The 240,149-nt window shown below is 40.2% G+C and overlaps 4 protein-coding genes across 12 annotated transcripts; 2 read left to right on the top strand and 2 right to left on the bottom strand.

Annotated features, from left to right (window-relative positions):
- Positions 1–9,488: 9,488 nt before the first annotated feature.
- UTP20 (UTP20 small subunit processome component) lies at positions 9,489–75,548 on the top strand (the record flags this gene model as incomplete). The annotated part of the gene is made up of 62 exons (XM_080363563.1): positions 9,489–9,533; positions 10,150–10,230; positions 11,999–12,065; positions 12,257–12,389; positions 12,858–13,046; positions 15,034–15,115; positions 16,168–16,305; positions 16,708–16,863; positions 18,462–18,608; positions 19,099–19,233; positions 20,659–20,736; positions 21,487–21,665; positions 23,632–23,787; positions 24,268–24,360; positions 26,418–26,519; positions 27,760–27,910; positions 28,337–28,396; positions 28,720–28,878; positions 29,909–29,985; positions 30,862–30,941; positions 31,627–31,870; positions 32,830–33,033; positions 34,830–34,920; positions 36,266–36,351; positions 36,901–37,026; positions 37,583–37,749; positions 38,257–38,465; positions 41,470–41,613; positions 44,216–44,295; positions 45,161–45,387; positions 46,370–46,514; positions 46,960–47,047; positions 48,411–48,554; positions 49,191–49,241; positions 49,334–49,486; positions 50,014–50,169; positions 50,557–50,697; positions 51,616–51,753; positions 53,023–53,162; positions 53,622–53,701; positions 54,672–54,961; positions 55,451–55,590; positions 56,040–56,196; positions 56,975–57,073; positions 57,660–57,827; positions 59,228–59,394; positions 60,308–60,449; positions 60,738–60,854; positions 61,667–61,837; positions 62,621–62,749; positions 63,307–63,417; positions 64,216–64,295; positions 65,034–65,103; positions 66,159–66,341; positions 67,279–67,410; positions 68,870–69,002; positions 70,146–70,345; positions 70,682–70,753; positions 71,523–71,795; positions 72,458–72,584; positions 74,450–74,595; positions 75,393–75,548. The coding sequence occupies 62 exons, from the start codon at positions 9,489–9,491 to the stop codon at positions 75,546–75,548; spliced, it is 8,385 nt and encodes a 2,794-aa protein (XP_080219689.1).
- A 712-nt stretch (positions 75,549–76,260) lies between these two features.
- On the bottom strand, positions 76,261–82,716 carry ARL1 (ARF like GTPase 1). Its single transcript, XM_080363951.1, has 6 exons — positions 82,571–82,716; positions 80,205–80,342; positions 78,785–78,866; positions 77,693–77,804; positions 76,807–76,985; positions 76,261–76,641 (listed from the first exon to the last, which is right to left on the bottom strand). The coding sequence occupies exons 1-6, from the start codon at positions 82,572–82,574 to the stop codon at positions 76,611–76,613; spliced, it is 546 nt and encodes a 181-aa protein (XP_080220077.1). The 5' UTR covers positions 82,575–82,716; the 3' UTR covers positions 76,261–76,610.
- Positions 82,717–84,916: 2,200 nt separating this feature from the next.
- Positions 84,917–134,830, bottom strand: NUP205 (nucleoporin 205). The gene is made up of 43 exons (XM_080354084.1): positions 134,713–134,830; positions 129,474–129,616; positions 128,745–128,916; positions 127,654–127,798; positions 126,586–126,745; positions 124,474–124,702; positions 124,142–124,306; positions 123,187–123,362; positions 120,273–120,389; positions 118,566–118,703; positions 117,355–117,505; positions 116,360–116,565; positions 115,090–115,272; positions 113,864–113,914; positions 113,069–113,278; positions 112,128–112,227; positions 110,372–110,509; positions 109,930–110,119; positions 108,728–108,848; positions 108,135–108,216; positions 107,558–107,722; positions 105,801–105,925; positions 104,739–104,853; positions 103,574–103,723; positions 102,509–102,583; positions 101,619–101,776; positions 100,037–100,117; positions 98,986–99,177; positions 97,734–98,004; positions 97,190–97,288; positions 95,716–95,864; positions 94,696–94,887; positions 94,386–94,507; positions 93,131–93,269; positions 92,789–92,915; positions 91,756–91,832; positions 90,074–90,202; positions 89,422–89,548; positions 88,541–88,707; positions 88,016–88,139; positions 87,165–87,293; positions 86,402–86,475; positions 84,917–85,197 (listed from the first exon to the last, which is right to left on the bottom strand). Exons 1-43 carry the CDS (start codon positions 134,738–134,740, stop codon positions 85,045–85,047), a joined length of 6,045 nt encoding a protein of 2,014 aa, XP_080210210.1. The 5' UTR covers positions 134,741–134,830; the 3' UTR covers positions 84,917–85,044.
- Positions 134,831–152,784: 17,954 nt separating this feature from the next.
- CNOT4 (CCR4-NOT transcription complex subunit 4) lies at positions 152,785–234,441 on the top strand. 9 transcript variants are annotated; one of them, XM_080343759.1, is made up of 14 exons: positions 152,785–153,144; positions 162,526–162,592; positions 189,005–189,248; positions 196,678–196,875; positions 198,851–198,937; positions 199,475–199,576; positions 200,375–200,500; positions 205,118–205,242; positions 208,708–208,863; positions 211,544–211,601; positions 211,879–212,128; positions 214,010–214,507; positions 232,521–232,733; positions 233,516–234,441. In XM_080343759.1, the coding sequence occupies exons 3-14, from the start codon at positions 189,075–189,077 to the stop codon at positions 233,815–233,817; spliced, it is 2,289 nt and encodes a 762-aa protein (XP_080199885.1). In that variant the 5' UTR covers positions 152,785–153,144; positions 162,526–162,592; positions 189,005–189,074; the 3' UTR covers positions 233,818–234,441. The 9 variants fall into 9 exon arrangements, with proteins under 9 accessions (XP_080199885.1, XP_080199884.1, XP_080199887.1 ...); XM_080343758.1 differs by lacking the exon at positions 162,526–162,592; XM_080343766.1 differs by lacking the exons at positions 152,785–153,144; positions 162,526–162,592 and having other exon boundaries at positions 188,955–189,248.
- The last annotated feature ends 5,708 nt before the right edge of the window (positions 234,442–240,149 follow it).

Genomic DNA, 240,149 nt, shown 5'->3' with positions numbered 1-240,149 from the left:
GCTCAAGAGAACAATTCGCATGGCAATAAAATTGTGGTGCAGATTTTACTTCTTTAACTCAAAAGGATAAATAAGTTACATGCTTGAACTTTATTCTCACAGCTTTGGGATCTTTTGTTTATTTAAAGTGTTCAATTTTGCATCAACAGAATTACAATTCAACTAGTTTGCTTACTCTCAGTTAATGTATGAGAAAGAGCTGTCAAATTGTCACCAGAATGATAAATGAAAAATTGATTTTTTTTTTTCCGAGTAGATATTTTCTGAATTTCCTTATTTTATCTCTGTTGTTTTCCACTTTTTTCATTGCCTGCTATCCAAACTGTCTCTGTTCACATGCTCTAGTTGGTGTTATTTTGAGATGTGTTTGCTTCAGGTGCACAGAGAAAGTACTTTGGTTACGCAGGTTGGTTCCCTGTGATTCCTCTCTAACTGAAGGAGAGAGACAGGCTCTTCAGAAAGAAACTTTGCTGCTTTGATATGCTCCCTGGAGGAGCCTGTCTCTTTCCATTATCTACAGAGGAAGACTCTGGAAATGAGCCTGCTAACTTTGGCACTTCAAAAATACTCTGAAAAATGTTCCCTGCCACTGACCCAGTGCCCTAAGTAGCTCTTCTTTTTGATTATTGTAGTTTATTCTTCCATTCATGCTCCGGAGTGTCTGTCACCAGTTCTGACATCTCCCTCATTATCTGCCTCCCATCCTTCTTCGTAATTCCTACTGCTAAATCTCTTCTGCTCCCTCACTCCTTTCATCCCCAGCCCCTTCTATTAAATTTTCTCTTTCTCCTCCCACCCATATTTTTTTAGCCTAAATCCCTTATTTTTTGGACCTCCAGTACCAAGAGTCATTTCCCCAAGATTGCCATTTACAAATCAGTTTGTTCTTTTATTTTTTTGAGTGTCTCTCTGAGCTGACTGCCTTGCCTCTCACTTAAATGCCTTTGTGATCCTCTCCAGTCCCTCTTCTGTGCTCTGTCGAGGCTGTCCACACTGGAGATCACACAGACGCATACATTGCTTGGAAATGTTTGAAGGCAGTTATGCATACTTGCACCAGCTTTATATGTTTGACTGGTTTGCTTGTCAGACATCCTCAAAGCTCCCTTCATGACCAGAGAGAGATAAGAAAGGAGATTTTTTCCCTCAGGTCCAACTGTCTGCAGCTGCTGGCTTTGGTTTGGTTTGTTTCTTCTGTTTTCTTCTATAACATGAGTCTCATTGCATCTATCAGTGTTATCTGGACATTTCAAATAGCAAATTCCTGGGGTTTTTTGGAGAAGCTAAAAACTTCCAGCATCCTGGTAAGCTGCTGGGACATACCATAATTTTTGTGGGCTCTTGGACTACAGTTTTATGGCTGTTGCAGGATGCTGGGGAGTGGTGGGTGATCTGTGTTGGATGATCTGTGGTGCACAGAGGACAGTGAGCATGTGTTGTGTGGATTTTCATGACCAAACTCCATGAGAGGGGGACGTTACCAATCCAGACACACCAGGGCAATGAATGTCTATATTATTGTAGTGTATTGGTATCTGGTGTTGGCATGCATTCAAATAGGCTATTGAGGGGTTTCTGATGAAAAGTGGATTGTGGGCTAAGGCAAAATGTGAAGAAAAAATAACTTTAACATGCATTTCTGAAGATGCAAAAAAAATGGTGCAGATCCAGCATCATAAAGCTCCTCTACCTTCCGCACAATCAGGTTAATACCTATAATGGCAATGCCAGGTAATAGTGCTCATCATTTGCAAACTCAGTGAATGTCATGATGCACAAGGAAGCACAGAGGTAGAAATGGCAGTCAAGCTGACGCACTTTGGCTGCAGCTGTTTTTAAGGGAATCCATCTCTGGGCATAGCATATGCTCTGTATCTGTATGTTAGCATTACCTGATGACCATTTTAAGGGGGCTCATTTCATTTCACTTCAGAGCAGGCACTGGTGGAGCACCTGTTAACTCATCTATGTGGTACCCTGTAAGTACTCATCTTCTTCCACTGACTATGAACACCAAGTCAAATATAGACATCTGTGCAGCATGTGGCTGCCCAGTACAAGCAATGAGGACTTTACCGGCTTCAGAGTCTTCTTTTTCCTCACTTAGAAGCTGATGATCATTTTGATTTCCTCTGTTTCTGAAGTGTCAGTCTCCACCCCGATATCTTTGCACATGGATCTACTATTTCAGTATGTTTGTTGTACCAGTTGTTTTAATGGCTTCTATTTGATCTGATAATAATTTAGACCCACAAGTCAGTGTTAGAAGAGGCAGGGTCCAGAAACTTATTTAATTTTGTGGAAAGGAGGGATAGCCCTATTTCTTTCCTTAGCATTATCAATATTTCTGCAGTAGAGCACTGATAACATTTTGCATCTCTTCCTCCAGAGAGAATTGTTCTCCAAGCAAAGTGCAGTTGTATCTCATTCTAAGGTTTTTTCACAGACAGGGACTCATTGACTAGCAGAAACCTGCAGTGCTAGGAGTTAAGAACATGTACCTGAGGTGTCCCTAGAAGTCCTGCTGCAGTATGACCAGGGATATTGTCTGAAAGTGGAACTGATTCAGGGGGCAAATCCTTCTTCTTCAGAGAAGAAGACACAGAGTCTTGGAAACCAACCAAAGAACCTAGTCATGTTTTGTATTTTTTTCTGGTTTCTATAGACCAACGCTTGAACGTTCTCACAAACCTCTATGATTTAACAGCCAGTACCAGAAGCTGATGACACAGTGGAAGTGGCAAGAAGAGCTGCTTTGTCTCTCGATGTTGTTTAAGTTCTTCCCTTTTTCTAAGCTACCCACAAATATTATTTCATCAAAGAGTACACACCAAAATTAGACTGCTTCATGCCAGTCTAAGCTTAAGAGTATGTATCAGTTTAAATGTTATTTTTGCCTAAAGGGCTCTGCAGTGCTGAGATTATTAGACCTTTTCTTTAGAGTTTCAGGTTTTGTACTCTATGCCACTTGGATCTATGAGGCCAGGAATGGTTAACAGAGGTACTGTCTATTGAATGTGAGAACAGTTAGAGCTGCATGAATATTAGGACAGATCAAGCTTCAAGTAAGGAAAAAAATTAAAAAAAGAAAATTAATTAGCTAAACCCTCAAATCTAGGTACCTAAATTTTGGATCTGTCTTGTATGAATGAGATGGATGCAGACATGAAGAATAGTATCATTTTGTATGTCACCTTCTGTTCAACAGCAGGAACATCACGTTCCTTTCAGTAACAAAATGCTGAGCTTGGCCTCATCTGCCCCTGAATCTCATGCATAACTGACTTTGCAAGTTTGAAAGCAGAAACTGTTTGAGAAAGGAAATATCCTTGACCCCATCTTTCTATAATTTCATGTTTTCTACTCACAATTAGCTTCTCAAGATCATTGTAAAACATTGCTGTCTTGGATTATTGATTTCGTATTTCCTCAGCGGCTTTTTACAGATAAGGGGACCACTAAAGAGCAAGCAAAAGAGGACAAAAAGAGGGAAAAAAAGGTATACAGGAGAGGGCAATGGTTTTGAGGGAAGCATTCCCTTGTGTGCACCTGTTTCTAAGAGATTTTCACCATTTTCAGTCTTCCCTTTTTTTGAAGGTTTAATTTTACCTTTAAACTTACAATTGCGATCCTTGAGCCCCAATTCTGTCATCTTACACTGTCATTTCAAGCTTCCAAACAAAGAGGGATTTGGGGGGGAGTGGAAGGAAATACTTGGGAGCATAGTTTCAGATTCACTGCGAAAGGCTTTATATGTTCTTCCTGGACATGCCAAACAGCCAAGTTTCAGGACAGTTGTCAGAAGTCTGAGTTATACTGTAATCAGAGGTTTAGTAGTGCTAGACAGATGACAGACAGCCCAAAATCCAGATGGTCTCTGGCAAATCCAGATGCCCCCTGTTCTAGTCGTGCAGGGTGAAATGCAGGAGAGAATTCATGTCCCTTTTGGGGCACAAGCCTCCATCTTTTCCATGTGTCCTGCTTACTCTGTGTGTCCTGCTGACTCTGTTGCCAATGCTTTCAACCAGGCTGAAGCCAGTTCTGCTGCTGCCACTGTGGCAGAGAAATGGGATGAAGAACAGCAGCCACCCCTGTAATCCCTTCCTGCCCCAGGGCCATCTGTTTAAATCCTGTCTGTGCAGAAATCAGACTCTTTCTCTCTTTCTTTCCAACACAAATTAAACTCTAAAACTTTCTTCCCCATCTCAAAAAAAAAAAAAAAAGTGAAAGGTGTGGCTTCCTACTGGGCAGAAACCTTGGAATAGTACTAGTTGGCATGAACCAAAATTGTGTCAGGGATTGTGTTGATGATTAACTGGTGTGGACGATCCCTGTGCTCTAGCACTACTCAGTTTACTTCTAGAGATGGAGCTAATACAGCCCACCTGCTCCAGCTCTGACGCAGGACCCTGACTTGCAACAGAGAAGCCACTGGCCTAGATGTCTCAATAGCGTTAATCAGGTTGTCAGAGCCCCTTTCTATGAGGGAAGTCCTCAAATTCAGGATGTTTCAGGCATGAATGCTTCCCTCCCCCAGCCCCCCAATAGCAGCAGAAATCTGGGTTGTATATTCCAGCTCCTTGTCCAAAGTCCTCTCTGATCTGCAAACCTAAGGGCAGGTGTTATTCTCCACAGGACACAGCTACATTGACCTGGAGCTGCATTATTTGCAGAATCTCTGTGCTTCAGGCGTATTAGAAAAAATGTGGCCAAACAGTTCCACCAGTTTGCAGAACAGGATTCCGGTATCTTGTCTGCTTTGCTTTTGAAAATGCAAGTGCTCTCAACAACATCCTACATAATCTTGTGGGTTTTTCTACTGCAAAGCAAGGCAAAATGCCAGCTAGAAGCTGAGGAGGAAACTGGCAGTGAAAATATGCCATTGTGTTTCAAAGGGCTCTTCTTACTTTATAGACAAAAAAAAAAAGAAAAAGAAAATCTGCTTGCTTCAGTTGAAAGAGCACAACAAAGACATCAGGCACTTGCATAACATGCCTCCAAACTCATGCCAGCTTCCCCCTCGATGAAGATTTCAGAGAGCTCCTGTGATGCAGCAGGGTTCCAGCCACATGTGCCCAGCCCATGCACCCCAAGTTGTTCTGTGGGGTGTCTCGAGACAGGCAAAGAGAAGGGCTTCTGGGTTCACAAGCAAGGCAGGTAACATTCACCACTTCAGGAGTCCAGTTACTTATTTAGTGTCTTTAATATTAATTGAGGAACCTACCTTTGGGCATCTGACCTTGCAAGCTGTTTGGCTAAACTCAATTTCTGTTAATCTATTTGCCTGTTATATTTCATTTTGAAAAGCAAGATCACCTCACAGTGAAATTGCCTATGTGAACTCTTTTCCTGACACATCTCCACCATGCCCATATGAATAGAGTAGAAAAAATGAAAATTTGACCTTACACCTGTGTACTTATGCAATCTACAATATCCTGGGGTTAAAAATAGGCTGTCCTGGATGCCCATTGGCTTGTACAAGACAGCACATCCTTTAGGTTAGAAACTCAGTGGCATCCAGGCTTCAGAAGTATGTGTTGTGCTTGTGATTAATACACATAAAACTATGATGGAAATAGGGCAACTCCACAATAATTTGAATACGATGTATTCATGTAATTATTGAGCTGTGTCATGGGGAGCATTCACGGGGTCAGCTGCAGATATACACATATAATGGGCTGATCAAGACTCTCTATGACTACCAGTTTTTAGGCATGATTCATTTTATTCTAACACTGATGTTTCAAGTACAAGAATGTGCCTAGATCTGCAGTGAATATAAAAGAACCCTAAAGTGATTGTTCAGAGGCAGATGTGCATGGTAAACATTGCAGATTATGAGAAGAATTCTGCCCTGTGAGGCCATCGTGGTTTGAATATTGAGGTATTTCACTCAATTTACTATTCTTAGGCTAAATTGACAGTACCCATTAAAACAAAAAAAACCACCACCAACAAAGAACACACTCAAAAAAAAAAAAAGGCAAACCCAAATATAAGCACACACACAAAAGAACAACCACCAAAACAAAATAAAAAAAGCAAACCAACTGGAAAGTGTAACACTGACTCAAGGTAAGAAGGTAAGACACCTTTCCAGAGGACAAGCCTCTTTTGCTTTTGCGTAGAGTGGCTGAGTGGCTCTGACTGTTGCAAAGTCCAGCAAATATATTTTGCACAGCAGGACTATAAGGCCCAGAAATTAAGACATAGGAATCTTAGACCTGCCGCAGAAGTGCTGATGGATTACTGTCAGGGACGGGCAGTTGTAGGCCACAGCAAGTGTTTGAAGTAATCAGATCTGCATAGGCGAATACTTTGATAGACATGCATGTGCTTGTTTAACAATGGTTTCCTCTACATGACTCCACAGGTATTACTACCAACAAGCCACCACTCTTCAGAAAACCATCTGCTTGCCATTAGCATGGATTTCTGGAGGAGACTTGCTGACAGCTGGGTCCACCAGATAATCACAGGGTGTTGGAGCTGGGGCCTGCCCAGAGATGGGAGAGATGCATCTCTTCCTGGAAAAGTAAAAGAATAAGGCCTGAGGCTTAAGCATTACAGTCAGAGAGGACTTTATGTACAAAGGACATTGTTAGCATAGCTGTAGCTCATACAGAGGTGTGGCAGGCACTTTCTGGGTCACTGAACCTTCCCAGCTGAAGCACCAGACCTACTGTCATGGCAATACTAGTATTGAAACCTGAGTTACTACCCTGAGGCTCGCTCAGATGTATCTTGAAGTGCTGTATTCAGTGCCGACTGAAAATGCAGTAGTTCTTTTGGGCAGAGGTTCTCAAAAACATCAGTAGCTGCAGGTCTCGCCTGTCTCACTCTTCTGAGAAGTTGCCAGTTTACAAACACAAAGCAGCATTTGTAACCTATTAAAAACTTCCTCTAACGTTTTTTATTTTTGCTGGTGACTCCTCTTTTGCAACAGGCAGAGCACACCTAAGCTATTCTCCTCATTGCTTTCCATGAATGTTAGAATGTCACTCATTCCCTTGGCTGATGCGTGTGCATCCCAGGAAATCCCACATCTCTACAAGATGCTATTCATAACAGAAAAAAGATCTTGTGGACTTTTTCACAAGTTCACAATATGTAGGAGGCATATTAGGTGAATTTACTAACCACATCTGGAGCGGTATTTGTGCTTTTAAACAGTTGCATATTGGTGCCTAAGCTCTTTCGTGGATCTAGACCTCTTCACACACTTTTAGCTGCACTTTCTCATGGAGATATTTGGGCTTGAAAACACTTAAGCCAACCTTTTTGAACTCGAGTGCTTGAATTAGACATTTTATTCCCACTTAATGCAAATGCCAGAAGTCTTTTCTATTCTAGCTGCAGAAGAGCAAGCTAACGGCTGTCTCCATAGTTCTGACTTCACAGGTGCTGGAGCGATCACGCTCCCCTGCCTGTCCAGATGGCTATCGTGTTAATGGCTTATTGCCTGCCCCTGGGCAGCTTTTCTGGGTGCACCTGGCAGTGTTTAACCTGTTGGGTCTGTTAAAACTTGTGAGTCCCTACGTGCTCCTAGTAGTGAACTTCAGCCTTGCTCAAATCCAGCCTTGTGTCTTGCTGCCTGAATAACCTGCAAGCCTGGTTCCTGAGAGTGGCCTAGAGCTGTCTGTAACAGGCAGGCTAGGGAGGGACAAACTCCCATGCCTTTTCAGCTGCAACCCAAAACGTTCACAGAATCATAGAATGTCCTAAATTGGAAGGGATCCACAAGGATTGAGTCCAACCCCTGCCCCTGCACAGGACAACCTCAGAATTCATACCATGTGTCTGAGGGCATTGTCCAGTCTCTTCTTGAACACTGTCAGGCTTGGGGCAGTGACTGCCTCCCTGGGGAGCCTGTTCCAGTGCTTCACCACCCTCTGGGTGAAGAACCTTTCCCTAATGTCCAACATAAACCTCGCCTGGCACATCTTCCTGACATTCCCTTTGGTCCTATCTTTGCTCGCCAAAGAGATCAGCAGCTGTCCTTTCTCCTCCCTTTGTGAGGAAGCTGTAGCTGCCATGAGGTCTCCTCTCAGTCTCCACGCCAAACAAACCAAGTGACTTCAGCTGCTCCTCATACAGCTTCCTCTCCAAACCCTTCACCAACTTCGCAGCCCTCCTCTGGACACTGTGCAGCAGCTTTATATCCTTTCCATGCTGCGGCACCCAGACCTGCCCACAGTGCTCCAGGTGAGGCCGCACCAGTGCAGAGTGTGGATCTGGGCTGTCCAGTGCTGCACCTGCCCAAACCAAACCAAACCTTCATCCAGCTTCTGGTCACCTCCCATCCCCCAGCACACACTCTCCACCTCCCACAACTGCAGCCACTGGCAGAAGCTCCTGCAGGCCCTGGTGCTGCTGACAACACAGCAGTGAACGACAATCAGTCTATAATCATTTGCTCTTGTGTGGGTGAAAAAGGTTATTAGGAAGGCGCTGGAGAGAGACTCGAACTCTCGTGGGTTACTCTGAGCAGTATTTATTGTAGAAGATTCGCAGGAACAGCAGGGTTGGATCACCTCCTCAGAGAGTGACAATCATACAGCAATACAGCTAGTCATTATATAGGGTTCTAACAGGCATTATGCAACTAAGCAAAATTTATCACTGTCAATGTCTTCAGGTTCCTTCCGTCGCAGTGGTCTGCAGGTTTCACTTCTTTCTTCATGTTCCACTTGGCAAGTACCGAACGAAAAGTCCTTCGGTTGCAGGGCTAGCTTTGAAGTTCTACCTGTCTCATTTGTTATCATCATAGTTCATCAGTCTAGTACAGAAATCAGCAAACCTAAGAATAGCATTTATCAATGTCTAAGGGTACAAAGCAAGCATAAGGTAACCAGGCTCGTGGTTCTGGGCAAGGGCTATACAGGGGACAAGCTGAGGCTTGCAGCTTTAGCAGCACAGCTTATAACACTGATACAGGCCAAAAATCAAAATTTCCTATTTTCCTACAACAGTGGGGGTCTAGCTTGCGTGTACTTTGTCAGGGATCGGCTTTTTTTTCTTTCTTTCTTTCTTTCTTTCTTGAGGTCTGGACAAAATTCTGCACTAACATCAGTTGTAGGAGCTAGGCCATGGCCATTCCAGGCCGAAACAGCAATGCTGCGCTCTCCCCCATCAGGTTTTCTCCTTAGTTCTCATTTCTCCTCCTCAGGCACCGCTGGGGCCTCTCTCCGCCACAGAGGTGTCCCAGCCACCGGGGCGCAGAGACGGAGGTGGGCTGCTCTGCCGCTCACCGACAAGGTACGACGAAAACCGACACCACACCACCCAACCTCAGACCCCGACTAACTCCAGGTCCCGGACAGCACAGCCCCCAGCGCCGCCCGCCCCTTCCGCCGGTGAGCCCGCCTCCTCTTCCCGGCATCCCGCGGCCGGCATGGCGGCGCCCGGCGCCTAGTGCCGCACGTGTGGCTGCAGGTGTGGGGCTGCGCCGCTCTGCGGGGCCCGGGCCGCCCCCCGCCGCCATGAAGAGCAAGTCCTCAGCCCACAAGTCGGGGAACACGCACCGGGTGAGCGCCTGCCCGGGTGGCCGCGTCTTTCGGTTTTTGTCGCTGATATTAGTTCAGTGGCAGCCCCCGGCTGCCGGAGAGGTGCTGCGGTGTGAGGGTGGCAGGACGGGGAGCCGGGCCGAGCCGAGCTCGGCGCCGCGGTGAGGGGGTCGTGGCCGAGCCCCCCGCCCCGAAGCGCGGTCTCTCCCCGGCGCTCTGTGTCACCCCCGTGAACCGAGGCACCGGCTGTGTCACCAGCAGGGACACCACAGCCTTAGTGTAGGAAACTGACACAATGTAATGAAAAAATTACATGCGATTTGGGTATTAACCTGGGCGGTGTTCCAGGAAAGGCAGCTCGTTGAGATCCAGTCAGGTTTATTTCATCTCTCACCGTGTTGTGGAGACCTGTGGGGTGCAGAGTGTGTGGGGGGTGATCCTGCTGCTGGGCATTTTAAGCATTTTTTTTTCTTTAAAATTCTGGTAGGACTGCTTACAGATCACCAGGTACTGTCTGGTAGCCCATCTTTAGAGAGGGGGTTTCTGTTTGCAGTGCAGGTACAATTAAGAGTGTCTTATTATAGAAGGGCCATTCTCAGAATTAAAGGAGAAACATGTTTGTCCTTTTATTTTGCAGTTTCTTACCTTTTCGGAGCGCTTAAGCAATGTTAATATCGATATTATTCATCGGATTGACAGAACTGGAAGCTATGCTGAGGTGAGAACAGCAGTTGTGGTCATTTCCTGAAATCGCATAGAATCACAGAATAGTTTGGTTGGAAGGGACTTTCAAAGCTCATCTAGTCCAACCCCCTGCAATGAGCAGGGACATCTTCAACTAGATCAGGTTGCTCAGAGCCCCATCCAGCCTGGCCTGGAATGTTTCAGGGATGCGGCATCTACCACCTCTCTGGGCAACCTGTGTTTCACCACCCTCATTGCAAAAAATTTCTTCCTCATGTCCAGCCTGAATCTCCCCTCTTTTAGTTAAGAAACATTACACTTTGTCTTGTCATAACAAGCCCTTCTAAAAAGTCTGTCCCCATCTTTCTTATAGGCCCCTTTTAAGTACTAAAAGGCTGAAATAAGGTCTTGCTGGAGCCTTCCCTTCTTCAGGCTGAACAATCCCAGCTCTCTCAGCCTATCTTCATAGGAGAGGTGTTCCAGCCCTCTGATCATCTTGGTGGCCTCTTCTGGACCTTCTCTAACAGGTCCATGTCTTTCCTGTGCTGAGGCCTCCAGAGCTCGATACAGCATCACAACTAGATACACCCCCTGAAAGGTTCACTTAAGAAATTTATTCAGGAGGAAATTGGAAAGAAGCTCCTGCAAGAGTTGCGTTTCCTGAAGCCTCATTTCGTGCTTTTTTGCCCTTTACATTTTGACCTGCTTTGCAGTATTGCCATAGAGGCTCTTTGACAGTGTCATCCTGCAGCTGGTGGCCCTGTGGGTGTTTCTGAGCGTGGAAGACGCTGCTATGGTGATCAGCAATCCAAAGTCCAGACCTGCAAAGACTTTTGGATGCTGAGTAGTTGCAATACTCAGCATGTGTGTAAAGCATGAGCATGTGTCTTTATAGATCATAAAGAAGGGTCATTTAAATGTGTTATATAGATCATAATTGTGATTATAGTGCTTTGCAGGTTATTACTTTCTGGCCTGCTGGATTGTTCTTCTGAACTTCACACTCAATAGCTGTGAGGATGCCAAAAGAAATCTCAGAGCTTTTGTGCTGGGTGGGCTGTGGCTCAGCATCTTAGATTATCCAGGCCAGTCAATGAAATGGAGAAATAAACTTAACAGCAGAGTCAATTTTACTATTAAGTGACATTCTTTTATTTTATCAGGACTGGGGATCATCCTTCATAAGTGCTCCAAAGACTGGGTGCTCTTGTGTTGCTTATATTCACATAATTACTACATATGCATTATAATTTTGAAAATTTTGACATACAATACATCTATACTATAAAATAATTGATGATGTTGGTTATAATTGTTTAGTTTCTTACTTACAATACATCTATTAATTATTAGTTAAATATAAACTAAGCACTCTGCTTCTAAACAATGTATCACTTAATCTTCTGTCTCCCTCCTGTCATGCAGAAGGATCTAAAACTTGAAAAATATCACCTTGTTTTGCAGGTGGTCAGAAAGCATTTATCATGTCAATTGGTTAATGATGGGTACATCTTCTGTAACTTAATCATAGATGAATTTGGCAGCTTCTCTTCATCAACAGAGGTCTAAAAAGCAATCACGTAAACAAATCCTGTACCAGAAAATGTTTTCAAATGTATTTTGAATATAGAAAGGTCTTATTTTCCATAACATTCCATACACCTTTTGAAATGAAGTCACCAAGATTTCTCAAAATATTAAAATATTTAAGGCACTTGATTGTTCTCTTCATTTGAACCTCTCATCTTTGCTGGCTAAATTAATTAAAGTTGGTAGCTGTTATTTTATCTTTGTTTTGACAGGAGGTTGAAACCTACTTTTTTGAAGGACTGCGGAAATGGAGGGAACTGAACCTCACTCAGCATTTTGGTACGTCATTTTTCTTAAATGTTTTCTGCTTTCCTCAAACTGTTAAAATATGCCTTCTGCATCCAGAGCCCAACGGGACATTTTCTTTTGACTGTTTTTTGGATTGGGCTCTGGGGAGCTATTATTAATATCCCACACGTTTACCAGGAACTTGAGTAGTTTTCAGAGTTTCTCTTTTGTGCTTCAAACAGTGCAGTTCTTCAATGAAGTGGCCAACAAATGCCAATCCTTCAACCAGCTGGTTTACTATCAGAGTGCCATTGTGCAGAGCTTGAAGACACATTTGCAAGTTAAAGGCAGTCTTGCTTATCAGCCTCTATTAGAGTAAGTGTATGGTGACAAAGCATAGAGTCTTGATTGTATTATAAGTAAGCATGAATCTTGTACTGAGTGGTCTTTTTCTTTATTGTACCTGATGAAAACAGAGCAATGAGATGCCAAAAGTGTTTGTATTTCTGTGATAGAGCTTTATGGTTCTAAGTCTTTAAAAAAAACAAACTATGACAAAGCAAGCAAATTAGCCTGAGTGCTTACTGAGTGTCAGACAGAGTATTAATGTGCTTTGCTTGTTGTTAATCATTTATGTCTCCTTGTTTACAGTTATCTGCTTGATTAAAAAAAAAAAATCTTAAGATTCTTGCCATGCACAGCTGCCAAATAGGTGATATTTAAATAAAAGTGAGAAGTCTTTCTTTCCAAAGATAGGAAAGACTGGATTATGCACTGTTTGACTGGGTTTTTATTGGTTTGTTTTTGAAATGCACTAACACAGGTGTATTTTCTGAAACACAGTCTAGTGGTGCAGTTGGCTCGAGATCTTCAGGCTGATTTCTATCCTCACTTTCATGACTTTTTCCTGGCCATCACCAAGTTACTGGATACACAGGACACAGAGCTGCTGGAATGGGCTTTTACCTCTCTTTCCTATCTCTACAAGTACTTGTGGAGGTTGATGGTGAAGGACATACACAACATATACAGGTAAAAGCTGTGTTTAATATCTGTATTGATTAGCAGTTATTAGATGCTATAGAGTCGGCTGAGGGAACTGGGGTTATAATATTTAACCTGGAGAAGAGGAGGCTGAGGGGAGACCTTATTACTCTCTACAACTACCTGAAAGGAGGTTGTAGCAAGGTGGGTGTCAGTCTCTTTTGTCAGGTAACAAGTGATAGGACAAGAGGAAATGGCCTAAAGTTGCACCAGGGGAGGTTTAGATTGAATATTGGAAAAATTTCTTCACAGAAAGGGTTATCAGGCACTGGAACAGGCTGCCCAGGGAAGTCTCCTTCCCTGGAGGTGTTTAGAAGACACGTAGATGAGGTTCTTAGAGACATGGTTTGGAGATGGACTTGACAGTGCAAGGTTAATAGTTGAACATGACCATCTTAAAGATCTTTTCCAACCACAATGATTGTATGAAATGTAAATGCCATACAAGTACATATCAAAATCCTTCAGTGTACTTGTCAGCATGCTTTCCCTGCTGAAAGACTCTGAGCCTTGTTGTCATAGGCAGCTCATTTGACATCCTGCTGACTTTCATGAGCCACTGAGAAGGGATGTGGGTTGAGCTGTAGATTTGGGCATTCAGTCCCCTTTTCTCCTGTGGGGATAGGAGAGGAAGCATCCACCTCAGCTGGGTAACCAAAGCTCAGAAAGACACTGGATTGTCAGTCTTCTTGGAAACCCGTGTCCAAGTCTAAATTCAACACAGGTCTCTTAATTATCTGTCAAATACTCCAGTTATGATTGTATCATTTCTGTCTTTCCCAGTTGCAGCCACCTAGACTCATGACATTGAATGGATTCCTTTGAGTCTTTAATTGCTCCTTTCCGAGTGTTTTCTCCTTTTTTTTTTTTTTTTCTCCTTCTTCTTGTCTGTTATGTGAGAGAGCAGGTGAGGTGTGCACACGTTTGTATGCTTTGAAACTCCTTGCCACGGGATGCTGTGGATGTGGAAGGCTGGCACAGGTTCGAAAGGAAACTGGCCAAGTTGGAGTGAGTTACCAAATGCATAGGAGCCACCACTTTCTTGGGGAGTCTCTGAGCTGCAGGCGGTTGAATGCTGATTTTTGCAAGCCCTCGCCCTCTTTTTAAACCTTTACCAGGTGTCTCCTTCTGGCGGCTGCTGTAGATTGAATACTGGGCTGGGTGGACCCGTGGCCTGACCCAGTATGACTTGTTCAGTCTTGAAGTGCTGTGGTAACACAGCTCTTCTTTTTGTAGGTTTCTGATAAAAACGCGATCTTCAATTTAATGCTCCGTGACTTGGGGGAGCACCCTGGGAAGGTGGAAGGTGTAGGACAGCTACTTTTTGAAATGTGCAAGGGTGGGTCCAGTTGTTTCCTCCTATTTTCAGATTGGAACAGATGGAACTAACAAGGGGTTACAGATTTCCTCCCCAACCCAGCAAAAGCTGTCAAGCATATTGGAAAAAACATCTGCTTGACTGTGAATCTGAGTCACAAACTTGCTCTGCACTGAACATGTGCTGAGCCACCTGCAACTGTTACTGATACTTAACAGAGAATTGCAGATATTTATCATCCCTGTAAATTGTATCTTTAGAAACTTTTAAGTGCACAGGAGATCCTGTTGGCTCAAGGAGAAAAACAAGTCTGGCTTATCAAATCAACTTTGGTTTCACTTTCTGCTGCCAAGTACATGTATTGAAAAATCTTGGTGCTGCAGTTGAATCTGTGCGGATCCAGATATTTTAGAGGTGCTCCTGAATGCGACTTAATTTTTTTGGCATTGTCGTTCCACCTTCTTTGCAAAGCTTTCTTCTTTATCCAAGGAGAGTGGGAAGGAATCAAGTTGAGGAAGGTATTTGCTCTCTCTAGGAGGACAGATTCTTAGTGTTTGTAGAAAGAAGTCATGTAAACTGAAAACATAAGAATTGTCACCAATCCGTTTTAAAACTTGCGTTGCCATTAAGACAGTGGATTATTTTGTGTCTTTGTAGCCTGTACAGCACCCTGCTGGCTCACCACAAGCTTCACATCAGAAACTTTGCTGCTGAAAGTTTTGTCTTTCTACTGAGAAAGGTAAGTGAGGTGTTTGTACTTTGACAATGTCTCCATTCTGTGGTGGCTCTTGGCTTCAATGTATAATATTGTTTTTTTTCCAAAGAAGGGTTAACAAGGCCTGAACTGGCATTCAGCATGTCCTGAGCTGTCATTTTTAGTGAGTGTTTTACTAAGAATGTCATGAACATCATATCAGCAGTGGCAAACAGAGGCCTTAGCTCTCTCTGTTTTTTAAACCAAATGTTTGTCGTTGGTATGGTAATCTTGCAAAAGGGAGGCTATAATTTGAAGTGCACATTTGCTCACTGGCTTTTTCACTAGTGCTTTAAGGCCTTTGTAGAACTGAAATTCTTGTGACAACTTTTTTGTACTCCTGAAGGTCAGAGTATATAATGTTCCCCAGCAGATCAATCAAGATCAGGGAGCAGCCTTTCATGGGAGTGGGAAAGGGAGTGGAAGTTGTTGCGTTTTATTTAGTCAAAATATACAAAAGCCAGGATTCCTGAGACTGGCTAGCAAGTTTGAGTATCCTAATTTTTGTCCTAAGTTGAGAGACCTTAGTAAAGCACACGTGTTTGATTAGTTGTTTTCAAAACTTGCTGAACCTTCAAATCCTGAGAAATTGAGGGTTTTAAATGATTTGGCCAGAAGTCCTTGCAGTATTCCCAAGTGTGGTTGTAGTTTTGGATGACTGGATTCTGTGTTCAGATGATGCACATCTCTTTTGCACCAGTGCAGTGGCCTTTGTGTTTCAGTTGGGACCAATTTAATGGTGCATTTTTGCACATGTTTAGCTCTAAAGTTATGAGAATAATCAAACCCATGTATTTCAGCTGCAGTGGCCTCAGTAGGCCTATGTACGTCTTGGGGTGGGGGGCTGCAGTGACTGAATAGCTGATAATTTTCTCCTTTCCATTTCCTCGTGTGGTTGCAGAAATAATAAGTTTGAACTGTTGTGGGAAGGCAGGACTAGGAGAGTAATGTGGTGATGTGGATCTGTTTAACTGCTTCTGTCCATCTGGTGGCTCTGAATAGAAGATAACTTTTCTTTTTCTCCTTACGTTTTGTAGGTTTCTGATAAAAACGCGATCTTCAATTTAATGCTCCGTGACTTGGGGGAGCACCCTGGGAAGGTGGAAGGTGTAGGACAGCTACTTTTTGAAATGTGCAAGGGTGTTCGAAACATGTTCCACTCTTGTGCAGAGACGGTAAAGACAAGAAAAGATTGCTGGTTTAGATGTTGCTCTAACAGAGCCTTAGGCAGCGCTCAGTGAAACCACTGAGTGTTGTCTTGTTCAACTCAGTGGACCCTTGGTGATAAGCATGCTGTTCATTGCTTAACAGAATCTGAAAAAATGCCTTCTAAGAATACTCTTTGAGATAGGAAGGTTGTTTTTAGCAATTCCTGTGCAGTATTCCGATATGTTAAAATAATACTACTTGCTGATATTTCAGATTTTAAGTGATAGCCTTTTTTTTTCTCCCTGCAGTCGTTCTAGAAAGAATTGAGATCACTGGAATATTTTAGCAGTGTATTGCACTAACTAATTTTAGGATTGCTAGATTTGTTTTCTAAGTATAAGGATATGATGTGCTCTCTTCCTGTGCAGGCTCTGAAGTTAATTCTGTTGAAGCTGGGGCCTGTTACTGAAGAAGAAATTGAACTACCATGGGTAGCTGTAGGAGAAGCCTTTGAGCGGATGATCAGATCGGCTGTACTGCATATCCATAGGGAGCATTTTGATGTTGTCTTCAAGTGCCTAGAGGTACGCTGTTTTTTTTTTTTTCCTTTTTCTTCATGAGAGACCAAAAAATCCACTGTGCATTTATAAAGAAAAGTATTTGTGTTTTATTGGAACAGAACTGTTTTTTTTTTTTTCTGCTTTGGAAACATTAACCAGAGTGTTATGTGCAGAGGAAAAATCCCACTCTTCTGCTTTAAGTTCAGAGTGACCCTGGTGGCTGTGCTGTGAGTGAGAAGGGAACTGCTGTGTGTGAGACTTGGAGCTCAGTCCCATGGCTGGGCAAAGGGGCTTTGTAGGATCTGCCTTTGCAGACATCACTGACCCCTTGCTGGGGTGGGAATGCTTGGGCTTGGTTTATATTGCTGAACTAGGTATACTGGTGGTTCCAAAACTGCTTTGTCACACTAAAGGGGAAGCTTTTTGCCCTGCAGCGCTCTTTACAGCAAAGACCTGGGCTGATCTGGAAAGCCAAGTTTAAGCCTCAGAGACAAGTACTCAAAATCATAGAGTGTTATCAGTCAGGATGTTCCTATGTTGCTGCTCAAGGGTTACACTGAGGTTTGAGGGAGCACTGCTGAGTGCCCATGGGCTGTGCTCTGTCGGGTCACAGTGATGTGGAATGATGAGCAAGGGTCTGGCAAGTGTTTTTTACTTACCTGATCAACATTTAGATGTTTTTACCAGCAACTGGGATTTGCTAAGGGGGATCAAAACCTCTTGCAATGGACAATGGTGTCAGTTGTGCTCCTCAGATGGGTGAAATGGCAACATTAAGAAAACCTGAACTTTAGGGTAATCCTTCCAGCATGGGTAAATAGTTGTATTTGTTCCTTCTTGAAACTCCCTCCCTGTGGGTATCCATAGTTTCCCACAAAATCTCATCTTGTTCATCCTACCTCACCCAATATGACAGCAGTTATTGCCTGACTACCATTAGCTACAGAATTGTTTGTATCCTTGGGATCTGAGTCACTTAGCATCTGCAGTTGTGATGAAGTCTTGAAATTGGTGACATAATTGCCTTTATTTTTAATGAGACTTGTTTTTTTACCCTGGGTACCAGTGGATGTGCGTGGGATATCTTTCTCAGGGGGAAATATTCTTGTAGTCTATGATAGCTCTTTAAATTGGGTTCAATCTGTAGGATCAAGGATGGGCGTTTATATCCTCTGGACAGAAAGGGACACTAACAGGAGTGATCCGGAGCAGCTCCATTGTCTGTGTAATGTAGATAATGAGTAGCTTATCAGTATCCACATTAGCATAATGAGGCATAAAGTGTAAAAGTTCTGATAATTCCAGTGGGAGCTGGGTACTTCCATACCATTGTGGGTCTGGGGCCAAGGATTTTTTTTCTCTTCCTCTTTCCTATTTTGTGTATCTTGTGTTGGCCTTTCAGAAGACCCTCATATTAGGAGTATTTGTGTTTCTCTCCAAGGAGTCCAGCATGTGTGATTTTACATGAAGGGAATCACGTAGTGTTTCTGCAAGATTTAGTTTGTTGAACATGGACAAGAGAGTCAACAGTAGTTTGGACAGATGAGATGCTGATTCTTTAGAATACCTTTCAAATAGCAGTAAGTAGAACGGAGTCTGATTGCTTTTTTTTTTTTTAACAGGAGTCACTCTTAGACTTGCAGAGGAAAATAACTAAGGCCAACTGCTGCATGGCTTCGGAGCAGATAGAAAGGATTCTGCAAGCTTATCTGATCCTAGTGGAATATGCAAATGGATCCAAAGTCTCAGTGCCTGAAGATGTCTGTCAGGTAGGTCAGACTTTGCCTGATGTGCCAGAGAAGTATCACTTGAATATGGAAGACATGTGGACAGCTGAAGCACTCATAAATTTCTGATGCATCAGTGGGCTTGCCATTTGAGTTGAGTGAAAAAATACATTTGGAGTATTGCTACCTCTGTAATCCCATGAAAATTTTCCTCTACTGTAATGCTCTTTTAAATGAGCAAGGGGAAAATTAGGCTGCTTCTGCTGGAGACTGTGCTGAGCTGCAGCAACTGCCACTGTGGAGACCTCGAACACCATATAAACGGTAGAGGAATTCTGCCACATTCACATATGTTTGACACCCTTGGGTTCACCTGTAAGTTGAGCGCTTTCAAACTTTAGCAGAACTATTAGGATCCTTTTCTGTGGGCTGAAGCTTAGAACACCATGCACTCCTGCTCCAGACACTGTCCAGGTCATTCAGACCAGACAGTCACTACCTTCATAGATAGACATCGTCTCTTTCATTTCAGATTTTGATAAAAATGTTACAAACACCAGATCTCTCGTCATCTTGCTGCAAGACCCTGCTGAACACCATTTCTGCATTGCTGCTGGCTGAGAATGTTTTCTTGACTGATGCTTTGACCAAGGAAGCTATTGATAAGGTAACAACAACTGCTGCTTGTAGCAGAAATCCCAGAATTCAAGTTTCCTAGAGTAGGCTGATTTCAGGACATTCAACTTCAGGCTAGGAAGTAGATGATAAGGTTCCTGTTAGCCTTTTTGCACAAATAAGGGAGAAGCTGCCCAGTGCCTTAAATAATGTCTGCTATGGTCTTGGGACTCCTTGACAGCCTCACGCACACTGTCAATGTAGCAGTGTCATTGTGGCAGACATCTTTACCATGAAAACCAGGCTCTGATTCAAACACCTACAGCATCTTTAGAGAAGTGAGGGAAGAAAAGAAGAGACATGTCCTGCTTTAAATTATAAAGCAGGTCAGTAAGTTGGATTTAGTGAAAAAAATAGATTTTTCACCAAGCTGCCAGACATTTAGTCAGCATGTCGTAGCCTCATGAACAGGGTTCAGGCAAGTGTAGTTTGATTTAGGAAGTACACAGGTGGGTGTATTTCAGTACTACTGTTGCTTCTGAAGCGTTGACAGGATTAGTTGCATACAGTCCTGTCAAAAGCAGTGGTGCAAAGATTGGTAGGAGATGCTACTACGGAGTCTGCTTCTTCAGTTTTCCTGTTACTGTATATTATAGTTTTGCAGTTTACCATGTGGACCATAATCTTACAGTGTATATAAAAATATTCAAAAGAAAATATGATTTACAATGGCAAAACAAGGCTGCTGTGATTGTTTAAAAAAGATCAAATTTCACCTGGTCTTCACTGTTGGCTTGTGTTGAACTAAGATTGATTCTGCATGTGGCAAGAGTCCACTTTTGCTCAGGAGATATGGTCCTTGAAACATTTGACAATATTTGTGTGGTGCTTGTGTTAAACTGAAGGAGGCTTAAAACTATTCTTGTCTTCTGAAGGGTCTGGGAAAGGGAGATCTGGGTGTTGCACATCATGGCTTTGAGAAACACTGATCCTGGGTATCTCAAAGGACTGTTCTTGGTCTTTCAGAAGCACAGAGGTTGGCTATGCCCATAAGGTGGTAATCTTATGCAGCCCTCTACACAGGAAAAATGCTGAGTTGAAAGATCTTTTGGGCTTAAGCTTTTTCCTACTGATTGGTGTGTCTGTGCTGCAGTCCTAGAACTTTCAGGTCACATTTTCTACATCGCACTAAAGAGATACCTAAACTGTCTTTGCACAGAGCCAGCTTGGATCCAGCAGGGTTTGTTGAAAAAGCTGTGCTTTTCTGCACCCGAATTGTCACTGGAAATGGTATTGCTGTGTGTGCCTGGACTAACGAGCCCTGCTGGCTGTGAACAGAGAGCCAGGCTGGGTGTCTCAGAGCTCAAAGCACGGTTGATTCATAAACCGGAAAAAATGTCCCATGGGTAATGGAGAGTTGACTATGAAATGTCTCTTGCTAATGTGTTCCTGTCAACTTTTGATTTGCATCTTGCAGGTATTTGCAAGTGGATTTGAACGGAGCCTTCTTTTGGACTTCTCTGAAGCAATGTTCACAATGAAGCAATTTGAGAGGGTAGGTGGAAGCTTTCATGCAGTTTTGTGTTTGGGGTTTTTGTGCTGTTGGTTGGTTGGTTGTTGGTTGGTTGATTGGTGTTTTGTTTGGTTTGGTTTGTTTTTTTGTTGCCAAAGGGAAGAACTGGGAAATCCCTAGTATATTTACCTGCCTTATATGCCGAAGCATTTTTTTTGTGCATTGACATGATATTTATTTAAACTTCCAGCATGATGTGCTAAGAGTGAGAGGTTACTTATACCATTGTGTTGAAGTTTTGTAATGGTGCTCAGGGTTGGAGAAGGTCACAGGTATCTCTGCTCACAAAAAGAAGCTTGTCTGTTGGCAATTAAAAGGGTGGGCTTGTTATGAATGGGATGGAGAGAAGTCCTGGAGAAGGTCAGTAGAAATGAAGAGAAGAATAAAGGATGTCTGATAGGTCAGGCCTAGAACTGTTAGTCTGGGAGGAATCAAATTAATGAAACAGAGTGAGAGGTGAAAGTAAAGTCAGGGATCTTGAATGTCCTGATGAGACTAGATTTGGAGCAAACTTGAGTTTTTACGTCAAATCACTGTCCCTGCTGGAGTAAGAGGATGGCTGTGTGGGGGTGATTTGGGCCACCAGGACTGATAAGACTGGTGTTTTGCTGGCTCTTTTGTGAGTGTTTGGATTCCTCTGTGGCTGGTGTTATGTGTTTTGTCTGGATTTTATAATGATTAAATACTTTATCAATCCTTGATTTTTTTTTAATTTTTTTTTTCTCCCTTCAGCATTTTCTTCCGTGCTTTCTAGAATACATTGAGCATTGCTTCTCTGACACAGATACCCTCGCAAAGGATGAGGCCATGGCAATTCTGGCTAAACTCATTCTGGTGAAAGCAGAGCCTCCTACCACTGGTTCAATGGCATTTGAAAAGTATCCTCTCATTTTCACTGAAGCGTCTGTCAGGTGAGGCTTCTCAAGTTTAGTGAACACTGGATATGTCTTGGTGGCTGCAGGCCTGAGGGCAGTGCAGAGCTACCTAAAAGTTACGCCCCAGGGTTGTGTAAATGGCAACGTTTCTGGCAGATTTGCAACCAAGTGATATGGTAGGATCCTAATTTTCTTTCCAAGATAATCTGAGAAGAGATACTGCCCTGGAAAGCTTATCACTGATATAAAAAGACTAGCAAGTGCTGAGGATTTGTTACACCAAGGTGCGTGCTGCATCCTTGGGCAGTTAGTCTTTGTAGTGAGTGCTACAGTCCAGGCTCTCCTCATTACAAATCTCCGGACTGTGCCCCGTCTCTCTTCCTTGTGTGCGCATGTCTTGTGCAGGAGCTTTTTTGTCAGCCCTACAATGCTCTTACCATAGAGCAGAGCTTGGTACCAAAGGGCATGTAAATTAATCCAGATATAGCACTGTGGTGGCACAGCTTGACTGCTTCTGGTTGCAAAGCTGGCTTTGTTACTTGAAGTGGTTGCTTTCCCACTGGAGCTTCTTGAGAAAGATTTGGAGTAACCATCATCAAGCACAGAATGACCATTGCTAATCTACTGATCCTGATTGTTCTAATCACTCTAGCTCAGATAATTCAAAACTTTAACCTGCAGAGTGGTGGCTTGCATTGCCTTTTATGCAAGGTTTTATCTTGAATAAAAGCAATCCACTCTGTGACTTTTTCCTATTTTTATTTAATAGAGTGAAGGTTTAGGAAAGAGAAGTTTGAGTCAAAATAATATTTTTTTTTTTCTTCCCTTGTTTTCTTTGTCTGTTGATCTCTCTGGATTTTCAGTGGTGTGGAGTACAATAGCTGAGAGGACCTTGGTCTTACTTGGGTATTTTTTGGGCTCCTGAAATGTCAGTGGTAGAGGTTAGGGCTGGGAGACATCTCAAAGAGTTGCATACCCCATCTCCTGTGGAGGATGGAAATAGCAAGTCCTGAACCAGTCTTGAAAGACATCTGACCAAATTGTTATTAAATATTCCAATTCTGGAAGTTCCCAAGCTGCCCCTGGCAGTCTGTTCCAGTACTTTGCTGTCTTTATGGTTACACAGGTGTCTGGGGTTTGTTTGTTTATTTGTTTGTTTCCCGGTCCTCAGTTTGTGAACTAAACTTCCTTTGCTGCAGTTTAAATCCATTGCTGGTTATCTTATGTGAAGGGAAGATAAAGAGCAGATTATTTCTTACTCTTTGCATCCAGCTTTTACAAGTATCAGTCTTTGATCATCAGAAACATCTGAAATATTTTTTTTTCTTTGGACCAACAATCCTTATTACTTGAGGTTTATCTCATACATTTTGTTTCTTAAACCTTGACTATTGATGCTGTCCTTTTGTTAGCTTCTCTATTTCTTGAAGGGTGGAGCCTATGCAGTCATCTAACTGTGATCTTGCAAGCAAGCATGAGGTGGAATGAAAAGATTGCTGTCCATGGGGTGTGAAATACTCTTGTTCATATGTTCCAGCATGCTGTCAAACCTTTCTGCCTGCAGATAGGCTTGTTAATTTGGGCTCAACTTGTGATTCCTTTTAAGTCCCCAAACTTTTACCTTACTGGTTGTTTTCTGTCATCCATTAGTCTATGTCAGTGTGATCATAGTTTATTAACAATAATCACAGAGACGACTCTCAGGTGCTTCTAGAGGCCACATTCCCTAGTTGCAAGGGTGTCCAACTGAGAACTGGTGTCTTTCCCTCTAGAAATATTATTTGAACTTGAAATAAATACCTGAGATTACTTGTGGGCTGTGTTTTGTGCTCCACAGCACAACTAGATGATTTTGGGTGCTATGGAGGACATTAAATCCCTTGGGTTGTCCAAGTCCTTTTTGCTAGAAGTAGCAAACATGATTTTGAATGGCATGAGAGGAAAAGGAACAATCTCTGATATGCAGTGGTGGGCTACTAAAAAAAATTGGTTTTATTTTTAGCTCTAATACAAGGCAACAAACAAGTAAAAGACAAGGAGAAAAGGCAAAAGTACCAGTGTTGGATCATGTACTGTCTTTAATTCATCTATCAGAGAAGGAAGACTTCACTGACCTTTCACAGCCTTGGGTTGCCTTGGTTGTACTACCACATATTAGGTAAGGGATATTCTAAGGTACTGTTGTCGTGTAGTTCTGTAATACTGCCTAGATCATTATCAGTCAGAAATAATTTTACTAAGGGAAGGGAGATAAATACTAACCCCAGTTTGGGAAAACTGGGGTTAGAAGGCAAAAAAATGCTATGTGGAAACACTATGAGTCAACAGTAAAGTCGGAGTAGAATACCAGTTTCATGACGTGTTTCAGTTTCTGTGTTTTAAGCACTATCCTCTCTAGACAGAGTTTTTTTTCAATAGTTATTATGTTCTTACGTGGAAGTAATAGTTGAAAGAAGGTACAATGAATGCTACAGCTTATATTGTGAATTGGAAATAGCAAAAATGGTTTGCTGCTGGTTTCAGACTTGGGGTGAGCTATCTGTAATTTAATACAAGATAGATGTGAAAGCAAGCTTTCATAGATGTGTAGGTCTCAGTGTAACATAATGCTAAAAGTCTTCCCAATTATATTGGACAGACCAGTGGACAAAGAAAACATTTTGCACCATGTGACAAGTTTTATAGACTCTCTCTTCACAGCCATTGACAAAGGAAGCCTCTGCAAAGGTCAGTAATGCTTATTTCCTGCTTATTTGCTTTTGTTTGAAATGTAAGAAAAATATAAAGCTGTTTTTGTGATGACCCAGAGCATGAAAATGAATAGCAAGAGTATTATATCCAAATTCTTTGAACAGCTCAAGAAAAAGTAGAAAAGCAAAGCTTGGGACAGAACACTCCCTGGGAAATGATTCTGCATTTGCTATGGCTAATAATAATGAGGTGGCAGATGTTCTGCAAAGTGGGGAGCAGAGATAATTGGGAAGGAAAAGAAGAAATTGAGAAAAAACAAAGCTCAAATTACACTGTTCTGAATCTATACTGCAAAGTTTGGGACATTACCATCTCTTACCTAAGGGACATCACCAATTCTAAAATGCTGTGTCTTTCCTCCAGGCATGGCTGATCACTGATTTTCTTCCCTCTCTGGCCAGAAATGAAATCTTTTAGCTCAGCTTGCGTTGGATAGGGCAGTTGTTACTCAGAGTATTTGACCTTCTGCCAATGTATAGGCAAGTATTGGAATGCCCCAGGTTCAGTGTTCATCATTCGTTGGTTAGAAAGGTCTTGTCTAGAGTCTGGCCTTTTCCCTTTATAATCCCTTTATTAACAAACCTAAATATATCCACCAATTGCTCTGTTGCTTTTCCTTCTCTAGTCGTTGTCAAGCGTGATCCTTTTAGATTTGGCCCTTTTTTCTATCCTATTTGCAGAGTTTGCATGCTGTCATGATTATTTTAGTGATAATGGACTTACTCTAAAAAAAGAATACCCAAACTTTCTTTTCTTGGCTCTCATCTTTAGTGGCAGTAGTAGCAGCCTTGCACCAGCTCTGTGTATGCAGGGGGCATGTTGCTGTTTCTTCCTTTGCCCGTAAGAGAAAACAAATACAATCTCAGTCCTACACTCCTGCCTGCTATTGCCCAATCCTTCTTTGCTTGATTTTCCTCCCAAACAAGGGTTCCTGGACTCTTTCTTCATCCTGTGACATTCTTTCCAGCTGCACGATCTCCGCAATTGCTTCACCGCCTACTACGACTCTAGTCTCCTCACTGCCCGTGCCAGGCACATCCCAAGCCCTCTGCTCCCTCTGTGACATGCTATGACCAAATGGTATGCAGATTACATTTTGGGAACCTGTGCCCATACACCCACTGTAGATGCAGAAAGCTTCATCCTGCCATTACTTGCAGTTTATTCTCCGCTCTTTGAGGACCTCCTTACAGAGGTTAATGGTGAGCAGGATTCAGCACACACCTAGGGGCACACTTTTATTCTATATGCCTGATTTAGGAACAGTATTTCTTCTGCTTGGGAAGAGATGATGGAGAGGGCAATCTTTTTTTTTTTTTTTTTTTTTTTTTAAAAAAAAACAACCTACTTACTCACTGTAGAGTGGCATGAGAAAGGAGTTGCCCTTCCCCTTTCTTGGCTTTAAGGACATTGGCTCTCCTGTGCTTCTGGGAAACCCTCCATCCCTAAAGGAGGTTGAGAGGTTTAGGAAGGAGGCATGATTGCTGTAGCAAAATTCAGCAAACCTGCCTTCCATTCACTAACAAATTTTCAGTTTTTAAGTACATGGGATGGGTTTGAAGATCTCATACAGTAGTGCGTTGTCCCAGTGCCAAAGTTTATATGCACCTGTGTGGTAGCATCAGTATGTATTTTTGCTTCTCTTTTGCTGCAGTCATATCAATTTGGGCAGCATTTATTAATTTCTGAGTGCCATTTGTAGCATAGAGCCGTCTGAGACTCCTGCAACAGTGCTTAGTTCCACATCTCTGCTCCCTGTGTGCATGAGTGTGTCAGAAACAGATGCAAACTGGGAGCTACTCATGTCTTTTCAATGCCAGCTTGCTGGAGTAGACACTGACTTTGATGGCCAGAGGAGCATTTCTTTCATGGGTTATGATAATGGTTAGAAAATACACATGACTGTTCTGGGATCCATATGTTACCCTGTTTCTGTGACTCCAGCCATTTAAGGGTGCGCAAGCACCATACAAACACAAGTCATTGGAAGTTGAGTAAATATACAGGCTGTTCTTGTTTTCTCTCTGCTCCAGGAAGCCTATTTGTGGCCTGCCAAGCTGTAAGTACTCTTCTTAGTCTGGTGGAGTCTTCTGAAATACTCCATCTGTTACCTGTGGAGCGTGTCAAGAGCTTGGTGACGTAAGTAAACTCTGCCTGCTCTGTGATCCTTCGTGATTTTCCTTAGCACAGCAGTGTTGACTTTACCTTTATGTGGGGGCTCTTTGTGCCTCTTTGTGTGTTGCCCGTTCTGTGAGGCCATTGTGTTGCTTCACTTGTGTAGTTGTGTGAGGTAGGCACTGTTTGCTTGGGGAACCAGGTAGTTAGTGTTCAGGTAGATGTAGTGCCTGTTGAGTTACATTTTTCTCTGCAAACTGAAGCTTTCTTAGCTGCAGAGTATTGTGTCAAATGCATTGGTTCTCATTTTGCCTGGGAGCACTGTACTTAGTAACTTAATTACATTATAATTATAAAAGTGACAGGAATGGTGCCTTCTGAGTTGTGGCAAGAGCTTGAACTTCTGCAGTCTGTTGGCGGTGTTGGGATTCCACCATGTCCTTACATACACGTGTGTGCTTGTTCCACAATGGGAAGAGGTTTTCTATGCTCCATTTTATTTCTTTTGACTGTCTTCTACTTAAAATTAGCACAACTAATTTAGTGACTGGAGGGACTGAGGGAGACTGTTCATCTCTCTCCAGCAAATTCTACTGAACTTATCATCTCCCATCACTGCTGGGCTGGAGCATCTCCAAGTCTGGAGTGGCTTGAGCTTCAAAACTTCCTGTTCATTTAGGAAATCGCAGTGTCCGTGTCTGAGATACGATAGAGATGAAACAGCTTGCCCAGATCAAGCAGGAGGTCTCGTCATGGAGCTCCAGCCTAGGAATTTTCTGCCAGCTCTGGGCTGGGGGTGCGAAACTTCCTTGGTGCAAGAGATGTTAGGTAGCAGAAGGAAGTTTCCCTGTGGGCAGGCAGGATTCCTGGTGTCTCACCTCAGCCCAGATTATTTATTTTGTGTTGAAGTTGATCACTGACTGGACACCTGGGCAATAGCAGCAGCCCTTGTCTGACCTATGCAGGTTTGCTTTCTGCAGCTGTGTGTGTGTGTGGGTCCAGCCCGCTGGCCCCAGCTTGACAGGCCTGATTAGCACAAAGGAGGAACCTCGTGCCTCTTGGACTGTTGTGGGTAATTAATTGGCCTTTGAGACTGCAAGCCAGTGTGCTGGCGACGTCTAACTTCACTGGCCTGTTGGTGCCAGCACAGTCTGTAGTCATGTGGAATTTTCTCTTAATACTGATACTGTCACTACTGCCTTATTTTTGAATATCTGTATTGTTGCAGTGATATCTGTATGCTGATAAAATACTGTTGTTTTAGCACTTTTCCTTCAGATCCCTCTGCATTGCTGTTGGCTGATCTCTATTACACGAGGTTGGCATTGTGTGGCTGTCAGGAACCGCTTTCCCAAGGGAACCTAATGGACTTGTTTGAGAAGTTACATCCTAATATTTCCACTGGCCTTTCCAAGGTAACCTGCTTTTTTGAGTACATGCAAGAAAATTTGTATTTTAACAATGTAATTTAAGTAAACTGAGTTAAATAACAAAGGCTGAAAGGAGAAATATGAGACTGTGTAAAGCTATTACTCCCATAGTATCTGTTTAGGACTATATCCATTTCTAAGAGGCTGCCATGGGGCATGAGTTAACAGAGGTTAACTTTTAGCCCTGCGAGGCTTGCTTCTTCCCTAGAGGTGAGTTGGAACAGAAGCCTAATGAATTCATTTTGAATTGCCTGCGAAACTACAGGAGCTCATCTGTTTCTCAGCTGTAGGAGGAACCCAGTGAAATCAGCCTCCTGTGCAAAACATTAACTTCTGTGTGGGTGTGTATGTGTCTCCCTATGTAGCCTGCGTTCTCCTTCTTGCCTCTGAGATATGTTTCTACTTGGACAGGTACGGCTATTGACTGTTCGAATTCTAAACCATTTCGAGAATCCACCTGCACAGATTGAGGTAGGCCTAAAACTTTTCATGTAACATTTCAAAGTCTTCTGTGTTTGATTTTTGCATGAACTCTTCCACTTTTCAGAAGCAAAGCATGTGGCTGGCAGAGCCTGTCCTGTGCTTTTGTGCTTTCACATTCTAGTTTTCTCTCTTTGTCCCATTGCCTCCTGATGTTTTCAAATGTGTGAATTTTCATCCCTAAGTGGAGGAAACTAGCACAGGTCCCTTGGCTTTGTTCTGTGATCCAAAATGGCTGGGACTCTGTGTAGTTTTGTTGAAATACCTTTCAATGAGACAAGACTTAACAAAATGCATGTCACGTGTTTGTTCAGGGTGATGGCACAGGGGAGCTCCAGCCAGTATTTGCCATATTGCTTCAAGCAGAACTTATGCCAGCAACAGTGAATGATTACAGAGAGAAACTTCTCCATTTGAGGAAACTAAGATGTGACATAGTACAGTCTACAATACCAAGTGGATCTTTGCAGGAGGTAAGTAGCTATTGTCAAAAAGCAGTTGTCACATTCCTGTGTCCAGGATAACATCCTTATTCCATCACATGGATTGCAGAGATTTTAATAAGAGTTCGTAAAAAAAATTAATTATCTCCCAGATTAGGTTTTAGAAAACTTTCTTATTAGTAGGGATCACAGATCCTGTTGTCCTTGAGACTACTGTGTTCTCTTGAATATTTAGTAGAGCAACAATGATATCCAGGTAAATGATCCACAACAAGATTAATCAGGTTTCGGTGTCATGGAAAGGAAGACAAATGGTTCCAGGGAGAAATTAGTCCTGAGCAAATTTAAAATCTCGACCTAGCCATGCCCTCAGCATGGTTGAACGTTGTTAGGAATCTCCTTGGCCACCGGCCTAGCTTCTAGATCTTGCTGCAGGGTAGAAATCTGGTATGCCTGTGGCTGTTGGTTCTCCACTGCTGTGGGCTTAAAGAGGGCCTCCATTTCTAGATGATGGAAGGATCACAGTTTTTGTAGCTCAATGATCATGGATTGGGTGGGAGGGTTTTTTAAATTGTTTTTGGGGCTGTTACTGTACCTGTTTTGTTGGGGTTTTTGTTAGCTCAACTTGTAAGCTGCTGTGTAGAAGGGTTATAGGTCAGTCCTACTGCACGTAGGTCAGCTAGGAGCTAGTCCAGAGGACATACTTCTAGGCCTACTGCAGTGAAGACTCCTCCGGGCAAACTTTCCTCTTTCTGAGGTCCCTAATGCTGCTGTGGCAGCCCTGAAGTTCAAGAGGGAGAGCAGGCAATCCAGATCATCTGTGCTGAACTGGTTTTTGCTCATTCATGGTATGGTGACCAGATCACAGTGCAGCTTACAGTAAATGGGCTTATGCAGCTATAAGACAAGTAATGATGATGTGTGTGCCCTGCTTTGCTTACTTGTAGTACTTCGGAGAAGTTATTTGACCAAAGTTTCCTCTTTGAGAGGAAAAAAGGTCAGTTAGTCTTTAGCTATTGTTTTTTACATCTCAACAAGATGGTATTGTATGTCATTCTAGGTGCCTCTTCGGTATTTACTGGGAATGCTTTATATTAACTTCAGCCCTCTCTGGGATCCTGTAATTGAACTCATAAAGTGAGTATGTGCGGTTGGATGCTGCAATTTCTGGTTCTCTTGCAGAACAATTCTTTCCTTTGTTCTGTGAACAGAAGTTGAGGTAAAAATGTCTGATTTGAAGAGACTTGTACATTAGAACCTTCATGTGAAATCTTCTGAAACAGATCTGATCTCTCAAAACAAATGACAACTTGTTAGACTCTTAATTTTTAACTTAATTTCTGATTTATTCTTGCAATTAAAGGGAACTTGCAACAAATGTAGTCAAATAACACCAGAGTTTTGAGTCAAAGGTAGCAGAATTTCATTAGGGTTTTGAAAATGCTTAAAGGAGCAAGAAGTCCCTCTCAGTTTCCCTGTCTCTGACTTTTTTGTCCTTACTGGAAAACTTCTAAATCCTACTAAAGAGTAGGGAAGACTTACCATGGTGACAGCTGAGCTGAATACTCAAGTCAGTGTCTGCTTTCAGCCTGACTTTATCTCCTTGGCTTTTTTTCCTCTCTTGTATGATTTAAAAGGATAGGATTTTCTCCTTCAAGCTAGTGAATTAATAAAAAAATATTAAACCAGCTCTTCAAAAGATATGTCCATGCTAATTCTTCCTTTAGTTCTAGATGATATGATTGTACAGAAGTCAGTGGAAAGCTTGAGAACATTTTTACTCAATTTGAGTTCATTTGAAGTCAGGAGATACAAGAAGATTATTTTAATAACAATTGACATTTGGGATCTGTGAGCAAAGGCAAGGAAGAGCTACAGCTGTATCGTGCAGAAGTCCTGTCTTTGGACACCCACATTAAAGCAGTGATCAAAGCCTCTGATTGTGTTAGCTTGTCTAGTGATGCATGGCTTTTTCTTTTCCTTTTAATTTCATGCTGTCTTACGTTTTCTTAGTTCTCATGCAAAGGAAATGGAGAATAAACAGTTCTGGAAGGTCTTATATGAACATTTGGAGAGGGCTGCTACCTATGCTGGTAAGTCACAGCTCCTAACGATTGTTAGGATGGTAACCCAGCTAATTGTGCATAACATGACTGTGTTTTCATGTGCTCCAAATTTACATGTGATGGGGAAAGTCAGGACCAGGGCTCTTGACTACCAGCGTCATGTTCGGTGCAGGAATGGAGAGGCTTGGGAGAAGACTCCATTTCCTTCTGTCTGAAACACCAGGAAGTAGATAGAAGAGACCCCGGTGTTGCAGGAGGGAGCTGCAGTTTGCAAAAATCAATCTGTGCAGCTGTTCTGTCCCTGCTCAAGGCTTCCTCTGTCCAGACTGATCAGGAGCAATGACAGAACCTGTATAATGGGGATGATCATCTTTCTTCTCCATAGATTCAGCGGAATTCCCACAAACAGATGTCTTTCTTGGGTGTGCCTGTGGGCATATGGAATCTAGGATTTCACAATAGAGCTGTGAGCACGCAGCCGTTTCTGAACTTCTCTGTTATTCAAGAGAACTGAGCTTAACTGAGATGCATCAGGGCTGTAAGACATCCTAGAATACTTTCTGAGCACTGTGGGTCTTTCAAGTCAACATTAAATACAGTTGTCTAAACAGATACTTGTCACCAAAAATATTACTTTCATAATGGGGCACTGATACCTTGCTACTGGCAATAATGAAATAACCCACAGAGATTTTCTTCTTCTGTTCTATAGAAATGGAGCTGCAAAATGAACTAGATGAACAGGAGGAAAGCATTGCTGAAATGGAAAGCGAGAAAATGCCAGAAGGAAGGGTGGGTACTGTCTTCTTGGAGCAGCTGAGCACTAGAACAGATAGCAGCGATCGGCTGGACCACACAAACTTCCGTTTTCTACTGTGGAAAGCACTGAATAAGTTTCCAGACAGAGTTGAGCCTAGATCAAGGGAACTTTCCCCACTTCTTTTGAGATTTATTAGGTAAGTAAGATTTACTTTTCAGTTGAGAGGACACATTGCTTTAAATGTGTTACTGAGCTTTAAGGCTATGACTATCCCATTATAGACTTTATTTCCTGAATGCATGGCTGAGATGTCTATTTCCAGCTAAGATAACCTTTTGATTGAAATACACATTCCATTGGAAACACCACACAAGAAGCAGGCTGAAATGAACCTGGCAGTACATTTCTTCTGCTCAGTCTCTCATTTATTGACTTGCCACTATCACAGCTTCATCGCTCCATTGGGGGGTGATTTCAGTGGAAATAAAGTTCCCTTTTGAAAATGAAAATATATTTTAATTTGGAATCACAGAATTTTTCCCAAGATGGGGAAAATACTGGTTTTGTTAGAGGATGACTCAATTTCTGCCCCTGGAGGGAGAGCAGTGGTGTGCTTGCATGTGTGCACAGATCAGATAGTATGATGCACCTGGGGTAGATGTGATCTTATGGCAGGAGACTGTTTCTGATATTCCTTTTGTATGATTAGAAAACCTATGTTTTGCTTGCCTTCCTGGAAGAACTGAACCATACTTTAGTAGTTTAGTTTCCTCACTCTCACACTTCTATACTCACTGCTCACCTTCCCACTCAAGCAAACAGAACCCCCATGCCCTCCACACAACCTCTTTACAGACCTCTAGTAATTCAGTGATTCCTGTTTCTCTTGTCCTTTCCATCAGGTACCTCCAATCTCATTCAGTGTATTTGGTCACTGCCTTATATCTCTGCAACCTGTAGGCAAAGGAACACATACGTGCTGAAATATGCTGCTTCTTTGGGAACTTTTAGCTATATAGTGTCCCAAGACACAGTGCTGTTAATAATGAGAATGGTGGATTGTGGAGTTTTTAGTTGTTCTTGCCCTGAAACCCTGAAAAATGCTATGCTTCTTAATTACTTCCTTTTTCTTTTATTTTTTTTTTGTAAACGCAGGAATGAGTACTACCCAGCAGATTCATTAGTGGCTCCATCTCAGGATCTTAGAAAGAAAACTAGTGGTACAGTAGCAGCAAAAGAAATATCTGGTGAAGAGGTAAATGATGTTGCTATGGAGGAGGAGGAGGAAGAAGAAAAGGAAGAAGGGGAACCAATTACAATAGGACTACCAAAAAAGAAAACAAGAAGAGCTGCTGCTAAGTAAGTGTTTTTAGTTTTCCCTTCCTAGTGCTTTCACAGAAAGACAGATTCAGCAGCTCATGTTGAGATGGAAGCTGTGTTTGTGTTTATATTCCTTTTTCTTCTTGCACTTCATAATTTTTCAGTGGATTATAAGCACTTTAGAGTAAGAAACTGTGCCTGCACAGTACTAAACATCTGAAGACCCTGCCCAGATTTTTTCATTATCTCATTACCTGCTAACAGTCTGTGGTTTGTGTTACTTTAAGCAAAAATTATGTGGTATTGTGAAGTATTTGGAGGCCATTGTACCTGCATTCTCCTGGCTTCTCTCTGTGTATCTATTGGTCGTTTAAAACCATGGGCATTCCCAAGCACTTTGAAAAATTAGCTTTTCATTTAGGTATTTTAATACTTGGATTCTACTGTTGCATACCTGCTATATTAATAAATCTTGGTCTTGGCAGTCTTTGGGACAAAGATTTTTATTTGGTGGTGTGTTAGACTGAAATTACATGCTGTTGAAATGACACTGTTTGCAGTGCTGAATACATCAAGAAAATGACTCTTTGTATGAATTCTCCACGATTTCTCTAACCAGAGTCTTTACCCTGATGACCTCTGTCAAATGACCATTGCATATACATCACAAAGATTTGTATTTTGCCACTTTCTCTGCAAAGGATGGCACTTGTAATGACATAAAAGTTAAAAATGTCACCTTACATGTTGGAACACGATGTGTATTTGATGTGTAACCTGAATTGTCATCTAATCCCAGGTGTTTTGTAGGTGTTCCATTTTATTCAGAGATTCTGACTTGTATCTGCAAATTAGCAGCAATTAAAATACAGTGACAGTCCAGGATTTTTTTTTCCCCCCAACCTCCATCTCAAAATGGCCACGTGGAAACATTAGTTCGTGGTAGCAATGATAAAAGCATAAAAGATTTTCTGGACACGTGTTAATGAGTTCTGAAGTGACCTTCCTTCATCTTTGCCCTGGATACGCTGTGCAGTCAGGCCCGTGCTGTGGTAGGGGAGCCCCCATGGGGCTGCTCCAGGTCTGGCTGAGTCAGCAGGAGGACCCAGACCTGCCCCAAACTCAGTGTGGGGTTGCTGGATGGCATCTTACTCATCCTTTAGCTGAGCAGAGCCATGGAGGAGAGTGGCCCAGCTAAGTGTCCGGAGAATTCAGTGTCAACTACCGTGGGGAGCAGCTGGATGAGGGCACCTTCTGGCAGCCCCACATGTGGTAGAGGAGATCTCACACCTTCCTTATCCTGGTCACCTACCTTCCCTCCCACAAAGTGGAGGTTGGGGCAGATGTGGAGTGATACAGACACCTCTAGAGGAAGTGGCTCCCATCTGTGCTTGCAGCCCAGTGTAAGTCCAGCACAGTCTGTGGCTAGAGGCAGCCCATCATATTGATAGGAGTGAAATGGGCACCAGTTAAGGACAGGTGAATAAAGAAAGAGGTAAATCGACCTGTTTGGTGTTCCAGGCTGGGCTGGCAGAGAGAAGTAAGCTGGATTCTGACTGTATTCCATTCTCACCAAAAGCTGAACTCATCTAGCACTACTGAGGAAATGTCCTTCTCTGTGCGGTGGAGTGACATTTGGAAGGAGCTGCTTAAAAGAGGGAACAAGATACCTCTTACTGTGTCTTTGAAATGGAGACCTGTAGACTTAGGAACCTCTTGTGTTGTTTTTTGTTTTTTTAATATCTTGTTAATAAAAGTTCACGATTTGTTTATGACAATGCAAGCTTGTTTCTTCTGGTCATTTTAAAATATAATTGTTTTCTTTTGTTTTACAGGCAACTAATAGCCCACTTACAAGTTTTCTCTAAATTCTCGAATCCTCGTGCATTGTATCTGGAGCAGAAGTTGTACGCATTATATACCCAGGTGATGCTATGTGCTGGCTTTTAGAATTAATGCGAGTAAAAAAGGTTCTTGTTTGAATGCAGTGTCTGAGACTGCAGAAACCTGTCATTTTGTGAATGCAGCCATGATAGCTGAAAAAGGGGCTGTCCTTGAGAGGGCTTTTCCTAGCAGGCTTCACTGGAAATGAGCCCCTTTAGCAAAGACCTGCTTGAGATGCCTGGTTTAGTTTGTCAGGAGAGGCTCATGCAAACAGATCTGGCAGCAGACAAGTCTTCCTTGGCAAAGTGGAGCTCTGAGTGGCTGTAGAGGGAGTCTGTTCCACTTGCACAGCAAGATCTGAAAGAGGATTTTGAATCCAAGCTTGAGGAAGACCTGAGGAGATTTGTCCTTGTTGTACAGTGTTGTGTCTACAAAGAGTATGGTCAGTGTTAGCAGCAAATCTTTTTGCATAAAAAAAAAAGAAAAAAACCAATTTCTTCTTGAAGAATATTCAGTTTGATAAGATGCATTTTGAGGGATTTCCCTGAAGGAATTGTCAAAAATATGACTCTGAAGAGAGATTCTAAGTCTTTATCCTACACTCCTTAAAGGGTATTTTATTAATTTGACTGGGTTTTATTGGTTCCTGATTTGTGGATTTGTTCAGATCATTGGGTTTTGCTCTAATTGTTCCCAGTTTGTGCTCTCTGAGGCTGTGGTCAGTGGGCTGTAGAACTGTTTTAAATGGTACAAACCCGTTAGTTCCCTGGGTTTCACCAGGTACCCAGTGTGAGAGCTGGAAGGTCCATTCGCTAGTCCCCGAATTTGAGAATGAACGTCCACTCTGTTGCAGTTTTGCTTAGGAGAAGAGTTGGTCTCTGTTTCCTCGCCCATATTCTTAGGAAAATATTGAACAGGTGTGTACAGGTCAAAACAGTGTGTATGAAGAGACTTTGCGCATCACGTCTTCCGTATGAGTACTTTATATTTGTCACAGGAAAGAATACAGTTGTCTTGGGATGATTTGGGTAATCTGCTTTTTAATCCTGTCTTCCCTGATACACAACTGATAACTGGCTTTGGAGGTTGGAAACACAAGCTGGCAGTGATCCAAAATACAATTATGAAAAGCCAAATATTATAACTGTCCTATGTAGATGGGGGGAAAAGTATATATGAACTACCAGCAACTGTGTCTGCTTTTTATGAATGACAGTTGTGTATTTGCATCTTGGCTTTATATTGGCAACATGTATATTCTGTTTCCATGTTGATAAGTCAGTCCAAAACCTACTTGAGCTTGGAGCCTTTGGGTTGTTTCACGATTTTCAGTAAGCACTTCTATCTTCTAGATAGGGACTAATTTACTTTCTTTTGTCATTTGCAGTTACTGTCCCATCAAGACCAGAATGTACAGAGAATAGCTCTTGACTGTCTAATGACATACAAGCATCCTCACTTACTGCCATACAGGTAAAAGCTTTTATTTTAGCATCTGTGAATGAGCCTGGTGTCATATCAGAAGCCTGCTTAGAGTCAGTTGCCTCGAAGAGAAAGCCTTTTCTTTATTTGTTGAAAACATATGTATAAATTTTAGTTTTAGCCAGCTGTATATTTCCTCTCTAAAACAGAAAACAAGGTCTAGAGGTTGGTCAGTGTTTCTTTTTTTTTTTAATAGGAAAATGGCAACACTTTCATTCTGTCCCAGAATGCTTAGTAGTTGCATCACTTTCGAAGATGACTCTTGTATTGATGATTTATAGCTACTCAGAGAAAGTGACGACATAAAGCTGTAGTTTGTGATTAAATAATCTCTTCAGAACGTGTCTAGGAGGTACTTGCCTACGTAATTAGCTTGAACTTCCAGGTTATTTTGATATTTTTGATAAAAGAGTGGAAACATAGTTCTTTAATATTTTATATACAGCATAGATTAGGTAGGTAAGTAATTATAGACGTGTGTGTGTGTCTGTTTATTTTTATAAACTCTACCTGCCCTTGAGTAATATTTATTGCTCTCAGGGAGAACTTGCAAAGGCTACTGGAGGACAAGAGTTTTAAAGAAGAGATAGTCCATTTCAGTATTTCTGAGGAGACTGCAGTAGTAAAAATGGAGCATCGACCAGATCTCATCCCTGTTCTTATGAGGTGTGTCATGGAGTGTGGATTTAAAAGTTTCACATCAAAGTACCATGAGCAGAGATGTAATGCTGCTGCATTTTAAACAGTTGAGTTAAACCTATGGTTAACAGTATAGTTTGATGACTTAGTTTGTGATGTTCTGTATGGTTTTGTTATTAACGCATTTATGAAATGTATTGTGCAAATCATGTTTTCTTTAAAAACAATATTTTGGTAAATACCGTTTCTGCTAAGGCTTACAGAGAACTGTGGGAACATTTCAGTTCACTGAGTATTGCCACTTAGTGTTATTGAGATATAGTGATACAAGTTGTCATGCAGATAAGTAGTTTTATACCTGAAGCCCCTAGCAAAGCTTCCCTTTTAGTAGCAGAAGCTCATGTTTCACTGGGATGTTTTTGGGCAACGTGTAGTAATTCTGTGGAGATCCTGAAGGATGGGACTTGCACTCAGCTTGTTCTCACTAGAGAATATCTTTAAATGGAGTTTCTCCTGCAGAATAAGAGTCTAGGAAACAGATGGCTTGCTGAAAGCTAATGCAACATCTTTTTGGCTCTTAAAGAATTCTGTATGGCAGAATGAGAAACAAAACAGGGACCAAAACGCAGGGCAAGTCTTCAGCAAGCACTCGCATGTCAATTGTTCTGCGATTTCTGGCCGGCTCCCTGCCAGAAGAGATACGGATGTTCTTGGATCTGCTCTTTGAAGCTGTGAAGCAATTCAGTAATGGTAGGTACAGCTGGTAGAACATGGGGGTGTGGTATTTCCTGACCTGTAAAGATGTGGGAGGATAAATACGCTTAGTACTGTTATGTGTGTCGTTGCCTTGGAAGGATGAAAGGATGGAAATAAACTTCTGATAAGGATGGGAATTCCCTTGAGCTTGTCCATAGAAAGCAGAATTGCTCTGTTTTATGGGTTCAAGGCCAAAAAAGTAGAATGACTTGCCAGGCTTGTGCAAGAAAGCTGTAGCAGGCCACGAAAGAGCAATCGCTGGTGTTGTAGCCTTTGTATGATGGCAATAAACAGGGGTTGTAAAGTCCTCTGATACTGTAGCAGTAGGAAATGTTGGTGTCAGAGGGAGATGGAGTCTCAGAGCTTTCCTTATTTAAAAAGCTGAATGTGAGGGTCTGTAATTTAGGACCAGATTATACTATTTTTCATTGAAAATTATTTTCAGTAGTGGTTATCTTCATGGTGCTTCTCTAGATAATTTGTTGTCTGTGCCTGTCGCAGGGCCTTGCCAGACTGCAGTGCTTCAAAGTATGTCAGAGCTGGATTTAGCTAAAGTCTTGCCTCTTGGACGTCAGCATAGCCTCTTCAATGGTCTCGAAGTTGTGTTGAAAAACATGGGACATTTGATCCGCCAGTACCTGCCTGAAATTCTACAGATTCTGCTCTGCATGACAGCTGTGGTGTCCTGCATCCTCCAGCAAAGAGAAAAGGTACAATGTACACAAGCAGTTTACAAACAAACATGGAGATTAAATTCCTTTCTCCTCTCGTCCCCTTAGCTTGCACAATTACACACATCTTCACTGGTTCAGGTAAAGCTAAGTTTAATGCTAGCATGGAGTGGAGCTTAGCGATTAGGTGTCTGTCAAAATAAGAGGCCAGTGATATTTGACTGAAAGTGCTACAGGGCTCAGGCAGTGTAGGTGGACTTAATGTATTTAGAAAGCTACTTTGGACTGCATTTTTGGTTTTGAGTTACTGAAGGGAGAGTTGAAAGTGATCTCTGTGCATTGCTACCTGCCTGCTCTGTGGAGAGACAGGCATGAAGGCAAGCTAAATGACTTGTTCTAAAGACATAAGGTCTTATGGCTGGAAGTCAAAGTTGCCCTTAAAGATTTGATTTCTTGGCTGCAAGGGTAAACTTGAGGGAAGAAGAGGATTTGAAGTTCTTTGCCTGAGGACTTTAGAGCAAAATTTGTCTTTGAGGTGTCTTGTTGCACTGCTAGACCCCAGGGGAGCTCAGCATTGGGCATGGTCACACTGATTATCTACAGTGATGGTCTCCTGTCGTGGGACACAGGGAGAACTTGGCTACCAGCCATGCTTTCAGCACACTAGAAGCATGTCCAGCTCTGCATCAGGAGTAGTCATGCTAATCCAGTGTCACAATTTGGGTCTCAGCCAGGTATCTGCAGAGCACTGCCAGTGGTTTTTTTCCCTTGCTGTGCAATGGCTCTACATGCAGAAAGGGTCAGGTGAGGAGAACATTCTGTTAAAAATTGGCTGCAGCTAAAGATGGGGTATGTTGGTTTACTGCTGCCCTGTACCCAGGAGAGCAGCACAGAAGTCCCTGAGCTGTAGCCCAAGGGTTCTTGTGCCAGCTGTTTGGAACACTGTCACACTGAGCCAGGTTTTTCTGTCTTTTTGGAACCAGTGCCTTTGTCAGACTTCGATGCAAATAGGAAAAGGAAAGTTCAGGTTTGGTCCAGTGCAGAGTCCGATCATGTATTGGTGCAAAACAAGCAAACTGCACAGTCATCATCACTGCGGTGTTGAAAGGAATGATGACAGACTGAGCAAGTGGTTTGTTGAAAGGAATTATGTGATGATAGACTGAGTAAATGATGTTAGGTAATGAATGTTTTGTCACCATGCGCCTGTGCTCTTGCCAAGACCTGTCTGCGAGCACTCGAGGTTAGAAACTGCCTTGAAAACAATCCATCAGACAAGGCAAGCGCGTGCAGTTAGGTGGCATCCAAGGTCCCATAGTTGCCTGCAGGCTTCAGAGAACCTGCTAACTGTCCCCATTTAAGAAGGGGATGAGCAAATTTTAGGACAGCAGCATCCCATAGTCTGACTTAAGCAATGGATTGCAGGTGCCTACGTGTTCCAAGCTGGGAAAGGAGTTTTAAAATCTGATTAATTCATTGCTAGGATAGTCACATTTTGCCAGGGTTACTGTGGTAATCCTGTCGTCATGTAATGTGTGGAGTGACAGTCAGTCACTGGTCTGAACTTAATTTAGCACTTCATTACCCTGTGAGATGTTAAAAGCTCAAGGAAAAGTGTGAGAAATCTGTTTATCTTGGCTAATGATTAGAAGACATTCTTGGAGTTTGGAAGTAATTTATTGCAGGCTGATACTGTCTAGAGAGTTAAACATCAACTTTGACTATTTTATCCCAAGTTATTAATTTCCCGTTTCCTACTGATTGTGTTCCTTATTGAGTTCCTTTGCCCTCTTAAAGACTTGATTTCAGAGGACTGCTCTTACAGGCAGTGGGAGACCAAAGTTATTTTGCTTGGATGTCACCATTAGCAACAGCAGCCTGGTTTGTGCTTTCTTTGGCCCTTCAAGCAGCTCATTTGCTTCCTGGAAGCTGATTGCACACCATAAGTACACGTTCAGCACAACCTGGGGGGTCCTGGGCAAAGAGCACATTTACTTCCTTTCCCACCATGTCCGCTTTGTCTTTTTAGCTGTGTTTTTGGGTGCAGAGGGGTATAGAAGTATATGGCATGGGTAGTGTCTTTGGAAGTCTCTAGGTACATCAAATTAAAAAGTCGTGATGTTTATCAGTGAGGTTTGACACCAAAGCTGCTTTGCAAAATAACAGGTACAAGTGTTTATTCTGTGTGATGGATTATGATATGTACTGGAGACCTGAAGAACCCAAAATATTGCTCCAAGTCTTGGAGAGCAGCCTTTATTTGCTCTGATATAGCTCTGTTGTTTCTGAGACAGGAGTTCAGTACCTCTGCACTGTGAAGCTATCTCATGTGTTTGTGCTGTGAGCTGCACTGCACAGTGTGGAAATAATTTAGGTTACTCAAGGCAAGACTCAGAAGGCAGCAGTGCACGAATAACTTCATGATTAGCTCTGTGGCTGATTTCCTTGCTGAAATGTTTTCCCCAAGAAAGGCTGCGGAACGTAACCACTAAATGTGTTCAGGAAGCATCCTCCTGTAACCAAATGCTGTACTCCCCTGCATGCTGTTGGAGGAGGTGATTCACATCCTTGCCTTCTCTATTCCTCCCCCATCTCCTTGTCTGCTGATTTCTTTTCTTCCCAGTAGATCTCAGTGTGCAAAGTACAAATTTGCTTTCAAGAGCTGATTTGGGTCCTCTCCTGTGTAAAACAGAATTATTTAAAGTGTCAAGGCTGGAAATGTAACTGTGGTGTAGCTTTCTGCATTTTGTACAAAAAGGGCAAATGCTATTTCAAACCTGTCAGCGTGGATTTTCATGAGTTGAAAGAGTCCTGTGTAACTGACTCAGTGCAGGTAAAGGGACCTCTTAGAAAAAATCAGGTCAGCTGTGAGAGATAGATTGCTGCTGTGAACAACTTACAGGAGAAAACAGAACGTCATTGTGATAGTTCCAGCAAAGGTTATATCTGTGGTCAGTGAACTACTGTATTTAATTTCAGAGCTGGTAGTTAGTAGTTGTTCTGCAAAGGTCTTACTGGAGGAGTTTTTGTTTCCCTTTTACAGGTCCAACCTAGACTGATTAATCCACTGAAGAATTTGAGACGTCTTGGACTCAAGCTTGTGGGGGAGTTTTTTTCTGATTATGAGACCTACAGCTTTAGTGTGGATGAGATTGATGCAGTTTTCCATGCAGTGGTGTGGCCTCAGGTAAGTATTTCTTGTTCTTCCAAGCAGCTTCTGTGTAACATGTACCGTGCAGAGAACTTCAGCTGCACTGGAGTCCATCATGTCAACTATGTCTGTCATAAGATTGGACGTGGCCTCAGACAGATTCTGGCATTCTGATGTGTCTGTGCAAGGCAAGTTTCTTGAATCATAGAATGGTTTGGGTTGGAAGGGACCTTCAAAGGTCATCTAGTCCAACACCCCTGCCATGAGCAGAGACATCTTCAACTAGACCAGGTTGCTCAGAGCCCTATCCAGCCTAGCCTGGAATGTTTGCCGGGATGGGGTATCTACCAGCTCTCTGGGCAACCTGTTCAAGTGTTTCACCACCCTCATTCTTGGCTCATGTCAGATTACTATTGGAATAATCAAGTCACAGGCTAAAGTAGAAATAAATTCATCTGAATAAAACAAATGCTGTTACTTTGTTCTTTAACCACAGAAGTAGACTTCTTCCCTGGATGCTTCAGAGAAGCAAAATAATACTAGTCACTTTTAGGTGCACTTTGCTACTTTTCTGTGTGACAGTTATTGAGCCTGTAGTAAGGGACTGCAGGAACAAATGCTGCTGCGCGAAAGAAAGGACCCAGCAGGACCTGTCAGTGGGCTGTGAGCTCTTGTGCCTGCCTGCTGGGAGTCCTGTGTGAGCACAACAAAAAAGCAGAGGGCTGTGGCCTTCATCAGAGAAATTCAGGTCATTTGAGTCGGGAAAATGCACCATTGTGAAAGGAAGAGAGAACACACAGTATTTAAAATGAGACTGTGCTGGCTGTGTCAGTTGCACTGGGCTCTGAGGTTATCAGGGAATGCATGTACCAACTGTGGGTTGTCTCTGCTCTGAAGACAGTTGCCTCCACACAAAGGGTGACTGAGCAAGTTGGGCTGAGTTCAACAGAGCTCTTCCACTGAGGCTTTTGAAGTATCCAAATGTCCAACTTCCTTGCAGCAGAAAAGCTGTCAAAGAGCACCAGGAGCAACTGCTGTCATCTGTAAAACCCCAGATTTGCTGCCCTAGACTTTGTGTTTGTTTACTCCTACTTTGTTTCTCTGCTCTACCAGTAACAATACCTGTAGTACATGTACGTGGACAAACAGTACATAAAATAGTTTCAGGCAGTGCACGTAGCTCTGTATTTCACTGGCCTGAGCAACAGGGGGTTATATGTTGCTGGTTTGTCCATGGAGTCTTTTGAAGGCCAGGGTGCCACATGTACCAGGCAGTGTGTGTTTACTGCAGTCCCAGAGCAGTTCAAGCGTGTGGTTTGGGCTTTAAGTCAGCAAAACACTTAATGCTTTCAGGAAGCATTGTGTTTGGAAACACTGAGTAAATCTGAACAAGATGTAAAAATGTTGTTAAATAGTTAGAGTTCCTGTTGTCCTTACAGATGTCAGGAAGACAGCTGGTTTTGGAGCTTGGATGCAAGTACGATCCAGAAGCTCCCTCTAGAGGGAGCCCCATGAAGATCTGGTTTTGGCAGAAGAATCGTTTGACTTTTGTGCTTTCCTTTTTCTTAAGGCTGTGGAACTGAGGTGTTTAAAACTCATGGAGAGGGAAAATCGTTTTAAGCTTGTTGTACTTGGAAATGGAGCTTGCTGCTTTTCATACCCCAGGAGTTTGCTGCAGAGGCTCAATATCATTAGATTGCACAGCAGCATTCCTGCAGGATTGGATTAACAGTTTACTCTTTATTGTACATCATTCAGAAAAGCTCTGTTTTACGCAGAGCAATAATATCAACAGCCTTTGGGGGCAGGAGAAGAATTTTCATGAGACCCAGGCTATGACTATCACACCTGCCTTCTTTTCTGTTATGCTTAGGTCTCGAGCCCAGACTGAGCTGGTCCAAACCCCACAGGCACCATCCTGGCTATTACCCCTGAATGCACTGGAGCCTCTGCTGCCTGTGTGTTCGCTAACAGTGCCCTGCTGACAATCCAGCTGTGGTCAGGGTGAAATCCCAGCTGTGTGACTTGTGTGCAGCCCATTGAGTTGTGGAGTGGCAGCGAGGAGAGAGCCAGACCTTTGCACTGTGTCTCTTTTGCCTGGATCCAGTCATGTGAAGTAGCAGCAGCTACTGCGTGGGGCTCACACTGGGCAGCTCTTAGGTGGGGTTGTTTCACACACAGAACCCTCTTAGGAGATCCGTTGCTGGGGTGTGATGCAGTCCTCAAGCCTCTCCCTGAGCAGAGAGGATGTTTTTCTAGCAGTAAGGTGGTGGAGACACAGAGCAGATGGTGCAACCAAGGCATAGGAAGTGTGGGAGGAGTGGGTCCTGGTGTTGTGCTTGAGATCTCGTAGGTATGTCCGGGAGAGGTTGCTAGGTCTCTGTGGCACATGTGAGGCTCCATAGGGAGCCAGTTTCAAGAGAGAAGCAAAAAATGGTAGCTGAAATGGTGTATAAATAGGAGTAAGATAACCTAAGTGTGATTCCACAAATTTTGAAGAAGCTGGAAAAACAACGATGAAACTACTTTCTAAAAAAAGGTAAACTATAGGTTATAGTGAGGTCTTTGTTAGAGATGAGGTTTTTAAGTGGCTTTAACTACTCATGTTGCATTGATATTTGATTTTTATCTCCTGTAGGTCTGCAGATTGGCTTCAGAGAGTCAGTATTCTCCAACTTTTCTGCTCAGACTTATTCACACCTGGAGTAAGAATCCCAGGTAAGTGTTCCTCTTGCAAAGAAGCACAGGTACTTCTCCTGAGTACACAAAATTCAAGAGGAGAAGAGCACACTAAGAGATTATGAATGAATAATTGTGTCAAACCCCATATTTTCCTTTTCCATTAGACTGTTATTTTTAGTGGGCTGCTTTTCCCATATATTAACAACTAAGTACATATGTAACCCAAAGCCAGCTGATGGGCAAGGAGCAGGCTGAGCTGTTAGAATATGTATGTGTCTTGACCAATGACTTCTTGGTCTTGGGTGATGGGAAGTCAGTTTTACAATATATAATTTCATTCATATTTTTTGTCTCCCTATTTTTTTTCTATTTTATGAAAGAATGTGGACAGTTTCAGCATAGAATCTGTGACTGAGGTTCTTGTCTTGAAAATTGTAAGAGAGCTTTTTTTGAGGCAGACACCATAAGAAATTCTAGCTTGATTGTCTTGGGTCATTTTTGCCTCTTTCACAGGCTCACTGCTTTTCCTTTCCTAAAGTATCCAGTGTCTGTTTTAAGACATGTTATTTGTAGCTATGAAGAACTTATATACAAACCTCTAAAAAAATTGTATTGGATCATTAGGTTATGAGCAGACTAGCAGGAAACTTAGACAAACATCTGTAGAGAAAGGGTTAGGTTTAGATGACGCTATCGTGAAGGAGGAAAAGGGACTTGATGACCTCTGAACCTTCATTCATTCTGTCTTTTGTGACACTATCATTCTGTGATATTTTTGCACTTTCTCCTTTTTTGAAGGAGAAGAGAGTCATTATTTTTTTGTGTGACTTTTTGTACAAAAGCATTATGAAGTTCTGAACTTAAATTTTCAGCCAACCTTTTTTTATAATCTTTCTCTCAGGTATTTCCCCTTGCTGGCCAAGCAGAAGCCAGATCACCCAGAGTGTGATATACTGACAAATGTGTTTGCTGTGCTGTCAGCCAAGAATCTGTCTGAGGCCACATCCAATCTTGTGATGGACATAGCTGATAGCCTTCTCAATAGCCCAGATTTTGAACCCACGGAGCAGGTTTCCAGTTTGAACGTGACTGGCTGTGTTGTCATGGTCACTGGAGACGTGACAGAAGGTATGTCCGCATAGGATTCATGAGAGGCCTGTTGGGTGCTTTGGATGGAGGTGTTAGATTTTGATGAGGTGGTCTTTGCACTGATTGAGAACACCAGGGAAGGAGAGCTCCCAGTGGAGATGGAAACATCAGTGTACAAATTTGTCTTGGCCTCAAGAACTGTGAAGTCCTGTTTGTCTAATGACGGGTGAGATCTACATTGGAGTGTTAGGGTGCTGAGCATGGAGAAATTCCTTATGAAGAAGGAAAATGTTTGTATTGTTGACCTGCTTTGTCTGTGAAGCTTTGACTGATACGTTAACTTCAAGAACTGTATTGCTGACTTGACTCCGAGTCCAACATCAACTTTTATATAAAAGCCTACTCCCCATATGCACATGGTCACGTATCACTTTGATGTTTAGTCTGTGCTCCCTGACAAGAAAGACCTGGCCATTGATTTCTTTGAGTGCCAGTAGAGAGGAAGGTTGGTGTGCTGTGTTTGATGCTGCAGTTTTGCTGATGTTTGTGTTTGATCTTTCACCTGTAATGCTCCAAGGCAGTGAAAAGGAAAGCACTTATCACTGTGCCCTTGTTATGGCAGCTTTGATTTGCACAAGAGGTGAGTGGTAGAATAAAGAAAACTACATCTATAAATGCTCCAGTAATTTAGAATACAGGTACTACCCCTGAGAAGTGTCCCTGGTACCTTTTGCGAAGCCTACACTTGCTGGGGCTGTTACTGAAATCTGTGAGAACTTTTGTACTCTGTGTGTGGTTTCTTTGGTCCCAGCTCAGACACATATTAGACTTGGTCTCAGCAAGTACTGGTGTGTATTCCCAGCAGCCAGATGACCTGCACATTCTTAGCTCCTGTTAGTTTTGAATTCCACTGGTGAAACCTCCATTGTCTGCGTTTCCCCTTTGTTTGCGGAGCATTACATCTCCCTTCTGTTGCTTGCAGCACAGAGTTGGATGTTGCTGACTGTTGTATCCCTTACAGAGACCCTAAGCCTTGGTTGCCGCCTGGTTCTGCCTCATGTTCCTGCCATACTTCAGTACTTCAGCAAAACAATGTTAAATGTGGAGAAGGTGAAAAAGAAGAAGTATAGAGCTCAAGTCAGCAAAGAGCTGAGTATACTTTCCAAGTAAGTGATTCTTTAGAGCTCAAAACTGTTAAAAAGTTGGAAAGAGGCAAGAAGAGAGAGGCTTTTCGTAATAGGTTCCAAATTAAAAAACTTTACATCTCAAACTAGTTAAATTTAGAACAGTTGAAAATACCTGGATCTGTCATTGACCTTGCAAGTTGCTGATGACTGAGGCGAAAAGTTTTCAGAAATTGATTCTAGCTGTTTTGGTTGCTGGTACTCAAGACCAATGCCTCTTGGGAGTCAGAAAAGGTACAGAAATGCCTGTGGTCATGTGGAACTGAATATTTGGGCTGGTACCGTGATTTTGGTGGCTACACTCTGTTAGCCTGGATGGGCTGACAAAGCGCTGTGATAATGCATCAGTGCTGACTGAGTTCTTCTTTGCTCTGTACCGGTGATTGGACTGATATAAAACAGTAAACTACCTTGTCTTGTTGTGCAGGATCAGCAAATTTATACAAGAAAAAAGTCAGAATTCAGTGCTTGTGAGCCTTCTCCTCCCTTTCCTTTATCAAAATAACATGGAGCAGGTAGGTAGAAATTACTTCCCCCTCATTAAACGTTTTTCTTTTAATAATGTATATTTGTTTAAGATGCAGATAAGTCTTATTGATTGCAGGCCATTTCTCATGGTTAGCCTGTAATCAAGTCTTCACGTGTTTGTAGTCAGCTCAGAACACTGTGCCATTGCGTGTTGATGTGTCACTGGATACTTCACAGGGTTGCCAGTGCCCAGGCTGACTCTGTTCCCCGTTTTCGTGGGGAAGGTCTGCAGAAGATTTTATGCAGTCTTTACGTCATTTGCCACTGTAGTCAATTCACCAAATTCCTTGCAGCATTTGAAACAAATGCTGCTCATCACTGTGGATTTTATGTACCTCAAATCCAAAGCCACAGCATCTGGGCAGCAATATGAATACATACGGTTGAGTATGTACTACATGCTGTGTTATGGGCAGTGCTGCGTTGGTCTGTTTTGGGATGAAAGGCAAACATTATACAGTGCTCTCAACATGCTCCCAAATCTCTCACTTCCATTCTATTCTCCTCCCACTCTCAAGGAATCCATCTGTGGTACAGAAGTATATCTCAGAACTGAAACTTCCCTAAAATCCTAAATTCTTCAGGAATGCAAATCATATGGGCTACATTTGCAAGAAGCAGACGTCTCCATGACCTAGGCTTCTGTAAACTGTTAAATAAATCAAGTACTGAGGATATTAGTAGACTACTTTGTCTGGGTTTCCCTCACTGCCAAACCTTGTTTTCAGAATCACATTCCCATCTACAGTGAATGAATCTGTTGATTACTCAGCTCGATTGCCTGAACCCTTGGATCACGACTCGGGTCTCGTTTTTCTTAAAAGACATGCAGTTGCTTAATGAGAGATTGTAGGTTTGTAGAAAGAACTGCCAGGCAATAACCTGTAGTTTCTGCTTTGCAAGTGGTCATTTAATTGTTCACAGGGGATTCTTGGGTTTTAAATCTGTGAATTGTTATGGGACCAGATACGATTTCCATTCAGGGACATCATACAAGTATATGATGCTGCTAATGGTTGTTTCAGAGGTTAAATAAATACTAAGGTTAAATAAGGCTCTATTAGTTCTCCTGACCTTTGAGTCATTTGAGTGAAGACACAAAAAAGAAGTCTTCATCATGATGGCACTCTTCTCTAACACCGTGCTTGTGTCTAACTGAAAGGTTGCAAGTGCTTCTGAGAGATTTGATGATTGCATTGTGTCCTCCTGATTCGTTGTTCTCATTCAGTATCTGTGATCTCAAATACAGCAAAGTGGTTAAGTTCACTCTGTGTTTTGAAATCATTCCCAAGGAAATGAAAAGATCTCTTGAGATTTCAGTAGGTATTGACAGTTATCTGTCTCTTTCAGGGTACAGAGATTGACATTCTGGAGACAGTGCAGAACTTGCTGAGGCATTGCTCAAACCCTACAAGCTTTCTCAAGCCACTGGCAAAGCTTTTTTCTGTCATCCGAAACAAACTGTCTCGACATAAGTTGTGCTTGGTATTTCAGGTATTGCGTTTTTGTGTGTCTTTCTGTGCTTTTTTTACGTGTTCTAAGAGCTCAAGAACAAAATGAATAGCAGTATTTAACTTCTCTGTACATGTGCTTAAAAACCTTTTTAATCTACATCATCTGTTAAGTGAAAATAACAGAATTGTATATGATAGAAAATAATGAGTCACATGAAGATTTGTGAAAGTTTTGGCTTACAGCCTGGTTGATATGAACATCACCAGGGTTCTTTTGTGTAAGAAAAGCCAAATAAAGCACAATTCATCCCTAACAAATCCTGTATCTTTATGAAATAAGAATGGATTTCAGCATCCTGAATGTGATTTTTATTTGTATTCTTCTCTCATGGATTTAGAGCAGCTAGGATGTTTTGTACTTCTTTAAAGTGACTAACTTTTTTTTTTTCAGCAGGAAAACCTAGAAGACGCTCAGTGTAGATATTTAGAGATTTAGGAACTTAAAACACACATCTTCCATTTTATGGAAGAATGGCTCTTATTAAACTCTAACAGGAGAAAGATTAATGCTGTTGCTTTCTTCATTTTTTTTTTGTTTCTAGTGGTAAAGTCTTGAGTTCTTTGACTCTTTAACAACTGTAACAGCTATGCTATTTTATTTTATGTTTCTTTTTAGACTTTATCTGAATTGGACAGTGAATTGAAATATATTACCGATGTTGTTAAGGTATGCACAGTTTCTTTGTTCACTTTTTTCCCTCAACATTGTATTGCCATGTTTCTGGCCTTTTTCATGAATGACTTGTTGCTCTCTCTTAGCTGAATGCCTTTGATCAACGACATCTCGATGATATAGACTTTGATGTACGTCTGTCAGCGTTCCAGTCAATCACAGCCCGCATCAAGGAAATGCAAGCGGTGGATATCGATTTCCTGATACCTGTTATGCACAACTGCTTCTATACCATCCAGGTTGGTTGAATGTTCCTTCTCTTGCTTTGTGCACCATGTGTCTGTGATGAATCCAATTTCGAAATTATTTCCATTGACTGTTCTTTGACACTGTAAAACATTCAGAGATCATATTTGAGTCTTCATACAAACACCTTCTTCTAAGTTTTATCCACTTGGTTCTTCATCTGTGTGTCCAGAAGGGCAAACCCAGTAAGCACAGCAAACTTTTCTGTTGGTGAGCCCTGGAACTGTTTGGTCAATTTTACTGTATAAAAGACATATTACAGTCTTGAAAGGCTGCTTTGCTTTGTGTTGCAGCATGTTCTGGTTGTGTGGGCCTGCTGATAAATCTAAAAGGACTTTTTTCTGATGGGAAGGGTGGGTGTTAATTCAGGACTAGAACTTCTACAGGGAGGCTGTCAAGAGTAACTGGGTCTCTACAGGCTTTGTTCTGTTGTGTTCAGTGGTACTGTTTGGTCCAGTCTTTTGGGGAGAAAAAGGTGTCCTATCCAGACTCACATGGTACAATTTCTTCATCCCCTCAGCTAGGGGATATGGCTCTCAGTGACAACGCAAGCCTTTGCTTGACCAGTTTGATCCACCAGCTGGCAGAAATCAACCACACAGAGAATGACTACAAGGAGCTAATCCAGCACACTCTCCTGGAGTCTGTGAGAAGGGGGCTGAAGAGTAAGACTGAGGTAAGGCAGAGCTATGTGATTGCACATCTCCAGCTGTCTTCACCAAGGTATATGAGACATTTTACGGATTGAGTTCTCTGAGTCTCTTGGTGGGCTAAGAAGTGCAGGTACCCACTGTAAACTTACCCTTCATTTGAAATCCTATAAAAATCTGAAAAATTATAGAACTTAGCTGTCCTGTGTTTCTTTGCCATTGTTCAGCTTTTCTTATTTGTATCTCATTCTTTGGAGGGGAGGCTTTAATTTATCTGCAGTCCTAAATACTGCTGTATTTGCTGTTACCAAAGAACAGGACTTGTTGACTTGTAAATGGCAGCACTGCTGTTCTGAGGAGTATGTGACAACCTCTCTGTGGAGTACATAACATTCACCTCTTGCTGTTTGCAGAGCATCCAGCAGGAGTACACATCATTGCTTTCCTGCCTCATTCAAACGTTCCCAGCAAATCCTGAATTCCGGGATTTGGTCCAGTTGACCAACCGCCATGATCCCGACATGGACTTCTTTGAGAACATGAAACACATGCAGGTAAAAGGCAACAGGCATTCCCTAGTGCCTCTCTCTCCCTCCCAAACCAAAAGCGTTTTTCTGTGCAGTAAGATTTTCCAAAGCATCTATGTGCTATCTTTCCAGGGAATTAGAGCCTGTGTCACTAGATATTGGTTAAAAAAAAAAGGAGATGCGGGCATCGTCACATGGGTGATAGTGAATCAAAGTCATATTTCTGTCTAAAAATAGATTTGGTTTATGCTTTAGGAGCACTGTTTTTTATCTCTTCCTAATTTATCTAAAATAATTACTTTCATTTTAAGTGATTGTTCCTGATCTTGATCAGGCAACTCCACATTACAACCTGTGTGTGACCCAGCCTGCAGTCAGCAACAGTGTCATGAGGAATCCTCTGACACAGGCAGGGAACAGGTCCTTCTGTTTTTTCTAGCCTGTTCCCTGCTACTCAGCCTGCAGGTTCTGCATCCCCTTTTCATTCACAGACCTTTGTAATATAAACGTTGCACAAAGCCTGGTCTCCTGTTTTTTTTCTTGCAGTATGAAAATACAGTGTTTCTCCTGCTTTTGTAGATGCAATCAAAGAGCACCTTTGCTATATCTGTAGTTTTATGTAGAGTCTACATTATTTTCCTTCTAATTTTATCAGGGCTTCTCATCTTGTGTCAGTTGCCTCCCTTGACTGACACCTGAAGATGGCATAGTCTCATGATTGTGAATTCACAGTAAAATATCCCATTGAGTTAGAATATTTATTGAGACAAAAGGTTAGTGAAAGCCTAGAAGCTGAAGGAAAGGGGCATGGCCTGTCCTTGGGAAATTACCATAATATATTTGTCATGACTTAAAACAGGCATTTTCAGAACTGCAGAATGTATGTGCTCCCTTGTGCGAGCTGTGACTCGAGCACCAACTCACTCACTGTCATGTTTGTCTCAGATCCACAGGAGGGCACGAGCTCTGAGGAAACTGGCTAAGCAGCTCACTGAAAACACGCTTGTGCTGTCTTCTAAATCCCTGCAGAACTACATCATGCCTTATGCTACCACTGCCATTTTTGATGAAAAAATGCTTAAGGTAAGCTTTTAAATGGAGTGCATCCATTTGAATATCTTAGTCTTTCTGATATACTGTTCTCTGTAAAAGACTACCACTTTAGAAGGCTAATAAGTTTGTGAAGTGAGTGTTCTCCTTTCAGGCAAGAGTGCTGTGCTGCTTTCAGTGGCAGAAGGAGGGTTTGGAAGGTATAGATGCAATCTGGGCATAATCCGATATCTGCTGAACCTGTCCTGGTTCTTGAAGGTGGATCTCTTAACTGTCCAGGGTTTGGGGGTTTTTTGTTTGTTTCTTTTACTTGGTGTTATATTGGTTTGTATTTTTTGTAATCAGGTGGTTATTTTTTTCCCTCTGCCTCTGAATTTCTCTCTTCCTGTTGAGTTGTGAGATTAGTCACTACTTGACAGCAGAATGTCTGTAGTGAGAAACACAGTCTGCGCCTAGTAATTCAGGTGGGAATAAATACTGTTTTCTCTGGAGTTGTGAGGGAACTACAAGAATTGTCTAAAAAACCTCTGAAATCGTTAGCAGCTTTGTAATAAAAGTTTGAAGGTGATATTTTGTTAGTCACTTCCTATACATTTTATTGAAAATATATGCAGTGAAATTACTTGTAATGTCAATGTGGCTAGACTATCTACCTTTGACTTGAAAAAGCAAAGTTTCACACTTTTGTAGTTCCTTGCACACCATCAGGAGGACAGCAGAGCTCCTTATGTTGGATGAAGCAAATGCCTAATTCACATACAGTCAGAAATACTCTTCTGAAGGTGAAACAATTAGAGCTTAGGCACAAGACCCAGCACCTGCAGCCACACAGACTGTAGAGTGTCTGCAGTTGCTTTTTAATCAATGAGAGGTAAAATGCATTGATTGAAACCTTGATGAAGAAACAAATGCATTTTATTTCACATCAGAAATGGGTTAATGACATGTATTTCTAGTAGATCAGCCTAGCCCTGGAGTGTTTCATGTGACTGTGGTTAGATATCTTGACTGTTTTTCAGTTCTTCACACAAATGAGCCCATAGATTTAGTTATATGAGAAAAGTTAAATGTCTGCAGAAGTATTTGAGGAAGTGGGTCTGGAGGTCTGCTTGGTGAGCTATGATTTATTTTACTTTATTTTTTTACCTGTTGACCAGGAGAAGATCTGAAAGAGATGAATACCAAGTGTCCCCACTAGACAGACATTATTTATTCTGGTTCTTGTTGCTTTGAGTAAAATATGCTTTAGACACATGTTCATTATGAATGCTAACAGCAACTGTATTTCTGTCTTTTGGGCAGCATGAAAATATGGTTACAGCCTCAGCTGAACTTATTGGAGCTGTCTGCCGACATCTCTCGTGGTCGGCGTACTTGTACCACTTAAAGCATTTCATCCATGTCCTACAAACAGGACAGATCAGTCCAAAGCTGGGAGTCAGGTGGGTACTGTGAGCAATGCCACTCAAGGTTTCTCCAAAGACTGCTAAAGCAAAATTCAGTGCTCCTAAGGAGCGTCACATGCATTTCAGCCTCTTCCCTGGGATGAGAGATTGCCAACTTTGAGGTGGGCTTATGCAAGTGAAAGTGCACAGGCACTGCAGTTGTGAAGGAATAACAGGTCATTACTTTCTCGTGCTGTGTCACACTGAGTGCATGCCAGGATTAGCAGCTTCTGCTTCTGTCAGACTGTCCTTGCTCCTGGGACACCTACATTGCTCCAGCATCACTGCATGGGAGGTTTCACAGTGAGCCAGGTCACAATGCATCTAGCTGAAAAGCAACCAGTTTTTATTTCAGGGTAAACCTCCTTATGCTGTACTGTCACTGAGTCTGAAGTTTTCCAAAAAGCATTTTAAGATTTTCTGTTTCTGATCTCTTTTCGTGTTTCCCTTACACAGCTTGTTAGAGACAGTGCTGGAAGCCTTTCACTTTGACCATGAAACGCTTGAAAAGCAGCTTCTGACCATTGACAGCCAAGGTGAGCTTTCTGCTCCTAATGGTAGAAATGCTACTTCTAAGTACTCAAAGTGCAGCTAATCGGAATATTGTGCTTCGCTCTTGAGGTCAGCTACTCCCAGCTTTTTAAAATGTGCGTACTGGAAGCTAGTTTTGACTTGCCCCCTCAGGAGCAATGCAGACTGTCCTCCTGTGTGTTCACAAAGTGAGGTGAGGGGAACCATCTCCACGTGACCTCTCCATCCCAGGCTTCCATAAGCCCAAACAGCCCAGGCTGGGTTTATGCAATTCTGGGGGTGTTCTCCAAGATCTGCACCCACTCATGTGGCTGCTGATACATCTGAGTTTTTTGTCCTTGATGTTGGCTGCTCTCATGATTAGCTGCAGCCTGAGAGGAGTGCTGTGTGTCCTCACCTTGCTTCCCCTGCCATTTCATGGGAATCATAGAATAGTTTGGGTTGGAAGGGACCTTCAAAGCTCATCTAGTCCACTCCCTCTGCAATGAGCAGGGACATCTTCAACTAGATCACGTTTCTCAGAGCTCCATCCAGCCTGGCCTTGGAAGAAGTGATATCTTTGGCTTCTTCACCATTGTGGTTACCTATATTGTGGCCTTTGGGATATTCTGAGGAAGGAGGAGGAGATCTCACAGCTGTGCTTGTCACTACCTCTTGCCTTGTGAAGTTCTCAAATGTAAGTGAATGGCAGTTCTTGAAAGTTCATGCACATTCATCTTTGCTAAGCCAAAATTCAGCTGAGAAGTAACCTAGTCCTTGCTTTAAGCCTAGTCCTGGGGCGTAACTATCAGAAACCAGCATGTCAGAGCTTACCTGTGCAATAAACCAACACTGATCCTTACTGATTTTTTTGCTGTCACTGGTGATAGGTAGGAGCTTTGTCCAGAAGAAAGCCATCACAAGAGTCTCTTTTAAGGGCTCAGTTTTTGTGACCTTCTATATTTACCTGTGCTTTTGACAACTGCTTGACAGAAGCTGCTGCCGCCATGGACCTTGAGCCGGTGGTGGAGGGTGAAGAAGCCATGGAGCTGGAGCAGAGTGAAGGGGAAGAGGAGGTTGTTGAGGAAAAGAAAGAGAAGAATCCGCCTGAGGAGCCAGCAGAACCTGAGCAAGCAGCTGAGACACCTGAAGATGCTGAGCAAGTGACCAAACCTGTTACTTTCTTACCCCGAAATAAAGAAGAGCTGGAGTGTCTGATCAAACACATTCAAGATACAGTTACAGTCAACATCTTGCCTAAATTGCACAGGTGTATTGTTGCAAAGGTGAGGAGTTGGCATGGGAAAGGTGTTTTGCAGGCCTGTGCTGCTACTATGAAGCTTGAGGTGCTACTTCAGAGCCCAATGGAAAAGCAGCACACAAAAAACATATAGACACAACTGGAGAGAGGCCACCTGAAAGTACAAAAGAGGCTTTATCCCCTTTGTTTTGTCACAGAGATTACTGACAGCTCCTCTTCTCAGTGTGGGTGTGATGTCTTTACTTCCCTGCTGAGAACCGGTTTGAACTATGCAAGTGAAATGGTTCACTTTGTGCAGCCTGTTTGAAAGTTCCCAGCCCCTTGTGAGCACCCAGTGTAGCTTCTGACTGAAGCCACTGGGGTTCATCTTACCTGTCCTTTAGCTGTCTGGGTTTTTCCTGTAATCAGCAGACGGTAGCATCTTGCCTTGTTGGCCTCTTCTAGGGTTTGTTGAGAAAAAGCAAAATTTGTTTATCTAAGTTAAAAGCGCATTGTGTCTTTCTCTTTTAAAAAGGTAAAAAGAGATGAGGAACACAAGCTTGTGAAATCCAACGTTGTGAATGATGATGAGGTAGTTCGCATTCCATTAGCTTTTGCAATGGTCAGGATGATGCAGTGTCTTCCCCAAGAGGTGATGGAAGCCAACCTGCCAAGGTAAATCCCGTTGGAGCTCTGTAAATGCTGTTCATTGTGCTGGAAATGAGTGTAGGCACCTTCCTCAGGCTGTTGTTAGGACAAGGCTAAATCCAAGAGGGGCATCTTAAAAGTCCTTAAATACTTTTTTTTGGAAACTCATTTTCCTAGTGACATTCCCTTCTGTCAGCATTTGACTTCTGTACACTAAGTTTGAAAGGAACTTGGTAAATCCTGAAATAAGAGCAGAGATGTGGAGCGAGGTGCAGGGTCAGCCATGTCAGAGCTGGCGAAAGAATAATGTACAGAAAGAAAGGACAGTCGGTAAAAAAATCTTGAAGGACAGTAGGTGTGTGTATGACATAAAGCCTTTCTGCAAGGTTGGCTTTGAGTACAGCTCTGGATGTGAAAAGCAGTGTTATTAGTTCTGCTGTGTTTGGGCGTGAACTAAACTGTCTGTTTATTTCCAGCATTCTGCTGAAAGTCTGCACATTTCTGAGGAATAAATTTCAGGAAATTAGGGACATTGCCCGTAACACTCTCACTAAAATCATGGAAGTGTTGGGAGTGCAGTACCTTCTGTACATCTTAAAAGAAATGAAGTCCACTCTTGTCCATGGGTACCAGGTAATGCTAAAATTATTCTTCTGCTGCTCTCTGTAGGGTTTTTTTAATGTATTAGGAGGAGAATCCAAAGGAAGTTGCTACTGAAATTGTTTTGCACTGGTAGAATAGCTTGGTATAACTAAATACCACTGCTAGTGCCTACATCAGTCTTTGTTCTGCAAAGTGTTCAATGAGGGTCTGTACCCAAAGAACTTGAAGAGTCTAATCAGGGAAGAAGAGAGGATCTCCATTTTCCCACTGAAGAGTTGGGGCATGGAGCTGAAGGATGAATTTCTGGTTCTAATAAGATTGGTAGAAATCTTTCCAGTAAGGTCATTAGGATCAAGCATCATCTGAAATGAGTTGGCACAGAGGCTGCACAGACAGTGTATGTGGTGAAGCTCGTTGAAGTCTTGCTGCCTAGATCCAGAGCCATCTTTCCTCTTTCCACAGTGGCTGAGGTTAAGAAAAGTTTTCTATGTGAATTACCACAGTGGAATAGCATGAGCTTCTAGCTGCTGTGACAGTGAAAGTGCCAACTCATACAGCCTAAAAATACCGATAAGAGCACTGGGAAAAGAGGAGATTCCAGCCCTCCTGGCAGTATGTAGAGGGACAGGGGTCCTCTTCCTGCTGCCAGTACATGGATTCTCATTCTCCCAGTGATTTTTTTCCTATAATGAGAGCTCATGTGCAGTGTGTGAGTTGTGGTATCTCTACTGTGGGAATCTCCCCATGCAGTATTGTTGAAGAGGTCTATGAGGGGTTGGGAAACATGATCTGTTCTCTTTTTCTCTAGCTCCATGTGCTGACTTTCACCGTGAACCTGTTACTGAAGGGCCTTACTACCAGGCTCAGTGCTGGTGATTTGGACCCCTGCTTAGATATCCTGATTGAGGTAAAAGCTATTCAAGATTGAAGAAAAGAGCATCATTAAGTGTCTGGGGCAAGTTCTGGGAAGGTTTTGTATAGATTGTCTTGGACTTGGTGGTATACAGGGCTACTTGTGTGTGTATTGCAAAGAAGGGAGACTGGTTTCTACTGAGGCATCAGCAGAGCCTTTGTAGAGTGGCAGAGTATCTCTGGGGCTATATCCTAAGCCCTGCATCCTGAGAGGGAATGGGTTAAGGATTGAGATACCTTACTATATTTCCATGTACTCTAAATGGCTGAGCAAGTCAACAAACATCTAGTCAGTGCAGTCCATGGAGCCCAGGAGCTCACCTGGCCACGGGGTATATTTGTATGCCATGGTCTGCCTGCAGTCCCATTCCCACAACAGTATCACAACAGAGGGGTGTGAGAACAGCGTCGTCATCTGATGTGCTTAGACTGAGGTGTTTTATGTTGACAAAGGAAAGGTAGACATGATTTGTGGGAAAACTGGAGAATCTTTTTTTTTTCTGTGACGGAACAGTGTTCTTCTGCTGCTGGAGGAACCTTTTCTGCTCCTCTCATTCACTTCTCTTGCCTCATTTCCAAAGATTTTCAACCAAGAGTTGTTTGGGAATATAGCTGAAGAGAAGGAAGTAAAGGGAATTGTCTCCAAGGTCATGGAAGCACGCAAGAGCAAGAGTTACGATTCCTATGAAATTCTTGGGAAGTTCATAGGAAAGGGCCAGGTGACAAAACTCATTCTGCCACTGAAAGAGGTAAGAAAAGTCAGCCACAGTCTTTCTCAGTTCTAAGCACTCTCAGTTCTGTATGGTCTAAAATAAACTCTAGTGCCTCCAGGTGGCTACTGTGAAATTACCTGTATAATACTACTTCAGCTTCCCATTTTTCTTTTGGAAAGTAGTATGCATCCAGTTCATAAAATGAGATTTTACTGTTGATGTCCAGGGCAGGTAAAGGCGTTCTGGGCCGCTTTCAACCCCTGCTAGAGAGGAAACATCCCACTGTGAGTTCTCCACGCCCTCTCCCTCTGCCATTTCTTGTTTTCTCTGGAGCTCCAAAGTCCTACAAGGCCACTCTGTGGTTTGATCTCTTGTCATGGTTTAACCCGAGCTAGGAATACAGCCTCAACAGCCCCTCACTCACACCTTCCCCCTTCCCTAATAGGGGAGAGAATGAAAAGGGAAAAACTTGGATTGAGATAAACACAGTTTAATAAAATAACAAAATACTAACACACTACCAGTGAATATATATATATGCATATATATATGTAAGATAGAAATAGAATATAAAATAAAAGATACTCAATGCAATTCCCCCACTAAGCAGCTAGTCCCAGGAAGCAATACCCCAGTCCTGAACAGCTGATCTGAAAGAGATTAAAAAAAGGCAGAAAAGCCCAGAGACCTCTGCAAAATAGCAAAAGGCCGGATTAAATGTCCCAACCAAAACTCCCCCAGCTGCACCCCAGAGAGAGAGAGAGACAGTGACCCGGAAGGTCCTAACTTTTCTTAAGTCTGAAGCATGATGCTAGTGGGAAGGAATACTCTCATGGATCAGTCTGGATGTCAGTCAAACTCTGCCCCATCCATGCCCCGATTCCTCAATGTCTCACACCTGTGGGCAGAGCACTCAGTGTCCTTAGCTCTCAGACTAGAGCAGTTAAAAACATTTACTCTGTGCTAGGGTGTTATCTCTTGTTTTCAAACTAAGTCCAAATAATGAGCATGCTAGCTATGAAAAAGAAAGGTTTCTAATTGCATGAAGAAAATTAACCCGTTTTCAGTCAAACCAGCACACTTGTGCATGGAGGAAATGTCACCAAAATGTATTCTAGGTCTGTCCATGTGCAATAGTTGCTTTTTCAGAGATGCAGTTTTTTTAGTAGGATGCAAGCTGATGCAGAAATGGAGCCCTGGTTTGCTCATGGGCTCCGGAGTGTCCTGGTGGCGATAGGTGAACTGGCTGGAGAGAAAGGGAGGGACACTGGGGCAGAGCTGAAGCGAAGTGATGCTGTTCATGTAGGGAGCTGGGGACTTGCAGCACCATTTGATGAAGGAGGAATTGCTCTGGCTTTTCCCATGATTTCTGAATACAGATAGCAGATTGTTGCCCTCATGTTGCCCTCCTGTCTCTCATGGTTGTGCTTTTGCAGGTTCTGGAGAGCACCACAAGCCTGAAGATAGTCCGGAAGGTGCATGAGGCGCTGCGTCACATCATGGCAGGACTGATCTTCAATTCTGACATGAATGCAGAATCTCTCCTCCTCCTCAGTCATGGTCTCATCAGTGAAAACTTGCCTCTGCTCACTGAGAGGGCCAAGTGAGTTCCAGGGTGTTATCCAGACAGTCTGTAATCGGTTGGGAGGTTTGTTTCCAGAAATGGTAGCTCTCAAAACCAACCAATCAAATGTATGAGAGGTTCCTTTGCTTTTATTTGTCTTTTGCTTTCAATGTAAGTGAATTATTTGGGCAATCAGAGGGCAAAAAGAAAGTTTGGAAATGGGAGTGAGCACTTACAGAATTCATGTGAATCTACTCTTGCAAGTGCTCAGGGCCTTCAGCAAGTGTGCAGTTTAGTGTTTGGGTGAATGGACAAGGGGCAGTGTTCAGAAGCAAGCTACTAACTGCCATATAAAACATGTTTGGGTCCTGGATGCTTTCATGAGGTCAGGAACAGGAGAGACTGTGGGCTGTCACTTTATCATTTTGGTGCAGAAGCCAGGGAGAAACATCAGATTTCCTCTCCATCTAGTGGTGTCACTGCTCAGAGTTGGGCCTGGATGTCTTACATCTCCTGTGTTAGGTAGGCTGACTTGTTCTAGGATCTGACAGCTGTCTGCAGACTTCTTGGAGTAGTTTTATAAGCCGTCAGAAATTCAAGTAAGTATCTGTAAATGAGGTGCAGTGGGCAGTGGCAGGAGGTAATTTGCTTGAAGGAGCTACCAAGGTTGATCTGTCCATTGAGAAGAAAAAAAAAAAAAAAGGGGATGTTATACAGATCAGTGTGCATTTGTTATCTTTGTAATAGTGATATTGTTCTCAAGTCTGAGAGTGCCATCTGTCATGCTGTTCTCAAGTTGTTTTTATTTCATTGCGCTCTCGCTGTGACTTGCTTTTCCTTGCTGTGTGGGGAGCAGCTAAGCTCAGTCCAGGTCTCTTCACTCCCAACAGCAAGCTTGTTGTGGAGAGGGTTGAAATCTGAGTATTCTCCTTTGCCATACCCTGCTTTTCAGAAAAACAGTTGCACCTCCTCCAGATCCTCGGCTGCAACCAGAGAGCTGCCTGCTGCTCCAGCCCACTCCCACGAGAGGAGGCCAGAAGGCACGTGTCAGCAGCAGGACTAACACGTACATCTTGGTTGATTCAGGACTTCGGGTAAGGATCTCCTCACATACCAAGCTTCGCAATCAAAATTTTTATTAAGAGTGTGGTATTTTGGATATATTGTGCTTACAACAGAGTCCCTAGCCTTAATTTTGTTTTGCAAATGGTAACTCCAAGGGCGCCTCTTAAGAGAACTGTATAAAGTGCTCAGCCTGTTGCAGATATTTGAATAGGGTGTGGCATAAATTTTACTATAGCCGGAACCAATGTGGGACCTTCCTTGACTTATTTGAGTCCTTGCCTGACTTTGAGATGAATGTCCTGTGTTTTCTACACCAGCTGCTGCACATGAGCCTGAAGAGGTCCAAAGTAAATTCTTCTGAGGAACATGCTTTAGAAATGTTGGATCCTTTTGTTCAGCTGCTTATAGACTGCCTGAAATCTATGGATGTCAAGGTACAGCTCTGAGCTGAAGTCTGTCTGTTCTGTCTGTTCTACTAAAAAGGAACAAATATCATCTGACAGGTGATCTGCAAAAGAGAAAGTCATCCAGTGCTCCAATCTGATTTCATAGGTGTGCAATTAGGTTGTTTGAGGACATGATGTCCCAAGCGGGAAGAAGGATTGTGGCTGTTGGAGGGCTTCATGCTCTGCCCCATGTGCTGCAGGTTCAAGTATGGACAAGTTCTCTTGGAGCATGTTGATACAGGGACATTTTAGCCTATCTATGAGGAGGTTCATGAGGTCCTATGGCTGCTGGGAGCAGTGTCATCACAACTGTGGTTTCTTTTGATGCAACTCTAATGTCTTTATTACCAGCAGCCTCCTTTTTGGGCAGCATTGCATTTGAGTGAGCCTAGGAGGGAAGCTGTTAAACCTCGAGTTTCCCAGGAATGGAAGGCATGCCTCATACGCTATCAGATATCTGGAGCAGGGCTTTCGGGTGACCTGGGTTTTTGGCAGAGCTACTTCTGTGCCTTGAAGGCATCTCGGCTTCAGAAAGAGTTCCTGTCATCTCACTGAATTGGCACTGTGTTTATGTTTTTACCTAGTAAAATCAAAGTTAGAGAGTTGGGAAGTGGCAGATAGTGCTTTTAGAGCTGAGAAACCCTTTGCATTGTCATTATGTGAATGGTTTGAAAGAGGTTGATTTTGTTAGCTAATTGGCTTTTACCACAGTTGCAGATGGCCATGTCTGTAACAGAGTGAGGAAAGAGTTCTCTCAGTGTCGTTGTACCCACATGCTGTCCTTTGGCTCTTTCTTACAGGTGATAACTGGTGCTCTGCAGTCCTTGGTGTGGATTTTAAAGTTCCCTTTGCCTTCTGTCAGTACAAATCTAGAGCCACTGATTAAGCAGCTTTTCCTCTTGCTGAAAGAATTTGCCAAGACAGGAATAGCCAAAGGCCAGAATTTCCACCTGGTTGTGAGCTGTTTCAAAGTAAGTCAGACTCAGCTCTGCTCTTTCCTGCTTTAGGATTAACTTTGCAGAATGAGACCCTTCACATCTCTCCTGCAATCTCCTGGAGAGGCAGTCTTGGAGATCACAAGGTAGCGAGGGAAATGTGGCCTTGTTGATTCTTTCCAAGATGCAAACTTAAAGAAAGTTACCCTCAATTAATGCACAGCTTGGATCTGAAGAAGTGTTTTTATAGAAGCAGATTTGCTTTCTTTCCTCCTTATGATAGTATCATGTTACCACCCTGTGTTTTGAGAGGTGTCAGTTTTGTACTTGAATAGCTTGCTTTTATAATAACATATTTCATTGGAGTAAACCCTGGCAGCTGAAGTGAGACAAGGGAAGGGGGCAATTAATAATAGTAATAGCTAACTACGCTTACAGTGTGCAGTGTCTTTCTGTAGCTGTCTTTAAACACATTGCTGGATTAATTAAGCTTCATGATCATAAGGGAAAGTTACCGTAACTCATGTGGAATGCCAGTACCAGAAGCACTCTTACCTCTTCCTGGCTGCATTTCTGCATCATGAGTCATGTCTGGGAGCATCCCCACTTATTTTAAGGACCAGTCTGAATTCGGGTATTTGTTTGTGTTCAAAATTGCCAACTGAAAGCAGAATGTGGTGAGAGCAGTGTTAGCTGCATGTTTCAGAGTCGCAGTTTGTCTTTTTAGACCTAAGTGGTATAAACAGAGTCAGGCTTTTGTGTGGGCTTGTATTTTACAGAACTCCGTGTGTACTGACAATGTGCAATTTTATTTTGTAGTGTGTGACAATACTTGTCAAGAATGCAAAGAGCCAGATAACAAGCAAACAGCTCCAAGTGTTGCTTGGCTTTGCTGAAGAGGACATCTATGATTCATCGCGCCAAGCCACTGCCTTTGGCCTTCTCAAGGTATTCCTGTGACACAGGCATATGGATTCTGTGGGCCACTGAAATGGCAGTGATTCTGCCTCCTGGTGCAAGGCCGTACAATCTCACGTCAGGAACAGGCCACAGGATGCTGTTAAGGCTCAGTGTTATAGGTGGGGGAAAAGCAGCAAAGCTCTCCTATTTGACTTGTAGTCACTCTTTAAAATTGTTCAGGAGGTTGTTTTATACACATGCATATGAGGATGTATTTGAATCTGAGGAGGTTTTTGCTGAAGAATCAACATCCCTAATCATTAGACCAGGTATTCTGTCATTCAAAAGAAATAGAAATGGATTCGTAAGCCACTCCTTTTTTTTTTTTTTTGAGTTTGTGGGTTTTGTTGTTTGTTTGTCTGTTTTATTGTTGTTTTGTTTTGTTGTTTTGGGGGTTTTTTGAGTTGCTCTGGCTACGTTTGAACATGTGAAAAAGTCATTGTTAATGTACCACCTGAGACCAGTGTAGTCCCAGGTTATAGTGCTGCATCTCACATGGTGAAAGCAAAATGACATAACTCCAGCTGTGCTTTCTGCATTTTTAGGCTATTTTATCCAGGAAGCTGATTGTCCCTGAAATTGATGATGTGCTGCAGAAGGTTGCCCAGCTCGCCATCACAGGTCAGAGTGAGCCGGTGCGAGTGCAGTGCAGGCAGGTGAGTGGAATGAAAAGTCTCTCATCTTACTTCACCTAAAGCTGTCTGACAACCTAGAGGGCTCGGTGTGGCCATCTCAGCTTTCATGGACTTGTGCCTTAGCCCTGCTGAACCCCTAACTTCATTTCCCCTTCTTAATAATCCTTGTTCCCCCCGTTATCTGGCTGGGATTAGTTCTTGTGCCTGGTGCACAGCAATCGCAGACTGCCTGCCATGCCGTACTTCCAGAGAGCTGCTCAGTAGCAGTGAGCTACTGAGCTCACTGCTGAGTAGTAGTGAGTAGTAGTTTACTGAGTAGTAAAATCCTTTGGAGGATTTTAGGCCCATGTAACTTAAGAGCTGTGCTCTTTTCTGAATCCCAGCAGAAGTTTCCACAAATCCAGGATTCCTTCCCACTACTTCCTCATTCTTTCCAAGCTAAAAGCAACCAAATGGCTGAATTGTTTGCTTTGTTTCAAGCACTGGGATACAGATGCAGCAGGAGCTGTGCTTAACAAAATAGTGCATGTCCACAGTTACAGGATGAATTTTGCAGGATGCAGGATCTCTCTTATCAAGAACTTGCACAAATCACAGTAATACTCTGAAGGCCGATCTGGCAGTTGTCCGCCACCTGCAGGTCTTGTTCCAGGCACAGAGCTTGGGAACAGTTGTTGACCCCTCGTGTAATAGTATTGGGATGAGAGGGCTGGTTCTTATAAACTTGCTCCGTCACTAAATTTTCTTCATAACCTTTTTACAAGCTTTCCTGAGTGTTTCATGTAACTCCTCTCTGCGTTGTTTTTTTTTTCTTTCCAGATTTACCTAAAATATATTCTGGACTACCCCCTTGGTGACAAGCTGAAACCCAATTTGGATTTCATACTCGCACAACTGGAGTAAGTTTATATTCCTGACATCAGTCAGAACAGAACCTTGTTGCTTAAATATGACCTTAGTGGCCACCTTATGTGTCAACGGGCTGTTTATGAGTAGCAGAGGGTGTGGCTGAAGTCTTGATTTTTCCTACCTCTAAAACACTTCCTTTTTTCAGAGACAAGCTGTTTGATAAAGCAATTCTTTTTTCTCTTCCCTGTTTTACAACTGGTTTTGTTCGTCTTTATCTCTTTGTAAGCAAAGGTTCTGTTGTGTACTTAGTGGTTAACCAGCTACACTGGTTGTGAACCAGGCTAACTGGAAAATACGAAAGAATACAGGAAGGTGCATTTATATGACTGCTGTCCCATGGCAATGGTCTCACCTGCAGCTGCAGGCACAGTTGAGATCAACTGCAGCATTTCAGCAGGAGCAGCATGCCTGAAACTTCCTTCTGAGCATGTCCCCTCCCTTGCTCAAGGTGACACTAGTTTACCACATTCCCCAGCACTGTAGCACAGTGTGGCTGTACTGAATCAAGTTGACTGGGGCTGTTTTTTGCCTGTCTCCCTGTGCCTGTTCTCTGAGAGGTGGAGGTGATGGGTCAGCTGCTTCTCTTCTCCCAAGTACCAGACCAGGGCTGGTAGCTGTTGTAGGAAGATCCTTGTCAGTGTGTGTTTCTGGCATTGACTGTTCTTGTAAACTGTTAGCAACTTTCTAGTGTATTAACCCAGCCTTAACCATTAATCATTTCCTCACAGGTACGAGTATGAAACTGGAAGGGAATCTGCGCTGGAGATGATTGCGTACCTCCTTGACATGTTCCCACAGGTAACAAGCACCCCTTGGTGTTCCGAGTTTCAAGCAGTTACTGCAGATTGCAGAAGCAGCATTTTCAGAACAGCAAGTGAAGTCTGGAGTTTTCTCATTGTGGGGGTTTTTCAACATTCATGAGAAATATTGTTGGCTGAACTGGTGTGTGATGTACCATATCTGTTTTGTTGGCCTGACTGGAGAAGGGTGGATCAAAATGAAAGCGGAAAAAATAACTGTGCATCTGTGCAGGATAACATACACAAAATGCTAAGGTGCCTTGAAGCTCTGCAGCTGGAGCTTGACTGAGCATTCAGGAGACTAAGAGAAGTGCAGCCAGGCAAGACTTTGGGAGGAAGGAAGAGAAATTCTGCACAGTAAGCTGTGGTTCACCACTGCCTGATTAGATTTAGTATCTCAGCTTGGTTCCTGGCAAGTCTGTAAATCAGCAAAGAGCTGCTGTCTATGAGAGACGGACCTTTGGGCTGACTGCTGCAGTGCTGCGGAATTTAAGGCTGTTTCAGTGGGAACTGGGCATGAAAATGCCCTCTAAGGTTTGATGCTCCCGAACTCTTGTCTTTAGTGAACAATGACAGAACCCAAGGGAATGGCAGGAAGATGTGCCGGGGAGGTTTAGTTTGGACATTAGGAAAAGGTTCTTCACCCAGAGGGTGGTGCAGCACTGGAACAGGCTCCCCAGGGAGGTGTCACGGCCCCAAGCCTGACAGTGTTCAAGAAGAGATTGGACAAGCCCTCAGACACACAGTGTGAACTGTGGGGTTGTCCTGTGCAGGGACAGGAGTTGGACTCGGTGATCTTTGTGGGTCCCTTCCAACTCATGACATTCTATGGTTCTATAACTCAAAGGCAGAGCAGGGCTGGGGCTGCTGAACACTCTCCGTGTGCTCCAACAACAACTGGGTCACCCCCTCCTTTCAGTTCACCTGCCTTGATGTGGACCTCTCTCAGGGCTGATGTTCCTCTGTGTGGTGCAACAAATCCCCCTCTTTTCCCCTTTAAATGCCAGAAGCTCCTTGGGGATGTACAGTTGACTAATGGTTGTTTCTTTCTAGGATCTCCTCCACAAATACTGCGGGCTGTTTTTTCTCTCCCTTTGTATGATGATGATAAATGATGACTCTGCCAAATGCAAGAAGATGGCGGCTTTGACTTGTAAATCTCTCCTCAGTAAGATAAGCAGTGAAAAGCAAGATCTGATGTTTTCTCTGGTCACAGAGTGGTTTCACAGCAAGAAGGTATTCTGTGGTCTTTTCATTAACCAGGTCTGGACTTTTTTGGGGGCTAAGTAAGGCTAAGGCAACTGAGAGATTACTAATACCAAGTCAAGTTGATTGGTTGATTCAATTATGCCTGAATTAGTAGTTTTAGGAAAAGAGTATGAGCAAGATTCAGCTTAGAATAAAAGATCTTTAAAGCTGTACTCAGCACCATAGCTGTTGCTAGTAAGAAGAGGAATAAATGATACAGCTTCATATAGCTGCACAAATGTATGGAACTGCTGCTGATGTAGGTCAATCTACAGACTTCCCAGCTGCGTGGTGCTGCTTTCTAACAGTTCCTCTTCTGGGTCAGGTATTTCACCAAGTGTAGTCTTTGCTCAGGTTAAAGGTTTGAGCAAATTCCTTTAAAGCTCTTCTGGTCCCAGTAATTGGCTTGTTGTGCTGTCTTTAGCTCATACTTGTTTCATTCTGTCACCAGCAGCTGCAAGGTGGCAAACTTAGTCTTATAGGTCTCCTATTTTGATCTGGGTGCCTGGGTGTTTAGTTGTTCTACAGCTGCACTCGACTTCTGTCTCTCTACACTAGAGGAGCAGATGTTCTTCATCACTTCATCCTTTTCATCTCTAGTGTGTTGAGTTCCTGTTTATAGCTATGAGATGTCTGTTGCGCTGTGAAGAATCAAAGAGTGCAGAGTAGCTCCCGGAGCATCGCAGCTGTTAACTGGGCTGGAAAAGACCTTTTGGAATTCAGTTTTAGGGTGTGTTTCTGGGGATAACTTGTGCTGCCAGATGCTTTTGTCCCTAGCTGGTAGCAACTCCTTTTCTGAAAACCAGCCTGTCTTAAGATGCTGTGGCTATAGGCAGAAGTGAGGGTTGCTGCAAGCTCCTGCAGATGGGAGCTGCAGATTTGATTATCGAGAAGTAACAAGGGGTGTTATTCTTTCTGTTGGCAGAGTTCACATAGGAGGTTGGCTGCCCAGGCATGTGGTTTGTTTGTTGAAGTGGAGGGAGTAATGTTTGAACGGCGGCTTGAAGCTGTCCTCACCTTGATTGAAAAAGAAATCAACCCAGTGAAATTTGAACACGTAAGTAATTTTTCCCATGTGTGAGGCTTGGGGAAAGAGAATTAAGAGAATTAACAAAACTGAAGAAGGGAGGAAGTGTAGGAGTTATTTAACAGCTGGACCTACTGTCTGGGACCAAGGAAATGCATGAAATACACGTTTGTTCTGAAGGGAACCTCACTGATCCAGAACCATATTTTTTGTCTGTAAGCCCAAATTTGAGGCCATGAGGGGGCGGAGGAACCTGGCCTGAACCTGCAGCCATACTATGTAACCAGCAGATATATTGCTCCTTGCCCCAGCCTCCATCAAGATCTCTGTGGGTGGAAGGGGTTCTTGATACAGCCCTTGAGTCTCAGGCATTTGGTTTTTACCTGTATGACTTGGTGAGTCGACAGCATGTGGCAGGATGTATGTTAAGGTAGTTTTTCCTGCTTCTGGTCTTTCCTGCAGTGGCAGGAGAGGAGGGACTTCTGTTTTTTGTTCAAAGTGGAGCTATAAAAACCACCATCAGAAAGAATGACAGGGTGCACAGGTAGCACTGGGATGGGCTAGAATCTCTTTAGTTGGAAAACAGCCTGATGATCACACCGACAACGTCTGTTTAACTGGGAAACATGTCTGCCAGCTGCAGAGATTTGTGCAAGCGTAGAAGCTCCGGAGCACGTTGCTCGTGATTGTCTGCTTTCTTCAGTGTTATATGCAGCTTTCACTTTCAAAGGTGTTCCCTTCCTCTACTTCAGAACGCAGTTTTGTTTTATGGAAAATCTTTTCAGTGCACATGATTGTGCACAGGCTGCCTCAGGTTCTGTTTGCCATGTGGTAATCCCAAAGGGATCCCAGTCACTGCACCTGGGGAGTGACAATGTATGTTTCTAATGTGCAAGGGCAACATGCTGAACAAGAGAGAACAACCTCAGAGTATGTAAATTGTCAAGAGATTAAAATAAAATACCTGCAGTGAGGAGAAATTCAGTGTAATCACCCCCTGTGCTGTGACATGTAGGTAAAGCACTGACTAGTTGTACCAAACCACCTGGTGATTACAAGCAGGGTGAAGACCTGAAGGCGATTTAGTAAGACAGTGCACACAGTGTTATAACAACTTGGGGCTTCCCAGGTGACACAGGCAAATCTGCACTCATCTTGGCTCTAAGAATGAAAACCAAATCTGCACAAATCCATGTCTAGACATAAATTATATATATTGTGTGTAATTTCTTGCATCTAGAAACCTAATAGTTTGTTATAGTAACATCTGTATAAAAAACAAGAAGAATGATTCTAATAGCAATCTCCTGCGGAGGTTGAGTCTCCAGAGGAAATGCATTAGTGGGGTTGCTTCTTGTCTCTCTGGTTTGGGAACTGGGTACTAGTCAATCTTCTGTTTCTTTGCAGGGTTGATCTCAAATTTATCTAGTAGTGTAAACAAGCTCTGTTTTCAGGTTCTCATGAGCATCTTTCTTGCTGCTTTTATTAGATAACTGAAGAAGAGGAAGAGAAGGCTGCAGACAGGCTGCTATTCAGCTTTCTTGTGCTGGTAAAAAAGCTAATCACAGAGTGCAACTTCATTCAGTTGACCAAGAACAGTTCTGTTGTGAGCAATATCTGGGGTAGGTATCAAGAATTATTACGACTGTGTTGCAAGGAAGATTCTTTGTGTGCTACGTGCTTTTTCACACCCTACTATATACAACTGAACTTCGTTGTACAAGGTTTGCATGCTGCAAAATGCTAATACATGGCAGGTACTGGGCAGTGAAAGAGAAGATGTTAATGGAAAGAGTTATGTGGTCGATGAAAACAAGACACCCTCTGTCTCAATTGCTGGGAAGTATTTTCTATTATCCCAAGAGCAAATAGTTGCAAACTATTGCGTGTTCTACCATAATTACATCCTCTTGGATGAAATTGTTTGGTTCTCTTGGGAAGATGAGATTTTCTTGATGAGATCATACACACCAGCCAGCAAGTGATGACACATGGTAATAGCTCTGTAAATACTCTGCAACTGCCAGAATGTTCAGGCCCGGGGATTATTTGATTCAAGCAGTTTCCCATACAATGTTGGGCTGGCTTATTGGCATTTTCTTGCCTTGTTTTTAATTACCTCATTTGCTGCTGTCAGAAGGCCTGGTTCTGGCTGGTTACTGTCTCCAAAGAGTTCTACCTGCCAGGTGCCTTCAGTGAGACAGGAGATAACCCTTGTAAAGCCTAGGTTGCTTGGTCATGTGCAGTTTGGACAGAGGTGGGGCAAGAGGTTATTCAACCCAGGGTTTGAATCTGACCATCTGCAGCAGGACCAGCTCACCTGGGTCTCACAGCAGCCAGTTCCCAGATACCACGGGCAGATGAGCTGTGGCACTGAGTCTCTGAGGGGACCACAGTTACTGCAGAAACATGGCATGTCAGCCAGGATCAGAGCAAGTGACTTTTTTTTACTGTGCCTACTTTTCTTGCCTAGTCACCATCACTTTCCAGCAATGACTTTGGATGTTTGGAAGTGCTGTGGGTGCATTCAAGGATTCCTTGTCACAATGGGGATATTTGGCTACGTGTAGCTTTATGCAGCTCTCTGCTTTGGCTGGATAAGAGTTGCTAGGAAGTCTTTGGTTATGTTCTGAGCGGATGAGCACGGTTTCTTTCCTTCACGTTTTTATTGTAGCATGTGCTGTGATAATTCTTCGAGGTACCTGGTTCTTTTTCTGCTCTCACTGGACCAGCTCCTGTACTGAAAGAGGTTTTCTTTCCCCCAGGTCATGTCCAGTCTCACCTGTGGTATCCTCACAGCTGGGTATGGCTGACAGCTGCTGAGATCTTTGGCCTGTTGTTTGCATCTAACAAGCCAGAAGATCTTGTCGACAAGTGGAGGAAAAGAAAGGCCGGGAAGAGGAAAAAGTCATCAGCAGAGCTCTCTGCATCCACAGTCTTCTTGACTGCTGAACTGGACAAAAAGGTAATGATGTCTGTGCTACTCCTTCCCTGGCTGGGACATAAAAGTAGTATTATAGTTTGGCATGCACATTTCTCTTTTAGTTGCTTGTCTGCTGCCTAATCCTGATCATTTAAGCGTTTGAGGCAGTGTCTCTGCTACTGGGAGGGGGTTTCTCTGGGGTCTTATTCTCAGCAGCACAAAGATTTCCCTCTAGTTTGCAAGATGCAGGGAGAAGTTTTGCTGAGCCAATACTTTGGCCTTCCCGGGAAGCTTGGGTGTCTGCAAAACACTGCTTTGAGTTTCTGTTATTGACTTATTTTCATGGAGTATTTTCCTTCTCTTGTTTCCTCTCACCAGATGAAGGAACTTGCGTTTGCTTTCTGCCATCAGCTGCAGTCCAAGTTCCTGGACGTGTCTCTGGGAGAGCAGGTAAGAGCAGGAGCAGGTCTGGGGCTACGGGAGGGCCCAGAGCAGGCGCTGGCCCATAGCAGGATGTTACGTCCCTGTCAGGACAGTGACGCTGCTGGTGGCTCAGGGCAAACACACAGTGCAGCGCCAGCTGCCCTGTGCTGAGAGCATCTCAGCAGGGTGCTCAGAGGGGCCCAGAAGAGCCCCTCCTGTGGTGTCAGCCTGCTGGAAGGGCTGAGGGGTGGCAGGGACAGAAATGGGAGGCACTGTGCAAGCCAGGACTGGGGTCCCATCTGTCAGGGAGGGTCTGGCTGTGCAGCCCGGACTGGAGCAGATGGGGCAACCCCGTCCTGGAGCAGGGATTCAGATCTCTGGTGCTGGTTAACTGCAGCTGCATTGGAGCCTTGCGTGTTTGCTGAGGACCTTTAGTCCAGCTTTGTGCTGTTGCTTGAAGGTCTGACTCCACAGTGAACCTGGTCAGAAATTCCCTTGTAGAGAGCCAGGGGGTGCCAGAGATGGAGAAGACAAAAGGAGCAGCCCTGCCTCAGGAACTGCTGGGCCCGAAAGGCACAGCAACTCATGGGGAAAGATGCTCCCAAACTGCAGGAAGATATTGAGGTGGGCCTTTGTGTTAGGAGCAACATGCTTTGTCTCATGGATCACATGGCATTGGGTAAAGCCACTACAGACTCCTAGGTTAGCATGTTCCTCTTTCAGATCTAGTCTTGGCTCTTACATGCCCTGGTGCTGACAACCCTCAGTGACTGACTACCCTATTTTCACACTTCAGGTTATAAAGAATTTGCTTTTTGTGGCCAAAGTTGTTTACTTGTTAGCCCCTGCCTCAGAAGAAAGTAAAGAGGCTGAAGGAAAACTCAGCTGTGAAGGGGAAGAGCAGGAGACCTCAGAAGTTGAGGAAGAGAAAGACATTTCTGTTCAAGGAGAGGGAGGAAGAGAAGACACAGAAGAGAAAGGCCAGCCAGCCACATTGCTGTGGTTAATGAAGAAGCTCTCTCTCATGGCAAAGCGAGAAGCAGCGTATTCCCCTAAGGTCCCTCTGAAGGTAAGAAGAGGGTTAGACCAGCTGCTTTTGATCTGGTGGGCACTTGCACAGTAGACTGTTGCTCTGGCCCTTTGCTTCCAGGGGACTGGCTGCAGAGAGTGCTGAAATGAGGGTTAGTTGGTGCCAAAGAGGATTCTCAGGAAACGCTTGTGCCAGTCTGCTTCTCCTCGCTGATGCTTCCAGCCCTCGTGTGTGGTTGTGGAAGGGTGGGAAGGACAAAGGCACCATGGTGAAGGGGACAGCCCTGCCTTTGAATGCCCAGGTTGGGGGAATAGTAGCGTGGAGTTATTTGCTAGGAGAAGGGGAGGATGTGGGAAACCATCAGGAAAAGCACTGTGCTTCTCTGTGACGCAGAGTTAGAGAGGTTGAGCTTCAGCTGCCTCAGTACAGGACAGTGAGAACAAGGCTGTTGTTCAAAGCGGTAACAGCTGCCAACTCAGTGAAGTCACAGCTCACGGGTTTACAGATCCCTTGGGGTTGTGTCTCATCTAACGGCTGTACTTGGCTGCAGTAAGAGCTTGTAACAGCAGTGAGTTTCTGACTTGGGTGCCTGAAACAACACCTTGTACAGAGAACAGCGGTGCACAGCCCTCTTGTAGCCGTTCAGTTAGGCAGTTTCCTTCCAGCCTTACTTACTTCATGTCCCACACGCTCATTTTCAGAGAAGCTGCATCTTTAAGTTCCTGGGAGCAATCTCAGTGGATCTGGGGAAAGACAGGATCAAGCCCTACCTCCCGACAATTCTCACCCCTCTGTACAGGGAGCTGAACAGCACCTACGCAGAGCAAGGTAAGTGATTCCTCTAACGAAGACTAAGGGGGAGTGTCAGAGCTCTGCCTCGGCACAAACACCGCCTGTCATTCCTCTTGTCTGTTGAGAGGCAGATGCCATAATTGGTGAATCTCACCTACTTGCAGTTTAACTAAAATGCCAGGGAAGGGGGAGTATGTTTGACAGCTGGCATACAAATCTACCTGTTGAAAAGGAAAAAGACAGAACTAAAGTTAGGCAGGCTCCTACGTGCAAGTGGGTAAAGCTCAAGTGTGTGATGTAGTGGAAATAGTGTAGTAATCAAGAGTGGACTCGTGGCAAGACTCAGGGAGCCCTTGCTGAGGACAGGAACAGAGTGTGGGTGTTAAGGAAGCTGGAATAGGGCTGTTTGTAAGTGTTGCTAAGCCTTAGGGGCCTGAAGATCCCTGCCCTATGGTTAAAAGTGTGTTCCAGTTTTAATGTAAAACGGTGCATTTTATAGCAGCTCGTGTTACTGTAGAGCAAGGGGCTGTACGAGTTGGAACTGCCACTTTGGTGGTTGCTTGATGTTTTCCCCAAGCTGCTCCTTTTGAAATAGAGAAAATGACCATTAGTGCGTGGCATGTGTGCAGTGACTGAAAGAGAAGAACCTGTGCAAGTGGGTGTGCACCCACTGAACAGTGCACAGAACTTCTCCCATCCTCCTGAGCGAGTCCAGGTCACTCTGTCCTGCTAGATCCTAAATGAGCAATGCCACTTGTTTCTCCCTGGAGATGTTTGTTTAAAAGATCTTCAGAAGTCATGTCTGGTGGGGGAAAGCCAAACCAACTTCTTGGTTAACGTGAGAGACTTCTGGCTTAAGAGCAAGACACTGGTGTTTAGATAGTTCATTAAAATGTTTAAAGTCAAGCAAAATCCAATGTCAGGAAAAGACAGCAAAACAAACAAAAAAAAAGTGCTCTATTTCTCTAAATCTCTGGTTTGAATATGCCATGAAAATTTAGTTTGCAGTCTCCACATATCAGAAAGGACAGAAAACAACTGGAGGAGGCAGTAACAGTGTTGTAGGTAAGGAACAGCTGCCTTGGCTACCAGTTCAGGTTTTTTTCGTTAAGCAAGTAAGAGATTTGGAAAAGATACAGTAGAGATTGACAGTATTGTGAGTGGATAAGATCAACTTTTTGCTTTCTCTGCCAGCACAAGAACCAGGGGCTTTCTAATGATTTTTCAGAATAACTGCAGAGATGGTTTTTCACCTGATAGGGGGTATAGACCCAGGGAACTTGTCATTGAAGGGTGTTGTGCAGGCAAGCAGCTTCCACAACCTTTTCTGGAGGCTGTTGAAGGACTTGGAAGAGGGATCTGTTGGAAAAACGAGGGAAGCATTTGTCCTGCGCTCAGTTTTCCCTCAGCATCTCCTTTTTAAGACTTTTTTTCCCACCAGTATCTTTTGGCTTTTTTTCAGTGATTGTAGTTGTAACTAACATTGTAACTAACTAGTGATGCTAACCATTAAGCCAGGCCTTATTGTACCTACTGGACAGAGATGCCGACTGACAAGGCTGAAATCATCTCTTATTTCCAACAAAGCCTATTCCAAAAGAGCCTTGGTGGCTCTATACAGTGAGCCACTTTTAATAACTGTTATCCTTTGGAAAAAAAAAAATTGCTTCTCAGAGGCTTTTTTTTTTGTTTACCTGTGTGAAGCACCACTTGTGGTTCTCTGGGAAAGCTGGTAAAGATCCAACAGATTTCATAAGCACTGTTGCTCTGGTCTCTACAGTATATTAAGCAAGATGAATCAATACAGTTGTCTTTACTAAAGAAAGATAAATCCCTACTGGGCTCTCAGCTTTCATTCCATATGCTGAAAAGACTAAGCAAGTTAATTTTTGTTTTATTAGATCCAACACTGAAGAACCTTTCCCAAGAAATCATAGAACTGCTCAAGAAGTTAGTTGGACTGGAGGCTTTTTCGCTTGCCTTCTCTGCCGTGCAGAAACAGGCCAACCAGAAAAGAGTGATGAGGAAAAAGCAGAGGGCTCTGCAGGTAAGATTCTCCTTTCTCTTCTGGGAAAAAGAAATAGGGTTTCTCTAAAGGCCCGATTGCTGAGCAGGAAGGTGAGTTTGGGGAAGAACATCATCCTGAATTGGGAGTGTTCCATTATCATTTCTGAACCTCTAAGATCAGGCTCTTGGGAGGTTTTGGCTCAGCGATGCTTTCCTGTTTCTGGAGTGGTAAAGCTGGGCATAGCAGCCAGAAAGAATCCAGCTTTCATGAGCCTAAGCAAACCCATGTGTTGTCTTACCAGCCACCAGTTTCTTAGGAAGCACATGATGCTGGAGCAAGTTCAGAGAGGGCAACAAAGCTGGTGAGGGGCCTGGAGCACAAGTCTGATGAGGAGCAGCTGAGGGAACTGGGGCTGTTTATCCTGGAGAAAAGAAGGCTGAGGGGAGACCTTATTGCTGGCTGCAGCACCTGAAAGGAGGTTGTAGCATGGAGGGTGTTGGTCTTTTCTCTAAAGAAGCACATGAAACAGCCTCAAGTATCACTAGGGGAGGTTTAGATTGGCTATTAGGAAAAATCTCTTCACTCAGAGAGCTGTGAAGCACTGGAACAGGCTGCCCAGGGAAGTGGTTGAGTCACCATCTCTGGAGGTGTTTAGAAGACGTGTAGACATGGCTCTTAGGGACGTGGTTGAGTGGTGGAGTTGGCAGTGTTAACGGTTGGCCTTGATAACCTTAAAGATCTTTTCCAACCCAAACAATTCTATGGTTGTGTGATTCTCTGGTGTTTACAGGGACAGCTGTTGGTTGTAACTAAACAAATGTATTGTTTTTCACTAGACTGTGGCAAACCCTGACATTGCTGCAAGGAGGAAGCTGAAGAGGCATAAGAATAAAGCAGAAACCAGGAAGAGAAAAATAGAATTCTTGCGCCCTGCATACAAGGCCAAGAGACCTCGAAGTCATGCACTGAAAGATTTAGCAATGGTGGAATGAAAAGGCTTTTCCTTCCTGGAGGACTAATTTATAAAAAGTAATTTCAAGCAAAAGAACTAATTACTGTTTTTAAAAAAACACATATATTTTAATTGTATTTATTAGTATTTTTAATGTCCTTTCTTCATCTAGGATCTTAAATAAAAGCTTTTCATTTTTTTTCCAAGCCTGTATATTTACCAGAGCATGTACAGTTAAATGGACAATGCCTGATCTTTTTTTTTTAGTAAATTTTACTTCATTTTTAATGATGGGTTATATGGTGACTGCATTCATGCCTGTGAACCGTGGCTCTTGGAGAGAAAACAATCAGCCTCCTAACTTTCATTTGTCTTTCAGCTTCTACAGCTACACTGGGCAACATAACTGTCCTTTCTGGCTGAGCTGAGTGTAGGAATAACACCCCAGCAAGGTGGAAGTTAATTCAAATTACAGCCCTGGCCCACCGGGGTGGGAGGTGGCTATTAAAGACATTTATTTTCCTTTCAGAAAACCAAAGCTACATTACCAGCTAGAGGTAGGACACTTGTCTCTGTTGTACCTCATTTTAACAGCATATCAATACTGAGGATTCTTAAGTATAACAACATCAATCTAAGGAAACCTTTCTAAGTGTTCAGCTTTGTGGCTGTTAGAACCAGCAGGAGTTGTTGGACTTGTTTCTGTGAGCAAGCAGCCTCCAGCAAGCAACACCTAGGAATACAGCTGACAGTTCCAGATTTTATTAGTGTTTTAATTGCACAAATATAGTGGCCATTCAGAACCATCAAGGGTGCATGGAAGGGGCACAGGGAGGAACAAAACAAAAAAAGCCCACTTTCCTGGCCAGTAAGACTTTCATACAAATTAACATAAGTACATCTTTTAAACAGAAAGAAAGAAATGGAATATTATAATGTACACAGACGTTCACGTGGTTCAGTTTCACAATTCAAGGGAGGCGTCCACATTGCAGGAGTCAAATCTGTCCTATTTACAAGTATTTGTGGCTTGAAAACACTTGCCTGCAGAAAGAGGGATGTTGGATATCGCTGAAACTTCTTTGCAGTGGCCACCTTTGTATCACTGCCTGCTCTTCAGGGCCTCCACCAACCTAGGAAAAGGAGTTAAGTCAGTTTAGTGAAAAGTCATTTCAATTATACTGAGAGACTTGAGAAGAAAGAGGAACTTTTGTCTTTTATCAGACAAGACTTTTCACAGATCCAACCTTCAAAAAAAAAAAAACAAGATAAAGACAGTATTCTAATTAGAGTGTTACCATTCCATTGCTTCATCAAGTCCTGTGCCTTTAGTTGCAGATGTTTTGAATATCTGCCATTTTCGGTCCTTCAAAGCCGGTAAGCCAAGTGCGTTTGCCATTTCTGTGGGAGTCATGGCCTGTTCCATGTCCTGCTTATTTGCAAACACCACCAAAATGGCTTTCTTCAACTCTTCTTCCTAAAAAAAAAAAAAAGCGGGGGGGAATCATGCAGGTTGTTGCAGAGAATTTCACTGATAAGCTGAGAAAACCAATAGAATGAAAAGGAACTTCAGCAGCTCTCATATTGATTTTCAGTTTGCTGACGTTCATTCTTTAGAAAATTCCTCAGTGAGCAAATGGTGTTTAATTTCAATTCCAGCATGATATCACACAGGAGCAATTCCAAAACATGGCCAGTTACGCCTCTTATGCCAGGAAACAAGCTGATATATGAAACAATGCATAGCAAAAAGCTTGCAGAAATTTTGATGACCAAAAGTTTTGCTCAACTCATCTTCTTACTCATATTACCCTGTCCTACAGATGTTCTTCAGCTTCAAAACATGGTAGGATACTAATTACTGTCAATCCTTCAGGGCCTGATTTTGCCACCACTGAAGTACTGAGCAGCCACCTTTGCTGACAGATGATACATTTTCAAATGACCTAAAGGCTGCGTGTAATTCACCTCCTGCCCAGACAACGCTGCACAACACTGAAATATTGGCAGCGTATTTAGTGCTTTTCGGTCAGGAGCGTTGCAGAGTCCTCTTCTGAGAGCTGAAGTTCCACAAGTGGAGCTCCATCTGATTCACTGAATCAAATTTCACGTTAACTCAAAATAAAAAGTTTTAATTTCTCAATTTCCATTCTACTGATACCATTATCATCCTTGTTTTCTTACCTCTAACATAGCAACGAGCTCTGATTTTGAGGTGCCAATCCTGTCTCGATCGCAGCTGTCCACTACATAAATGACTGCATCTGTATTTGAATAGTAACACCGCCAATAGGGCCTGCGGAAAGAAGAGAAGTTTCAGTCATATAATTTGCAATTCTAGCTGTCTTTTTTAACTAGATAATGAAACCCAGATTACCCAGAGGAAGCAAAAACTGTCTCTGGGGTTAAAAGCCCCAGGAAGCAAGTAGAAGACAGATACCTTCAAGAGGCTACAAAAAGGAACAGACAGTACAAATACAGTACAAATAGCAGAAAAGAAAACAATCAGCTTGAAAACAAGGAAAGGACAGAAGTGCTGGGGACAGATGTACTTGGCAATCAGCCTGCACAACATCAGGGGTCCATAACTGAGGGAGAAAGGAGCAAAGCAAGTTTAAACACACAAGCTTCTGCCATAGGTAATCATTGTGGTCACCAAAGGAGGACAAACCCACAAATCGTAAATGACTAATTCATACAGGCAAGTAATTACCAAGGATCAAAACAAACCACATTTTTCACAGTTATCTTACTGAAACTAAAATGGGAAGGATTCTGCATCTTACTAACTGCACCATAGTTAATAACTAACTACACTGCACCTTACTACCTACCCTTTCAAAAAGGAATCACAAAAAGATCATTGAGGGGTATTGAAGAGATCACTACAAAACTTGTAAAGCTTGCTAAAAGAACAATTATTATACCTAAATTCAACTTCCTAGCTTTACATCCTTAAGAATACTTAAATATTTTGGAGGTTTACGTCACTTACTTCCCTTTCTCAGAATGCTACACAATCACCTACTACACAAGTAAACCCGTTTTTCAAAGCAAAACTGTATACCGGTAGAAAATAACATTCACTTTTTCCAATCTGTAGTCCAAACCAGGTTTTACTAACTGAATTCTGTCACATGAAAGTGCTCCCCTGATGATGGGCTGGTTTTAAAACTTAAGCAGTTTTCAGAAGTGCCAGCTATGAGACTGCCAAGAACTTATTAGCACTTTTTAGAGAAATGTAATTATATATTTTGATTTCAAGAGATCTATTACCTTATGCTTGTCTGTCCTCCCAAGTCCCAAACTTGAAACTTCAGATTCTTGTATGTCACTGTCTCAACATTGAAGCCAATGGCTGAAACAAAGTTGAACAATTTGACTGTTGGTGAGTTTTCTTTATTTTTCTGAAGAACATTATATAGCTTAGTTTAACATTTTCAGGTCTGAAAATTCTCAGTGGCTACATAATGAAGCTCATGCCCTTTGTGAAGTTGCCCCAGCAAACATTTACAGCTCAAAATAATGTGGCGATTTTGTTCTTTGAACAATAAAAACACACTGTAAACACATTGCAAAGATCTATAACAAATGCCAAGGTTGTTAAAAACAGAAGCACGTCTAAAATCACCAAGAGAAACAGAACAAGGGCTAAAAGAATGGCCTGTTTTGATAACCTAGTACACAAGTGACAGCCGACGTGTCCTTTGTGTCCACACCTGGTCTGCGCTCTCACAGAGCAAAGCAGAACCAAATTCTGAGCAGAAGACTTGACACTGTGGCACCTGGAAGATGGCCATAGGGTTACAGCGAAACACAACCCTGGGAAGTGAGGGATGGATGAAGGCTGCCTAAAAATGATGGGGGATTGCTTATTTCAATAAGCAAAACGCCAGGGCAAAAGGCTTGTGGCACAGGGAACTGCTGCCTTCTAAAAGGTAAAAAAGACCTGACCAAATCAGGTTATCGTGGCCATTCAGGAGGAACCCAAGAGACATAACAGCCAAGTGTCCCATGTCCTTTGTGTCACACAGAGCAATCCAAGCCAGACCACTGCTGCACACCCTTTTGGGCGTTTGTAATAGGCAGGTACAGCTGCACTAACGCTAATACAGTTGGTGAAATCAGTCACATTTTTTTAAGTAAGTATCATCTACTCCCATGAGACCTCCCACGGAGTTTTGTTACACTTTCAACATAAAGTTAAACCATCTGATTTCTTCTTCTCCGTGTTAAAACAGAAGTGTTTATATAACAAACTGAAGACCCTTCTCAAAAAAAAATTTAAAAGGTACAATTCACTGACACCATCCTATTTACTTTGTTTTTTGTACAATAATAATGATCTCTAGAATTCACATTATAGCTATTTTTGGAAACTAAATACTTACACAGTCAACAGTTACCATTTACTGAACGTTTATCTATCAAGAAAAGCCTTCCAAATCATGGTTACAAGCTTAAGGTCAAATACTTTTTGCATTCAGCAGAGCAGCATAAAATATTCCTTTATGCAGTACTTGTATAGCTCACTGTAATACTGTTCTCCAAGGAAGTTCTTAAACAGAACAGTGCAAAGTTCCTACGACATAAGGTTCTTTTGTCTAAGAAGGAAGCATGTGGCAAGTTCAGCTAAAGTTTATGTGTCAGAGTTGCCGGCAAATCAACTATTTCCACTAAGGGACTGATCACTTACTTGGAATGGTGGTAACAACTTCTCCAACCTGCAACCTGTAGAGAATGGTTGTTTTTCCTGCTCCGTCCAGCCCCAGGATAAGAATCCTCATCTCTCGAGTTCCAAACAAACTGGAAAAGATGGTGGAGAAAAAGCCCCCTGCAAAAAACAGAACAGAAAGGCGTTTCAGTGACAGCTGGCAATATGGAGAACACGGAAAGGCAGACAGATCAACCTCATCTCTTACTGAGCAACAAGATGTTTCTTCTCTCCAGTGAAAACAGACAAGTTCAGGTTGTCACCCAGACATCTGTGTGCTGAACCACATTGTATTTTCATGGTTTTATGCTCATATTTCATGGTAGCTCAATCCAACCAAATCACATTGCTGCAGCATCAAGCTTCCTCATTGTGGTTAGGATTTTTTTTTTTCCCTTTTCTCTCATTTGCCAAAATCTAAGCCAACTTATTTTTGTTTGTGATTGGACTATCTTTTCGATCCAAGAGACTATACAAGGGCACACTGAAGCCTGAAATAACTCTTTCTGATGTTTATAGTCTCCCTCCCACAGGACCACCCACTTATTTTTTACTCAAAATGAAGTATAAATCAGTAGGTGTGTGTTAAATCACAGTCCATTACAGACTATGAAGCTGCACTTTGGTAAGTACGTTAATGCTACAGAGAAGTCTAGGAGCCCATTTTAAATGCCTTTTTGAAAAACAAACAAAAAAAGTGCCTTGCCACAACATCTCATTTATTCTTTAAATGTGTGCAAGAGTAGTTGTGGCCAGACTAATAACTGATTTGTGCCTATTAGGCGTTTAAGTGTAGAAAGAATACCGATGTTCTAAGCCAGTAACAATCACATTTTTCCAATTATTTTTTATAACAAATACATCTAATGATAATTTTGTAAATCTAACTAATCCTTGTAAAAACCAAACAAGCTAGAATCACATTTTATAAATATACCAGTAAAGAGGCAAAAGCAGAGAAGATCTGCAACCAAAATCTTACTGAAAGGGGTTCCGATAAAATTTACTCCCTGTGTTTGCCTTTCTCAGCATCTGTGATGCCTCTCCAGGGAAAGGAGGAAGCAATGAGCTCCGAAGGAATTCAAACTGATAACAGGTTTTACACATCTTCTAAGCCCATCCCATCACAGAAGCCACACACACCACAGACCCAAAAACAAAGAGAAGGTATAAGGGACCATCTGTTCCCAGTTTGCATAGTGCCGTTTACTGTGACACAGGCAAATAACCTTGACAGAACTCAGCTGCAAAAGGTATTTAAATATAAGCACTTCAAGAAGAAGGCTGCTATGTGATCCCTGGAGCTCTAAGAGACAGTAACTCTTTCCTGTCAGTCAGTTACTAACAGACACTTCTCATTCCCTCTCTCTATATCCTGCTATGTTTTTCCCACACCAAAGCTCTGCTCAAATATCATCTGTAATAGGACAGGTTTGTGTTGATCACTTAACTCCCAGATACTTCTTAGTATTCTCTGTGCTTTATTTACTATTCTCCATCACAGAATCACAGAATGTCAGAGATTGGAGGGGACATTGAAAGATCACCCAGTCCAATTCCCCTGCTGGAGCAGGAACACCCAGATGAGGTTACACAGGAATGTGTCCAGGTGGGTTTTGAATGTCTCCAGAGAAGGAGACTCCACAACCCCCCTGGGCAGCCTGTTCCAGTGCTCTGGCACCCTCACTGAGAAGAAGTTTCTTCTCAAATTTAAATGCAACCTCCTGTGTTACAGTTTATACTCACTGCCCCTTTTATTATCATTGGTTGTCACCGAGAAGAGCCTGGCTCCATCCTTGTGACACTCACCCTTTATATAAACATTAATTATAAACATAGATATTATTTATAAACATAACCTTTTTTTCCAATTAATTCCTTTCTAGCACCCAGTTACGCCCCTGCCTAACCCAGCCCGGTCTCAGGAGCCGTCGCGGCCTCTGACCACACGCCGGCTCCCGCTGCGCTGCTCATACGATTGGCTATGGCACGGGGCTAACGAGCCGCTGCAAACGCCGCTCCTGCCCCAGGACCGCCCAGCGCCGGGAACCCGCCCGCCCAGAGCGACCGAGCTCGGAGCTCCGGTTGAGGGCGGGCGGGCAGCGGGCGGGCCCGGCGCTCACCTTCCCCCGCCGCCCGGCTGAGCTGGCGCTCAGGCTGCGGCCGCTCCCCTCATCCCGCCTCGCGCAGCACCGACCCGCCTGGCTGCCCCGTCGGCGCCGCTGCCGCCCGCCCCATGTTTCCCTCCCCCGTCTCAACGGGCCCCGCGCCAGCCCCGTTGCCCCCTCACGCCGCCGCGCTGCCCGTGCCCGGCGCTGAGGCCGCCGGGGCCGCCGCCCGCTCCTCACCCATGTCGAGCCGCTACGCCGCGCCGCGGCCACACCGCCCGGCCCCGGTCCGCTTCGCTGGCCCCGCCGAGGCGCCGCCGCCCGCAGGCTCCACGTCGAACGCCGCGGCGAGTAAACGAGGCGCTTCCTCCCCCGCCCCCTCCGCGGCCTCGCCGTTTCGACACGGAGCAGAGACAGCGCGCTCCCGCCCGCCCGCCCGCCCTCGGCGGGGAAGGCAAGGGCCGAGCGCGGAGCTCCCCTTGCCCGCCCTGTGCGGACACACCCGGCGGGAACCAGGAAGGGAGGAAGGAGTTAAAAAAAATAGAAAAACAGGATGGGGCACAAAAGTGGCGAATCTGCGGCGCCGGAAGCGCGGGGCTGCGGGGAGGTGCGGTGCTCGGCTCGGCGCGTGCCTCGGGCAGGGGTGGTGCTTCCTGCCTCGCGACCCCGCCCCGGCGCTTGCGCTTTTTTCTGCCCCGCTGCTCTGCCCCGGTGAGACCGCACCTGGAACATGGGGTCCGGTTCGGGGCCCTCGGTTCAAGGACAGGGAACTGCTGGAGAGGGTCCAGCACAGGGCAACAGAGTTGATTAAGGGAGTGGAGCATCTCCCGTGTGAGGAAAGGCTGAGGGAGCTGGGGCTCTTTAGCTTGGAGGACACTGAGGGGTGATCTCATTAATGTTTATAAATATGTAAAGGGTGAGCATGACAATGGTGGAGCCAGGCTCTTCTCGGTGACAAGCTCTTGGTAGGACAAGGGGCAGTGGGTACAAACTGGAACACAGGAGGATCCATTTACATTTTAGAAAAGACTTTTCTCAGTGAGGGTGCCAGAGCACTGGAACAGGCTGCCCAGGGGGGTTGTGGAGTCTCCTTCTCTGCAGACATTCAAAACCCACCTGGACACCTTCCTGTGTAACCTCATCCAGGTGTTCCTGCTCCAGCGGGTAAATTGGACGAGATGATCTATCGAGGTCCCTTCCAACCCCTGACATTCTGTGATTCTGTGACCAGCCCACGCACCTGCTGGTAACGCCACGCACTGCCACCTGCACGCTGCCACCTGCGCGCTGCCAGCAGCAGCTGCTGCAGCTCCTGCACTGAGGCCACAGCAGCCTGGGGCTGAGCCTGCAGAAGCAGTGAAGAGGAGGGAACAGCCCCGGTTCCTGCACTCAGCCACTAGAAGGATACAGACCACAGAAGGATGAAGTCATGGTAAACCTGTTACCAGAATTCCACACAAGGACCAGCTGGTTACCATAATGATCTTGTCCTAAAAATCAGTGAAATTCTGCTGGCTCAGAGCAATTCAAAGTTATGTTCTTGAATTTAATGAGAAACTCCATAGGTGGTTTCCTGTTTTTCACTGAGATGGTGGAGAAACAAGAAAAACATTGAGAAATGAATAAAGCTCAACTCTGCAAACCATTAATATCCAACTGCTCCTATGGAACAGCTAATAACCATCATCTGAATGCAAGGCTATCATCATGCCTGAAGATAATGTAACTGATGTAATCAGTTTGTGCAGACGAATAGGTATAAAATAATAAAAAAAAATGTGAAATACTAGGTAACGAAAACACAAGGTAGACAGAATATGCAAGGCATACATGGAGAATTCAGCTTTAAGATCAGACTGTAATAAGCGAGAAATCCAACAGCTCATGTCAATAGTGGTTAGACTGTTTTTTGTGCAGTTGTTTTTGTTGTTGTTCGTCTGTTTGGGTTTTGTTTTGGTTGTGTTTGTTTTTACATAAAAGATAGTCATAGCTCCTTGTCTCTTAAGAGAACAATCTGCAAGTACAGAGCCAATCTACCACACGGGCATGTTGTCTCCCTCCTCATGCATTTTATTGTCTTTATGCTCCTGTTCCAGCAAGAACAGTACAAAAACTACTCCCCCAAGCCCTAAGAACCAAACCTAGAGCTATCACCTTCCATGACTTTCCCCATATTTCTTTTTTCCTCTTATCTACACTTGCCTGAAGAGAAGCAGCTCATACTTCTGTCAGCTGAAACAAAGGCAGGACAAACCATTCACAGTGGAAAATGATCACCTTTCACACAGCATCCACACCTGTGTGATCAGAGTCTGCAAGTGCTGAAACTTGAACCCCATGTTTTCATTAAACCTGTGTGCAAAGCAGGAACAGCATAAACAAAAACCTTTCAGTTTTCTCTGGAAGCAACCGTAAGTGTCATATCATCACAATTGCAGAACTTATTTTGTTTCCTTTATGTCCTCCATTAGAATTCTTTCTTGCTTGAAATTTTACATTAATCGTAACTCAGTTAAAAACAATCCTTTATTTTTCCTGTCGAGTTGAGAGCAGTAGCAAAGAATACACAAAACTGATCCATAGGGGTAAGAAAAAAAAAGTAACAAAATATTTTTGACATTATTTAGAAAATGTATGATCTACAAAATCTGATGATCCAGAAAGCCTGCTCTAGCACATTGCTTCAAGAGGCATGGAACATGTATCAGAGTCTTTTAGGTCCTTGATAACCGTAGCAGTCCACGGATACGTCTAACAAGAGCTTGAATGAAGGTGTATCGTGACCGAACCTTGGAATACAACCCTTCAATGTCCAGAAGCTTCTTCTGCAGAGATTCACCAAAGCTGTTTGCGGCTTCAATCTGAAGCTGAGAAACAAGAGATTTGTTGCAATCAATTATATCAAAGCTGCTCTTTCTGGAATCAGCTTATCCATCATCAACTACCTGTCAACCCTTTTACCATGATTTGTTCTCTAAACCAATTTCAAAAGGACATTTTTTCCTGACTCCTCTGATCAGTACTACTTGCATTCTTCCCTTACGTTTCTCTGTCTAAATCACATAACGGATAGCCTTTCTACAGAGGTTTTTGGGTGACTCAGCATTTAAAGATTACCCAAATATTACCACTTTAAAACCCCTCCAGGTTTTAGGGATTGAACTGTCTTACATAATTCAGCTTCTTCATTTATAGTCATACAAACACTAGTTCCAATTAAAATTTTGCTTTAAGGACTGTTTAGGAATCAGAGTCCATGTACACAGACAATGTATTTTCTTCATTAATACATATGTAAAAAGTCACCGAAAAAATTAATTATATTCCAAATATTTTAGCAAGATGTTACTGTATATTTTACTTTTGAACAAATTAAATAAAAGTCAGATGCCTCATCATAAAAAAACCACAATAGCTCTTATCATTTTAGATGTTATAAAGGTACTTGAGACTGCACAGGTTCTTGAGAACAGTTTTTTTCCTGCACAAACAGCAGTAGAAATGTCAGTGGGATTTATTAATAATGATCATTTTTTCTGCCACCTCTGCATCAAATTTACACAAACTACTAAATCACAGTGTAAGCAGAAATTACTTCATCGCTAGAATTCACATTTTATAGTCTCCTCGGTTTCTGTCACCCTTTTCGATCTCATTTCTCTGCAGCTGACCTAGACTGAACAGCTACAGCATCACAGAAAACTGGGAATCCTGCCCTCCTATTGCAAGTCTTTCAAGGATAACTGACATTTTCAGAAAACTGTTATTTAAAATACATACCATTTGACTGGTTTACAAGAGAAAATTATTAATACTTTGTAATTCTAGCTCATTTTTTATATATTTTTTATATTAAGGCTTGAAAATATGTGTGCAGCAGCACAACTGCTACCTGCTTCGCAAAACTTCCCCCCCCAAAATTTGCAAAATTTAATTCATCCTAAATTAAGTTATAACCTGTTGGTGTTACCACAGGTTGTTCAGAGGTGCAACAACTACAGTCAGACCACTCTCAATCGCTCTGATAACCAAGCACATTCTGTACTTTTCAACACGCTGTCACCATCTCACCTGCTCTATATCATGCTGGCTCACTCGATTCAGTCCAATACTGAAATCCAAGCTGGGATCTGAACCAAAGGAATCTAGTGGTAGAAAATGAGATGTTAAAATTATGTTGGCTGCTCTACACGATCTTCTCCACATATAGTTACAAAATGCGGTTAAAACACAGTGTTTTCAAATGGGTTGGCAAACTTGTGGATTAGAAATTACACTAATTTTTTTACTTAGATTATTTAGAGAAAATAACTTAAGAGCCATAAATAATTTCGATCACACAACATGGCACTTTAAACAAAAACCTCCTCCTCAGATCACATCTTGTCTGATGTCCTTATGGAAATTTTTTTTTTAAACCAAATTTCACACTTAAAATCTTCTGATGAATCAATGGTGCCTACAATTCTAAAAATACTTTTAAAACCACCAATATTCATTTTAATTCTTAATTCCATCTTATTGTATTAAAATATTTTCCTATAAATTGTTTTGACTCATTGATCTGATTTATTATTTGAACTTCTCTTGGTTTGAACTACAGAAATTTTAAAAATTACTGTCCTTTGGAGGTTATATATAATAGACAAAACACCACAATCTGACTCAACAATATTTGTATTGCCAATTCTCCAGTGGAAAATCCAAAGTTTGGCCAAATCCAAACAAAATCTGTTTTAAAATACAAACGGCAAAATATTACTAGTAGCAAATTGGTTTTAAAGTTAACCATCAGTAGTTATTCAAAAGCACTTTGGTGTTGGAGAAATTTTACCTTGCAGCCTCCCTTTCTTAAATGACATCCTGGAGGACAGCAGTGGGTCTTGCGAGTCAGCAGGTGTACAGTGCAGTAGATAGTGTTCCAGATGACGCCAAAGAATGAAGAGACATGTTTCTATAATATCTGCAGACACATCTAAGTGAAGGAGTCTAACTTTGTTGTCTTTAGATTATACATTTACTATGTGAGCATATTTGCACTTGGAAGCAGCTGAAGATGTTCGCTCAGCCATCTGTCCCGTCTTCTCAGAAGCTCCTCACCCTACTGCTGTGGCCTGGTAAGAGGTCAATTGCGCTCTCGACCTGCTCCAGCACATTGCAATGGGAAGTCTGCAAGAGCCCATTTTCCCAAAGTAGGTTTCAGAGAAAAATCTGATCCACTGCAGACAATTATTTTGTGCATGACTAGTTAGTTCCATAGAATTACTGGTGTTTCTGAGATTGGGTTTATGCAAGGTTGACTGTGAGACTGGAAATACCAGCTGTTCAGATAGGCACCTCAAAATTACTTTTCGCAACATTTCTTCCATGACCCTTGTATATAAGTGAATGTTCATTGGGTCTGGATACTGAATTGAAGAGCTGAGCTGTAATAACTCCTCCATTGTAACATTGCAGAAAGTCTTAGCAGGGTCTCCATAATGGGAACTACTAACTTGGAAATATTTACATTCTGATAACAGCAGAACAATACTGAAAATTAAATTAGTAAGAGGGTATTTCACATTTCCTTTTTGCAAAAAGTATTGTTAAAGTGGTCAGAAATCTATGTAAAAAGAACCTGTTCCTACTTCTCTGTTTTTCTGGAGAATCACCTTGAGGGTCGTTTCCATTTTAGAAGGATACAAGAACAGAGAGAAAGCAGCTTGGCTCGGTTGTTTATAAGTTTCACCAGGCGTCGCCTTGCCAAAACATATTTTTGGGAAGTGGAGATTTTGTCCACTCCAGCTGGCATAACTGACTGACACAGCTGCGAAAAGGAGAAACAAAGACAATTGTAGCAAATGACAGAGCACCAAAAGAAAAAAGCAAATAAAATTACTTATAAATATCTAGAGCTTCCTTGTCAGCTACTATTTCTTCAAAACTGTGCTCTATATTTTGAATTCGCATAACCTTTCTGACCAAAAAAATGGAGAAGTGAAATGTATCCTCAAGCAACTATAATGAAAATTGCAACATTTACAAAGTTAAACCAAATATTTTCCCCCAAGTCCTAAGTCCTCATTCTGTGGACCCCTTCATCAACAGTAGCAACGAATATGCACAAAAACTGGAACTGTTCAGTATCTTAGGTACTTTGGCGTCTCTCTTATAGCTATGTCTAAGTTACAAACCATACAGAGACTACAGAGTCAGAAGAACTATTACCTCTTTTATTTCATCTGGTGGGAGTTGCTCCACATTCTGCAGTTTGTTAACGCTCTGACGATGGCTATCATAGTAACTGAAGAAATCACTAGTGCTCTGTTTCAGCAGGTAGACAATAATGCCCAAGCCAGGCAAGTGCCAGTATGGGACCACTGGTGCTTGTGTATCTAGAAAAGATGATGAACAATTTATAATAGATTAAAAAAAAACCTAAAACATACCAATAAGGTATACTCTCTGTCAATAAAGCGGCAAAAGATATGTACTTTATACTTCAGTGTCAGAAGTAATACAAATGAATGTCTAAGCAAAACGTTCTGTGGCTGGATTACTAGAAGGCACTCAGTGTAGTACAGTACTGAGTGTAACACGTGAAATGTAGCAAGACCAGAAGACTTACTATTTAAATATTTTAACGACTCAGCTGCATAACAGCACACTGTAAACTCTTGCCATGTGGCATAATGGAGAGTTCCTGTCAGCACCAAAATACATCTTACACGTCATAAATGAGGTTCTAGTTTCACATAATGTAATCTAGCACAGATGGTGAAAAAAAGAAAACCTCACCTTCCCCGGTCTGGTACTATTTATCTACATACACATTTTTTTACTGATATATGTGTTACTGAGCTGCCATGGGAAATTAATTAAAAAAGGATTTTTTTGGTCACATTTGTTTTAACTTGGATTAGTTTCCTGATTTGGCTTAGCGTGAGGCTGCGCAAGCATGTATTCCAGATTTAGAAAATGGGCAGCCACAGTACTGGCATAAAGTCATCTTAAAGTGTATGTGAAACTACAGCCTCCGGTTCACTATCTTCTATTAGCTCAAACATTACACCATGCAGTCTCGTAAAAGAACAGGCCAAAAATCTCACCCTGACGAGGCCCATCTCGGTTGGTTGATTCTGACAGACTCGGAGTGAAGAGACAAACCGTGTGCTGAAAACTGGGGGCGCTCTGCAACATCAGTGACTCACAGTATTCCATCACATTTGCACAGATCTGCCAAAAAAAAAATGACAGCATGTCAGCTACAACAGCTACAGGCTTTGAGGCACTAAATTTTAAATGGCTAAATGTCAATAAACAACATGGTTTGCTCCCTCTCTTCTCATCAGAATGGGATGATTCTCTTTTCTGATCAGTTACAGCCTCTTTTCTATTTCAAGACTACTTGCAACCTTGCCTGTTTCCTAAACCTGCTAGTTAAAATTTCTGGTCAATTTGAAGTCCCCTTTGGCCATTGTCGTTCTATTCCCAGCCTTCACTTAGAAAATATCTGATCAATTCAAGGCTTCAAAGCCCACAGAGTTTGTACCCATAACAACAACAGTTGCTAACATAAATTTAAGTAAGAAAACTTTCAAGGTTGACTTTAAATAGAAATGAAATGCGGGATCCTATGCCAAACTAAAACACAGTGTAGAGCACTACCACTACCACATGAAAGGGTGACAACAAATCTGCACGACAGGTAAAATGTCACAATTTGAGACTGAAGTTTTTAGCAGCTTCTTGCGTCCTCACCTGTTGCATGGCCAACTCAATTTCATCCCTCTTGTTCACTCTGTCGCCCTCTGTGTTATCATCTTGCAGTTTAAACTGACGTAGTCTGTCTGAACCACCAAACCGACTCAGAAGTCCTAAGCACTGGCGCTGTCATAAGAAACGAACATTTTGGTTAGTGTCTCAACAAATGAAGGGCGTGATTCTTTTCACTTAAGTGATACACATCCCTTAAAACACAGTAGCAATGCAGAGAAAACTTTTAGTACTTTGCATACAAAATTTAAATTTTTAACACACAATATTTTAAATCACCTTTAATTAATTTAAAAATGAAAGGCACCTTAAAACAGTTCCTTGAGAAATGAACGCAATTCAAAAATACACAACTTTGTCTTATGTCTCTTCCAGACCATTACACTGAGTAGCATCAATGACAGTTTAGGTTTACCCATTCTCGCTTAAATCACCGTCACCTATATAGACAAACTAACAAAATCTGGATATGAAGATAAAAAGCTCTGTGAAACTAGAGTGCAAAGGCTGCAGAAAAAGAAGTAATAATCAATATCTTTGTTTTTAGTTTACATGTGGCTGTAAAGATCACCAAAGTACCTCAGACTGTAAGTCAGTTTTGTGTAGAATGGCAAAAAAAGATATTAAAGGTTAAACATTTTTTTGGTAATTATTTTTTTTAAAGAATAAAACACTTAAATTCTTTTATTATTTTATGAAAAAAAGAGGACAAACTAGAGAGAAAAGTTACAATAACAGATGATTGATTTGCAGTTTCACTCAGAACAGCTAATTTTTCAAATTACCTAATTAAAGCTCCTTGTTACCAAAAAAAAGTCTTTCTGCTTTCCCATGGGAATTTCTTGCTGACATGATGCAGCAGAACACGGAGTATCTCAGCATTACAGCAATCATTTACAGCTTGCTACTTTGCTTAGGGCTGGTCAGCCTAACAGTTGCTATCAAAGTGTCCAGACAACACATCCTTCCCTTGCGACCAGAAGTATTTGACAGGGCAGCCCATTCCGCAGATAATTTTCAATTAAATATTTCTTTATGAAAGTCCTTGTTCATATGAACCACAAAGCTTCAAATGCATTGCTGGATGGTGAATGCTGAGCTGTAAAGAGGTCTGCAATCAGAGCTTTTGAGCAAGACTTACTCAACCTTGGCTTTCATTCTGGTTTCCAAGGTTTATTTTCAAAAGGGGAAGAAAGAAATAAAAAACTAGCACATTCAATACTCTGAATTGCTGAGCTAGAGACGTGCTTGTGGCAAAAGTGGTAAAAGTATTTCTGAATTACTTCATATGCTTTGGTGTTGACCTCAAATTCTGCTCCGCATACCATAAATCCTAAACTAGGGAGGGAAACAAAGTCCCTGATGCAACTCTCATGTTGCCAAATGTCATCTTTCCTACTGGGCTAGGGGGAAAACAAACAAACAAACAACACCACCACCACCACACAAACAAACAAAACCACACCACCACCAAACCACATAAATCACCAAAACCACATAAACCACCACGCTCATACACAAACCACCCCCACCCCCTCAAAAAGACCACACATTCTTCTTAATGGTGGAAAAACATCCCTTTCATAACAGCTACAAAGAGTACAAAACCAGGAATAAACTCACTTACAGACAATTCCAAGGGGACAAGTGTTAAAATACAACTTTACCTGAAATCGGCCTATATGTCCTTGTAGCTCCACCTGAGTCCCTTCATTAACATCAATGTCCAGTTCACTTAGCACTCCTGATAAAAGATACAGCCATTAAATTCACTTTTTTTTTTCAAAAGAAAACAGATTTATGCAAATTATACACTTAAATACAAGCGTTGATCAGAAAAATTTCAGCCAGACATACAGCTTATATTTTACACACTATTTCAGGAAAACATTCGGATATGAAGACAGCTACTATGAGCCGCATGAGAGCACGTAGCTCATTGTTCTGCTAAGTCATTAAAAGGTGGGGCTTGGGGAAGAATGGAGTTTAGCATGAAAATTGCATCTGTTGTGCAAAGCTCAGTACACTGTGAGCAAAGAAACATTTGGGTTCAACCTACAGGCTCTGCCCTCCTTTCTATTGTAGTCAGACAACTCTCCTGAACAAAGAATGCCATTAAATCTAAATAGAGAAGTTATTCTGAAATGGTAAGCAAGTCTTCTAGCATGCAGAAGAAATCACTGTATCCATCACAATAATTATTAGCCATCTGTGAAGATAAGTCATCCAAGAGAAAGGTCAGTATGCTAATCTACAGTACTCCTCCCTGGAAGCTTTCTTTTTTAAGTAAGTAAAAATGGAGAAGACATTAACAAAGATATGGGTATGCAAACAATTTTTGGTCTTCATTTCCTCAGTCATTTAATTTGCTGAATAAAAATTCTTTTTGAAGATACCACGTGCACTTTGAACACTACTATTTGCAAGTCATCTCAAAGGCAAAAAGTACTTACTGTCAAGTAAAATGAAAATGGGAAGTCAAATGCATATTGATAAGGGCACTATGTCCACTGCAAATCCACCATACTTACTTCAAGAAGAATTATTTAACATTTCTTCATCTTTCCCAGAGCTCTACATGTCAAGAAAATTCTGTATTGTAATAGATATTTCCTTATGTGTCTTACTATTTCTTTAAAGGAAACAAAGCCTGAGATTCTTGCAGATGGGGCTAAGAGACTTCAAAACTGCAGTTCCTACCAGGCAAAGCTGCCTTGCTGATGATTCCTGTGAGGGAAGCCAGCTCCTGCAGAGATCCAACACTAACATCTTGACACCTCAGGATTGCCTGGATAGTATCCGAATGAGAAATGAGAAACTGCAAAACCTGTACCACAAGAAGAAAGGGGAAAATATGAATGACTCAAAAGTTAGTAGTGAGCATAGGGGAAGCAATGCTTTTGCTTTTGGAGAATTTTAAAGCAATATCCCACACCAGCGAGGACGGGATTTTCATAAAAAAGCTTACTTTCAGAGCAAAAGGACACATAATTTCTATGAATGAACAGTAGCAGTGATACTCTTGCAGCTTTTGGAACTTACCTGTCCTGCTGCTTGCAGGTGTTGTGCCATGCTGGATGTGAGGATCACTTGGCACAGCTGAAGAGCTGGAAGAAGGATCTGCCGATAACGTTCCACTGGAGCAGGAATGAAGACTGGGGGATCTCTCATTCCATACATTCTTAAGAAGTTTAAAAAGAGAAAGGGGAAAAAAAAGAAAAAGATGAACAGTGCAAGAAAAGTGAATTCCAATAACATGGCAGAGCCTCAGCATACAATCACCCTCAAGAACCTGCTAACATTTATATTTCAATAACAGGTCTGTACTTGAACTGAGTTTATATTGGAAAGGCAACAAATTTATGATACGCAGGTGCTGCAATTTACCTAGAAAGCTGCTGCCGGACATTTTCTCTAAGCAGAGAAAATTACTTATTTGTACTACACTACATTAAATCAGCTTACCTTGTTGTAGAAATGTGACATCTGTTTTCTTTACTTAGATATAGAACTAAATATTCTCAAGTATTTTTAGGAAGAAGTGTTCTTAATTCTAAAGCAACTGCTGAATACAGTCCTCTACAAAATGCCCTGTAGGTTTCATACAATCTTATACATGTCACTGGCACTTTTAAACAGACTACTTGTCTAAGTCTTAAATTTCTTCAAAGTGTTTGAACCCTTAGCGTGTCACTAAGAATGGTAAATTTAAAGCAAGGACCGAGGTTTGAAATCAGACAGGGTCATTTCCTCTAAATTCGCAATTTCCTTCCCCCAAGATCTTCTCTCAGTCATCTCACAATGACTAACAACATGGCAACACATCAAGAAACTTGCCAAGGAATATATAACCAAAGCATTTTCTAAACACATCGTAAAATATTTCTGAAATAATGTTTACTTCACTGCTCTCTCATTCATGCTTGATGGCAGAAGATGAACTCTGCACTTTTTGTTCACCAACTGCAAAGCCCCTAAAATAAGTTGACAGTGTAGGCTGTTTTTCAGACATTACAGTATAAATTATTTAATAATACATAGACCATTCCTATCTAAAGTATCAAACAAATACATTTTTAGTTAGGTTAAGTAACTAAGTACAACTTCCCACCCATTTATTTGGAATTTTTCTCTCAATAAAATGAAGCTTTAAACTGAACTGATATGTTAAAGAAACACACACAAAGAATAAACCCACAAATAATTACTCAAAAGACTTGTGGCTATAAAAAAAAGACATCATATGCTTCCAAAGTGATATTACAGTTTCAAAATCAGCTAGAGAACCACCACTTACCCCTGATGGTCTGTTTCGGGTCTCATGTCATACACTTGACACTGTGCCAGCCTCACAATCACTCCAGACCGCAACAGCTCTAATGCCCCTTGCTGACTCTTAGCTACTCTCGTGAGGAACGCCTAGAAAAGAGCAGAGAAGGGTAAGTACCCGAGATGCACCACGAGACTCACAGCAACTATTTTCTCTCTTGATTTCAGCATCATTTCAAACACTTATTTTAGTAAAACATCTCTTGAGTACAATCAATGTGAAGTATAGACAAACAACAGAACACCATACCACAAAATCCTTTCTGAAGTGCTCTTACCATTTTGGACTCATAGGTGTACAGCGCTTTAAGTAAAGGGGGCTGAGGTGTGAGCAAGCTCTGAAGAGTCAGATCATCATCTGCCAGGCTGTCCACAAGCACCTTCAGGTAGCCACTGTTGGAGAGATACAACAGCCACTGCTGCTGCTTGTCTACTGAAACAATACGATCAAGCAAAGCCAATGCCAACATCTGGGATGGGGGAAGAAAAAAAAAAAAAAAAAAGGAAAAAACAACAACAATAAATCAAACCAGAAATAAATCTGTGAGAACAATGAGATTTTTAACAACTACATAGAAATATGAAATGCTCAGCAGTTGGGAAATTGGACTAGATGATCTTTCAAGGTCCCTTCCAATCCCTAACATTCTGTGATTCTGTGTGCTTCTAACGGCTTCTTAAAATCAGAATGCATTTCTGCACTGCAATTGCAATCCTTCATGTGAAAGATATTTTAAGATTTCCTGACTTTTTAGTGTAGTATCAGCCAAATATCGTTCCTCTATTATTCTTTAACAAAATATTACAGATATTGTTCACCAGTAACTATGCCAAAATATTTTAATGAAGTATTGCTACAAGCACTATTTCTATTTAAAACTAGTTTGCATTCTGACTAGATTCCTGTCTACTGAAGTTATTATCTCAAATTATTTCTTCCTGAAGTCACCAAATCTTCCCCAAGTGAGAAGAAAAAAAGGTAAGTCCATGATTTAAAAACACTAACAAGTAAATGCCGCAGCAGTTCATACCTACAATTTTTTTGTAGTAGTGCTTGCTACCCTTATTTTTAAGCAACAGGACACACAGCTTTTTTGAGGAAAAAAAAAATGTATATGCATGTATGCCCCTACTTTCAACAGCTTGACGGATGAGTGGGAGGACAGAAATGTGAAAGAGATTAAGTATCTACAAAAGATGTTCTAGTTCTACTTCATGAAATTTCCCGTCTCTGCACAGGAGTAAAATGTTTTTTAAAACTAAAAGAACAGCAATTGTGAAGGAATAGATTTACTTACCCGGCCTATCTCATGACCGTCACAAGCATCACGACAGACCACCTCCATGAGAGCTGCCCCATAACTCTCAATAATTGCCATGTTTTCCCGTTGCAATTTACTAAACACATCTTCAGGAGCTGTCAGACGTTCCCACATTGTTTTTTTAGCTGTAAAGAGCAAACAAAACAAAAAGTGAGAAATGCAAAGATTGTCAGCTTAGCATTAGCTTAGCTACAGTACAGCTGAGGCTACACCATCCTACAGGCCATTTTCTCTACCTTAAATGCCCCAAGTAAGAGACAGGGTTTTTTCAACTGAAGTGCAACTGTTTTCCTACAAACCCATTCCTTCCTGAATATCACCCAGAGGCCAGCCAGAAAAAAAAGGTGTGTGGCTGTATACATACACCACCCTTGCAAACAGTATGCTTAAAATAATTCTAAGATTCAGTACATGTAACGTAGAAAAACTGTTAGGCCTCAGAACTCTCCCTGGGATCAAACCACTCTGTTTGAAGGCAATAAATAAGGTAACCTAAGTGGGAAAGGGCTGAATCCAAAGCCAGTAAGAAATGACAAAGTGGTTGTAACAAATTTATAGGTGTGTTTTGTTTGTTTTGGTGTTTGTGTTTGGTTTGGGATTGTTTGTTTTTTACTACTGTACCTCAAAATGCTGACTAAGTAATAGCAGTAAGAGTTTGCATACACAGGTGCTAGTTTGTTTCTCAACACTTGTCCAAGCTCTATGAAATAATGATTAGAAACACTGACAAATCAAGTACTCAAGCCATTAACAGAGAGAATGTTATATTTACCATAAGCTCTCTCGGTTAAGCAACAATTTTTTGCCTTGTTTTTGAGGGGGCTGGGGGTGATGCTTTTTTGATTGTTTGTTTTCTCTCTAGGGGTCTTCAGCTAAAAGAACAGAAAAAATATCCTTTTACTGTGTTTCAGGTCTTTTTATTTGGTGGTGGGTTTTGTTGTTGTTTTGGTGGTGGTGGTTTTGTTTGTGGTTTTTGTTTTGTTGTTTGTGTCGGGTTTTGGTTTTCTGTTGTGTTCTTTTGGATTTTTTTTTTAAAGGATCTAGTATGTAGTATGAATGTACATACAGATGTGGAGACAGTGTACTTCTACAGTTGGACTCACTTGAGAACAGTTAATTACAAGTAGTCTCCAGTCCTATGACAATTCTGTAACTATAAAGCATAGCTTTAAATAGACACAAATGAAGCAACTTCTTTAGTGCTCAAGTCGGAAATTAAATAACCTCATCCAGAACAATACATTTTGAAGGCATATGTAGCTAGATGGGTCTTAACAGAGGAAGATTGGCATCATTTAGCACAAGCAACTAATTTCAGAGGCTCTTGGAGTAAGATGGTTTCTACCTACATAATCTATTTCCAGAGGACAACTCAGCATGGAGAAACTCTACCACTCAGGATTTAATAACTTTTTTAATTCCTGTTTTCCATAATACGGTTGGACCATACCTGCTTCTAAAGTGTCTGGTTCATCTGGTCTCTGTGCAATCTGCAAATAATAAAGTAGTGATCCATAAAGGTGTGTCCTCACTCTCTGGAAGCCACCACCTGTTAACAAGAAACATTCACAACTAAAAACAAATAGATGTAAATTCCATAATGCCATCTTCCACTGGCACTTAATTTAACTTTCCTATGGCAGTGCTGGCACAAATAAATAAAACAACTAGATTTCCTAAGTCAGAGTTCCAGTGTTTGCATAGAAGCGTATTTATGAGTAAATTCAGCATGTTTATGCTGCTCAAAAAAAGTGGCAATATGAAATTCCCTTTACAGTTATTTACACCTCTCTCTTCTGCTTGTTGTTCAGATCTAAAAAATAATGTCTCATCACTATTTTTTTTTTCTTGTTAGTAACATCACTCAGATCATGTAAGATCCACCTAATTGACTGCAGTAAAAATCTTCATAGCAGTAAGAGGAAGCAGCTCAGTCCATCTTTTTACTCTTGGCAGTTTGAATTCCCACACACCCCCTGCAAAGGCCAACACACCTGTTTTCAAAATGAAATCCAGCAGCTTTTTTAAGATGATGTGGAGGGAGGAGTCACCAATGGAAGCAAAACCCATGGATATGTTCTCAGAGCCAGGCGATGAGGTGAAAGAACCATCCAGCATCAAGACATATTGGGACTGTCCCGCCATGGGGAGTGCGAGTGGCTGTTTCTGTTCAGTTTTCACGGACTGGCTCAGGTGGGCAGTCAGGGTGAACACAGCCCCTGCCACCACTGGCATCAGCTCCTGAGCTGCATCATCATCAAGGATCTTAATGCAGAGATGAAGGGGGAAGAAGAAAAACAAAAGAAAACAGTAGAAACATGTCTAGATTCATTAACTATTAAAGCAATTAATTTACACTCTCAACTATTTCACTTATATATCCATAAGGATTTCACTAACGTGGTACTATTTAAAAATCAAAATCAGAAGTGGCAGAAACTTGTTCAGAAAGATGAGTTGAACACATTTTAATTGCGAAGATCATTAGCCTTCTGTTTTTTCTTTACACAAGTTACAGATAGGATGATAATTAAATGTGGGTGTGGAAAAAGGAAGAAATGGGCTGACATTCAAGCTCTTTTAGTAGTTAAATATCTAAATCTAAGTTAGGGAAAGAACAACCGACACCCTCTTGGCTTTACAGCTATTTAAGCTATCATCATTAAAAATGTAAAGATATAATTTAGAAAACTCAAAGGGGTGAGCATCAAAGAAGTGAGCAAAGCAGCATTTAAGAAAATGTGGAGAAACACTAACAGGAAGTTGGTACATACTATTTAGGACACTTCATCATTTAAAAGGTAAGCCTGGTATTTTTATCACTGACACTCAAGGAGCTTTCCTTTTAAGGAAATAATAATAATAATAAAGTCATTTAGTACAGTAGTCCAATTATTTTCAAAATGAAATAACAATATTTTTTTTCCTCAAATAAACAAAAATCTTCACTAAAGTATTATAGAAAATGAGACTTTGAAATTTCTGCTCTGTAAAGATTTTAGGAAAGAAATTCCTATGGCTAGTAAAGGCCTCTCTTGTTTCTCGTTTTTTAAATTTTGTTTACATAAAACCAGCATTCATGGAGCTAACTCCCACAGGAAAAAAATAATGGAAATAAGAGCAACAAAACCCCCAACAGTTAGTATTTGCTTGAAAAATATAATGGGTTTGTATCTATTTATCAAAACACAACTTCTCTAATCAGGAGAAGTTCAAGGAGATGGTTGATTTCCAGTTTAGCTTTACCTTGTCATGCACATCCTGCAAGAGATCACGGATAATCAGTTGTCTGTCCTCAGCCTGTATGAGGTCCTGGGGGCAGGCAGTGAGTATGATTTCCACCAGTTGTCTCCACGACTCCAGAGCATGCCTCTTAGCATGGAGGCACTGCAGCAGCTTGTTCCGCTCCACTACATACTGCAGGATGGTGTTGATCTCCTGAACACCCACAACAAAGAAATCGACTTATAATATGCTAAAAGAACTTAATGACAAAGACAGATTTCAAGATTACAAGTTTATCTATTAGTAATAGCCTAAAAAAAAAAAAAAAAAAGGTAAGTTTTGAGCTTCTCAGAAACAACCTATTAATCATTTTAACATGACAGGTCATCAATCAATTTCTGAGCTGCTTTTCACAAGGCCTTTGCCATAATGAATGTCTCAAGCTCACAGCAACAAAAGAAAAATTAACCAGAGAAATTCTTTCCTAACATACACTTTAAAATCAAAACCAAAACAACTATGAAAAACTATTTGTGCATTTTCTTCCCATTTTAGTCTGAGTCATTTCTCCATCCTTTAACTTTTAAGTCCATTCAGTCAATTTCAACTAAATCAAAAAGATGGCAGTAACCTCAGCAAATAATTAAGCTCCAAGTTCACTGAAACTATAGCTGTGTAGAAGAAAGGAGAAATAAATTGGCACCCCCTGTGAAAGACAAGATGAACTTGGCTGCTACATACTGTACTTGTCAACAGCCAATCTTGACATCAATATGTACTGCCTTCTGTACAGTGTGGTGGGAGCTGCAACTGTTGTCAGTAATGGGAAGCAAAAAAGTTCAAGAAAAAAAAGAAAGCAGACCCCAAGTCTGCTGTTTAGAGAACAGTAAAAAGTTAAGAACTAATTTACCTTACCAAATTTTAATGTCTTGGTTTTTTTTTTTCTTCAATAATTACTAACTCAAAGTTAGGACCCAAATCCACAAGCTTTCCCAGTAAAGCTTACTGCTTCACAGTACATGCAATCCAGCAAGAGCAATAACCACCAGTAGTTTACTCTTTCTATACTTACCTCCATAAGTAAAGGTCTCTGGCCTATTGCTGCCATTCCCTGAAGGGCATTGACTTCTGCAACCAGAACTCTGTGAAGGTACTGAAATTAAAAAAGTTAAAAAGAAACTTTAATGACAAGGAAGATGCATTTTCCCCTCCTAAACGTAATTAGGAGATGGCTACATGACAGATGCAACTGAAGGACTGAGATTCAAATAAGTTTCACTAATTTTTTAGGTTTCTCCCTTACTTCATTCTCGAGCTGCACTACTTTAGCTGCCTGGTCTCTCACCTGCACTTCTCATTTTTGCAGTCATTCATTTCTTCCTGGTCCTAAGTTGTTCTGTCATAAGCTCTTCTAACACACCACACTCCTTTCCCTCTTCAACTTCCACTAGAGTCCTCTTGCACAGAAGGAAGGGTTTGATCCCTATATTTTACAACATAGACTAGCTGGTTCTTAATATGGAAGGGCTGCGTTCCTACCACCACCAAGATCACTTTTATGTTACATTCTGCTCCTGCTCTGTCCCTTGTCTCTCAGACCACAAATTTTTCAGTACTATTTATCATACACTTGTCAAGTACTCATCACAACGTGATATTATCTTAACTGAAGCCTCTAAGAACTACTGCAGTACCCAACTATGTTGTGTACATAATCGTGTACACACATGTAGTACTACATAGTTGTGTATTGGAGACCAATGAAATTGATACTGAAAAGTTGTCAAAATTACTCCTTCACACTGTTTTGAAAGTGTTAAAAAGCAGGTACTTGTATTGCAGCGCACTGGGCACTTGGAGGATCCTTCTTCTAATCAAGTGTGCGCATGACTCACTCTTCTTGGTATTTACTACACATACCAATTGCATATTCATTTGTTTCTATCACTTGGTTCATGCATTAAACATAGATTATTTACGCAATCACAGCCTTTGTTGCTAGTCCTGTTTTGGTATTTGAGGGTCTTCATCTGGGGTCTTTAGTGGCCCCAGGTGGTCTTTGCAGCCTGGTACCCCTTGGATTACAAGTGTCCTCTCCTTGATCTGGTTTCTAGAGTGTGCATGTTGTCGTCTTGTGCCACTACACAGCAAAAGTCACGTAGTTCTTTCTTTATTTGGTGGAACATCCCATTTGCCCAGTTTGCAAACCAAGGACATCCCACTTTACCTCATGTCCAGTCTCTATAGAGCTATTGTTTCTCTATTAAGTTCTTATTACATTATGCCTAGTCTTGTTACATTAGGTCTAGTCAAGCTTCTAAAAGACTTTTGTTCCTCTTATCAAATAACATAAGGTCAATGTCATATCTGCAATATCACTTGGGTGTTCCAAGATTGGAAAAACATTCAGAGAGAAAATATTTCCTGAAATTGTCTTAAACTGATGCATCTGGCTACTGCAAATGAGAAATCAGTGTGTGCAATGCAGGAGAAATAAACTTCTCCAAATAGTTTGCATAAACTATGGACATCTGAAACAGCTATGATTTTTATGAGAAAAGAAGTTTCAAAGTATTATTAATACACTGATCATTATTATTACCATCAAGATAAAAACTATCACGTGAAACTTGAGAACACAGACCATTGCGTACCTTGACATTGCAGACCACTTGTCCACGTGCATTCTTGTGCTCACAATTAGCAATTACTTGTTCAATCTGAACCCGGTCAAAAAAGTCCAGTTGTAAAGGCTCTGGAATGTCCTGACTGAAGTCAATTGAATCCAGGATACTTAAGATCTTCCTGCGTACTGGAAATGTAAATCAATTCAAACTGTATTCAGAAATATCAAGGGGAAAACAACAACAACAAAAAATTGATAATAGGAGCCTAATTTACCTTTCTAAATCCAAATCTTCATGTGTAAAGTTTCAAAATAAAACATTTAATCTTCAGAAAACACTACCAATCTATGTAAGAGGATTAAAAACATTTTCTAGAGCCTTAAGTTCATAATTTGTGTTATACTGTATTGTTCTCCTGTTACGAACGCATATAACTCAATATTTACAAATACAAGATTCTGATTTTTTTCTCCTAAATAAAAGCAGGCTGGATTTCAATGAGAACCATGCAGTCTTTTGTTAAGAATTAGAATCATTGGAAGGAATCTGAAGTTACTTGGGTTTTATTATTCTTTCCCATGAAAATACTAATATATTCAGCCTTAGTAACAGTCTCACTGTTTTTACTGTTAGGCACAAATTTATAGACTGACACTCTCCCATTCTGCCCTTCACAGACACTTAACACAGACTCTTCTCACTTCCTTTCCAGTCCAACATTTTCCACTCACTGCAACCATCTATGCCAAGGTTCTAAAATTCCTTTTCCCGACACTAAATAAAATGGTTCCATGTACTCCTGATGTTTAGACAGTCAATTATTTTCTTTTTCAAAGTGCCCTTTCTGGAAGCAGCCCTCCCCCGACTCAGGATCAGAAAAATTTTACTGAGAAATAATCAACAGCCATAATGCTTACCTTTGGAAGCAGTATCAAAGTGGAGAAACCCACTGACTGATCGACTTTCATCTTCTAACCCTCCTTCACCATCAGCTGAAGGTAATGAAATAACAAATAAATTATTTTTTAAAAAATTACCTACTTTATTAATCCTGAAAGAGGACACACTAACATGCCTTTCATGTGAAAGTCTTCCAAGACAAGTACAGCCTTGACTGCTAATAAAACGAACATAATACTTATCTCTCAGAAGCTAGCCCGTTACCAAATATGGGCTAGACAATACTAGAAATGCCTAAAAAAGACACCCCACCGTCCAGTATGAATAATGCAGCTGGATGAACACTGTAAAATGATCATGGTATCTAGACATAATTTCCTGCACTCCTACAAGGATGAAGAGATAGTGTTCAGACCTATAAAAGTGACAGGAAACACCACAATGCTGCACACCATTACGATATCTTCCAGTCATTCTGTTTATTTTCTTCATGTAGAGAGTTTTATTGCCACCTGTTCCCATTTCCCTTGATTTGCTTCTATCTGTTCTGAAACTCAGAAATCTTGCCTTTTTATTTAACATTGCATTTTATGTCACATTCGGATGAAATAGAGTTTTGTGGTGTTGTTTATCAAAAGTCAAATTGACCCGTAGCTACTTACTTCTGTGAGATAGGGTTGAAAATGCATGTCAGACAGAAGTTAAGACTGAGAAAACCTTGTCTAAAACTGTTTACCAAGGATGATCCTCCACCTTCCCCACATGATAACAACTCTGGATAGCATTTCAAACTGTTTTATAATTTTAATTATTATATTCCCCTCTCCTATTCCACAAACTGTTTATTTTTTATATCAGTGTATACACTGGGATGTTTCAAAAACATAACACAGACAAAGCAGCAATGAACAAAAAATACCCTGATTTCTTTCACTTTGGAGTCTACAACCACCACAATCTTTCTTCCCAAATCTCCAGTAGCAATCACAAATTGAACTGTCACAAGCTCACAGAGAAAAGAATTCAAATCAAGTCTCTCATATTATTCAAGCTTATTTACCCTCACAAGAAATTCGTCTTACCCAAGTATGGTTTCACAGGCATGTCATCAAGCAGCAGATGAAGCAGCCTCTGCGTGTGGGAGCGCTGGCGGTTCAGCGATGTCACTCGCATTTCTATAGCTGCAGTTTTCATCAGCCAAGACATTTGGTTCAGCGTTGAAATCTCGTGTTCTGGGTGGGGATAAGGAAACAATTATAAAATTCAATATAAATAAAATTACTTACTCCAAGGAAAGCATTTTTCATCTGGGAAAGCTTTTAGAGGATGTCATTACTTATTATCTGCTCACCATTTGTTTACGAGACAACAGGGCTGCGAGATCTGACAAAAGCCGTTAAATGAACATGTGGTTATTGTGAAAACAAGCCATACATATATATCCCATCAAGGGTATACACAAAAAATCTGGATATAACCTGTACTAACAGTCACTGTGGAGAATGCAGTGCTTCACGAGCACATAGGGTCAGTTATAATTTCAGTTAAAATAATCACTCCAAATGAATGAAAATTTTAAACAAAGTTGATAAGGCTTGAATGTGGGTCTCTAAGAATCTTCATATTCTATACTCATCTGATTTAGATTCTTAAGTTAAATAAGAATCATCTAAAGTGCTTTACCCATACTGGATACATATATTTGAATGCTACATTCATTATCATTTAACAAAGGACTAGTGGTCAAGCATCTAATAAAGTGAATAAGTACATTTATTCAGTTTAAGACACCTGAGAAACATTGGCCTGAAACATTAAAAACACATCTATTAACTTAAAAATTACTGCTATCACCAAATAAAAATTCTGTATTCAAAGGAAAAGAAGATACAGGTGGTTACAACCACCAGCCTTCTATTCCCTCAGTTTCTCATAGCATTCTTAATTTTCAAAAATATATCTTTTTCTGTAACATAACTTAACAAAACTACCATGATAATTAAAATAGAGATTAGGATTTGCTTCTGGAAACTTGATGCACTCCAAAACTAACATTCTTTTACAAAAGTGCAGCTCTAATAACTTCCTAAACAGGCAGAGTTCCACCTTTGCAGAACTAAAAGGTTAGCAGAGGCAGTAATTAATTCAATTTAATAATGCTACCTCTGTTTCTTCCATGATTCCTAGGGAGTCAAAAGATGCATTGAACTTCAAGCATGCACAAACTTATCCTAGCATAAAAATTACCTTTGATAGAAAATGGCAAGTACTGCAGCTGAGTGAATAAGAAATCTTGACTGGTTCTCAGATACCTCATAGTTGGACCTGACGTTTCAGAGCAGGCACACAACTGATAGATCACCTGACAATCAAAAACAGTAGATACGCATTTATGGAAGTTATTTTAAAAACAAACCAACCACCAAATCGAAAGATGCCTAACCATGTCTTACTGCTCAAACAATATTACCTGTATTTACATTAAGTTTTCCATCAGCTTACTCCAAAGCTGAACATATTAACTATTACAGACACATGACATTTAAGGACTACCAATTACCACCACATGGATGATTCCAATGGCTGTTTGTCCTCATCATGACACTACATAAGCCTTTCTGTTTGTTTAGCTCGCTTAAAAAGGAGCATCTTTTTCAGCATCCAGGTTCACCAACACAGGAAAAGTAATATTATTTCTCCTCCTTCTACAGTATGGCCTCTTTCACTTCCAATAATCTTTAAAATCCTTGCTAGACTCCACAGATTTTCAACATGATACAGCTGTGTAACCAGATGATTATATGTTTTAAGGCCAAATATCAGTTACCTTGCACATATACCTAATTCAGCTGTCTTCCCCATCTCACTCCCTCAGACATACATATTCTGTCACTGCTACAGAAGAAAGCAGATAATTTTGCTGGCTTATTTAGGATTATGTTATTTTATTTCCTGGCAAACTGCAGTTCCAAAATTAAAAAAAAAAAAAAAAAAAAGAGGCATATAGTCACAACAGATTCGAAAGCTCACCACAAATACTCAGCGCGCATCAGTTTTAAAGTTTATCCCAATTCCAAATTCTGACATGAGTGCAGATTCTTTCTTTTGTTTGTTGCTACAAGATAACACTTTTTCATACGGAAAAAGGTAGACTAGAAAGAGTTCAATGGATATAAAAACCTGACAGTCGCGTTTTAAAAATGAAACTGTTACCAAGATCATCAACCATCTATGTTAACCAACCAAGAAGTAGATAATTTTATTTAGAGCCTACTTTCAGTATATGCCAACAGAAAATACACTGAATACCTGATAACAGAGTTCTGCAAGATGAGGAGATTCCTGAACTGCTGTAGGCCCACTCCTTGTTTCGGTACCCTTCTCCAGTATGTTCAAAATGGCATGAAGGCAAGTCCGTGGGCAACCCAAGACACCTTAAAATACAAAAACAGTTTCTTAATATTCTTGATCTTACTTGCCTCCATATCAAGTATAGGGCAGCACACAGAATTACAGAAACTAAATTGCTGAGATACTTTGTGCTGGACTACACTGCTCCACAGAGCGGCAGAAAAAAAATACCTGGCAAAGTTTTCTCTGTTAATTATAATAAAAGATGGAACTGTGTTTCAGCAAAAATCTAATGAAACATTTATAATTAGTCTGTAGGCTTTTGAGGTGCTGGTGAAAGAGGACAAATGATGCAATCAAAACTTATTTAAGACCTTGTTCATCAGCTTTATTTAAAAAAAAAAAAAAAAAAATAAAAATCAACTGATTCTTTAGTATTCTGCATGAAACAAATGAAAATCCAAATTCTTGCTCTTAAACTTGAACTGAATACTCATTAGACAATTTCAAAGAAGAGCTTTAAATTCCTGTATTTATTTTACAATTACAGCCATTTTATGACTAATGCTCCTAAAAGCATCAGACCCTGAAACCAAGGTGAAAGGGCATGAGATTTTAATATTGAAGTCAAAATCCTGTATTTTTGCATTCTTCCTTTAGCCAATTAATTCTTTAAACAACCCAGAAACATGTCCTGAAACAGTAAAGGTATCAATAACTGCAGTTCTTACAGGGGAAATAATCTTATCTGCTCAGATATGTATAATTGATGCTTTAGTAGGAAATTATTATCTCTTGGCAAATGGCTGATGGTCATTATTTCTTCACATTATTAATGAGATGATTTGGACGTGTGCTCTCTCGTGGCTCTGAGACAGTGTCTCCTATCGCTGACCTAATGTATGGTAACCTGTAAAATTGTGAGGCTGCAGTTCAGTCACCTATATTCTATAACTGTGGAGTTTCAAAATATCCAAAACATGGTCTGCAATTGTAAGCTACTTTGCAGATGAAAAAAACAGGCTGGCACCTTTTTTTAAAAAAGTCTTTCTGATATATCAAATAACTATTAGATTCCTTATTTTTTCCCCAAATAAAATTCAAGCTCTGTCTACCTTTCATTTAGAACTACAAAAGACTAAAAACTGCTGGGATACAGTATCCAATAAAAAATGTAAAGATAGAGAAATTTTCTAAATAACTAAAATCAAGTGTTTGTTCAAATATGTTCATACAAATATGCGTTTTCTTTCCTATAATTAATTTCAAAACAGGATCTTGAGGAGGGACAGGATAGTAGTCAAGTAGTATAACTAGTTCAAAGAGACAATCTACTTTGTTGATTCCCATGTTGTCATGTGTAGGTACTTCTTGGTTGATCAAATCAATTTCTTCGTACTGTGGACACAACCACGCCGTATAAAATACTAAATAAATTAATGTTTCACTTCTAAATTTTAAATTTTTCCCACAACTCTAATTTTAAGTCTCTTCCAAAACTCAATATAAACAAAGGAGCAAATCCTGAAGCTGTTTAAGTGTAGCACTTGGGTATCAACACATCTTTAAATTTAGCTTTTAGGGATTAGAACAAGGCCTGCTCTCTTATTCTTAACATTAAAAGGAACTGCTTCTCCCCATGAATTTTCCAATAAGTATTTTCAGTGTTGGTAACAGAACGGATCAAATGCCAGATCCACATTTCCTCTTCATACCTGGATCTTGTAGATTTGTGGTGCTGACGGGTTTCTTTAGTTCATAACCCAAGAGATAGAGAGCAAGGCTGGGAGGGCTACACTCAAGAGAGGTGATAAGGAGATTCAGAATATGGATCCTTGTTTCATGATGGATTCGTGCCCGCTTCTTTTCAGGCTCCAGCTCTTGACAGAAAAAAAAAAAAATGGGTAAATGATGAAGTGAAGAAATCCATTCAATGAAATAATCCTCAGAACCTTCAAGTTGGATACAAGAAAGCTAAGGCATCAACTTATATTAGTACAGAGGGATACAAGACCAAAATTTTAAATTATTATTAATACAGCTCTAAATAATACATCCAGAGCAATGTCAAATACTCGTATTCTGAAAAGAGAGACTGTTCGTAGTTAGGTCATCATACCCTGGACATATCTTAACTTGGTGCTTTCCATTCTGTTAAATGTCCAGTCCTACAGAAAATACTACAAGGAAAAGGGTTTTCTAACTTAAAAGCACTTTCTTCATGTCTTGGATTATTTCCATTCTATGCAAAAGACAACAGTGCAGGCCATTTTTAAGAAGCCTTTTACATACCCTCATCTGGATTAATTAATTCTTCTGCATCTTCATTGTCCAAACATTCCACAAATCCAGCCATCAGCTTTTGGCTAATACTCTATATTCAACAATGGAAGAATGGAAATAAAGAGGATTTTGAGAGTATTAAAAACAATATATTTCATAATTCCCTCCATATAAGTTGACAGAAGTTCTAGACAAAGATTATATAACCCAGTTAATAGGCAAGAGTTAAGAGTTGTAGCTGTACCAAGCATAGGTTAGTAATTAGCCACTGAACAGAAAAAAAAAAAATCTACTGCTGTTATCTATACTAAATTATCCTCACAGGTTGAAGAATATAAAGCCAAGAAAAAGTCTAAGTATCTCAGAGAATATTGTCCTTTTCCTTCTTGCAAATATTAAATAACTTTTTTTTTCTTCAATTAATCAAGTAGTTGCTTTTCACAACACCACATTAAAAGACTTTTTTAGAGGTAGGTAGATGTAAGACAAAATATAGTTGTAATGTATTTGGATCTAGAAACCTATCCGTTAAAGTAACATTATGGAGCACCAGTATTTCTCTACCAGTTTCTCTTTCCAATTCCAAAGAAACTGGCACTTACCTGATCATGTGTGAAATCACCAACTAGCTTCATCTGGATGTTGGAATTATAAGAAATACAGCACAAAATCTTGGCACTTTCAAAAGCCAGTTCAGGATTGCTGTTCCCATGATAAAGATACCTTCAAAAATACAAGATCATTGTAAGGCAGTTGTTGAGAATTCTACTATCTCAAGATGGTAACACACAGATGAGAAATTAAACATTTAGAACTAAAAGACTTACAAATCAAAGTAAATAAAACGTTGAAGCTACAAACAATTTCACTCTACATAAAGTACTTAACACACTTAAATCGAAAGGAGAGTAGTCAGCTGAGCAGGGATAACAATCTCTCCTGCAATTTTTACCATTCTTTTTATCCAAAATCTACCTAAACCACTTCAGGATTAAGTTGAAACAACTGGTCACAGGCTCACACAAGAAACATGGAGAAAATACCTTCAGATCATGCAGAAATGAGTGTCACTGAAGATCAAAACTAGCCAACAATCAACTACTGCATGTACCCAAAATAGGAGATTAAAAAAAAATGTAAGAGCATCTTAAAAAGCATGCTTTTTAAAAACTCTTTGTCAACTATTGTTAGATGAAAAAGTAACATGAATGAAATACAAAAATAGGTATGTAGAAATAGTTCCATTTTTTGTTACATTCCATGTCAGAATATTATTGCTTTTTTAATGCACTCAATTCTACTATTCAATGTTGGTTCACCTGTAAAGTTACGCTAAAAAAAAAAGAAACAAACAGTAACAGAAGGTGTCAGTGGGATATGGAAATCCTAAAGTTTCACATTTGAAATGGAGGTTCAGATTACTAGCCTGATACTTTTAATATAGTAACTAAGGGACAATACTGTAAAACATTTTTTTGTCCAATAGCAAGTAAACTCTCCCACCCTATGAAAACCAAAGTCTGGGGCAAACTGAAAATCATATGCAAGGGAATCTCTGCATGTAAGGCAACCAGGAAGAAATCATGAGGGAAAAAGAATTCTAAAAGAAAAATTATAAACACAGATCCCAGTCTTGGACTAGACAACACACAGATCCTACCACCTGTGAAGACACTTTCTCTCACCAAGAAAAAATTTCAGAGATGCTGTGTGCAAAGAGAAATGTTGGCTAGTAAAACTTATCAAAGGATCCAAACACTTCTGTGCCTCCAAAACTCCTCCTTTCTCTGTACTCTGCACATACCTGGCGATATTCACCACATGATCTGCCTTTTTAGTGCGAGGATTGATTCCTTGAAGCAGCTGTTCCAGTGGTGTGACAATAAGGGAAAGGTGGCTCTCTCGCAACAGATCCATAAAAAGATTCTCTTTCTGTAGGGTTAAGTTTAGAAGTGCAAGGCAATACTGTACAGCTTTCTCTAAATGCTTCTTCCCTGCAGTGTACAAACAATGAAAAATCATAAGAAAAACAAAGGAGCAGTTAAACAGACTACATTTGTAAACTTCATTCATCAAGCCCTGCACCAAGAAAGGGCTCGTCAGCTGTTTACTACCAGGAAAATTCTCCCAAACCACAATTTTAATATGCAAGAGAAACAAGACCAAGTTGAATGTCTGCAATTTCAGCTTTATATTCTTAGTATGCATTTTAATTTCATACGAAAAAATTCATTCTAGGCACATACCTGGAAATGGAGCATAAGTATCAAGCTGCTTAACCCCTTCTTCTAGCAAACTAAGGGACAGTTCCAGCATTGGGGACTCATTCAGTAGATGATACATCAAATTAAATCCAGGTGGTTTATATGCTATTATTTCTTCTCCTAAAGAGAGGAGGGGAAAAAAAAAAAAAAAAAAACATCTAATAGAAAAGACTTCCATTACTCAAGCTCGCCTGAGCTACAAAACATAACAGTCCTTGTTGTAGGCAACATTTAAATAGATGAAACATACGGCATACGAACTCTTCAGTGGTTTTCTTTACACATAAGCCATTTTGGCAATTTTAGAAGTTTGGAAAGAGTAGTAATGGCAATTACCATTACTTTTCAATATCTAAGAACACAATTTCAACTTCAACCAGTTAGACTTTCCCTAAGTGGATCTGACCTTGGATTCAAATCAATACAAGGACTTGATACCCCATTGGAGATACATTTCATAGTTTTTGCAAGACTGTGAAGTAACTAGAAAAATTTTACATGCCCCACAAACCTGCATGAAGACCTTGGATGAAGGAAAAAGCACTTCCAGAAATGAAAGCTGAGAAGGCTCACTGAACCCCTGATGCTCATAGGGTACAGATACTTGCATGTCTATTGCAACCATGTATTGCAAAAATAAAACTACTAACCTAAAACTCAAAGACACTTCTAAAAGTCAAGAGTAATGTTTCTGGTTTACTTAGTCTCCTAGTAAACTGTGGTGAATAAAAGCAGGAGAGCAGTAAGAATCTTTTTTAATATGCAAGTGAGAATGGGAGTGCAGTTTCTTTTGGCATCAGCTTAAACAATCCCAGTTTTCCATCCATTTGTTCCGTGCCTGTGCAGCCCCTAACACGCCAGACAGTCCATACCGCTGCAGAGCCACACATGGCATCAGCTCAAGAAATGGATCTAGTCAAAAAGATGGGGTTTAACTCATTTCTCCAATATATCCTGTAAACTGCAATCAATCACACAAGATGAAGGACTGGTTGAGAGCTGGAAGGAGCTTGCAGAAATTCCTCAATCCAGTTAAGCTGCCAAGAACGGTTTGTGAAAGTACAGGGCACAGAGGCCTCCCAGACTGAGGCAAGCTCAGGGGAGAGCTATGTCTTAAAGTTGTTGTTCACTTAGGAAGTGTTTCTTATAGTAAAGCCATAGGCATCAGGCTGGCATTCAAGGTTAAGAAGAAACTTCATATTAAAATTCTGCAGCCCAAATAAGCCTTAAATTTCTTATAATGAGGCAACTGCCACCTACTTTGGCCTTTTAAAGAATAGTTGTCCAAAATTAAATTACTTCAGATTATAATTCCCCTGCTACTGTCTGCTCTGAATAATTAATATTAATTATTAGACAATATATCAAATACACTGACACCTTTAAATTAACCCTGTGAGTTAGATACAGACCAAAGAAAGCCAGAGGAAGAAGACCCAAACGAAGGTGGTTTTTAAGTGTCAAATGGTGCTCTTTAATTGAATCAGCAACGCAAAGAGACAGAAGTCACCTTTCTAGTAGAGCTAGGGAAGTAGGAAACAGTGTACATGAAGCCCTACTAAATCAGCAACATAGCTCTTGATCGTATGTGGACATTTTTTTAACATCTTCCTATCTTTAAGCCTTGCTCTAGCTTTCTGTCAGCTTACTAGGAATATTAAACAAGATCACAAGATAGAAGCAATAGAGCAAAGCAAGTTATGATTCTGTTTGTCAGTGAAAAAATGAACAAGTTAACCTTGTAAATCCACATATTGGTCCACAAAGTCTTCAAGTTGAGGTTCATAGTCCCGCAGCAATTTGTAGAACACTTCCAGAACTACCTCAGCTACTTCCCACTATAGATAATCACAAAAGGAAGGAAAAGTCATACATAGAATAAGACCAATACTACAGCAACAAGACCAGGATGACAAAGAATACAACAGGCAGTGCAGTGATGGATGAGAACTATGGCATGACTATCTAATTCTGAAATACTATCCAACAACACTTATAATTTTACATATCAAATAATTTGGAAGGCCAAGCTTTCTTTCTGAAGTAAAACGGAACACTAAAACGGATTTATTGACTCTTTTAGGCTCTATTACACACGTTAGCATATTGAAATTACAAGCAGTAAAGAGTCTTTAATAGTTATACAGTGAGGAACAGATCATTAATAGCCTCCAGGATACAGTTCAGCATGCACTCTCATCCAGAAAGATAACCAAGGAAACTCAGATTCTTTGGTTCAGCAAGTCAGAAATACTCTCTGAAGCAACAGTGAGGAAATAACAAATCTGACTTGTAGATTTGGGCATGTGATGTTCAGAAGACATTAGCCAAGTAGCAGAGTTGCAGAATCCTGTATAGTAAATTGAAATTTAGCAATAATATAAACTTATTTTGGTTTGTTGTTGTTGTTTGTTTGTGGATTTTTTGTTTGGTGGTTGTTGTTGGTTTTATTTGTTTTTTAACATACTTCATACAGACTCCTGAGAAGCAGATCACAGATCCTGATGACCAATTGATTGAAAATTCTGTTCACAGAATCAAAACACTATGAACTGCTCCGGGTTATCTATGCTGCATCAAACTTGCACAGTTTTTCAAATGTATCTAAGCCACATCAGCAGTACCAAATCATTTTAACTACATCCTAAGTAAAAAAGTATATTTTCTAACAAAAATTACTTTTTCAGCAGCTCTCCGGTAAGCTCTGGTGCGGAATCGGAGAAACACGGCATCCCTGAGGAACTGGAGATAGGGATCAAAGCCTGGGGGGCGGAGACCTGCTCCCAAGTTAGAGGGGAAGGAACTCTCCACCAGCGCACTGATGAGTCGACAGAAGGCACGGGTTAAAGGATATTCCTCACATCGGGACTCAATCTCATTCAGTTCAACCTTCCCAAGAAGACAGCAAAAACAGAAGTAGAAAAAAAATAATATCAGGGAGGAAGAAACATGTGAGAACAAATAACATAAGGGCATCATTTGTGAATTACTTTACAGTGAATTGACTTTGCTGCATTTTTGTCTACAGTACACCACACACAAAGCAAAAGCAGTGAAGCAACAGCACTGTCTCAGTTCAGCAATACACATTCATGCACTTCTGAGCAACTACAAGATATGCCTTAACATTTACATACTTTGCTTTTCTTTACAACTTTCAGTAGAGGTGAAGTGAGCTGTAGTAAGATGTAACAAAAGTGAGGCCAATTTAGAAAAACAGTAGTTTTCATAAGAAGTGCTCATAAGGAATTTGAAGGTTTAGATCCTGCTCTGTTACTAGGTATGAAGCTGGACTAGATTCATAAATGGATGAAATTGCCAGAAATTAAAAGCAGGCCTGAGAGTAAATTAAGCAGGAGTGAAATGACAGCACCTATTCTATGGACTCAGCAGCAGATGCAGCCTCTGCAAATGTTTCCCCAACTCATATGCAGATGGTCAGAGTGGCTGCCCCAGGTACAAAGAAACCCTCACCTCAATGCCAATTGCTTGTCTCTGGCCTGGACCTCTCACAGTTTGTAATATCTTCAAAACAGAAAGAGAAATTAGAACAGGTAAACATTACATTTCACATAATCAAAGTGCATCTACACAATTTCTACCGCGACTAAAACACGCGTGTCACTTTTTAGCTGAAAGAAGAGATTTCCTAAATCCTCTTAAAAGGTAAAAAAACTAAGATTTTTCTGTCTGAAAGGCTGGATTATATGTTGTATGCTTGTATGCTTCTAGCTTCACATCCTCAGAGATCTGCATCATCTTTATTGTTAACCAAAACAAAGAACAGAAATACTTTCACATTAATGATTTTTGTCTTATATTGGCTAGTAGAAAGATGTTTCCCTTGTTATCTCCTACAACAGTATATTTTAAGGAATATCATAAATTAGGAAGCAATGGTTGTGAGCATTTAATGTCACTACCGTCAGGGTCTTTTTATTAGTTATTAACAATAAATCAGCAGTTGCAGTTCAAATACCTTAAGTTCTTCCAAATAAAACAGTAATTAGTCTGAACCATAACACATACACTATAAAATAAGCCCATTCTATTATTATTTCAATTGCAATACAGAGAGCATTTTCATTTGGTATTCATCTTCCTTAAGATTCATATTTAAAATTCTCCTCTGAAATCAAGACAGAAGGGAAAAAACACTTTTTAAAAAGGTTGGGCTTTTAATATGTATCTGGCGTTTGCCATCTAAATGTGAAAGTTGGCAATGATATCCTGTGAATTACAATTAACTTCCTCTGAATGTTAAATGCCTGAAGTGGAGCTTTGTAGCCAGTTCCTTCTTTCTATGGGCACCACTCACACTGGAAGAATATTACAAACACACATGAAAAACACCACCAAAAAAAACCCCAAAACAACAACAAAAAATGTAACCTGCAAGAGTATTTATTACTGATGACATACACTGAGGAAAAAACATATTGAACACACAGGACTGTCTGTTAGGAAACCTGTATTTATGAAAAATAAGTGCAGCCAATGAGATCTCTGAGGCATAAAGCCATACTGATATTTTCAAAATCATTTTAAAGTAAGAACTGTGTTAACTAAGTCACAAAAAAAAATAACATTCAACATGGCAACAAGAAAATTTAGGAGGAAATGCACTACTATTTCAAATACATTGACAATTTCAACACATTGGGATGCTATATTTCTAAGCACTGCAAATCCTAAAATACCTGTGTATATTCCAGGGACTGCCAGAGAGAAGCAGCGATTTCAGGAGATTTTCCAAAAGCAGTAAGGGTTTCTAATAGCTCCGCTTTCAAAATAGGAGGAATGCTGCACTGCAGGAGTCCCAGAATGACCACTACTGGTGTCCACTGAGGATGCTCACAAAGAGCCAAGCGAGCATTCTCACTCTATGGAGTTCAACAGAAAACAAAACCGCAGATTATAACTTTCCAGGTTTTTCATGTTTTACAATCCATAATTCACAGTTCAGTATCAATGACTGCTTTGTACTTGAAGATATAAAGAACATCAGAAGAACAGCAGACCATTCCAAATCAAACCATTTTAATTAAAAAAGCCGAATTTAACAGCTTATGAGTACTAAAATTGTGCCTATCCATACAGAAAAATTAAGTGCATAATTTAAGCTTCTTACAACGCAATTTTTTAAACTATTTTCTTTTTTTTAGTAGACACTTATCCATGGACTTAGTCTTAAATAAGTTTTAAGTATTTACACTCCAGACAGCTTCTTCAAGCACTGGTAGAGGGACTTTACCAATAATTCTATTATGAAATTAAATCGCATTTGGACATTTGTTAGGAACTTATGTGAATTTAAGCCTAAAAGCAGGGTCATCACCAGCATAAACTCACTTGAGACTCTCAGATTAACCACTGGACAAGAATAAGCCTCCAGCCCCATCAAGTGATAGTTCCCTGCATCCTCAGAACAAATTTACTTCTCCACAGGACACGGTTCAATAATGTCAAGAAATATTGGTTTTAAGGGTTCCTTTTTCCCCATGCTTATCCAATGCTGACATGACAGCTCACATAGGCACGTCCCATTATCACCACCAAAGATCAGTTTACTTGCCAAATTTCTACCATTTCCTTTTAAATTCACCTATTATTTTTGCCTTGTCAAACTAACTCATAATTAAATGCAAAGAACTTTCCTACTCTGTAGTCCTTTTTTCTGAAAGACATCTCCATGACACCGAAGTGTCAAGAAAGCAAGAAAAATCAGTAACATCAGAAACACAGGACAAAGTGTCATCTCCTCCTGCTTCACCCAGACTGAGTGTTTGGTGATAATATTTATTCCTGACACTTTCCATACTTTTGAAGCTCACTAATCAAATAAGAACAACTACTAGGAAAATTTGCCCTACATACCTCTTCTATCAAGTGAACTTCACAGCTGAACAATGATGTTTTGCAAGGAAAAAAAAAGTATGAACAAAGAAAACCAAATAAAAGGTTACTCACCCAATTTACTATAACAGTGGTCAGCTGTAAAAAGGCAATTAATCCATCCTGTTCTTTCTGTGTGATTCCTCGGAGAGGCAGATGACGGTACTGGACACTATCAGCACTTGGCAAGTCCTTCCTTAAGTGCTCATGATAAAGCATCAAAGAGTGGAAGAAGTGCTCCCAGGAGACAGGGCTGCCACCTGCTCCTTGGATATTTTCCGCTAGAAAAATTACAAGCAGGTGACAAGATTTTCCTTCTACTCTTTCACAGGGTGACAAGCAGGGTAGTAAAATTTAAAGAGAAAACTTTATTATCTAGAGGAAAAAATAAAACTCAAAGTACAGCAATGTTTCCGAAATTAGTGGCTCTGGTTCAGAGTTTTTTGTTGTTAGGTTGTTTGGTTTTGGTTTTTAATAGAGACAGAAAGGTGTTAATACGAAAAGCCAGTACAAATAAGCTTTTCACTTTATGAATCAGAATGTTTGCAGCATTATTTATATGTTCAAAGTATGTTTGTTTTTTTTTTTCCAATTTGATCAATGCAAAATTAATGCAAAACACAGGACTGACTAGCATCTTTTACTTTGAGAAAGTGCTGTCATATTATGCATATCAAAAAATTCTAATGGAACAAAGTGCTTACGGAAAAAGTCAGCTCAGGAAAGATAACTATTTTTGGAAAATACAGAACTTAACTTTAAGACATTAGTCATTTTAGATTTTACAATAAGCAGTATTGATATTCTGCGTCTCTTATGGTGTTAAGACACAGCTTTTAAAAAAACGCATTACTTAATTATGTGATTTACTTGCTACGGTGCTCAGACATTTAATTACTTAATCAGTCTCTTTCATTTCCGGATTACACTTCCAAGTGAAGCCTTCCAATTTCATCTTTGTGCTAATACTGAAATGTTAAAAGTATGAAGCCACAATTCATCTCAAATGAGCTTTTGTACTTTTATAAAGAAAAAGAGTTGAGAAAGAGCTGAAGTGTTACTTTTCTTACCATGACTACTGCCATTGACTTTTAGCAAACTAAAGCAGTAATGAGCACACTGAGGCCCACTAGCCAGTCCCCGCAGCATTTTCAAGTACGGGATGTAAATTGTGGAAGGAAGTAGATCTCCCATTTGCCTAACAAACTTTGACAAGACCACCTAGAACAAATAAAGATCAGTGTATAAAAACAACTACAACAACAAAAAATATTTTAGGAAAACAATAGGCAGCCAAAGTCAGAAAACAGATTCTAATGTAATCAGGCCTGAGGGAGGTGGGGCACAGGAGGGTAGTATCACCAAAAAATAAAACCAATTCATAGACTGGCTTATTCAGGTGCAAATAAAGAGAAAATAAACAAAACAAAATAATTCAAGCTATTGCAAAGTATACTCATTTGCCAATTCTGTATTTCTAGTGATAAAACTTACTTCAGCTCACAACTGTTGCACAGCGGTATTATGAACACATCTCACAGTGCAAGTTAAGTGATACTGGGAAAGAATTCACTATGATTGTTATATCCCTGCACAGTAATCACACACACAGTGGTTCCTCCCAGGGTAACATTCAGGTGTTTGCAGATTACACCACTGCAACCTCACTTAGGTTGCCTGTATTCTGGGTGGGTCTTGGGTTGTGAATGTCTCGTACGGGGTTTTGTCTCACACTGCACAGTCTTTCAAGAACCACTGACAGCCTCCCAGGTATCCAAAGAGTTTCAGAACATCTGCTTCATCTGTTTAGATTGCTGCTTCATTCTAATTTTAAGATCTGTCTCTCATGGGCTACAGCCTTTGGGCTTTAAATAATTACAACACTCTTATGGATTTTTACCCCCCAAAATACTGTCGACTACAGTTAAAGTCTTTATAGTTAAGGAATTTAACTTTTCAGTTACACCAAAAAGGTGTGTAGAGGCCATCAGAAGGTCATCAGACAGAAAACAGAAGAGCACTGTTATCAGAATTCATTTAGCAACTGCAACAAAATCAGACCTAAACAAAATTTTCAAAGAGGTCTGTTAGGACTCTTCTTTCAACGAGCAAGCAACAGCAACCATGTCAGGCAGAGCAGGACACATGCAGATAAGCCACTGCTAAAAGACAACGTCTTATTAGAGGCTAGCTATAATAAGGATACCAAAAACTTTGTTGCCTGTTTTTTTATTACTTGATATAAAAGTTATTAGTAACTACTCAAGAAAATTTAGATAACCTGGCGCTGAGGTGGTCGCTGATGAGCTACTCCAAGGTAGGACCCCATGATGGTGGATGTCTGCAAAGGCTCTGATGGACACCAGTATTCAAGGGCAAGTTCCAAATTAAAGGGGTCTTTCCTATACAATTCAGCAATCTATCAGAGAAAGGAAAGCATTAGAAAAGTATCAACTATATAAAGAAAAGACAATTACTTCAACAATAAGCGTGGCTTCTAGATAAGCTAAACACATCTGAGGTAAAGCATCCCATGGCTGGTGCTCCACTCCCTAAAATTCTCTGAAAATGATGGCTTCTAAATAGCAATATCGGAACAAAGAACAACCAGAGAAATTCAAAGTGCACACATAAGTGAATCTTTCATAACTTCAAATAATACCTTCTATGTAAATATTATAGATTAAATCACTGCTAAGAACACAGTTTCATTTCTCCTTAAATAATACATAAAGGTATGCAAATAGTTAACTCAAAACCAAGTTATCCAGTACCAGGATCAGAAATCTTACCCATTATCTGAAAATACAAGTTTCTCAATTCTCATTTCTAGTTCTTCATTTAAGTTTACTGTATATCTCAGAGCTACTTAAGAAAGCATTTCACTATGAATTTTCCTGTTATGTTCTACAACCTAAAGGACTACCTTTGCAAAAGACAAGTAATCCCTACCTTAAAGACTGCTATATTGAAAGTTGCACACTCAAACATTTTCATGCTAAATAAGGGGAAATAGCCAAGTTTTTAATTTATTCCTGAACAGAAAGTACAAAATGCACGAGTTCAATATGCAAATCTCTTTTCTGATGTGAGGTTATTTTGAAAGTGTAGTTAGGTAACCTTAGTAAGTAATATTTAAATAAACCTTTTTTTTTCCATTTTATTTTCTTTCCCTTTTCTTCCTTTTGTTGAAAAAGATGACAGAAACAGAAAGATCTTTCTTTTAAATGTATGCTTGTGGTCAAAATTCTACTGAAATTAGGGTATTTGTAATTGCAGCAGCCTTAATGGAGTCACCTTGCCTAAGCTATTCTACAGCAAATACAAAACAGTCTTCCAAAATTCTCATTACAAACATGTCAACACATGAAAACTATTTAAACACTTCAATCCTTTATCAGAATAGTTGTCAATAGAGGTGGCAAACCCCTAAAACTTAATTATAGTTTACCCACAGTAAATAGAGAGAAATTTGAAAGCTTACAGAAATAAAACACTGCACAAACTTTAAAGTCTAGATACACAAAGGTGTTCTATTCCAAAGAATTTCCATGCATGTAGGCAGATCTGAACTGCAGTGGTAGCGGTAGCCTGAAGTCTTAAAATTCCTGTTTCTAAGTTATGTTAAAAGATGGCTTAAGATAATAGATACGTTTAAATAGTCTTATTATAAATTTAAATTTTAGGTATTTAAATATTTTGTAAAATAGTTTCATCTCAAAAATTCTTCAAAATATAAGAAACAATGCAGTATTTACTTACTAAACAAGAATTACATGACACTTCATTAACATCAGAAGACAAGGCAGCAAATTAATTTCTTTTCAGGAAAAGTTATAGAAGGTGTCTATATTTAAGAAAAAAAAAATCCCTCTAATTCAAAAAGGGAAAAATCCAGCACTGTATGTTATCATTCAGATATGGACTATCTGATGAAGAATGAAGTCACACTTTCTGACACAGTAAATTAAAAGAAAATAGGGCTTACTAAAAGCATTAAATGCTCCAGATCTCTCCGAAGGGAAATAGGTGGATCATTACCCATCTGAATACTCATGTGGATCATTCGAGCATCTTCATCAGCACGGTTTCTCAGCTGTTTCACCTATGCAATTTATAAATTGGAGAAAAAATATTAGTCTACATTTATCTAAGATGAAACAGAACAAAAATAACAGAGTTGTCTAAACAGCCTATTAAAAACTAACAAAGGAAATTAACTTGCACATACATGACAAGAATATTAATTTGGTTTTTTAGTCTCCTCCCTCCAGCAGCTTACATTCAAAGATATAGTCAATCATTTTCATACTGACAATGTCCTCAGTTCATAGTAAAAGCCCTGAACTTATACCATGGGGAGTTTTCTCCCAACTGACTTCACCAGATCCTCTGGTTTGGCCCCAAAATGTGGATTCTTTTCCTCTTTTTACTTTGAAACCTAACTAGGTTAGCGTCAAACAAAGTCAGTCAGACCATTGTCCACAAGGATTGAAAAGAAACATAAAACACTGTAAAATAATATTTTCTCTATATAGATCTGTGGATTGTAGCTTTCTTAGCCATTTAAAGGCTACCTCTACTTACAGCTACTTTATGTTTTGAAAAGATTTGGATTGATGTAATTACTTTGGACCCAGTCTGTCACAACTAAAAGCATTACCACATGTCAATAAATACAACAGGAAAAACAAACAAAAAATAAAAACAAAAAATTAAAACACTGAGGTGGTCAACAGAGACCAGTTAATGGTCTATAATATATCTTACTTTGCAAAATTGACTGAGCAGCAAAATAATTGTGTCTCATCAAGAAAAAAAGAGTTAAACACTGGAAATAACTGTGGAAAGGGTCAGAACAAACTAGCCAAATTAGTATACTAACAAAATTAATATATGGGCAAAACTGAATGTTTATAAATGAAATAATTAATTACCTGAACTACTAAAGCTAATTATCGAGTTTGGAATATAATGCAGTCAGCCAAGAGATTTCCCCAAATCATCACTGGCAAGAAGCATAAACATTAAAACTATACAGAAGAGTTAAATAAAATGCTGACCTACAGATTTAAATAAAACTGAACAAAGTTTAAGTATATATATAAAGATCCTGCAAAGCAGACACTTCTCTTTACCTAAATTTGACACTCAGTAGAAATAGCCGAGTTCATAAGCCAACTACTAACTAATAGCAGTTAAACAATTCCCTTGTAGGGCTATATCCCAGTTGCCTGCTAACAAAGTCTTTCCTGTAAAACAACTAGTACTTGCCTCTATCAAAATGGAGTACAAGTCACCAGTCAGATTTTTACTCATATCCTGTATCACAAAATTCTACTTGTAATGAAAAATCTCTCCATCTCCAGGCATGAGCTACAACCAACTGCAGATCTGAACCAAAGCAAAAAACCCAAAATGGAAGAGAATACACTTCCCAGAGATACAGCCTTCAGCTCCACAATGCAATGAAGAAGAGAGAGGTACCAACAAACCAACAGCTTTGGGATTTTCAGGCAGTTCTGTGGATATAGGACACGGTCTCAGATCTGCTCAAAATCTAATGAGGCAGCGACCTCAGCTTGGGCCATTCTCCAGCTCTTCTACCTTCATTCAAAAATCTACTCTGTATTTCTTTCATAAAAACTGGTATCATTACGGGGAGACATTTCATCTTTTTAAAAGCAACACCATCCAATGAAGAACTGGCCCATTAAAATGTTACCAGTTCCAAACCTGTTTGCACTCGATTGTTTAAGGAACTTGCATAAAATATACCTCACATATTCCTCGTATATTCAAAAGATTCCTCAGCGCTATTATGTCTGTATTACAGAAAACATGTTGCATGCAGCCTTCAAAGGATGTCCAAAGCCTGTTACAATGTGGTAAATACTGTATGGAGGCAGCCATTGCAGTAGAAATATAGCTGTAAAGTTATCAATATTTACTTGTCTGAACTGACATTATACTTGTCCTATGCATATTTGGTAGCTCAAAAAGACAGCCTGAGAAAACAACACACAGTACCAACAGATTATAAATAAATTAGGATTAAACCTAAAAGTTGTCTACAATATGCTCATATATGCCCTCGAAGACTCTTAAGGCTCAAATATTGGTTTTCCTGCCAATATTGTTCTCATTCTGTGAGGTTAAAATGAACAACATATTTTTTATATCCTTCCTTTTGCACATCAAAAAAAGTAATTATTTGGCAACTCCAACTAAAGGTCAACACAATGAAGGTCACAAAATAAAGCCTCCATCAATTAAATAAAAGTATTTTCATATAATTTTAATTTTCCATATCTAGATGCAAGGTCTTCCACAAATGAAACTGTTGTAATTGCTTCAAACTTTTTTCTAAAACCCTTCTGCAGCATTTCTGCTGTTCTAGTGAAACAGCTGCTCATTTTCAACAATTATCAACAATTGATACTTGAAAGAAAAAGCAGAATCCCTCTCCTTAAATATGGAAAAGATCATTAGTAAAAGAATAAATTACAAATGAGAGACAAAACCAGCAAGTTAATTTAGGTTAAAGTGCCTGTATTGAAATAAAAAAGAAAAAAACCAAACAAAATACATTACCATCAGTTCCAGCATTCATTTACATTTTAATTTTAATCAGGTAAAACTAAAAAAACCCAAACCACTACCACCACAAAAGCTTGCTTTGCAAATCTCATCACACTCAAGTCTTTTAAATATCACATTCTACCTCAGTGTGGAAAACAAACCCCAAACCATACCAGTTCCATAAAGTCAACAAGTCTTCTGAACTGCAGCACCTCAAGTTGATGGTCACACCTGCATCTCCGTGCTACCTGGACTCATGTCAGAAATATAGAAGAGATGCCCACATTTCTCAAGAACTGCTGTTCACACAAGCAACTTACTTTCATTGGCATAAGCGCAAGGAAGTCTGTGACAAGGTTATGGATTTTGCGAATGTAAAATTCCTCCTGGTAGAAATTTTCAGAGCCCACAACAGATTCAGTCAGGAACAGGAACACATTATCAGCAACCGCGAGCTCTGCCATTGCCTCATCTGCCTCAGTGAATTCCGCAAGAGCTGGGCAACAAAAATCACACGAGGGGAAAAAATAAGTTACTGTCATTTGTTACCACACAAAACATGCTTCAGAATACCTGGCAGACGTGCAAATTGACAAGCTTCTATCAACTATGTTTTTTCTACCATACAGGTAAACGCTAGACTGGAAAATCTAATGTCGGGTGATTATCTCAACTTTATTCTTTAATAAGTGTTAAAGTGCATAATCCATTTACCCAAACAAATCTAAGGCTACGAACTACGAATCGCAAACCAATTCTTAATTAAACATTATAATTAATGTTTAAATTTTCTTTAATAGATATTCTGGAGTAGACCTAATTCTGACCCAGCAGGGAACCTGGAAAGCTTACAAAGTGCAGCATGAAAAGAAAACCTAAAAATTGATTTGTCCTCTGAAGATACTAAGGTTTAACGTTTACGGAGGTAAAAAGTCATAAGCATAAATCTATTCTTAATGTAAGTATGCGAATAATACAAAAGTTGCTAAAATGGAATATTTCACATTTTTCAGTACATTAAAATCTCTTTCACTTCAATGAAGACACTCTGCAATATTATTGTCTATTAACTACTTCTAAATCCATGTACACTTCAGAGCAGTTCAATTCTTGACAACCAAACTTGCATACTGAGAAAGCTTTAAAGGAGTGTCAACAGTAATTTTATCACAAAGGTAAATACTAACACTTCAAAAAGATAACAGATACTTTGACTTACATCACTTGCAAGCTCCGAATACTAACGTGCAGCAACTGCACTTTAAGGTAATTTACCTGTCACATCGGATAACTGGGATATTCCTCGTAACGTCATCGCCCAGGCTAATCTAACAGTAGCCTGCAGGCCTGGTAATTTCCAAGGCTGAGACTCCTGAAGACGAGTGTGTATTGTTGCTATATACTGTCTTTCTGCTAGGAGAGGGAGCCTGTACATCAAATCTTGAAGAACAACAAAAACAGGCGTTAACACCAACAACCCAGTAAATTCATGTGGAAACAAACATGCAAAATCTTACCAATTTGTTACTGATCAGTAACAAAATTGGTTAAATAACAATTTATCCATCTAGACAACATAACCTCTTTGAGAAACCTGCCAGCATTACCATCACGATCCTCTGTGCCTTGTTCCAGAAAGCTGACATCAAAGCAGTAAAGCAGAGCCATGAGAAGAGACAAGTTGACGCCGTCCAACGAGCCATCAGCTTCCACTGTTACTTTTTCCAGGTAACTTATGAGGATTAGAGTGTCATCCTTACTCAGCGGTGACTGGCAGGTCCAGACAAACAGACTCTCAGCCAAGGACTGTCGACACTCTTTAATGAGGTCAGAAACCTTTAAAAGAAAAGCCAAACAAAAACCAGTGAATATAGATACTCTGACACATGTTCAACTTGTTCTCAGTCAACCACTACGACTGAATTAACTTAAAAATTACTCTACAGACAGCAACTACAGAAAATGTTAGGGCTTTTTAATTGCTAAACAACAAAAGGCAAATTTCTGCTTGTTAAATGTGTTCATATTCCCAGGCATTTCATGTGAGGTACAACTGGTAGTTATAATATATCCAGATAAGGTCATAGTCTTTTCCTTGCCCCAAAAGAGACGCCCTCAGCTGACTATAAAAATACCCAACCATTAAGGCATTGAGAAATATGAAACATTTAAAATTAGAACTTTCTTTCCCCAGATGAAATATTTATATCAGCTTTAGAACATAAACATAAACAAAATCTTTTACCGTCTGTTACACAGGGAATAAATATCATGCCCTATGTAATAGTTATGAAGCATTTTCACACTAAAAATATTTTCTCATTTTATTTGGCAAAATAGTGTATGCTGTGATACAATAACGTGCACTGACTCTTGAAAACAAAAAAATTGTCCTTCTTCTAACAATTACACCAGAAATTTCTGGTTTCAAACAAAGACATTTATTTCATTTGCTAACTTCATTCCTTCACCCGAGTTTTTTATAAGACTGAAAGCAGTTAAACAGTAGAAGTTGGAGGGGAAAAAAAAAACCACACAACAAAACACAAAACCACACCGACCACCACACACTACACACACCCCACCCAGTAACTTAAGAAATAAAAAGCCACAAATGGTTTTAATAATGTTATTTGTAAAATTTTATTTAGCTAAATTATGAACTTCTTAATAATGTTCTTGACCTTGATCCACTGTACCTTGTTAAATAAAAAAATAAAGAGCTATAGACATTCTACCTCCAGTAAAATAACATGCATGGTGATAAAAACTTTTCAACATTTAACACAGTAAGAGACTTGTGGACAGGCTCCAGCACAATAATAATTCTAATTAATACAGAGGGAAATATGGTAGTCCACCTAAAAGGAAGAAAGAAACCCTCCAACATTAAGTATGAAATTAATTTTAAGGTAAAACTGAAGTGACTTAAGGTGATTTAAGGTAAATCAGAAGTATATTCTTTGCATAGTTTCTAGATTAATAGCAAAAAAGTAAAACCTAGCTCTTTATTTGATGGAAAACAAATTGACTGATTATAACATAGAATATTTTTTAGACAGATGACTCATTAGAAAGAGTTTCAGAAATTAAAACAATAATGTTCAAAATCTTGGTACTAGAAATACACTCTGCAGTTAGTCACAGTCTCAATTAAGTTCAAGGATTACAAAAATGAAAACTAATTTTCAAGCAATTCTCACTCTCAATATTAGAGATGCTTCTGTTCATATCAACATAATTGGATTGTTAAAAAGAGCATTATTTGCCTGACTAGACTTGGTTTCAATCTGGTTTAATAATTTATGAATTTTAGTTTGCTATTTTTATTCCAATGGTGCTCGTAACAGTAGTGCTGAGAGCAGTCAATTTATTATACAGTCTTTAGAATAAAATTGGAGGAAAAAAAAAAAAATTACACATAGTGCAAATATTAGGCTTACTTTCTTACTGTCCCTGACTACACTTCTTCACTAAAAAGCATCAGGGAGCAACAGCAAAACAGAAATGCAGGAAGTAGTTTGGATCCCACACTGATACAGCACAAGCTGTGGCATAGTCACTATGATGCCTGAGACAGTAACAGAGCTTGCAAAGGTAAAGAACAGTAACTAGAAAGTAATAAAGAAAAAAATCACTCCATATCTCTTGGCAGTCTAACTGTATTCCAATCTGAGCAGTAACTCAAGTAAAATATTCACACCCAGTCCCTTCTTTACCTCTTTGCGATGTTTCTCACTGCCCAAGCCTCGCTCTCGCTGGAGTTTATCAAATTCATTGTTCAAATCAATGTGAGACACAAGAGTGAGGATCTTCTGAGTCAAACCCTGCTCCATTAGCTCATCTGTAAAGCGTGTTGTCATGGACATTAACTCTTGACTATAATGGAAAAAATATAAATGTAACAATTAATCATACTATATCCAGTTACAGAGGAAGTCTAAAATAATAAATCTTATCAAATATATTAATATTTGCTGACAGAAAATGTACAACTACATTATATACATAAAGCAACTAGCCCTACATTGCTAATCAGTAAGCAGTGCCCTCTCAAAACATTATACTGAATGCATACAAAGTCTTTAGGTAACTGTAGGTTGAAGAGCATGGAATATGAGAATACAACATGAATCAGCTAGTTAAGATTTCTATCAAAAAGTACTATACATAAGATGCACATAATTCACACGCTCACAGTCTCTTGCTTACCAGCAATTGCAACTGTTCAGTAGTTACCTACAGCATACTGAAGTGGTGGAGCTAGTTCTAAAGTAATAATTCATCTTATTTTTCAGAATTTATATTTACACTAGAACACATCTTTTCATCTTTCTCTAGTCAAGCAATCACTGTGCACTGGCAGGAAACAGTGTGTACTGTTTTCTTTTAAAGTAAAAAAATTTTAGCATATTATGTTTGCCAGTAGATAGATCCATTTTAATTAGAGGCAGGAGCACAGTTGTTTTGCTGGACACAGGAAGTGAGAGCACAGCAAATGCAGAAACTCAGACTCATTAGTTAAAGCAACACTGACTAGGAGTGTGTCTGAAGCAAAACACTGTCAAAAGGTGAAGTAGCACGAAATACCTGAAAGTAAAGCGCATATCTTTATGATCTAGTAAAAATATGTGTAAGAAAAAAGAATCTTATGCTTAAAAACAAACATGAAAGCAGCTGCATTAGGTTACAAAAAACAAACAGATTTGAAAATATTCATGAGTCTAGTTAGTCCTAAAAGCACTCAAAGCAAAGAGCTTTGATCAGCTCATCACCCTACTAGAGACCTGAGTTCCAGTGTCCACGTCTTCCCTTGGCGTGACTGGATGAGGGTTCGTAGTGAATTGGCAATGCATCTTTTTCCATCCCAGTACAACAAAACAGCCACTAGTCCTCTTGTAAGGCCAGGAAAGTGAGGTTGCTGGTGTTCTCCTGTTGAATGAAAATGCACACAATAGTCACCGAAAGTTGACCATACACGCTTTGATAACAGCTTTATATCTTTATATTTCTAAATGAAATACAAATGTAGCACTCAAAACAACCACTGTTATTCACTACCACTTTGATTTGTTTCAGGCACTTCCAAAAAAAACCACAGAAATTTTGGGTGCTATTATTAAAATATCAAACTATTAAAACATCCACAAATATAAAATAAATATAAATTCAAGTCCATAAGTATCCTAGTCCAGATTGTATTTGAAACGGATATCTACCCATCTTAACAATTAATTCAAGCTGAAATTTCTTTATTGAAAATGAAATTGTCTGTCTGAATTTATATTGAAAATTCAAGTTCAAAACAGAAATCAAGGTTGGCTTCAAGATGGCTTTCTAAAGATCACAAATTAGCAAGCTACTTCTTAAATGAATTTAAAAGCTAATAATGAAGAGTAGCTAGTGATAACTAGCAATTATACTTCAGTAACATTGAAATTAATTTTCTACATGCAAAGCATGTGCCACTTTCCAGAATACCTCTCTTACTAATTATTAGTTATTAGTTACTAGTTATTAGACTATGATCCAAATACAGTCACATATCAATGTATAATTCATAATTTGAAGAACCAATATCTATTACGCTGCTTTATGGAAAAAACTCTCAATCATGTTTAAACTATTTTTAAACTCAGTTATAGAGAAAGTACATCATAAAAGAAACCTCAAATTATTCCCACTTTTGCAATAGCTGCAAAAATATGAACATTAAGGTTCAGAACACTGTTATCAGATTACATTACAGTGACAGCAGATTTCTTTTTAAAAATATTCTATGTTAGGAAGCTAAGGCCTTGACTGAACCATGCATTCATGTTAAGCATACACTATTTAAGTTGTATTTTTCCAGCTCTTAAATATTTTCCCTTCTCACCAGCTAGAAGGAGCTCAACAGCTGCCAACTCTCCAATATCAAAGAGGTCACTGAGGATAAAGGCTTCTCTGATGAGTTGCTCTGGCAAAAGCCTCGTTCCCTGCTGACCCTGGATAGCAACCCCTTCTGTACTTGCTTTCTGGATTTTCTCATGCTGCTGAACATTCTTTGGCTGCAAGAGAAACAAGCATTGGAAGTTATTCAAAGTGGTAAGATCAAATACTGAATAAAGCTTTACACATTAATCCTTCCTCACAAATACGGTTCTGACAGGTTAGGTTGTCATCATAAAAACAAAGGTAGTATTTTTAAACACAGAGATAGTAAAGGCATCCTAAAAATGTTTCACACTTGCACAGCAATGGTCTCTTTGTGGAAATGTACCAAAAATAATCTTATACAATTGGTGTGGACATTGGGTTTACTCAGAATAATGAACACTGAAAGTAAATTTCGACACAATTTTCAACAGGAATTGGTATCAGCTCAATGAAAGACGTGCTGCACTACTCCAAAGCACTATTTTCTAAATCATTTTTTTTTCTATTAAACGCAGATGCTAAAATATACTGACAAAATTCTACAGCTGACTTAAATTTTGTGACCTATCAGTTTAAAAAGCCATTTACTACCTCAGAAGTAACACCACTGAAAGAAGACGTTTCTAGTTGCTACAATGCAAGATGCAAAATCATCAGCTCATTCCACAAGAGAGCATTAGTCCAGTACCGGGTTTCTGAAGAGCGAAATGAAGTCAGATTTGTGTTTCTTTAAAACCTGGTCGAGGCGATGAATAGCTTCAGGTTGTCTTTTCCAAATGGCATTCATTACAGTTTGCCATATGTCCTTATATGGACCCCATAAGCTGGCAGCTAAAGGAAGAAATAAAACAAAAGAAAATGTATTTGAAAAGGAGCAAGAAACAAGGAAAACAAGGTATTTATATACTATTTTCAATAAGTAGACTTTTAAAATTTACTGTTAGTCTAAGCTTGACACTATAGACTGTTATGCGAATCAAACAAAGCATATTTTCCCTTCTTAAGGCACAAAAAAATAACAATGGTCTGATATAAAACCTAATTGCATTTAGAGAGCTAGAGAAGCAAAAAAGGTGATGTACACAACTAAGTTCTGGGGCTGAAAGTCATCTTACAAAGATATTTGATACAATCACTGAGTGTAATCTTACATCCTTATATGCCCAAGAAATTCCCCCCACTTCAGTAAAACTAAAGAATGACTAAGAACTGGACAGCAGACCATGAATCCGAATGGAACTTGGCAAGGCAGGCTTCCTGTTTTCCATTTTTTACAGAAAACTCCAAAACAAAGGAATACATAATACATGAGGAGCTGAAAATGAACAGCAGTGCCATGATGATCTGGTGCATCATTGCATCAGACTGTGCAGAACAAAATATACTAGAAACCAAAGTCATAAGATCAAAGGCAATATTACACAAGAAACAAAAATAAGCCTAAAGACACTTTCTTTCACATTTACTCATCTCATTTTCATTTTAAAACACACAAGTACTTCTGATCTCTAAGGCACATTTGCTGCTAAGATTCTGCACAAGAGCTTCATAAAGGAATCAATTTCCTTTACTAGAAACAGACAGATCAATATAAGCAATCACCTCACTATGTTTAGAAGAGATCAGCTTATTTCTGGTCTAGCAAGCATAAATGTATTATTAGTTAAGATAAGTCTGACTCTACTCTAGAAATGCAATTCCTCCTCTCAACGCTGGAAAAAAGTGTCCTCTGCATACTTCAAATCTTAGTTCAATGCTACAGCTGAAATTCTCTCTTCCACACTACAAGTTGTATCACGCAGAATCCAAAGCCTGTAGCCTTAAGACTGCACCAGAAGTTTCCTTATCTGCATCAAGTCTCATGAAAACAGTGTGCCAAACTAGTCTTCAGACTTCTGTCAGAATCATTGTCTAAACTGAAAACCTTACAAATAGGAAATTATTCTGACCAACCTGGTATTAACATCCTGTTAAAAAAACCCTCAACATTTTAAGACCTGCATTAAACAGAAGTATCCAAACATTTCCCTTGTTAGATATTATTTGTATTTCTGAAACTTTCCGGTTCTACACACCATAAGTCACTGCTAAACATACCAGATAAACTTATTATCAATTGTATTCAGTTTGTCTACAAGGTACAGCATAACACCACCACCTGATTGTAAGTAGTTATATGTTTTTGAGCATCTACTGATATGGCCCCTCACCCGAAGTTATTATAAACTAGGGATGGTTTTTGCATGCTATAATTTTGCTAGTGGAAAAGACACTTTTAGAGGTCCCTGCCCTTCTTCATTCAGAGCTACTTGTTCCCAACCATACACACACCTTCTTCATTAATAATGTCCCTGCAACTCTGATGGACTGCACTACAAGTCATGGTAGTCAAATGATCCAAATTAAAGGGAAAAAAAAAAAAAACCTGCAACACTTTACAGAGTTCTTCCATCTTGTTTAGAGTTCTTCAGGCTTGTTTTTAAAAATCAGATTACTTCATTAACACAGGTTACAAAGCGGACCTGGCAACCATAAAAAAAAACTGAAAGAGCAACACTTGAAGCACAGAGAGAAAGAACAAGTGGGTCATCAAAGGCAGAAACCTTTGAAATTAGCTTTGTTTCTGGAGAAATGATAAAATGAAACTATGCCTTGCAGGTTAGCCTAAATACAAAAATAATTGCATTTCACCCACAACTGACTTAACTTCCCCTCCCCCCTTTCTTTAACATACAAGTTAATATTGTGGTACAAAATCAAGTACAGAGGCAACATTTTATCTTCTTGTAACTTGTTCTAGATGGCTCCATCCCTCAAAGTAACCCTGACCAGTGACATCAAATGCATCCACACCTCATCTTAATCAGGCTGATGACATTAAGACAGCAAGCAAATGGTAACTACTGCGATGTGAAGATTCATACAATCAAGATGCCACCTCAAAGTAATGCAAAATGCTATGTGGATGACCTGAGCAACAAGGCAGCATAAGCCAAGTCGAAGTGTAGCCAGAGAGCACAGAGACAAGGGCAGGTCTCAGAGAGCTAGACCCCTAGTTTCAGTCTGCTTTACCACTCCCTGAGGTGTCTTGGAAGCAGCAACAAACTAAGCAAAACTTTGTCAGTTTTGTTTTAATCCAAAGGAAGAAATCACATAAAACAATAATAAAATCAAATCAAACCCTCTCTAACAAGAACTATGGTCTCACATGCTGTCATTTACAAGCAGTGCCAGTAGCCATACCTGAGAGGAGAGCCTGTAAAAAGGACAAATCCTTTTTAAATGTAAGTATCTTAATCATACCATGTTGCCTGTACTTAGACAAATCATTAAAGATAGCTACTGTTGGACAAAATTTCATGCTCCAGACTGTAACTGGCTCTCCACACAACTTCAGAGTTCAGAGATTTACTTCCACTCTAAATGGTCTTTTCACTCTTATTAAACTACCAAGTCCAATAATCACCAGCAGCAATCCACAGTGCCTGCCAAAAGCTGTTCAACTATTTGCACCAGCCCAACTACACGTACTGTAAGGAATTAAAACAAATTAAGGATCTAACTTTTCTAACTGAAAACCAATCCAAAAAAGAGTTTATTTTCAGCAGGATCACATCTACAACAGAGTTTACTCTGTAAAGGCACAAGCTATGCTGGCACAAAGATGGAGTATTGCAGAGAAAGGAATAAGCAACTGGGATGGAAAAAAGGTTGGACTTTAGCAACCACATTGACTTTTTCCCCCTTAGGCTGTTTCTACTATTACCACAGATTTAGAAAGGCTGACCTTCCCATCAGGGACAGCAAGGAAGGACAGGCTGAGTTTCTTCTTTTGGCAATAATAGTAGTTGATGCTTATGCTTGAACTTTCTGCCAAACTATAAACATAACCAATCTACATCTGTCCCAACCAACAATATACTATAACTTAAGGCAAAATCCTTATTAGTTCTCGTGTCACTTCTGCTTTAATTTTTATCTCATCTTTCATGTATAAAACTGCTTCTTCCCCTATTTTTTTTAATTATAAGGCTATAGAATCTCTTGCCGTGTAATTTATACAACAAAGTGTTGTCTCCTTTGAACCACTCCAGTTTTCACTTTAACAAAGTCAAATTTCAGATACTATGAATGGCAGGAATAATCACTCTTCCTCCTCTCTCAAACGAAGGGTCTTTGCTTTATTACCACTTTTGTGTGAAGAAGCAGGGATGCAGTTGATTCAGTTACATCAAAATACCTTCTTTGTGAAATTCCCTCCTTGCTTGACACAGAAATGGAGCTATTTAATTTTATTAACTAGTCACTGTGACATACACCACCTAAGTCACAAACCTTCTGGCCATGCCTATGTTCCAGTCACAACTGCTTTTCATAGAGTCTCTATTCTCCCTCTGATAACCTAATGAAGCTCAACAACAGCAAATGCAACATCCTGCACCTGAGACAGAATAACTCCAGGAACAGTACAGGCTGGGGACCAAGCAGCTAGAAAGCAGCTTTACAGAAAAACACCCAGTGTTCTGGTAGACAGAAAGCTGAACATTAGTTGGCAGCACACTCTCACAGCAAAAGGTTGCCTCTAAGCATCAGGCTGTATTAACAGAGATGCAGCTTTACAGAAAAGCATCAGGCTGTATTAACAGAGATGCAGCTTTACAGAAAAACACCCAGTGTTCTGGTGGACAGAAAGCTGAACATTAGCTGGCAGCACACTCTCACAGCAAAAGGTTGCCTCTAAGCATCAGGCTGTATTAACAGAGATGCAGCCAGCAGGTGTGGGGAAGTGATTTTTGGGCATCTCTGAGTCATTCACTCTGATACTGTGCACAATTTTGGGCTCCCCAGAGCAAGACACTGAAATAGGGAACCGGAGAACACAATGAATGAGAAGAGGCCAAAAGAATTGACCTTTTTCAGCCTTAAGAAGATAACGCTAAAGTGGGATGGGAGCTTTCTTGTCTTCAGCTACTGAATGGCACTGTACACAGAAAATGGTGAGGTACCCTAGGAGATGAGCTGCAACTGAGAGAAGATGCAATACAGAAACTTTCAACTAGCCATCAGGAAAAAAAAAAATATTACTCTGATTACTCTGATGGTGGTCACATATTGTAACAGAACAGCCTCTGGGATAATCTTCATCCTTAAACATATTCAAAACTATTATATTTTGGATAAGGGCCTGAGTCACCTGACTGAATTGGCCCAGTTTTAAGTGCAAGAATGCAGTGTTAGATGAGATGACCTCCTAAGTGATTTTCCAATTAGCCAGTCTTTTCTTTTTGTATTAGACTTATTCCCCAGTTATATTGGGTAAGCACGGCTTCAGTAACCTAAAACCGGCTCTTTGTGACAGACTCTGAAAGGACTACAGATGATCCTGCCGCTCCTAATCCACTCAATGCAAGAAAAACCAGCTCAACGTTTCCAGGCTTCTTGTGTAACAGAGCAAAATTAGGTGCTTTTTTATTTGCATTTTATTACGGGCGGCATTAAGAGATGAATGCACACGCACTGAGTTACCACAGTCCCCTCGAGTCGAGGTGGCCTTTGCCACCTCATGTCACCGGCTTCACGCCCCCCTGGCCCGCACCAGCCGGCCAGGGCGGCAGCTCCGACCGCCGGGCTCCGTCACCCGCCCCTTCGCGGCCCGAGCGCCCCAGGCACCGCCGCACGGACCCGCTCTCCCCGCCGCCTGCCAGCGTCACCGCGGCCCCGCAACCCGCTGCCCCGCCGCCCGCTCGGGCCGCGCCGCCTCCTCACGCCCGGCCTTTCCTCGGCCGCCGCCCCCGGCTCCGCGGGCTTTGAGGAGGGGCGCTGGGCCGGTGCCCCCTGACCGGCTGGCGGACAGCGGGGCAGGCGGCGAGCGGCGCTGCCGCGGAGGAGAAAGAAGAACCGCGGCCCCGCGCTCACGCTCCTCTTACCCGAATTTACCGCCAACGGCGCCGCCATCTTGCAGAGAGGAAGGCGTGATCGCGGCGCCGCCGCCCGAGGAAGGCCCGCCGACTGCCCGGGCTGCCCCCGGCGGCGCCTCCCAAGGAGCGGGGCAGCGTCCCGCCGGCCCCTAGAGCCGCAGAGGACGGAGAGCAGGTCCCACGGCGCCTCTCTGTCCTGAGTCCGGGGCAGCCCAGCTGTGGAAAGTTACCAATGGGCCGTTTTCCGCGCAGGCCGGTGAGGCGGCCGCTGCGCCGCGGGCTGACGGGAGTTGTAGTCGCGGGGGGCGCGGAGCCCCGGCGGGGCTGGGAATCGCGTCACCTTCTTGTCCCGCTGGAAGGTGCAGGCCGACAGTTCGTCTTCTCAGGTGACTTCATGTTCAAACCTTTTCGAGGTGGCTGCGGAACAAGGGGAGCGCTGGAGTCCTGCGCTCTTGTCTGTTGTCAGTAACACAAAATCAGTTCTGTGTCGCTCAGTTTCGCTTTCCCCGTTCGCTTTCCACTTCATGCTGAAGGGAGTCCCTCCTTTCAAGCTCTGCCCTATAAGCCGTATTCATTAAATATGGCAAAATGCCTGAAATCAGACGCTGCACCAGGCGGTAAATTATTAGAACGTTTTCTCTTTTTTTTTTCGGTGGAAGGGGGAGAAGAAGAAAAAAAAAGAAAAGAAAAGAGGAAAAAAAAAAAAGAAAAGAAAAGAAAAGAAAGAAAAGACGTGCTACTTTTTTTTTTTTTTTCAAAACCAGAATAGTTACACTTTCTATAGTTTCGGATGGAAGTCTTCAAAAAAATTTTTTACAAAAGTAAATGTTTCAATGATGGGTGGTCTTCATTTAAAATGCAGATAACTAGTGCAGCACTATTCACTTATAACCAGTAAACTAAGGGGGTTTTTTTCAACTTTGTTAGCAGCTGTGTGGCTTTTAAAATTCATATTTCTTCGGCTTTGATTGGTGAACCAGTGTTTACAATCTTGTATAGAAAAAAAGCAGCCGGGTTTATTCTGTGAAGAAAGCTGCGTTGAAACACAAAGTATATGCAAGAAAAACATATCAGGAATGAAGAAAATAAAGCAAAAAGGACATTAGTGTGTGTGTATCTGGAGCTAAGGAACAAATAGTATTTTAGAAGTATCCCATACCTGTACCGCCATTTGTCCCACTAGTAATCAAGTCTCCTCCAAAAATTCCCTCCTGTCCTACCTTTAAGACAAAAGATTCTATCAGGAATATGTATTCATTTTTAGTGCCAATAGTTTCCCCTCTTGAACTTTATTAAAACAATATCTCATGGTTGCAAAACCATGTCAAACGAACGAGACCCACGGGAAACCGGCAAAATAACTATCTTTGCTTCACTAGATCTTGCCTATAATGGGATGGCAGAGAGGGCAATATAGAGAGAGCAGTGGTCCTGTGGTGAGAGTGAATTGGCAAGGCAACTATAAGAAAAAAAAGAGACAGAAACCAGAGAAACAGTTCCACAAGAGAGAGGGGAGAGAAAAGGAAATTTTAAAAGAGGAGGGGAAAAAAATTCTGTTATGACAAGAACAGCTCTTCAGAGTTCAACAGATGAATCCGTTCTCATTAATTTGGCCTAATGTGTTCATCTAGTCAAAGGGCTCATATTTCCTCAAGATTTCCCCTTTCCCGATCCTAGCCATGAACCAGGACAGAGCTATTGCAATGAGTGTGATAGACAGTGAATTATTTATGTTATTCTAGGAAAAGAAGAGTGCCAGACAAGGGGTGAAAGTATAATACAAAATAAATTATTCCAGAAGCAGCAGAACTAATGCAGCCTGGGTATGACATTTCTAGATCTTCTCTTGTGCACCCATCCACGTGTAGCCATAGCTCTGTTCATACTCTGTCCACATACCATCCCAAGACCAAAAGCTGTGAGAGGCAGGTATCGGGACAAATTCAGAAACACGTGCTGATCAGTTGGCCACAGTGAACCTAATGGGCAGCTTGATGTTTCTGCTTCAGCCTCTCCAACCACAGGGGTCCTAATTTTTATCTTTTTCCTTTACACATTCCCTGATTTTCACAAATTTTGTGAGGACATATTTTTTTGTTCCTTTTAGCCCTCGATCAGATTAGGTTGGAATTGGTTCAGGAGTTACAACAGGTTGAAAAGTTACTGAAAAAATTTGGCAGACACGATGTGATTTCCTAAGCGTTGTTGCCTTAAGAAACAATACTTCGGGGGCGAGGGGGAAGAAAAAATTTAAAAAATAAGAGAGAGAAACACAGATAAATGAATTGATTTTTTTAAAAAAGCCTTTCACAGGCATTAAGAGCTGTCATATTTCTTTTGGCATTCAGATGCAGCCAGATTGCACACACTTTTTTTTTTAAATCTCTGTTGGAGGAAAAAAAATCCTTTCTAACCACTGCAGATCTAATATTTTAAATTTGCAGATTATTCTTTCCTTCCTTGTCAAATGGCCAACAGTCACATAGCAACATGAAGAAAAAAAAACACCTCGAGAAGAGTGGATGGCATGGGGTAAGTCACTGGGCAGTTGAACTTCAAAAGAAAAATACCACATTTAGCTCCATCTGCACAGCATTTACTACAGTCTTTCCTTTCTCAGTCAGCAATGTGATATTTTAATGCAAAATAGCTGTGACAATGCAGCACCAAGTATGGCTGAAGTAAGAGAGATATCTAAATACACCATACTATACATTCTGCACATACTTATATTGGCATAACTGCATCCATCCATGCTTTGATGAGTAGGCAAGTCCATGAATTCTTTGCTTATTCTTGTTTTCTTTGCTGTCCTTTAATTTAGGATCTTATTATTCACCCGGGATCACTGGCTGGTTTGGTAGACTATTTTTGCCAAGTCACTAAAGGAAAAGAATACCTCATTCCTCTTCTTAACAATAACTCTCAGCAAGTTCGCCAATACAGCTGGGTTCAGTGAGGGACACCAGCTTCTTTCATCCTTAATTAGAAGATGTAAATCTGTGAAGTCTCAAAGGTAGGCTGACACTAAATACCTGGGACAGATATGAATTCTTCTGGATTCCAGGGAAAGAAGGTCCCAGATTGCCTGTGGGGTGGTGAATTCTGCTTGTGTGGCGCAAGACCATTGTGTAAGATAAATGATTTTCTGTAAGTGGAAATAACTACTAACAATTGTTACTAAAGTAACAATTAAAATGAGCTGCATAATGGGAACGTGCTGTTTGACTGGAACTTCTAGGTGGTTTGTCATGTACTACAGGTGTAACATTCTTAATTTTAATAATACTACATGTAGTCACTGTGGTCCATAGCCAAATGTCACACCAAGATATGAAAATAATGATTATATTATAATTTATTTTATTTACATTATATTGTGATCAGGAAGAATAATTATGAGCTATAAAAAAAATATTACTCAAATGCCCAAGAGGCCATGCATAATTTCCCACCTTTAATCTTGAGTGTCATTGTCATCACATTCTGCATGATGGAGTAAAATGAAAATTAAAAGGCTTTTCTGAAATGCAGCTGAAAAAGATGCCTTCTAGAAGTGCATCTACATAAATAGATCAATCTTTACATTGTGAAATATTCCCATTTACCCAAAAAAGTCAAAAGCATTTCTTGCTACTGATTAGATCGTAAAACTTCCTGAGCTCTTATTTTGACTGACACTAACTCTGTCTGTGCATCTCAACTTACTGGTCTGTAAAAGTGGGTATAACATTTCATAGCAGGCCTGGAATGCCGATCGACTGGATCTTTAGTCTGGCCCCATCTCAACAGAGAAAAAGAATGCTTGTTTTTGGGTTACATTAAGTTGGCAGAGTAAAATAAAAAAATTAATTCTCTTCCTATGGTGGCTGGCTTTCCTGAAAACTTCTTAGCTGGCTATAATCCTGTCTTTGTTGCAAAAAGTGTGTTTTATACATCAAGATAGTTAGCTTGGTGTCAAATCTTAGAAGAAAGTCTAAGACCTTTCTCTGCAGTAATTCTCAACAAAATAACTGTAATTTCTCTGTCTTCCATCCTAGATACTTCTACTGTCACCATGGTATCTAAGCTCATCAGAGAAACTGCGTGAGGTTGTTGCTAGCTTGGGTAAGTGGTTTATCTAGTCCAAAGCAACAAAGAGCTAAATATTCTGAAAGTTACATGAATACCTTCCTTGGGGGAGAGGAGCTGAACAATGGTGGGTGCTGCCCTTCCCGTGTAGGTGAGAACTATTATTGACTACAGGCATCTAACCAGAAATGAATGCCTTGATAAAAAGTATCAGTAATTTTCCTGCTTGACAGTTGGGTCTTTATGAGCCCTGTTCAGGCTTCAAAGGTAAAATCAAAATACTGTTCTTGGCCATGTGATGTACTATGAGTTAATTTTTTCCTAATTCCTGCTTTGGGGCCCTTAGAGCTATCTATATTTTTATTCTTTCGTCTCTGTCCCAGAATGAAGAATAGCTTTTCTTTTTTTGTAATAATTTCTCTACTCAGCTTCTGAAGGGAATGAGGCAGTTACTAGCCCGGGAGATAATCTGATTATTGTCATGATGTAGCTACTAGTAATTAACAATAAGAGGTGGAGAAACGTGCAACAGAGGAAATGATTGAAAGACAAAGTATGAGCAAAGTGGAGATATTTGATATAGTATGTGTAGAAGTGTTGGCACATCAAATGCCTTATTGATATTCATTCTGTTCAGTAATTTCCATACCAGATATACAGATGGTTGATGTTTTTGCTAGTTGCCAGTCTCTCCAATTCAGACTTTGTCCTGAAACTCACACTGAGCTCTTTAGGAAGCATGTTGTGTGTATCCTGCAGGCTGAAGTATATGCTTTTTACATCCTTCTGGGTTCTCGTCAGAGGATGGCTGTGCTGGAATAGGTGTAAAGCTACAGAAGTGCAATGAGGCCACTTGGGCAACACTGAAGATGTGTAAAGTTGCACAAAAATGTCTGTGCTACTAATGTAAAGCACAGGGATTCTATAAGCGGAGACAATACAGGTGATGGGAGAGAAAGTATCTTGATAGTCATAATCTGCTGTACGTTTTTTTAAAAATAATTACTTTTTACTTACAAACTGAGTGGATTTGATACGGGAACCAGTGAGACTCAGGAAAAACGGTATCACACAATGTCATCTCTACTGCAACCTGAAATTGCTTCACAAATTATACTACCATTTTGTTAAATATTTTCCCAGTGTTGTCCATTTCTTTAGAGTTCTCTGGGTACAAGAAAAGAAGCTCCTGTACACCAAAGATGTGTGCAGAATTTGTTCAATGTACTTCTGATGGCCAATTACTGAAATACTTCCCCTGGCCTGATGTTCTGAGATAGCTTATTGGAAGGAAAGCTCTGTTTAAATAGGTAGCATAAGACAAGATTTTCTTTCTGCTCTGGTCCATTTTTGTTTTGTTGAAGTTTCCTGAGGATCAGGAAGAATTATCCTCAAGAGCAAGAATCGGAAGGACATGAACTGAACAAATCTGATTTCTGAAACAGGGAGCTGTATTAATTGGCTCTGGTGTCAATATATTTCACTGGAAGTCACATATCTGTTTAAGTCTCCTCCTGCCTTATTTGGTTATGACTGTGCTGCAGAAGGATAATGAAAAACAATATTAGCTGTTCACAATTAATGGGGCAATTGTTGAAACCACATATTCAATAACTTCTGCCAAGGTGACACCTTAGACATTGGAGCACTAAACTATATTATGTGCTTGAGTGATCAAGGCTGGAGTTTATGGCTTATGCTCATTCAGTTGCTTCAGTGCTTAAAAGGAGGACAGTGGAAAACCTTTATTTTATGCACAGGTTTCTGAGCTGCTTGGCACATACAACTCTCATACATTTCTTCTAGATGGTGTCAGATGGCCAAAATTAATTTCCCTCATCATTCAAGAACATTCCTATTCCAAATCAGACAAAGCTAAATCTCTGTCTTTGAAATGTAGTGCTGAAAAAATGCTGGTCAGCTAATCTGAACTCAGATAAAATGAGACTTAACCAATGGAGATGACAAAATTATCAGAGTTAATTGTGTGTGTCTGTAGATGTCCAACATGGTGGAATACTAATCCTTTATGTCCTTCCACAAGCCAAAACTACTGGTATTGTAGATTAACTTGAGTGGAATTATAATGAAGCATAGGTAGAACAGTTCATTCCAAAGTTAATAACATATTGAAAGCATGCATACAAGAAATACTGATTTGAAGGTCAAGAACATGCAGGAAAAAGTAGTGACCCACATTCATCATTAGGGTTGATCTCTGCATAAAGGATCATACCAGTTCTCTTTAAGCAGACAGCAGTAAATTGTGATCACAGGATGGCTTTACATCTTGTGCTATCTCTTCACAAACAACAATCAATATTTGCTTGGAAATAACACTCAGAGTGTGTCACTCAGCTGCATTCTTATGCATCTGCCTATTAATAATATAATTTATGGTTTTTTTAAATGCATCACTCTCAGTCTTATTTAATGCACAGGCTGTCTACAGAAACAAGAAGTTGCACTGAGGTCCAGCCAAGGACGAGCTTGAGGTACTGACTTATTCTGAGACACTGAGGGAAATGTTTACTTGCAGACTGTAACTACACAAGAACATTAAGCTATGAGAAACCCCTAAAAATGAAGTGGCCTTATTTTTAATGAAGATTTGATTGTGCCATTTTGGGTGGCTTAGTTGGACATTATTTTATATTGGCAGATGGTAAACACACTTTAATGTGTGATTTCCAAGAACTTCTCAGAAATTCTAGCGTCAATTTTGAGGTGAAACCCCAAGCAGCATTGTAGGAAAGATTAATACCTCCCTTTCACTGAGGAGTTCAGATCTCTTGTTCAGGTTGTGAGAGATTTGCTAAGTTCCACACCCCGCTCCATCTTAAAACGCATCTCCTACCTCCTGTAAAGGTTGGAGGGGACTTTGGCATTGTATGCTCTCAATCTCTCATTAGTGGTGCCACTTCATTTTGCAAAAATAATTTAACTTTCACCCGATATGGAACCAGAACCTGCCAGGGAGCGGCATGGAGATAATCCCACTATTCAAATGATTAATCTGACCAGCAGATAAAGAATATTTCTTCTGTGATTTGTCTCACTGATTAAGTCTTTTGGACAAAAGACTCAGCATCAACCAAAATAATTGAGGGAAGCACAATCCAAGGCCCTCAACTGCCTAGAGCATTTGCTCAAGTAATGTAAGCCTCAAATACTAATTCACTTTCTGCCTATATCATGAAGAAACATAGCTTAAGTGTCTGCTACTTTGGAGAGTTCTTGAAAGTCTGAACCATATGTGAAAGGAGACACCACTGCCACCAGCTCTGCCAGCCTGATCAGCCACAAACTTTTTTTCCTTGTGCGTGTTTCAAACCAAGGAAATCTTTTAATCTTCTTTTTTTTTTTTTTTTTTTTTTTTTTTTACACCTGAACAAAAACATATTTTTCTTTGTATTGTTCAGAGTCACTCTCTTACACTTTCTGGTTTGTTTTCCTACTGTGATAAATCAGTGAGTCATTTAGTGCTAGTACTCTCAATAAACTGATTTCTTGTTTGAAATTTCTGTGTCTTTTCTCTCTATTCATGGCTCCATGAAATAATAAGCCAACTCCAAGTGTTACCTCCCACCAACTTTCATGTATAACACCAGAAAAAAATAACTTTTTGAGGAATTACTCTCCCTCTCAAGCTGCCTCCTTCATTGCTAGGACACCCTGTTCATAAACAACTTACCTCCTCTTGAAATACATAGACTTGAAGAAAGTTAAGAGGGTAGTATTAATTGTTGATATCTAAGGGGAACAAACAAGGGGACGGTAAGTACACACACAGCTAGTGTCACCCAGGACAGTGTGTGTTCTTACTCACATGATGCTTCTCTGCCCACACCTTTCTCTGATCTAAATCACAGCTGGAGTCAGCCATACCATAGTAAATTCTTCAGTGGGAAGCCTTCGCTCTCATTGCTAGAATCAATTGACACAAAAACTGCTATGGTAGGACAAGAGTGATCACTTTTCTGGTAAGCTTTTGTCACATGCTGTGACATGAACAAACTGTCCCAACTCAGCATTTTACCTGGGTGGGGTGGGGGGGGAGGGGGGTTTGGGGGGAAGGGTCACACCTCACAGGTAATCATGCTATCAGTCTGCTCCACAGCTGTTGCCAGTCCTCTGCAGAGGAAGCTACTAGGGCTTACTTTTACAGCTTTTATTTAAAACAACTGCTTGAATTTCACAGGTGCAAAAGCCTAAGCACTTGAGCACTTCCTAAACAGAAGGCTTAGAGCCACCTTCCTTTTGAACTTTTGTGTTCTGAATTTCTTGGACGCTTCTGTCATGAACCAGTTGCTTCATGGCATGCAGAGCTGTTTGAACAAGTTGCTTCATGACATGCAGAGCTTTTTCATCTGAATGTAAGGAGGACATAACATGCTACTAAACTTTAAAGGTCTATACAAGATGCAGATGAACCATGAAAACCTAAGGTGGCTCTATTTACCCTCTTAATTTCTCAGTTATCTGAGATGAAAGGTACCAATTAAAGGCAAATGTTATGTTGTGTCTAAGTTTTCTTAAGCAAGTACACTACTTAGAATATTAGCCAAGCACCTTTTACAGTTGTGAATGTTCTGTCACATAAATGATTAGAAAGCAATGCCTAATAAAACTCAATTAGGCCACCAGTGTCTCCTTTGTCTAGGAGAACAGCAGAACTACTGTTATTCTATCAGTGGTTTTACTTTCCATTTTGTGACCTCCACTCTTTATTTCTGCTCTTTTCATTTTTCATTAAAGTAGTCATAAGTCCATAAATACATAGTGCACCTACTTAACTATTTTTTAATAAAGTCCACAGAGGTATTTTCAATTACATGGTTAAATTGAGATAAGCTTGGATAAGAAGCATGGATTTTAACTAGATCTTGAGGATGAAAAGATAAGTCCTTTGTCTTTACTAAGACCTCAGCTAAGACTACTTACTGTTTACCTGTCCTGAGGTGATAATGTATGACTTCACTCTAGTGAGAAAAGGTCTGAGGGTGCTCCTTCTGACTTTTGTGCCTTTGAAGTAGGCCTGCAATGAGTCAAGGCATGTACTGCTCAGAAGAATGAGGAAAGGTATCTATTACTCAGAAGGAAGAAAGTCCGGTGTCTAGATTCATATCTGCGAAGAGAAGGGTTGAAGTAGCAAGCAACTGGCAACTCACTTCCCTCTCATCCTTGATTTTTACAAAGTCTTTTAACTCAGGTGTGAAGTAGCTGACTCCCCACCTCATCTCAATGCTCTTACTCTGCTGCTTCTGCAGTGGAGATTGAAGAAAGTGATGGCTCACCATGTCAGTTGAACAAATGGGTTTCCTCTGAGGACAATGAAGCTGTCCACATGCTTATGGCAGAACCTACTGTCAAGCATCACCCTGTGCATCTTACTCCACAGTACTCTCATCTCTCAGGAGATTCTTTATTACCTACTATTCTGCTTAGTCATAAGTCAGAAAAACCTGAAGTATTTTCAAAATTTATTTCAATTCCATACACCCAAGAGATTAAGCATGGAAGATTCTGGATACATTGGGTAGAATCTAGTCGGTTCCCCTCTTTTTTGTATCATAATACTGTACCCAGTGTTTTCCACAGTCTAGGTCTAATATTCAACATGGAAATCCTGTGTGGGAAACTTGCAGAATGGAACTGTCTTTCAGACATGAGTTTTCATTGATCTCAGGAGAAGTTCTAAATGCTCACCTGTTTTTGAAATCAGGCTACTATCATGCGATCCCACACAGATATAAATACCTAAAAGTTTTGAAAGTTGTGGCTTTTAGACATTACATTGTCTTATTTACTAGTTAGGAAAAATACTGCTAGGCATGGACTAAAACTGCATAAAAAACTCAGCACATCCTTCTTCCTCCCCATGTCAGTCCAACAACTGTGCAGTACATTTTAAGGCCCAGCATACAGTGAGTTTGCATAAAACAAATTATAAGCAATTCAGGCAAGTGTGACACAATATACCATCAGTGGAAGTGCTGATGGCACATATGTGCTGAAGCTTGCTGTGTAAAATGTCATTTTGTTTTCCCAGGTGTGTTACCATACAAAGAGAGTAAGGAGAAGAAAACAAAATGAAAGTAAGTTAAAGTAAAAATAAGCACATAATTTAGATGGTTTGGCAAAATCTGACTCCTATCAGAGGCTGAATATCTACAGTTTAAAATAACCTATTTAAGATTCAGAGGCAATTTATCATTCCTTAAAAAAACAAGTGCTAGATTATTAGGAGTAAAACAAACTAGGTCTACTCAGGGCTTTAATTCTATGTCTGGCCTGTTAGCAGAAAATTCTCCTATTCACACAGTAATATGCCAATGATTTTTAAATCTTGCAGGGGAAAACACAGTAAAATTTTAAAACACATATGAAAGAACAAAAAAATACATTTAAATAGAAATATATCTACCATCCTTCAGGTGTCTCGGTTAACCCACACGATACAGTTGGGATACCAGGCTGGTCACTGCTCCCCCTGCCCTTGGTGGCTCTCAGCCTGGCCCTGTCATGCTGCAGGGTGCTGGCGGGAAGATGGAGCAGAAGGAGGAGGAGAGCAGAGCAGCACAAGGCACACAGCACAACCTTCGCTCTATCAGCGTGTCAAGCACAGGCTGTTAAGAAGAGGAAATGTTCTCTCTCAGAATATAAGGGCCCAATTTCTCTGTACAACAAGTGCATCTGTGTCATACAGAGTCTTAGTTACGATGCTGCCTATATGCAAGACTGATCTTATTGTTCTGGGATCTCTCATTTGTCATCATTACAGTCGGGTTCCTGCAGCTCCTTAAGGAACATACTCATATTTCTGATTAACAAATGCTTTGACTTTCCTATTTAATCTATTATTCTGCCTATCTAACCTACCTAATTTCAGGCTTGTCTCTCTATCAGCATTATTTATATAGCATAAAATTAGTTGCAGTAGCTCACATTCCTTTGGAAAAAAGGAAGTAGATCTGCCTGGAAAACTGCAAGATTGCAGCTGGAACTTGGCTGGTGCAATATATTTACAAGCATCAAAGTTCACCCCAATCCTTTAACGCAACGTCATACTTTCTTGACAGGAGAACTCCCATCACACCTGGCCTGTGCAGAACATGAGCTTTAATGCTGATAAAGTTCACGGAAATTCTTGTAACTAACAGTTCCTGTTTATACAGCGGCCATGGAATCAATACGCAGGATCGAGTACTGCATTTTCTCAAGTTGTGCACTTTTTATTTCATCTCAGCAAATCCCATATGGCTGAGGCGTTTTTATAAGAATGCGAGCAATTTTGAGCTCTGTGGAAAATGCTGAGTCCTGTCAGATGCAGGCAGAGAAGGGCAGAAGAGGAAAAACACATTCCTTTGAACACAGTAATATAGAAGGCAATTAAGGAATACAACAATAATGAGCAATCATTCTCTCTCATAATGTATGTTGCACTTTAAAGAGCAGGTGACGACTCCCTGAAAACAATAACAAGTGACATAATGAAGACCCATCTACACAGGAATGTTACTTCAAATATTTTAAATGAGATGGCTTGAGTGCATTCACAAAGATTGTTTTAGAGTGGCTGGGCTTGCTTTTTGCATGAATGAAACCCAGGCTCACCAGCCCACGGCCTTCAGCTATGAGCTGCATCAAGCTCATAAGAGGATTCTGTCCATTTTTGAATGATTTTCCCTCATTGTGTAATGCGATAAGATTTATTTGCTGTCTGGCCCCTGAGTGCCCTCTTCTGTTACAAGATCATCTGGATTAGGCATGTTATCACTCTCACTGAATGTTGATGGCTTCCTTTGCAATTTCACTGTGTGCCCCTCCCCCCCCCCCCGCAGATTCACGCATTCTTTTAGATTAGCACCTCTTTTCCTCCCCAGTATTGTCTCATGGGTTGTGTGTAGCATATCCAGTCCCTACTCTATGACAATGACTCAAATATTAGGATTTGTGAGTGTTGGCCAAACTGAATGCAAGAGAGAGACATTCCTGAGGAAAGGAGCAGTGCCACCATAGAGCAAAATAACCCTGGCTGGTCTACAAGAGGACAAGGGAGGTGAACAAAATCTTCAGGACTTCTAACTGTCCAGAATAGGCTGAGCTGTGAAAGATTTATCCATGAGAATTCACCACTGAACCCCAATATTGTAACATACCCAGGTGATTTATCACAGCTGTCAAATAACGTCACTTCAAATCGGGAGATGTAGAGCTAGTATTTTCTTTCAAACAACTAAACTGAAATGCAAAGACTGAAATTACAAAAATGCTGTTTGAAACCCAGATAGATGGTCAGCTCGAAAATGCTGCACAGGAAAAATGTTCCTATGATGTCCTGTATTATATGGTAGCTCTGCATCTCTACACTAGGTACTATCTGGATCACATCCCTGGTGGTGGAAATGAGCTGTATGAACTATGAGCCTCTTTCCATCCATTTGACACCACCTTCCCTAGAGTAGTCATTGTGGTGCTCCACAAACAAGAGCTCAAATCTTCTGTCTCCACCTTGCACTGGTTGACTACACACCTGGGCTCACTGCTACTCTTCCTACTGCTCAAAGAATGTGGCAGCACCGTATGAGTTAAAAGGAACACAGACTGCAGGGCAGGCATATTTATTGCAACAGCGGATGCAGGAGAAAAAGCAATAGCAAATATACTTTGGCTCATAGTTTGTTCAGCATTCTTTAGCTCCTGTTACATTTTATGAGACAAATTACCAAAATTAAACATTTCAAAATGCTGAGATTACAAGACACTTGTAATCAAATCTTTAGCAATATAAAATTTTTGGATACAGGCCAGTTGCTCTAAAGTCTGCTCCATTCTAGTGCACATGATGCTGACCTGTGTGTATTATAGATCTTATGACAAAGACTGTGCTCCGTTCTGTTAATATTATCCACAGAACAAAACAATGCAACCTTCTTGTTGCTTATCTGCATCTTATCTCTCTCACTTCTGCAACTGAATATATCTCAGTATCCTTCTGTGCAATGCTGCTTATTTTTCTGATTTATCCATTGCCTTTTTTGGTAACACTTTTTCTCATCTCTTGGAAACACTCTTGAAAGTAACATTGCTACAGAGGTGCACACAGAACTGCAAACTTGAACCCGGTTACTATTCACCTCTCATGAACCCAGCGTCTTCTTCCCTCCTTCCCGTTCTAACACCAGCATAGGATTTCTACAGAAAGGAGATGTAGAGTGGGAGGCATCTTATTACACACTACTGGGTTCCCTGAGAAGATACATTTCCTAGGGAAGCCCAGACTGGAAAAACAGATGGGAATGACATTCCAAAAACGAGAAAAAAAAATGAAACCTCTTGTCACTGGTGCTGAGTTCAGTGTAGAAATGACAAATATTTGCAATTTCTCTCTGGCAACCGAGGCATCATTATGATGAGGAATATGAGCATTGCAAGCTGCTTGGTGCATAAAAAATGTTTCAAAAAAGGAGGATAGGAAGAAATCGAAGGGTTCTGTGAATGGAAGGCAAAAAAAGAGCTGGAAGGCTGCTGTGACAACTTGAATTGACTTTCACATGAGTGTCTACATTCAGGGGAGTTTGGGACAAGGAAAACAACATACAGGAAGATTTGTTGTAAATTGTGCAGAAGGGAACAGACTTCTGAAGAATATTGGGATGCTATACCACTACCTCAAGTGCACCCAGAGTTTTACAAGAGCAGTGGTAGCTTCCCAGAGGTCCCCGCTGCACCCTTTCCAGAAAACAGAGGTGAATTCTGCTTTCATTTGCAAAGATAGGTGCACTTAGCAAACAAGGTGCCTTGTGCCAGTTATGCCAAGTAAGTAAAGGTTATCATGAAAAAAATCAGCTGAAGCATCCCACTAAAGTTCTCATTTTCCCCTAATAACACAAAAACATATAAAAAGATGCATCTCTTTCATATCTTAGGCTACAATACACTTATTTTTCACCACTGTATTTTCTCATTTAAGAAAGAACAGGACAAATCCCTCACCCTGTTTCTCTGAGCAGCATGGACACCTCCTCCTTCTCCCATGGATTTCAAACAAGACATGGTGAACATCTGCCACTTGCAGCAAATATTGATCAGAGTGTTTGTGAGGCTCGTCTACGTGCCCTTCAATTTCCTGAGACAAAGCCCTTCATTATTATTCTACAGTTACTCAGAACAGTCAGACAGTCCCTTTCTCCAACACAGTCGCCCACTAAAAGGCATCATTAGCCAGAAAAACAGAAAGATGTCTGGATCTCCTAGAGGGACGAAAGGAATGAACACATCATTAACATCCATTGCAGTCTGGGAAGCAATTCTTATTTTTGTTGCAGCAAATAAGGCTGGATTTCTAAAAAATCTGTCAACTATTATATATCATTCTGCATTAATATCTGTGAAATTTCCACAGTAATCAATGAGGCTTTGCAGAAGCTTGAAAAAGTATATTTTATTTCTATTTCAGTCTGAAATAGGAGACACACATGTCCAGCCACTGCTTCCACCACAACTTGGGATCATGAACTTCCCACATCTTGAAGTATTTTCTCAGTACCAGCACACTGAAACAAACACATAATACATATTTCCAGCACACACTGGTAGACCAGCATCAATCCAGTGAACAGCAAGCCAACTGGATTGCTGGCAAGCACTGAGGCACTCATGGCACACATGTCCACATGCAGAGTTGCTGCTGTATTCGTTTTTTGTTATCAAACGTTCAGACTGGAGTCTGTACAGATGCTTTGCAAACTTTACCATCCTTAAGTCCCAGCATAATTACTCTTCATCCCAACTAGGCACGCAAATTACCCAGTCTCTATCTCCTCCTTTTCTGCCAGTATCAGTACCCCAGCATTGGGTGTCTTTCTAATCCCTTCTCAGGACACTCCACTGACGATCTCCACTGCATTTCCTGCATACAGCTTGACAGATGTTTGAAATGGTGGTGACTTAATACTGGAGGGTTCCTGAAATAGCTTGGTTTCACCCCAACTGCTGAATCCCAGTAGGTTCCTACATTGGTTCCACAAGACAGTAGCTGTGGAGCACTGGCTGGGAGAACATCTTCCCAGCATGTGGTGTGGATCAATGCACAACAGTGCGTACGCAACAAGTCACAGGGAAATCGAGGCTGAACCATAATAAATCAATCATATAGATACACATTTTTATTTTAGCTGGTACACATTGGTTATTTCCAAGAAAATGTATTCTGAAAGCTTTTCCTTGTAGATATGGAAACGATTTCTTAGAAACAGTCCTGCTCAGTTATGATCTATTCAAAACAAATGAAAACCAAACATTTCCAAAAGCAAAAATGGTGTCAAAATGTGGCTATTTAAGACTGATCTAATGAAAATAATTACAATAATAGCAAAAATATAATTAATTTAAGGACATCTTAAATCTTACAATGGCCACATGATGGCCTAGTGAATTGTTCTTATCAGATTAAAACAGAGGTGGAAGCAGGACTATGGGTAAGCTTCAGTAATATGAGCCAAAATAATCTTCAGCCATGTAGGTTTTTTTCTCTGTTATTAGTGGATGATGCTGAAATTTGTGTTCATGCAGGGCTCAGCAAAGGGATATGAACAGACTCTTATTGAGAGGAAGACTCTTCAATACTGGATTGAAAGAAATCACAGAATTCACTTAACAAACAGCCTCGACTCAGCCCAAGAATTGCAGCTTTTAGATATATTATTTTTAATCTTTCTTTCCAAGTCAGAGTACTTGCTTTTATTCAATAGGAAACGTTGCCAGGTATTATGTGTGTCAACAATGACATTACTTACGTAAGTTACTTACATAATGGGTACTTCTGGAACCTAAAGGTTTATATATAGGTTATGAAAATTTGAAAACTATACACTTTTTGAGAAATATATTGGGTTTTTATATGTTCACCTGAATTTGTTTAATATGTAGCTATATGTATGAAGTATATGTTACAGTTGAACATATATATGCAGAAAAACATGGAATTTCTCACATATATAGGTGTTTATATTCCATTGTTATGTTTTGTTTTCAAAAAAGCATTGTATTTGTGTTCACATATCAAGACTACTACGGAAAACAGGGTTTATTTTTATGTAGACCTGCGTCTTGCCTGCAGCCACGTGGTAAAGTTAATTCATAGATCTTTCCTGTTGTGGATATACATACATCAATATCAAATTTAATATGCACAAAGTAACAACTTGCAGAAGGAGAATGAGCTATGCCAACAGAAAGTAGTTTAGTGTTAGTGGAACTGGCATATTGTATGAGGCTGTACTAATATAATAGTTCGCTAGTATAACACTTCAATCTAAACCACAAAAGAAGAAAAACATTATGCCACTAAACAAAATAGTTATGCCAGTGCGCTCTGTGATGAACACCTCTCTTTCCTATCAGTTGCTGAAATAAGTAAAGCTCTCAGATGGGTATTCTCATAGTAAAAGTAGTAATGCCTTGTGCACTGGAGATAACTAATAATTAAACACCCAGGATGAGGCTGCCTGTTTGGAGAGCTAAGGATGCTGGTGCAGAAAAACCATTGGAGAGCTACAGAGGCAGTGAGTAAAAGTGCTCTTTTTGTCTGTTAGCTGATGTGATGTGGTCCTTTGTGTGGCACAGAGATTACAAGAAAAAGGAAGGAAGAGTTATGGGTTCAGTTTTAAGAGGCTCACAGCCTAGGGTGACTGTGGTAGAAAGAGGAGACAGAAGTGTGAGTTTCTGGCAATACAAACACCAAAAGAAAAAGTCTCTTTGGCAGGGGAGAGATCCTGTCCTTGAGAATTTGCAGGAAGCTGCTCCTGTCAAAATTACCTACAGCCCCTATGCATGAAAAGAGAATTTGCCTGGCTTTGTTAGTGAAATAAAAAGAAACAAAACAAGAAAACACCTTTTTTCCATGCCTTTGGCTTCTGTTCCAAATGGGAAATGTACTCGGGAAAATCCTAATAATAATAATAATAGTAACAATAATAAAAATCTGTTCCGGAAAGGGGCAGCACCATGTGAGCGCCTGCTGCCACGGGACAGCCGTGCATGGGGAACAGAGATGCTCCAGACAGGTGAGGGAGGCTTCGGCCACCCGAAATTGAGCCTGGCGGGACAGCAGCACAGCGGCCTGGGAGCTGGGGCAACATGGAAGGGCGCTCCAAATTTTGCAGCTTAAGAAACAGGTGTCCTTGTTAGCGAAGCAATCCTGTCACACCAGGTCCTCGCGGTTCGAACCTCTGAGGATGAGGGGGGAAGAAAAAAAAAAAAAAAAGAAAGAAAAAAGTGAAAGCTAAGGGAGGCGGTGGCACGGGGGTCCCCTCCCAGAGGACGAGGCTGCCAGCCCGGGGGGATGCCAGAGGTCGCCGCCCGTGGGCGGGAGATCCGGGACAGCGCAGGGCACAGTCCCGCTCTCCCGGCCTGCGAGGGGAAGGACGCGCTGCGAGAAACCGCTGCCCGGGTTGCCTTTAGCGGGAGCCGCATCCAGTCCCGACTCCAGCGCCCTGATAGCCGGTTTCTGCGGGGACGTCCCCGCCCCGGACCTTACAGCCAACAAGCGGCACAGTCTAATGGGGATGTAGACGAGGTCGCTTCGACATCGAGGGAGAAAAACATGCAAACAAATAGACAAACAACAAAGCAACATCAGCGAGAGGGAAATAAAAATCAATCCAGTGCTCTAAATCCTTGCAGGTTTAATTGCCAGCAACAGGTGGCTGAAATTACGGATTTACGGCCGAGGACTCCACAGAGCGGCAGGAGCTGGTCGGCCCTGCCTGGAGAGGATTTGGCGTCCCCGGCCTTCCCCAGCGGCAGCGGTGACGGAAAGGGACCGGCCCTCCCCGGATCAGGAGTGCACAGCAGCCGCCTCCTCCCGCGCTGCCCCGGCCGGCGCCACCGCCTACAAGTCCCGTCGTGCCCCGCGCCGTCGCGGCCGCAGCCGTCGCGCCCCGTCCCCCGCCGTTGCTCCCCGCCCACTGTCGGCGGCGCAAGCGCAGGAGAGGCGGCGTCCAGGGCAAGTCTCCCTAATGTAAGATGGTGGCCGGGCTGGCAGCGGAGCGCCCCGAGCTCGGAGATTACCCGTCTCTCGCGTAAAGGTCGTCGGAGCAGCCGCCTAAGCGTCCGGCCGGCCGCCGCCGCAGGTCCCACCCCAGGAGCATTGCTGCGGTTTTCCTCCCCCTCCGCTTCTCCTCTCTTTCCTCGCCGCCTCTCTCCTTGCCTCCCCACCCTTCTCCTTCTCCCTTCGCCTCCCTCCCCGCACGCTCACCCACCCACCCGCCCGCCCCCGCCGGCCCGGCCGCCGCCGCCGCGCCGGGCAGCGTGAGGGAGAGCCGCGCACACGCACCGCGGGCCGGGCAGGGAGAAGGAAGGCGGGTGAGTGCAAGCTGAAGGCCAGGCCGGGGAAGGAAGGAGGGAGAGAAGGAGGGAAGGAGAGGCGAGGCGAGGCGAGGAGGAGCGGAGGGAAGCCGGGCCGCTCTGACTACGAGAGCGCCGAGGCTTCGCTGGGACGGCGCAGGCCTCAGCGCAACCCCCGGTGCCAGCCCCGGCGGTGGGGGGGACGCGCCGGGCAGCTGCCGTGAACGCAGGGCACCGGGCCGTGTGGGGAGGGCGAGGGGGCGAACGAGCGGCTCCTCCCCGGGTGGCGCTGGGGAAGGGGGCTCCGTCCGTGCCGCTGCCCGGGGGAGGCTTGCTGGATTTCCTCCTTGCCGCCCCGCCGCGGCAGAGCCGTTGGGCCGGGCAAGGCCGCCGGCCGGGGGTGCGGGAGGACGGTGCCCCCGGAGCCGCTCACCTCTGCTGGGGGAGGCCGGCGCGGCCGCGCGCGGGAACCGCGGCGTGATTCACTTAGGATTTGCGTGGAAATTTCCTCTCTCCCCTTCTTCTTCTCCCCGGAGCCAGGCTCCATTTGTTCTTGTGATCTGCACTTTTTTTTTCTCCTGAGAGAGGCAAACAGATGGTAAATGGCAGCCTCTTATTTTTGGTGTTATTTTGGATGGTCCGTTTAACCTCCCGAGGTTTGTCTGTCAATAAAATAACTGGTACGTAACTTTCCGTCTCATACTTACAGAATATTAGGGGCTCTTTCCATTTTGTGCGTTAGCAGAAGCAAATGACAAGGCTGCGCCTGTGCTCTCATCCTACTTCCAGTGATGGTCGTACAGCTCTACCTGCCAGTCTGAAAGTGAGCTGCCGGTGCCTTGGTCTGTACAGTAAAAGAGAGGGAAAATACGCTAGATAATTATCTTTAAATGTTTCATTACTGTACCTGAAAGGGTTTAATTGTCTATAGCTTATATATTTGAGTCAGTATGGTAATATCAAGTAAATAGTTCATAGAAGAAGCAATTCTCTCTAGAGCATATGTTAAAGTAAGCAAAACCTATCAACTTGTTAAAGCTGTGGGAACTCTAGACCTGCAGATGTTAGCTTACTCCTGCCCAAAAGTTTTAGAAGTTAATGTTGGCCAATTGTGCGTTTACTGAGCTTGTACAGATTTCTGACTTTGTGTTTTAACTGTCTGTATTTTGTATTAGTTTTAAAATATCTCGACTTGAGCATCCCAGTACTTTGACTTCATATTCTTGTAAACGTGGTGACTGGCACTAACAGAAGGGACACTTGTACTGAAAGATTAATATGTAGAAGAATGAAATTGTTTCTACAGCCCTTCTCTCGCTGTTTAAAAAAAAAAAAAAAGAAAGAGAAAAATAAAATACAGGATTATGAAGAGCAGCGAATAAAGTAATTGTTTGGCTTGAGTGAATTAGTTTAGGTGGCCCATAAATACTTAAATATACTTCTTGTTTCTTAGCATTTCTCTAGTAATGTGGTAAACTAGAGCATGCTCCAGGATTCAGGTATGGTGTATTTTAGGCTTTTGAGATTTTGTGGTAGAGTTTCCATTTCATAAACAAGATGAACACATGCAAGCGTTTAGAAATGCTTGGCAGTTGAAGTTGGCTGAATTGCAAACAGTGTTCGGTCTAGGGGAAAGGATTGTTTTGGAAAGGGGGAATACAAGGATAAAGTGATCTCTGCTTTTAACTTCCATGTTTCTACAGGTGTCTCATTATTAGCTTTTACAATTAAGAGTCTTGGAGGATCCTAACAGCTTTTCTCTTTACAGAGAAAAGGTGGTGAGTGCCTGTCAGGAATAGTGCTCTATTAATTTCTTGGTACCTTTTGTTCAGAAGGCTGAAGAACAGCTATACAGTGCCCACTAAATAAAAGGCTTGGGTTAAAGCTGGTGAGAGAATGTACACAAGTATGTGGCGTTCTTGTTTAATTAAAAATATTCATTTTAAGCAGATATATGTTGTCCTTCATGGGTGTTGTTCAGGAAAGTTAGGATATTCTTTATGAGTGAAATGTTTTGAAATTACTCTGACCAAGATCTTAAGTATGGGCCTGGAAGCCTTAACTCTGGCAACCATTTCTCAAAATTTTGCCTTATTCTGTGAAATAAAAGGTTATTTCAAACAGACAGTGTTTTGTAGGCACAGATAGCTGCTAAGTGGCTGATCAAAGATTGCTTCTTAGGCCTTGGAGAACTAGATTTCTTCTTCTGGTAAGATGACACTGATATATAGGCCTTACCACATGTTGGAAGGAAATTACTTGCTCAGCAAGACCACTAGGAACAGGGTTTCTCAAAGATTCACATGGTGAATGGTGTCTTAGGATGTACAAACTACCTTTTGACCCACTTGCAGTTGTGTGGTATTGCTGAGATATCTTGAGTATGCGTGTGTGTGAAAGGCCACATAACTTGCCTTGTTCTAATGTCCTATATGTTTCAGCTCTTTATATACATTGATGCTTTCTTTGCTTTCTAGTGTGTATCTTTCTGTCTGCTTTTTCCCATTTTTATTGGATGGGGGCAACGTAAGGGATCCGTGAATAAATAGAGCCCATACCTCTTCTGGTTCTTGGAGAACAGTCCAGGAATTTATTCAGTTTAGGAGACTGGTTAACATTTGTTAACATTTTAACCACTATAAACACTTATCAGACATGGAAAATGAAGTATAGTAGCAAGTGGTTTGGCTTGGCTTGAGATGCTGCTCAGACCTTCTGGTTCTTCCTGTAAGCAAATTGGGAGGGCAGTATAAGTATCTAGCAGGAAATATGAATGTAAACTCTAAGTAAAAGCATGTATGCATTTTTGCATTAAACTCTTTCAGTCACGTGCATGTTTTCATCAGACTGGGTTTTATGTCATACCAGAAACTTCGATGATATGCTTTGTTTTGTCAGATGGCATTTTCTTGTGCAAGCTCAGAAAGGGAGTCCTCATTGTTTTCTTACTTCAAAATTGTATCAAATTTTCTACTAATTTAGTGAGCATTCAGAATCCATGTTCTTCACTTCTGGCTAGCTGTTATTAGCCTGGCTACACCAGCTTAAAGGAAAGAATTAGTGTTTAAACTAGTGATTTCCACGTAGTACTAAGATCAGGTAGGTTTTGTGGTGATATTTTTTTCCTTTCCTTCCCTTCCCCTTGGCTGTTCTGGGAACGTGACAACTCCAAGGTATTTCTTGGAGTCTGTCATTTAAATGGAACTTGGAAGTGTTTTCCAAACACATATGTACAAAATAATGCATTCATAAACCATCTTACATACATGCTTTAACAATATGAGGAAGCTTGCATCCAAAAGCATTAGGAAAATACAGACAGAGAGAAAGACGCTGCTTGTCCCTTTCTGTGTATTCTGGAAGCTATGTACTGTGTTTCTATTCTGGAGCAGAATACGTTAGTGTTAATTTCATAATGATTAATCAGTCATTTGTGTGTTTTTATTAGGTACTTCATCTGTTGCTGGTTTTCAAACTGGAGAAGGGTGGGTTGGGGTCAGTGTAAGGAGGAATTTTGTCTTCTAGTCACTGAGTTAAAAATAAAGGTGGATGTAGGGATCAAGCAAACATGCTACTGAACTTGGTGGAAAGGGAGCTTAGCTTTTGGCTGAGGCTTGTATCCTGAGCAGTGCTCTCTGCTTTTGATCAGGTTGTTTTCTTGCAGGGGAAGAAGGGAAAACTTCAGCTGTCTATGGATGGCTTTCTAACATACTGTGCTCCCAGCATCGGTTTCTTCTGTCTTGCTGATATCTCAAGAAGAATAAATGCCTGATATGAACTGGCTTCCAGTTGACTACAATATCTGTTATAAAGTAACTGTACTTCTGCATGTCTTGGTTGTGAGATGGAGGGTCCCCTGTCGTGTTATATATCCTTGGACTTGTCCCCTTCTGGGCATTGACTGTTTTACTCATCACAGCTTAGCAGTCCTTGATTGCTGGAAGGTAACATTGCAATATCTTCTATTAATTAATTAATTATTAGCACTAGGAAGTTGGTGTGGTGGTGGGTTTCTTTTGTTCTTGTTTTTAGAAGAGATGAAGTGGATAGAGAAAGAAACTGTAAGAATGACAGCGCACTTCTCGTTTTTGGCTTTGAACTTCTTCTAATTCATCAAATTCTGAACAGAATCACAGGACCTTTGTAGGAATGACCAAAAAATGTGATGGGAGTGAGAGTGTACTATGGTTTTCAAGTAGTGCTTCATCCTTGGTTTTATTTGGCACATGTTTAGGCCTTGTTTGTAGTGGATTGCAACCTAATCTTACGTTTTGGGCTTCTGAGCTCTAATCTCGTCTTCACTTAACAGAAGAGGCATTTACTTTTCTCGCTGTGGGTGTTCTTAAATGGTTTCCTCCATGTGAGATTTGATACAGAAAAGTAGTAAGTAAAAGGGTAGCAGTCTTGCTCATTTTAGGACAAAATAAACTGCATAGGAGCACTTGCTACCAGTTTCCCAGCTTAATGCAGTGGAAAAGTGAGAAGCAGGGCAATTTGTTTCAGGAACACTGAATTCAACAGATGAGATTTATTTGAAAGCAGGCTACATGTTGTGTTTTGGTTTAAAGTTTCTATCACCAGTGGAGACTTAATGTGAATCCTTTTTGAATGGTGTATATTAATTTTAAATTGCAAGATCCATGGGTTAAGACACCTAGAGTGTGAAATACTCTACTTGCAGGTTTAGTAATTTTATTACTTCTAAACCCATCTCTTATTACATGTTACAATAACTTAACATCTTAACAAAAAATAATGGAATTTGAGTGCACAAATGGGAGGAAGTAATTAAATTATATTGATATGTGCTTTGGAACTGCCTTCCTGAGGGAGTTTAAGTGATATACTTTTTGATGAAGGTGGCATCTCAGCTGGGTAAGCATGTGGTGGCTGTTGTTTGGAATTTCTCTTTTGCAGTATAGCCTAGAAATTTAGAAAAAATGGGTTGTGGAAAGAAGTATGTAGCAGTAATCACTAGATGTGTGGAGAAAGTGTTCAGCTACTGTTTTGTTCTTTCTCTGCCTTCTCTCCAAATACAATGAATGAAGATAAATATATGTCACTATAGCTGTGCCTGTCAGTTAAAGATCTGTATGATCTGCAGTAGTTACTTTGGGCTGTTGGACATTGCAAAAATAGAAACTATTCCCTCTCTTTGAATAGCTACTGCTTAATTTCATGTGACAACTTCATTTTTTTTTCTTTTTATTGAATGAAATTTAGAATTAGTCTTCACTACCTCATTCATAAGAAGTGTCCACTGAGAGCTCCTAAACTAGCAGAAAATGAAAGGTCAAAACTTGGTAGGTCAGAATTAGTGTTTATGGGTCAACTTGCCTGATAGTTAATTTGAATGCATTTCCCCTAATCAGTGTGAACTGCAGGGGCTGGAGTTATGTTAAAAGCACTGGGCTGAAAGAGAGAGGCCCAGTAGTATTAATCCAATTTGTCTAGTGACTTAATCTTACTGCTGTTTATCATATAACTGCTGCTCTTCTGAAGGAGCTTGTTTGCATGTGCTTCTGTTGGTTGTTTAGCAAGTTGTATCCCTTTTCCTGAGAAGGCAAGCTTTCCTTTTACAAAACTTAATCCTAGACTGAGGGTCAAGGAAGTTACCGAGGAGCACATGTGAGAAATTATAGCTTCTTCCTGTCTTTAGAAGCTTCTTTGCTAATGCTTTTGTTTAGTAAAGCATATATTTAACATATTGTGGTTTCAGTTAGTGGCAAACTGGTTCTAGAACATCAGGTGGTAAGTCTGAAACTAGAGGATGATCACTGATTTTCTTTTACATAACTTTTAGTGTATGTTGAAAGTACGGAAGAACATCTGGGAAGTTTAAGGAAATATCAGCTCTTATAGTCTAGTCATCAAACTGTCTTCTGCACACGGATAGTGTCGTCTTCACTCTGGATTACAGTTTCATTTTTGTCTTCAATAATAGTTAAAATTGTAAGCATGATTCAAGGTAGGTCCATTTTCATGTCTTCACTAGTGTAGTGGCTTCCTGCTCTAATTGAGCCCTTTTAGAGCTATTAATTTCTTAATTCTTTTGCTCATGGTCTCATTCCAATTTAACCTTGACGCTCGTGATTCCCTGGGGGTGGGGCAGCGTCATACCTTGTATGAGAAGTATTGCTCTGGTTACTACTATATAAATACATAGCACAGTGAAACTTGGTAAGAACCAGCTGCGTTGTGTGGCCATATGACTCTCTGACAGTGTCAAGAAAACATACCTCAGGCAGAAACTACTTAGAATTGGTTCTGGAGACAACAGTGTCTTTTTCTGGGAAACCAGCTAACTGCTTTCAAGTTTGGTGACCAAAAAGAGAACTCATACAGCTGTCTTTATAAGGGACCTTGCAGTGGCATGGCTTTTAATTTTTAAGCTTAGTTATAGAGTATAATTAGAGTGAAGAATGAGAAAACAGTCACTTAGAAGTAAAATGTTTATTCTCTCTTTACTGATAATTAATGCAAGTTACTTTGGGTCTTTTTCTAAGTTCTTTGCAGACATACATACCTATATACATATATATATATATATAGGGTACTTCAAAAAGATGGACCCAGTTTCAGCAGTATAGTGATTTCAAATTGGGTCCATCTTTTTGAAACACCCTGTGTGTATGTGTGTGTGTATAGATATAGATATATATAGATATATGAAACTATTGAGTAGATGTGAAGCAGAATTTCTTTTCAAACAAATGTAATTTGGTAGGATGAGGTGAGAGAGACAAGTTCCTTTTGGCACTTGCAGTGCTGTAGTCAACCATGCTTAATAAATGAGCCAGTTAGTGGCTGAGAGGAGCAGCCAGCTGCTGTTTCTGCTGTATTTGGCATGTTACTCCTCTGAAAGCATGGTGAAGGTAGCTTCCATGAAGTGTAGTGTCTTTCAATGGTACAGTCAACAGTCGTTTTGACTGTTTCCTGAGACTCATAATGGACATGGGAAAGACCCTAGTATATGGAACTAGAAGAAAGGAGATGGACTTGATGTCACTCTCTGGTGTTGTGTTTTTTTATTAATGTTTTTTGGTTTTATTTGTTTGTTTCTTTTCTTCTTCTTAAATATGAGCAACTCCTCAAACAGAGCTGACATCAGTGTTAATGTTTCTGAGGCCTCCTTAGTATTGTCTTCATTTTTTTTTTTTTTTTTTTTTTTTCTTAAAGACACTTAAATCTACTAGCCAGTTCTTCATTCTCTTAAGGCAGTTAGTTGAATTTCCTATGGGTTCTGGTTAATTTGCATCTCATGTGGGTTTAGGCTTCTCCAAAGGAACTGCATTCAGCTGCTCTTGATCAGTAACAACTCAAAACTGTCTCTGTTAGTATTAAAAAGTCATAGCATTTAAAGGATATGCTGGACAGGTGCATTTGCAGTCAACTTGAACTGGGGTGGGTTTTTTTTGTGTGTGTGTTTTTTGTTGTTGTTGTTTTGGTTTTGTTTTTTTTTTTTTTTTTTTTTCCAACATATATTTGTCATAGCCTGACAGATTATTTGTTTGGGATTTAATTCAGTGCTTTGTACAAATTAAATGACTCCTTACCTTCACCTGCCTGACTTAATGCACCTCTGTATAACTGAGGTAGCAGTAGAAGGGATTTATCTGAAACCAGTACTGCACATCCTACTTAAGTTTGTCGAAGCCAATGCTCTGCTTTTGAGTATTTTTAATAGATTATTTCTTTTTAGAATACTAAATTAGTCTTCTCTTTTTTCCAGGTAATTTTTTAGAAAGGCTGGGCAGACTCTTTCACTGGGGTAGTTCTTAATGCTCTCCTTTTTCTTTTATGAAAGTTGCTTTGCATGTGTCTATCTCTAGAATTTGTTTACTACAGCACATAGGTTGTCCTTGAGCAGTTACATGTTCTGTTCCCCATGGAGATAAAGGTACTTCCCTAAATGCAGGTCCTGATCTTTCAGAACTGCTGTTGTTCAGTAATAAGTATTTATTTCCCTGAAAAGTAGAAGCAGAAGATTGTGGCTTGTGTACCAGATATGTGGGAATTGGGATTTATGATGTGAGTGAATACTGCACGAAACAGCTACCTTTCTGGATTTCTAGCATGTTTGTGAAGTGAATGATATCAAGATTCTTCCATCTTCTGCAGTCTTCCTGTGCTTCTAGGCTAAACATTTGAACTCTGGTTTGCTTTTTGAACTTAACTTCAATTTTTTGCAAATACAAAATGTTTGTCTACAATAATGCTGTGACTTATTTTGACCAGTTTTAGACTCGAGTACGTGCAAGTTATATCTTGTTATTAACTTGTGAATCCTTAAAACTTTATAGGTTTTATCCCGTTGGGGGTTGCAGCCTTCACTCGGAGGCAGCGATGCAAGATTCTTAGCTGGAGTCTTTACATGCCTGTATTTGGGTATAATAAATATCAACTTTTAAATATTTTAAGGTCATTCCTAATTCCTACCCCAAAAGAATGGAGTTTAGTTCCATGTAATGTAATTCTGACCCTTTAGACAGTCTTGTGAATGTAGTTTTCACCTCTAGCTTAATTTGCATAGGTTTTAGAATTTCTTATCCTTATTTCTGTCTGATCGAAATAAGCCAAAATCAATAATTTCCAAGAGTTGTTGCCTAAAATACTTAGGCTTGTAGGTCTAAGATCTGCTTTATACTGATTTTTGTTATGATGGCAATCTTATTGACTAAAGAATGCTGAATTAACTGTGGTCTTCTAGCTTGCAAAAGGTGTATTTTATAGAAAACTACAATGTATGCTGAAGCAGTAGAAAGCTGGAAATGGAGTGACTATTTCTGAAGTGAATTTCACACTAAAATTCATATTTTTGTCCCCCTGGTGTCTTTGGGGTGTGTAAGCTTCTGAAGTACAACCCAGAAAAAAATGAGTGTGGGGAAGAGATCTAGGGTTCTTTTTGTTGTTCTGTTTTCCAGTTCTACATTTGTGGGGTGGTGGCTTTTTTTGGTGGTGAATCTTTTTGAAGCAGCATCCTGCTCTTGTCTGCCCCAAGCAGATTATGTCCTAAGCTCAATATTCTTGTTTTCTGTACTTAAAGTGAACTCTGAGTCAAGTTTTTATTCGGCCAAGAGAACAAATAGATCATTTGCTTTATTTGATGCTGCATTTTAATTAGATGTAGTTTGTGTTTTATCCAACTGTTTCCTAAATTGCTGGAAGAGATACTTTGTCTTAAATTATGTGTGTTACAGAATTTCAGATTTTAGAGGAGCTTCACCCTCTGGCATTTTCAGCATAAAACAAGAAATAAACCAGGGGCCTAATTTCCACCTACTTCCTGATAGTGCCACAAATTTGGACACGAGATATGTGCTGTATTTACCGTCAACTTTACCTTCCAGGTATCCATCAAGAAAACTGAAATGCTTCCCTCTTATTTTTTCCCATCAGACTTTGCAGTTACTGGCCATAGGGGCTAATGCCTTAGTTACTTGTGCACACTTGAAAACTTCTAAGAGTAAGTACCTCAGTGTAGATGTTACATTGCTTTAAAGTGGAAATGGGCTTGTATACATTAAACTTCTAGTGTAACTTTACAGTTCCACTGTACTACATGGATTTACATGCTAAGACTTATATTGTGCAACGACTGTCTTTATGCTAGGGAATTGTTTTAAGAAAACTTAAATTTTTGCATCTAGTATTGCAAATGTAGGTTTGGTTCTGTGGTTCAAGCACATCCTGTAGTTTCATTATAGTCAATAGATCTATTCCATTGGGTAATGTTTACTACTTAAATGTTTGTAGGATCAAGGCCTTAATTTCTAATATTTTAGTTTTCTGCCTTGAGCATTGCCTAAATGCAGTCAAGTTCTAATGCATTGCTGTGTTGCCTTAGGTTTAAAGTGCAAAGTATAGGCAAGTTCATAGAATGGTTTGGGTTGGAAGGAACCTTAAAGATAGTCTAGTTCAACCCCCCTGACATGGACAGAGAGACACCTTCCACTAGACCACGTGGCTCAAAGCCCCATCCAACCTAGCCTTCAGCACTTCCAGGGATGGGACATCCACAACTTCTCTGAGCAATCTGTTGCAGTGGAGAATTTATTCATGATATCTAATCTGCCCTCTTTCAGTTTAAAGCCATTATCTCATCTTATCACTACACTCCCTCGTAAAGGGGCCCTCTCCATATTTCTTTTAGGCCCCCTTTAAGTACTGGAAAGCTGCTATAAGGTCTCCCCAGAGCCTTCTCTAGGGCAGACAACCCCAAGTCTCTCAGCCTGTCCTCATATGGAAGGTGTTCCAGCCCACTGATCAGCTTTGTGGCCTCCTCTGGACTTGCTCGAGCAGCTCCATGTCTTTCTTATGCTGTTAGTTAGGCCCCAGTTAGTTATTAAACTTAAAAATCTGTCTCCAAGTTGTTAAGTGTTCATTTACTGGTGGCTTAAATAGACTTGGCTACTCCACTGTGATGAGAGGCAAGCATTGTCACTTTTCGCAAAAGTCAAGTTGGCCTTTTTTTATTTTCTCTCATGTAGGTGAAGAGGTATTAAGTGTGAATGGATGAGAGTGAATCTGGGGGCAGTGACTGTGCTTTTTCCCAAGTTTTAGGATGAGGTTGAAGAGACTACCCAGGTCTTTCTCTTGTGTGATTCTTGGTAGCTTCTCAAGGATTCTGAACTTTTTTTTTAAAGTAGGCACAAAGATTTAATTTATTTGTAGGGATTTTTTTTTTTACAGAGGCTGGATGAGGAGTACAGACCTTTCTCTAATATATTTGCTCTACTACATCTGGGAATGAAAGAAAGAATATGGATTTTCCAGAGCGATATGAAGGGCTGTAGAGAAGACTGTGGTTTTTTTTGGTTTTTTTTTTAATCTGTTAAGGAAGCATTGCTGCTTCTTCCAGTATCTTTAGCTCCCACCACCTTGCCCACCAGCCTTTTTTTTTTTTTTTTTTCCCTTAAGGAAAAACACATCTCAGTTACTGCTGAAGTTAATCTTTGGATACATCTCTCTTCATTACTTTTTCTCCTGTCTCTGGAATTCGTTGACTGACTAGTTATGACATAGATTTTTCCAGTAGTTAACAATTCCTGATGTTACTTGCTTCACCAAAGAGTGAGCTTCTATGTCTGAAGAGCTGATACTGTCCTGAAATATCATGCCGTTAGCCTGACAAGTAACTTTGTACAGCTGGATGGAGGACTGGGAAAACTGATATAAGAACTTTGTAACTGTCAGTAGGGCACTGTACTTTACTAGAGATTTACTTCAGTCAATTGAATGCATGTGGCTTATTTGTTAATGTATTTCACTTTTTGAATAACAACTTAATGGTTTAAACAGCAGCCCTAGTAATGTACTCTTATTCTCCTTTCTGATACATTTCTGATCTGCGTACTTTGAGTGGTGGGTTGTTGGTTTCCCCTTGCCTTTGGTTGTGGGCAACTTTACTTCTTCCTATGTATCCAAGTGGAGGGGTGTGTATATATAAATATATAGGTATATAAAATCCTGTAGAACTTTTGTTCTGCTTGGTAGAACTGTCATTTGTGTGGTTTTTTTAGGAGTTTTTCCAGAGTTCTGATTCTAGTTCAGAAACAGCTACAGGCTGAACAGGAGATGCTCTCTCTTTAGGGTTGAAGTATGTCCCAGAGAGGGATTACAGTGAGCCTAGGCAGGCAGTGTACAACTCATTTCAGCTTGTACTAGAACAGGTTTTAGTATGAGGTCTATGCTCCTGCAGTCTAATCTGGGGAAGTACAGGGATGAAGATCAAAAGCCACTCTGAATTAAAAACTTATATTGTAATGGAAGACTTTAAGTCTAGCAGATCCAGATGCATATGAGGAGTAACAATTTGCTAAAATTCTATCAGTTCTTAGGGAAATGGGTCTTCAACCTGCAGAAGAGAAGGCTTTGGGAAGCAGGAGGAACTAATAGTGACCTTGTGTCTATGGGCAGGCTATTGAGAGTAGCAAGCCAGGTTCTTTGTGGCAGTGTATGGAAGACAGGCGAGCTACAGCAGGTGTGTTAAAATTACTGCATTTAAGAGTAACATGTTTCACTATGGTGTGGAACAGTCATTGGGACAGGCGAAAGAAGTTCTGCAGTGTCCATCCTTGAATGTTTTGATGCCCAACTGGATAAAGCCCTGAGTAATCTAGACGGATCTTGCTGACCTTCCTTCGAGCAGAAGGCTGACTAGAGAACTCTAGAATTATTCTATGATTCTGTAGCAAAAAAATGTAAAAATCTTCAGCTTGATGGATATGAAGTTGTCTATATTGGAGCTTGAAGCCATGTATCAGTAATGGACCTATATTAAATGCCTTAAAATACGTGAAGTGTGGCTTCAGTGGACATGCAAGAAGGTTTTTAAAGGTACTCCATGATGTAAACATTGAAGCTTATGGATAGAATAGAGAAGACTGCTGCATCCCTTGCACTGTCAAAGGTTGTTTGTTTATCTTCCTAAAATTTGAGCTGGTCACTTTAAAATTCAGGGATGAAATTCGCAGAAGCAACAACTTTTCTGTACCCTGTCCATGGTACTGCAGGTCCCTCCATTGCCTTTTCACAGCAGCAGGCAGGCTGAGAATGGGTTGGAATAAGTGATTTAGGATTGAAGTTGGGGCAGGTTGTGCATACGGTTGTTTTTTGGTGGTTATTTTTCTTCATCTCTCTCCTGTAAGGTTTTTCTTTTCCTTTGTTCTTCAGGCTAGATACTTCTGTTCAAAGCCTCAGGAATAGTAACAGTGCTGGATGTGGCTAAATGCTCATTCCTGTAGTCGTCTGTGTCTTTGTGAAAAGCAGGAGAAAAACAGACTTTGCTTCTCTTGGCTAAAAATCACATTTTTATAGTAGATATTCCCAAATTTCTTCTGCAGTTTGTATCTGCAAGTATACTATAATTTGTCTTCTGTCAGAACTTAGAAGTCTCAGTTTTATGCTTAAACAAAGACCTTTAGGTAGCTTCCTGGTGATCAGCAGGATTATGAACGGAGTCCCGCATGAAAGATAAAATTAGGTGTTGAACATCGTTATGATGATTCATAGCTTGTGCAGTGTCCCCTTGGAGAATGCAGGCAAAGAAGGAAATCTGAGCCTAGCACCCCAAACTTATTTTCTTCATCTTTGCACTGTACCTACAGATAGTGTCATTTACACTAATTATTCTAGATTTTGTAGGTATTCTTTCTCAAGCATGGGAATTCGTGTGAGTAATTAAAAAATGTTTTTAAACTAACCCTTTGTTATGTTGATATTGCTGTTAGATGAAAGGTGAAGGACACATCACTTTTCAGTACCTTAGTACTTGCATTTCTTTCAAAAACAAAACACTAGATAGTACATAAGAGTGCAAATGACTAAGATTTCTGATGGTTTAATAGCATTTGCAAACTAAAGCTAATTAGGGATTGATAAACTAATGTATGTGCTTGTAAACTATTCAATACCTTTGTAGAATGCTTTGAGTGAGCATGTTCGTGAAAGCTTTTTCTGTGTTCAGTAATGTTTTTCAGCTTTTTGTCAGTCAAACAATTTTAGCAGGGGTAATATAAATAATCCTGAAAGTGTACCTTAATTTTGGCTTGGAGGAATGTGAAGGTAGTACATTCTTCAGGTTGACTTTTTTTTCGTTTTTCCCCTCAACTGTAGCGTAGTGGGGGGTATGAGCAAACTGGGATACTCGTGGTACCAGAGACCTGGACTCCAGCTGACAGGTACAGTAAGTAGTTTATATGTTGTGTTGACCGCTAACCCTGAACTAGGTGCCAGCTAGAAGGTCAGAGTTCCAAAATATTCAATGACTACAGAAGTAGTGCTCTGCAAACAACAGGATTTGGCGTTCTGTTTTAAGAAGAGCAGAGATGACAGACAGGCTCTTCACCTAAATGTATAATTCTCCCCCTCCCCCTTTTTTTTTTCTTGGAAATGTTGAACGTAACAGTAGCTTTTCTGTTGTTGTAAGTTGTTTTAGTTTTCCTCATATAATTTATCAGTGAATTACATTAGGTACTTTGACTGTTGCTAGATATATTGAAAATAAAATCTAAATAATATTGCCTTTTGCCATCTAAACATGCAAGTGTAACCTTTATCTTGAGTAAGATTTTTGAAGGGTAGAGGGGGGGGAAAGCTACTTATACCATATAAACAATTCTGCATTGTAGTAATTTTATAGATAACCTGTGTAAGAACCATTCTGAAAGACAAAATGCCTTTTAAAGGTTGAAAAAGTTGAGAAGCAGACCTTGTATGTTGTGTGGAAAGCAGTAAACTCCTAAGCTTTTGTCAGTTTAAGCTTGTGTCAGTTAATATTTTTTCTTGCACAAAGTGTGTTGTGATGACAGATTCTAGCAGTACATGACTGCAATTTCACCTAAAATACTTGGCATGATTTACGTAGCCATATGTAATGGATTTTGCCATCTATACCCCAAATTTGTGTTGAACTGTTAGAAAAGACTGAATGCAAGTTTTGTAAATGTGCTTAAATGGGAAGCAAATGTAGTTGTGATGTTCAGTGCCCATAATGCTTCCTGTTACAGACACTGTGTGATGACTGTATAGTAGGTAGTTCAGAGATGATGAGGTTTTATCCCTTTTAAACCGATGGAAGATGATTATTGTACTGCTCAGACATAGTACGTGTAAGGCTTTATTTTCTCCTTCTGCCTTGTCTGAAAATAATTTTGTATAGTGGATAATGTATGATGAGCTTTGTTCCAAGAGTGTCTTAAAGACCTCTTTACTCTTCCCACCCCCAAAGTGTAGCTGTTGGCTTTCTCTGCTGTGCCATTTTTCGTTTTAATTTAGTGTCAAAATGACCACACTTCTCCTCTTGCTGTTTGCGTAGAGTAGCAAGGTAAATGACTATTATTTCTTATGCACACGCTAAGAAAAATTATTTAATTTAACAAACTTATCTTTAATTCTGATGAAAATTTGGGACATCAGAACTTGGGATTGAGTGCTGAATATGTTAAAGAGCCTATTTATAACTTGTGTCAGTCAATAATTACTGAATTTTGGAAGTGTCAGATTTTGTCATCCTGTCCCCCTTTGCAAAGTGGGGGATGCAGAGGTAGTGTCTTATGTTAGACTAGTATACCAGCTCATTATACTTGTTGGTCTAATAAAAGATATAATCTCAGCCTACGAAATGTGGCAGCTTTGGAGGAGGGTGCATGCAGGAGTTGTGGCTTCTCCATCCTTGGCAGCCTCCGGACTCTGCGGAGGTGTGCAGTGCGAGAAGGAAGAAGTGTTCTTTCTTTCCATCTTTCTTGTCTTGTGTCTGCCCTTGATCTGTGTGCTGCAGTTAAGTAAAGGCTGCTATGGGCATATGCTTTGTCTTTGGTATCGATACCTCTATGTTCAGGTGTAACTAAGTGACTTGTGATTTCATGTCAAAAACCTTCCTTCTGTATAGTGATATCTTACGCTATTTTATACACTATAATCTTAATCTAGATAGAATATTCTGTGTACTCCAGCATTCTTAGTCTTACGTGTGGCAATACATCTCAAAATAAAAAACCCTGTGGCTACAAATGTCACTTTAAAAGTGTTTAGAGCAGTTTTCAGGCTTTCAGTAAAACTATTTTGTATGAAAGTGGAAAAACTAAACAGGAATTTTCATTGAAAGATGATTTCTTGTAAGTAGCACTTTACCTTGGGGCTCGTTGCAGTGGAGAAATAATGTGAATTCTGCATGTGGTGAGTTTGGAGCTCTTGCCTTGCAGAGAAGGCAGCAAACCTGGCAGCTGCTGTAATCTGTAACCCTAAGGAATGGGGCAGTGGGAAGCACGTCCCTGCCGCTGACCTTGCCATTTCTTCCTCCTGGGAGAGGAGGTTACTTCTCTGTTATTCTCTGACTTTGGATTTCTTCTCTGTACTACCTACTCCACCCAATGAGCATTTCCTTCCAGAGGGTCTGGGAATTGAGTTGCTGACATTCTAGCAGCAGCAGGAGTACTTCATCCCTCTCTAAAGATTTGCTGTTTGTATGAGAGCTGGGAGTTTACCCGACTGATGTTCTAGTGTAGAACTGGGAACAATGACGTAGTTGAGACATGCATAAATAGCCAAGTTTTAATAAACAGAATGGATGAAAAACAGGGAGGGGGAAAAAAAAAAAAAACAAAACCAAACTGAAAAACACAAAACCAAAGGTGCCATTTATTTACCCTGTCTGTTCATTGTTAGCTAACTGTTGTCATGCTAATGCCTTATGGGCAGTCTTAACTATCTGCGTCTTTCTATATGCTTTATGTTATCAACTAAAACTCTTGATAACATCTGGTTTAGCTATCTGTAGGCATAATACTGATCAAAAGCCTTTTCTGTTACAGTAGCTAAGGAGAAAGCACTAACCTGATTTTCAAAGACATATGTCCCTTCTTAAAAAGTAGGTAAAATCTGTCTTATTTTATTGAGTCAGAGGAGCAAAGATACTTCGTGGTGTTGTGGTCTGTACAGATTATTTTACACCGTCTTCATTATTGTATGGATCTGGCCCTTCTGAAGATGGGAATTAAAAGAACTTGGAATGTGTAGTCTGTTCTGTCTGAAGTGGCTATAGCATATGTTAAGAAGCAGATAACCTGTGTGCCATGTGCCTGAATAATATGATACCTCCCTTCCCTCTCCAAGTCTCCAGGAAAGATGCTTCTATAATTATGCTGTTTACTGGATAAATGTTGATAAATATATTTTTAAAACCCAGGGAGTAAGTCTTTGGTGTGGTGACTTAGCATTATTTTGAAAGTGAACGTTTCTATTAGAGACAGTGAAATGACTCCACTCTGATGTAGGAACACTATTAGGGGTTTTCTGGTTGCTCTTTAAAACACTTAATTACTACTCAGCACCTTGCAAATAAAAACTAAACCACACTATAAAGCTTTTACTATGGGTTTGTAATCACATACTAGCCCACACAAAAGCGGTAGTGCAGTGTGACCCATTGTTTTATTTTCGTATTTCTGCACGCACATTTCAAATGGAGCTTCTGTGGTTTTAAGACTAATTTTGGAAGACTTTTTCTCATCAAATTAAGCTTCGTGCTTAACTGTTCTCCTAAAGAAAATATAGCATGTCAAATACCATCTAGTGCTGTCTGTCCCGTAGTTAATACACAAAATAAGCATAAATGTAAAAAGCACACATTTGTATTTCGTTATGGTTCATTATTACTTGGCATCTTGAAATTCTAAACGTTAAACCAGTAGACTGGGTGGATTATTTTTCTTGTTCAATGTGACTGCTGAGCTGATTTAGGTTTATTTGCATATTAATATTTCAAATACCTCGATTAGTGGGGGTGTGTGGCTATTTAGAATAGCTGTGTATGGTAGCCATTTTCCCTTTTAAAATTGGATTTTAAATTATTCTCTAAACCAGAAGCATCAGTTGGAGTTTTTTTGAGAATCAATTTTAGGATATGTGCAGGTAATGCTGTAGTTAAGTCCAAGACTCAAATATTGTAAAACTTACTAAGTGGAATGTCCTAATGAAAAGAGAATGATGTTGTTGGAAGAGTAGTCGTAAATGATTGAGCTCTGAAAACTGAAGGCTGAGAGTCAATAACAGCACATCTCAAATGCCTGATCATAGCAAGGGAAAAGGATGATGTTCTGATGCCCGGTGGATTCTATTCTCAGGGGTCTTGTATCTGAGTCTGGACGTGCTGAACAGCTCTGTCCTGAGGACCCGCTGTACTTGGCCTGGGCTGCTAAAAGAATTAAGAAGTCAGGGTGCAGCCGCTTCTTGGTTCTGGATTGCTTGAATTCAGGAATTAACATTCAGATGTGTGTGGTGGATTATACAGCTGCTTTTAGTATGAGGCTTGTTTGGTATATATTGCTCATTCAGATTGCTGTTTGGTGCTAATGACTTTCAGAATAAATCACCTGCATCTTTTTAAAATTTCATTTTTAATGAAGAAATTCCTGAAGCTTGTGATTCTTTCTTGATAGGCTGCTTTGATACGTGTTTGCCTGGGTTCAGCTTCTCTGGAAGGAATGCCAGGAGAGCCTCCCTGAGCTTATAGAGGCCTCTCTCCTTTGACCAGTGTCTTGAAAGAGAGTGTTCTGCTCAAAGGCTTATGATGGATTGCTATACTGATCAAGAAACAAAGGTATTTTTGCTGCATTTAATCTTCTAGGCCAACTACTTTGAGACTTCTCTTGAATCTCTGTTCCTTACTTTTTATCTAGACAGAACCATGATGCTTCTGACAATGTTTTGCACTGAGGACTTTGATTATCACTCTACTGGCTGTGTAGGGTCTGGTGCTGGAACAGATCACCATAAATAAAGCTTTTTGCTTTTTAGTGGTCTCTGAGAGTGGAGAAATTTGGAGACAATATAAGGGTATAGGCCAAAAAAATTTATTTCCTAAATTGAGACATATCTGTGGCCCAAAACAAACAAAGAAAAAAAACCCAAACAACCTTGCACCATTAGTAGTGGAAGACAGCTGTGTTTCTTCTTGTGCTTCTTCCCATAGGGTGAAAAAGGGCAGGAAAAGCTAAGGATTTTCAAAGGGAGCTTCAGAGAAGTCATGATAGCATACTAGAGTTCTGGTTTGTCGGTGGGTGTTTTGTGGGTTTATTCAGTCGTCCCACCTTGCTTTTTTTTTTTTTTTTAATGCTTCCACAGTCTTTATTCATAGTAGCTTGAATAGTGTGAAACCTTAATGCAGTAAACTACCTTTTGCAAAGGCAAGGATCTCAACTTCTGGGGGAGTGTATGAGGCAAACTCTTTCAGCCTAATTTGTAGAAAGATAAATATTTTACAAGTGTATTCAGGCTTTAGCGATCTAAACTTTTGGCCTCCTAAGTCTATTTGCATCAGTCTCTAACATACTTGCTAATATATTCTGAAAGTTGACTCTGGATGTTAGGTTTGTGGTACCTGACATGGGTGTGAGATTTCCATTGTAGTTTTGAACATTAATTGCTTCAGTAACAGTCTAGTCATTCAATGACCATAGAGAATGTTTTCCTTACAAGCTAATGTTTTTTCCTCCTTTGTTCTTGAAATCTTATGTAGCCCTATCTCGGGGAAAACCTGTGAGATTTTCTTGTGAGGTGGAGTGTTACTACAGTCATCTCAGCTTTGGTGTTAGCACCAGCCCTCTGAATTTCCCTTCTGCAAGACATGGTCTGTAGACATGGATGAATGATGTCTCCTTTATGTCTAATGCAATGGTTGAGCACAATGGACCTTGTTTAGAAGTGACTGATTCTTCTGTGAAACAAATTGTGTAAACACCCTACGATTCAGAGTAATATGTCTGACTTGCAAGGTTTAATGTTGCCATTTCCCAGGATAGGTGTATTGTGGAAAGGCAAGGAAAAGACCTCACCTTGATGCAAGGTGCCATTTAGCTGGTGGGGCTAACTGCAGCCTCTTAAATGTTAAAACAAAATGATTGTGTACTACTTTCCCTTGTTGGATAAATTTTGTGATGCTTCTCTGCAGGGTTTTCTTGTAAATGAAAAGTTTTGGAACACATTGAATTAGTTCTTCGAGTTGTGGCTCTGGGTTGTGATTATAGTTTTTCTTCACAAGGAACTGACTTAGTCTTTTCTCAGATTCCTGTGATATAACTAGTTTTGTAAAGATGATCAGATGCTTGTGTGTTGGCTGTGTGAATGTCTTTCTAGCGCCTTATCTCTAATTCCTGGTTGTTATTGTTATATGTTTGATCTTCACCAGAAGAAGTGAAGAATTTCTTCACACTTCTTCCCTGTGATACTGAGCTCCCTGGGATGCTTGCCCTTGCTGAGAAGATATGGGCTTTCTCTTAACCTGTTCAGGCCGCACGTGATGATTGTCTGTGTTTCCTGATTCTGGTTGGAGGATGCACTCTATACGTCTGCTATGCTTCCCATTACAGCAGAACTATAAAGTCTTTCCCATGGCTTTTTGGTCCATTGTGGAGTATTCCACATGTTTTGGATCCTAAAGATTTGAGTAGTCTATTTTAATTCATGGCAGCCTCCTTCCTCTGTCTTACATCTATGAGGGCAGAATAAATGAGAACAAGCTTATTCTGGCAGTTAAACCAGAGAGAGCACTGGGATACAGGCTCTTGTAACTTGGCTGTGATTTACTTTATTGTAAGTATAGCATTACTGTACAGTCCAGCCCTAAATTATTGGTAGAACTGGGCTTGAACTCTTCATCTGAACACATACATGATTAACTAATTTTCTTCACAGAAACCGTATCCATGGCAAAGTGAAAATGCACATATTCAAACTCCTGGTTATGTTGACTAGCTGAAAAGATACAAGCAGAAAGTGTTTGAGGATGATCTTTCTCCACCTAGTGGGAATGTTGATGTGATAAGGTTTGCCAGAAGGTGATAAGCAGGAACCTTCCTGGAGGCTGCTCAAACTGGGCTCATGTAGCTGCTCTTGTTTTTCCCTTCAGAGACACTTCAGTCACTCTTTAGGATAAAACTGTGCTGTGTGTATCTGTTGCCTGGCTAGCTGCTGATAACCAGCTTCAGGGCTTCTGATGAAGTTACTGGGGGAGAAGGTTTCTTGATTTAAATTAAACATGGAAATCTCTGTACTCACCCTGTCTTTTCTGTATGGTGCATTTCTTTCACTTCCTTCTGCTTAGCAGATGCCAGGTGAATAACTGCTTGTGCTCTGTCAGGTTCTAGTTGCTGTAAAAGCATGCTTATCAAAATGCTCAAGTCAGCTCTGGGGATTGGAAATAAAATTAAAAATATGTGAAAGGATACCAGTATCCAAAACCACTCAAACTCAGTGGTATATGTTAATGGTTCTTTTCCCCTTTTAGGTTTCTAAAAAGTGTGGAACTTTGTAAGAAATTAGATCAGTACCATGTGCAAGAACTGTTGTACTGGATCAGAATAAAATTGTCTATCCCAGTATCTTGCTGTGATAAGTGGCCAGCAGCAGATGCTCTAGAAAAGATTCTAAGATCAAGGTGAACATAGTGATACTTTCTAGGATGCTTTCTGGTAACAGTCCCTAAGTCTATGGACTTCTACAGCCCAGGAGTGTCCAGCCCAGCCACTTCCTTGGCAGTGTGTTTTCTGCTTGATGGTATTTGAACTACTCACTTTATACTGTGTCTTCCACCCTGCTCAGCTTGTCTGATTATTTTTAAACAGTTTAAATTCTGTCATCTGCAACCTTTGATAGCAGGGAGTTTCACAGTTTAACCAAGCACAGTGTTTTATTTATTTATTTTTATTTATATACATATATATAATGTAACATATATAAATGTGAATATATGCATATTCTCTCTTTACCTCTTCCATTTTACTTGTGTACCCACAGTACCCTTTTTCCAGTGAGTCAGTTTTGTTCTTTATGATACATTTGGTAATTCCTGTTATTTCTGTTGTACTTGCTAGTTCTTTCTGCGTGTCGGGAGAGGATAGCAGAGTTATTTGGAGTACGAGATGCAGGTGCATTGTAGAATTCTACAGTGATATTGTTTGGTGGTTTTTTTCCTCATAGTTCCTTGTATTTAATTCGTGACTGATTACTGGGATGATGTTACAGGAGATACTTATGACAGCTCGGAGAGCTTGTTACTTAAAACTACTAAGTAGATTGGCACATCATTGTGCTCATTTAGAAGTGGTTTTTCCTTGATTGCGTCATTTGGCATTTAGCAAAATATATTTCATACTATTTTATCACTCATCAATCTCATTAGATCCTTCAGATTTCTGTACTAGTCTTAAATGGCAAGTCCTGTGGTGTAGTAACTTTTGTCCACTTCCTCCTTGCTTGCTTTTTCCAGTCATTAGTAAAAAGAATGATTTACGTTTGTGATACCAGAGAATCCCATGGTTGACTTCCCTTGTTGTTTCTTTGTTTTTTGTTTTTTTTCCCCAAGTTTTAAAAATCAGTTCTTAATCCATGAGAGGACAGACACTTCTTATGGCAGCTTAGTTTCTTTAGAGAGGTCAGCAGAACCCTATTGAAAGCCATTTTGAAATTTAAGGAGAAAACAAAATTGTTCTGGTCCACATATTCTGACTTTACTCAAGTTATTTATGGGGCCGACATGTCTCTCTGTGGACAGTTGGATATTTTTCCTCTTCTTGTTCTGACTGTCTGCTAACTTGAGCTCTAACTAGCATGGTCATTGGACTTGGTTATAGACTAAATCTTAAAAGCTACAGGCTTTGTGGTATTTGTTCACACCTGCAGAATCTGATGTGTTTCTGTTTATGAATGGATACTTATTTGGATGGTTAATACCTGGCTAGATGCTGAACTAACGTGCAGTACTGAGAGTACCAGTGTACCTCTGATTCTGTAAATCCAATAGGAGGAGAGGCAAAGAAATTCAATGTACTTATTTTCTCTGAAGTATCTTAATACTTTTTGAAGCAAAACATTCCCTTTCGGTAAAGGATGAGTATGCAAACTCTCCTCTAAGATGTTTTTACTATCAATTCCCGTTCCTAAAAATATACTACTGCAGCTACCCATTAAAAAGCATCTGTGTAAACTCAATAGCAAAAGTTTTGAAGTACAGGCTTGGTAGGTAGGGACTGGGCTGCCTGATCAAGATATGTGACTGACCAGACTGTGAAAGTAAACCTGCCAATAACTTCTAAACTAAATGTCTGCCAAACTCTTAAGCAAAATGGCATTAAAAATAAATGTGAACTAGAGTTTATAGCTCTCTTGCATAAAATGTTTGTGAAGAGATTTATCCTTTACCCCACTGAAGTTTGATTCAAAATGGTCTAATCAAGCATTAATTACATTTGATTTTTATAAATTTGCACTCCTCATTTGTAGCAATTAGAGCCTATATTGAAAAGAGCTATCAGCTAAAGAATGAATGTGCAGGGACTGAGGGGAAAAACTATTTTTGCCAATTTTACAGGCTATGTGTATTAAGACACTGGGCATTTTTCAATTATATTCTAGTAAATGGAGGCAAGAAATCCCAATTCTAGACTCCTGCTTAATATATTTAAGATTTTTGTGATGTTTAATGACTGGGAATGGCAATTTGTGCGTCAGCATTCTGTGACTGGTTGCTGATTGTCACGATCTTTCCCAAACTGCGTGTTTTCCTTGAAAATTCAAAATGCAACTTCATTAACTTTGGCTTGACGCTCCTAAAGAGAAAATTCTGGCTTGTTCTTCCTGTGCTGAGTCAGGAACACTTTGAACCAGGGGATCGGTTTGATTGTGGTTTGTTGTGTGTGGTTTTGTGTGTTTTGTTTGGGTTTGTGTTTTTTTTCCCCTCCCTTGCCCCTCCTAAGCCCCGTTTCAAGAAACGACTGTACAAAATGTAATGGCTTATTTTCCCATCAGACCTGAGTTTGGAAATTCACATTGTCATGTATTGCAGTTGTGTGTGTTATGTCTGCTCTGTACAAGTGAGCTCTAGACCACAGTGTATTCAAAAAATGTGATGTACATGAAGAAAAATTATGGCTGAGTTACCTGACTTGGAAAAAAAAAAAGGAAAAGGGTGGGGAAAACACGCTATTAATTTTGGTTTGACTGTGTGTAACCAGAGTCATTAAAAGGCAGAGTACTTGATTCAGACTTGGAAGTATTTTGAATGTTATAGTGCAAAAAATCTGATAGAGTAAACCTGTCAGAAGCTGTTACTGCTCCAGCAGTTTTCGTTGCACTCTTTCCTATACAGTGGAATAGCAGCACACAGAATCACAGCTTCTACACTATATCTCTGGATCCAGAAAAATGATTTAATAGTTTTAAATTTTAACTTTTATTGTTGGTTCCGTTCCTGAGCTTTTCAAGAATGGCTTGTATGACAATGAGCAGTTGATTTTTTCATCTCATTATTGCTTCTTTCTTACTCTCTTGCTGTCTTCTCCAGTTAAAGCCGAGGTCTAGTTGGCCACGTGCTGATGTTCCTGCTTATAGGGCCGATCTCGGTGTGGAAGACTCTGCCTTGAGAAGACTCTGCTTGCTTTCCAGAGGAGCAGCTTCAGCTCTGGAGGAGTGGTATCTCTGGAGTTCTCTCCATTGTTTTGTGACTCTTTTCAAAGAATGTAGATTTTCTTATGTAAGATTGTGCTGCTTTCCCTTGCTTTTTTCTTTTTTTTTTTTTTTTTCTTTTGAGGTCTATAGAAACTCTCAGGAGTGAGGCATGCATCCTGTTGATAACTACATCTATACCATGCACAGTTCTTATTAAATAAATCCTGTGAAGGCTTTGTTGCTTCATGGCATCCAATAGGACACTTCGAGTAGTCAGGATTAAAGCTGTAGCCTGGAGAATCAGAAGGTGTTTTGAGATCTCTGTAAAGCATAATTCCAGCATGAAATAAAGATAAGGAATTGCTGTGGTTTATTTTTTTTCATAAATTAAGATTACACTTAAAGTACAAGCGAGGGGTGGCACTGACATAGGTGCTTCACAGTTTCTGACTAGGGAAGTGATGAAGTTTGTGTTTTACTTGTATAAGAATAAGCAGGCATGTTCAATTCAGTGCGGTATGTGGCTGTTGATTTGTTAATCAATGTGTCACACAGTGTACTCCATGCCAGCCCTCTAATCTCTGGCATCAGCTGCCAGAGTTTCACGATAGAGTTGTGGGCACTGAGGAGTGCATGGACTTTGACAAAGAGTTTTTATTCTTCTGAGCTCAATGCTTAGCATTATTACTTGATTAGCAGAAGCACTCAAGCTGGAATCACTGTTCATCCAGAACTTATAGATGAGCTGTATAAGGCTTTCTCTATGCACATTTCTCGGTCTTAGACTTGTTTTGGTACGTCTCTTCTCCCCAGCCCAGCTAAGTAGTCTTTATTCTTTCATGGATTATGGAAAAACATGGGAGACCTAATACTGTTGTTGCTAAGAAAACAATAATTAGGCTGATATTTTCGTGTTTGCTGTTTAAAATGACTGGAAAAGTGCATAATAGGTCTGTAATACTTAAAGGTCAAGTTATCCTTTTGTTCTCTTAAAAATGTTGAACTGCAGGAGTTGAAGTGTAGAATAAATACACCTTAATTGAGAAGGTGTGGAGAAAACAAATCAGCGTTAAGTATTTTGTCATCCATTTTCTGAAGGTTGTTCTAAGCAAATTTTAAACACTTGCATAAAGAGCTTTGGTAAGAATGATTTAAAACGTGTTCTTAGTTTTTCCTGGTGTCTTAGTTTATGCTTTCCTAGTTTCAAGGATGTTACTGAAGGGAACTGAGGGTTTGTTGCGAACACTGACTTGGATTTCCCATTTGCTAAATCTGAAGTGTATTCAACTGTGTTATTAAGCTTCATAGTGAATAATTGTTTTATTTATGTCTTGGTAACAGAGAGTTACCTAGTACATTCACTTTTACTCTTTCTGTTCAAAAAATGCATCTTGAGCAGTCTGTAGAATTAAGAACAATGTTCAAGGGGGCTCTTAGCTAGAGGCAAGGCAGGTGGGGTACTCAATCCTCCCCACCTAGAAATGAGCAGAAAATTTACTGCTTGCCATGTGTGTTGTATGAGGTTTTTTTAATAGTACTAAGATGTGGCTGATACACTTTTCCAGTTTGTTATCACTTAATATTGCTGTGAGGTCTCAACAACTCATAAGGGAGAGTTAAGGAATTTGGAAGGTTCCTGAGATACTAAACAGACAGAAACAAGAAAAGACTGATTGCAGGTCATGGTTTACTTTACGCCTCGTTTTCTACAAGTCATTTTGATAATTCTTATGGGCCACAGGAATGTGTGTGTGTCTTTATAATGCATATAATGCAAATTAGAATGGGTTTCTCTTTGGTGTGATCAGCTTTTATCCACCTTTTCTGTGCTGCTTCCCCTTTGCCCCCAGCAGCTCTAACTTTTAGTATTATTCCTTAAATAATTTCAGAATTTTGTGTGTGTGTGTTAACTACTGGATACTGTTTCACTGAGAGCAAAAGGTAGTGTTGCATTTTTAATTATTAAAAATCAGTGATTTTTTTAATAAGAAATCCAAAGAGAGAAATTTCATGTGTAGTGTGCCTTGGGTCCAAGACATTTTCCTTAGTTGTGCTTTCTGTGGAAGATAAAGTTTCTGTAACTGCTTCTTCAGTGGCAGATCACAAAAAATCTTTTTGCTATAGAGGAAGATATTTATCTAATAGGTAATAAAAAAACCTCTAGAAATCTGTTTGCAGGAGGTTTAACTGAATATTTTTTTCCTTCATTTGAATAACATAAATATCCAGGAATTCTTAAGAAAACTGGTTACAGGGTTTTTGCACTGGATAGTACAACTGTTGTAATCAATGAGTACAGCTGGACAGGCAGGCTAGGGCTTCTAAAGATGCTGCAGCAGTCTTGTTTGTGCTGCACCATGAAAATGCAAATGAGAGGTTTTTCAATGCAAAAGCTGAGCTGCCCTTTCATGCAAGTATATTTAAAAAATTGCATATGCTTCTTTCGGAGGATACTGCATTGATGGTGCTCTGTGCTAGATTGTACTTCAGTGATGGTATGTATGGCTCTTGTTCTTCAGGAATCCTTTCAGATCCTACTAGTTGTGATATTAAGTGTGTGTGAACTAATGCAGCTGGAGCAGCAGGTCAAAAATAAGTCCTTCTGGTAAATTATCCAGAAGGTGATGGCTGCTGGCAGGATGTTCCAAACTGGGTTATATTCAAATACAGTCTTGCAACTTCAAGTAAGGTGATTATATATATATATTTTTTTTTTTAAATTTAACTTTTTTTTTTTTTTTTGTCTCCCTGGTGTATGTGAGAATTTCTGGGTCGTCTCTCTTTAAAGGCTGTGGAACTCTTAAGAGCTGAGCTTTTCTTTATAATTGGATCTGGGAATACTGGCCTTTACTATTAAGTATGCAATCTAATACAAGCTAGCACAAGAAATTTTCATTACAGAATGGCATATTCTTACCTCTCCAGTGAAGAAAGAAACAGACTGATAAGAGCTATGGTAGCCGAGAGCCTGGAGCAGACACTGGTTTTCTCCTCTTTTGGATGAAGGCATCCTAGGAAAATATGAGTAGGCTGAATGACACCAGAGGGGACGGGTGAAAATTGGGAGCTGGTGAGAGGGCTGCCTAGGAGACAGGCACAGCTGAATTGTGTCACGGGACAGGAAGGAGAGCAGCCTGGACTGCTGTGCAAAGGGGAAGGGTGGCACTGGTGTGGTCACTTGGGCAGCATGTTGTGCTTTTTGGGTTGTTTGTTTTGTGGTTTGTTATTTAAATTCTAAATTGGTCTGTAGATCATGTTTCTTAAAATAAGTTTGTTTGCTTAACTCCCCTATCAAAATCAGTTTGGCAAGTGTTATAATGCAAGTCTTCTACGTAGTGATCTTTGTCACATAAATTAGCATTTACTCTAGTACTCATCATATTCAACATACAATCAATACTCATTGATTGATACTAGTACTGAGTTCTAGCATTAATTACCCTAGTGGAGTTCACTAGCCAAGGAACTGAAATCTGTTTACCAGCTGTACCACCTTTTCTTGAAGGTGGTCATGCCATGTCACTTTAAATTACTCGTTCAATGATGTGTTCATTTTCACTGGAGGAAACAATTATCCTAAGGTGAAAAAGCTTTTTTCTTGTATTACCCTCAGGAAAGGAAAATGAGGATATGCTATACTAGTTCTGAAATCTTGACGGATTTGGGGATATAACCTACCGTTAACATTGCTACTTTTAGATATTTTTAATTGGTTTCAAGTTTTGTGAACATACTGTCTTATATTACAAGCGTATCTAAGAGTTCATATGACTTTTGTATGCTTTGCTAGTTTAAAAGTCTCTGTAGATTTTTTTTTTTCCTAAAAGAAAGTATTAAATGTACCAGTGGTACTGGGTTAAGAAACAAACCCTTAAAAATTAGAGGAACATGTTATGTATGGAAACAGCAACAACTTAAGTGTGGGTAGTGCAGAGACTTTCTGAGTTTAAAAAAACCCACTTTATTTAGTTATAGATGAACATATATAGTAGTTATAGAAGAAAATACACTTTATAGTTGAAAAATAAAAATTGGTTTAAATTGGCAATAGGGTTAACTTGCAGTCTGTCTTAAAATAGGTGGTTTTTAAGTCCTAGTGAGTAAGTTTTTAAGTCCTAGGCAGCAGAAGAATGAGAAATTAATAGATAAGTGAGATGCACAAAGTCGTGCTTCAGAGGTTTTAACATGGGCTGTTCCAGCCCGTGTCTGCAAATTTACTCAGGGTAGCACCAGTGAAACATCTGTGTCTGGAGTTTTTAATCTGCAGAGGTAAAAGCACTGGAGAAACTAGGGGTTGGAAACTTGTGTGAAACAGATGGAAGCACAGGTCGGTGAGGTGGACCTGCCATCGCTCACCTGGGCTCTGTGCCTGTGGAGTGTGAGTGACTGCACAGCGTTAGCTCATTTCATTATCAGTAAGCACTCAGTCTACTGGGGTACTCTGCACTGTTGTGCAATACGTGTTATTATGTTAGTGACTGCCTTTACAAGTAAATATTGTCGTATCATAAATTACTGTATGTGTATGCATTAACAAAACTTTTAATCTCTAAGATGCCTGTCTTTTACAAAGCACTGTTCCAGCTGTCGTCTGGTGCTGCTGTGCTAGAATGTGAGTCTTCTACAATAAAATCAATATGCTAGTCTTCAGATAAGGAGAAAACTGGACGTGGAAAGAATAGGGGTTTTCCAATGCTCTTAAGTGCTCCACAGATTTACAAGGAGGACAAGTGTGTGTTTGAGTATGTATTACCTTACTAAGGACTAAATAGAACACAGCATTATGGAAAAATTGAACTATGGTACGCTGGTGTGTAGGTACCCCAACTGCAGAATGAGTGTTTTGTGCTACAGTTCTGCATGAACAGAATAAAGACTCTCCATTCCCCAAATAGTCTGTTTAATAGCTGCCTGTGGTTGCTGCATGACTGGCAAGCTGATATATCTGGATCCTCTTTCTGACAGTGACTGGTAGCAGATGCTCTGAAGAAAAAGTACAAGAAGTGGAGTAGCACCCGTTTTCCCAGTAATAAGGATAGTTCAGACTTAACGTATTTAATGTTTAACAGCAGATGGATCTATTTTTTGACTTTTTTTTTTGCATGAATAAGTTATGGTCTCTGCAACATTCTTTGACAACAATTTGTGATTTATAATTTGCTATATACAAATCTATATAGGTATGGCTGTTTTGTTTCACCTGTTCCTTGAGCATCTTCTGCTTGTGTCCTGAGAAGCCAGAAATAATCATGCTGGAATCTGTATACCAATATGAGATGGTCACTATCTGTGACATAGACTTATAAGATATTTAAACTGATAGTTGTATAACCCTCTATTAGTTCATTATCCAAATGCTTTTGGTATATTATGTCTGTATATAGTTGTGCTATAGGTACAAAAATGAAATGGAGAAATGCAGAAAGAGAAAATCAGGAAAACTAGCATTCAAGTTCTGATGTGAATGAATGCTGAGAATTAATTTGGACAATTATATAGCAATATTATGCTTTGAATTTCATTTAATGAGTTGACCTAGATGCTAAGACAGTGTGGTGGTCTTCAATAATTGTGTCAAACACTTTGTGTGCTTGTGGATGAGCTTGTCAGAATCTTATTTGGCCTGCTCTCTTTCCAAATAAAATTTTACACCTTGATTCTGTTCACAATTTGTAAGAAAGTAATGTATTTGAATAAATAACATCTTGGCATTTATTTGTCACTGATAGAATGTAACTGTTTATGTATGAAAGCTCTGAGTCCTGTAACAAGTCTACAGTGACCAATTCTTGGTTCAGTTTAAATGAGTAAAAAGAATCTTTTTTTGCCACATAACTGTCTTGAAATAGTTCGTGTTCACACTGGATTTATAAAGAATAATTTGTTCCCTTTTCATTTAGCAGATGGCATCTGACTCTTCTATTTTTGTTATTAGCGTGCCTTGAGGGCATTAGGTTGAAACTTATCTAGTGAATTCTTTGGCTGTTTTTTGCACTGTTGCTGAATGTGCTGCTTGAACAGTTGCTACCCCCAGGTGCTTGTTTCTAAGTCTTCCCTGTGCTGGTGTGAGCTTCTGCATGGCTGTGTGATGAGCTGGATGGAGGATTGCTTTAGGTAAAATATGACCCAGCAATAATAGTTATGTGTTAGTCTTGTTGATTCAAGTGACATTACAGCTGCTTATGATGGCAGAATTCGAAGTCTGAAACCGTGAGAGTGAGCTCCCCAGGCATCTGCAGGGAGCTTAAAGCAGAGGAGTCTCTAGAGACTTCAGTTTTGACCTCTTTGAGCTAAGTAACTTGGGGATAATCCTAGTCAGTGTTAACACTGTTTTTAGAAATACTGAGTTAGCTACCTGATTCCTGGTCATACTTTCTAAACATTTGGGACTTTGTCTACTTGTTACTTTTCTTACATGTTGTTTGTACTGTCATCAAGATGTAGGTGCAGACCTCAGACAGATTAATAAACATTATTCCTGAGACAAAACAGATCATGTAGTTACTGGGCATGATTTTGCAATTAGAAGTACAGTTTGCTTTAAATGTTCAGCACAGTCAGGAAAAAGAAGTAGGAAGTGAACTTTCCCTCTGTCTCAAATGAAAATTAACTTGGATGAATTCAAGGGCATGCTTGCTTGCTACTGAGGTGTCTTTGTTCTCAGTAACAGCACCATAAAACTCAGAAAAGCGTAGCCCATTTTAAGCACTCGTGCTGTCTCCCGTGTCAGTGTTGCTAACCAGATGATTGTAAAATATCACTATATTTTGATGAGAGTGAAGGCCTGGTTGGAGAAGGAGATCACTTTCCTTGTGTAGTGCTTCAGAAAAAGACAGGCAAGTAGAGGTTAGCATGTCAGAGGTGATCTGGGGAAGTTCCCCATTTTTTTCCGAATTATGGGGATGACTTAATTAAGACCCGAGACTAGATGTGTTAATGACTAGACCATCCGTCCATGATTTGGGACACACATATATGAACTTTCTCCTATATTGGTTCTCTGTGGGGCCCTGAATGATTAACTTGCTGCATCTCCCTCAGTTCGGCATGCTTAGAAAAGTAAAAATGGACTCTTCTCTGCAGCCTGCCTAGAAAAGGTTTTGATGTAAACCATCCAGTGGTCACTGAAATTCAATGAGGTGATAGCCTTAAAAACATTGGGAGACCAAGACCATGAAGGCTGCTTTCCTTTCAGCAGAGTCACTGGTGGGAGGAGATCGTCCGAGGGGGCCACTGTGCTGCTGTCCTGGCCTGATTTAAGGAAGGGATAACCCATTTGCAGCTGCTGCTTGTAGTCTGCTTGCCTTTTGGTCTTCAGCTTGGATGTGGGATCACCACAGAGGTGAAGTGTGGAAAGGGGACTGATCCTTTGTCAGGGTGGGAATGGGGGTCTCGGAGTAGGAGCTACCTTCCCCATGGTGTTAGACAGGTAGCATCCGCAGCATATTCTTGAGACTTGTCGGGGCTGATGAGTTTCAAAAGATACAAGGCCATGAAAAAAAGTATGAGTTTCTGTTTGCATAAGTTTAATGAGCCCTTACTAAAGGTTTGGTGCATAGACTCTGACCTGTTTCACTTCAAGTGTCAGGTATGTTTGAACTTTAAGTGAAACATTAGCTAACACATCTGGATTTTTTTCCTTCAAGAGGCCCTAAGTCTCCAAATATTTTTCTGTGATGCGAGTCCTTTGCTCAGGTTTTTCATGACTAAATTCTGACAACTTTTGGCTGTGATGCTTTTGGTGTCTTAAAGCAGGTAACAAGGCAGGATTCAGTCCATTGTGTGAGGGGGAGAACGTGTCTGCCCTCCTGGGGCAGGACTTAAACTTTAAGGGACACATTTACTAAAATGAACTGCTAGCAAGTGGAGATGTTCTGGTGTGTGCTGTGAGGAGATGAGGAGGAGTGCGTGCCAAGTCTCTAACTGGTACATTTTAGGAAAAAGAATGGATAAGAAGCTAATTGTTTTTCCCGTGCCCCCTGTTTTTTTTATGAATCCTTTTAAAATTGAGAAGGGAGGATAAACTGCTAGAAGCTAAACTTGCTCACCTCAATTGAAAAAGAGAAAGGCAACGTCTGCATCCTAAATGGACTGAAATCACTGGCTATATTAAAAGTAAAATTGTGTTTAGGCAAGTACCCTCAAATAGTAGGATCTGTTTTCCCTGGCTGCAATATTTGGAGGATTTCATCAAGAGAAACAATTGTACAGTGAAGCTGATTAGACACAGCTGTCAAATCCAGTTAAGTAAGCACTTTTCAGAGTTAATGAAAAATTATCTTTTTTTCATTTTGCATATGTATTTGAAGAAGAAAGGAACTTACTGGTGTGGTGGAAGAGATAAGACACACAACTATATATTTCTATATTTTGGTTATAACCTATTACAAATTCACTGAATCTGAAAGATGCTGCTGGACGTTGCCCACCTCGGCTGCATCCCTGTGTGCATGAACGGTTTGGCAGAGGCTTCTGTAAACAGGATGTGGAGCTGTCAGAGCCCCGTTTGGCTGCAGTCATTGGTGTTTTGGAAAGTGACTGGACGAATTCTAGCTGCTTGTATCGCATGTGCACATGTGCGCAACCTTCCTCCTTTCTTCTCCTAAGATGCTATTAATTTTATCTCTTTGGATTTGATCCGAAAGACCAAGTACTCTGGATTAAACACAGCACGTAAAACTGCCTTTTGTTTTTTTTACCACGGCTGCATTTCTTTCCCTGTGACCTTAATCTTGAATTGTTTGGAACAGCTTTAGAGCTGACTAGTTACTCTGTTTCTCAGTAGTGCCATATGAACAATGAATTAATGATGCCTTACTGTGCATGTTATTCCAGTTTTGAAAAAAAAAAACAAGCATTGTTCTGATGTAGTTGAAACACAGACACTGGTATATAAACCCTCCTAAAATGGAGACACATTTCAGTGGAGGATTTCTAAATGGTATGCTTGAATGGTCTTTTTCCAAATAAATAAATATTGCCTCTTACTTGGTTTCAAGAAACATGGCACACAGCTGCTCTTTACTCCTTGTTGTAAAATAACAGGCCACTTGCTAACAGAATCAAGCTATTGGCATTATTGCTAGCAGCTGCTGAACCCTTAGTGTTAAACAGCTCATAAATGTTAATCATCTTGCAGTTTTGTTAGAGCTTGTCTGTATATCCCAGAGACACTTGCTAATATGTCACACTTTTTTTTTTTTTCCACATGAATTGATGACATTTCGTAGTGGAGATTCCAAATAGTAACTTCATAATTCAGTACTTCTACTGTGGTGGCTGAAGTTTCTTCCAAACTGCATTTTTAACTACAGCTTTGCTAGCACTAACTAGTATGGCTTTGTTTAGACATGTTTCAGTAGGCTCAAAGTCGCTAAGCGTGTGGTGGAATGAGTACATGGTTGAAGGGAATATGGTGTCTGTTTACTGACCTGTTGTTTGGAGATCTGTGACAAAGTCAATTCTAAATCTAAACTGCAGAAAATCTGTTGAGTTTATAACATGTTTCAGTTTAATGTCACTTCCATGTTGTGATGGTTTTGCTGCTACACAAGTGTGAGAAGTTTACAGGAAATGTAAGGGTTGCTATGGAAATGTGTGTTAAGTTATCTGCATAATAAGCAATTAAATAATTTGCTGTGGACTTATAACAGTTCCTCCCACTCTTCAGCCAGTGGGAATGTGTTCTTAACAAGACAAAGCTCCCAAACAAACTAATACTTTCCTTCCTTCAGGTCAGATTCTGCTAGTGTTCTCTGTAGAAAACACTGGTAAGATCCTAGAACCTAGTTTTAAGCTTGTCAAAATTATTGTAATTATAGCACTATTGAAAGCATAGATAATGAAGTAAAAGCTGCTGTATTGCAGGAGTTTTAATGTTTTGATTTTAATCATTGTGAAGGTCAGAAAGAGGACAGTGTTGTTAGTGCATGCCATAAAGAGAAAATATGCTTAGCACATGTAAAATCCTTTCTCTCTCATCCTTACTTTTATGTGAGTATCCAGTAGAACTTTCTCTCTCTGGGACAGTGGTACATGTTTACCAGAACAGCACTTTGTGCCTAGAGGCTACGCTCCCTACCAAACTAGTAAAAATTGCAGTTACCCATGGTTCCTGATATTAGCCTGTGAATGCAGGTTAACCTAGTTATAATGCAGCTGTTCCTATATAAAGCTATATATTCTCTGCTGTGTTATTTGGATGGTGCTTTGGTTGTGTGTGTGTATGCTGTTCACCTTTAGGGTTCTCTCATGTCAGCTTGCAGAGGAATTTCTGTCCCTGACGACATGTGCAGGACAGGGACAAGTATTACAGACTGATGCTAGAGGGATCCTATCCTTGAGCTGGAACTTCTTGGGCTTCGAGAGAGACTTTATGCAAGGAAGTATGATTTTGAGTGTGGAAGATTATAAACAGGACTGTTTTGTTATTGTGTTAAAGTATCAAACCATAAATACATTAGGTTAATAATACAACATACAGAAAACTGTGAGCAAGGGTTTTCTCAAAACATTCAGTCATCTCATTTCCAAGGACAGGAGTAAATGTCACTCTTCTTCAAGTAGGTAGATGTGAGAATTTGTTTCTGGACTTGCTTCTAAAAGCCTGGAGAAAGATTGGATGGTACGTGATGTAGTGGTTTTTTTGTTAGAAACAAAGGGGAAAACTCCCTGGGAAGCTGGAAGGGATTCCTGATTGTTTGTGTGTCACATAATTGTGAAAAGAATCTTGGATTTTTAAAAAACTTTTGAGCTCAATTATTTGTAAAGAAGTGGTGTAGTTTGTTACAGATAGTATAACCATCCAACTATCAGTTCTGGTCACATCTTTTTCAGTGGGTTTCTAGTTCGTTTGGGTTTTGTTACCTCTAAAAGCTCCACCTAAAAATTCTACTCCTGCCCTTTTATTCTGTCCCATCTACATGCGTCCCATCCAGCAGATGGAAACAGCTTGCTGACATTAGATACAACTTCAAATATCCAGAGTGGTACTTAAATGAAGAAAGAAAGAAAAATACCCCAAACTGAATATCTCAGTGATGACTGTATGTGCCTTGTTTTGAGTCTGGAAGTTACCTTGTGCTTCATTCTTAAACTGACAGAATAGAAGCATACTCAAATGACTGAGGTCAATAAATTAGTTTAAAAGATGGTGACCTGAATTTTATTTCTCTTCAAAATTCTGATCCAGAAACACCTTCTTGTAGCTGCACTCTAACTTAAAATGTAGGGGAGGGGTTTGACCACATGTATAAACTTGGGCTTTGGTGTGAATTGAAAGCTGGTGAAAAGCATAAATGGCTTTATGAAAGTTGTCTGACACATGTGCAAAGGTGTTTACCTGACAAATCTTGGCTAATAGTCCTAAGGTTGATCTCAGAGATCAGTCTCTGGACAAAAAAAAAAAAAAGATCAAAAAATGAATCCTCCTGAGTAAGAAGCTTTCGATGTTTTTCTTTGGTAATTCTGTAACCCTACTGAAAAGTCTGAATGGATGACCTAAATGTTATTCAAAGTCTCTGAACGAAGGAATAAATGGATCTTAAACGTGAAGTCCTGCATTCAAGGATTTACTTTGGATTTCTGGAAGATATCAAGAAAGCAATAGTTAAAGGAGCTGACAGAACTTAAAAGCAATGTATGGGGTACACTGTTAAGCCTTTCTTTGCAACTATATAGTTTGAAACCCAAACAGGCTAGTGAACTGTAAAAGAAGTGTTTGCCTGTCTAGGTCTGAATGTATATCACCAGTGCCGTCTTTCATATTACTTGTGTGACTCATAAGTAGGAAGAGACACTCAAATTTATTACGGAGTAGCTTGTGTGTTAGTAGCTAATGTGTGGGGAGAAGGAAAGTGATGAAAAACTGAAATATTAAAATGTACAAAAGAAAAGTTGTTAAAAGTACTAATAATTTTTTTTTTTTTTTTTACAGACCTTCAAGTGCTGACCTTCTTGGTCTATTAAGTTATTATAAACTTTTGCTGCTCTGCGAACATATAAAGATGTCTCGCAGCCCTGATGCTAAGGAAGACCCTGTGGAATGCCCTCTTTGCATGGAGCCTCTGGAAATTGATGACATCAACTTCTTTCCTTGCACCTGTGGCTACCAAATTTGTCGTTTCTGTTGGCATCGTATCCGCACTGACGAGAATGGACTTTGTCCTGCTTGCAGAAAGGTAAATATCCTGGAACAGCAGCTTGTCTTGCACATATCACAAGGCTCTTGCATTGTGTTGGTACCAAAGACATCCTTTTCCTTCAGGGAAGCATTCATTTAATTATGGCCTAGATCAAGGGTGAGGTGTTGGATCTTTCAGATTCTGTCTACATATGTCTCAAAGCTGTTGTGCAATGGCTAGTCTTGGTTTGTTAAATTCAGAACTAGATTAATAGAGAATGCTGTGGATCAGAATCAAGGCATGTTGATGCTAGGAGAACTGCCAAAAAAAAAATCCTTTGAGTTGGGGTGCTCACCCATTAACAAAGTCTTTTCAGGAAAGAAAGTGAGGATTCCAGCATCAGGGGTTTGCTGAGGGCCAAGGTTCAGCTAAATTGTCAGAGCTGTCTGAAGCAAGCTTATAAAGCACCTGCTTGTTTTGTTTGTGGCACTGGAGCTTCTAATCCATGTTTTTCTGGACACTAAACATGTAAAACCTTTAGAAGATATATCCAATGGTGTTAAACTTTAAAGCATTTCAAAATATAGGCTAAGACTTTTTATCTAGTATTCTGATCTTGTTGCCAAATGCTTAAAGGTAGTCCTTTGAAAGTCGCAGTTTCTCCCTGTCTCTTAATTGATGTCTGACTGATAACTTTGGCCACAACTATAAACTTCAGCTTCGCTAAGTTGCCTTCTTTTATCTTTGAATTATTTTTTTTCCTCTTTTTAGTGTTTTGCCTACCCTCATTATTTCCTTATCTTTGGTGTTTAACAAAATTCTTTCTCAATGTCGTATTCTCTTTAATGACTTCCCTGGATTATAACTTTCTTGCCTCACCTTCCTCTTTTTGTTAATCACAGCTACTTATGTCCCCTCGTTCTCCTGCTATTTAATTGTGATCCTATCCTTAGTTTATGTCCTTGTTGGCTTCCTGTCTCATTATAGCTCCCTTTTCAAACCCCAAGTAATCTTACTTGGTCTCATGATCTTTATTCACTGCCACAGCTTTCTATAAGCACTTCCAGTCATATTTTCTTGCTGTTCTTTTGGGCTTCGGCTGTGCGGGAGCTATCACTACTAACCTGTTTGGATGTACCCACAAGCCTGAAGGCTATTCCACAGCAGCATACATTTATTAAAAAGGGTGCAAATTTGCTGCAGTGTTTGAGCTGTATGTTTTACAAGGAAGATCCACCTGACATCAGCCCAGTTTGTCTCCATATGTGTGATACCTGCTGTAGATGACACATGCTGTAGAGTAATTTTCATAGTACAAGACGACTTCTGCTTTTCTGATACGACATGAGATTTCTGGAATTTCATTGTCTGTGTAAGTCGCTTCATTTACCTGGATTTATTACACTACTTTTTGCCAACAACCGTTCGATTCGTCCATGCCTGTTCATTACTGGAAATTTGTGGAATTTATCTGAAGAATCACATCAGCAAGCTATTCACTACCTCTGGGTATCTGAATTCTATGAAATATGGATGCTGCCATAGCTGAGCTTTTAAACGTGGAATAGCCTGGCGTATGATTGGATGTGCAGATATTTTGCTGAATTGGATACAGTTTGCTCAGAAAAACAGTTTTGGGAGAAAAGCTGGAATGAGTCCTACAATCAGCATGAAGCACACTGACCTTTCTGGGAGGGGAAAGAGACCTCCTCTTTTGCAATGGGCAAGAATTATGTTCTTGATACTTTCTTCATCCATGGACTGCCAGATGCTCTTGAGTAGAGTTGCAGCTATATCGCTGGATTGTAGGAGATTTGCATGGAGGAGGCTGAGGAATACATTCCTTTCGTGGCATAGACAAAGACATTGTGGCACAGAGACCCTATCAAGATTTTGGGAATAAATAATTTTGAGCTACACAGTTGACGGCAGCGTCAAATAAGTATGAAGAAACCACCTCTTGAAGTGTACTGGACCTTCTGAGCCAGGTATGTGTTTTTGTGTCTAAATAGTTCCTATCAGTGTGTAGTAAGGTTTGTGGGCAAAAGATCTAAGCAGTTTTCTAATTTATATTTACTATGGTATGTATTGGGTGTGACCACTTAAAATGCTGAAGCACAGAAAATGGCAAAGCAACAAAATTTTTGCAGGAGAGTTTATAGTACGTACTATGGTTTCAGCAGGTATGGCAAGTTTATAATGTGCATACATACCACGGCAGGGTACTTATTGCAAAATGGACTATGAATAAATGTATATTAAAGCAAGGCTGAGTATGTTATGCACAATTACGTAATAGATAACTGCTATTTATGCCAGTGGGATTGAATGCAGTGCGAGTTCTCCAGTGACTTGGTCACTAGTCCGTGGAGAGGAGCTATGAAGACATTTATTATCCAGGGATTTTCGTTGAAAGGCTTGGGGGAAATCTTGGAAAAGTTTGTGATAAGAGAGTTTGGCTATACAGTGGTTTGATAGGTCTTAACTGTGAATACCATTCTTTTCCTAACCTTTTAAAATTTATTTCTAACTGAAAAGAGGTTGGCTTGCAGGTTTTTTTTCTACCAAGGGGAAGATAACTTCCACATGCTTGAATTGTTATATACGTTAACATTTGCAAGTGCAGCATATGTTCATGTTGTTGTAGTCAATTGAGTTAATGTGTCTTAAGTTCCCTCCTGGTATTAACAGTAGTAGATCAACATTTGCTTTGTTTTGATTTGTGAAAGTAAGGTGCTAGTATGAATTTAACTTGATTGCTGGTTGTAGACTAGTACTTCTTAGTCTTAAGACATTAAAAGCCTTCTAAACTTTGTCCGCATCTTCTGAAATAGACTTGGAAATTGTTTGTGTTTAATTAACTACAAAAAGTAATTCTTTAAAAAAAATAAAACTGACCAACTTTGAATTCCTGGTACCTGCCAGAATTGTAGGTGTAATCAATTTTAAGATGCTAAGCAAGCCTTCCTGTTTTTTCCAGTCAATTGATTTCTTAACTATGAGTGAAATAGCTGCTAACTAGTCAAATTAGAACGAAAATATGCTGTCCTCAAAAGAGACTTACGTAGCCAAAAGCTGGTTTACAGGTCACCAGACTTACTGGTTCTGGTTGTAAAGCCAGTAATTTTTATCTTTGCAGTGATTTTTCTTGTTTCTTTTCTTGAAAACTCAGCAAGTACTGTTTGTCATACGAATATACGTACTGTTTCAGTCCCTTGCGTTGCTTTAATACAGCATAGCACTCTCAGACCTTAGTGTCACTTGTTGCAATTTTTGAATCCAACAATAAAGAAGCCTGGCTCCTTTGCATTTCTTAATTGCTTTGCACTTCCACCGCATAAGATAACTTGATACAGAGCTGATCCTGTGGTGTGACTTTGCCTCATTCTCCAGTTCACTGATTTAGCGAGCTTTTCCTCTTGGTACCTTGTGTTAGAGATGGAGAGATATTACATTTATGACCAAGCAACCAACTTCTTTAAGCATGTTTTTGTCCATGTTTCTCCTAGTCCTGCTTTTGTGCAAAAGGAAGACCTGATCTTAATGCACAGTCTCAGAATATCAGTTGTCTTCTCTGCTGCTTTTAGTGCCACAACTGAGTAGTTTGGTGCAACAATTGATATTTAGAAATACTTAGGAAATTGCTATTTTTTGTTCTTGATATAAGTAGTATGGTATATACTATGCATAAACCTTATTGACTTCCTCTATTTCTCATTTCAGAACCTATTCAGTAGAAAAGCAACAACTGGGAAATGTTGGTACGTCCATTGTGTGGAAGGAATGTGACCCAACTGGGAGTGACAAAAGCAAAATACTTAATAGATCCCAGCTCAGCTTTCGACAGTTGGGAAAATGTGGGGAAGAAAGTCTGAAAGAAAGCAAAACATAAACAACAAGACAAATTTAGTCAGGAAGACTGAGAATTCATCAAGGGCCATCTCTGATTAAAGAAATGAGACTACAGAAGAGACATTTGGACTTTTGATGAAGTTCTTGTAGGACTACCAGCAATTTGCAGTTAGTGTAACCAAAGTCTGGTCACTTTCTGTGTTGGCACATCTTTAGATGGCTTCTGTGCTTTTTGCTAAAGAGGATTTGTATAACTTAAGTGGAGGGTGTCAGCTAAACTTAGTGAATCAGCGATGTTGACATCTTTTAATGTCTTGCATCTGAAAACACACAATGCTGATAACACTTGATATAGCTACTTTGCTTGGATCTCAAATCCTCTACCAGATAAGAAATCAGTGACAGCAGGTTTAACAAGTATCTTATGCTTCTTGAGGTGGGGGGAAAGAAAAGTGATCATGTCAGTAGCCTTGCCTCTTTGGCTGCTGCAAGACCTGACACCTGTTTTGTAGAGTTGGACAGGGTAGACAACAGATGGAATGGTACTGTGAGATACATCAGCAGTCAATCCACCTTGCTTGGCTTTCAGAGCCATGTTCCACCAGCCTTCCCTGCGTATGTTCCGTCTGTAGTGGAACTATTAACTGAGTTCATGAATATCGACATTGTGGGAAGCAAGCACTCTGAATATGAAATAATTTATTGTTGTATTTGTATACTGACTCTACATTCTTAATTGAAAGGAACAGAATTTCTGATACTTACTGTTTTTTAGAATTAGCTTCTGAAATGTTTGTGCTGTGCTTACTTGTCTTTCTACTTCCTTACATGTGCAACATCTCTTACCTGTCTGTCATCATGCCATGCGTTATATAAGGATAGGAAAATCATCTCTTGCTTCTTAGGATTGTGTTTCTCGTTTATTCTTGGGATTCAAGAGGTGCACACAGATTCATTTACAAGTCCTGCAAGTCAGGATATCCAACTACTCATTCTTTAGAAGCATTAAACATCTCATAAGAGTGATAAGCATACATATGGAACATTTCATATATAATACAGCTCTACAGTATCTAGCAAGAACTTTTGATGATTCTGTTGCTCAAACAAGTGCTATTAACCATAGTGACAAATCAACTGCTGCTGCTTCTTAAATGATTGAAATCCTTATTCAAGCATATACTCTCTCCTGAGATTAAGACATTTCCCTGATTCTGAAGTTGTTGTTTAGTGTGTGCCTCTGAGCAGTTCTTGTGCTCTCCTGTCCAAATACAAACTGCTACTTTTACTATAGAAACACAACCATTCTGCTCAGGGTTATGCTTGAGCTACCTGGAAGGTTTCCTGACTAGTGTTCAGGACCTCCAGTATCAAATAGCTGTACAGAGAAGGAACATACTGTCTTATTTCTCATTTGAGAATATGCTCTGAACGTGGCTATACTTGTCAAGAAAGAAGCTGGTGAACTGCAACACTGTTTGCTCTAGTTTTCTTGGACCTCTGAGGTCATACTAAACCTAGTGACAACCATTAGTTCATTTCTTGCACAGTACCAGAGAGGAGCACACTTGCAAGCCTTGCCTTGCATAGTATGGGATATGAAAAAGGAATTAACCACAATCCATCCGTTCACAGATTATGACACCACATCACTTCATGTAGGGCGAGCAGTTTTATTTTTGGAACTTTATCTACCTTGTACTGCTGCGCTTGTTTTCTTCCCATTCCTACCTGAAAGCTTGACTGTGATAACTGAATTAACTCTCTCTTTACTGAGCAGTTTGTCCCCTAAACAAAACAATATATATTTCTTTATTCTGTGTGATTAACTAACACAGACTTTGAGAAGCTCTTTAAATGAAATGCCTTGCAGAATTATTCTTAGAAGTCCTCATGTGTATCTGTGTTAAAAATTCAAGCTAATCATTGGGTGTGGCTAATCTCAAATGATCTTACTAACATGTCATTGTTTTTCATGAAGAACGTTGTGATATCTGTATAAGGTATTCAGTGTTACTTGTGAGTAACATAACTTTTTAAGAAATGGTACATTTTAACAGTTCTTCAAGGGTAATATGAATCCTTGCTGTGTTTTTGTGATAAGAACTGAGTTGTGTACCTTTGGCTGTTGCTAAAGTATCTTACAAGTTCAAATTTCTCTGTGATACTAAAAACGTGTTTTGGGGGACTTGTTGTTTAGCCATGAGATGCCATCTGTTGAAATTGACTGCAGCATGTTTTCAGGAGATGTCTCATGTATAGCACAATGATGCTGAACTTCAAACTGTAAAATGGTTCTTCTTTTGTTTGGGAATGAACTCGGAAGACGGTCAGGTCTGAGCACTTAGTGCCTCTTTGAGTAGCATCGTGCAAGTATGAGGAATATATGCTTTTAACCAAAACCTTATTTTGATCTGCTGCTGTAGATTTCTCACAGTTCATATAGTATGGCAACTAGTTTTGTATTCTACTATTAACAGAGGACAGTCAGGAAAAACTTAAATTCATTTTTGTTGGTCTTGCACCCTGAAACCTTTGGTTATCATAGTACAAGCAAAGAACTTGGTTCAGCATATTGGTGATCATAAGTTCTTTATCTTAAAGTCTTTAATGCACATCTCTTGTACTCTCTTCATTTTTTTACTTTATCTCAGTGTTTAAAAACACTTCTTTTTGTTTGAGATATATTTTTATATACTTGCTTCTGTGCTTAGCGTTGCTTTGTATATAAAGCATACAATCTAACTTTTCAATTTGAGAAAACTGGGACAGCTAAGGAATATGGGACTGCTTTGAAGAGTAATCTGGGTCAGATGTGCGCTATGGCCTACAAGACCAGGCTAAAATAGTGCCTTTAGAGCAATGCTCTGCATGAATAGAACAATCTTTCTAGGTAACTCTGAGGACACTTGTACTTCTACTGTATACTTTTGAGATTAAAATCCAGTGTTATGTCTGTTTGAAGAGTTACCTGTAGATTATGATCTTGAGGTTAAAAATGTACCTTTGTCCAGGGAAGACAAAGACCAAGTTTCAGACTGGTACAAAAGCATGGCAAGAATACTATGAAATCAGTATGCAGTAACTGTGTTGGAATCTGCTTCTTCACTGGGAGAAGTTAACCACATAAACATTGAGCTGTGTAACGGTGTTACTGTCTTGAATTTGGTGTGCCATTGAAATTACATTTGTATTTTGTTTTCTTATCCTGTGGTCTTTACTTTGTTTGTTAATACACTTGGATATCCAAATCTGTATCAGACAAGTGAATATGCAGGGCAAAAGCGTGCTATACTATGCTTACTATGCTATATTAGTGAAATCTCAACAGGATATGTTGGCTGTCATGTTGCAGCTGCTTGTAGTGTTACCAGATTGACTAGGCAGCTGGATTAGAATGTAGCTATTGCCCAAATCAGTATTATGTCTATAAATAGGAGAATTCCATGAAAATATGCAAGAGGCTGACTTTTCCTGAAGGACTGATTATGCTACTTCTATGATGTGGCTGGCCATAACAATCAGAATGGTATAACAGAAGAAATAAATTTGTGCATTAAAACGTCGTGATTTATGATTTTCAGATGTGTTGTTGCTTATATGTTTTTTTTTTAATGGTGTTTGTTATACTTAGCCATATCCAGAAGATCCAGCAGTGTACAAACCACTCTCCCAGGAAGAGCTGCAGAGGATAAAAAATGAAAAGAAACAGAAACAAAATGAGAGGAAACAGAAGATATCAGAGAATCGCAAACACTTGGCTAGCGTACGGGTTGTACAGAAGAACCTTGTCTTCGTGGTAGGGCTATCTCAGCGCCTAGCAGATCCAGAGGTGAGCAGTTTGCACTTGCTGATCTTGCTCTTAACTTACTGTCAAGGAACCATTGGAATACCTTTGTGCCACCCTTGTCTGTTTCCCCGATGTGTACAAAATGAAGCAGCATTGAAAAGATTCACTGCTGCTGAGGCCCCCTCTTAAGGAACCCACTCAGCTTCCTCCTCCAAAATAATCTCAATTAGTGTTTGCCTTTGCTTTTGGGAGTATAGATGCTTCCTTAAAAATGACTTGTTAAGCTGAAAATAAGCTTAAGAATTTTTTTTAGATACTAAGTTTTCTAGGCTGGATCTGCTGACACTATATAGCTGGGTCAGGCACCACCAATTCTAAAATGAGAGAGCTTGGTTGGATTATAAAGAACAAATATAAAGTGTAGCACAAACATGTAGGGACAGAAGAAAAAAAGCTAATACTTGTAGTGTAACTAGGAAGGAGCATAAGGGTGGTGTCAATTAAAGGAAAAAAAAAATGGTAAGAGGAAGACCCAGGAAAGAGTTGGGTTGCCACTCTGCATCATAAAAAATAAGCTTTTCATTTCAGAAATCTGATTGTGTTTAGAATGTTTTATTTGCTTCCATCACCAGTCAGCTGCAGGTGGCTAATGGAATTAGTAAGTAAAGGTGTTTTGGATCCTCTTGTGTTGACATGTTCTTGTGGAAACTGTGAAGGCCACACTGCCATATCTTATCAGGAGTATAATCTGCAAGACCCTTGAAGGAACTCTTCTGCTTTACTCAGGATTGTAGTCTCCTCTAGAATGATGCCTGAGGGTGGTTGTAGGATCTTTCAAGAGGTTGTAGATCAAGTGAAGAGCAGTTAGAAGAGACCAGTGAGTGAATGGTTGTCTATACAATGTGCCCTGTGGTTCTACAGGATGTTCCAGATGTGATTAATGCAGTTAGGTATTGAAGACATTGGTGTTCCCTTGAGAAGGGAAAGGAGGTGTTTAGGTAAATAAGTTTTTGAATCAGTATAGTTTAGCTGTACTGTCTGGTGTTGATGTGATATGAAGATGGAGCTGGGGAAACAAATCTTCCTTTTTAACCTCTCAGCTTATTATCTAGAGCTGGAAATACCCTTAGCTTACCTAGCTTTAGTCCGAGTAGTCAGTATTTCTGCACCTCCTTCCGTCACAGGGATAGAAGAATAAAAGCTTTTGGTACCAAATGTGTCAGATGCGTTGCCAATTCCATTGGCATGCAGGTAACCGTTATTCAAGAGAATTGCTTAATATGCTGGAGATGCTCCTGCTTGGCACAGGGTCCCTGAATGGTGGGCTATTACTAACTGATGCTGGGAAGGGCAAGACAGGAGTATTTTTTTTTTCTTTAGGGATGTGATATTTGCTAATTCATTTCAGCATGGTGGTGTTTCTGAAATGTTTTTTTCTTACCCCGGGAAGAGTTGTGTATTGTCTTCCCATACTTAGTCTGGTCTTCTGAAAACTCGTTTATTCTTCCTCTTTGGAGTGTGGCAAGTGACTGAGGGTTCAGCTTTGTCCCTATTGTTCCTAGTAGTTAATATGTCTGGATGCAATTTTAACATGGCTATTTTGAAACTGGAATTAATGTGTGTGTTTTGGTGTGGTGGTTTGTTTTGTTCCCCCCCCCTGCCTTTAGATTATAAAATAGATAGATACATATATCTCATTCAGCATGAAATATTCCTGTATCTTGCCAGGATAGGGTTTGAGTGTTCTGAGTACTGAAAGAAATTTGAAAAATACAACATAAAATGTGAAATATCCTTCATTTAAGTTCTTTACTGCAGTGGCAATGTACTCTGTATTGCAAGTAACCATGTTTTATGTTGGAAAACAAATCTACATCTACACTCTCTCCTCCTCCTTGTAGAAGAGAGATGGCTTTTATTATTTAAAGGCTTTAGTTGCACAGTTACACAGAAGAATAAGTACAGCCCTATATGAATTAACTTCCCAGTATACCACATTAACTTTCTTTTCTTGTAGGTTTTGAAACGACCAGAATATTTTGGAAAATTTGGTAAAATACATAAAGTTGTCATTAATAACAGCACATCATATGCAGGCTCACAGGTAAGCCCTTGTGATTTATTTTATTCTATTTATTTATTTATTCCTTTAGAGAAAATACACGTGTGCAAAGTGAATCTGGGGCTCCCTATTTCAGATTAACCAATAGATTAAAGAAGTAAAAAGAAAAAAAACCACCATTGCAGAAAATCAAATTGCTGTTAAGTTACTGCGACATTGTCCAACCAAGCTCAGAGCTGGATGTAAGATGCAAAGTAGAAAAATATAAAACTGGGAGACAGGATGAGAACCTTCAAAGAAGCAGTAATGTGGTATTTATACACTGATCTGCATTTCAGAGATAAAATACGTTTAGTTAAGTATTTTAAAAACTTTTAAGCAACATTTAGATGCATTTCTTCTGTTCCTCATTCTTTATGCATAGTATCTAAATTTCTATGAATTTTACAATTTTTGTCAGTTTTCCCGTTAAAAGCATCTAGCCATGAATGTACCAGTTTATGAAGTGAGGTGCTAAAAAAGCAACTTAATGGTCAGATCTGATTTGGAGATTTAAAAAAAGGTATATTTTCTTTCCAGGGTCCAAGTGCCAGTGCATATGTAACCTACATCCGGTCAGAAGATGCTCTCAGAGCCATACAGTGCGTCAATAATGTGGTGGTAGACGGCAGAACGCTTAAGGTGGTAATATTTTTATGTTCTTATGTGTATGTGCTAGGACGCTAATATATCAGTGTATAGAATAAAATTTTATTTTTATCCATACGCTTGTGTTGATGAATAAATATGTCCAGTTTTAGATTTTGACCTGTTTTCCTAGCATTAATCACAACATGGAAGTTCAGTGGGCTTCCAGTAGGCAATATTTTATGGGGTCAGCAGGTAATTTCTTAGAGCAAATCTTTAAGACAAAGAAAGAGATGCACTACCTTCCCCTTTCCACAGTGGCTTTTTTGCTGTATAGCACAGTGTGAAAATCTGATTATTCACTTTTACAGAACATTTCTGTAGTCCAAACACCACAACTCTCAAAAGCTCTCTGCAAAGTTGTTTTTTCTGTTTGATAGCTGTGTAAACAGATCTTCAGGCTAAGTTGACCAAATCGGTGGCTGTAGAAAATATTCTAGTTAATATTAATTTTTTGAACCTACTACAGTACATTAACCCATTTCATGTAGTACAAACTCAAAACCACTTATTTGGCTTATGATTATGAATGCAAATATTTACTGAGGTTCCCTAATGTTTATTTAGATTGGATTAAAATAGAAATACATCCCAATTATCTAATTGTCAAGCGTATAGGTTTCTTAAAAATGGACTTCCTAGTCTGTATGCATCAAAAATTGCATTGTGATGGAACTCCAAATCTTGGGAATGAAAATTTTTTTGCAAATAGGGCTTTTTTTTTTTTCTTATACTATAAAACACATTTTTAGCCTCCAGTTCTTAAGTAATGATTTTTTTTCTTTTCTTCAGGCATCATTAGGTACAACAAAATATTGCAGTTACTTTCTAAAAAATATGCAGTGTCCAAAACCAGACTGCATGTATCTACATGAACTGGGAGATGAAGCAGCCAGTTTCACAAAAGAGGAAATGCAGGTAAGTGTAATGAATGGGAAACATATAAAATGTAGCATGTATATAATTTAGTCTAATATGTAGCCTTTTGGTGAATGTTATGGCAGAGAGGAATTTTGAAATCCAAACAGTGATTAACCAGTTGAATATTCGAAGTGGACAGTTAGTGAACTTTTTTTCATTACATGCTGCTTTTAAAGGCTGAAAAGTCCACTGAGTGTTCAGGAGTCAAAGAGATGGAGATAAACTCTTAGCCAAGAATTCAAATAACCTTGAGTTTGCTACTTGCCCTTTGTTCATACTGATACAAGGTAATATATGTAATGTTAAGTATCTGTGGAAGAAGTTAGTGCAGATCAGTGTTTTCCTGTAGGTTTTGTGTGTGTGTGTGTGTGTGTGTGTGTGTGTCCAGTTATTTTGACTTAACTATTGTACTGTGGTTTGACCATGCTATCTGAATTCTGATATCTCTTTTACCCTGTGAAGGGTATAGAAACCACTTGGAAATAAAATATTAAAGATGACTGTAATATTGCATAAATACTGATGCAGGGATTTTTTTTTTTACTATTTCAACATCAAAATGCTTATTATCTAGAGTAGGGAAGCAAGTAGATAGGTAGCTTTACTCTCTAAAAAGTGCGTTTTGTGAGGTCTTTAGGTCTGGGTCTTTCCATGAAGTATGGTAAAGCTTTTAAACTCATTCTCAAGTATGGCAGCCTTGCATCCCTACTGTAATTTTTCCACGTGGTCTGTCCATGAAGCAGGTGGTCCCCACCCCTAGTGCTAACACAAATGTTGTACAAGTAGATTTTTATTTCATGTTTTGGTCTGATGTAAGCCAGAGAATGAGGAAAAAAATATCATCTCCACAAACTAGAGGTTATTTCTGAGGATTTTGGGTACATTTTCATAAATTAAAAAAGTACTTTGGTTCAGATGAAGAGTCCCTGTAGTATATATTTTGTCACAATTAATAGCAATAGGAGGTAAAATTCAAGGAGAACTTGCAAACCAGGCCACCTTCCCTGTTCACTACCTACATCTGTTATGTTATACATGTTTGAGGGTAAGTTCCTGTCTAGGTGTTTTAGTTTTTCTTACAGAGCTGTCAGATATGCGTTTATTTAATCCATTTTGAACCTGCTGATACTGTCAGCCCTATAGCCTTTTGTGGCTGCAAGCCCCAGAAGTTCACCAGCTGTTTTGTAAAGTGCTTTTTTTGCCTCTGTTAAACCGATCCCTAGTTAGTTTTGTTAAGTGTACGCTAATCCTAGCATTGTAATACTTGCTGAAAGCAAAACTCTTATTCTCCTTATCTGTTACTTTTGTGATATTGTAAAACTTGATCTTCCCTCTCTCAGCCTTCTCTGCAAATCACACACAGTTTCTTTATGAAGTAGTTAGTTTCTGTGATAATTAATGTTGCCCTTCTCTATACCTTCTGTGCCCTTCTTAAGATGCAGAGATCAGATGCATCACTCATGATGTCAGGGAAGCAGAGTTTAATTTAGTATTCCTCAGTGTTTTGTGTGTAGTGTGGTCTGTGGTTGGTGGGGTTTTTTTTAAGTGCCCTTCCTAGTGATGCCCAGCACACTTTTTTGTGTGTGTTTGCCAGTCTATAATCAACCAACAGTTTTGAAGATCTGTTGACAGTAACCTCAGTGTCTCTTCTCTGAGCTGTAACATCCAGTTCACAGATCAATAATGTGTTAGTATGGTTTAGGCTACTTTTCCCTTGGTGTGTTACCTGACATGTCTCCGAAACTTATTCGCTACCTTTTTGCCTGTTTGAGTTCTCTGGGGTTCTTTTTGAGTTGTTCATTGTCAGCAGGGCAGTTTACTACACAAAGAGCTTGATACGGTTAGCGAAGAACTTGCTTTTCACTCATTTCTCATGCATGGTGACAGTGTTGTATAAAACTGATGCCAGTCATCAATCCTCACTGCTTGCTTCTGTACCCTAAAAGTGACCAGAAAGTCATACCTTTACTTTTCTGTCTTTGAACCAGCTTCAGTCCACACAAGAACCTTTCCTCTATCCCAGGGCAGTTTTGCAAATAACTTCTGGTGTGAAATCTTTATTGAAGGCTTTTTTTGGAAAATTTTGTGGATCTTCTTTATTTGTGCTTGTTGAGACTATCACAAAATTCCATCATGTTAGTGAGGTAGGATTCCCCTTTACTGTTCAGGTTTGTTCTCAGCAGATTGTGTTTATCCATTAACTTCTCTCTCTTTTTTTTTTTTTTAAAGATAGGATCTTTACTTTCTACAAAAAGGGATGTAGAAATGGCAGTCTGTCAGTTCTCTGGCCTAACTGCCAGTTTCAAGTTGATAGGCCACTTGCCTTGGTCAGGAGTTCAGTTTTACATATGACTTCCTTCAGAAGTCTTCAGTGGATTATAGTTGATCTTAATGAAACTTAAATGAATCTTCTTGTCCTGTTTCTTGTTACATTCCTTAAGTTTTCTTTTTGATTTCATATTTCCTTCTGTGAAATCATTGGAAATTACACAACTATTGAAAAGTGTATTGTGCTTTCAGTGCACCAGCCTTCTGGAGTTTGGGTTAGTTTTTTGCGTTAGTGAATTTACAGGTCCATTTGAGACTGAATGTTCATTGTCACAGGCTTTGTCTCTATTTAAAAAAAAAAAAAAAAAAAGGAATTGTCAATGGATGAAATTACGTTCTAGGTTCAGTAATTGTTAATAGACCTAAACATTGTGACAAATTGAATAGAACTGGTAGAGTTCCAGGAAGTCCCTGAAACTGAAGTTTGGAATTTAGGTAAGGTAGGTTGAAGATGCCAAGTTTGGCCTCTGGACTACTTTTTATAAGATACAATTACTGCAGGCTCCTATAAGGGATTTTAACCTTGTTTCTTTCTTACATTTTTGTGATAGGCAAGTAAGCTTAGGACTGGCCTGATGTTCCTGGCCATGATGTTCAGTCCTTTGCCACTGAAGTCTTAAGCGAGTTAAGATATCTGAGGAGGTTTCTTCGTAATCAGCTGCTTAATGTTTGCAGTGCGGATATGTGCCATTGAGCTAGTTACTTCTATTCATGGTGGATGGCAAAAAAGGCATTTCCAGGGTGCATTATATCTCATAAAGTTCGCATATAGCTGAACCACATTTCAGAACCATGTTCTTTTTCTACTGTAGGTGGTAGCTTGGGTGTAGACACTGACAAAAGTGTTTGTGTCCTTTTTTGAGGGTTGTGTAGGTTGGCCACATAGAGGAAGAGAGTTTAGTATCAACCAGTAATGAAGAACTGGAGATACTTAGAGTGTTTGACTGACTTGGTGTATGCAAATGGCGTATGCAGTTGCTTTTCTAAAGGAGCCTGTAAGGGAATTTAGTTTCTCAGCAGTACTGTTTTTTGAATGTTGACAAATACTCCCACTCAATTAAAAAAAAAAAAAAAAAAAAAGCAAGTTAGAGTTTTCTTTTAGACTGTATTATTTTTCTAGGAAGATGACAATATTGCCTATGCGTCAATTCCATTCCTGTTTCAACAAAACATTTCTAAAGGGAATTAAGTAATGTAAAAATGTTAATTTTTAAGTGTGCAAGTATTTCGAGAGCTTTAAAATCAATGCTAAAGATGTGACAGACAACAATACACATGTTCCAGACTTCAGATTCAGAAGGCCTGACCATAAATCTTTGCACTTGTTTCCTTTGCTAAAGGACATCTCTCAGTATCTGGAAACTCTAGATAAAAGCTATTGACAGCTTCAAATTGCCTATTCTGTTTTTCACCTTAATTCAACTCATTGCAATACTGAACTTGCAAATAGTAATTCTTAGGTTGGAGTGGCATAGCAACCTTCAAAAAATGTGAATGCTCATCTTGAGTTTGTTTCAGATGTTACTTTAAATGTCGAGGTGGGGGTGGATTTTGCTGGATTTGTTTTAAATATTTAGCCATAGAAAGTCAGAGATAAGGTAGACTGAAAAATACTCTTCTTTCACTCACCAGATTCTATATTCTGGAGCTGGATTGGGCCTCCTCAATTTCTGAACACAAGAAATTTTTCTCAATTAATTCATTTAGTTAACTGAAAATTTGAAATATTATTTTATTAAAAAGAATATGATTTATCAGTTATCACTCAGAATATACTCCTTGTCATACGGTACTTACTCAAACCACCTCAGCTGTTTTCATTAAACCAAAATTACTTCAATTTTTAAACTTTTGGTTTAAAAGAGAGACTCTTTGCTCCTTCCCATCTTCTGAAAAGCTTAGTATGGTTGAGATTTCAAATATAAACTGCCTTGGAGATTTAGCTGTGTGCGATTTAGAAGGTATATCGTGAGGCTCTTGGTTAGAACTGAAGAGCAAGTTCTGATAAGGTTAAAAATTTTCTGTTTTAGAAATCTTAAAAAAAAAATATAAATTGGTAAATACATCCAATTGATTTTTAGGCAGGCTTGATATTGGTTGAGATCATATCTGTGCTGAGCAGGGAAGCACTGTATTGAGTTTCAGTCAGGAGTGACCTGTTAATTGTTAAAGCTCAGTTACTAAGCTTTGGAAAGTACATATGTACATTTACATAAATATATTTTTTATGTCTATAAGATATATATTAAACCAGTATTTATTCATCGTGAGTTTCTCTTCCCTTAGGCGGGTAAGCACCAGGAATATGAACAGAAACTACTGCAAGAATTATACAAACTAAACCCCAACTTTCTCCAATTATCTACGGGTACAGTTGACAAGAACAAAAACAAAGTGACAGCACTGCAGAGGTATGATACGTAAGTACTGATACTGGATTGCCTGAGTATGCTTTCTTCCTGGTTATTCTCAAAGAAAACTTTCTTATTCCTGTTGTGTTGCGTGGGTTGACCTTTTTTTACTGGCTATTTTACGATGAACTCTTATATCCATTTTCTTCATTCATAGACATATGCACCACTTTGTTCTAATACAAAGCGAGTGTGAGTCCTGGTAAATAAATGTTTTTCTGCTATGTGCATTTGGATCACTCATTCAGAATAAGGTATTCCTATTCTGAAAGATGACTTTGTATTTTATATTTGCATAAACACATAATATTTATTAAAGACGAGATGTCAGCTTTCTTGGTATGGTATCATGATGAATGCAGTCTGTATTCTCGCAGCTGAGACACCTTGCAGTCTTGATATGTGTTTTTTATTGTGTTTTTAAGATCATGATTTATAAGTGCAGCCTTACATTGGGTGTAAGGACCTTGGAAATTGAAAGAAAAATCAGTTTTTCTTTTGTGTGAGAATTCATAAAATATGAATAAAAGACTTCTTGCTTGCATCTAGTAAACAAAAAATATGTATTTTTCACCGTGTTGTAATGGCAGATATCACTTATTACTGTTGAAGTAGTTCGTTCAGTAAGTTATGAAAAGATTTCTGTCCGTGTGAGTACATAGTCATACAAAGATAAATGAAAGCCTAAGGTCATCAGTCCTTATGTGAATTATGCACTCAAGTCATAGAATATCATGTTAACAATTTCCTTCACTCCTTTTTTAGGATTTTCATAATGAGGTGTGCAGAGTGGAATGTAAAAGTTAGATTGCACTTTGCATGCACCTTGGTTCTGTAATCAGGATTTGTGTTGTGTGCTGCTTTATCCACTGCTGAATTTTTTCAGACAATAATTTGCCACTGGCAGCATCACTGCACAACAGTTTAAGCAAGGAAGTGGGTACTGTACCTAAAATATTGCAAATGAAGCTTGAATTAGCACAATGTAATTCTGAAAACTGGTATCCCAGCTGGTGGACTGGGATTATTTTCTTTAACTTCTGGAGGAAGTGTTATGTTCTTTGACTGCAAGGGGTCAGGATGTCCTATTTGATCTTAAGCACTTCTTGAGCACTGGTTCAATATGGACTTGGAAGGTAAAGTGCAGTGAGTAAAGAAAATACACTACTTCGTGCATGTGGGTATTATTTTATGTTTTAAGTCTGAACTAATCCCAGTAAAACAAATGATACCAGTAAGGAAAGAATGCTCTGTCTTAAAGTGCAGCAAACTTTTCAGCCTTCAGAACGTGATTACGAATGGGAGTTTAGGAAGTCTATGGTGCTAACATATTACTCTAAAGGCAACAAGTGGTCTGGACTTAATTTGTCAGCTGAACAGCATCATCACAACATAGATGCTGTTCTTTGCTAATGGCTAAGCACAACCTTTTGGGTTGAAGAGTGAATTTCTTGTAGCTGGGATTTTTAGATGTTTCTTCAAGTCCTCTCTCATCAATACAAAATGTAGCTTGTGAGCAGTGAATGTGTGTTCTTCACAGCTTCCTACCCAATTGAGTTCTCATTTTTCTCTGATTTGTTGATATAATATTAATATTTCTGGCAGTTTGTCAGAGCCTCTGACGGTTTTGTGGTTCTTGTGTTTCTGGGGTGCGGGATTTCAGTTTCACTCAGGAATTGAACAGGAGTTCTAAATAGTAGCTGTTTAATTATAAATATCCAGTAGTTAATAACAGTTTCTTAAACTGTACATGAATGTTTTTTCACAATTTTGTTCTAATTTGAAAGGTCAGACCTTTTTTCTTGCTGCTGAAGGCGAATGTTAAAATCCCTCAGTGCCACTCTATTTATGTGGGTACTCTTGGTACATTCTCTTACAATTAGAGGTATATTCCCCATTTAAAACAGATCAAGCTCTTTTTTTTTTTCTTCTTTATTTCCTTTTCCTGAAGAAATGAAATGGATGCTTTCTTAAGCTATAAGTGGAAATGCTTGTGAAGCACTTGCTGGTCTTTTAGAGAACAGCCCTTCAGAAACATGCAGCTTTGAACTTAACAAAAACCTGCTCCCCCTTGCCCCCATCTGTTAATGGACTGAAAGTCTTGTTATATCTAGATTACAGCTCATTTTTGTAAGAGTCAGAATATTAAATGGCTGGCATTGCACTGATGATGATGTGTCTTTATTTCTTGATGTTCAGTATCTGATCAACTCTCCAACTTATTTCAATTGTGGACAAAGCAGAGATCTGTAAGTCAGGTCAAGGCTCTCATCTGTGTGCATATTGAGTAGGTATATGAGAAAAGATGGAGGTAGAACATAAAATCTTGCAATATTGAGATTGATAGTAGCTAATAATACTGATTTTTTCTGAATAGGTGTAGGAAACACTTGTGTTGCTATAAGCAGCTATAGGAACTTCCAGATTCTGACTGTGAACTTACTAAATTGACCTAGAGATGTCAAATACATGTTGGACCATGTAATAAGAGCATATTAATGAACGGGGCATCAGGAGGAACGTAGGTATTTTAAAAAAAAATTGGCAAGCTTGTATCTTATGAAGACAGTACTTGGACACTAAAAATGGCATCCTAATTGAAAAATTAAAAGCCAGAGTTAATATGAAGGAACTGGAGAACAGAAAGGCAAATATTTTACAGTAAGATTATAGGGTTAGCAAATGACATTGTATTTGAATGCATTGAGTTATAGATATTACATCCCAGCTCACTTCAATTTGTATAAAATGTTAACTATTTTCAGAAAAAAAAATGGGCTTTGAGCCCTCTCTTGAACTTCGTTCAGATCTAATGTAAACTCTGAAGTTAAATTTCATGTTGCATGATAAAAGGGAAGTATTTGTGGCTGTAAACTAGAAATGAAGGGAGCAGTAACTTGCCTGAACGGTCTGTTGGTCTGACTGGTCTCATGATCTGTTAGTAAAACTGTGGACTCTTGTGTAGATGTAAAACACAAACTTCATCTGTTGGGGCCAGTCTTGATAGTGCCTTGGAGAGAAAATATTTATTAAAAAAGAAGTTTAGTCTATGATTTTCAGAACTTGCAAATACTTACAGGATAAAGCAAAGAATTTAGAATGAGGTGTGTGTAGGTCTGGATACTTGAAGCTGTTGATGGATTTTTTTATTTTTTTTATATTTTTTTTTTCCTTATCCTCCAAATGGATGTTTGGACTTCAGCATTGGCAGAGCAGCTATATATTCAGTGAAGAAAACATTATACCCCCCAGTTTTCTCAATCCTCTCCCTACCTTACTAATTCTTTTTTTTTTTTAAGTCATCACCATTTAAAATCTGAGAATATCCAGATACATCTATCCTTATGGATTATCTGGCACAAGGATTCATTTCCTCAGTGCTTAAAATTTTTAAAAACACTTTCTTCATAACTTGAACTCTTCTTTTTTTTTTTTTTTTTTTTTTTTGCTCTTGCCTTTTTCCAGACCCAACAGTAATAACAAAGATGCCTGGCCATCATTACAGAGTTCAAGTAAATCAGCCAACGGTTTAACAATGGAACACAGGAAAACGCCTCCTATATTAGAAAATGGCACAGACCCAGAACACATGACTCCAGATGGTGCAGACTCAGATTTCGGGTAATTGTGCTGCCTTTTATACTTCAGATAGCTTGCTTTCTCTCTCACTAATTGATGTGGAGGGAATGATTTTCCAGACTCACTCTCTGGTGGGAGAGCTGGATTCAAATCCTGATCAGGTCACAAAAAGCTGGGCTTAGCCTATCCCATGTCAAAAAGACTGATTGGCAGATTGTGCAGGAAAACCCTAATGTAAAGTTAGTAAGTAATGGCGCAGTTAAGGGCTGAGGGGAACTGAATAATCATGGGATCAACAGCTTATATAGCTGTGGTGGTCCCAGACACAGAGCTGAGCCCACCATTTCTATACAGAAGCTTCCACATAGTAACGTGCTAGTTGCTATACATCAGGAGGCTTGTCACTTGGAAAAGCTTCAACAGAAGGAAGCTGAATGCTAGGGCTGAGTATCTGTCATCTCTTCACAGTGGTGTGTTCCAGAAACACAACTGCGGAGATAAAAGGTTCCCTGATTATCACTCAGTAGCAGGAACAACAGGGTAGCAGATTCAACTGAGGCTTCTTTGAGCAGAGGAAGTAAAGATCCGCTTGCAATAGCTTCCTCATTGCTAACCAACATTTTTTTCCTCTTTTGGTGCCCTCCTTGAGCAGAACTGGGGTCTTCTTCCATTGTAAGCATTATTTGCAGTTCTGATGGTAGTCTGTAGTCATGCCATTTTGGTTTTTTTGGGGGACCTCCTTAGGTAATATCTGTTGGGCTCGTGCAGAGGTTGGATGGGAAAATAACAAGGTAAACCCTAATATTTAAAGAGGTGGTGTTGCTGATTAAGTAGCTGATCTTTGTTGATGCTAATGCATTAATGTTGTGAGTGCTGTTGAAAGTGGTAACTGCTTGTTAGGCTTAATAGCCGTACCATTGAGATGTGATCAGAGATCCTATGGTTGCATCTCAGTACTGACATTCAGCCTCCTTATCTTTTCTCAAAAGAATGTACCAAAAGTAGGTAAAAATACTGTACCCAATAGATAATGGATCTTGTTTATTCCCAAGGGCTGGGAGCCTGTCTACAATGTAAGCGTCCTTAGGCAGGTTCCAGTGTATTAAACATTTTCAGCACTTAAATTGTCATTAAAAGTTGTCTTACACATAGCTTTTTGAACTGCAGCATTGTGACTTTCTGTAAGCAGCTTTGGAAAAATAATTTGGCTGGAACATCAACTTGACAGTCAAAATAATTGTATAGTGAAGTGTCTACAGCCAACTTTTGTGCTATAGGTACTCAGAAATTACTAACCCAAGGCAGTTTGTTCCAACTGCAAGTACTTTATTCATGCTGTTCAGCCACTGAGTAGAAGGTATTTCTAAATCTTCACTGGAGTAATGCTTATTTACAAGTATATTCTCCTGATTTTTCTTTTATAGTCATAAATACTTGAACTTCAGTTATGTTTTTGAGATACTGACTCAATCAATGTTCTTTTGCACAAAAATTGCATTACTCTTATACAGTTTATTTAGAATGGGGAAGAATTAATTCTCCTGGGTTTTGACTCTAGTTATTCTGGGATGGGGAGAACAAATATGAGGGAAGCAATCTTATGAATTTTTGACCTTGATATGTGGCTCTGTGCAATATTTAAACTTTGCAGCAGCAAGGGGTGGGTGTTTGATAACAAGGTGTAGCTAAAATCTGAAGTTGCACCCAGTTAAAATAATTACTATATATGTATTTGCCTTATGCCTGTCATGCCTATGGTTTGACTCCTATTCTGGCCTCTTGATGGAACTGAAATTCCTGTTCTTACTTTTGGTCCTTGTTTGTAGGACTGGTATTTTGGGTTTTGCAGCCTGATGCTTGTGCATCTTCTCTTATAGGTAGATAAAAATTGAAAGTACGTTGAAGTTGTAAAGCGGAGATTTTAGTCTCAACTTGAACTAACGCAGTTTCATTAGTCTGGTATTTAGTGTAATTGGGGCAACTCACTAATGTCTGTCAGAATCTTGAATCCTGAGATGTGCCATTTCAGCTGAGTCATGTTAACTCTCAGTGAATAGCTTTCTGAGGTGGTTTTCTGCTGTATCTTATATTCTGTTTTCTTTACAGTTTTTGGCAGTTTTTTATGCTATATCTTTTTCTGTGTTTTTCCCCTTCTGTCATCTCAAAACTCGGTTTTCTTACCTTAGAGCTAATTTCTGCTAGTTAAAGCTTGAAGGCTAGTGGGAAGCTTAACTTGCCACCAGGTCTAAATACTTAATTTAATCTTTAATCTCTCCCCAGATTTATTTAGGACTTGTGTGGGAACTGACAGCTTAGGTATTTGGGAAACAAATCTGATCCACATTTTCTCTCCAGTAGTAGCATAGAAGGAACTGACTACTACTAAATGTTGCTATAATACAGAACTCCTGTTTTTTTGAATCATATAGAGCTACTATAAATACATTTTAAACTTTCCTTTTGCTCCTTAACAGGGCAGTCAACAAGCAGAATGGAGAGTGGTGGGAAGAAGTATTACAGTTTATGGCAAATTAATGGAATGCTTGTGACTAAATAAACTACTCATAAATAAGTGGACTTGTTTTCCTTCGCTGTTCCTCCTGATTAATTTTGCTTTGTCTTTATATGAAGGCTTCTCTATCACTACAAAAGCAAATGTTGATTTTCGTGTTGAATACTTGAATATTTGTCTCAATGTCTCTTTCCCCTCCCACTTTTGCAGCCCTGTCGACAAACCTTCAGATTCCCTCAGTATAGGAAATGGTGACAGCTCCCAGCAGGTAAGATAAAATCTATGAAAATAAGAATTGAGTTTGAGGATTTGGTGCAACTTGCAGTTGGAGAAGCAAGTACTTTCTAAAGTGTATCATAATTTTAAGCAAAAATAAAAATGGTACTGCTAAGTTGATTTTTATATTTCACCTTGTACTGAGCTACATATTAACTAACCTAGTTGCAGCTGAAAATTCTAAAGAATTTTTTCAACAGTATGAGTGAAGAATATTTTATATATAAACACTCATGTCCTAATTATTTCTCTTCTTTTCTTGCCTATAGATAACAAACAGTGACACACCTTCACCACCACCTGGTTTAACAAAACCAAATCCAGTCATACCCATCAGTTCATCTAATCACAGTGCACGGTCTCCTTTTGAAGGGGCTGTAACAGAATCACAGTCGCTCTTCTCTGACAACTTTCGGCACCCTAACCCCATCCCTAGTGGGCTTCCTCCATTCCCCAGCTCTCCACAGACTTCAAATGACTGGCCCACAGCACCAGAACCACAGAGCCTCTTCACATCAGGTATGTGCACAGCTTACATGGCTGAATGTTGCTTGCTTTTGCAACTCATCTCTAAAACTGCGTGGAGCAAAAAACTCTAGGACTTGCTCTGTACTGTTTTGTGGGATTTTTTTTTCCCCCCCTTCACTAATGATTACAATTTGTCACTTAACTACAAATGAATTGCACTGATGTAAGGGTTTCTTCTAAAAGAAACATTAGTTTTCCAGCTGTGTGTCTAAATTGTCAAAGTGCTTATTTTAGTTTTTCTTATCCATGTGCCTGTTTAAGTATTAATATGTGACGTATGCTTAATGTTATAGGTGAGGGGAGAGTGGGGAAAATATACAGTGTCAGTGTAATAATCCATTACAATCTGTAATTCTAACATCAGAAGATATGCAGTGGAATTCAGAATTTTCTTTAGTATCTGAAGGTGCCCAATATTCCTTTTTCTGAAGTGAGACTATATGCATTCGGAAGAGATAAAAATATATTTAATTGTATCAACTGAAAGATACCTGTGCTTTCCAGGTACTTTCCTGTAGAATACCACTTCATATCAGTGAAACATCATCTAAGATGTATTTATATAGTCTTGGGAATGGTTAATGGTATTTAAGACCTCACAAATTCTAAATCTGAGAGAGCTGTTAGAAAAATTAAACTGTCAGTAATAAATAGAATGTAAACAGTACTTTAGGACACAGTTTACTTGGTGATTAGTCATCTTTTGATGTTTATCTGACTTCTGGGTGTCATAATCCTGTTTGTAAACAATATTTATTACCAAGAAAATCAACTGCTGCTAAGGTACTGTATGCGCCAATTTTGTGAGGATTAAGTAGCAGTGAGGGGCAATTTCCAGATAGTAGAGATCTTGTTTGTTTCATAATTAATATAAAATGTATGCTTTCTATTTAAATAAGAACACAAACTACAAGTTTTTGCCTGTCTAGCAACTCTTTATCTATTGTCATGGATGTTAGAGTGAAAATATAAGTATAGATTTCTGTTCCGAGATACTGAGCTTAATTTTAACTACTTAAAGCAGCAGACTAGTTTCCCTGCCAGCAGAGGGAGTCAGTGTTGTGAGTGATGCTACCTTGTGCTAGTTACCATATTGTGTTACCACAGTTTTGAGGAAAAATACTGTGAAACTAGACCCAGCATTCACTGAACCTGAATAGGAAACTTAAGCAATATAATGAAATGAAGTAGTAATTGAAACTGCAAGCAAAGCCTGATAATCCTTTTTTGCAAACATTGCCTTTTGCAATATCTTGTAAAGCAGTTCCTTATTTCCTTTTGTTTTATCAAAGTGTCTACTCAAGAATTTGGCTTGTTTTTCTTAATGGTAGACAGTTGGGTGTTTGGGTTTTTTTTTTTTTTGTTGGTTTGGGTTTTTTTTTAGCCACTACTCAGAGGATCCCCCTTTGAGAGGAAGCATCTCTCCACCTTTCATGTACAGCAGAGCTGAAACACAGCAGTAATACTGAAAGCAAAATACTGAACTGAATAACAACCTTATTTAAAGTCTGCTTGGTCACACTTCCATCAAGTAATATGGGTGTAAGGAAGGTTCTAAGCAAGTGTTTGCTCTTTCTACTTGGTGCTATTACTGAAACTACTTATTTGACAAGGCTTCTCTGTAGTTCAGGAACAGAGCAATTCTGCAGTAAAAATACTATTTCTTACTTCTGCCACTTCACCTTAAGTGGAAATCAATGACAGCTCGATCTGAAAATGGCATTCTAAGCTGATGAATAAGGTGTCTTTGGGGAATGTGTAAAGTATTAGATTAAAGATAACTGGCAACATAAATTCAGATACACTGAGGCTGAAATTTTATATGGATAAATACTTACTAATTCTTGTTCTCAATCCTGTTCCTCTTGACAGAAACTATACCAGTATCCTCCTCCACAGACTGGCAAGCAGCTTTTGGGTTTGGTTCCTCCAAACAGCAAGAGGACGACCTAGGGTTTGACCCCTTTGACATCACCCGCAAAGCCTTAGCAGACCTGATTGAGAAGGAACTGTCAGTCCAAGACCAACCTTCCCTCTCGCCCACATCTCTTCAGAACCCTACCCCACACACTACAACTGCCAAAGGGCCAGGCTCTGGATTCCTGCATCCTGCTGCACCCACAAATGCCAACTCTCTCAGTAGCACCTTTCCAGTCATGCCACAGAGGTTTCCACAGTTTCAACAGCATCGAGCAGTTTACAACTCCTTCAGTTTTCCAGGCCAAGCAGCTCGCTATCCTTGGATGGCCTTCCCACGCAATAGCATCATGCACTTGAACCACACAGCAAATCCCACCTCAAATAGTAATTTCTTGGACTTGAATCTCCCACCACAACATAGCACAGGTCTGGGAGGGATCCCTATATCAGGTAGGTGAATCGAGACAGCCTTGAATATGACTTAATTCATGCTTTCAGCTTCTCTGAGCCAGGACAGGAAAAGGGGGAATAGCCAGTTACAAGGGGTAGAGTGGTATCTCTTGACTGTCATACTAAGTTTATGAGAAGAGGGAGGGAGGGATATTGTTTTAAATAACCCCTTTCCATTTTTTAAAAATTGTGTCTGGATGTTTAGCCTTGTAATATTGAGCTTTATAAGGAAGGTGGAGTATTCTGTGCCCGCTTAATTTTGTGCCAAAGGAGATTGATATTTTAGTTCTTCAGTCTTGCCCAACTGGCTTTCCTTAAGAGTAGGCCTTGGAAGCGCATTGTGACTTCCTCGTCAACATGCAGGTGCTGACCAGAGTTCCTAAAATTGTGCAAAAAATTGTAATGATGGTAATTTGTGCCAGATGTCTTGGCTGGGTTGTTCCCTCTTGCGCATAACCAAATGGCTGCACAATAAAACATTCAGTGCTGTTCATTTCTCTACTTCAGATGGCCTTAATATTATGCTAATTTTTCACTGAATGGATGCTTGCAATGTGTGTAAGAGGATTCATCCTGATTGTGAGGGTTGTGATGTTGGGGGAAAATAAATGTGCAGTCAGGCCAGCTAACTGTAACAATAACTGTCTTGATTAAAATCTCTTCTGGAGTTTGAAGTACTTCCATGCTTCCAATCTAGCTTGGCCCAAACAGATTTTCCTTTCCTAACAGGGGAAAAAAAAAATGAGTATAATGTACTTTAGGTGGAAAGTCTCTGTAAGCTCTTTGTAGCCTTGAGATGGAGAAGACTACTTGAAATGTTGCCAGTGTTACTTTCTTTTCATGGTCCTGAGAAGTACTAGCCATAGTACGTGAAAATGATCTAGAAAAAGTGACTATGTGTTTTTGATGCTCTAGTACCAGAGCTACTTTTGGCTGTTATTTCCCTGTACTTTATCCTCTTTGAAGACTTGTTGAAGCTATAGTGCTGCTGTAGGGTCCTTAGGCTGATTCATAGTATAAACACTTGGTCCAGACTACAAATGTAGATAGTTCAAAACTCTTTATACTGCCAATGGCAGTTTTTAGACTAAAATGGCTGAGACGGAATCAAAAATGCAGCATACATAGCACTGCAAATTGTGGCTCACTTTCCCCTAAACTACATAGAATTTCCAGAAACAATGCAAGACATAAAGTTTCAACTTTACCACTCAGGTCTAAAAATTGCTAGTTCAGGGGGCCAGTAACAAGACTGTCTTATGGACTACAGACACCTGAAAAGTCCTTTAGTGTTGAAAAAGATCTTTTCGTAGTACAAGTTGATTCTAGGTTTGCAAGAGTGTTCTTTAAATAGCATGAATTTAATTGCCTTCCGCAGTTTGAAAGTGGACCTCTTTGTGTCACAGATCCTTGGTATAACTCCTGAAGAGCCAGTTACGTGGTGTGGTTGATGCACAGCCTGTGCTGTATTTTCCCCCATATGTTTTAAGGCGACACAGAGTTGATATTTAAGTATATCCTTTTTTGTATGTGACTGCTAGAACCAATTAATCTCAAAATATTTTTGGCAGATACAGTGCTAAAAACAGAAAATAAACATCTGCTCTAGTCTCTAAGGAAAGTTCCTTTGAGCTGGTCTTAATCTCTCGTTATAGAAAACATTGTGAGTTGCCTGGCTGACAATTAGATAGCAGCAGTTGCTGCAGTGCAAACGCTTCTCAGCTGATCTACGTGTTGGCTTTGATATATCTTCAAACAAGAATCATTTGCACAAGCAGACTACTCTTCTTGTTGTCAGAAATCAGCTAAAGTCTCAGTTCACGTTTTGTTTGATGGGTTGTGGATTTCTATCGTTTATTTGGTATTTAGTGCCTAGGGTTTTCTTTAGTGATCTGCTTCAGAAGTACAAATAATTTGAAAGTCAGGAGATGCCCTCATACCTTTTTTGTATGTAAGTGTAGTGACTTCATAGTTACCATTTTATTGATTATTCCGTCTTTCAAATCCCTATCTAGTGTACAGGTGTCTCAATGAATTCCTTTTATATTCTTTTTGAAAGAATAAATCCTGTTCTTTATGCTTGCTTTTAATCTATCAGTAGGAGGTATGTAATTATAGAATTTTACTAGTTTCCTCATTTGATTTACAGATAGAGCTGTCTGATGGGGTTGGGAGAGGAAAATGGTGTACAGAGAAATCATGTTGATGGGACTCTGTTACAGCGCTTTATAACAGACTCTAGCTGACCTGCTAGAAAGGTGGTATGTACCCTAATAGCCGTTCAGCAGTACAGAGAGATTAGTTGTGGTATACCCAAACCTTCTTTTTGTTAGCTCTCTTGTCAGTCTGTATTAGGATGTTTTAGAAAATGTCATCAACTCAGCTGTTTCAGATGTAACAGCAAAATAAACCTAGTGCAGGTAAAACTTCATTCTGTCTTTTAGTAGGGACTCTTAACTGCTGTTGAAGTTGCATGTTTCCAGATATCTTTGATCGCAACATTTTCCAGGACTAGAAATTCCAAAAGCAGATAATAGTGGACAAGTAATTAAAAACAAACAAAAACCCACAACCACCAAAAAGCCCAACATACAAAGCAAGCAACACTCATTCTGTGTTTGCTCTATTTAATCAACCCTTTTCAACTTTTCTATTTCATTTATGTGAAAACAAGCAGATCTACAAACTTTTATAATATCATATGAAGATAGTATAATATTTTCTAGACCTTCTAAACAAAATTTTAGTTGATTTCACCAGGTGTATTTGTGGTTTGGAAGCTTGTATGAAGAAAATGACATCTTTGAAGCTGCTTCTGCTTTAGGTGGGCATTAGTATTCACATGAATTTGAAATGCTGATATGTGACACATTTAAATGTAATGTTCTGAAGTTAACTTTTGTTTAGTTGAGAAGCAGAGCTGTTGTGCTGTACTCATAACCACACAGCTCCAAGTAGGGCTCTTTTGTGATGTGCATCAGATTTAAATGGAGGGACACAGGCACTACCTACATTTTTTGGTTTTTTTAAAGCTTTCATTTAAAAATAATTTCTGAATGGAACTTAGTAGCCTGTTTCTCAGAGGAAGTAGTATTTATTGAACTCATTCTGCAGTTGCCAGTGATATGACACATGATTGACTTCGTAATTTTATTATACATATAGATACTTGAAATGTGTCGTATTCATCATGCATACATTTGTCCCCAGCTCATATTTAAATGAACTTTCTGATTGACTGATTCCCAAACTAGCAATTTCTTTCTCTCCCACAGTATCATTTTGCAAACCATCACAGATGTTACACATTTTCATTGTAAAGGACAATTTAGGCTTGTTGCTGTTCTCTGGCATGGGATGGATTAGATGATTTACTGTGTAGTTATAAATGTGTTACTGTGTTTCCGGAGAACCATGGGTGGCATGATTGTTGCTAAAAGCAGTCTTACTCCAGGTTGTAGGCAAGCTATCCTAAGAATATAGGACAGTGGCTGTCCTTATTCTGCAGATAATGCCAAAGGAAAGATCCACTGACAGCAGTGTGGGTGGGTACTTTTATTTTTATATTACTTTAGGATAACAGGAAACTCTTTGTAATTTGATAGCTAATACGCTGTCATCTTTGCTACCCTACTGCCTGGTACTGTGTTTTAAAATAGTAGGTATAGTATTGAATCATAGAGTAAAGCAGGTCTCAGATTAACAGTGTGTTTTGAGACAGGTGCTTATAAAATGAGGGTCATGCATATTAATAGTGGAAAGATAGAAAGGTTAAATTGTGTTTTCTTGAGCTTACTGAATGCTTGATTATTATTGATTTTATTACATAGAAGAAGTATAAGAACAAATTTACACCATTAAAAGTATGAGGAAAAAGTTGTAAATTGTTAAGTCTGCTTTTCCTGTCAGTTTTATGCAAGATGAAATACTTGACATTTTCAAAAAGACTGGCTGTTATTTCATTTCTTAATTTCATAATTATCCTGAACATAATTCCAAATGAGAACTTAACTGTAAGAACTTATCAATTCAATAATAATAATGAGATAGTTTGAAATTTGAACTCTTCCAAGACTAATGCTACAAAATATTGTGTGTATATTCTTACTACATAAATCATTCAAACCCTTTGAGTTGGTAGGATCCACAAGTATCATCAAGTCCAACTTCTGACTCTGCACAGGGTAGCTTAAAAATTAAAACATAGATCTCAGGGCGTTGTCCAAATGCTTATTGAACACAGGCAATTTATGTATATTGTACATGTATCAGAGATCTAAGAGGAAATAGTCAAGTGGATACAGAGGCAGACGGGAAGCATGAAAAATTAAATCCTGCGTAGGGTAGAGGAAGAAGAAAGTTTTACTTGTTGTTCATGAAGATAACATCTGTAAAATCCATCAAATTATTTTAGCCATGAAGCCCATTGATGTGGGGATTGTGGTAGATTTCTGTGCGCTGTTCCTGAAACTTCAAAACAGGGGGCTTGAATGTTGTAGGTCTTTGTAGTTAAAATATAATTGACAAATCAAAACCTGTTGTCTCAAGACCTATTTGTTTTGATGTTGTGGCTTCTATCTCTTGAATATGCACAGCCTAATTGATGGGATTATGTGTATTTAAAGATGAGATTGAGACAATAAATAGGTAGACAGTTATATTAAGTTTGGGTGCCATCCAGCAATGATTTTAGTGATGTTTTTCTATTCTTTATCAAGACACTGAGTATGCAGGCACATTTTTGAGTCTTGCCTACATTTTAGTTTTTGTGAAGCAACAACTGGTAGCAGGGAGGGCAAAGCAATTAAGGTTATATTAAGAAGGTCCAAGTTCTTCACACTTGAGTCCTGAGCTCTTACATATTGAAACAACTTACGGTGTTGCATCTTCTCCCACTTTCAATTTTCTGGTCTCTGTGCCCCCAGCTATTGAACTAGTCTTGAACATCGAATCCTTTCTTGCCCAGTGCTACCTTTTGGACAACATTTTAGTAAAACAAGCAAAGATCCCTACATGTTTGCTATGACCATCTTGCTTAAGACTTTATTTGGACCACAGCGAAAGGTGAGATATCAGAATTAGCACTGACGTGCTTTGCCTTTAATACTAAGAGTCCTTATCTATCTTAGTATTTTCTTAAAACATAAGAAATGTGTGCCCCAAATGGAAATGAGGTTATTTGACCTTTGTCCTTTTGACTTTGTCTCTTCAGGTTGATTCTTAATAGTTGGTTCTGTTTACTGAACAAAGGAAAACACAGCTTGTTTTATACAGAGTCATAGAACCCAAAAAATTGAAATCAGAGCATAGTAGCTAGCACTTTTCTGTGACCTTAGGATAAATTACTGTGGGATTTTGGGGGGTTCTGCTTCTGCTACTGTATTTGGTTTGTGTGGCAATGTTTTGGTAGCAGCAGGTGCTACAGGGGTGGCTTCTGTGAGAAGATTCCAGAAGCTTCCCCATGTCTGACAGAGTCAATTCCAGCTGGCTCCCAGATGGACCTGCCATTGGCCAAGGCTGTAAGCAATGGTGATAGCACCTCTGGAAGTTAAGAAGGGGGAAAAAAACTGCTGTGGAAATGGCATTGGAGAGAAGAGTGTGAATATGTGAGAGAAACAGCCCTGCAGACACCAAGGTCAGTGCAGAAGGAGCAGCAGGAGGTGCTCCAGCTGCTGGAGCAGAGATTACCCTGCAGCCTGTGGTCCAGACCATGGTGAGGCCAACTGTTCCCCTGCAGTCCATGGAGGTCCATGGTGGAGCAGATACCTGCCTGCAGCCTTTGGAGGACCCCACACTGGAGCAGGTGAATGCCCAAAGGATGCTGTGACCCTGTGGGAAGCTTCTGCTGGAGCAGGTTCCTGGCAGGACCTCTGGAGAGAGAGGAGCCCACACTGGAGCAAATTTGCTCTCAGGGTTTGCGGCCTTGCACTCTGGAGCAGTCTGTTTCTGAGGGACTGCACCCCATGCAAGAGACCCATGCTGGAGCAGTTTGTGAAGAACTGTGGCCTGTAGGAAGGATCTGTGTCGGGGAAGTTCATGGAGGACTGTCCCGGGTGGGAGGGACCCCATGCTGGGGCAGGGCAAGTGTGAGGAGTTGTACCCTGAGGAGGAAGGAGTGGCAGAGAAGATGAGTGATGAACTGACCGATGAGTGATGAACTGACCGTAACCCTTGTTCCCTGACACTACCTGTGCTGCTCAGGGGAAGGAGAGAGAGAAAAAAAATCAGGAGTAAAGTTAACCTCAGGAAGAAGAGAGGGGTGGGGGGAAGGTGCTTTTGAGATTTGATTTTATTTCTCATTATCCTACACTGATATGATTGGTAATATATTAGTTTTTCAAAGTCTAGTCTGTTTTGCCCATGCTAGCAATTTCTGAGTGATCTCCTGTTCTTATCTTGACCCACAAGCCTTTTGTTATATTTTCTCTCCCCTGTCCAGGTGAGGAGGGGAGTGATAGAGTGGCTTTGGTGGGCACCTGTCATCTAGCCAGGGTCAAGCCACCACAGCTACTATGCCTTTTTAAGAGAGGGTCTGACCCATGTAGTATGGCTGTTGAATTCAGCATGTTGTGAAACTTAATTCTCCAAATGCTTTGTGCAGAATGCATTTAATCCTATACTGTAGCAACAGTCAATATGAGTTAAGCACTGCTCACGTCCCTTTATTTGGATGCAGTGGTTAAAAGAGCATTGCTACACTTTTTAATCTTGACCTGACAATATGTGAAAGGTTTAATGCTGGTTTTAAGTATTGATGGCCTTACTTTTAACAGTAAGAGATTCATTAGTCAATTATTTTTTTTTCCTAATCCTGTAAAGAAGACTCCTTGCTCACTTGGTCTTCCTTGATGTTTGGCTTCCCAACTGCAGCTGGACAGAAAGAGTGGCAACTGAGCATCACCTTTTCTGTGGCTGCCTGTAGCTGAAGTCTTTCTCTGATTAGGTATAAAAATGGAAAAGAGGAAATCTGGCAAAAATCTTGGCTGATACAACTATTAGTTTTAGGTGCTGTGTGTGGCGCCTCTCAAGGCTTGTATCTTTCTGGAATGCGGAAAGTGACTGTGTTACCCTGACATAGAGGTCAATCCTTATTTGAAAATAAAGGCCTGAATACTACTCTGAAATCATGAAATGAAGAGTACTGTTTGTAAATGACCCTCACCGTTGCATAGATCCTGTGTGTCCTGTTTTCCTCATCAAAGATGACTGGTTTTAGTGCAGCCTTTGCCACTGAATATTTTGTTCTTCTCAGTCCTTACGCTCATTGCATCCCATTTCTTTCCATGGAGGTTCTTGGGCCTCTGTCCCCTCTTCTTTAGGAGGTGCTTTGTGTCTTTGTGTATCCCTCACCCCTGAAAGTCATTCTCCTTTTATTTCCAATCGTAACTAATTTTCTGTTTCGCTGGTGAAGACGTGAAGTGTTCAGCACGATATGGAACAAATTCAATTTGAAAATAAAGTTTTGGCTTGCTTGCTTCTGTCACATTGGAGGTCTTGGTGGTTTTATTGTTGTTTTGTTTTCTAATGCACCTCAGGTGTTGCTGCTAGGTTTAAAATAAAGTAAATGGAATTGGTATTTTGGAGTAATTTATAAAATATTAGATCAGTGTCAAGATTGAAGTCACACTGTTTGAAATCTGCTATGGATATTCCTTGTCCTACTTCTGGTGTCTTGTCCCTTAACTCCGTACACTTTCTACATTTATTATTAATGCCTGCCTGCCTTAGTGTAATCTTGCCACAATCTCTGAGAGAACTTCATCCACAGCACCTGTCCTTCATGTCCTGCTACTTCTCCATCTGTTCCAAAATCTCATCTCACACACCCACCCTTCTCTCCCCGTGCTTTTTGAGTGCTAATATTGCAACTGTTTTTGAAACCCTGTGGTATTTTTTCTTATGATTATTTGGGACACTATCTCCTATACAAAGCTCTCTATATAAATATCTGTACCCTCATTTCTGGGAGCTTGGTCTGGAGCTCTTATGAATGTTTTAAAATCTTTGATTGTAAGATTATTAGGGATGGCAATGAAAGACAGACATCCTACCTTTGTGAGTAGTAAGATGCCTATTTTTAAACGTGTAATTTTATTTTGAAAGAAGAAAGTGTGACAAAAAATATAAAGGAAAAAAGTGTGAAAAAAAATATAATCTTCTAACTCTTCTTGGCTGCAATACTTTGGAGGAATGGCTAATCACATTAACATTGCTAGACCTGAAACAAATGTAGTGTCGGCTGAAATAGGCGGCCTGAGTGGCTGACCCAGTTTGCAGGCCGGACCATCAGTCCGTACAGCTTTTTTGGGTAACTCTTCCCCAGAAACAAGGTAACAAGCACATGGGAGGTATTTCACATCAAATTTCCAGTCTGCTCGTATCTGTAGTAGTGTCACCAAATGAGCTTCAGGGGCACTACCTGCTGGGGTGTTGCCTGTGTTTTAGGTTGGAGGGCTGTATTTATTGCTTATAGAACAAGAACTTTTCCCTTCCTCATTAGGCTGGTTCACCAATAGTTAGAAAGGGTGTTTCCTTTCACGGGTAACCTGTGAGATCTCGGGAGGGCTCTGCAGTAGTTCAGAGGCAGCTCTGTGGGCTGGCGTAGCATCTGTCTCCCTCCTCTGGCTAGCAGATGCTTCTCCTCAAGCTGCTGTGTTCCCTTGGATGCTTTTCCAAAATACAGACTGGCACTTCAAAACATACAGTTAACTGCTAGCATGAGTTAAAACATGTAATTGACCTGGTGATGTTAAAAACCTGGTGTTTTCCCTCTAAAGACTGGAAATTGGTACACTTGGCAGTGCCACCATTTAGGAGCAGTGTCTAACAAAAGGCACAGACCTGAAACTTCGGCTTCTTCTGGGTGAGGTCCATCTCACAAAATATCAATTATGACTGAATTTTTGCAAAAAGCACAGACAGTTCATAGGCTTTCTGCTTAAACACATTTTTAAATGCACCAACTTGAAAGGTCAAACATAAGCTTTTTAAGAATTGTACTGGGAGAGGAGTGTAAATGAAATATCCTAAAGGAGTAACAGCAATTAAAAGAGCAGCTTTACAAAATGTTTCTCTCCTCCCAGTGATACCGAATCACATTTGAGAGGAGGGGGAGAATCTGATCTTTTCCCTCTTTTGCTATCTCATGGTTCCTTCCATATCATAACCTCAGTTGAACTTAAGCTTGTTCCCAAAAGTATTCATTTTCAAAAAAAAACAAAAGCATTAAAAAAGTGGGTCACCTTTATTGGAATACAGCATTTAGTAATCAGAATTCATTTACTGTCATGGAAGGTTTGTTTTTGTTCTCAGCTTTCCTGCAGTTTATCTAATCTTCCCACAGAATGATTGAAGTATCTAATCAAATGTGGAAAAATTAAGAACTAATTTATCATTTCTCAGTACACTGAATGCATATTCTAATGTCTTTGTCAGAGGACTGGTTGGGTACACCCTGGAATCCAGAACCTGACTAGATAGGCTCTTGGTAATTGTTGATACATCTCTGAAGATTTAATTTTTCTTTGCCAGTTCTATTTATTGTGTTGATTGTGGGGCAAATTCCGTATGTTTTGCTTTTATTTATGCATATATATGCATGTCCCAGGAATACACTTTTGGATTTTCTTTTTAGGTCAAAGCCTTTTTTATTGACAGGCAGGGTGATGTGGTGAGATTGAACCCTGATGCACGAACAAAGAGTTAGCGGCAGGGATACTCAAGTTAAGATGAACTTTGTTTTCTCAGCCAAATGGAATTGTATGTGTTTCTGGGCTTTTTAATCAAACTGTTCTATACGTAGGATTCAGGTATCCATTTCCTTTGTTTCAGTATCAGAACAGTCTTTGCGTGCTCAGTTTAGGTTTATGTTAATATTGAAGATAATCGGTGGTGAGAACTGGATATTTTCTATGGGATCCTTCTCTGGATGGGAAGTGTCTTGTTAGCTCTCAAAACAAAAAAGGTTATTTATTGACTAAGGTGGAAGCATTACAGTACATATTGTCTTCTTTGTGTGCAGTACAGTGTATTCCAACTTGATTGAGGTCTTGCACTTGACCACAATACTTTTTTTTTTTTGCAATAAATGATTAAAAAGTCAATAATAAAAAAATGGTGTGATACTGTGGAGACATCTGATATGAAGTCAGGCATGTTTTTCAAAGCCAGTTAGGATCTTAATTTGAAATTTACTTCTAGCTTAAAATTGGCTGGCTGGCTGCTATAACTATGTATTAGATTTGGTCTCTTGAGCCATGGTAAGTGTAAGTCAATCACAAGAACTCTCCAGAATACTTAATGTAAAAGTGCTTTTCTCAAACCTAATAAAATTCTGATACCGTACATACAAGCAAATATGAATCTTCCTATTGAATATCTAAGATGAGCTGTTCCCTCACTGATGTTGTAAAAGGGATTTCCTCTGAAAATAAATTTTCTGTGTCTTTATGCTTATTTAGCCACAGAAAGCATGGAAGTTACATTGTCAGATCTTCAGCAAAAAGGCAAGCTATTTAGAAAAACAAATGTTCTTATTTGAAGAGCATACTTTAGAATTTGATATATTCCTCTTCTACTTGACAGCTTGACTTACTGGCATGTTAAGTTGCACTTGAATTATTTTAAACTGAAAAAGAGTGGCTTGTTCATGTGGCTATCTTTTTAATTTGATACACGTAGAATTAATATAACCATAGAAAGCGATGTGAAATCAAGATAAAAGCTGATTTACTTGCATTATTTTGAAGTGGAGGGCGAACTGGTGTCTCTTGACTACTGAAGCCAGTATTTTAGATGTGTGTGTATGTATATATATTTTGTTTCTCTGGCTCTTAGAGCTCATGACCATAAGATTTTCATTTGAAATCCACGCTGTGGAATGACACTTAGAAAGCTGTTTTCATAGGCCACCAAGTTGCTTCCAGCGTGTAGAGAACGTCAGTGCGGCTTTTAAATGTTCCCTTCAAGCAGCTTTGTCTTCTCGTGCTCCTGTCATTTGATGTCACCCCAATACAAAATTGCTACTTGTATTCCTGATGGGCAGCACTGCTGTTTAAATGTGGACAGATTCAATCTTCTTTAATCTGCCGGTGACATTCTCAGCCCTCTGTGAATGGGTGAAACTGCATCGTTTAGTTTCAGCATTGAGATTCCTAGAAATCGTAGATACACAGAGTCAATGAAGTCTGAGAGTGAAATCCTTCAGACCATAACGATTTAAATGGGATTTTACTCATGGTGTTAAAAATTCCATGAGCAAACAAGCTTATTATTCATATTGAAGTGACACAGGTACAGTTTTTATCAGAACTGTTTTGTTGCTGGTTAAGTATATAAGCTTTGGGAGAAAGGCTTTTTGAGTTTATCTGATGTGATGGGCATCATTTAATTTTAAGATGTGGCAAATAGTCCTTTCCTTCTCTTTCCCCCTCAGAATGAAATATTGGACAACTTTTTTGAAAGACAGGAATACCCATAGTGGAAAGTCATTTTTCAGATGAAAATAGAGAAGGCCTGGTCACTTCTCAGAATAGGGTAATGGGCTGTTTCACGGAAAGCACAAACTGTCTGTGAATATGGTTGCACAAAGCACAGGCTAGGACTAAGAGGGATGTTGCTGCAAAGCATCTGCTTCTCTGGTGGCCCTATTTGTTTCTAATAGAGCTGAAAGACTCCTGGTAAACTCTTCCTGGTGGGATTCCACAGGGATCTTCTTACAAGCAGGTCATTGTGATAACCATTCTATTACCAAATACACCTTGATTGTCTCTTTGCTGCTTTTGTTGCTACTCTGTGCAGTCAGGTATGTGACGTTGCTAGTAAGTTTGGTTTTTCTCTCATACGATGGTTTTCCTCTAATTGCTGAATTTATTTTGCTTATTTGAAGCTTTTCTGTAGCACTGTTGTGTGCCTTGGCCACACACATGGCATACTGATGTTTTTGGTTTTTTCTTTTTAAAGAAATAATTGCAACCTAGGTTTGCAGGACTGCTTGCTTTTCAGCAGGACTATAATATTTAGGACTCTTGCCATAAAGATGTTTAATGGTTTTACACAATTAATACCAAATCAGGTTCTTGTAATAACTTGTAATGTAATTTTGGCAAAGAACTACACTTGCTTTACATTTACTTAATGTGATGGTCTTGTGAGCTTTGCTCTCAGTCTATTTAAGCAGGTACTGTGTGAATTTCGGTATTGATTTGATCATAGACTTGTATCAGAATTGGGGCAATAATTTGGAATGGTCCAGTCTCTGTAGGACATTCATTTTAGTGGGCTTGTCTGTCTCCAAGTAAACAGTAAGACATGCTGTCCCATTACCCTCAATATAAAAGATCAAGCATGCCAGCATCACAAAGGTGGTGCAGGCAGATCTGAAACACCTTTGGGTATACATTGTGGTGTCATTTGTTGGAATTACGAAGTCACAGAACAGCCTGTGCCAATACAACCGTGCAAACATCTTCTAAAGTATTGATTATGTACAACAGAACAGTGTTTCTGGGTCGGCCATCATCCTCTTTGCCTTCCCTCCCCCAAACACAGGCTGCTTTGCCTGATGTGAAGGAATAATGTTAAGGCATTGCAGGTGGAGGATGCTGAAGTAACACCACCAGACTGTCTGGTACAATGTCACGATGGAGCAATGACTTCATTTAGAAATCCATTAAATGACCAGTTTTTATACAGATGAATGTTCAGTCTTCTCAATCATATTTTATTTTAAGCTAACTGTAAGCATTTTTTATTTAAATTGGGTAGACAAGCTGAGTTTCTGATTAAGCTTTTTCCCTTCCCTTTGCTCACTTTAATACAGTGGTTGACTTTGAAAATTTTTGTTCATACATAAAAGTGCTTCTTTTTCTTGTTGACATACTGCCTTAGACACATGAAAAAGTTCAGTGCTAGAACTGTGGGATCTGTTCACCTCTGGAAATGCAAGTTTCCACTAGGCCAGGTAGCGTTATGAAATGCACACCAAGGGAAGACTGCAGTTCAGGATGTGTGTTTTTCATGTGAATAGTGGTGCTTTCAATGGGGAAAGGCTGGAGCATGGGAGGAGGAATCACCAGTTTATCTTGATGTGTAAAAATCTTTTAATTCTGGTCAATTGGGTTTTAACTTGTTTTCTTCTATGTTTTCCCACTGTCTGTGGACATACTACTTAAAATTAGGATGAGGCTATGGAAGGAGACAGAGTTCCCACTACTTGAGAGAGGGAGAGCGTGTTGTGTTGGTTCTCACATTCCTGGGTTACATCATCCAACTGAGAAGTCTGCTAGCTTGTAAAAAAATTACTTCCTCGGCCAATTAAGTTTAGAAGTAAGGAAAGGTAATAGGCAAATGCCCTTTTTAATAGATCTGTATTAACTGAGAGCTAACCTTTTCTCATTTTTAACTGTGGTACTGACTTCAAGGTGAAACATAATTAACAAAAAGAACAGAACAGCTGAGGGGTGAGTAGTAATTTCTTCTGAAGATATTTATATTCTTCAGGGGATGGAAGTAACTCCTGCTTCTGGGATGGACTTACATTTTCGCTTAGCCTCTGGTTTAGAACTTGTCAGACTCCAGCACAGACATGCTGATTTAATTGGTTTGGGTATCACTGTGTGGAGCCTGGAGATTGCTCACATACTGGGTTACATCAGGACTTAATTCTGACTGGGTGTTTCACCTGTCATAGCCAGTAAGAGGCCTCTGAGGGCAGTGCAGGTAGTGCTGCAGAACATGGTTTTCTCTATTTATCCCATCTGCTTTCTCCTTCCCCTCTGCTCTGCCCTGGTGAGACCACACCTGGAATATTGTGTCCCGTTCTAGGCCCCTCAGTTCCAGAAGGACAGGGAACTGCTGGAGAGAGTCCAGCACAGGGCAACAAAGTGATTACGGGAGTGGAGCATCTCCCGTGTGAGGAAAGGCTGAGGGAGCTGGGGCTCTTGAGCTTGGGGGAGACTGAGGGGTGACCTCATTAATGTTTACAAACATATAAAGGGTGAGTGCCATGAGGATGGAGCCAGGCTCTTCTCAGTGGCAAACAATGGTAGGACAAGGGGTAATGGGTTCAAACTGGAACACGAGAGGTTCCACTTAAATTTGAGAAGAAACTTCTTCTCAGTAAGGGTAACAGAGCACTGGAACAGGCTTCCCGGAGAGGCTGCGCAGCCTCCTTCTCTGGAGACATTCAAAACCCGCCTGGACGCCTTCCTGTATAACCTCATCTGGGTGTTCCTGCTCTGGCAGGGGGATTGGACTGGATGAGCTTTGAGGTCCCTTCCAATCCCTAACATTTTGTGATTCTGTGATTTTAATCCCTTAACAAATCCCATATTACAAGAATAATTTGTTTGCAGCATTTCTCCTCGGAGGCTGGCAATCTGACAAAGCTATGAAACTTTGGTTGTTTGGGTTGGTGTAGTGGTTTTGTTTGTTTGGCTTTGTGTGTGGTTTTTTTGTTTTTTTTTTCTTTGGTTTTGTGTTTTTAAAACTCTCTGCATTTATTGGCCAAGTTGGAAAACCCTGTTAGAGACACCCAAGTAATGTGGTGCTTCCTTTTTCTTTGCTATCAGAGGGCAATGTTTTTGCCTTTTGGCCCCACAAACCCAGCTGTCTGGAAAAGACAGTAAGTTTTTTGGATTTGTCACTTCTGTACCCAGGAGCACAAGATTTTAATAAACTTCCTTATTGCTAGCAAATAATGCAGGTATTATAGATACTGAATCATTTTAGGCCTTTCATCTCTTCTGTGATTCCAGGTGAATTCTGTACTGATAGTTGAGATAAAGGACAGTCCTCCTCAATTTCTCCTAACTTTCTTTTGTTCCGTGTTAGAACAACACAACAGCTGTGCTCTATGGCTGCCTTACAGGTTGTCTCCTCACCAAACAGTGCCAGCCTTTTCCATTCTGTGAAAATCTTGTATCTCAACTGCTTGCTGTGTTTCTGGACTCCCATGTATGCTGTATTATGTCTCTTTTAAAATGGAGAATAACATCACAAAAGCATGTATATTTTATTAGTCATCACATCTTGCTGGCTCTGTCTTCATTAGACTTCCTCAATGACATGTTGTGGGTGTGTAGGTTGCTACACGTTATTTTCATGCACATGAGCTCTGAGGGCACATTGGGGGTCAGTAACATCCATGATTAAGATCATAATGAGTTTACAGGTCCCCAGCTTGCAGGCACTGCAATAAGTTTGTTGACTAATGCATGGTCATAGTCAGCATCTTGTGTGTGCTTTTTGCCCTGTAGTAGCAGCAAGTAATTAAACAGCTGCATTTCTTTGCACAAACTGTTGGAAGCAGCAGTGAGAAAATAAAGCGGAAACTGATGGTGTTCAATGCAGAATCTTTTGCCCAGTTTTTTTGGTGATGGTGAGCTGGCTACTCTTGTTCCAAAAAATGAATTTAGAACTTGTCTCAAATAGGCTATGGATGTTCATCAGAGTTGTGAGCAAATATCTATTAAGGATATTTCTGACTATTACTTGTTAAAACTTTGATTTATTTAACCCCAGGATCATGTAACTAGATTTTTTTTTTTTTTTAAGTAGAAGTTTTTTATAGTTTTGAATGAAAAATGTATTGTACCAAACTCTTTGAAGCTATTTATTGTGTGCATTAGGACTGCAAATAAAGAAGTAGGAGCTCTGGAAGGAACAGGAAGTACATTTGATTTACAGTACGAGAAATGAAGTAGTAGTGAAAGCTGGTTATGTGCACTATGACTTGATGCTAAACGAACACAGAACAAATCACAGATAAACCTGATACTTGTTGGGTATTTTTTTTTACCCAAAGTGACTTGCACAGCAGGCACTGTAGAGCACGTTGCTGTGCACAGTATGTGAATACAGTCACACTCATGTCTGAAGATGGGGTTGCTTCTGTGTGCTAAGCTGCTAAGAAAAAGCTCATCTTAAGTTGCTTGAGGCAGAGCTGCAGTTCTGCGATTACTATTTTTTTTTCTCTCGTAGCACCTAAAATTTAAATCTTTAGATGTAACATGATGCGTGTTGTAATGGATGGGCTTTTTGGTTTACATCCACTACCTGATTTTTAAGCTGTTTAGGGGAATGCTTAGGATTTGTCTGTCGTCCCCATGGAGGTACCTCAAGGTGTAACCTCTGAGGAGCAATTCCTCAGCCCCAGACAGTGAGTGGGCGTCACAGCAGTTGACTGTAAACCTCCCAGAGTCTGTGGTCAAATGTATTCTGCAAACTTGCCTGGGCGCAGAGGATGATCTTTCCTAGTACACTCTTTGTGTCTGTGCTGCTATCCATGTGCAGGCTCCATGCACAGCATCAGTCTGTCTGGCTGCGGACGTTCTAGGTGTCAGCTGCCATCTTGCTACGTAGGGACGTTTATGTGTACAGATGGATGCTTGTGTTAAACCAGCTGCATTAGGTTAGAAATAAATGCTTTGCTCCAACAGTTATCGTAGGCAAAGTGGGTATAGTAGATTTGCATAGTAATTTGTTTTGGAGTTCAGGTGGTGATGTGGACTGAGGTGTGACTTGCTGTGATTTGTGATTGAAGTTGCTTGCTGTAATTCTGTACAGAAGCAGAATCTTATTCTAAAAAAGCTCTGGCCAGAAGAAGGGAAGTTCTGCATGAAAGCACAGGATTTCAAGAACTTGGTTTGTTGTTTGGTTGGTTTGGTTTTTGTTGTTTTTTTTTTTTTTTTCCTCCCCTCCGGTTACAAAAAGGTAATTGCTTGAGCCATCAGTTCTTTCTGAGCATTCAGCTTTACAAAAATGGCCGAGGCGAGTTTTGATAGCAAGTGAAGCTGCTTTCTTCATTCTCCAACACACAGAGTTGCAAGTTAGTGATATTCTCTAACTTTACGGAAAGACATAAGTCTCTTCCGTTGCTGATGAAGTAGCAGCGTTATATAAGTATATCACTGTAACACTTGTGATTGACATTAAGGTCCTTTCTTCAATTAGGACAGCCAGAGATGGTTAAAAAAAAATGTATGCCAGGTTTTTGTCAAAAAGAGTGTACTGGCAGTGTTACTACCCAACATTTTATTTTCAAATATATTATGACTTTCTGTATTGGATATTAAATACTAGGAAGCTTGTGTCTGGTTTGTTTTGCTTTGAGATACCTAAAGCAGGAAATGGATTGCAGAACCTGATAGTCTATTCTAGACAGCATGGTGTAACATCTATATTCAGGGTTCATTTTCTGTAGTGCCAATAGCCACATTATCCTGTTGTCCTTTTTCAATACATGCCCTGAAACATTTAGGCAAATAGCTGAGACTTGACTGTTTTGGTGTCCAGCTGGTTTGCTTCTAACCAAAGTTCTGAGGATGTTGCTGTCGGGAATTATTCCAAAAGGTCTCTAAAGAATTTTCGCTACTGTTCTTCAACTGCAAGAGGAAATTGCCCTCCCTCCAACTTCATGAGAACCTAATTACCATTTCCTTCGGAAGAACATCTGTAGGGCTGTGAATGAGCAAGCTGTAACAAAACAAAAAACTTCTATGATATTCCTCCGCCTCCTTGGTTCCTCATGTTCGGTTTCTATTCCAAAGCCCTACCTAGCCTTTCTTCATTTTAATATACTACAAATAAAACAACCCTTTCGAGCCTGCCGCCCATTAATAATGCAGCCGAATTGGGTTATCTAGGTTACAACAGAGGTATTCTCATAAAGGATCTGGTAGGTTTTCCCCTATTAGTAATAGGGGAAATAGCCACTGTGCCCATTATTATTCAATCCTCTGAACTGAAAAAAAAAATGGGGAAATATGAATTGGGGGAGGAGTTAAATCTTTCTCCCACTCCCTTACATTTGGTTTAAAACCTGCCAGTCCCTCTGAGTAATCCATCAATCATATAAACATTGACCCTAGTTTTTTGATAGGGAAAGTATTAAATGCTTAGCTTAAAAAGTAAAAACAAAATCCCGTACCCCAGCAAAGAAAGACATCTGTTTCTAACTTCAGCTTTTTATTTTTTTTATCTTTCATTTTTTTTTTGTTGGTAAATCTCCTAGACAACAGCAGTTCTGTAGAGAGTTTAAATATGAAGGAATGGCAGGACGGGCTAAGGGCACTTCTACCGAACATTAACATCAACTTTGGTGGACTGCCCAATGCTTCTTCCCCCTCCAACGCCAACCACAGTGTACCAACGTCCAACACTGCCACCACCGACAGCCTGAATTGGGACAGCCCTGGCAGCTGGATGGACCCCGCAATCATCACAGGTAACTGTTTCTCACTCCTTCAAGCTCTGCTGGCAAACCAACAAATGGGTATTTGGCACAAACTGATTTACACCTGGAAAAGAAAGAAAAAAAAAAAAAAAAGAAAAAGTCAGTATGCGGTGGTCTCTTCCAGCTTCCATCCACACAACCTCGAGGGTCCAGGAATTTTTGTGGAACTGCTAGGTGTAACAAAGCATCACTCAGGCCTTTGCAATGCATGCCCAGGACCTTTGCAGGCAGTCAGGTGGATCAGTGTTTATCTCTAGGGTCAACCTAGGTGTCCCTTCTGCTGGGTGGCATGTCCGGTATGTGCGCTGCTGGTCCTGAGGCACTGAAGGCATTCACTGGACTTTGTTATTTAAAAAGGGACGTACTCCACTTGTTTATAAAGCTCTCTTTTATAAGGCTGTCTGATTGTGTTTCCCTGATAGGGAGGCTGAAGCATGAGTTAAGTAGGCAGAGGAAGAGTAGTGTACTGGTAGTTCGGTGTTGTAAGGTCAAGTTAACAGGCCTGCACTCTTGCACAGGATGTTTGATAGAAAAATGTGTGTTTTATGAAGAAGTGCTCTGAGGGGGAACTTTTTCCTATCTGGATTTAATGTTAAATGTTTTGTGGGCAGGGTAACTACTTATAATAATGTAAAATGCATTATCTGTGCAAACTAATCATGTTTTCTCACTGTTGCTTTCTGTAAGGTTAAATTGACCTCCTTTGTGCTCAGCTTACTGCTTCTGCTCTGACTTGCCTGTATCCCTGTTTTTGTTTGTTCTTCTCTTCATAGGTATCCCAGCATCCACAGGAAACAGTTTAGACACCCTTCAAGATGACAATCCTCCACATTGGCTAAAATCTCTTCAGGCCCTTACAGAGGTGGACGGCCCCAGTGCAGCACCGTCACAGACGCACCACAGTAACCCCTTCGGCACACAGATCCCTCTGCACAGAGCCAGCTGGAATCCCTACTCTCCTCCTTCAAACCCCGCCAGCTTCCATTCCCCACCTCCAGGCTTTCAGACAGCCTTCAGACCCCCCAGTAAAACCCCCACAGATCTACTACAGAGCTCAGCGCTGGATCGTCATTAGGAAAGGAGGAAAAATTTAAAAAAAGAAAAATAAAGAAAACCCAAAACGTTAGAAATGCAGGAAGTGTCCCACCCTGACTCCTCCCCATGCCCACCTACTGTTCCCTGTCATATCTTTCTTTCTGAAGAATCCAGTTCCTGATCAAACCTCCCCCCCAAATGCAATGCCATCACAGGGTCATGACCGTATCTTTTCGTTAAGTTTCTGCTGAGCCAGTGTTTGAAATGCACTGTTCGAAATATCTTCTGACCATTCTAAGGAAAAAAAAAAAAGAGAGAGAGAAATCAAAATGCAGTCTCAATGCTTAAGGAGAATATTACTGTCTTATGTCTTTTGCACATGAGTATTTCTGCCTAGTGGGAAAGAGTCAATCTGCAGCAGGGGAAAAATGCAATGCAGAATCAAATGCAGAAACATGAAAAACGTATTTAATTTAAATGAAGTTACTGAATACGTGGGGCAAGCAGTGGCCTGGCATTTATTTTGCATTCAGTGTGGCACTACACAGGGAAATTGCTACGTTTCTTCTTTTTTTTTTTTTTTTTTTTTTTTTTGAGAAGGGGATTTTATTGTGTCAGAGTTTGACATGAAGTGTGTTGGAAGACAAAACACTTATAGCTAAGAGTAACCAGCATGTTGCTAAAGAGTGGTTTAAAGACGGGAGAACAAGATTTTTCTTTAATTTTGGCTTTAGATTTAAAGTAAACTTTAATGTTTTAAAAGTATTCACAGATTTAATACCTAGCATATACATAATATAATTAGCAGCTGAAACACGAGTGATATTTACTTCAGTCTTTCTGTCTCCTCTGTCAGTCTCTCTTTCTTTTTTTTTTTTTACAAAAAAACAAAGATTCACCTGATTAGGGCACTCTGGGATAGCACTGCATTGGGGCCACATGATCACCATCAGGAGCAACCTCTGACCTCCTCTGCCTGCAGCTTTTACTTAACCCTGTAGTTTCTGGACGTTTGTGCAGTATTGAAAAGACAGGAAAAGAGAAACAGATAAATAAACATGGTTATAACCTGATGCTAAAACTAAAACCAAGGAAATGTACCTCTTTCTTCAGAATTAAAACTAAAATCTTAAATAAAACAGAAAACTTGATGATGACTTTGTTTGCTTTTCATTTTTTTTAAACTTGGAATTTTAATTACTGCATCTGGTAAAACCGTATATCATTTCATGTTTTGTGGTTTTTTTCCTGTTCATCTAAACTGGAGCACTTTTTCATGGAAATATTACTTTGCATGGTGACTTCTATACTGAAGAGTGGAGAAAGCATACACACTTCACATGTTAAAATTTTTAAAGGGATTCTGTTGTCTTTACTCATGGCAATAGCTAGAGGCTGTTTGTCTCTTTATTGGTGGTATTCTTTTAATCTGAAGCATGCAAAGCTTCTTTGTATTTTCCAAATTAAATGCCATGGTATTTGGGACAGATAGCATGCAAAAATGTGTCTGAAAGTGTGGCAGAGAATTCTAGTTATGACTCTGTTTCCGTCAGCATCCTCGTTTAAAGCTGTAAAATATTGTCACTGCACAACGGGGGGTGAAGAGCTATTCACATACAGAAGGGCCTCTGGCAAGCTCAAATACTTCCAACTAAAGATATTTAAAACCAGCAGCCTTGTGATTGATTGGGGTGCTGTGCTGATGCAGCTCACGAGGATGGCAGAGTGCCTGAAATCCTAGCGGTGCCAGTGCAGGAGCACATCTCACCCAGTGCAAGCTGTGTAGTTCAGGGTGGCTGCCCTCCTGTTTGCTGCTGGTGGGGCCATGGAAGTGATCTCACACCGCCGACCTGTGGGCACCAAACTGGGGTTTGGGGACTGGCCTGACACAGTCCAGGGGGTGGAAGCAGGTCCTGAATCGATTGCTGGACAGGGGAACCAGGCATTGAATCTGCGTGAAGGGACTCTGAATATGCTGCATTGTAAAATGTCACTTGTTGACAATTGCTTGCTTTTGCTCTGCTCTTACCTGTGTTGCTGTGTAGTGTTGTATTTACCGCCCGTGTTAGGAATTGTTTCTGGACAGGTATCGTTGCTGCAGGTCAATCATGTGCTCTGATTACTTGAGAGGACGTGCACACCCTTTGATGCCAACACCCCCCAGCAAAGCAAAGACGCTTTTGTCACCCAGTCAAGCCCCTGCACGATCCCCGGCTGCAACTGCTGGTGGTGGAAGGAGAAGTGCTGATCACTGGGACTGTGAACGTCCTCCCCTGTGCCAGTGCCTGCTGCCAGCCCAGCACTGGGGATGCAGCCCAGTGGAACAGTCTGCTGAAGGTGCTGGGGAAGATGCAATGGGCTTGGTTTTTTTTGTCCTTCCACAGTTGTTACAGACAGACATATTTTGACTTCTAACATTTCTCTTTTAGAAGGGTACCCCTCCTAACCTTGCAAATAAGCTGTCTTCCCAAGCAAGCTGTAACTGCTTCCTCTGTACCACAGCAATTCCTGAAGCTGCTGCCTTCATTGATTCTTGATTTGTCTCTTTGTTGAAGTGTAGGACGTGTTGAGGGAAACCTGTGCCTGTGGTCTGCTACCAATAGAAAATAAGCTTTTGCTGCTCTGGGGAGTATTTATTCCCTGCTCCCATACAACAGCTTGTGTGGTTGGCCTACTGACAAACTCTTAGCCTTCAGGAAAAGGTTTGCAACTAGAATGATTTTTCTCTTTAGGGTGCTCCCCCCGCCAAAAAAAAAAAGATTTATTGAGTGGGTAATGCTGGTATTACTAAAATATATCCATGTTCAGGTTGATACGTGTGGGTGCAGCTTCTGCCTCTTTTAGCCTAGTTTTATGTGCTGTCTGATGGTGATTCTTGCATCCCCCCCAGGTTGGGAAGCAACCTGGCATTTCACTCTGTTCAACCATGTGGAGCTCAATTAGTTTCTCTTAAGGTTTTTGTTGTTGATGGGCTCTTCCTGCAGCAAAAATTCTGTACAGGAACCTTTACTGAAAGGAGAGTGTCCATGTGATCTTCTCAGTGCGTGGCCTCTTGTTTTACATCTTGTGTGGACACTTGCAGCTCTTCTTTGCATTAAGCGCAGAATGGTCCTTGATTAAAAGGCTGGTGACTCAGGACTAGCAACTCATTTGGTAGGTGGTGTCTGGTGTAGATGAAACTAGAGAAGGATGGACCAGACTCCTCCTCCTGCAAAACAGATACGGATGCGTGTTGAGGGAAGGAAAAGAGTTGTTAGCCGAGAATGTGTTGGTACAAGAAGCTGTGTTGCACTTTCAAAGAATTCTCAATTCAAGCATAGTAACTGGGGGTCGGCAGTGCTGGGCTGATACTGTGTGCCTTTTTTTTTCCTTTTTAATATCTAATAAGGGAATGATGTTTCTCTGGATTACAGCAGGGAGTATAATGTTACCTTTTAGGTAAGATGAAGAGCCATTGCATAAATTCCTTTTATAACTTCTATTTCCTACTTGCAAGTCAAGAGTGAGCAGGTGTCTGCCCTTATAAATGTAGTGTCTTGACAGGGCTGCTCTAACTACACTTCAGACACCATTGCCAGCTTCCAGGACAGTTTTTAATCATGAAGTTGGGTTTGTATCCTAGTTCCTGAACTCCGAACTTTTGTTTTCCTTTCCCTCCATTATGGACTCTGTCCAAAACAGTTTTCTTCTGAGATGCTTGTTTAATCATAGGCACTCAAGATGCTGAATTTAAGGGAAGATGCAGGGTGTTTGAGTTTTCTTAGGGGGGTAGTTTGGTTTTTGTTGGGCATGTTTTGGTTTTCTGTGGTGGTGGTTTTAGGGCTTTTTGGCTTTGTGTTTTGGGTTTTTTTGTTAATTTGTTTGGTTTGGGAGGTGTTCTGTTTTGGTTTGATTGTTTTTTTTACGGTTTGGTAGAGCTGGTCGTGCTGCTGTGGAGAGTTTTGGCTTGAACACCTTTTTTTTTCTCTGGGGACAGAATGGGTCATGCACAAATGTCCTCCCTCACCCTTGCAAGGGGGCTTAGAAAAATACACTTGGGAAGATTGTAGAACAGTTGCCTGGGTGCTTCTTGTTTGTGTCTTCCCTCAGGGTGCGTGGAAGTTGCTTGAAGTTCCAAAGGAGCTTGAGTTTGGTGTTGGCCTCCAGCACACGTAAATCCACCGTGTGGCAGGTGCTGTATTGCCTGTGACTAATTCCTGCTGGGGAAAGCTGTAGTGCTGGCATAAAAACTTACTGCTCAAAACTGAGGTATATCAAGAGGCTGAGGGTTGCACAGTGCTGGAAGGGTTAGGGCACTGGAGTTGTCACCGGCCTTACTTGAAGGGGTTGTAGGTTCTCGTAACTTCTTGAGGGGAATGAACTGTCCTCTTGTCAAGCTGCCAGTGACAGGAATTTTTAGTGTGTGCAGAGCAAATAAAGTGCTGTTTGACATGAATCCATGCATTGAGCGTAGTTGTTGCTTTACATCTTCTAGCAGTGTGTGGCTATATGGCTAACTATAGGACTGCTTTCTGCTTCTCTGATTTATTATCATCTGTTCAAGATGACTGTGGATGTAGTATCTGTAAGAACTCGTGTTTCTTCCTCTTTGCCCAAGTCCCAGTTTCTCTTTTTCCCTATTTTGGGACATTTTGCTGATGGGAAACAGCTCTCAGGTTCTCTTCTGTTTATGGCTGGGACTGTAAACAAAGCTCCTAAAGAGGCAAAAAAAAAAAGGTGAAGTATTGTCATAGCTTCAGATTCCAGTGTAAGAAACTGTGTAGCCCCAGCATGCTCTGATCTACATGTGAGAGCATCTTGTATGAGCAAGATCTTCATCTTCCCTTCTTTCTGGGGTTTACCTTTGTCCTAGGCTTACCGCTGTTATGCTTATATGGCAAAGTGAAGGCTCCTGAGATGGAAATGTCCAAATGAAGTTCTTGCCTCACAAGTACAGGGAGTTATAGTGACTTGTGGGGATGCAGGAGCCTGCACTGCTCCATGGTGGAGGTTTGAGGTGAGTTGGGTGATCGTGACAGCAAGAGATTTGTTATGACGCAGTGGTACTAGGTGTGGAAGTCATCAGAACAGGGGTGGTGTCGCTGTGGAGGAAAACAACAGCAAAGTCCCTATTAATGTAAATGTGATGGCAGAGTGATCTGCCTGACCTGTGGTGGTCAGGAGGACCCATCTCCTGCAGCACAGGTGAGGTGGAGGCTTTCAGCGGGACACAGTCATTGTGCAGGTGCTGTTTTGTCTTGTGAAATCTTGCTGGATCACTATTTCCCCCAGTCCTCAGACTCACAAATTGGGCAGATTTCCATTTCAGAGATGCTTGGAGAGAGGGTGGGACACACTCAGCTCTCTCCTCTTCCGACCAGCAAAGCAATGCTTTAACATGGTGGTCTAGAAAGCATGTACTGGCAGAGGGTGGCTGTTCTTTTCAAGATCACAATGTATTTTTTGGAGCTTCATGGCTTTAGCATTTGAATGCTACAGGTGCCAGCGTTATCATTGCCCAGATCTTCAGGGAGGGTCTGAAACCTTTTCTGTTGGTACCGACAGTGCTAGGAGCCTGGTATGCTGAGCTTCACTGAAGAATTTAAAGTTGGTTTAGCTCTTTCTAGATAAGTGTTGAGGGTTTAGATTGCGGGGTGACAATAAAACCCTGGCAGATGTATTGTTAACCCCCTCTCCCCCCACATTTCCCCCTTTTGCCCCTCCCTCTCCTCCCTTCCCACTCAGGGCAGGCGATCGGGAGGGAAAGAAGGACAGAGAGAAGAGAGCTGGAAAAAATTAAAGATGTTTTACTAATGCTACTAATAAGAATAGAGAAAATAGAAAATATACAAAACCAATCTTGAAGGTCTCAGCAACTGCAGAGCCGGCAACTAAAGTCCTGGATTGGACTCTGCAGCCAACCGGACCTGGATTCAGTCTCTCACTAGGCCTCAGTTCTCAGGAACGACTAGCAAGGTCCTCTCCTAATGTCGGCCATAAGCAGAAGGGAAAAGGCAAAAAAAGGGAAAAAGGGCTGAGATCCTCGTGATCTCCCACTTTTATATGAAGTATTCACGTGAATGGAATGTTATACACAGTTGGTCAGTTTCTTGGTCACTTGTTTCTCGTCGCCCCTCTCACAAGATGTCCATCCATGCTTATCAGTAAGTTTGCATTCCATTGCTAGGTTTACCAAAACATGTGTCTGGTTCTCCAGGAAAATGCAGTTAATATGAAGGCTTTAGCTGACAGGCAAAATTCACTGAAAGAGAAACTTGTTTTTAACAAAACCAGGACAACAAGCATGAAGGCTGAGGTTTCCAGTGTGGAGTCTGAAGCATAAAGTCCTGTTTTAAAAAAAAACTAAGGATGCTTTCTCTCTTTGTTCAGACA

This window comes from Nesoenas mayeri (assembly GCF_963082525.1).
Source record: "Nesoenas mayeri genome assembly, chromosome: 1".
NCBI lineage: Eukaryota > Metazoa > Chordata > Aves > Columbiformes > Columbidae > Nesoenas > Nesoenas mayeri.
The sequence above is the reverse complement of the archived record's forward strand: the minus strand, read 5'-3'. Positions and strand labels throughout refer to the sequence as shown.

Coding starts and splice junctions, on each gene's coding strand:
- ARL1 (XM_080363951.1), bottom strand. Junction 77,805..78,784: donor GGAGGACAGACAAGCATAAG/GTAATAGATCTC, acceptor TTCTTTCCGCAG/GCCCTATTGGCGGTGTTACT. Junction 76,642..76,806: donor CTTGATGAAGCAATGGAATG/GTAACACTCTAA, acceptor TCCTTTTCCTAG/GTTGGTGGAGGCCCTGAAGA.
- NUP205 (XM_080354084.1), bottom strand. CDS start 134,740: ATGGCGGCGCCGTTGGCGGTAAATTCGG. Junction 97,289..97,733: donor GGATTTCATTTTGAAAACAG/GTGTGTTGGCCT, acceptor TCTTGTTAACAG/GTGGTGGCTTCCAGAGAGTG. Junction 87,294..88,015: donor GCTGCTTTCTCTCTGTTCTT/GTATCCTTCTAA, acceptor ATGTGTCTGCAG/ATATTATAGAAACATGTCTC.
- CNOT4 (XM_080343758.1), top strand. CDS start 189,075: ATGTCTCGCAGCCCTGATGCTAAGGAAGACCCTGTGGAATGCCCTCTT. Junction 200,501..205,117: donor TCACAAAAGAGGAAATGCAG/GTAAGTGTAATG, acceptor CTCTTCCCTTAG/GCGGGTAAGCACCAGGAATA. Junction 208,864..211,543: donor GGTGCAGACTCAGATTTCGG/GTAATTGTGCTG, acceptor CCACTTTTGCAG/CCCTGTCGACAAACCTTCAG.